Genomic DNA, 288,358 nt, shown 5'->3' with positions numbered 1-288,358 from the left:
CTACTGATGGATATTTAGATTGCTTCAAATATTTCCCTATAGCAAACAACACTTAATAATTAATCTCATGTATCTGTCGCTTCACATGAATGAGTATATCTGTGGAATAAATCCCTATAAGTAAAGCAAAGAAAGAAAGAGGGATTGTTGAAGGAAGGAAGAAAAGAAGGAAGAGAGGAGAGAAGGAAGAAGCAAGGGAGGGAGGGAGTAAAGAAGAAAAGAAGGAAGGAAGCAAGGAAGAGAGGAGAGAAGGAAGAAGCAAGGGAGGGAGGGAGTAAAGAAGAAAAGAAGGAAGGAAGCAAGGAAGGAAGGAGAGAAGGAAGGAAGGAGGGAGGGAGGGAGGGAGGGAGGGAGGGAGGAAGGAAGGAAGGAAGGAAGGAAGGAAGGAAGGAAGGAAGGAAAGAAGGGAGGGAGGGAGGGAGGGAAAGAGGAAAGAGATGCCCAGAGAAGGGACCGGGCTCAGGGGAATGGCTCTCCATCCTTCCTGGAGACAGACATGGGCAGATGGATGAATACCACAGACAGGCATCAGGAAGGATACAGGGTCGTGATGGGGCTATGCTGAGTTCCTATCTCTTTACAGTGACCCCATCCCATCCCAGCTTCTTCCCTTTGACTCGTAGGAGAGAGCAAGTCAGGGGAAGGAGAGGACACAAGGCCCTCTCCCTCTTGGTGTGCCCTCCATCACTCCATTGGTCTACACTAAAAGACCTTGGGTGCACTAGAAAGAGAGGCCAGTGAGGGCAGTGGGCAGGAGGGCAGTAACAAGGCCTTGACCTATGGGGAGGCACAGGGGGCACAGACTGATGCCATGCTTGTAAAGTGCTGGCACATAGTAGGTGTTTGGCGCAGAAGCAATGGCTACTCACCCCCTGCCCATGAGTTGGCCTACAATCTAGCACAGGGGCCAGCGAAGGGGAGGGAGCTTTTGAGATGAGCATCAAACCCAATGCAGACTCCCAGAGGCTCCTGCTTCCCACCCCCCACCCCGTTCCCTTCCCTGGGGCCAGAAATCAAGTGACCCCTCTAGATTGTTCTTTCTGGGGTTTACACTGCACTTGCTCTGATGAAACCTGTTCAGACAGCTGATGGGCTATAAGAACTGAGGACCTATGTCATCGGTCCACACCCACACATTACATGTGTGCACACTGGTCTAACCATCCCTCTTCGTCTACCCTGCTGAGGCCAATAGGTGGGTCTGGTCTAGCATAGTCTAAATAAAATCTCCTTTTCAGCTGGGAAAACTCAAGATGTGGGAGGGAGCAAGTTGTGTGGGTGGCAGGGAGTGTGGTCAGAGAAGAGAGGCCTTTAAAGTGCTCTGGCTTTCTGTAAACTTCAGCACTGACCCCCCAACCTCCTCCACCAGCGTCCCTGGAGCTGGAAAGTCCCCTCTGTGCTGCCCCTCCCTATATGACAAGTAGGGAAAGCGACACCTCAATCAAGATGGTATCATTTACTTAATGCAGCAGTGGCCTTCTACTTGAAGTGATCTACAGTATTAGCCACCACTTCTGTTTTTCATGGAGGTCATAAGTGCAAGCATATAGATTGTGGCACAAGGAGAGCAGGGCGGGACAGGGTAGAGTGAGCCCTTCACGAGGCAGACTGCTTGGCCAAAGGGGGCGCCATGAGGCTGGGAAAGCCAGGGCAGAGAAGCCAGCTGTGCCCCCTAATCCCTTACACAGCTCCCACCAACACACTCAGCCATGCTCCCCACTGTGGTCACACCTATGCTCAACCACACACATGCACTTGCAGGCCCCCACCCACAAACTCAAACAAGTGTTCACAAACATTCACACACTCAAACACTCAAATGGGCGTTCATACTCACAGTTACTCAGCCTTACTCACAAGTGCAGACGTATCTGTGGTTACCAGCCTTTTGCGTGACATTCAGGAACTTTGTGTTGGCAGATACTGGTGGCTGTTGCATCCAAAATCTCCACACTGGGAAGGGGGCAGGGGACAGTCCTCAGCTTAAGTGCATGCCAGGGAAGGAGGGACCGCTCAGAACAAAGCTGATTCTCAATAATAAAGGCACCTTCAATAATATCACACCCAACACACAGAATCGCCACGAGAGCTCAAGTGTATGGCATACAGATCGTGCACTGCATGAGAGATCTGGGTGGGTTGGAGGGAGGCGGGGGGGGGTGTCTATTCAATGAAATCCAGCTCACATGTCACTCTCCAAGCCAGGGGGCAAACATCCACCCAGAAGAAGGGATGTCTTTTCTTAAGCTTTGCTGAAACAGTACGGGCCAGAGCAGCCCCTGTCCCCCAAGGCCGTGAGCACACCTACAGATCCATGTGTGTGATCCACATGCTCGAAGTTACATGCTGTGCAAGCACATTCAGGTACAGCCACTTATGCATCTGCAGCCACAAGTGTGCAAGGTACACGGCCAGACTCGGGCACAAAACTCTCTCCTCACCATGCTCACTCCCAGGGACCCAGGCACAGATGCTTGTCCTTGGTCTGGCTGATAATGATGCTCAACCCCCATCCCAGGTCCTGCACCCCATAGACAGGTCCTCTGAAGTGTGGGGGCCCCCAGGAATGCTGCCTCAAGATCCACTGATCAGGCAGGCCACCCAAAAGTGACTCCACCTCTCCCTTCTTGTCTGGCACCAGAATGAGGCCACTGCCCACATAGTCCCAGCTGAGAGGAGAGGATGGGCACTGTGGGACCCTCTAGGTGGCCAAGAACATGGCCGGCCCACCTCTTGGGTCTGCAGTGGGTGAATGGGTGTCTGGGGGAAAGGGACACCCTCCTCCAGGAAGTCCTGGCTCCCACCTCCCGGGACTTTGCAGTCTCTTGCAGCCAAATAGGGAGAGGATAAGTCCAGATCTGTGATTTCTAAATGAGCTGGACCCTCTGACAAGGCTGTTGGGTCCAACCCCTCAGCCCCTAGGTGCACTTTTACTTCCCAGGGAGCACAGGCGAAAGGACACCCGCCAGGCCTTGGGACACCTGGCTTTAACGACCTCATGTCTGGTGACTCCTGAAACTTTCTTATCGTCCACGGGTCTCCCTCCAGCCTAAAAAGTCCTAAATAGGGGCCCAGGAACCCCCAACCTCTGCCCAAACACGTGCCCTGAAGAGAGGCGGGGGAGACCAGGACGATGCCCCAGCTTCTATCTCCACCATTCTATCCGGGACAAGGCAGGGTCCAGTCCCAGGGGTGTCCGCTGACCTGGAGTCGGGGTGGGCGGTCCCGGGCGCCTCCCTGCACCCCCAGCTCTGCGCCAGCTCCTCTGGTTTAGGGGGGAGGGGCATACACGCTCTCTGGGGAGCAGAGCGAAGCCCCGCGAAGTGACCCCGTTTCTGAATGAAATTGAGCTGCCATTTTCATCTTCTTCCCAAATGTCAGCAGCGTTAGATCAGATTAGGAGCTAATCTCTTGCCAAAATTCATTTCCGAGCAAGAGAGGTGGCTGCGGGCGGGGTGGAGGTTTGTTGTTTGTTTCAGTATTCCCCCCACACACTCTCTCTCCCTGCTCCTGGGGTGCGAGTGGGGTAGAAGTCGGAATAGAGGCACTGAGGCCCCGAGGGGAGTTGCGGCCGCAGCGCCCGGGGAGCAGCAGGACGCCGGCGGTGGCGGCGGGAGGGCGGCCGCCAGGGCCCCGCGCTCCGCAGCAGCGCCAACCGGCGCATTTCTTCTCTGAACGCTGGGACTGCTCCGAGGCCCCGGGGCGCGCCCGGGGCGCCCTTCCCGGGCCAGAGAAGAACGGGAGCAGAGGCCAGAGCGGGCAGGGCCCGAGGGACAGGCGCTGCGAAGGCCTCGATGCCGGTACCGCATCCTCCCAGCGAGGCTGAGGTCCCTCCCCAAACCCCGCCTACCTCCCGCCACTCCCAGCCCCCAGCCTCCCACCCCGTGGGTTAGGATGGTAAAGGGGAGAGAAAAGGCAATTGCAACCTCAAGCGAGGAGAAAAAGGGAAAGTAAACGTCCAAACGAACTGGTCAGTACCTTGCTGGAGGCCTCATTTGACAAGTGACCAGAACACAGCCGCTGGCCTGAATGCATAATTACCCCCAAGTGAAAATTCCCCATCTAATTTGATATTTGGTTCTTTGAAGAAGCTATAGCCTTCGTAAATAATATACAAAGTAAGAAACCTAATCCTGCCTGCTAGAATGTTTAATTCATCATTATGCGAGCTAATTGGAAGGTGATTATATGGTAATTGCTCATTAGTGGTGTATATTTATCGCTGTACCTTATGTCAAGGCCATGGGAATTGTGTAGAGTCTGTTCTCTCATTTCAAGGATCAGTTTCAGAAGCAGGAGCGAAGCAGGCAAGATCAAGTTTTTCCTGACGTCAGGGTCCAGCCGAGGGCTATGGAGACCCGCGCTATATATAGGGCCTAGGGCCTGGAGCTGGCTGGGGGCAGGGGCAGCCTGGGTCCTGGCTGAGGCGGGGAGCTGGGAGGTACTGGGCAGCCAGACCACTGCCAGGCAACGTTGGTCCTCCCAGAGAGAGAGGAGAGGCGTGAGGCTGGGCGCCCTGGACCATTTTCCAAACGTGACCCCATCCCCATCTCAGGCACCTCCCGGGCCCTTCAGGTGCGTCTCAGCCTCTGAGCTTATGCTGAAAGAGGAGACCTTAACCCCGCGCTTTCTCTTGGGCTCCTCCGGTGGTGTGCTGAGGGCCAGTAGGTGTAGGGTAGAGGGGGGGACTTCGAGGCTTGATTTGAACACTGGGTGGGAGACAGGGAGTGGGAAGGTGAGGTTTGATTGAGAGAGAGGTCGAATTTGGAGGGGTGGAGACGTGGGCTTCACCTGGGAAATTCTCTTAATTCCCCTACCCTGCGAGGAGGGATGCTGGCCTGACGAGTGCCCAGTTGGTGCCTAGGAAAGGGGACCTAGAGTCTCTCTGGGTTAGGCGGCGAATGAACTCGAAGCGCAAAGAAAGGCGGTGGGACGTGAGCGCAACACAGCCTCGAGCGCTTGGGCTGGGAACGTGGGAGAGGCAGGAAGGCTGGCCTGAAATCCCGAGGGTGCGGAGGAAAGACGTGGGCTCAGTCTGCAGGTGGAGGTGGGGGCAGGACGAGGCCCTGGGCCTCCGCAGCAGATGGGAGGATCCGGGGGGACACTTGGAGATCAGCTTCCCGCTGAGCATCTTTGCACGTGGGCATGATCTTTGGCGCGCTCTGGCGCCCCCTCGGAGGAGTGCGACGCGCTTTTGCCCTACCCAGATCCCAGCCCAGGGCGCTGGACACCCCTACTTGCAGCCCCAGGACCCTCTCGAGACCCTCCTCCCCCCCGCCGGGCATCAGGCACTGATGAACAATAGGCCAATTAGACGCTGGGGCGCGGCTGATGAATGGACCTTTCGCTTTCAAGCGTGGCACCGCCTCGAGTTTCCTGGCGTACAGGGTCGCGCCAGGAGAAGCCGCCTCCCCAAGCCGGGTCACGGCAGGGGTCAGCGGGTTCTCAAAACTCCCACTTCCCCCTCGCTACGGGGCTGGTTGGGGGTGGTAAAGCCGGCGGCCGAGCGGCAGGCGCGGGAGCCGAGCTGCGGACAAGGCGCACCAGCGGCCCCGCAACTCGGCCTCGGGGCCCAGCGACCGAACGCTGTAGGCCTGTTTCCTCTCCCGCCCTGCCTGGCGCTGCTCTGAGGTGGCACCCAAGTAAATCAAGCGCTGATTGCTGGAATAATAAAGACCAGCCTAAAAAATGCGCAGTTAAGAAAAACGGCTGTTTGCCAAACTCCGGAGCGAGTGGTGCGCGCCGGGGGACAATACCCGAACCCAAGCCTCCACATACGCCTAGATCCCGAAATACGCTTAGGTGCCGGGCATGGACACCATCACACGAGAACCCCACTCAAACACGGAGAAATGTTCCCGCGAGTCACACACACATTGAGGCCATCCCCACCCTCTGAGATCCCCACACTGGGGACCAAACCCCGGCCCACAAATTCTACACACAACTGCATTTCTACACCCCTGTAGGCACTCTATTTACAGCCGCACAACTGCACATCCTTGCCCACAAGGAAAGCTGGACACCTTGACACACTCCCGCAATCTACACCAGTAGCGCTGTCCTCTCCAGCCTCTAACTCAGGCAATTAGCACAATTAGCACCTACACGTCCTAACTTACCTCCTGGCTCAGACATACAATTATCTCTCACACAAACACAACTGTTTTACAGATCTAACTCATACACTCAACCTATACAGACAACCACAGCCTCTCACCCTAACGCACATCCACACCCTTCTTCCGACTTGAAACTGCCCACAAGCGGGCAGCCAAGCTCAGATGCCCCCACCGCGGAGCACGGCCCGGGGCCAGGCCTCCGAGACGCCAGAGTTCCTCCCCAATCGGCCTGCGCTTCCGAGACTTTGTTTCCTGCGACTCGAGGCGGGGCCGGGGAGGAGCCCAGATTTCTAAGGCCGCTTGCAGGCCCGAGCCCCCTTTCTGCCTGGCCCGCTTGGCGCGGCTCTCTGCCTGCCACAATCCGCCCCTAGCACAAAAGTGGCCCGGCAGGTTCCGGGCCGCCGCCAATGCTCCTGCTCCAGCTTGGCTTGGCTGCCAGGAGCAGAGTCGGAGGGAGCTGGTGGCACCGGACACCCAGAACCGGAGGCAGAAAAGGGTAACTGTCCATAGCTTCTCCCATCCCACAAGTTTCTGGTGCCTTGAAAAAGCTCCCCCGCCCCGGCCCCCTTCCCAACCCGGTGCCCGCCTACCGGGCCCTTGGCCGTGCGGGGAATGGGATCCCAGGCGAGAAACGCATAAGGAGCACACGTGTACCATGCAGGAAGGAGAACGCAGCCGGGGCACACTTGCACTGTGCATTCCATTTGACACTCTCAGGGAAACGCAAACCAAGAACCCATGCCTGTCGTCTCACCAACATTCGCTTGGCACAAGGGGACGCAAAGAAAAGGCCCGCGAGTAATCAACAGGGGAGCAAGAGGTAGATGAAATGTGTAACCTACATCCCCATTCGGGGTAACGGGCAAGAGACAAGGCAACATGCATGCAGTTCATCACGGGCAGGGAGGAATGCAGAATCTGGCCCTCCATCCCATAGAGCCCTGCCAGGGGCATCCAGGCCTGGCACCCATGTACAGGAGGGAGGACACAGAGCTAGGGTGCACAGCTCCCACGCATCCCTGCTCAAGAGGCTCCAGCCCAGCACGCGCGCACTGTGAAGGGGTCGCAGCCGCAAAGCACACGCGCCCCTCACTCTGCCCCACGCCCAGATAGTCATCGTGGGATGGCATCTCGCAAATATTTATATTCCTCAGCGCCACGGCAGCCCGCGTCCACATTAGACGCTCTAATCCTGCCACTTTAAATAGATGAATTAATAAAGCAAACGAGCGGCTAATAAGCTGACTGTCCTGCCTTTTTGAGGCGGGGGAAGGACTCGAAAGTGCGCCAAATTTGTTTGCAGTGGATCAAGGCGAGCCGCCTCTGCTTCACTTTCTTTATCTTAATTCCGACTTGAAAAGATATAATTATCTAGTTTGAACAGAGCTGCTATCAAATCCTTCTTTGGGCCGGGAAGGGGGCGTTGGAGTGGATTGCGGCTCTCTGAGCCGCTCGGTGCAGCCGGAGATAGCGCGTAATGAAGATGTGGAGGCCTGAGATACAAAGGGCATTAACCTCATTAGCATGAAACCTTTTCTTCTTACCATTGTGGGACCCTTTCAGCCGTCTAATCCCCGCTATTTTCAAAGCTTGGTTTGTAATAAAGCTTTTAGTTTTTTTTCCCAAAGCTAATAGTATTCTCTGATGATTTTATTGCTGTTACACTACATAGGACGTTTACCAAAAAAAAAAAAAAAAAAAAAAAGAAATCTTCGTCACCCTCTCCCTTTTCTTGTCCTAAAAAAAAAGTATATGGTTTCCGCAGAAGCAGAAATAAGGCTTTTATCAAGACGGGGAAAATTTCTTCTAGAAAGGCCAATCTGAATTTCTTCTAGAAAGGCCAATCTGAATTTTAACAGGTCTGTGCTCCGTGTTTGAGGCATTCTGGGTTGGGGGAAGTGGATAGAAGGAAAAGGTAACTTGTTTAAAGGAAAGACATGCAGTTCTGGAGCAGTGACTGCAAAGCACTCAAGACGGCTAATGGTCACGGAGGTCTCCGCTGTCGAAGGGGCTGGAAACCCCTCTTGAGTTTCTAGGACACGCAAGGCAGTACCTGTCCCTTCGAGAGGCAAGGCTGGGTCTCCCCAGGTGGCCCCTTCTTGCCCCAGCATCCTCCTGCAGATGAGTCTCCCCCACAACACATACACCATCCTAGAGGAGTCTGTGTGAAAACGCACCAGGAATGGCCCTGGTGCTCCAGAGGAACAGAGACAGAGAAAAAAGGAGAGACGGGAAAAGATAAAGAAAAAAAAAAGAGAGAGAGAGACCAAGAATGAATTCTACTTTAGAGGAGAGGAGGGGAAGAAAAAAAGAGAAAGAAAGAAAAATTTCCATAGTGCCCTACAGTCCTCACACGTGCACGGAATGTCTAATCTTAACTTTTCAAGGCAGGATGTTAACAAAGCTTGTATTTTTGCCCTGCATTGTAACTTGGCCTTATCACAGTGTAAAGGGTGGGGAGATTGTCCTAAATTATGTCCAGGCAGCCCCCCTGGATACGTGGATTAAGAGATTAAAGGAGACCACTGGGCCAGGCCTCCTCTTTCCCCTTCATATTCCTGGTATGATAATTGCTTAAACTGATTTGCACTTGCACAAAAGCTCACAGGACGCTTTGTAGCTCGAACAGAACAGACGAGGTTTCTCTATCAATGGAAATAAAACTGATTAATGCAGCCTATCAGGATAAGAAGCAAATGAAGCATGCAAAAACAACCTCATACCCCTAGAAGGGGGAAGGAGGGAGAAAAAAGCTAAGTTTCCTCCAAGACTGGTTACAACTTTTTCTTTAATGTTAAAATGAAGAGTTGAAGGTTTCTCAGAATGCTTGCCTTATAAGGCTGCTGAGGCCCTTGGGTTTGCCTCATCACCTTCGGCAGATTGGGGCCAGACAGAGAGGAAAGAAAGAAGGAAGGCAGGAAGGCAGAAAGGAAGGAAGGAGGGAAGGAAGAGAAAGAGAGAATGAGAGAGAATGAGAGAAACTTGTATTTTGGGGTTTGAAGTTAGAAACATAGTTTAAAAGTCCCAAGATTCTGATTCTGCTAAGTGTTTTCCCCAATCCTGGGGGACTATTCTTCAATGCATAACTATATGTCCAGATTATTTTTTTAAATAACTAGAGGTTAAGAGAAATAAGCATTTTTAACCTGAAATTCAAACTGAACTCCCTCAGTGAGCCTTGCAATGGGCAAAGGTCTGGTTGGAAAAACTTTTCTCCCATCCCTTTTCCGAAGGACTTAAGTTTTCCTAATCCTCTCCCCTTTCTACCTTCATCTCCCTTTAAAATGCCCAAGAATCCATCAGTCTGGCCCTTTTGTGGGTGGAGAGCCTGGGTTCCTTGAGCCTAGTTGGGGAAAGACCACACTCAAATTATAAAGAAATGATTTTTTAAAAAATTCACTTCCATTTCCCAAGATGACTACTCTGAGGGCATATTGATAAATCTTTATTGACAAAATATTGACATTGACATACTTCTTGGAAGTATATAGTGTGTTAGAATTCTAACAAATTAACACAAAACACAAAAATATTTACATTCTGGTATAGAAGACATTAAGGAAGCATTTGTCACTCTCTTTAGTAAGTCTATGATCTTGGAATAGAAACTCAGTGCTCGAAAACTTGCCGCCATGTCCGTGGCCACACTTAACACCATCCCTGCTAACTACAGTCCTTCAGTTTTTGCAATAGAAAGATTTAAAGTTTGGAATGGCCTTTACAGTGAATGGTTGAACTCAGCCAATATCTCCAACCACTAAAAGGAGTTTACTTCGTGGTTTTAAGCCTCAGGATGTTAGGAAAGGGAATGTCCAAAAAATATAGTTAATTTAGGGGTTTTTTTCCAGCACAAGTCCTGACTCCTCCTGTGGGCACCCTCCCCTGCCACCCCCAGCCTCCCATCCTGCTCCCCATATCTCTGAAAGAGGACCCCTATCGCTGAGCCTACATCATTTAGCTTTCACAATCACTTGGACATCAGAAGATATCAAGAAGTGTTTACAGACTGCACATTTCTGGAAAAAAAATCAAAATCAAAAGCACACAGAACCTGCCTTTAAAAGGAAAAGAAAATTACAATTCATTTTCCGTCTTTAGACTCCATTCATCCAACAACTGCTACATGCAATTCAAGTTTTTGAACAGGTGTGGGATGGGGCTGGATATGGAATTTCGATGGTTATTACTAATTATTTTTAAAGATTGGGGAAAAACGCTGCGAGGTGCAAAATAAAAAGTCCTGTGCCTGGTTGGGTTTTTTCTTTTATCATCATCATCATTTTTTAAAAAATCGGACTGCCATAAACGGAATACCTGCCAATCATCTTGTCTCCCGGTTTGGCGTTTGACTGACAGCTCCCCTTGTCAGAGCGCCTTCGGCTTTGCCACATTTCTCTCTCTCTCAATCTTTCTCTCTCTCTCTCTCCCTCTCTCTCTGTCTCTCACTCACTCAGCTGCCTCTTCAGACAAGGGTTGCATGTTGAACAAGGAGCCTCCGTCCTCTGCCATCTTGGTGCGGCCTCGGATCAGGACCCTGCGACCTCGCTGCCCCAAGTCTGCGATGCGCCGCTGCTCTCTCTGACTCCCTCTCCCCTTCTCGGTGAATGTGTGTGTGCAGTTTGTTTTTGTTTTGTAGGGTTTTTTCTTCTTCTTCCCCTCCTCTCCCTGTCTCTGTTTTGCTCCGTGTTGTCCGTTTCACTGGGGTTCGGTTTGCGTTTTCAATCGTCTGAGGTCACATCTATTTCCTCGGGACTCGCCTGCTTGGTGGCAATTCTCCACCGGTTAATATGGTGCGTCCCTTTTTTCTTTTGTTGCGAATCTGAGCCTTCTTCTTCCAGCTTCTGTCTTTTGAACTTCGTCCTTCGGTTCTGAAACCATACTTTTACCTGCGGGGCGAGAGGCAGACGGGCGCGTTAGCTCCTCTATAGCGCCCTCCTGCCTCTTTCTCCTTCAGCCGGCTCAGACCGCGGTCTGAGACTGCACGAGTCCAGTCCCCCAGCTGCATATCCTAAGGGCCGGCCTCCCATGGCTTCCCTTCAGAGAGCAGAGCTCCTAGTGCGTGGTGGGTGGGAAGCCTGGCTCCCTGCCCTTCTGGGCCCTCCCAGGGCATTTTCCCCAGGCCAGGCGGCCCAGAGTGCACAGCACTCCTTCTTGCCTTACCCTGCAAGGGACACCCATACCCCACTGAGAGCAACAGTCCTGCAAAGCATGGGGAACCCCTACAAAAATAGTAAGAAAAAAATAAGAGACGTCCATAACTCCCTCTACCTAACTAGTGCAGGAAAGACCTCATTCCGCGCTGCTGCAGCTTCCTGCAGAGCCCAATGTGCTTTCTATTTTCTGCCGGTTTCCACAGGCAGCGTTGCCTAAATATAGCACCTCCTCTGCAAGGCCGGGGCCCTGGGTAGGCTGTTGGATTTGCCCGAGCTTCCTCTTTCCTGCCCAGGGCTCTTACAGGTGAGCAAGAGTTGGGCGGGAGGTGGGAGAGTTGCCGGAGGAAGCCATGGGGACAGTGTGATGCAGAGGCCTGGGGACCAACCCAGCTGTACCTTTCCAGCTAGGAAAAGAGGCTCAAAAGTGAAAGCTTCTGAAAGACCTCAGGATAAAGAGGAAGTAAGAGCAACTGAGAAAGAGGACAGGAGGAGAGAGGGAGAGCCCTCTCTTCCCTCCTCCTGACCAGCCCCAGGACAGGCCAGGGCCAAGCTCCCACCAGGTCACATCTCTTCTCACCTGGGCGGGGCTGGTGGCCTGGCCTCCCCAGAGCGGCTGCTAGAGGTCTGGGGAGCAATGAGGCGAACTCGCCTGCAATCCCCATTGCCCTCTGGGGCAGCTGGGTGATGGATCCCCATTCAGCCACCAGACTAGACAGTAACACCGGCCCAGCCTACCAGCAGTGAAGTACTGGTGAGGGAAATGGTGGTGACTGCACCTCCCATGCCCCCGGGCCTGTCCCATCCCGATAGCAGTATCCCAGGCCCCTGAAGTCCGCTCCACTCCCTCCTTTTAGACGGCCAGCCCAGGTTCCCGCTTGTTCTCCCCTAATGCCTCAGTCCCCCGAAGTGCCCCATGAAAAAGCCGAGCTGGAACAAGGCTGAGTTTAATTTGCTTTGAGTTTGCTAATTGAGGGGGAGGACGGTTCATTTCTCCCCGGCGCTCGCCCAAGGCGCGCGTCGGTGCGCTCGGGGCTTGACACGCACACAAAGACTCCAGGCAGCGTGGGCAGCGAGGCGGACAAAGACCACCGCCGCCTCGGCTATCCAGGAGAAATCAGCCGGGCGCGCCTTGTGCGGGGCCCCGCACCAACCCGCCAGGCCCTCCAAGGTTTTGTCCAGGGGGACGTTCTAAAACAAAAGCCTCGACCTCCTTGCGCCTCCCAGAAAAAGTGTTACTACTTAATCGGCCCGAAAATGTTACTGTTTGCCGAGAACTTTGACCCCGCCCTGAGGCTCCGCGTACAGTAGCGCCTACTGTAGCCCTAAGCCCCCTCCCCGCCCTGGGGCAGGCCAGAGCCAGGCCTGCCTCGGGACTCTTGCGCAGGAAGGGTCTGTCCTCTGAGGTAGCCCCTCTCTGCAGCTGTTTCTCTGATTTGGGGACACACCCAAGATGCCCGGCCTCCGCTGCCGTTTGACTCTCCGATCTCCTCAGGGGAGTAACTGGAGCCGTCGGTGTGAGCGCGGGCCTGCAGTCGCACAGAGCTCACCCTTACCCCACTCCCAGCCCTCTCCAGCCTCTAGCCCCATACACCCCCGACACCCTGCTGGGTGGTGTCCCTCTTCCTGGATCCCAGCCGAGTCCCCAGACTCTCACCGAAAGTCTCACCAAAGTGCACAGGTGTCTTAGAGAGCTGCAAGGCATGCCCGGCCGGACAGAAGGAGCGACTCAGCGCGTGCCCCCAGAGCCTGCGGTGGGTCGGCTCTTACAGCGCCTCGCTGGAGCCCGAGGAAGCCGGGCACTTCGAAACTTACACATCCTGAGCCGGGGCGTGGAACCAGCTCCCCGGCTCTTTGCCGAAGGCCCTCTCCGAGCTCCGCGCTTGTGCGCCAGCTGCGGGGGGCCACAGATTCGGGATGGGGTCGTCGTGCCGTGCGGGGGGGGGGTGCCACTCACCTGAGTTTCCGTGAGGCTGAGGCTGTGCGCCAGCTGCTTCCTCTCAGCGCCCACCACGTAGTGGTTTTTCTCGAAGGCGTGTTCCAGCCTCAGGAGCTGGGACGGGGAAAAGGCGGTTCTGATCCGTTTCGGCTTTCGGGCCAGCGCGTTGTGCAAAAGGAAGCTTTCCGGGCTCGTGTCGTTCCCTGCGGGGGACACAGCAGAAGTCCCGTTAGAGGGGGCGTTCTGGCCCGGGCCGCAAGCTTCTCCTGAGCCGGGCTGGCGGAGCACCGTGCTGAGGGCCTTCGCGTAGCCGGTGCGGCTCCGCCGAAGGGGCCGGCGGCCCTCCGGAGGCGTGCGAAGAGGACATCGGCCCAGCCGCCCGGCCCGGCCCGCCTGGGGTGTACCTGTGCGGCATCCACCCAGCAGCCGCCTCGGCGGGGCCGGTCCCCACGCTCCTGACCTCGGCGGGCTCCGCAGCCGCCCTGGCGCCGCGGGCCTCGCCAACCCCGCGCCGGGCGCCTGGGGCAGAGGAGGCGGCGGAAGAGCCGGCCCGGGGATTGGTGCCCACGACCCAAAGAAAGGCTTTTTCTTCTTCCTAACCTCTCGGGGAACTCTGACCCCGGGGTGGTGAGGCGGCGGGCCGCTATCCAGAGTTTTCTCAGGGACTTTAAAATTATTTAAGTTTTTCCCCTCCGGGAAAGTGGAGAGGCCGGGCGTGTCCTTGCAGCCCGGCCTAGACCGAAATCTCGCCGGCGGGTGCCCCCGGCGGCAGAAGCCGGGACCCGGCTCCCCCGCTGCCCGGCTGGAGAGAACTAGAAGACGCGAGCGAAGGGATCGAAACTCGGGGGTTCCCGAGCTGCGGGCACCGATTGGGACAGTCCGCGGCCCCCGACGATCCCCGCTACTCCGGGGCTGATGTGGGGACCAAGAGCGTGGCTGGCAGAGAATGACGAAAGGGAGCCCTAAACTTTGCGAGCAAAGATGGAGAGTTTCGGGTTCACTCATTAGGGTGGGAAATCGATTCACCAAAAACCCAAACAAAGAAAAACAAACCGACAGTTCAGGCGGGAATGGAGGCAAATCCGGTGCAGGAATAAGAGTAAGGTTGTTTTTGATTTGTTTTTTAAATTATTGGCGGGGGGGGGGGGCATCTACCCGATTCTAGACTCTGGCAGGAACTCAAAGGGTTAATGAATGAACAAGCCGCTGAGTATTGATCAGCTGCCGCAGGAGGTAGGTCTTTTCCCAGCTCCGATCGCTAAACTAATTACTCGCCTCTTTTTCTGGAGTTTTAACTTTCCTCCCACACCCACTCAGAAAAAACAAACAAATCAAAAAAATAGCAAGAAAGGAAACACCTAAACAGATCTTCCCCTCCAGCCCGTCTCCTGACCCGGTTGATTTCTTTTAAAAGGAAAACACAAAAACAAAAACAAAAACCAGACCGAACCTGCCTTCCCGCCGCGGCCGCTCGGCGCCCCAATTGAGCCGGTCGCGGCGACAGTGCTGACCCCGGAGGTTTCTACACGCGCGACTTCCCGCCCCTCCCCGGGCCTCTAAAAAACAGAAAGAAAAAAAAACAAAACAACCCAGACCTTGTTCCGGAACACGAGGGTCCCCTGGCCGCCCGAAGAGGGCCAGAGACCGAGAAGTCGCGGGTCTAGGCTGAAGGGGCGAGGATCGAGTGGCGAACAGGGTCGCACGCAGTAGAAAGCGAACCTGGCAGCTGGGCCCTGTCCGCGCTCCTCTGAGCCAGGGCGGCGAGGGCATCGCCGAGGAAACGGGGAGCCTGGGGACCCCGCGGGCTCCAGGACTCCTTGGCGGCCGGCACTCGGGGCAGGCTGTCCAGCCTGCCTGGACTGGAGAGCACTCGGGCACAACTTCTCAGTCTGCGCCCCTTCCTAAAGGTCAAGCGGCCTCAGGCCAACCCCCAAACCGGCCGCAGCTTCGGAGACTGGGGACCAACACTATGCCCGGCCCCTTGCTGCCCAGTTTCCAAACCAGGCGCGCGGGCCGGCGAGCCGGAGAAACCTCCGCCAGGCTTCGCCGAGCGCCCACCCCGAGCAGGCCGAGGGCAGTGCGGGATGCGGCGCGCTGCAGTCCCGCGACGTGGCACGTACCTTGGAAGCGGTGGCCCAGATATCGGTAGCGGTGGATGAGCCAGGGGTAGAAGGTGGACGGGTCCCGCTGCTGCGAGGCGAAGAGGGGGTGTGGCGAGTGCGAGGAGGGCAGGGGGTGGGCGGCCAGGGCGTGCGGCGGCGGCACCGGGTGCACGGGCACGGCGGGGTTGGGCGGGTGCGAGACCGCCTCGGCGAACACCAAGTCCGGGTTGGAGTAGACGCCCCTGCCGGCGGCGGCGGCGGCGGCCGAGTGGAAGCCGTTGAGGAACGGGTTTATGGGGCTGGAGTTGGCGTAGCTGAGTGCCGCGGGACGGATGGGGTCCTCAGAGCGCGAGGCGGGCAGGGGACTGTCCTTGGCCACCAGCGACTCGATGGTGAAGCAGCGCTTGGGTGCCGGCTGGAACATGCTGCGCCGAGGAGCGGGCGCCCGGGGCTCCCGGCTCCCGGCGACCGCGGCGCGCTGCCTCCGCCGCCCGCTGCCCGCGGCGAGGACGGACGAGAATTGGGGACTTGTTTGTTTGGGGTGGGGGTTGGGGGAGGAAAGAAAGAAAGGAAAGGAAAGGAAAAAGGAAAGGAGGGGGGAGGGGGAGGGAGAGGCAACGCCGAGGATCCCGAGAATCTTGCACCAAAAGCGCCCAACCTGGAGAGAGGGGGAAAAATCCTTCCAGAAGAATTTGCAGGCGTGGATTGGGGTAATTTTTTTTTTTTTTTTTTTTTTTTGGCGAGATGGCGTGGGGGGATCGGAGTTAGAGGCGGGGGTGGGGAGTTTCTCGGGGGAGGCAAAAAAAAGTTTTCTCTCCTCTGCAAAAGGCGGGCAGGGCGCCCTAAGTCCAAGGACAATCCATAGAAGTGTTCGCTTCTTCACAAGTTGTGCAAACGATTTGTTAGTTCATGAGCCTAATTAGTGCGGGGATCACATAAACAGCTTCCTCCGAAGCCTGGTAAATGGCTTGATGATTGGTCGCTATTACTCGCCCTGAGGTGGAAGGGGGGAGACTCTTTAAAGTGCGTCAGAGGGAGGCAGGCGCCTGGGAACCCGGAGGCCTGGATCCGGGCCGAGAGTGGAACGGAGTCGGCGCCGCTGCCTCGGCTGTGCCTCCTGCGCCCGCCCGGCCGCCCGGCCTCTCCGCGCCTTCGCCCCGCGCTCCTGGCTCACTTGCTCCCGCGGCGCCCGCTGCAGTTTCTCCTCCTCCTCTTCCTTCGGCTTCTTCTCTTCCTCCTCCTCCTCCTCCTCCTCCTCCTCCTCTTCCTCCTCCTCCTCCTCCTCTTTCCCCACCTCCTCCCCCTCAGCTACCGCCTCCTCCTCCACCACGATCACTCCCTCCGGGGCACCCCGGTCCCCGCAGAGTCCCGGCCGGCGCCTCCGCTGCGGCCCCTGGATCCCGAGCCTGCTGAGTCTGAGGTAGGACAGACGTACAGACAGACACGCAGATTCCTCGCGCCTAGCGCTCCGCCGCTGCTGCCCTCCGCGGCCGCGGGTCAGGGGAGCTGGGATCGCCCCCGAGCACCGCGAGGGTAAGCGGGCAGGGGTTGGTTTCGGCGAGGGCTAACGGGGCCGTTTGGTTATACCAATCCTCACCCCCAGCAAAACTCTTGCCGGTTCCTAGGTGAGGAGGGAGCCTAGGGGCTGGGAGCGGGGGTCCTCCAACCACGCGTAGCCTATAGGTCCCAGGGTCGCCGCGTTCGCGATCCTTGACCCGGCTCGTTCGTTTGCAAGTTGAGACGGGAGTCGGCGACCCCGCCGGGGCGGCGGGCTTCCAACTCGCCCCGCAGGCTCCCGCTTTCTCTCTCTGGGAGGGTGCTCACCTCATTCCTAAAAACAATTTTTTCTGTATTGTCTGGACTGGAGGGTGCAAGGTCAGAAGAGAAGCGGATATGGTTCAACTATTATCGTTCGGTTGTCGTTATTATTTTTGGTAGTTGTCATTGTTATTATTGACGCTATTATTATTTTTTTTCTATTATTATTCTGCCATCTGTCGTCCCAGGGGCGGGTTGCTGCGCAAACCCAGGACTGGAAACTGGGGACTACAGATCGCGTCTCCGGTCCCGGACCGTGTCCGCATTTTCGAGCTTGCCCTCTGTTTTGGGCTGATTTTAGGGCCGAGTCCCCTCGTCCCGATTGGCTTACGCAGCGGCATAATTATGATCACATCCCCCAGGCTGCTGGCGCTGCTCTCTGTTTATTGGTGGTTAAAGATCTATTATCTATTCATCAGCCGCCTCTTTTTTCCTCTTTTTTTTTTTTTTTTGTCTATTACATCCTTCTAAAGTGAAGTACCAGCAGGTATTTTGCACGTTTACAATTAATGATAAAAAAAAATCAGGCGTCCTTTAAATCTATTACTTGGAAGCCCATGTCATTTCTCTTAAGTACGAAGAAATGCCTGTTTGGTCACTAGGTTGCCGCGAGACCAGGGAAAAGTCTGTTGGGAGGGGGAGAGGAGCTAAGTCATGTGAGCGAGGCTGCAATGCCACCAGATTCATCAGTCGAGGCTCCCTAGGTCTTAGGACATGCTCCCGGGCTTCCCCAGCTACCCCCTTCCCTGTCCTGGGGTCTTCCCTGACCCTCTCTGGTTTCATCTGCTGTGTATTTATGTTCATGTCATTTTCTGGATTTCTTTATTCCAGGCATAGTTTGTGTTGGGGGGGGGGTCCCAAAACCCCTTTTGGAAAACCCTCCAGGCAATAGAGGAGTTAGGAGTGTGTTTTCTGGGGTTGTCTGGGTGCCTGACCTTAGTGAGGGGCCAACAGAGATTATCTGCTCTGCCCCTCTAACCTCCCCAGGGCACACACACATACACACAATCCTCCGAGACAGGTGTGGGCCTCAGCTTTGCCCTTACACTCAGAGAAACCTGTGCCCCCTGCCTCCAACTATGGACCTCTGACTCCAGCTCTGGGCTGGGCTGGTGGCTGGGTTTTCACCCTCACTAGGTTCTCGTGGGCTTGCTTTGCAGGCAACTCCCCCATCCTTTCTCCCAGGCCTAAGGATACAGGGTGTTTGATCCAGCTTCTTGGAATAGGGTGCATTCAAAAACGTACTTCCCTGGGGCCTGAACCGCCACCTCCAAAAATTTTATGTCCAGTTCAGAAATCCCTCCCTCAGTTAGGCTGTGGGGACTGAAGCCCCACGGTGCCCAGCCCGCAAAGAGCCCAGAGCCGCCGGGAAAGGTGGAAGTCTTTTGGCTATGCCAGCCAGCCAGCCGGGGGTGGAGGTAGAGGTCAGCCCGCCATTTCTGAAGCTAGACAGCAACATCCAGTTTAGGCAAGCTGTAGATCCCAGGTCCTGCAGCCAGAGGTAGAGGGCCCCTTTCTCCATGGAAGGCTCTCCAGGAGGGCTGGAGAGTCAGGCTCCGGCCTCCACCTCAGGCCAGGCCCTCCAAACTCACCCTGAGACTCCCGGTGGAAAACTGGGGGCACTAAAAGCCCGCCCTGAGTGCAGGGCAAAGAATGACCATTTATTGCGCAGTGAGTGTTAGTGATCTTGGCTGAGGTATGACAGTAGATGACCTTGAGGGCAAAGGGGATCCAGTCAGTGTCTGGGAGGTGGGGTGAGGCCCACCATGGTGACATGGAAGGACATTTGCCCTCTTTTAAAACTCTCAGGCTGAGAACTAAGGTGTTGTCAGTACCCCCATAAGCCCTTTCCCCTTTTGGCCAGGACACACAGAGTGTCCCCAGGGAGTGAGCCACAGTCTGGAACCCAGCCCCCTCAGCCTCCTACTGGAGGCAGGAACATTTGGCTGGGGCAGAGGGTCCAGGCTCCTCCGAGGGGGGTCTCCCTTGGTGCAACACCCTCCGCAGGCCACCCACCTCTTGCAAACTGCCCTGAGATGGCCAAGTTTGCCCCGTGGCTCTAGTTGTCCAGCAGGTGGCCGAGGGTGAGAGCCAGCCAGGTCTGGTGCCCACCCTCCTGGGGGAGCAGAGCATGCCAGTTCCTCTGCCTCCTGCGCCTCTGGCCCCCGGCCTCCTCGACCCCACAAGGGAGAAGCCGGTTTCCAGTGAGTCAGGGGCTTCTCGGAAGCCTTAGAAGCCGGATAATCTATGCTAATTCATGCGCCCGACCTGAGAAGCTCGGGAAGGTTCGGCGCTGCCGGGCCGACGTGCCGTGCCGGGGAATTAACTAGGAGAGTAACTCATTAACCAGACTGGCGGGTGGAGGCACGCCAGGGCGTTAGGCACTCTGGTGTGGACTCGGACCCTGAGCTGCCTCTGGCCCCGGCTTCTTGGACCCCGTGTCTGCCATTCTCTTGACTCGTGGCTTCGGCCTTGCAGAGCCGGGCCCCTCTTTGTTCCTTGGCTGCCCTAGAAGGGCGAGTATGTGGTTCAGTACCGGCGCCTGCCATGGGAGATGGGGAGATTTCTGAGGCTCCATCTTAGAGCTTGGGGCTCCCTTTCCCCACGCCCCAAGCCGCTGCGGGTTGGGCTCTGTGGATCAGGAATCCACACTCTGCCGGCAGCTGGACTGGCAGACACATGATGAAGGTTCGAATCTCAGGTGGGTCACTTACTGGCTGAGCGATCTTGGGCAACACTGCAACCTCTCCCCAACCTCCATTTTGTCATTTGTGAAAATACGGCCAGTGCTGCCTGCCAGGAAGTGGAGAGTAGGAGTCGGGCCTATTTGGGAGAGCAATAGAACCCTTCTACTTCCTGACTGCGGTGGTAATTACACGTCTGTATGCGTTTTTCAAAACTCATGGAACTGTACACTACAAAGGATGGATTTTACTGTATGGAAGGTATACCTGAGTAAACCTGCCCTCCCCCCCAAAAAACCCAGTCCAGCCTGGGTGACCTTGAACAAGTTACCTATCCTCTTATGCCTCTGTTATGTCTTCTGGGAAATGGGGATAGGTAATAGTATCTCGGCCCTTGAGGTTGTTCAACGGGATAAACCAAGCAAAGTGCTGAGATGGTGTCTAGCCCATAATGAAGGAGCTGTAATAAAAGTTAGCTCCCGTCCTTGACGTTGCTGTTGTTATCACCCACTCACCTCTAGGGCTTGTTGCTGGACTTCAAGACTGAGCAATGCAGTTGTACAAACCTAAGCTAATGCTTGTCTCACTCTCCTGGCACGAGCTCCTCTGTGCTCCCCAAAGGCCAGGGACTTCCTTAGGGCTGTGTTGGGGTGAGAGAGGCCGGAATTCCTGGCTAGTGGGAGGCATCAAAGGGCAGAGATTTCTGGGGATCTCCCACAACCATCTGCTCCGGGTTCCCGGTCAGGCCCCCTACCTTTGGAGGAGCAAACAGCAGTGATTCTCCCTGACCTGGCGCCTGCTAGGCCTGTGTGATAATTGGCGTGGGTGCATAGCCTCATGCAACGCAGGATAGATGCCCACGTGCTGCCTGGGGTCACTACCTGTGTGACCTTCACCTTCTTGAGCGTTGGTTTTCTCTTCTGAGAAAAGGAAATATCAATATCTTAACAATTGTTGAGAGGAGTAAGTGAGCTAACGCTCGGCACAGTCACCGTTCTTCAAGTATTGGTTAATATCAGGCCCTGGCATTGTGCGGTGCAGCCCACCGGCGCACGCCGCCACATCCGGGTCGCGGCCTTTAGGACTCTCCCGGGGAGCCGGTACCGTAAGCCCACACTGTGCGCGCACCAGACAGCGCGGGAAGCGCGGACGTCAGTGAAGGGTGAGTCCTTTCCTGGATCCGAGGTATAGGAAAGGTGTCCCGGGATGGGGAGGCCTTGGAGCGCGGTTAAGAATTCCTCCGACCCACTGTGATTCCCAGTCACCTGGCCTCTCCGAATGCGTAGGGCGGCGGAGGGAAAACGAAAAGAAGAATTAATATTTTTAAAACATTTTTTTAAATTGTTATTACGGCAAATCCCTTTCTGGTGTCCTCTCTAGAGGCCGCTCGCTGGGCCGGCGCGGCAGCCCGGGGCCCGGATCCGCGGGCGCGCAGCGGCGCCTAGTGGCGAGGGCAGGGCGCGGGCCAGATACTCGCTGAGCCCCTGAGCCCGGTGCTCCCAGGGAGTGCTGGGGTTGCGCCCCACTGCCAAGATCTTGCTGCAACCGCAGTCTGGGCCAGGAGAGGAAGTCTAAGGAGGCTCACTAGCCACTGAGAAGAGAGGACAACTTGGAAATGCGTCCCTCCTCCCTCCATCACTCCAGCTCTCCGCTTCAGAGTTCACCATCCACGCTAGAATTCCAGCTCCACTAGGAGTCAGGCTTCCTTCCGAAGGGTGCAAGGAGGTGGGGGATGGGTTCTGCCCCAAAGGACGAGGTGGCGGTGATCGGTGATCACCTCTGCCAGGGCGATGGCCAGCTACCGCGCAAATGAGGCCACAACTCCATGCCTGAGGTCCCAGATCCTGCGGCCCGACCACGGTAGCTTCAAAGAATGGGCCCATGAGAGCCTGCGCTGGTCCCGCCTGGGGTGGGTGGAGTCGAAAGAGCTGGGGTCGACGGGTGCGGCTCTCCCAGCTTCGCGCCCCCTCGTGGCCGGTCAAGGACGCCCCGAAACAAGGGTCCTGGTGGTTATTGCGGAGGTGGAGATTGATCGCCAACCGGATTGGGCGACCGCAGCGGGCCCGGGTGACTGGATCCTTCCTCCTGGAGCGCGCGGATCCCATCCGTCCCGGCAGCCTGGCTCCTCCCGTGAGGTGAGGCCTTGGAATCCGCGTAGGGTTCGCTGGATACCCTTGCGGCATAACTGTTCAAAGTATCGACCTGGGGAGTCAAGCCCTCGCGGGAGGGTCTGGACCCTGATCCTCGCCTCTGCTGCCCTGGGCGGCTGCAGGAAACAGGTGCTAACGTTCTCCGGACGTTAGCAGGAGCCTGTGAGCGTCTGGGTCTCTCGAGAGCCATCCGTTTTCAGATCCAACGTTTCAGAGCCAGGAACTCGGCACTGCCGGGTGGAGCCACACGCAGGACCTGACCGTCGAGTTTCACCTCCTTTATCACGTTGAAACTTGTCAATCCCTCAACCCGCAGGCTGTCCCGATTCACTATTGAAAGCAAGGACACAGAATCAAAGGAGATCCTGGTTTCTTTCTCCTTCGGCTGACTTCAAGTGAAAGTCTAAGGCTGAGCAAGGATAGGTGAGGGACAGACTGAGGGACACAGACAGGGATGCAGAATTAGGGAACGTGGGCGCTCTTGCTCAGGCAACTGCTGGGACAGGGGTGGAGACAACTCTGTCTCCCCTGCCCTCTCCCCGCGCCCATGCATGGTGGGGTTGTCGCACTCCTCTCCAAATGCCCCAAAAGCTGCGTCTCCATTGGGCCAGAAGGGCACTGGCTGTCGCCAGGTGCTCCCCGAGACAGGACAAGGTGGCCTCCAGCGGGCCACAGGACTAGCATGGGAGGCAGGGCACGCACCTTTCCATGCCTCTGCTGCCTTGTCTGGCATCTTTTCGTTTGAGACTCTGTTCTCGCCACTGGTCACCAGCCTTGTAACATGGGGTCCAGTCCTTTAAGGAGCTCCTTGGGGTGGTCAGTGGCAATCCGCCTGGAAACCTAGGGGCAGCTTCCGAAACACTACAGCCCACAAGCCCCTCTCTCAAGAACTTAATTGTCTCTTTTTAGTACCTCCCCATTTTCTGGACTCTGGGGACTGGGCTAGGGCTTAGAAAGGAGATCGTGGCCACTTGAGGAAAGAAGGAAACTAGAGGCTTTTTCTCTTGGATGCTGCACCTCTCCTTGAAACCTGGGGAGGATGCAAGGAAGACAGAACAACTCCTCTTACCTGTATCGAGTGTTAGTTTAAAAGCGTTCGCTCACACCCATGATCTCCGTGAACCTCACAAGCTGGTGTGGAAGGAGTCATGATACCTATTTTCCAGATGAGAAAACTGAGGCTCAGAGAGGTTACACAAAGCACTCTCACCTCCTGGCCGTGCATGCAGTGGTCACTCTATGAAGAGTCCCAGGACAGCCCCGCCTCTTCACCCTCCTCCCCAGCGTCGCCAGACACCGGCATTCAAGCCAATGAGAAAAGGCAGAGAGGAGCTCCCGCAGGCGGACGGGGGCGCCCAAACCGTTGTATGCGGCGAGGCTCGTCCAGACGGCCCCTCATAGTCTAACTCCGGTGCTTGTCTCGAACCCATTTGCCCATCATTGTCCTCCAGGCCACTTTTTCCGGCCTCAGGCCTCGCCCCACGCCCTCTCTCTTCCCCGGTCGCCTCCTGCGGACCCAAGCCCTGGGTTTAGGACTAGAGGGCCGTCGGCGGCCTCCCTGCGGCCAGTGAGCGGAGGAGCTGGCAGGGCAGCGCTCGGGGGCCGCGGCGCTCCGGGGCCGCGGCGCTCCGGGGCCGCGGCCGAGACTCCGTGCGCTCCGCACCCTCGCGTTGCTCTTGTGGGCGACTCCAAGCGGCCCTGAAACCTCCGGGGGTGCCCACAGAGCAGCGCCTGCCCAGCGGACAGAAAAACCGGAGCCCAAGGCCCCCCTCGCAGCCAGCAAGGCGGCCCGAAAGGCCTGGTCCAGCGACCTCTGGCTCCCTAGCTCTGCCTACCCTGTGCGGAGCTAGCCGGGGGCAGAAGAGTGGACAGGGGCCGGGAGCTTCCAAAGAGGCCCACAGAGAGTATCTGACCGCCCCTCCCGTAGAGACCCCATCCCTGAGCAGCCGCAAGCCGGCCGCGACCCTGGCGGCCTTTAATAACAGGCGACCGCAGCGGCGGCCAGGCCGCCCCTAGGGTGAGCTCACGGAAAGGACTTCTCTAGTTCGCGCTCACAGCTACCCCTCCCCTGCCACACTCACATTCCGGGCCCCTATTTGGACAGGAGGAGGTTGGACACTCCATGCCCCACTCCCCTATTTGCGTCCCCTCGGTGCCTGGGCGCGGGGACCTGCCGTGAGCCCTGCTTCCCCCAAGGCCCCGCGGAGCCCTCGGCTTCGCAGCTAGCCCCGGGCGGCTGGAGAAGCCGAGAGTGGGGTCCTAGGGGACTTCCAGGGGCCTGCAGGCGGCTGAAGCCCGGTTGGGCCTTTGAGGCCTCCGCGCTGGGTTCGGCCTGTCTCCCCCCGCCCCCGGCGGGGACCCAGAGAGGCCGGACCGCAGCCGCCCTCCGCTTAGCCCGGCCGCCGGCGGCTCGCCGGAGACTGCGCGACAAAAGGTGGCATCGCGGCGGCGCGGGCAGGGACCTCATTGGTTCAATATTAGCTTTTCATTCCAGTCTATTGTGCCCATCTGAGATAATATTGACTCTGAGGTGAGAGCCCACAGACGACAGGGCTTGTCTAACACTCCGCGGCAGGGCGCTCCAAGGAAAGAGAATCAGAAATAGAGAGTTAAAGAGATTGCAAATAAAAGCTGCTCGCGCGGCGGCGCGCCCCGGAGCCGCGGACGGCCCGGGCAGCCAGCGCTCTCCGCGGCGTGCGCCCGGGCCTCCGACCGGGAGCTGGGGGTCGGGAGAGGGTCTCAAGCTCCAGAGGCCTCTCTAAGAAGGGGCACTGCGCGTTCCCATCGAAAACAGCCCTTGTTTAACACACACCCCCATCTTTCAGACAGTTGATTTTGAGGTTCCGTTTCCAGGTAACTCTGGAGAAAAGCTAATTCCCATACACACTGTTTTAGTTTGCCAGTAAGCCAACAGCGGCCGCTGAGATATTTTCCCCTTTTAAACGACGTAACTCTTTAGGGTAACTTCTCTGTCAGAGTGTTTCTCCTATTTCCCCAGCATAAGAAGAGTAAACATACGCAGCAATTATCATTAAGCTGCATTACTTGCGAGTGAGCGGTTAATATCAAATTTCTATCTGTACATTTTGCTTTGCTTTGAACCGCCTCCTTGCAGCCCATCCGCGGGTTTTTTAACTGCCTTTCTAACCGCAGCTTTAAAGGCCCTCTGGAACGTTCAAGTCTTGCATATAAAGATTCGTTTCAATTTCCAAATTGCCTCTAAATGCCTGCGTTGGAAAAATGGCACTTTAAATTGTCTTACGTGTCTGAGACAGAACACTTCGGTTTACGCTCGCTGGACCAAGCGCCGTATGCTCGGGGCTGGCAGGGAACGTGGGGAAGGATCCTCTTGGGTCTCATTTATGAAATTTGTGCCCCCACCGCATTGGAGTCTGACCTCTGTAAGAGATAATCTGTTAACTCGTTAGTCCAATAAGGAGCTGGTAGTTTGAAATCTTTACGTCCACCCCAAGACACGTGGGCGTGTGGGGAATTGGGATGGGGCAAGGACTGGGGTGGCGGCACCAACCACCGGGGAACCGTTGTGCGCATCCCTCCTTCCTCTCAGGCGCCCAGTATTGAGCTGGGACTCCTTGATACCAAGCTTCTAGCACCTTGGACGTTTCAGAGGAGGACATTCTGTTTAATATATGCGATCTATAGTATATTTTACATATATGGTCTGTTTGTATTATATATTAACATATATATTATATAGTTTTATCTTATATACTACTGTTTAGCATATATTTAACATCTAGTTCCTATATTACATTATCATTATATTACTTAACGTATATTTTATTATACATTACATATAATATTGTATGTTGTATACAGCTCTGGGTATATGTGTACATGTGCATATATTTATTTTATCTGTGTGTGTAAAAGTATTTGGGGAGCCTTTAATCTCCCTGCAAGTACATATTTGATCGTTTTAATGTCATGTTATAAAGTCCTAATCGAAACCACTTTGACACAAGCTATGTCTTTATAACAAATACCCTGGGGTCCAATTTCGGCTCCAGGGAAAGGTGGGACAGGGTAACTCTGCCATAACGGACAGCAGGTCCCCTCTGGAAAGTGGCTTTCCAAATGCCCAGTCCCTGGGGACAGAGGAGCCAACGTTCTGGACCCGGCGGCCGCCTCCTGTCTTCACTTGCGTTGTGGTGTTTTTTTTGGTTTTGAGCGAGGCTGTTTAGAGGCTCCGATGGTCCCTAAACTGATGTTATGAATTAAAAATGAAATTGGGGAGTGCAGCATATGCTCAGCTGGGGCGTCTGAGAGAGCAGCGGCGGCCTTTCACCCTGGGTTCTGGGCTGCAGACGCGGACTGAGGCTCGGCCTCTGCGCTGTCGCGGGCGCACGGCGGTGCGCCCGGCTCACGCAGGTCCCTGCTCCAGACCCGCGCCGCCCTCGCGACCCCGCGCTAGGAAAAGCTGTCCGTGGCTTGGAGCGCTTGCAGATCAGGTGGTCTCAACTACAGTCCGCTTCTAATATCGATTAAGAGCTAAAATAAGCAGGCAGTCGGGAGCTCCCGCAGGAGGGCGGGGACCAGGTGGGCCCGAGGAAAATAAAGTCGGGATTTCAGATGTCTGCACGTTATCGCCTCTTTAAAAGGTAGGGACCGCACAAGAGACCCAGTTTATGGAGGGAAAAAGAAAGAAAAAAAATTTAAAAGATCGAAATCAGGTAAGGCCGACTAAAGCATCGGAAGAGAGAAATAGGATAAACAGGAGGTGGCTACTTCCGAGGCCTGGGAGTCGGGAAGAGAAATTGGGGTCGGGGTGGGGGTGAGGGCGAGGAAGACCTAGCGAAGGGGCAGGAGGAGGCCGAGATCGCCAGGGTACGGTGGGCTGTGGATTCCTAAAAGCACCGCCCCCAAAATGGCTACCCGGTGAGCATCTTGTGGAACAAAACAGTGAAACTTACCTAAAATCTGACCAGGAGGCTGGGTCTCCCCACTTCCAGCAAAACCCTGACTCTGATTGGTCCAATCCCCAGCCTTGGGGAAAGGTTTTTGTGGTCCTCGAAGAGTGGAGGCTGTGTCCTCCCTGCTCTGTCCCTGATATGGCTCCGGGGTATCAGCTAAGATGACCTGGGGTCGGGGAAGTGGGAGAACCTCTTCAAGTTGCTAAAAATAAAACAAGGGCCCCCCTCCTCCTCCCCCTCCCCAATGGCTGCAGTATCCAGTATCTGAACACCCACAGGATGCCAAGCCTTCCAAATGAAGAGTGGATCACAGTGCCAACCATGTGGATGTGGATTTCCCCCAGATGGGCTTCGGCACATCTGGCCCAGCTGTAGTATTTTCTCCATCCAGGTGATCCATCTTGCCCATGGCCAGAATGGTGGAAAACTTGATTCTAGTTGCATAAGCATCAGACTTCCATATTTCTGCCCCTTGCTCTGAGCCCCCATGATCCTGGTTTGAGGAACACCTGCTCAGGGTGTGCGGAGAACAAGATAGGGCCTATTTCATTGCTCATTTGCTACCAGGGCATCTTGCATGAGAGACAGTCCATTTCCATCACTGATAGCACCTGTACAGACACTATGCTAAGTGCCTGTTACAGGCTCTATCTCCTCCAGTCCTTCCAGCAATCCATTGAAGTATTCCAAGTCTGTTCCCCTTTCCAGATGAGAAAGCTGAGCCTCTGAAATGTTAAGGGGTTGCCCACGCTCACACACACACAGCTAGTCAATGACAGAGTCTGGATTCCAACTCAGGTCTGCCTGACTTCAACAGCTTCCCTGACCCCATCTCTTATTTCCTATAAAAATACCACTTTTTCTCCAGTAAGGAAAAATACACACACACCACAAGGTGAGAAAAAAAAAAAACACTGTGCTCTGAGTCTCCCAAAAAGTTAACGACCATAGGATAAAGAGCCTGGATCCCACATTCTCTCCAGGGTATTTATTCCAGGTCCGAAAGAGAAAATAATACGTGGGTAGCATGTGTGGTTTACAAAGAGCTTCTCACACCCCACTTCAGTCACTGCTCCCACCAATCCAGGGAGATGGATTCTGCCATTATTTCCCCAGATAGAAAGGCAGACACAGCTGTGAGGTTGAACAACTTGTTCAGTGCCCAGCCAGTGTGTGCAGAGCCCTGGCACTAGTCCGGGCCGGCCCATTCCAAGCCTCCCAGCTCTATAGATAGCACATGTGGGAACACTTAACCAATGGAGTTAGGCCTTGCATTCTGTTGTGAAATTGCTAGGTTGTTTTCTCTGTTTTAAGTGTTCCTGCAAATATTATTTCAGGATTCAAAACTTTGTGTTCATTTATGCCTCTCATACTCGTTCTTTCTCCATGTTACGTACCCAGCTGTGTTGCAGGACCATCAAGGAAACTCAGAAGAAGGAGTTGCCCCTTCTCTGTGCTCACAAGATATTCAGAGACCGTAGTGTATAGATTTTACCTACAGTTATATATTTTGCTCTATTACCATTTGGCATACTTGCATCACTAATACTTAAATGTGTGATCAAGAGTTTAAAATTATACGTGTGTGTGGGTTTTTTCATGACTTTAATAGTATTTTTAACCCTTGCATAAACAACGTTTTCTCTTTGCGAAGATCCAAAGGGAAGGGTTTGAGGTTGGAGGAATCCCTAGGTCAAATCGTTCCATAGCCAACGGGATAACCAAGAATCTAGACAGGAAATAGCTCAAGGAGGTCTCTGACCCTGAGATGATGTACCAAGTCCCCTGCCACCAGCAAGAGCCTTGCCAGGGAAGGGTGCTCTCAGCCTTTGGATGGCCAGGACTCCATCCCCATGCTCATTCTGAACCTCATTTTTTCACTCTCCACAAGAGTCATGTCCTGCCATCCCATGAAAAAGCTTTATTCTTTCTCATTATTATGAAATCATATGTATATCTTTATATTAGACCAGAATATGTATAGAAGAAAGTAACAATCACTTAAATTCTTCCTAGCCAGAGGCCACCACTGTCAAACATTTGGGGATGATAACTTTTGACACCTTGGAAATGAAAAAAAATTTATGTCCACACATTTTCATTATTGTTGTTCTAGTAAATCAAAAAAGGAAAGAAACATGCTGTGTGATTCTGTTTACATGAAGTTCGTAACTGGATATAGAATTCAGACCATGGTTGCCTCTGGGAGGGTGTTGACTGGAAGGAGGCACAAGGGAACTTTCTGGGGTGCTAAAAATGTTTTGTCTTGATTTGGGCAATAGTAGTATGGATGTATACAATTGCCAAAACTCATTGAACTTATGACCTATGTATTTTACCATAAATTTTTATACCTCAAAGGAAAGAAAGGAAAGAATCTTGGACAAATATTATAGCAAAAGACCAAACTGAGGAGGCAGAGAAGAAGAAAATGACTGGGCTAAAAAGCATGAGATGCTGAGCTGAGACAAGCCACACACGGGGTACCTGAGCTTTGCCGATAGGGATTCCAGGCTTGGTCCTCCCATACACCAGCCTCTCCCAGCATCCCCCCTTTGCGAGCCTGCAGTTAAATCTAAGGAGGCTAAAGGCTTAAAAGGGTAATGCAATCTTAAGATCCCGCTGGGGCCCGCCATCTACCAGACTCTCTCTTCTTTGATGCTGTTAGTCTGGCATGTCGGTAGCGAGGCACTGCATTTCCTGATAGAGGTGGGGGCCCCTTGGAGCCTAACGAAAATCTGTGCTTGAGTCAGGAAGGGAGCTAGAAGGCCTTAACCTTCAAATAGATTATGTTCCAAAAGTTTCTTCCTCAATCATGGTCTGGGACTCAGAATGTTGCCCCTCATGGAAACAATGTTATAAATGGTAGTCAAGGTTCCAAGTTTCTCCCCCCAAAAAATCTATTAAATGCCTACTCATAAAATATAGAATTTTAAGCTTGGTAGGAACATAAGAGTATTGAGTTATAGTGGTTGCGTGCCACGAAAAAAATGGGAAGAAAGCAACATACTTTTTTTTTTCTTTTTTCAAAAACATATGTACTATCTGCCAGGCACTAGGTTGGCATTTGGGATTCAAAAATGAAAAATCTCATGATATCTTCCCTCAAGCAGCTCACTGTCTAGTAGAGGATGACTACCTTGTCAATAAGTAAGTGCAATAAAATCTTATAGGTGTTGTGATAGAGGTGGTCATAATTAAACAAAACAGAAAAATAGGAGTGAATACTAGGTGGCAAGGGAAACACATTCTGAAGCAGGGAGAGTTGATGAGATAAGAAATTAGGTGAAGACCCGGAGACAGACTCTAAGGGGTCATGGGGCGCTTCGAAGGGCAGTGGCCCTAATCTGATTCTCCTTCCCAATGCCTTTTCACTGCTGTCAGAGCATTACACTTTGACTTCTCAGACATGGCTGGGGTTGGTTGGCTGTTTTTGACTTTCAAATTATTTGAAGGCAGTGAAGGTGGGCAAGACTTGCAACTGAGAAAAGGGAAAAGGACAGAAAATTTCGAAGGTATGTAAACCGAGGAGAAGGATGGTCAGAGGTAGATTTGACCCAGTTGCGAGGGAGGAAAAAGCATAACCCCTACCACTGGGGAAGAAAGAAAAGGCCATCCCCACACGGGCCACCAGAGGGTGACACTGGCTCAGGACAGCTTGGTTGCTGTCTCGAAAACAGAGTAGAGTTGGGAGGCCCTGTGCCCTCAGAAGTACGGGACCACTTAAAGTCACATATTTATAGTATTGGGGGATCGTTTATTCCTTCAACCAATATTGTGTATTCACCAGTTATAAGGAAATTTACAATTGACCTGTAAATAACAGGCTTAATTTAGTGCATTATGGTCCTTGCCCTCAAAGACTAGTTGGGGAACTGGAGAACTATTATTTAATGTACCCAGATGTAAAATCTATATTTTTTCCTCCTGATGCTGTTCTCATCAGTAAGTCGGGGGTAATAACAGTGCAGGATCTACTGACTGCACACAATTGTTCTGAGGACAGAATTCGATTACGGAGTAAAAATGCTTTTGTAAAGTGCAGGCATTAGACAAGCATTAATTGTCAAAATGATTTTCAGCTATGTCCTCCCCTTGCTGGTCAATTTTTCATTCAACAAGTTTTCATTGTGCATTTCTGCTGAGCAGGCACTGTTCTGAGCACTGGAGACATAGCCAGAAATGAAAACAGAAAAACTCCCTGCCCTCATGGAGCTGACATTCCCCAGTAGGACAGTCTGCTGACATGAGTGAAAAGACTCATCAGGCACGTGAGAGGCAGAAAGCTTAAGGCTGAACAAAGCATTCCACTGTTTGGAATGCTGAGAAGTTGGAAACAATATAAGTGTCCCTTAACGGGAGACTTATTAAAAAAAAAAAAACTATGATGCTTCCATACTACCAAAAACTGTATAGCAATTAAAAAGATGGAAGTAGCTGTCTGTATGTAGTATTATAGAAAGATCTCCAAGACCTGTAAGGGAGGGAAAAAGAAAGTTCCAGAAAAACACCTCATATGATCCCATTAGTGTTTAAAATAAACACTACCTGTTTGTGTGTGTTTTGTTCACACGCTAATATATAGTGACATGTGAATACTTAAATGTAATCTCAGAGAAAAGCTCTGGAAAGATACACAACTGATCATTGTGTTACTTCAGGAGAGGAGAGGGGAACTGGTGAGGGATGGTGTGGAATGGGGCACTTTTACTGACTACAATGTATACTTCTTGATTGTTTAATTTCTGACAATAGAGTGCATTCATGTGTTGCTTGTGTAATTAAACGAGGAGACACATGCATGTGGGTATAATTAATTGAGTTATAGCAATATAATTGAGGATGACAATTGCTACTCTTTTAATCTCCTTTAATGTTGTTTTAATATGTCTATAGAGAGATATATACACATAGATGAGATGGTGCCAAAACATAAAAGGTGGAATTAAAACACGGTGTCCTGGCTCGGAAATCTTGCCTCTCCCCACCCCACCAGCAGTTTATAGTGAAACCTTTTTTAAGAGCATCGTGGGCTGTTGGATAGAAGTCCTTGATCTCCCAGTTCTGAAGCATATGTAATTATTTCACAGTTAAGTAGCCTCAAGGATCTTTGCAATAGATATGACTTCATTATGGGAGCATCATGCCTTTCCCAGCAGTAACTGAGCTCTGGCTAGAGCCCATGGTGGGGTTCTGGTATGTGATGGGTGGCTCCCAACATGGTGCCCCTGGTTCTCAAACCAAGCCAAGTGAGCTGGCCTTAGCTTTGGCTGATCTCTGAAAACCAGCTCATGCATCCTCCCCAAATATCTTCCATTGTCTCTCTCTCTGTGACCTTGGGCAAATCTTTGCTGCTTCTGGGTCTCCAATGGAGAGAGTTGGACTGTATGGCTTGCAACGTCATTTCCAGCCTTAAACTTGTGATTTAGACTATGGCAAGTTGTTACAAGAGGAGACTACATTTGTTCCCATGCGCCTACCATGTGCTGTGGGCAAACAGAGAAGCAGAAAGCTTAAGTCAAATTCTTGGGGATGTTAAAGTTGGTGAAACTGCTAGAAAGGTGGACTCAGAATAGGAGTTTGGAGATCCTTCTCCATTTCTCTGCAGTCTCTGGCTCTAAATCTCTCGGATAAAGTTGGCCTCTGTTCCTCCAGCCCCTTTGTTCTGAAAATAAAGCTGGTAGAGCCCCTAGCCATGCTAGGTGGCTTCAGGTCCTAGAGACTAACCCACACCATGTTACAGTAGGGAAAGAAGAGTCTCAGGGTGGGGACAGGGATAGCCTGAGGTCAGGGTGAGCTCTAGAAAGACTGGAATTGGGACCCAGGATGTTTATAGCCAATCCACTGATTCAGCAAACTTCTCTTGAGCCTGCCATATGCCAGGCACTTTGCTAGACTGTGGGAGCACAAATGTGAATCAATCAAATCTAGGGCTTACAGACCAGGGTTTAGTGGTTAGACGCCTTTCTTGGGCAGGACAATACCCTAGGTCTGTGCCCTTCTCCAGGGCCCCCCAGAGGATGAGCCCAACCAGTCTTAGAAGGCAAGCAGCAGAAAGCTGCTGAAGGAGGCCCAGGCATCCTAGACACTGAGTCAGGAGCTAGAGGTCAGAAGTCATCCTCGACTGTGCGGAAAACTCCACAGTGCCCTTGATCAAGGCCAATCTTGAGCAAGAGGAACTTGCTCCCATGGGCTGAGGGTGGGTGGGTGTTCTCCCAGAAGAGAGAGGGCAGTGTGGCAGGAGCAGAGAATTAGGGCCAAGCTGACCCAACCTCTCGTCCTCTCTCCACACCTCCTAGCTGTGTGACCAGGTAAATGGCTCAACCTCTGAGCCTCAGTTCTTTCTTCTGTAAAATGGGAATAATAACCATCATGCTGGTTCTCCTCCCTTTAGGAGATGATTCTGGAGATCAAATGGAAAAGTAAATTATAAAGCACTTTAAAATACAAGCTGATGTTGTTGTACACTCTGAAGCGATGCATCTTCCTGCTTTCCCCTTCTTCATCCCCCACCCACTGGGAAGACCCTTTGCCACGCAGCTGTGTGAGGTTTCTCAGTGTCGTGAGTGCAGGAGCAGTAATGGGAGGGGCAGAAGGAATCCCTGGCCTGCTCACCACTTGTGAGCAGATTCTCCTGCAAGATTTCCCTTACAAGGCAAGTAGGCAAGCTGGCACTGACACTGGCCAAGCAGCCCCTGGAGAGGGGACTGGGGAGGCCCCATCACTGCTGTGGGTTCAGGCCGCACCCTGAAACCCATTAAACCAATGCCTTGTATGTGAGCGCCTCCGAGCCAAGAGTGCTGGCACATGGGGTGGTCACAACCTGAGAGGTGGCAGCAAGTGGCATTTTCAGAAGACTTATGGGCTCCTTTGGGGGAGAGGCTCTGCCTAGGTCGCTGGGCTCCTTAGCAGAAAGAAGTGACTCTTTGGGGGCAGCCAGAGCCTGGGCATCAGGAAAACCAGAATCTCTGGTCCTCACATGCTGTCAACCTTGGGCAAGTCACCTCATTTCTCTGGGCACAGCTGATAGATGTGCTTTGTTTTTTATTGTAAAAGTGACACATGATTATAAAAAGTGTAAATGTGGAAAAAGCCAGTGAAGGTGCCTCCCCATCCTACCACCATTGACAGTCTGCTATAAAATTTTCTCTCTATATACTAATAGCTACCTATGCTTCTCAAACAGCAATTGGGATCACAAAGATACAGCCTTCTCTTGGACTTGCCTCTCATTGTATGAGTCCACCTCATTCCTTCAACCAACTGCACGGTATTCCAGCATCTGTTGGACCATTTTGTCACTATTTCCACAGGGTAAATTCTCTGAAATGAAATTACTGTATCAAAAATATTTCTCGGCGCCGGCCCGGTGGCGTAGCAGTTAAGTGCGTGCGCTCTGCTGCTGGCGCCCCCGGTTCGGATCCCGGGTGCGCACCAACGCTCCACTTGTCAGGCCATGCTGTGGCGGTGTCCCATGTAAAGTGGAGGAAGATGGGCACAGATGTTAGCCAAGGGCCACTATTCCTCAGCAAAAAGAGGAGGATTAGCATGGATGTTAGCTCAGGGCTGATCTTCCTCACAAAATAAAATATATGTATTTCTCCACATCCTCAATACGTTGAATATTATCATTCCTTTTTAAAACTTTGATAGTGATGAGTGAAAATATTGTTTTCTTCCAATTTTAAACTGTTTGATTATTAATGATATTGAGCATCTTTTTTTCGTGTGTTAGTGGCTATTTGTATTTCTTCTGTAAAAAGCTTGCTTGTGTCTTCTCAATTTTTCCATTGGAATGATGGTCTTTTTCTTATCTTAAAACAGCACTTTATATAGTAAAGCTCTTTATCAATTGCTTGTCATGCAAGTTACATTTTTTCCCTAGTTTGTCGTCTGTTTATAGTGTGTGTTTTCCATACCGACGATTTAAATACTTATACAGGTAAAATTGTTAGTTTTTTTCCTTGAAGGATGCTGAGGTTTATTGCTTTTCAAGAAAGGCCTTTCTCATTCTCAAGATTATGGAATTATTATTCTTTAGTTTCTTTTGCAGCTTTTACAATTTTTAAAAATGTGTGCATCTTTAATACATTTGGAATTTTTTTTCTGTGAATGTGGCATGAGGTGAAAACCCACTTTTCCCCCCCTCCAAATGAATAACTAATTATTCCAATTCTGTTTATGGAACAATCTAGACTTTTTCCACTAGCAGGAAATAACAATCTTTATCACATACTAGATCCCCATATATACATTTTATTCCATTAACCTGTTTTATTCTATTCTACATTCTATTTTATTCATTAATCTATTTGATATTCCTACAACATTATCATGCCGCTTAATTACTCTGACTTTGTGATATCTTTTAAAAGCCAACCAGGCAAGCCTCCTCTCGTTTTTCTTCTTTTATAAAAATTACCTATTCTCCTGGATAATATTTAGAATCAACTTATCAGTTCTTTTAGTCAGAAATTTTATTGAAATTGCATAAAATTTATAAACCAATTTGGGGGAGAATTTAGATCTTCACAATATTTAGTCATCCCAAGCAGAAATGCAGCAATTTACTTTATTTAGATTTTCTTTGATGTACTTCAATATTTGCTTCTAAACAGGTCTCAGACATTTCTTGCACAAATTAGTGTCATCGTATTTTCAGTTTTGTGGGTGATTTATGCTTTGTTTTGCTTTGTTTTTGCTATCATGAATGGAATGACTTTACATTTTATATTTTCAACTTGTTATTACTATTATATGAGAAAACTATTTAGTTTGTGTCTTGGAATCCTGGCGAACTCTCTTATTTTTTCTATTAAGTAATCAGTTGCATCTCTTGGATTTTCCATTTAATAACTGCTTTACTTATTGCCAACATAAAACATGTCTAGAAAATGAAAACATACAAAAAGAAAGAAACAAACAGTGCCTGTAAAATCTACTCTTTAGAAAAAGTCAGTCTTAACATTTTGATGAATCTCTTTCCAAAAAAATATATATTATATACATATATACACATGTATACATACATTCACATATGTATACGTACACACATGTGTACGTATACATACACACATATATATACTTAAAATAGTATCATAATATATATAACATTATACATATATCTACCAAAGTTAGACATATATATGTCCAAGAATTAAGTAGACATGTACATAGACTTGTTCAAATAGCATCATAGCGTGCATAATGTTTTGTAATCCACTTTTCCTACTTAATAAAATATTATAAACCTTTTTTCCACATTATTATTCTACATTATTTTAAGAGCTGCATTAAATGTTTGAGTTTATTTAAACAATCCCCTAACTTCAGACATTTAGTTGAGTCCATCTTGTAATATTATAAATCTATAGTCGACAACTTATTACCTAAATCTTTGTGAATATTCATGATTATTTCTTTAGGAGAAATTTCTAGGAGCGGAATTTCTGGGCCAAAGGCATGCAGAAATCTGAGGCTTTGGCAACGAACGGATAAATCGCCCATCAGAAAGCTTGTGCCAAGTTATTCTCCCTTCTCTGCTTTTTAATACATAGTTCCTCTTGGTATCCCGCTTTCTTCAGTAAACATTATACCATAATCATTTCTTAAGTTCTTAAACTCACTGGCAACATCGTTTTAATAGTAACAGAGTATTTTCTCAGCCACCAACCCTCTGTTGGAGCCTCCACCTTTCCTTCTGTTTCCTGGGATAAACCCAAGAGTGCCCCACTTCCAGACGGAGCAGCTTCATTTGATGATGAGGAGCCTCAGCTCTGGGCTCCAGCTTCTTTTTTTTTTTTTTTTTTTTAATTTTTTGTTTATTGCAGTAACATCCAGCTTCTTAAGTAGAAACAAAATGGTTAACTCAGCCTGGATCATCTGCTCTCCGAAGCAGGAAGGTAGCCAGGGGGCTCCATGAAATTTTATTCAGTCTAGGATATCGCTACCTACAAGTAGCAGAAGACCTATTTGTGCTTTAAATAAAAACACCCCTTCACTGTCATTTTTTATCAGTGAAAAAGGTGTCATATTTCTCCCCATTAGGTGTTCACTTGGCAAGAAACTTCTAATTTAGAAACCCTTCCAGCAAGGAGATAAGTTTTTCTCAGCAGCAAATGACTACAGACACATCTGCATTGACAAGTCGCAACTATCCTTCTGTGGTGTTTCTGCTCTTTTGAAATTGTTAATAAAAACTTAATGTGGAAAAAAAACAACTTTTTCCAAATATGTGTACCAATGAGCCCGAGGCAACTCATACTTTCTTATAAAATAAAGTAGGTCACTCACATCAATCATGTTGTCTTAGCACATTTTTTCCAAATTAGGAATTCTCAATCCATCATACCACATTATGGCATCCCTTTTCCAAACATTTCCTTTTAATATGCTCTTTAACATGATAAGCAAATCTAATAGAATACATTAGTGTCACTTTCCAGTGATGGAGTGTTTCCTCCTGTTGCTATCCATGATGAGTTCAGGGAAACTTTTTTACTAGTTCACTCTCTAACAGTGATCGCTTGTTGAAAATATGACAATGGCCTCAAAGCTGCCAAGGCCACACTTGAGTGTTAGCCTGACAAAGATCACGGGACGCCTACCTCACCTCTCCATGTGTCATCTATGTAGAAAACTCAAAAGATGTGTGTGTCCCAAAGCCAAATAATAAATCCAGATCTTGTACGTGAGAGGAGTGTTTCAATTTCGCCTGTGGATTCTGTAGCATCGCTTGTGCTCACATACTCTCCTATGCAGATCAAAAGCTTGTCCTGGGCTTCATTTTAAAACCACATTGCTCACAGAACATTTCCAAATCTCCTGGATCATGCAGAAAGGGAGGATCCTTGGCTTAATATGTGTGAGATTCTCCAAAACCGGTTGCTATCTTTTTGCAAGTGAATTTGGACCCCGTGTGAGAGGCGTATTCTGTTTACAACCCACTTGAGATAAATATATTTGCATGTTCTTATATTTGACAACATTTACCTGGCAAAAACAGGGTGTCTGTTTCCCCTTGGATCTCTAGTTCTCGGACTCATGTGTTCAGTGTTAGCACTTCAGTTTCTTCAGGGATTTTTTATTTGGACAGAGTTTTGGAATAAAACATTTGGGAAAGTTGGGAATGGGAGAGGTTTGTAGAGCGCCCAGGAATTCAGCTGTTTCAGGCTTTTGGCCACCCAATAGGAAAACATCTCAATGGAAAAGGGAAAGTTCAGTTTGTTTTCTGGACCTTTCGTCTGGACACGTGCAGTCCTGTAGACACTGGTTTAGATTGCCCATTCCAGAAGTCACATCACTTCTTCCACACGTTTAGGGAAAGAGGAAGGTAAAGTTATGGACTCTGATCAGCCATAGCTTCCTAACACTGCCCCTTTCTGGCCCAGAGCTAATGGCTGGAGGCTGTGTGTGCCCAGGAGATGTCATAACCTCCTTTATCACAAAAATGACTGTGCTCAGGGCAGCGGAGGACACGGAAATGAGGCACAGTTCCTGTCCTCAAGGAGCTGGAAATCAGGCTTGATATCAAGTAGAACATATTGAGGAAAAGAAAAACATACCTATGGAGTTCAGAGGAGGGAGAGGTCACTGCCCGGTAAGGGTGGATGTAATAAAAGGTTGAGAAGAAGATGATCATGGAACTAGGCCCCAAACAGTGAGAGGGCTTTGGATCTGCACAGATAGGGGAAGGGCATGCTAGGTTAAGGGCACGGCAAGAGAAAAGGGGCAGGCTAGGAAAGCTTGCAGGGAGTGGGGACATGACCAACAATTCAGGACCCACTGAACACAGGCTGCATAAAGGGACGTGTGAGAAGAAATCGGGGAAGGGAGATTGAAGCAAGTGTGTGGAGCCTTGAATGCTGAGCTAAGGAGCAAAGCCAACAGAAAGTGCTTCCCCTCCCACCCCCCCAAAACCATTCTGGTCACAACAACACCTTTATCTGGGATAGGAAGATTATTAGGGTGACAGTACTTACATTGGTGCATTTGAATCCCCTCAGTCTTCTATCTCTTTTACACTTCTTCTATACATAGGCAAGTGCCATAGCAAATTAAAGTGTTTTCCATTGCTGAGGTTTAGAGCATTGTCCTGGAAATTCCTACTAGTCTCAAAACCATTGCTCACAGAGGTTGAGGATTCTCCCAAGTTTCAGTATTTTCCATGAATTGATTAAAATTTATAGAAGCTGCTCTTTTCCTTCCGGTCCAAGGACCCCAAGGGGACTACATAATAAAGACTGCCAGGTGCTTTGGTAAATTCATTCGTTTGTTCATTCAACATTTATTGAGCAGCTACTATGTGCCTTAACATTGCTCTATGTGTGTAAACAAAACAGACAGGGTCCCTGTCTGCATGGGGTTTACCCTCTGGTGGGAAAGACAAAAAAATTCACAAGATCCTTTCAGAGAGTTATAAGAGAAACAAGGGTGCCGAGTGCTGTGCTAAAGAGTGATGGGAGGCAAGAGGAAGACAACCAGGTCAGAGAAGCAGGCAGAGAAGGCCTGAAGGATGGAGGCTGAGAAGGAGCCAGCAGGATGAAGAGCTGGGGGAGAAACAGCACGCAGAGGACACAGCAAGTACCAGTGGGGGTGAGTTGAAAGAAGCCAGTAAGCGAGAGCGAGAGGGAGCAGATGGGGCTGGGGGTGCGAAGGGAAGCTCCTTTAAGCGGGGCAGTGACGGAGCTGTGGATGTTGGGGCACCCACTTTAGAGCCGCCATTAGCCACCAGCTGCCCCAGCCTCACCATCACCGATTTTCCCCACCAAGTCAAAACGAGCACTCGGAGAGCATCAGCTTTTATTTTTACAGCAATCTTTGTACCCAAACCACTGTAGCATTTTTAATAATAAACTGGCAGGGAGTCAGACATCTGTACTTGAAAAAAACAGCCCAAGCCAAGTATTTCTAAATGTTTTATATTTACTTGTAACATTAGAATAACCATGAGGTTGCTTTTTGCATAATCGGAACCATTCTCATTAGGGTTCAACAGATCTCGTCCTTCATGGGCTTGGGCGGTGGTTTTCATTATAGCAGTGACATGGATCTGACGGGAGTGAATCTCTCCTTGAATGTTTGTGGATAAAAGGGGAAGAAGTTGAGAGAAGCTAGGGCAAGCTAGGAAAATAAGAACTCTGAGAAAATAACCATCTTTGGAGAGCTTGGCACTGGGGTGCTGTGGAAAGAGCCCAGGCTTTGAAGTTCAGCAGAGCTGGGCTAGAAGTCCAGCTGGGTGATCTTGGGCAAGTCACTTAACCTGTCTGAGCTTCTGTCTACTCATAGGCAAAATGGGGATGATAATAGAAACTACTTCATGGAGCGGTGGTGAAGTCTAAATGAAATAACATAGGTAAAGGGGCCTGGTACAAGGTTGTTTTCTGGTTGCCTTCCTCCAAAATTAGTATTTAACATCCAAGATTGAGACACTACCTCCTTCTTTTTTCTAAAGTAGGCTTGCAAGATTTATCAAATAAAAATACAGGATACCCAGTTAAATTTGAGCTTCAGATAAATAACAATTATTTAGTATAAATATGTTCCATGCAATATTTGGGACAAACTTAGAGTAAACAAGTATCTGTTATTTATCTGAAATTAAAATGTAACTAGGCATCCTGTATTTTATCTGGAAACCCTAAAGGTTTAATGATCCTAAGAACATTAAGAAAGAGAGTTTTTAAGACTCAGTCTGGTCTTGGTACACTAACTAGGCCCCTGTGTCAGAGGTGGTTTAATATCCTTGTAAAGACTATGTCTTTCTGGCTCTCTGAATCCCCAGTGCCTGGAACAGAACGTGGCATACAATAGGTGCTCAATAAAGATGGATTGACTGAGCAGCTAAAAGACTGTAAGACCTTGTTACAAGTCAGTCAGATTTGGTAAGTGTATATATTTTAAACATGCCTTACAGATCAAGCATCTCCTTTATCTGAGGTAGGTGAGAAGACAGAGACCCACTGACCACCCCAGCCCCTACTCCCCGCCAGCAGAATCAACTTGGAATTGAAAAGAAGGGTAGCCTTCATGCTCTTGCCCTCTCTCTCAGCCACCTGCAGCCAGATCTACGCCGTTTACATCTCAGCCCGTGTCCTGAATCCTCCCCACAAAACATGGGCTGCAAGAATATTTCACACCAACTCATTTCATCCTCCACTTACCTTATTAAAAAAGAAGATAAAACTTCCAAGTTCAGAGTCCACTCTTTCCTCCCCCTTCCTTCTGGCAAACAGGAGACATCTGGGCGGGAGGTGGGGAACGGTGGGGGTTCAGGCTGGGAGAAGCTGCTGGTGGAGGGTAAAGTCAGGCGTGGCCCCTTCTGAGCTTCCCGGGCCCACAGACGTCTACATTTCCCAGGAAGTTGTGAGAACAGAGGATTTCCCCAGGAATCCGGGCTGGGCTTGGAAAGAAATGATCCCAACATCAAGAAAAGAAACCGGCCAGTCAATTCCTAGTTGGTTCGTTTTCTAAGACTTCTGAATGTGTTTTGAATTTTCTCTAAATTAAGATAATCATAAAAGGTTAAGATATTTAAACAGAGCTCCACCTGATCCCAGGGCTTGATTTGTATGCTTAATTAGTTCCCGAACATATGGTTCAGAGCTTCTTATAGAAACAGGGTAATGACTCGAGGTATGTTTGGGTATTAGATTGAACCATGTTAGAGGGACATTCAGACCCATCTCAAAGGCCTTAACCTGCCCTTGATCTGTGCTGGAAGCTTTTCTGACATCTGTTTCAAAGAGATAGCAAAAAACTTTCCAGTGGCCTGATGATAAAACAAAAATCCATACGGAGATAGGTATCAGGCATTAAAATACTTAGGATTCAGCATTGCCTGAGGAATGTGTGGCCCCAGAATAAAACAATGGGGGGGGGTCGTCGAGGAGGGACTCACGCAAAGACGTAGACGGCAGCTCTGAGCACAGCTGCGAGTGCGGGGCCTTGGCTCAATATGGAGAGGGAGCAGCTGGGTCACGAATGTCCCCGGGCCGTTTGTTCTTTCGTGTGTTTCAGTCCCTGGTAATAAATCAGGTGCTCCTGTGTGTGGAAAAGAATTCAGGTCACCAGGAGCCACTTCGCCAACTCCCATGCAACCCCACTCTTCCCCCACCCTCTCCCAGGAAGGCCCTTTTGGAGAGGTATTACACTGACTTATCCACACTCAGTGAGGTATTACACTGACTTATACACACTCATCCTCATATATGTGTGTATATATATAATATAGTATATTATACATGTATATGCTCTGCATAACATGGCTTCCAGACAAGCCCTTCCCCAACTTCCAATCAGATTTCTGCCACTAAGCCCTTCCTGTATAGGCATGCTGGGTCCATTCTATTTGTGAAAATTTGGGCCATGTATGGGAATTGTCCTAGTTAGACAAAATCATCTAGGGCCATAAAACAGGCCCCAGAGGGGATTGGGCCCATTTCTTTGGCTTCAGTGTACCAAAACTCTACCCAAATTCATTCATTCATCCACACAGTCACCCACCCACCGTATTCATCAATTGTGCTCATCAAGCACCTATTGTGGGGGAGTGGGAAGGTATGAGGTGCTATGAAAAACCAGAGCTGATTTAAGTATAGTCTTGGCCTCCAGGAGCTCACAGTCTAAGGAGATAAGGCAGATACAGGAGGACAAGTATTAAGTGAGGCCATCCCACGCATTTGAGAGGGTGCGAGCACATGATGTAGGAAATGTGAGAGGAAGAGCTCATTTCAGGCAGGGCGAAGAGGGCAGCTTCACAGAGGACATGGTGTTTGCCCTGGGCTCTGAATGATGTACCCATTTGGACAATAGGAACTGAGGGTGACAAGGCACTCCAGATGGGGGGAATGGGGTGAACAAAGGCCCAGAGAAAGGAACTCACTCTGTGGTGCAAAGACAGTGAGTTGCTTTCCAGGTTGAGAATAGTGTACACATTCCCACTCATCTGATCCTCAAACATCCTTGTGAAGCTGATACGACAGGTATAATTAGTTCCACTTTATGGATAAGAAAATCAAGGTGCATAGAGGTTATATGATTTTCAGTGGAGCTCAAATTCAAACTCAAGCTTAAACTTCCCAGATCTACGTAAGGCTTAAAAGTTAAGAAAAGATCAGATTACCAAGGGTCTTAAAGGCTGAGGAGGTTGCTACTTCCTCTGCAGTCTCTGGGATCCATTGAGGACTTTAAGCAGGGCTGAGAGATCTCCTGGGCAGCTGTGAGCAGAAGAAGCCAGAGCAGAAAGAGGCTGGGAGCAGGAAGACAAAGGAAGACAAAGGAAGAAGCTGTGGCAGTCCCTCATAGATCCTTAGATCCCACCTGGGCCGGGGGCCAGAAGAGGAAGGAGAACATGGATGCAAGAAGGGGGAAGTTAGGCTCCTCTCATACAAAGGGCAGGAAAGAGGCTCTGAAAACTTTGCAGCTGTGCTCCCAAAGGGTGGGCTCTGGCTCCTCCCAAAGTCAGCTGAGTCGTGAGCATCAGTGACAGCTACAGTTCACAGTGACTATAGTGAGCCAGGCACTTTCATGTACATTTCCTCATTTAATCTTCATAACAACCCTATGAAGTGGCTCCTCTTATTATCTCCCTTTTACAGATGAGCAAACTGAGGCACACAGTTAAGGAACTTGGCCGTGGTTACCCAGGGAGGAAGCGGCTTAGACTGGACTCTGAACAGATCTTCCCACCCGGAGCCTGAACACCTGACCACTACCTACAACCTCCCAGTTATGTCTTACAGGCCACTCAGATGCCCAGGGATGCGTGGCTCCCATCACCATCAGAGTGCATCTGCCTAGCTGCCCTTGGCCTACAAAACCCTCCCTAATCTGGCCCAAAGTTACCTTTTTCCTTTGTTACCTCCCCCTGGGTCCTGAGGGATCCCGCTGCCACAGCCCGGCAGGCAGGAGGCCAGATGCTGGCTGTGATACAGAGATAGGAGTCTCTGTGAGCCGAGACCCAGCCTGGGGCATCACAGCAGGAGACGTCAGAGCCGGTCCAAGCTCAGTGGGACTGAGATCAAAGCCAGCGGGGGGTGGCAGAGCAAAAAGGAACAGAAATGAGCAGGGGTCAGGCTGGTCCCATACCATTCCTGTGGCTGCATGGATGGGCTGGGCTTCGTTGAAGGTCTGGGACATCCACAACCCGGGGTGCCAGGCAGAAGACCTCCTCCCCTCCCTGGTCCCCATGCCAGGGGCTGGGGGCCCATGAAATGGGGGTTGAGAAGTTGTCTGTGAGTAAATGAGAGTTCAATCTCCCAGCCCGGCCACAGTGACCTCTCCTGGGAATCCCTTCAACTTGCTGCCTGTTGGCAGCACCTCAGGATGCTGTGTCCACATCCGTGCTCTCTGGTGTAGCTGCTTGTTGTCCTGCATGGGTGTGGATCCCTCGTGGCTTGGTCTGTTATGCTCTTCATGGCTCTGGGCATAGCACCACGCACATTGTAGGACTCAGAAATCCTTGAGACCTCCCTGATGGAGAGACACATCCTTCGTATGGCCCTAGGACTGTAAAAGCACACAGGAGGGACATTTACTGAGAGCCAGCGTGGTACGCAGTGTGGGAAGAGCACTGTCCAGAGAGCCCAGACCCAAGGTTCTATCCTGGCTTTGCCACCAACTTCCAAAACAAGCCACATCACCTCAGTCTCCCCATCTGTGGCACTAAAGAAAGGTTAGCTGTCCTAAAGTTTCCATGAAGTTCTGACCTGCCAAACCAAGGCATGTGTGGTGCTTCCTCATCCTCACCTTGCCCCTTGAAAGATGGTCAAATGCAGGGCTTCCTCATTTTTGCCTATTGGCCACCTCTTGGTCAGTTCTTAGTTCCAGGTTGCCTCCTCCAAGAGGCCCTCCCTGACCACCCAGGCTTCAGCAGCCCCCTCCCCTCTCCCAGGCAGTCTCTACTGTGTCACCCTGTTTGTTGTCTCCATCTCCCCTTTTCCTGTCAGGGTATTTTTCCACTTGCTTGTTAACTGTCTCCCCAAATAGAATATAAGTTCCAAAACAGCAGGGAGCCTGTCCAAGATTGCCTCTGATGCTCCCTGCTCTGTCTCCAGAGCCCAAGAGAGAGCCTGGCAAGGAGTAGATGCTCAACTAATGTTTGTTGAATGAATAAATGAACCATGAGCACTTTTCTTTGTCATTATATATTCTTCAAAAATCATGTTTATAATGGCCATAAAATAGTTCAGTGTGGATGTATTAAAATATATTAAACCAATCCCCTATTGTGAGACATTTAAATTAATAACTATCATTTATTAAGTACCTAAGGAAAGTCACTTTTGTTTCCCTATTTACTGTCTCCCACAGCAAGCACATCAGTGCCATGGGAGCAGGGACCTTCTCTTCTTGAGTGTCACTGTCCCCAGCCCCAAGCACAGGGCCGGGTGCACAGGGGCTGTTCAAAGGTATTTATTAAATAAAGTAAGGGCTTTCCTGCCCCCAAGAACTCTTTCAATTATTTTGCTCCTCCCTACAGTTCTACACTTTGAAAGTTGTTTGTCTACCAAGCAAATGCATTTATTCCATACTAATTGCTTTTCTATTTTAAAAAGTCAGTTCTAGCTGCAGTCCTGCCATTTTGGCAGCTTCTGGCCACCAGGAGGGAATCGGCCTCACCGTGTCCAGCCGATGTCATTCCAGATCACTGCAAAGGAATGTGGAGTGTCAGGTAGCCCAAGTGCCCTTGTTGGGAGTGACTCCACCATTGCAAGAGACTCTTAGAAATTGCAAAGATGCACAGGAATCCGCAGAAGAATCTCAGCGGACCCTGGAGCCCTGGGATCCCTGGACTGTATATGTCATTCTTGCTAGGGGTGCTGGTGCGAGGGACCAGCAAGCCTTCATCTCTATCCCTCACCACTGCAGCCTCTGCAGAGACCCACAGCGCAGCCACAGTGCTGAGGCCAAGGAGGAAGAAGAGGACAACTCTTAGGAGTGTCCACTTGGGGTCTGGCCCCCAAACACGTGGAGTACAGAAAATTGGCTGGGCGCAGAAGCTTCTTTGTGACTGTGTAAAGCAAGTCCAGATGGCACGAGATACAGCACCACTGAAGCCAAGGAATCCCGGGTGTGCCCCTGGGGTGTCCCCTCCAAGGGCAGCCACAGCCCAGGCATGGTGCACTCCCAACAGCTGGCCGAAGGAGCACAGAACCACCAGCCTGTAAAGAAAATTCGGTGAATGTGGTTAGATCGCGTCAACTTTAATGTGCTTCCATAGTACTAATAACACCTCTACGAGGTACCTTTTGACCTTCAAAGGCTTCCCACAGGCAATATGTCCTTTAAACCTCATTCGGGAAAAAGACAGAACAGATGCCGTGGAGGTTGAAAAAGATGTTTGACGAGTCTGAGGTCCAGCAAGGTGGTGGTGGAGAGGCCAGGAGTGGAGCCCAGTTACTCACCCCAGGCTTCAGCCAGAGGATGCAGACGGAGACTGTGTACCGTGAAGAGGCTGCCCAGAAGCTAGGAGCAGGGTCACCCCATACAGTTGGGCGGGTTGTGCTCTGCATCAGGCACCCCTACCAAAGGGGTCCTGATCACCTCTTGGACATGGTAGATTTGTATATTTAGTCCATTTCTCTGGATTGCAATAAAGTGTCTATTCTAATAAAATCAGTATAACACTTGCACAACAGACAGAAGTGGCGTTTCTTGGGGAAGAAGCCCCTTTTTCTAATCTGCTCAGAGGTCCTGCAGGACTGGCAGCAGCACTGATAGAAGCCACTCATATTGGGGAGACTGCACTTTTCTGGGCAGAAACAGAAAGGAAGAGTGGTGGTCTTGCTACACCCCCAGAAATTCAGCTGCCCTAATGGCAGAGGAATCTGGGACAGGCAGCATGCAGTATATGTGTGTCTACAAATCAATAAGACAAAAGGCAAATAACCTAAAATGAAAATGGGCCAAGGGCTTATCCATTGACCCACAGATGAGGAAACAGGCAGGAACGTAAGAAGGTTGGTTGTGGACATTTGTCATTGTTCGTTCTGCACAGCATCCCAACCCCATTCCTCCTGACCCTAGCTGACCTTTCAGGGCACAGCATCCTTATCCCCAAGTTGCAAGTTGTCATGGGGAGAGGCAGGTCCCCCCTCCCACTATGGAAGCCCAAGGAGGCAATTCCTCCCTCGCCACACCCCTGGGGCCACAGGGACTGGACACAGGAACATTCTGGGTGTGGATATTGGGGTATATGACAGATTCCATGTATGTCGCACATGCAATGCTCAACTTCCTGTAATCAAAGGGAACATAAATCAACAAAGAGATTAGTTTTACACTCATCACATTAACATAAGTTGAAATAATTGATAATATCCACCAGCAGTGAGGCTGCAGGGAAGCACACTCTCACGCACTGATGGTGCAAATGTAAATTGCACAGCCTCTGTGGAGGAGAATTTGGCAGTATTTATTAAAAAAGCACCTATTCCTCCACCCAGTGCTTTCACTTCTAGTAATCCACTCTGGAGAAATTGTCACGCATGCACACAAAGATACATATACGAAAATATTCATTGTAATAATGAAAAACTAGAAATGAACTCCATATCCAGACATAGGAGCAAGGAGATATACACCAGGGTAGCTGGTCTCTGGAGCAGGCAGGCAGGGGTGAGGAAGACAGATACAGTGCTGTCTGCACTGACATGAGAATACTTCAGAGACACATCTACAAATGACAATTGGAAAGACAGACTCCTTTACCTTTAACCTCTTATAAGCACAAACACAAACGAGGATTGTATTCCTGATTGTACCCGTGGATGCAAACACTTGGGGAAAGATCTGGATAGATGCTCTACAAAGTGTTGACAGTGGTTGCTGCCAGGAAGAGAAGTGGAATTTTGCTGTGTTTATTCAAACTTTCACAAATGAGTCTGCCCCCTCAATCCTTATGTTCCTGGAGAGCCAAGTAGTTAAACTCATTGACTCTGGGGTTGAGCTGCCTTGAGTTCAAATCCTGATCTATCTGTTTTCTTAAATGTCTGACTTTGGGCTCATGATCTGAGCATTAATTTTCTTAACTGAGAAAATCCACATAATGGGCATAGTTAGCACAATGCCTAGCACATTAGAGTGGCTCTATAAGTGTCTTATTATCTTGGTATCTCTGCTCTTTCCCACTTTCCAATCCTTTCAAAGCCATAGTGGATGCTAATAAATGTTTGATGAACGAATAATGTCGCTGATGGCAAGACTGTCATTCTGAGGTCTAAAAATATGAGATAGGTTTACATAAGCCAAATATTACTATTCTCACATTTCCTCTAATGTAGTGTTTTTCACGTGTAGGTCGCAATCATTTAGAGGGTTGTAAATCAATTTAGTAGGTAGCAACCAACATTAAAAAATATAAAATATCAAAGTGTAAGTAAGAACGAGTATTGTTCCATGAAATTCGTTTTGTGGGTGTGTGTACTTGGTTGTAATGTAAATTGTATTTTTTACTGTTAATCATAGTAAAAATTACATGAGGAAACCCTGCTTCAGGTGCAGACTTACTCACTAGTCTGAGTGTGCTGTGCTCAGCTCAGCACCGTCCAGTTTGGTGCTGAATGTCTTGGGCCAGGGAGAGGCAGAGTCTCATGCAGCAGCCTCATGAGCCTGGATGGTGGACGAAGGGGCCCGGCACCCACATGAAGTTTTCTCCTTCCCTCCCTGCCAGGGGTCTTCCCTTTATCAAGACAGCGCTGACACATGGGAGAGCAGAAACCTCAGGCCCTGAATGAATTTCTTGGGGCTGCCGTAACAAAGTACCACAAACTGGGTGGCTTAAAACAAGAGAAATTTATTCTCTCACTATGGAAGAGGCTAGAAGTCCAAGATCACGGTGTCATCAGGGTTGCTTCCTTCTGGAGGTTCTGAGGGAGAATCTATTCCAGCTACCCATGGTTGCCGGAAGTCCTTGGCATTCCTTGGTTGGTAAAGATGTAACTCCAATCTTTGCCTCCGTCTTCACATTGCCTTCTCCTCTCTACCTCTCTGAGTGTCTCTGTTTCCAAATATCCTGCTTATTGGGACACCAGACATTGGGTTAGGGCCACTCTAAACCAGTATGAACTTACCTTAACTTGATGATATCTCCTAAGACCCTATTTCCAAGTAAGGTCACATTCACAGGTTCTGGTGGATGCGAATTTGGTCTGGGGACCGGGAATGCTAGTCAACCCAGGAGAGAGGAAGGAAGCATACCAATGCTTCAGTCTGGGAGGAATCAGGATGGAGGTAACAGCGAGGCTCTCCTCTGGCCAGTATGCTGGGAGCTTCAGCTGGGGATTCTAGAACTCAAGACCCTGCGAATAGAAGAGACAAGTTCCAGTCTGTGGAACCTGTGTCCACACCTTCAGAACAGCCAGAGTGGCCTACACAGCTGGCAATAAGATTTGGGTCATTATCATAGACTCTGAAGTTTTTTGCTTGAAGGATATTAAAGATCACACCCACCTTCTTCTCGTTTAACAGTTGACAAAACTGAAGTCCAGGGGAGTCAAATTATTTTCCTTAAGTTGCACAGTTGGTGAGTGGCCAAGTCAGGCCAAGAGCCCAGCACGGTGCTCTTCATACGTGGCCTTTTGTCTTAAATATCTAATTCGAGCAACAGTGCTGGCACCTATGGGTGGCTTTCAGGAATGGGGGAGACTTCAATTCCTCCATAATCTTCATCAGCTCCCCTCAAAGGCACTTGAAGTTTAAAAAAAAACAATGTTATTATTTGGTAGAGACATGCTCTCAACCTTATGAAAATGTGAATAAATCATCTTGAGAAAATTTGGCAGATATCTTTTTATTGTCGCATAAGCCGATGCAGTCAGCAGGCTTGATATGCAAACGTTGTAGCTTCAGTACATAACCCCTAGTCACCTCCTCGCTTTGCAATGAGATTGTCCCCCTACTCCCTCCAACATGAAATTCGAGAGCCTAATGGAAAGTGACAGTGCCCACTGCTGCCTCCTGAGTGCCTAGGATATGCCAGGCTCCACGGGAAGTGCTGTACATGAGTTACCTCATTTTTCCTTCCAACAGCCCTTCGATGGAGGAGCTTCTATCTCTTCTAGCAGATGGGGAAACTGAGGCTGAGTCTGGCCCCCAGGCTTGTTTTGGGATTTTTTAGTCTGAATGTCTCTAGGTAGGACAAGCTCTCTCTAGTTGTCACAGGTTCCATCGACCTCTGTTATAACCACACTCACTTGGAAACATAAGATAATGTTTTCCTTTTTTAAAAAGCAGCTTTATTATTGAGATATAATTCACATACCATATAATTCATCCATTTAAAGCATACAATTCAATGGTTTTTGGTATATTCACATTTATGAGCAACCATGACCACAGTCCATTTTAGAACATTTTCATCGCCTCATAAAGAAACTCTGTACCCTTTTAACTATTACTTCTCTGTCCCTCTATCCCCCCACCAGCCCTAAGCACTCGTTAATCTACTTTCTATCTCTATAGATGTGCCTATTCTAGACATTTCAAATAAATGATACCATACAATATGTGGCCTTTTGTGTCTGGCTTCTTTCACTTAGCATAACGTTTTCCCAGTTCACCCACGGGGTAGCATGTATCAGTCCTGCATTTCTTTTTAGGAGTGAATAATATTCCATTGTATGGATAAACCACATTTTGTTTATCCATTCATCAGTTTGGGAGATAGTGTTTTCTTGATACTATATGCCAGTTCCTGTGCTAAGTGCTTTATCTCATTTAATCCTCACAATGACCTTGTGAGGTAGATGTTATTATTATCCCTATTTTACAAAGAATGAAGTACAGAGAGATTATCTAAATTGCCCAAGGTCACACAGCTAGTGAATACAATTCCCAGTGGCACATGATCCCTCTTTTTATTAGTGTCTTCAGGGGCAGCTCACTGCCCCTCAGCTCACTCATTTATCCCTAAGTGGAATCCAAAATGGCCACCTCCCCTCTCCTCACCACCACCCCCACCCCCAACCCCACCCAAACTTGGCTCCTTCCCAGCCTATTCAATCACCCCCTCAGTCAGGAACATTCTGGAAAACCACTTCTGCAATACAGACAAACACCTTTATTCAACAAATAATGTTTAGTCAACAAAGTCCTTCAAGGAGTGTCATTTGGGTCTGTAAAATACTTATTGTTTGGGACCTCTCTAATTCAATATTTGTGGTCTTTTCAAGAGGCCGTGCTGGGTTAGAGGATGCTTTGGTTAGCAGACTTTTCCTCACTGTGAGTTACAAACTCATAGTGTAAACAAGATTATAGAAGGCATGTTTAAACAGGGTTTTCAAGCCTCCTCAAAAATCACAGAAACCCCCAGGAGCAACCCTAGCTGAGATGCAAGTTACACACACTCTTACCCATCCTTTCAGCGGGCCCCCTAAAGACCCGACGGGTACGCTTGCCGAATGGGATGGTGACGATACCGTCAGGACTCAGCGCAGCGTAACTGCCTCCTGTCAAGATGTGTTGTATTTCAGACCCTCTCTCTGATTCTCCAAACCAGACCTCGTCCTCAGCTTCGCTCCTACGGAAAAGCCTGTTTCTGCCAATCAGACATTCAGTAGATCTAGGGAGCAAGCTTCAAAATCCCCCTTGAGCCACACCAGGCTGAGAAACATTTAAGAGCAGATTCTAGGCAGCGACCAGCAGGAAAGGGGCTCTGGAGGGGACTTCCAACCTTGAAGATTCCTTCTTCCTTACGCAAAACCCTGTTATTCTTCCCACAGAGAAATTACGCCTAGCCGAAAAGTCTGAGGACGGGGTGACAGCCCGCAGCTGCCACCAGAGACACGTACTCAGTACCTTCAGCCTAGTGAGCCCTGGTTGCCTTTGATGTAGGCATTTCCTGTGGTCCAGCAAGTGAGAGCGAGGTGGAAAAGGCTGGCGTGGAGAGTGTCTGCCTTCCAGTTGAAACCTTCAAAGCGAAACCTTCCAGTTCTCTCTAGAATCTTAGGCCCTGCATTGTAGAATGTTGTGGGTTCAGGCTGCCCTAGTCCATTCCAGTTTAGGAATTCACTATTTTAAAGTGACAAAGAAATTCCAGTCTTCTGCAGCCATCCAGGAGGCACCTTTTATCCTGTCTGCCGAGCAGCACGGGTGATAGTCGATGGGGGTGGGAAGCAGGGGTGAGAGCAGAGACCCAGCACAATGCAAAAATTTATGACCCACTGTCCCTTGGCTTCCACCAGCCCCGCTGGTGTGGATGCAAAGAATACTGGGCAGGGAAGCTGCTGCTCGGGACTGGCTTGCTAACTGTCTTTATAGCTGACTTCCTCTCTCTGGGTCTCTGCTTCTTCCTGCCACAAAATAAAACATTCGACTGGAAGGGACCACAAACAGCTTTCAACTCGTGCCCTAATTCTGATCTATTGGTAGATCTGCCTGGAGAGCTGTGTTGAGGGATCTGAGAGCTAGTGGGGGAGAGAGCTGGGATCAATTAGCAATGTCTGCTATGAGCATGGGAAGGAGAGCATAGGCACTTTTCCTTGCCGTATATTTGCCACTCCTGACATTGATATCCAAAGTCCTCTTTGCCCCAGATCTTATATGATCTTATGATTCCTCTTGCCTGTGCTGTTTTCTTTGCCTTCTCCAAGGAGCTATTTCAGGGGGTCGTTCCCGCCCACCGGGCATCGACAGTGGTCTACAGACAATTGCTTGCAGCGTTGGGCCATGCAAGTTAGAGACAACCAAGGCCAGAGGAGGCCAGCTCTCCTTGAGGCTGGAAATAAGCTGAAAAGAGAGTCTTTCTCTGTCAGTGCTGAACTGAAACCCACAGGGCATGAAGCACGGCCAAGGTGGACCACCCCGTCCCAGATTACCCAGGAGACAAATGCAAGATGTGGCCTCTACCCACATGGTTTCGGCATGAAGGACTGAGAAAGCCAAATACCATCTGAAAAAGGGAGAATTTTGAGCAGTCTCCCTGTCAGTAAAGCAGAGATGACAATAGTCCCTCCTCCACCAGGGGTCCTTATGACAGTGCAATGGGATAATGCATGCCAAGTGCTCAGCACAGAGCCTGGCACCAGTACTCAATGCCTAATAAAAGCGATCCAGTGTCCATGGTATTATTCTCTAGGAGCACTGTTTGGTGGCATTGGGCCTATGGATATTAAATCTGCTCTGAAACCAGCCCTCCCCTCGGCAGGGTGGGAGCCTGCTATCTCACCACTGGGGCCCTGCGTTGGCCAGTTCCAATAACACGATTAGTCATTTTTCATTCCTGAGATGTCTACCCATGGGTGGGTGCATGTGTGCATGTGTGAGTCCGTATGTGCCTTTCAGAGCAGGGGAAAATCCATATTCTCTCTCCTCTGACCGAATTAATCAAATAAATCTTCTGTAAGGAGCTGCTAAATGAATCACAGATGGCTCTGCCCTTTTACAGGTTGCAGAAAGCCCCCGTTACAGTTCTTTTAATTTATCAGAGGAAAAAAGATGCCCTCGTGTGCCCCTTCCCGCTTGCAATAATAATCAGAACCAGTCTATTTTCCAAGGGTCCGAGACTCATTTTCCAAAAATGTGTATCAATCGATGGAACAGCGGGAAGATTATTTTGCCAAGTTCCAGCCTCTAGCACAGCAAAGGTGCCCTGGCTGGGGAGAGCATTTATAAAACCACGTTTAATAAAAGAGAGTGTTATATTAAGTATGTTTGCTAGTGTATTTAAGCATATGGTTTCCATATCAGGCGTAAAGATGGCAAACACATGGTTTACCTTCTTTCTAACCTTTCCAAGAGACGTCCTTTCTAGGGGGTGGTGGGATGGGAGGATTTGGGGTGGATGTGAGTGTGTGTGTGTTGTGTTCTTTTGCTTTTTACAACTCTGGCTCACATGGAAAAGCACTGTGGAATGTTCAGAAGACATGTGAAGACTCCCTGCCTTTTCTATTTATGTAATTAGCCCAAGAAACTGGCTTTGCTTACTTTTTTCAAGTGTCCCAACATTCTCGCAGAGCTCCCACGCCTCCTCCGAGGCGCTGGGGGCTGGCGGACTTTAAAGTGTGAATCAACTTCAGCTGCAAAGAACTTGAGCTCCTGGATTTTAAACGTGAAGCCTTTGGTAAAGCAAGGACTCCAAGAACAGCTGCCCGGCTTTGCGTCCGTGTGTCCCTCTCTATCAGTGAGCCATCCGGCTCCGGGATTTGTCTGCCCAGAGGTCCCCTTTTGGTACTCAGGTGGGGTACTGGGGATTTTATCTTTTTCCTTTAAGTCAGAGGCAATGGGCTGTGGCCCTGTAGGCCTGGGGGCCCCAGAAAGGCAGCCAGGAAAGGCCTCCACAGCCCACAACCCTAAAACAATCTAAAGAGTCCCCCCAAATGCAAAACTAGGAAGGGCACTGGGTGGGGGCATCTGCAGTGGGGCCGCCCTGCCCACCCCCACCAGCCCCAACAGATTCGCCTGAGCGAGTTATAAATCTACAGGTACCATTTCTTTTTCGTCACTTGCCTAATCCTGTGCCCTTCGTTTCATGTGCTGTAATTACTAACATCTGCTTTCTGAGCCTGGGCCGCTAGGAGTTTGCAAAGGCAGTTTTCAAGCCAGAACAATGGTGACAGCTGTTTCATTTAGCCTAGGGCCAGCACTTCCTGTTCAGTCTACATCTGCCCTCCTGTGTCCAATTTCTGTTTCGGGGTTTTGTGTTTTGTTTTCTGGGTTTTTTTCCCCTTCATCTGACCTTACTATATATTTAAAAAGAATTTCTAACTTCGCACTCCAGCTAGTATTTCTAGCACATATGCTTATTAGATCGGCGACCGCCAGAGAGAGACAGGAGAAAGCCAGGACTGTCTCCAGCAGCTCACACGGTGGAGTGCAGAGGCAGGAAGGAGGCTGACTAGGGACCGGGGGAACCAGGCTCTAAGGAAATTCCCGGGCCTCGGAGTTGGGGAAGAGGCTGACCCCGCTGGAAGTTAGACACAGGAAAAATGGGCTTAGCTCCTCTGTCCCCTGGCCTGGTGTCACCTCCATGGCTTATTGTAAGGGTCACCCAAACATACCCCCGAGGGTCCTATGTGTCTGGGTGGCCACCAACACATGAGGGCCCTTCTTTTCTAGGAACCAAGCAAGCTTGTCAGGTGGGGCAAGATTCAGAGACCCCAGATTCACTTTTTCCCACTGTGTCTCCAGGAGCGCAATAAAAATCCTTTCTAATTTGCGCAGAACAGGCAAAGGAAGTATCGGGGTAAGAGATTAAAGGAATCCAGCTTTGGATGATCTGCTCAAACCACGTTAGGGTAAATGGCTCCGTGTGACTAAAGACAATGGAGAAGGTGCCCCCTCCTGCCCTTACATCCACCCACCTATCCCAACTCCAGAAGCAAATGAAGGTCAATCTAGGTTGCTTCTAGGAGCATGAGGCATTTCCACTATCTCAATGTGAAATATCTCTTTCAATCCCAGGCCCTCCCTGGCTTTCTAAGTAGCTCACAGGAAAACAACTCGGGACCCCACTCGCAGATGGGAACAGTGAGGCGAGTTAGAGACCCCAGCTGCGGCCATCAGTGCCCAAGGCCCACTCCAGGACCACTCCTTCTGGCTGCCCGTGGAGAGCTGAAGCCCAGCAGGCCTGAGAAGAGTTCCTGCCGACTTGGCATCTGGGGGTCACGGAGGTTCCTGGCAGGTGGTTGAGGGCCCCATGTCTGTGCAGGGATAAGTGGGCAGAAGAAAGAGCTCAGGTGTGAAAGAGATGCAGCTGAGAGCATCCTTCTCCCCCACCACACCTGCCAGGTGTCAGGTGTGCAGAGTGGAGAAGGCCCCAGACGCCAGGAGACCCACCACTTCCCACCCTTGACTTGAGCCTGGAGTGGCTGAGAGGCCTGACCCGGGCAGGCGTAGGGGTCACAAAGGACTGTCCCTAAACCCTGGAATCCAAGCAGCAGGAACCCCAGCATCGTGGCGGGGGGGTAGGGGGAGCTGTGCTGCTGCTCTGCCTGCAGGAGAGCCTGCCGGCCCCAGCCCCTCTCCCTGCCCCCACTCGTCTCCCTGCTCCCTCTCCACCCTTCCTTCTCTCTCTCACTCCTTCTTAAAGTTAATTGCAACTTTTTTCTCAGCGCTCTGATCTGGATAAGCCACATCTCATTAGAAAAAGATTTAGCTGGAGCCAAAGCAGGCTAGAGAAGGAATCTCTAATCAACAGAGAAAAGATTTGGGTGTAATTGCTCTCTCCTGCTATTCTCACCCCCCCCCAATCTTTCTCTGCTCATTAATCTGAAAAGAAAGTTGCAGTTGAGCGTCTCGGGGTTCAAGAATCTGCTGCTGCAGCAAACAAATCCAAGAGTTCGGGGTTTTCTTTTGTGGGGGTGTCTGTGCAGAGGGCTCTGGTTGTTGGGGTGTACGAGTAAGGCATTTTGGTTGTCGGGGGTGTGTATGGAGCAATTTGGTTGGGGAAGTAAAGCTCGGTGTGCGCGTGTGTGTGTAAAGTGCTTTGGTTGGTGGTGTATGTGTGTGTGCTTGTGTGTGAAGCACATAGGATGTTGGGTGCATGTGTGTAAAGAGCTTTGGTTGTTGGGGTACGTGTTTGTGGGTGTGAAACGTTTTGGGGGTTGGGATATGGTTGGTGGTGTGGGAGGGACCTTTCAGTTGTTGGGACATGGTTGTGAAGTGGTTTGGTTGTCCAGGGGTGCGTGTGTGTGTAGTGTGTGTTTGTTGGGTGCATGTGTGTTCACATGCATTAGTAGCCCCTTTGGTCTTTTCCTTTTGCCCCAATTAAATCCCAACAGATACTTAAATGGCGATACGTGGAAAATGAATTTAGGACAAACCATCTCCCCAGATAGGGACCTTGGGTCCTCCAACAACACAGCAATGAAATGACACAGCGTTTTCATGCTCTTCCTTCAAAATTTGGAAATATTGTCCAATGACCATGCATTCCTCTGTAATTGGTGGTGGGGAGGGCAGGATATTTTATTTTTTAATTGAAAAAGTACTGCATGCTCAAAAAGAAGAAAGGCAGTAAAACACACTCCTGGTACGATGTGAGTATTACAGGGGCTAAATCATGAAAAGTCCACCTCTCTCCACCCCGTCCCCAGGTCCCCTCCCGCATCACCCCACACCAGCCATTTTTGTTCCATTCCAAATACAGGCCATTTGGCTCATAGTATTCTGCACTTTGCCTTTTTCACTTAATAAAATATCTCCAAGATTGTTTTCTAGCAGCAGAAATTTACATTAATGCTGTGTTTTGCATCTATAAAATTAGTTAATTGAGAAAATTAATAAGGTGCCTTTATCCTGAGTACAAGCCAGAGTACAGGGAACCAGCTCTCTCCCCAGTAAAATGTAATAACAGTAGCCTGGCGTGATGCTAAGCCTCACATTTGTTGCCTATTTAATCCTCAGACAACCTTAGGAAAGAGTTATCTTCCCACTCATAGATGAGGACACTGATGCTAAGAGAGGTTGGGTAACTTGCTAAAGTCACACAGCAAATGTCAGAGTCAGAATCTGAACCCAGGCAGCCTGAAGGCAGAGCTCTGGCCCTTGACCACTGCCTTCTAGAAGGAAGTAAGGAACTGTCTTGGAACCCAGGGCCCCTGTGTGCAAGCTACTCCACCTAAATTTCCCAGTTTGTCCCAGCCCAGGTTCACAAGGCCCCTCCTTGTCCTCGTCGGCCATCCCACCCTGGCCCTCTCCCCGAACCCCAGTGGCCACTGCTGTCAGGAGAACCCAGGCAGACGCCGGCTCCAATCCCATATCAGCCCCCAAGGGTGAAGCCTGGCTCCAGCCTCACTGTGTTTCTCTGAGCACAGCCCATCCACAATTGCACCCCAGATGCTGAAGAATTATCACATGTAAGTACTGGCCACAGAGGTGGAGCTCCCTGGTTATGAGGGTGTTTCAGTTGAGCTGGGTGCAGCGAGGTGAGGTTCTGAGCTTGAAAGAAGGGACTGCATCCAGGTGCTGCCCTAACCAGAGCCCCGAGCCCCAGGATCCCCGGGGCGGGAGGACACAGTCCCCTCCCCCTCCTCTCTGCTCTTCATCCTCGTTGGATCTCAGGCTGTCGTGTGGTTGTTACCAACACTCTGGTCACATCAGGACAAAATGGACAGAAATATTTGCAGAGAATGCAGAAGTCCTGTGTGCAACGCTGGGGGCAGTGGATCTGGGGAGCGAAGGTTTTCAAAGGCACCCAGTGACCTGCTCAGAGCAGGGAGGGTATGTGGATGCATCACCTCTCTATGCTGAGCCTAAAGGCAGACCCACCAGACCTGTTAGCCTCCCAGCAGATTATCTTCAGGCCACAAGGAAGATGGTCTGCCCCAGACAAGGTATAAATACACAGCCTCTTTTTTTTTTTAATTCTATGATTCCATTTATTTGAAGTCCAATAACAGGCAAAATTCATCAGAAAGTGCCGGGGGCAATGGTGCTGGTGGATGTTATATGTTAACTTGACTAGGTTATAGTCCTCATTTACTCACTTAAACACTAATCTAGGTGTTGCTGTGAAGGTATTTTGTAGATGTGATTACTATCTACAATCAGATGACTTTTTTTTAATTTGGTAAATTTGATGTTACATTTTGTAAATTTAAGATGTACAGCATGTTACTTTGATACAGTTATATATTGTAATATGATTGCTATTGAAGCAATATTGATCACATTACATCATTATAGTAAATATTATTGTCTATATTCATCGTACTGTGGGTTAGATCTCTACGGCTTATTTACTACTTGTTACAAGTTTGTATCATTAAACACCATCAGTCTTATCCTCCCCACCCTCCATCCCCTGGTAACCACCATTTTATTCTGTTTCTTTACAGGTTTGGCTTTTTAGATTCCACATATAAGTGATATCATACAGTACTTGTCTTTGTCTGTCTGGCTTATCTGGCTTAGCATAATGTGTTCAAGGTCCATCTATGTTGTTGCAAATGGAAGGATATCCTCTGTTCTCATGGCTGAATAATATTCCATTTTGTATATATACCACATCTTTTTTATCCATTCATCCATTAATGGGCATTTAGGCTGTTTCCATATCTTGACCATTGAGAATAATGCTGCGATAAACATGGGTATGCATATATCTTGTCAAAATCCTGTTTTCCTTTCCTTTAGATCTATACGAAGAAGTGGAATTGCTGGATCATATGGTAATATACAGACTCTTAAAACCTGGGGCCACGTGCTCAGAATGTTTATCAAAGCCTAGAACAGTGCCGTCCAATTCAGTAGTCACTGGTCACACGTAGCTGTTGAGCATATGAAATATGGCTAGTCCAAATTGAGATATGCTGTAAGCGCAAAGTACACACCAGATTTTGAAGACTTGGTATAAAAATTAAACGTAAAGTATACACTTGTAATTGTAATCAATTGTATACAATTGTGCACCTTGTAATCAATTGCATATTGATTAGATATTGAAATGATAATATATTGGGTCAAATGAAACAACTTATGAAAATTAATCATGGTGCATGCTTGTCAAGTGCTTTGGCTCACTGTTTCCTTTACTTTTTGTATGTGTGTGTGTGAGGAAGATCAGCCCTGAGCTAACATCTGCCAATCCTCCTCTTTTTTTTTGTTTTTTTTTTTTTGCTGAGGAAGACTGGCCCTGGGCTAACATCTGTGCCCATCTTCCTTCACTTTATATGGGACGCCGCTGCAGCATGGCTTGACAAGCTGCACGTCGGTGCACGCCCGGGATCCGAACAGGCGAACCCCGGGCCACCGCAGCAGAGCGCGCACACTTAACCGCTTGCGCCACCGGGCCAGCCCCTCCTTTTCGTTTCTTAAATGTGACTACTGGAAAATTTAAAATTACATATGCGGCTTGCATTTGTGGCTCCCATTATGTTTGTGGTGAACAGCGCTGACCTAGAATATAACACACCCTGTCTTGAATATTGGTATCCCCATTTTACCCATGAACAAACTGGCTCAGAGGTTGTGTGGCTTGACCAAGGACACAAGCTAATGACCTGCAGAAGCCAGAATTCACATCATGAGAGGCCAGTGATCCTGGCTGGACAGTCTACTCTTTGATAATATTCCCGAAACAAGGGATGTATTGTGGTTTTGACAAGATCTTATTCAGAAGTGTTTAGTGCCAGCAAGGACCAAACCAAATTTGGAATCTGGAGAAAATAAAATAAAAGCCAGGAATTAGAGGGACCTCCTGACACTAGCCAGGACGGGTAAGGTGCGTAGGGCTTGTGTGGGCTTTTCAATTCTCTGTGTGAACTTGGGCTGGCCCCTTCCCCTCTCTGGGACTCAGCTTCTCTACCTGTGAACAGAGGGGCTGGATTAAACGTTCTCTGAGGTCCATCAGGATCCGTGGTGCATCTTAGCAAATTCCTCCCTCCCAGTGGTTGAGAGTGAGTTTGAGAGCAGCTTGCTGGGTCCTAGGGTAAGTGACAGTTCTCTTGTGTCATCTGTGAGATGAGGATGAGAACAGTGTGGACTGCAGACCCTTGCTCTGAGGATTAACGAGCTAATTCAGGTGATCCCCTCAGCACATGCCTGGCGCACAAGAAGTGACCGATAAATGCTAGCTCTTGTCGGCAGCATGGCAGTAACAGCTTGACCAGCTGGCTTAGTTCTGGGTCGGCACGCTAAGGTTCACGGGCAGTATCTGCCTTGGAGCCTCCCCTTAACCTGACACACTCAAATGCCAAATTTGATCCAAGGCAGATTCACCTTGGACTTGGCTTTTGAAGGACTGTTACTACTGCAACTCAGTTCCCTGATTGCATGGGTAACAGAAGCCCCTGGGAAAAGGGCAGCTTGGCAGGGGCCCAGAGGATGATATTGCAGAGGGAGACTCAAGGTTCTTGTAATAGAGCATCTTCTGACGTGTTCAGAGGAAGACGGGAAATCTTCCACCTCCCGGGCGATGTGTTAGTTCTTAGTGTTACTTTTTTCCCTCAGGGGTAGCGGTCAAATGTCCCTTTTCTGTCCTTTGGAGGAGTGATGCAGATCCCGGGTTGCAGACCTTCTTCACCCCTTTTTTCCTACCGTGGGAGGACTCTGACCTCGGTTCTTCTCAACAGCTGTTTTCATTTTTTTACGCTGAGTTGTGGGTAAACAGCCTCCTGTATTAGATAAAGGCTCTATCGGCTCAGCAGCTCACCTCCTCCATACAAGCTCTTTCTCATGAATATAAGTCTGTGTTGGGAGTCAGTTGAACTTGATTTTGTTTCCTGGATTGTTATCTTGGACTTAACTGGGAGGAACCTTGAGTTCAGAGCGTTAGCTCCTGGCTGTCTCCGCGTTCATCGGCTGCCATCTGCTGGGCGATGCTGGTATGACATGGTCTCCTTGGCTCCAGGCTATTTCACCAGGGGTGAAGAGGTTTATCAATTCAATCAAAAAATATTTATTGAGCAGAAACTGTGTGCCAGGCATAGTTCTAGGCACTTGGGATTCCTCAGTGAACAAAACAGACAAGTATCTCTGTTCCTCTGGAACTTACATTCTTTCAGGAGGTAACAGGCAATCGACAAGAAACATAATAAAGAATACCATATGTTGGAAAGCAGTAAGTGCATGGAAAAAAATTAAAAAGTAGAGGATGTGAGGAGGATAGGAAGTGCTGGGTGGAAGAGGTGAGTTGCAATTTTAAATAGTTTTCAGGGTCAGCCTCATTGAGAAGATGACTTTTCAATAAAGGCTTGAAGGAAATGAAGGACTTTGCCACAGAAGAGTGAACCAGGCAGAATTGATGGAACTGCAAAGGCCCTGAGGTAGGAATGTGCTCTGTGCATTTAGGGACTACCAAGCAAGCCAGGGTGGCTGGAGAACATGAGCCAGGGAACAGGAGTCAGAGAGATGATCAGATAGAGGGTGAGGGGCTGACGTTCAGGGTCTTGTGGGCCATTGTTTAAGGACCATGGCTGTCCTGATTGGCTTGGGCTGCCAAACAAAATACCACAGACTGGGTGGCTTACACAACAGACATTTATTTATTACAGTTCTGGAGGCTGGAAGTCCAAGATCAAGGTGCCAGCCAATTCAGTTTCTAGTGAGAATCCATGTCCTGGCCTGTAAAGTGCCAACTTCTTGCTGTGCTCACATGGCCTCTCCTCGGTTCCTTTCTGTCTTGTTCTTCTAAGGCCACTAATCCCATCATGAGAGCCCCATCCTCATGACCTAATTTAAACCTAATTACCTCCCAAAGGCTCCATCTCCAAATGTCATCACAGTGGGGACGAGGGCTTCAACATATGAATTTGGGGGGTGGGGGGATACAAATAGTCAATCCATTAACACTGGCTTTTACTTCAGAGATGCCGTTCCAGAGAGGGGGAGAAAAGAGCCAAGGCTGCAGCACCACAATGCCGAGACATCTGGAAAACGCTCTCAAAAACACAGGCCTCTCTGGTAATCCTCTTCATTCATTCGGTGAATATGGACATAAAATGGGGAAAATAAAGTTAAATGATGTGCGTTGAAGGTGATGTAAGAGTGTGTGTGTGTGGCCTGTGAGTGTGTGCATGGGAGTGAGTATGTGGGGGTGTGTTTGTTGTGTGTCAGTGTGTGTGTAACCCCGAGCAAACACTCATTAAGTGATTGAGTGCTTCATTCTTTAATTTTGGTGCCCCCTCCAAAATAAACAATTTGCACCACAAGCATGCTTTCTAAGCACCTGTTTGCCGAGACAAGTGCGCCTTCTGCCCGAGCCCCTCACTTTTTCTTCCCCATCCAGCTCTGCCCCAGGCCCCGTACCCGGGCAGGCTACTGTCCTCGTGGCATATTTACATACAGCAGGCTGTGCTTCCTCCTCCCTCCGTCCTGCAAATTCACCTGGATGTCTTTCCTTCTGCAACTTCTGCCTCACACCCTCCTTCTCCGAGTGGAGCCCGCCCTTCACCTGGCCTCCTACAGAGGGCACAGAGCTAGGTAAGACCTGCCGCTGCCCTGCCTGAAGGAGATGACCATCTTCTGGAACAGCAAAGTCGTGACTAGGCTCAACTGCCCGGTGTAGAGAGGTAAGAAGCTCGAGAGCTTTGGAGACCAATTGTGTGCCTTTAAATCCTGTATTTGCCACTTCCCAACTCGGGGATTGGAGGCGAGTTCTTTAACGTCTCTCAGCTTCTGCACCCATGGGAAGGTAAACACTCATCTCATGGAGTAGTTGAGGGGGCTAACAGCATCATCCTTAGTGTCCCTGATGGGTACTGGCACCTGCTGTGTGCCAGGAGTGGTCCAGGTTCTGGGGGCACGATGATGAACTCTCTGATGGAGTGTATCTCCTAGTAGGATGTAATGCCAGCTGGAGTAGGAGGCCAAACTTTCAAAAGCAGGTGTTCAAGGTTTTAAAAGCACCTACCCAGTATGCTCCCAGTCGTTTAAATTTTATGTGTGTGCGTCCATACACACATACGTTTGAAGAATGAAAGAGACCAAGGGATAGATACTGTATAACAGCATTTATGTTTGTTTAAAAAATACAAATCATGCTATATATTTTTTTAGCATGTGTCTGAATAGTAATACAATTAAGACATTTACCAGAAATATGCACACTAACAACTTCAGGATAACGTTCCCCGGTGAGAGAGAGAGAGAACAGAACACGATACGAAACTAGATGTGTAGCTACATCTGTAACATTTTTTTCTCTATGAGAAAAAACCTGAAGCAAATATGGCAAGGTAATAACTTCCATTGGATATTTTTAGATATGTTATTTCATTTACTAAATACGAACACTAATCCTAAATTTTGTGTGTGATTTCTGTGTTATAGATCAGTAGACTGAGGCTCAGTGAGTTATTGCATCAACAGGAAGCTGGTCGCTGAAACTAAGTGTATCTAAATTTGAAGTCTCAGCTCATTTCTTTAAATCAACCTCCTGCACATATGTTAATACATAGCTGGATTCAATTTGATAATATTTTGTTCAAGATTTATGAATTTAAGTTCATGAAAGATATTGGACTGTAGTTTTTTTTTAAATTAAACTTCATTTTTTAGACCAGTTTTAGGTTCACAGCAAAATTGAGAGGAAAGATCAGAGAGTTCTTGTATACCCCTTGTTCCAAACCTCCTCCATTATCAACATCCTGCACCAGAGTGATACATTTGTTACAATTGATGAACCTACATTGACACATCATTATTGCCCAAAGTCCAGAGTTTACATTAGGGTTCACTCTTGGGGCTGCACATTCCATGGGTTTGGACAAATGTATAATGACATGTATCCACCATTGTAGTCTCATACAGAATACTTTAACAGCCCTAAAATCCTCTGTGCCCCACCTAGTCATCCCTCCCTCCCTCCTAATTCCTGGCAACCACTAATCTTTTCACTGTCTCCATAGCTTTGTCTTTTCAAAAACATCATATAGTTGGAATCATACAATATGTAGCCTTTTCTGATTGGCTTCTTTCACTTAGTAATACGCATTTATGGTTGTTCCATGTCTTTTCTGGCTTGATAGCTCATTTATTTTGAGTGCTGAATAATATTCCATTGTCTGGATATACCTCAGTTTATTTATCCATTCACCTACTGAAGGACATCTTGGTTGCTTCCAAGTTTTGGCAATTATGAATAAAGCTGCTATAAACATTTGGGTGCAAGTTTCTGTGTGGACACAAGTTTTCAATTCATTTGGGTAAATAGCAAGGAGTGGAATTGCTGGATCATATGGTAAGAGTATGGTTAGTTTTGTAAGAAATTACCAAACTGTCTTCCAAAGTGGCTGTACCATTTTGCATTCCCACCAGCAATGAATGAGTTCCTGTTGTTCCCCATCCTTGTCAGCATTTGGTGTTGTCAGTGTTCTGGATTTTGGCCATTCCAAATAGGTGTGTAGTCGTATCTCCTTGTTTTAATTTGCATTTCTGTGATAACATATGAGGTGGAACATAGCTTTTTGCCCTCTTTGGTGAGGTCTTTTCAGATCTTTTGCCAATTTTTAAGTCAGACTGTTTGTTTTCTTATTGTTGAATGTAAAGTATTCTTTGTATATTTTGGATAACAGTCCTTTATGTCATTTACAAATATGTTCTCCCAATCTGTAGCTTGTCTTCTCATTCTTTTGACATTGTCTTTCACAGAGCAGAAGTTTTTAATTTTAATGAAGTCTGGCTCATCAATTACTTCTTTCATGGATGGTGCCTTTGGTGTTGTATCTGAAAAGTCACCATACACAAGATCATCTAGGTTTTCCCCTATGTTAATTTGCTCTTCTTTTTCTAGTTTCCTAATGTGGAAGCTTAGATTATGGATTTTAGATACTTCTTCTTTTCTAATATATGCATTCAATGTTATAAATTTCTGTCTAAGCACTGTTTTCACTGCGTCTCACAAATTTTGATAAATTGCATTTTCATTTTCATTTAGTTCAAAATATTTTTTTTTTTTAATTTTTTTTTTAATTTTTTTTTTTTGTGAGGAAGATCAGCCCTGAGCTAACATCCATGCTAATCCTCCTCTTTTTGCTGAGGAAGACCGGCTCTGAGCTAACATCTATTGCCAATCCTCCTCCTTTCCCCCCCCCACCAAAGCCCCAGTAGATAGTTGTATGTCATAGTTGCACGTCCTTCTAGTTGCTGTATGTGGGACACGGCCTCAGCATGGCCGGAGAAGCGGTGCCTCGGTGCGCGCCCGGGATCTGAACCCAGGCCGCCAGTAGTGGAGCGCGCTCACTTAACCGCTAAGCCACGGGGCCGGCCCCATTCAAAATATTTTTAAATTTCTCTTGAGATTTCTTACTTGACTCGTGTGTTCTTTACAAGTGTGTTTGTTAATCTTCCAGTGTTTGGGGATTTTCCAGCTATCTGTCTGTTATTGATTTCTAGTTTAATTCCACTGTGGTCTGAAAGCAGACAGTGCATGATTTCTATTCTTTTAAATTTGTTAAAGTGTGTTTTATGGCCCAGAATATGGTCTATCTTGGTGAATGTGCCATGTGAGCTTGAGAAGAATGTGTATTCTGCTGTTGTTGGATAAACTAGTCTATAAATGTCAGTTAGATCTAGTTGATTGATGGTGCTGTTGAGTTCAACTATGTCGTTACTGACTTTCTGCCTGCTGGGTCTGTCCATTTCTGATAAAGGGCTGTTGAAGTCTCCAAATATAACACTGGATTCTTCTATCTCTTCTTACAGTTCTATCTGGTTTTGCCTCATGATTTTGATGCTTTATTGTTAGGTACATACACGTTAAGGATTGTCATGTCTTCTTGGAGAATTGACCCCTTTATCGTTACATAATGCCCTTCTTTATCCCTGATAACTTTCCTTTTTCTGAAGTCTGCTCTGTCTAAAATTAATATAGCTACTCTGGCTTTCTTTTGATTAGTGTTAGAATGATATCTCTTTCTCCATCCCTTCACTTCTAATCCATAACTGTCTTTATATTTAAAGTGAGTTTCTTGTAGACAACATATAATTGAGGCTTGTTTTTCGATCCACTCTGACAATCTATCTTTTAATTGGGATATTTAGACCATTGACGTTTAAAGAGATTATTGATATAATTACATTAACATCTACCCTGGATGTTACTGTTTTCTATTTGTTGTCCTTGTTCTTTGTTCCTGTTTTTTCTTCCACAATTTTTCTGCCTTTTGTGGTTTTAATCGAACATTTTATAAGATTCCATTTTCTCCTTTTTTGGCTTATCAATTATATTTCTTTTATTAAAGCTTTTTTTACTGGTTGCCCTGGAGTTTGCAATATACATTCACATCTACTCCAAGTTCTCCACTTTCAAATAACACTTTACAACCTCACAGGTAGTTAAAGTACCTTATAATAACAACAACCAAAAAAATCCCAATTCCTCCATCCCATCCCTTATTTCATCACTGTCCCTCATTTCACTTATACGTAAGCATATATATATGTATGTGTATATACACACACACAAGCATACATAATCTAATATATTGTTGCTATTATTTTGAACAAACTATATCTGTTAGATCAATTAAGAATAAGAAAAATTGGGCCCGCCCGGTGGCGCAAACGGTTAAGTGTGCACGTTCCGCTTCAGCGGCTCGGGGTTCTCAGGTTTGGATCACAGGTGCGCACCAACGCACCTCTTTTCAAGCCATGCTGTGGCGGCATCCCATATAAAGTAGAGGAAGATGGGCATGGATGTTAGCTCAGGGCCAATCTTCCTCAGAAAAAAAAAAACAAAAAAAGGAGGATCGGCATCAGATGTTAGCTCAGGGCTGATCTTCCTTACACACAAAAAAAAAAGAATAAGAAAAATAAAATTTTTTATTTTATCTTCACTTATTCCTTCTTCAATGCCCTTCCTTTCTTGATGTAGATCCAACTTTCTGACTTATATCATTTTCCTTCTCTCTGAAGGACTTCTTTTAACATTTCTTGCAAGGCAGGTCTACTGGTGACAAATTCCCTCAATTTTTGTTTGTCTGAGAAAGTTTTTATTTCTCCTTCAGTTTTGAAGAATAATTCACAGAGTACAAAATTCTAGATTGGTGGGGCTTCTTCTCTCAATACTTTAAAATATTTTACTTCATCCTCTTCTTGCTTGCATGGTTTCTGAGGAGAAGTTGGATATAATTCTTATCTTTGCTTCTCTATGGGTAAGGTGCTTTTTTCTCCTCTGGCTTCTTTCAAGATTTTTTTCTTCATCTTTGATTTTCTGGAGTTTGAATATGATATGCCCAGGTATATGTTGTTTTGTTTTATTTGGTATTTACTCTGCCTGGTGATCTCTGAGCTTCCCAGATCTGTGGTTTGGTGTCTGACATTTATCTGGGGAAATTCCTAGGCATTATTACTTCACATATTGCTTCTGTCCCTTCCTCGCTTCTCCTTCTGGTATTCCCATTACATATATGTTATACCTTTTCTAGTTTTCCCATAGCTCTTGGATATTCTGTTCCATTCTTTCCAGTCTTTTTTCTCTTTGCTTTTCAGTTTTAGAAGTTTTTGTTGAGAAATTCTCAAGTTCAGAGATTTTTTTCCTCCCCCTGTGTCCAGTTTGCTATTGAGCCCGTCAAAGGCATTCTTCATTTCTTTTTACAGTGTTTTTGATCTGTAACGTTTCTTTTCGATTCTTTTTTAGAATTCCCATCTCTGCTGACATATCCATCTGCTCTTGTATGTTGTCTATCTTTTCTATTAAAGGCCTTAGCATATTGATCATAGTTTTTAAAAAATTCCTGGTCTGCTAATTCAAACCTTCCTGCCATATCTGACTCTGGTTCTAATGCTTGTTCATTCTCTTCAAACTGTGTTTTTTGCCTTTTAGTATGCTTTGTAACTTTTTGTTGAAAGCCAGACGTGATGCACTAAGTAAAAGGAACTGCTGTAAATAGGCCTTGAGGACTGCAGTGGTAAGGTGTGTCGAGGGGGAAGCATTCGTTAGGCCTGTGATTAGGTCTCAGTCTTTTGGTGAGTCCATGCCCCTGGACTATGAACTTCACCAGTTCCTCTGTCCCCCCCAACCTCACCCCCCACTTCGGTGGGACAGGATGGCTAAAGGGGGCTGGAGTTGGGCATTTCCCTTCCTCTACACGGAAGGCAAAAGCAGGCTATTTCTCTTTACCCAGGTCAGTTAGGCTCTGATAAAACCACATTAGGTCAATCTCTAGTAAATAGTTTCTCTTCAGGGTAGGCCTTGTGAAGAAAAACAGACTTCTCTGCCATATTTCCAAATGGTTTCTTTTTCCATCCCCCTGCTGTAAGCACGAGGGGATTTTTCTCTGATATTCACTGTGCGAACCTGATGGAACTCTTGGAGATAAAACTCACAAAAACATGAGGATCCCCCTATGACTGGGCTCCCTGGAGTTTTTAATTCACAGACTTGTCCACACTGAGCCTCTAGCTATTGTTCAATTACTATTCAGGTTTCCTGCCCCCACACTGATTTCCATAGAGGTTTCTGTCCAGTGGGTTTGTGCTCTAGTAAGTTGTGATTCTCAGTATCCTCCTGTCTGTTTCTCCAATTTTTAGAGCAGCAATTTGCCTCATGACCTCGCTTCTCTGATAGATATAAGAAGAGTTGTTTGAGACTGGCCCAGTGGCATAGTGGTTAAGTTCATGTGCTCTGCTGCAGTGGCCCGGGGTTCACTGGTTCAGATCCTGGGCATGGACCTACATGCTGCTCATCAAGCCATGCTGTGGCAGGCATCCCACATATAATCAGGGCCAATCTTCCTCCACCCCTCAGCCCCCTGCCTAAATAAATATATAAATAAAACCTCTTCTTTAAAAAGAAGAAGAATTGTTGATTTTTCAGTTTGTTCGGCTTTTTATTTGTTAGGACAGAGTGGCGACATCTAAACTCCTTAAATGCCAGACTGGAAACTGAAAATCTCCTAGTGTTCTTTTCCTGTGCTATCTTTGCCTGGTTTTGGTATATCAGGCTAACACTGGCTTCATAAAATGAATTGGAATGTGCTCCCTCTTCTTCTGCTTTCTGGAAAAGGTGATGTAAAATCGCTGTTAATTCTTTAAATGTTTGGAAGAATTCTCCAGTGAAATCATCTGAGACTGAAGATTTATTTTTCAGAAGCTTTTTAAATTATAAGCTCGATTTCTTTAATGGTTATATGGCTACTCATATTGCCTGTTTCATCTTGGTTGAGTTTTGGTAGTTTGTGATATTTAAAGAATTGGTCCCTTTCTTTTAAGTTGTTGAATTTTTGAACATAAAGTTGTTCAAAGTATCTGCTTATTGTCTTTTTAATGGCTGCAGGATCTGTAGTGATATCCCTGGTCTCATTTCTGATATTGATAATCTATGTCTTCTTTTTATCTTTGTCAGTCTTGCTAGAAGTTTATTAACTTTATTGATGTTTTTGAAGGACTGACTTTTTGTTTCATTGATTTTTCTCTATTGTTTTCTTGTTTACAATTTCAATGATTTCTGATCCTACCTTTATTATTTCCTTCCTTTTGCTTACTATGGGTTTAATTTTGTTGTTCTTTTACTAGTTTCTTGAAGTGAGAATTTAGGTTATTGATTTGAAATGTTTCTTTTTTTCTAATGTAAGCGTTTAGTGTTATGAATTTCCCTCTCAGTTCTGCTTTAGCTGCACCTCACATATTTTGATTGGTGATATTTTAATTTTCACTTAAGTCCTATGTATTTTTTTTATTTCCCTTGAGATTTCCTCTTTGACCCAAGAATTATTTAGAAGTGTGTGCTTAATTTCCAAGTGTTTGGAGATTTTCTTGTTGTCTTTCTACTCATTGAATTTCCATAACTGTCTCTGATATTATTTTGTCTCCATGAGAACAGGACTTAGTCCATTTATTCTACTGCTATATCACTAATGCTGCAAATAGGACAATAGTGTGTGCTCAAAAAATAAGAATGAATGATGATGGCAATATTTAGCTTAAAAATCAATAGAGAGAAAACTGAAGGTTAAAAGGGGGAGGGAGGAATCAGAAGTTTATGATGGTTATTGCTGGGTGGGGAAATATGGTTGCCTTTTATTTTCTCCTTTCTGTATTTCATATTTCCCAAATTCTCTGCAATCAGCATGTACTACTTTTATTATCAGTTGAAGGAATTATAAAGATGGGAGCTACTATTTCTGATCATTTTCACTTCCTCCCTGTCAGGTCATATCAGAATTCGAATTGCTGAAGAAAAGCTGAAGGTGAGAGGCAGGGCCACAAAAAAACCCTCAGGAAGGTCCTAGAGCTGAACTGACACAGTACCCTTCAGGGAGACACATAAGGACCCTGCTAGTTGTCCACTTTTGTAGGCATCTGAGATTGCTGCTGCAATAACATTATCATCGAGACCACATGCATTTTGAGTCACAAAGGTCAATTTCATCCTTCTCTTCTCACCGCCCAGAGGTCCCTGGAGATCTTGTGAATTAATGTTCATTCCAGGAGATCTGGTTTGCCACTGGAAATAAAGCATCTATCTGCCTAAGTCCAGCCGTCAAAATTCCTTAGACAATTTACTTTGAGGAAGCAGTATAGGCGTTTTCTTTCAGGGTTCATGGTGTGCAAAAGATTACAAAAAACGTAAGTGGGAACAGAGAGAAGATACTGTAGGGATTTTTTTAATATAACCATCTTTTACACCTTGAGTCACAGTCTCTTCATGCTTTTTCAAGGCAATTTCTTTGGGAAGCTGAGTAGACAAGACAATTTGATGGAAACCCCAGCTGGCCATGGTCACTGCCCAAACAGTTCTTAGGTGTGGACAATTTCTGAAGATGAGTGAATATGCTTTTCTACTTTTGAAAATAATGCTGAGAACTTGGTTTAAATTTTTTAATATTTTCATTCAACAAAGAGATTGCCTAGATCTGGAAGATGTTTTTCACCCTTTCCTACTTTTGAGATGAGGTGACTTGCTATAAGGTCCAAGGATTTTCTGGGGGCCCAGGATTGGGCAAGTATGTAACCTGATGCCTGCGGATGGCACAGGATACCATTCCTGGGGGGCACACCACACACAGTGGGAAGGGAGTTTGGCAGCAGCTGCATTCTCCTTAGAGCTGAGCCAAAGAAGGCACCAAGATCAACAAGCATATCCATATCGATTTGTCAGAGTCTTAAAGAATAGCCAGGGAGATGAGAATCTGGAAAATAATGACATAACCTGATGGAGGGAAAACAAGAATCCACATCCCAGGAATAATTAATGTCAAAAAAAACAGGCTGTACTGAAACCAGCCAGAAATAGAATATTGTAATATAAACCAGTCCATTTTAAAAATCATTTGATTTCTATAATTGTTGGGCACCTGATTTGCTGATTTTTTGTTGCTGTTGTTGACTTGACTAATTTGAACTGAATACATCAAAAGCCATAGATTCATTTATTCATTTAATTTTTATTGATACTTACTGTTCAATTAAATTCAAAAACATCAACTACTCCTCCAGGGCTCCCTGGTGAAGATCACCCTTGCCCACTGGGGGGACTGTTCAGGAAATATCTCTTGCCCTCTGCTTTCTGATCGTATAGATTCTGCTTCCCTGCCTGTAAAAGTTTAGCATGGCCGTGAGTCTTGCTTTGGCCAATGAAATGTGTGCAGAAGCGACACTTTGGGCAGAAGTTTCATGCCAGTGTATAATTCACTCCATCTTCTTCCCTCTTCTGTTGTGATTGTGGATGTGTGTGTTGAGACAAAGCCATCCTGGGTCACAAAGTAACTGTGACACACAGAGCACCCCATGCTGTCCTGAAATGAATGGGTGGCATGAAGAATAAATTCTTCAGCAGAAAGAATTTATTATGTACAGCTGCTAAGATCTGGTGGTGGTTATCGCAACATAACCTGGTCTATCCTCACTGATGCGTGTGTGTGCGCGCGCACACACATACACACACACTTACTGAGTACCTATGTGTGCAAGGGAGGGATCCAGGCTGTGGGGGGATGCCAGATAAGACGCAATGTCTTTCTCCAAAGATCCTACAAGCCAATTTTGCAAATAAGATGTCTAGACAATGTATAAAGATAGTGACACAAGAGTGGATAGTTCAAGAGCAAAATGATGAGATGTTTTGTGGCTGCAGACTTAAGAAGGAATTAATCAGAGCCAGCCCTAATGGCCTAGTGGTTAAAGTTCGGCGTGCTCCGCCTCGGTGGCCCAGATTTGGTTCCCGCGAGCGCAACCACACCACTCGTCTATCAGTAGCCATGTTGTGGTGGCTCACACAGAAGAACCAGAAGGACTTACAAATAGAATATACAACTGTGTACTAGGGCTTTGAGGAGGAAAAAAGAGAGAGAGGGGAAGATTGGCAACAGATGTTAGCTCAGGGCAAATCTTTCCCAGCCAAAAAAATTTAAAATAAAAGAAGACGGAATTAATCAATTGGGGTCCAGGATGAATGAAGGAATGACTCATGTGCCAGGTAGCTCCTCTCGGCCCCTCCAGATTCATTCTTTACCCTTCTCCACCCCGCTTCCTGCCCTGAGAGGCTGACGTGTGTGTACGACATTAATAGGCTCACTTCCCTCTGGCTCCTGATCAGGTTGGGTCAATGGCAGGACAGGATGAGGGCTTAGCAGAAGATTGGAGAGAAGGAAGAGGGTGAAGATGGAATATTTACTCATCTGGCTCCCGTCTCACAGGGTCACTCGGGCTGGCTGTACCCCTTGGCTGAAGGTCCCAGCTCCTCTCAAAATGACCCTGCCCATTTGATTGTCTCCTTCCAGATTCCCATAATGCTCTCTTCCCTCATCCTTGTAGGCCCAGGGGTGGTAAGAACCCCATAATCAGTTATTAGCCCCAGGATCCTCCACTATCCCTCTTGGTTTCCCTATACCCTGCCCACACCTTTGTAACTAGTCATTTTTTTAAGAATCCTTAAATTATCCCATTTTGAGCATTCCATCTGTTTCCTGATAGACCCTGACTAATAGATCTTGCTTTGGGGAGCCAACAGCGGAAAGGAAATGATCAGGCTTTGTCTAATTATAGGGTCAGTTGGTAAAAGAGGCAGGAGGCTTTAAAAATGATTAATTCTTTATTAAGAAATGAATTATTAAATGGCTTTGCTTCTCCCACCTGAACTGAAAGATTCTGCTCCAAAGAAGGAAAGGGTTGGAGGCAAAGCATTGGCCTCTTTGCACCTGTGATGAATGAGTGGGCCATCACGGAGCCTTTGTCTCACAAAGCCCTTTGCAAATGCTGGAGCCACAGGAGACAATCGGGATGTTATGTTACCTCCAAGGAGCTTCCTGATCCCCCTTCTCTGGCAAAGTTGACACCAGAATTCCAACCACTATTTTCAGCTTGAACCTGAGGGAAGAAGCCTAATTTCTAGGTGCTCAAGGAAAATTCTAGACCTTTCTTTTGAGTTCCCATGTATAGCATAGAGCTGCTTGGAAAAGAGATACCATCTCTTTGCCACAACCCGACCAGCTGGGAGTTGTCCTTTGTCCTGCCTTGAGATTCCTGTGGCAAATTCACTGAACTTATTCATTGGTTGGTTGGTTGGTTGGTTTCCCATGTAGAAAGCCAAAGAAGCCTTTGAAAGAGTTGGACTTCGGAGAGCCCTGGGCTTCATTCTCTATTTCCCACCCCCCTGGGCCCCTGCTCCTTAGCTGTACCCCACTCTGGAAGGTGCAGCCAGGAGCAGGCTGGTACCTACAGCCCCGGCATTTCCCAGAGCAGCTGGAATGAGCAGATACTTGACCGCAGCTGCTGGGGCTGGATCCGGGGGGCAGGTCCACTCAGGCATGCCAGGATATAAAGCTAGAGGAAGTGCAGGCAGCAATTTGGAAGATTTAGGAGTTCTTGGGCTGTCATTGGATTTTACTGTGTTGTCATTGACATATGTTTGTAGTCTCTCTAGAACAGGAAAGAGATGGGGAGAAGGAAGGGAGGGTGTCCCCGTGTGCCAGGTCTGCACAGCTGGGCAGTTGAGGAAAGACAGGAGGAGGGTGGCGGGGATTGTCTGGAAGGCTAAGGATCCCATTTGCTCCCTGAGTGCCAGAGGGTGCATGCCGGGGCCTGGGGTGGTACTCACCGGGAAGCAACCGCGGGGTGGTAAAACTCACAGCCATGTAGCCTGCATTAACAACCCCCTTGAATTCAAAGCATTCTTTTCAAGCAAATAGCAGAGGTTTCTCATTATAATCGTGAAGAAAGGCAGGGCTATTGAGCAGCGTGAGAGTTTCGAAAAAGGAGAGAGGAGAGAAGAAAGGCAGGAAGGAGCAAAAGCAGAGTTCGTGCCCCGGCAACCTCACCCTACTGGTCAGACACTGGGATGCACACTCTGGAGTCCGGGAAAAATAGCAACTCCTAAACGCTGGATTTTCTTCCGGAGATGACCAAACTGTAGGTTCTCCGTGGAAGTTGCATGAGAGCAGCACTTGCACGCTGCCATGTGCGCACACAGCCCCTGGGGGTCTTGTTGAAACGCAGGTTCTGATTCCATAGGTCTGGCGGTCAGAGTGCATTTCCAACAAGCTCCTAGCTGAGGTCGATTTTGCTGGTCCATGGAACACACTTAGAATAAGTAACAAGGCATGGGAGGATGCTGCCTTGGTCCAGCGACACTTCTTCCCTCCAAACTATTATAAAATAAGCAGGTGTAAATGACCCAATTAGGCAGCCTGGGAAGTTTGGTGAAATGACCCGAGCTTTGGCCTGGTGACCAAGTGGCTGCACAGGGAGTTCCTTCTCCAACTCCCCTGCCATCTCCCACAAGAGTGAGCAATGTGCAGGAGTTGCTTGGGGTCAGCTGTCCCCAGGGAAAGGAGGGCTGTCATCAGGCACAAGTGGATAGGGCAGCTTATCTTTGCAGATTTACCACAGTCCGGGGCCTATGGGCCCAAAAGCTTGACTTGCCACTCACTAACTCAATTGTTCATTCATTTCTTCAACAAACACTTAGTGAGCATGTATTACACCAGACACTGCTCAGCACAGGGGTACAGAGAAGAAGCAGCAGATTGTGCCCTCATGAAGCTGACTGCACAGTCAGCCCCTTGGGAATGCGTCCATTTCTCAAGGGCATGTGGCTGATGTATAAAAAATAATACTGATGTGTTTATTTATTGTAATATTTACCATTATGGTCATGGTAGCTTACACTTTATAAAGGTCTGCTGTGTACTTGCCGTTGTGCTAAGCACTTTACGTGGATCACGTCATTAATCCTCACAACAGCTCATGTGGCGGGTCCTGTTATGAAAACCACTTCAAAGATGGAGAATCTGAAGCTCAGAGAAGTTAGCTAACTTTCCAAAGGACACCAGCTTGTGAGGAGAAGAAATGGGATTCATGCCTAGGCGGGCCAACCCCAGTCCAGGCTCTTAGCCTCTACCTCCGCTGGCCGGGTCTCCGTTTCTGCTCACGAGCACATTCCCTCCCCACAGGGAGAGCTCCTGGGAAGCCGGATGACAGTCAGTGGCTGAGTGAGTTTGGAGTGTGATGAGGGGGTGGGTATTGGGTGATGTGGGGGATGTTAATCGCAGAGGCATCACACTATAAAATCTTGATGCTCCTATGATGTACCTATCTCCCCTAAATGGACAGATCTTCAGCACAGGCCAGGCACTGCGGTTCCTGGCCCAGTATCCCCCTCTCTCCCTGTGGGAAAGCCAAGAACACACGGCTAGGCTTGCCAAGTCTTGCTAAGCAAAGGCAGTGTCTTCTCTCTTCCCTGGGCCTCCCTGGCTGTACACACACACACACATTCACACCCACCCACACACACATACACAAGATCATGCACAGTCACACAACCTCACATACATCCTCACACTTACATGCACTCACATACAGACACACAATCATGCATAATGACACACAAACACACAAACTTCTGATGACCACATTCTCTTTTGGGTGTGTTAATACTGTAAATCAGGTGAAACAGATTTTGCTGCTCTCTGCTCTGACCTATTATGTTTGTTTTATAGTTTGACTCGCAGAAAACGACCTTATTTCTCTGCATCCAGGTTCTGTAAGGACCCCTCACTGTGGCTCAGAATCCCTTTCCACTTCTAAAGCCCCTAGATGGTTCTGTGTGGCCCCTTCCCTTGACATCCAAAACAGATAGGAGGAATCTTAGATGGTCCAGAGTGTTGATAGTTTCTTTTTTTAAAAAAATGCACTCTCAGTGGGAGGTTGGACAACTGTGCATCCAGTTTTCATTCATCTTAGGGTTTAGGGGCTGCTGTTTGTTTTCTGTGCAGGAGAATCTCTTCTACCCAAGTTCTATTCACCCAGTGCAGTGCTTAGCCTTTGCTTCCTATTCTTGCATAAATCTGCTGCCCACTGCATGCTGGGCCCGTGTTGCTAGAGAGCCTTCCACTGGCATTCTTTTCAGATTTTTAATTTACCACCTAACTACCAGTCCTAATAATCATCAGATAAGAGGATTTCTGCTGTGCTGCGCTTGTTTTCAAAAATTGCAAATACCGTCATTCTGGAGTTAAGTCCAACCTTAGGGAGACTTATACACACCCAAGGAGGCCAGACACGCTCAGGGCTGCTGAGTTCCTCAGACACGGTGTGCTGTAGGAGTTCCAGAGAGGGGAGATTACATGAGCCTGTGGGTGCAGAAGGCTTCCTGGAGGAGGTGATATTTCTGATGGGCCTTTGTTATGGATCAAATGATGTCCCCCCAAAATTCATATGTTGAATTATTCCCATTTTACAGACGGGGAACCTGAGGCTCTGAAAGATGACTGTGGCCAAGGTCTGAACAAATGCTACTCAGTGTCCACAGTGCTCTAACTGGAATCTGCACACACTGCCTTGGGAGCTGTGGGCTGAGTTTCAGAACAGTGCACCTTGTGGTAAGGGGAGAACGGTGTCTGATCTGCTTCTCCAAGGACTCAGAGAATCCCCAGCAGGCGAGGCAGGAGGGAAAGGAATTCCTGGAGAGGGAGCAGCATGTGCAGGAGCACCTGAGTGTAAAAGAGTACAGCTGGGGGCATGCACCATTGGTTTAGTTCTAGAATCTAAGAGGCTTTCAAGCAGTGAGAGATGTGACTGTGAAGGGAGGCAGGGGCAAGATTCTAAAGAGCTTTGAAATGGCAACCTACAAAGTGGAACTTCTGGAAGGAGACATTGAAGGTTGTTAAGCAGGGGAGAGAGCATCTGAAAGATCCCAGACCAGTATAAGTGAGCCATACTGTCAGTGCCCGGGGTGATGGGGGAGAAGAGCATGGGTGGGGTGATCTGAGAAGGTTCCTAGAGCAGGGCAGTCTGTCAGAAGGGAGGATCCAGCTCGCCCATCACCCCACTTAAGGCAGCATGTTGAGAGGGAAAGGCAGTTGTCAATTAAGCCATGAAGAGACGACACGGAAACTGGAGCATTTTAGACTCAGCCCAGATTTTCCCTGCTCCCACCTCACCATGGGGAACTGAAAAAGAAACAGCTAAGAAAGTGTCTGATTTATTCACCTGAGTTTCTGTCTGTCTCAGGCTCTCGAACTCGGACATTCCCCCCTAGATTTAGATGCTCCAGAATTCTCCCCTGCTCAGGCATTCCCCACATCCACCCCCAAAGAGTGAGCACATTTCCTGCCTCCCCAGCCACTGCCAACCCCACTCAGCTCCCTGTCCAACCCCAAGGCCCAGTTTCTGACAGGCATCTGGGGGACTCCACGTGTTACATCCCGTCTTCTCCTTGGATCTAGATTCCACAAAGAACCACCCAGAACGTGGTGTTACTCTCCTATTGAAGAAAAGAAAGCCTAAATTCTTTCTTTGGCTGGGTTTTTCACCATGACTGGTTTTCATTAGCTTTTCAAGTGGAAAATGAATTCTGCCCAGTGGAAAGTTGCCACTTCTGTGCAGAGTCATTGTTCATTTAATATGTATCATGCGGAATGACCCAGGCCCCAGTCTGCCAGGGCTGTGGCCAGGGCCCCGAGGGAGTGTGCTTTAGAAACCTTCCTGGCAGACTCTGTTGGAGGAGCAAATGGGCTCTTGTTAAACCTTCAGGCTTGGGGAAATCTGGCAAACGAGAAATCTGCTCTCCACTGCCCATCCCTGCAGAGCCTTGACCCCCTTCTCAGCTTCCTCCTTCTAGTCCAAGTCCTAGGTCACCTGGAGGAGAAGCTTCTCAAAGCCTCCTCTGCCTCCTAGCTTCTCCTCACCTGGAGCTAAAAAGGAGGAAAAACAGAAAACAAAACCAGGAAAGGAATCCAGCTGATAAAACACCAAGCCATGCCTCTTTGTGGAATCAGAGGGGGCCCATGTGGACACAAGTCTCCCTCTAAGGGGCCAACTCTGTAAGGGCTGAGACTAAGGGGTCTCCCAGGCCAGCCCCTGTGCACTGAGTGGCAAGTTAAGATACCAGTAAGAAGAAGACAGACAGGCAGGAAGTAGAGACTGAGAAAAGAAGTGGGAAGACAGGAAACAGAGAGATAGCAGAGCACAGAGAGACAGGAAGCAGAGAGACAGGAAGCGGAGAGACTTGGCCAGTGGAAGTAGAAATGGCCAGCAGGGGCCAATGTTGCTCAACATTCCTTTGCCAGCTGGACTCCTGCAAGGGGACGAGGAGAATCTAAGTCTCTACCAGGAAAATTCAAGCCTGGAGATAATTTAAGCTTTCCTGGGACTCTGCCAGCCATCTCCAGGGTTTTGTCAAATTTTCCACTTGCAACCTTTGCGTGGGGAAACTCAGCCTCCATCTTAGAAACCTCATCCTCAACACTGGCCTTTTTCACTGTTTTTGGTTATTCAAGAGGGTTTGTGGGTGAAAATGTGTGGGATAAAGGATTTATAGGGACTGACTGGAGCTATACCCTCCCTGCGCCCCTCCTACCCCACCCATACACACACACTCTTGTGCAGAGGCCCTTCTTGGTGGGGGACAGAGAATCAGGTATTGAGTGTCCTGCTTTGACCCCTAGAAAAATACCAGGCACCCGGAGAGCCCCAGGACACATTCCCCTCTGCTTGGAATGGCAGCTCCTCCTCAGAGTAGGTCAGGATTTTTTCCCCGATTTATTGTGTAATATAAATATTAGACAATATAAATATTAGATATTTATATTACACAATAAATATTTATTGTGTAATATAAATATAGAACCAAATCACACAATTATATAAAGTATTATATAGATATATATTTTTTTAAGTTCATGGTCTTCCCCTCTGTCCTCTAATCCCACCCTTCTGAGGATTACTATTTTGATGTGTACCATTGATTTTTTTTTTAATGCTTATAAAAACACATTGACCTACTGCCTTTTTTCCCCCAGACAAAACTAGGACACATATTATCCCGAACTTTCTTTTTAAAGAAATTTAGCAATACATCCTGGGAATTGTTCCAGCTCATGAGACATGGATCTGACTCGTTCTTTTTTAACAGCTGTGTTGCATCCCATTGTGTGGATGTACCATTGTCTTAGTCCATTGGGGCTGCTATAACAGAAATACCATAGACTAAATGGCTGATAAACAACAGGAATTTATTTCTCACAGTTCTGGAGGCTGGGAAGTCCAAGAACAAGGTGCTGGCAGGTTCAGTGACTGCTGAGGGTCTGCTTCTGTGTCCTCTTACTGTGTCTTCACATGGCAGAAGGGGTGAGGGAGCTCTGTGGGGTCTCTTTTATAAGGGCATTAATCTCATTCATGAGGGCCCCACCCTCATGACCTAATCACCTCCCAAAGGCTCCACCTCCAAATACCATCACAATGGGGGTTAGTTTTCAACATACGAATTTTGGGGTAGATACAACAATTCAGTCCATAGTAACCATGATTTTATTAACCAGTCTCCTGTTGATGGACATTCAGGTTGTTTCCAGGTTGGGCTGTTGTTGTGGTTGTTGTTTGGGTTTGTTTTGGTTTTTGTTTTGCTCTTATTATAAACAACCCTGTAATAATTACTGTGCATCTCTCCTGGGGTTTTGATTCTGTAGGATGGAGTCCTGGAGTGGGATTGCTGAGTCAGAGGAAATGCATGTTTAAATTGTAGTAGGCACTGCCAGTATCTTCTCAAGAAGATCTTGCAATTCACACTCCTTCAGAATAATCTCCAACTCCAAAACCAGAGGGTGATAATTTCTCGAGGGAAAGCCTTTTTTCCATTTCATTTCACTTGTAAGTAAAACATGTGAAATTACTTTGTAAACTCTAAAGCGTTTACAGCTCACATATCAGCTGGTGATGACTTGCTCCTTAAATTCTAAATAATAGTGCTTCCAATCCCTCTTCTACAGTTTTTCCTAAATCAGTGCCCAGCCAAGTTTTATGGAAGTTTCTGAAGGGGTGGGGGGAGGAGTTTGCAGTTTTAGGGTCACCTCTGATTCCTCACTCTGAGCAACCCTGAAATCATTCTTTTCGGGATCATCTTGTAATCCCACACATGCTGTTCTGTCTCATGCCACATTACCCCATCTTGGGACACGGCCCTTTTCTATAACACACATACACACACACACACACACCCCTCATACACAGTTATTCATATGTGTACAGACTACTAAAACTTTGCGGGAACTAGAAGGATTTACATCTTAGGATACATATAACTTAAATTTCAAAGTTCAATATGCCTATTGCTAAAAATTCCCCCAAACATTTCTGAAATGGGGGCTCTAGTCTTCCAATTTTTACCTGGTCCATGTCTTTCTCCCCATATTTCTGTCCTCTCTCAGAAAAACAATAACAGCCAAAAATAATAATAAATCCTTCCTTTTTCTAATACACCACAATTCAGTTCTCCCCGGCCTCTGCTCCTAGGCTGAGCTGCAGCAGGACAAAAGGGCCTTTCACATAGTGAGATTCACCGTCTTTAGAAAGGAGCAGGGGTTGTAAATAGCAAAAAGTTTTCACTCCTTTCCACACCAAAAAGGTTCATTCATTTAATCCATTCTCCACCCTGAGCAGACTGTTTTTTAAAAATTGTAAATCAGATTCTATCACAACCCTGCTCCATCACTGCCGGCTTCCCAGAGCCAGTAGAATAGACTCCAAGCCCTCCTCCCGAGCCCATACCTGCACCCTCTCCCGTGTCCTTCTCCTGGGCACACACCCATTTCTGCTCTCAGATCTCCAAAGCTATTTTAAGGTTCTGCTGTGTCCCCCTGCCTCCCCTCTCCCTGCTCACAACACACACACACACTCAGCCAGGGGAAAAGGAGCCCACAAAAGGCCTTGTGCTCCCCTTCACCCCCCGTCCCCAGCTCTCCTTGGGGTGCACAGGCTCTCCTCTCCTGGGGGCAGGGAACTGGTGTGGATTGGTCACATAGTCTTCTGGATCTTTTGTTCCATACTCGGACCTTGGCTTTCAAAACTCAAAGCCAAAAACTGAACTCTTGTTCTCTGCACTGTGCTGCAATGGTCCTTTCTTGAGGTGATGGTCTCACTGCCCCAAATGAGGAAGGGACACAGAGTGACAGCAAGAATCAGGAACAAGCATTTTCACGAACATATCAGCTCGTGTTCTCTTGGCAGAGACACCCCCCTAGGACGACTGACTTCTTTCAGTGAATATTTTGATTAGCTCTTGGATGGCAGGGCGAGGATACACCCCAACGGGCATGCTTGAGGGACAAGGGGTGTTTTCCATCTAGCTAACCACTTGGCTTCCACTGAGAGGGTGTGAGCCATCAGAGCAGAAGTGAGGTTGCTCAGGATAATGAAAAAGTTTTTAGGGACTATAGATTAAAAGAAAGGAAACGTAAAACAGGGAAGAGAAACTCTGAGGAACGAACTGAGACATTTCAAGGGGATTTCTATGGCATTTTGCTGCATCACGACATCTTTCTGCACCTTCCTGGGCTACTGCAGCCATGTCCTCACTGGTCTCCCACTGTGCTCCCCCTCAATGCCTTCTCCACACACTGACAGAGTGACCTTTCTGAAATGCAAACCTGATTGTCCCCTTTCTGCCTAAGACCTTCGGTGGCTCCCCATTGCCCTTAGAATAAAGTCCAAGCTTTCCCCGTAGCCATGAGACCCTTCATGGGGCGGCTCCTCGGCCTCTCTTCTCTCTGCTCCTCACCTGCCGGTCTTCACTTGGCAAAGGGGGCCTCTGACCTTCCCTCACCTCCCCGGCCCTCCCTGCACCATACTCTCCCTCCCTGCCGGGCCTTTGCACAGCCGTAGACCCCCCACCCAATTCCCTGCTTTCCCCTCCATGAGCTTTTTTAATCCTCACAACCACTCCGAGAGGAGGGAATCTTTGTCCTAGTTTTAGAAAGAAGGAAACTAAGGCTTGGAGCATTTGAATCCCGTGCTGAGGCCACAAAGCTTCAAAGGCAGAGGAGCCGGGTTTTAAAACCGCAATTGGGGCCGGCCCCGTGGCTTAGTGGTTAAGTGCGTGCGCTCTGATGCTGGCAGCCCGGGTTCAGATCCCGGGCGCGCACTGACACACCGCTTCTCCGGCCATGCTGAGGCCGCGTCCCACATACAGCAACTAGAAGAATGTGCAGCTATGACATACAACTATCTACTGGGGATTTGGGGGGGAAAAATAAATAAATAAAAAATCTTTAAAACCGCAATTGTCTGACGTCTTTGTCCTTTCCAACATACCCCTGCCACCAGGGCTGGCAGCCTCACACAAATGACGTGTAAGAGGAATATCAGGATCTTTGTAGGACAAGGACATCTTAACTCCAGTTACTGTGTCACCTTACAGGACTGATCAGGCCATTTTGCTCACGGGAAGGACTCAAGAAAGACCTAGAAAGATCAATATTGTATGATTCCACTTATATGAGGTCCCTAGAGTACTCGAATTCATCGAGACAGAAAGTAGAACAGTGATTCCCAGGGGCTGTGGGGAGGGGGAATGGGGAGTTAGTGTTTAATGGGCACAGAGTTTCAGTTTTGCAAGATGAAAAGCGTTCTGGAGATGGATGGTGGTGATAGTTGCACGACAGTGTGAATGTACATAATGCCACTGAACTGTACACTTAAAAATGGCTAAGATGGTAAATTTTATGTCGTGTGTATTATACCACAATTTTTTTAAATATGTTTTTTAATCACACAATAACAATTATAGAGTTGATGGGAAAAATGGAGTTGGGGCCTAACACCCGAAAGTTTGATCGATTACACACTAAAAAAAGGATAGGAACCTGATAAAAATAGTAGCATAGTTTTACACATGTTAAATGGTTAAAAAATGCATAAATAGGGGCCGGCCCGGTGGCGCAGGTGGTTAAGTGCGCACGTTCCATTGCGGCGGCCCGGGGTTCGCCGGTTCGGATCCCGGGTGCGCACCGACGCACTGCTTGTTAGGCCATGCTGTGGCGGCGTCCCATATAAAGTAGAGGAAGATGGGCATGGATGTTAGCCCAGGGCCAGTCTTCCTCAGCAAAAAAGAGGAGGATTGGCATTGGATGTTAGCTCAGGGCTGGTCCTCCTCACAAAAAAAAAAAAAAAAAAAAGCATAAATACTACAATAAATGTGGTACCTCAGCTTGAAGGAAAAAAAAAATCCAAAATGGAGGTTCTCAAACTTTTTGGTCTCAAGACCTCTTTACACTCTTAAAGCATTACAAACCCCAGAGAACTTGTATTATGTGGTTTATATCTGGAGATATTTTCCATATTCAAAATCAAAACAGAGAAATGTTTAACAAACAAGAACACACAACCACACATTCCATCAGCCACCAGGTGATGACCTCATCACATGTCATGTAGCTTCTGGAAAACTCCACTGCACACTCGTGAGAGAATAAAAGGGAAAAAGGTAAATAACGTCAAATATTCTATTATGAAAATAGTTTTGGTCTTGTGAATCTCCTGAGAGGATCCAGAGGACACCCAAACACCCCAAGAACACACTTTGGGAAGGGCTGATCTGTTCTAGAACTAATGTAGAGTCTCTAGCTGGGCCAGTGGAGAGGATGGGAAAGGCGGAGGCCAGGTTATCCGAATGGGAAGTCATGGACAGTCAGGAAAGTTCCCCACTATGAGGAGCCTCAGAAAGGCTGACGGATGCAGAGATAATGGCCCAAGAGCCTCAGGCATGCCCACCTGACCCAGGTACAGTGTCCCCCGCAACTTAGCAACTGGGCCCAAGGCAGCCCACCCTCGGCTCTCCCTGGACTGCGCCTCCCGGACCTTCCACAGGGCCCCAGACAGCAGCGAGGCCGTCTGGGTTATTCCTGTGATGGAAGCAGGAGAGAGCAGTTGTTTGAAAGCAGCTTTGCTGACTGCCAAGCCAGGGAAGTCAGAGCCCTGCCCTGCGATGCTCCCGCAGATCCAGCCCCAGCAGCAGCCAGTTTTAATAAGGCTTAGTTAAAAACAAAAACAAATCAGCTTACTCTCGGTGTGAAATGAGTCGTGTTCAGCCGTAATCCCCTGTGGTCAGTCAGCACTCAGCAGTTACGCCAGCTGTCCCGGTCCCCGCAGACCGCCCTAGTGAAGGTTACGTCCCCTTTCTAATGATGAGAAGCAGAAGTCCAGTAATGCATTCAGCACAGTGAAAACTTAATCCCAAATATCATTTTTACTCGTATGAGGACAGTTAACCCGCTGCAGATTCAATTCGACAAACACTGTCTCCGAATTGAGGTCATCCATTTTCTTAATCATCACATGGCTGCTTCTCGCACCAGCTTCTGACCAACGCCCAGGTCAGGGCTCTCTGTGGGTTTTATTCAACAGATGTCTGGTCCCCTCCTGGGAAGCGAAGCCAGGATGGAGTGGGGGTGGCAGTGTGCAGCCGCCGATGCCAAGGGGAGCTCCCTGAACACCCAGCATCTATGGGTCAGGAGGGGTCACAGGCACGGGGACATCAAATGACATGCCCCTTTGGGAGAGCTAGGATACTGGAGGAGCCTCTCGTGCAGCGGGGGTCCTGGGCCGCATGGGAGAAATGGTGGAATGGCTGTGGACCTGAAAGGAGGGCCCCTGGACTGCCAGAGTAGGGCACTGCATTAGCCCGGGTTCTCCAGAAACAGAACCAATAGGAAGTACACAGAGCGAGGTTTATTGTAAGGAATTGGCTCACGTGATTATGGAGGCTGACAAGGCCCAGCATCTGCAGGGTGAGTTGGCAAGCGGGAGACCAGGGAGAGCCGATGGTGTGGCTCTGCTCCAAGCGTGAAGGCCTGAGAACCAGGGGGAACCAATGGTGTAAGTTTCAATCTGCGAGCTGCAGGCTCAAGACTCAGGAAGAGCTGATGTTTCAATTAAAGTCTGAAGGCAGGAAAAAGTTGACGGATGTCCCAGTTTGAAGGCGGTCAGGCAGGAGGAATTCTCTCTGACTCAAGGGAAGATCAACTTTTTTGTTCTATTCAGGCCTTCGACCTATTGGATGAGGCCCACCCACATTAGGGAGGGCAATCTTTACGTTGTTTTACTCTGGCCACTGATTTAAATATATTACTCTCAGGCCAGCCCTGTGGCTTAGTGGTTAAGTGCGCACGCTCCGCTGCTGGCGGCCCTGGTTCGGATCCCCGGTGCGCACCAACGCACCGCTTCTCCGGCCATGCTGAGGCCACGTCCCACATACAGCAACTAGAAGGATGTGCAGCTATGACATGCAACTATCTACTGGGGCTTTGGGGGAAAAAAAAATAAATAAAAATTAATAAATATATTACTCTCATCCAAAAACATCCTCGCAGAAACACCCAGAATAACGTTTGACCAAATACCTGGGGATCTCGTGGCCCAGTCAAGTTGACCCACAAAATTAACCAACACAGCAACCCAAAGAAAGAGTAAGTTCAAGATTATCTCTGAATCAGGAGAGAAAGGGTAGTGCTCACTCTGAAGCAAGGGAGAGCTGAAAACTGGGTGCCCCGCCTCAGCTGGTGGTGGTGTCCAGGGCTGCGGGCTTTCCTTTGTGAATTCTTCCTGAGTTCTGCAGCACTGGGGGCCATGACATGAAGACAGCCTAACTTGGCAGGGCCTACAGGGCCTGGACCATTAGAAGCCAGATCTTTGGGCAATAATCACCACTCCCAAGCCTGGGACCAAGGAGGACCTGCCCCCAGCTGCCGGGCCTTTCAAGACAAGGCAACATCTTAGACCAAGGTGTCTCCACTCCTGATTACATTTCTATGGCTTTGTTGATTAGTGCCGAGTCTCTGAACAGCCAACAGTGAGAGAAGACGACATTCACCAAAGGGGAAAAGGAAGGAATGAGGATTCAGAGAACCTGCTTGGGACCCTGGACCAGGCAACACCCTGCAAGTAACATCTCATTTAACAATGAGGAAGGTCACGGTGGCCCTCCTATAATCACAATTAATTAGGACATAATCAACATAACTGAGTGCCTGTGATAAGCCTGACCCTGTTCTTTATGCTCTTAACTCACTTAATCCATTAAAGAGACTAATTGGAACAACCCCAGGAGGTAGCAACTGTTATCCTTCCCATTTTGTGGATGAGGAAAGTGAGGACCCTAGAGGTGAGCTGACATGGGTCACACAGCCTCTGAGGAGGAGAGCTGGGATTTGAACTCAAATAGTCCTTCCAGAATTAACCACTCCACTCTGCCACTTCCTCCCATAGGTGGCATCCCACAGGTTTGGGTTATACACGGGGCACCCAGGAAACTGAACTGAGAAACACGGCCAGGCGCTGGCCTGAGGGCAGGGCTGAGTAGAGTGAAAAGCAGGCTGCTGGGGGCTAAGAAGAGCAGACCTGTCTTCCAACCTGGATCCCTCCGGCTCCTACCTTCCTCTCGCCATGGCTAAGGGCGGCCTCTGGAAGAGGACAACTAGTAAACGAGGAGAAAACAGCCACCCCCTAACGCAGGCTAAGGGGCAGATGGTGGCTCTGAGGACAGTCACACCGGCGCCCCGCCTGCAGGGGGAGCTGACGTGTGGGAACAGGTGGGCAGGAAGCTGCTTCCTCTCTGAGGGTCCTTTAGTCTCCTGTGCCCCCCTCAGTCTCCCCTATTTCATCCGTAAACCATGTGGTGGCAGGGCCTCTGTCTCCTCTCAACACACAGCAGACGGTCCATCACCCCAGCAGCCTCTCGGCTCCAGACTCCCGCAGCAACACTTCCCCGGCCAGCCTCAGGCTTCTCTCTCTCCCTGAGGAAAACAGCTAAGTCTGCCCTTCGAGTCCTAAACGAGCTCTGAATTTTAATTCTGGATTTAAGTCCATGTGGGTTGCGCCAGGAGCCATTCGGAGGTGGATTAGCAGCCCTGACATTCAGCCTCAAGTCTTTGGGAAAAGCAACATAATTCAGCCCCCACTAAGCCCAGGCCCTGGGGAAGGTTCCCTGCGACTCAGCTAGTGCTTTAGGGAACGACCCCTCTGGGCCAGTTCACCACGTTTTCGGGATCACTCCGCCCCTCCCCCCGCCAGGAGCAAGACTCAGCAACAGGATGGGGAGGCAGCCAGAGGGGAAGGACACAGCAGAAATGAGAAGTGTAACACCAATGGCCACAGATTCCTAGGGCGGGAGGTGTTCCTCCTCATGGGGTAGCACCAGCACACTTGAAATCTAGGACAGCAAAAGGGCATCTAGGAATTGGGGCTTGTATTAGTTACGGTTCTCCAGAAAACAGAACCAACACGAGATATATATATGTATACAGTCTGAAGGTCTGAGAACCAGGAGAGCTGATGGGGTAAGTTCCAGGCCAAAATTCAGCAGGCTCAAGGCCCAAGAAGAGCTGATGTTTCAGTTTGAGTCCAAAGGTAGGAAAAAACTGATGTCCTGGCTTAACAGTCAGGCTGAAGGAAATCTCTTTTACTTGTGGAAGGGTCAACGTTTTGTTCTATTCGGGCCTTCAACTGATTAGATGAGGCCCACGCACACTAGGGAGGGTGATCTGCTTTACGCAGTCTGCCAATGCAAATGTTAATCTCATCCAAAACCACCCTCGCAGACACACCCAAAATGATGTTTGAATAAATATCTGGGCATTCTATGGCCCAGTCAAGTTGACACATAAAATTAACCATCACAGGGCTCAAGGAAGAAAAAGAAAGGATACTTAGCATAAAAACACATAAGAGCTATGCAAGAGAAGTCACCTTTGACCCAGCAAAGGCCTGATTGTCTTGCAGGGGCCCCAGCCTGAGGCCAGAGCAGGTGCAAAGCCAAGTGGCGTTGAGTGACTGCAGAAGTGAAGAGGGATCCTGAGGAGTGCCCCTGGGAGGAGCCCAGGGTAAGGGGATGTACAAAATATGTACAACCTTGGCCATAATTAATTAATTAATTAACATGTAAATCCAAATTTTAAAGATTATTACCTTCTATTCTCTAACTAAACAAAACTATTTAGGCTGAAGTTTCTTCCTCCGAATAAACATTATAGCACAGGGGCCGGCCCAGTGGCGCAAGCGGTTAAGTGCCATGCTCCGCTGTGGCGGTTCAGATACTGGGTGCGCACCGACGCACCGCTTGGCAAGCCATGCTGTGGCGGCGTCCCATATAAACTGGAGGAAGATGGGCACGGATGTTAGCTCAGGGCCAAGCTTCCTCAGAAAACAGAGGAGGATTGGCATCAGATGTTCGCTCAGGGCTGATCTTCCTCACCAAAAAAAAAAAATTATAGCACAAATCATTCATCAATCCATCTAATAATTGCCAACTCATTTGTGGGGTGATTTTTTCCTTCGTTCTGGCTGCCACTAGCTAAGAGGCCCCTGTGTGAGCTGTGTTGACTATAGGGACTGCCTCAAACTCTTCCAAGGACGTCCCCATCACAGTGATGGTCACCAGGTCCCTGGCATCTGGTGTTCTATTGCAGCTGGGGCTGCACGGCCTCCTGCGCACGCATCATGGCTGGGAACACACTCACCTACCACATGGTCTGGGTGCAGAGAGCCTCTGCTGCCTGCCTCACCACCTGCTCTGTTGTGCCCACCAACGCTGGCTGCTCTGGAGAGGTGAGCAGGTGTGGCACTCGCACTCGCTGCCCCCATCCACTTGGTGCCACTGAGAGCTGCCAGCATCCTCTCCAGCATCACTCTCAGCCCTGGTAACCTCTGGGCTGCCAGGGCCCATGTCATTTGTCATTTGGTGGTTTGTCATCTCATGAACTTGTACTTTTTACCATCTGGTATGAGAGGATTTCAATATTATAATCACAATGAGGCCTTACCAGTATGTCCTCACCAAATAACAACCCTGAGTCAGAAGGACCTGGGGCATGAGGAAGGGGGTGGAGATAGAGGGTGACGAAAGAGGAGGGGTTCCCCTACTGACTAGATAGGAGCCGCTGAGTGTAACAGCCCAGGAATCTAGAACGAAGGTCCCCAATGTCCACTGCAGAGATGGGGGATGAGCTGGAAAGAGAAGCTAGAAGTATAGCTCTGCTCTGAGAATCTTCTAGACTGCACTTAACCACCTGATAGTGAGAATTAAGAGTAGAGTGCTGGGCATATTTACCACGTTCCGTGCACCCACACCATGGAAGGCATTCCCCTAATAGTTTCCTTTAAATTTTGCAAAAAAGCTCTTTAAAGAATGTCTCATTATCTCCTATTTCACATGAGGATAGTAAAGCTCAGAGAGTTTGAATTTATTTATTCATTCATCCCACAGATGAACATACCAGGTACTGTGCCAAGCACTGGGTAATAACTGACCCAAACAGACATGGGCCCTGCCTTCATGGAGCTTACGGGCTGGAGATCCAGGACGGCCTTAAAGAAATGAGCCCACAAATAAATATACAATTATACATCACCCTAAAATACAATAAAGGAAGGGCCAAGGGTGCCATGAGAGAGAATGACATGGGGGACCCAATATAGACAGACAACTCAGGGAAGATCCTCCTGGGGGAACCTACGGTCACCCAGCCAGTGAGTGGCAGAACCAGGATTCTAAGCCCCCTTGCTTTTCCCACCAGTTCCCCAACACTAAGCAAATGGGAATGGGGGACTGGTCAATTTCCCCTTTGATGTTCAGTCTACACATCTTGGACATATCTTGGGCCACTGTGGCCCAAGGTTCCCACTTCTCCGTTCCCACTTCTCATCCTCCTTCAGCGTATGGGGTTGGAATAAGTCAGACATGGGAGGCTGGTGATGGGACCAGTTAGAAAATGTCGAAGGTAGCAAGATGCTTTGAGGCCCAGATTCCATTCCTGACTTTGCTACTGACCAAGGATGAGACTGAGACACGTTGCTTTACCCAGACTGTAAGGAGTCATGCAATGATCATAGTTGCCGTTTACTGAGCCCCCACCACGTGTCGGGAGCTGAAGAGTGCACTGAATGAGCACTGTCATCTGTGGTTGACTGCAGGTCAGCCCTGATCCTTCACTTCTCCCTGCACCCACGCTCTTGCCATGGATCGCTTGTGGGCAGACCGTGCTTCCCGGTCCCTGTCACTGGGCTCAGACACGGGACTTGCTCTGGCCAATGAGGTGTTAGTAGATAAGACGCAAGCCGGGACTTGAAATGTGTTTGAGCAGCGGGACTTGCCCTCTTCTTGTGTCTCAGCCATTGATATGAGAGGAGATCCCCCCAGCCAGCTCTGCCACTTCGGCCTGGGCCCACAATGAGATACATGGAGTAGACTTGAGGCAGCCAGACATGCGACTTGAAGCAGAGCTTCTCAGCCCAGCCCAGCTACAACAGCTGGTCCCAGCCACCCTCAGAAACATTAGAAATAAATATTCTATTGTTGTATGCCACTGAGATGTGGTGGTTGATTGTTACACAGCAGTAGCTGGCTGATACAGTATTTCAACCTCACAACTCTATGAAGGAAGTATTCTCTACCACTTTACAGATGAAGAAACTAGAATTAAAGTTGATACTTTGGCCTGTGTTATAATATTAGCAGTGGCAGCGTTGGTATTTAAAACTAGAATTTTCTGGAACTAAAGTCCAAAGTGTAGATATTGGTGCTGCTTCAGTAAAACCCTGCAATGATGCACTAATTTGGATGATGTAAATGTGATGGTGTAAATTTGGATATAACATAATTAGCAACTGGTCCCTAGAGCCTGGTGCTGCCCAGCTGCACAAGCTCACCCCAGTTGTTTTGTGAACTTATCAGTGATGCCACCCCACACTTCATGTGTGTGAATTTTTAGTCCCCATTTAATAGCATTACAGTGGGTCTTATAGTAGTATAATTAGCTGGAGGTCAAGAGCAATTTTTAGAATAAAACTTCAGTATGTTTGGGAAAGAGAGAAAGAGAAATGAAGGAAATGGATTGTATTCAAGAAGATAAAAATCCAAGAGAGGGAAAGAAAGAAAAAATGATTACTATTTTCATTTCAAGGGGGTGGAATGGAGCTGTCACTCCAACCGGAGGTCAATGTGGAGGCTCTTGCAGTTATAATCAGGCAGGTGACCAGGTGACTTGATCCAGGGTGATGGAGGTAAGTGAGTGCCTGGAGAATGAAGGCACATGATGTGACCCAAGTGCCCTAAGCCACGCTCTAAGGAACTGGGCAAGCACACCCACACAAGTTCCATGGCATCCTCCACATTCTTTCTCCCCAGCCAAAGGTACGGGCCACAGAGCCCAACTCTGGGTTGGAGCCAGTTTCCAGTTAACTGGGCGCCTCATCTCTTCTCCAGCCTGGGGAGGGGGCCCTAACTGAGCTGGAGGAAGGGCCACCCGTAGGTTCCTGTGTCCCTACAGCAGGAGGGACAGCTCCGCAATTAGGGCTCCTCACGGTCCCCAGGGCTCTGCTGCTCACAGCTGGGCCGAGGTGTGTTCCTGCTGCAGCCGGGCCTGCGCCGCCCCCCGGGGTGAAGGACTGCAGACCTGGGTCGAGGCCAGAGAGATTCTGGAGAGGCTTCCGGTTTTAATAGAGGCCACATCGATGGGGGGCAGCAGGATGGGAATGGTGGCTAAACAACAGGGATGGGAATCCGGGGTTGAACTGCTTTGGGTCCGAGTTGGGGCTTCCAGCTTCTGCGTGTGAACTGAAAGCCGGGAGGGAGTTTGATTTGTCTGCCAGAGGATGCGCCAACCCTCCCCACTTTCCCCTGCAGGCTCAGCTCTCAAGGCAGGCCTGGGGACAGGGGATCAGACACCCCTGGCATGTGTCAGGCTGTCTCTGGTGGCAGCAGGCATCTGCTTCCTACGCCCTAAAAACTCAGTAGTGGAGACTTGGGGAAAATAAAGGACAACCGTGTGGGTCACCGAAATACACCACGACCACCGCCTGCCTGCTTCCTGTGTCCCCAGACTTGGCTCCAGGGGCCCGTTCTGCCAAGGGCGGGGTGCGCCATTCTCTGCTTAAGCATCTGGGTCACGGCTTTGCTAAGTGTTTGTTTCTGGGCAGGCTGACTTAAGCAGTGACTAAGCTTGGAAGTCTAAAACCTGGTAATAAACCTATCAGTGAGGCCATCAGCGGGCCAGGGTGCAGACCTGCGTGTCTTTTGCAGCCAGGCAAGGCCTCCGGCTTCCAGCTCCTCTGACGGCCCCCCGGCCCCTTGACTGGAATGCACTGATATCCACACAGCTCCCAGGTCCCTTCTGATGAGCCAGGAGCATCCAGCTGGGATCCACCCCAGATGGCAGAGCAGGGCTGAGCCTGGGTAGAAAGAGGGGCCAAGATGAGTGTGGCCAGGTGACCCAGGCCTGGTCGTTCTCTGACACTCTTTCTGAAGCGATGTACGAGAAACCCTGGGATGTGATGAAGGGTGCTATCTCCCTGGGGATTTCCAGCTCAGCTCATTGCAACAGGTCCTGCTTCCTGCAGATGGTTTTCACAAACAGCGGCCGTGACGCCGCAGTCTGGAGAGCCCGACCTCAGCTCAGCTCAGCTATGTGACTTGGGCAGGAAGCACAATCTCTCTCAGCCTCCATTTTCTCAGCTGTAAAATGGGAACTATAGTATCACTGTCCTGCCTGGCCCCCAGGAGTTTGGCAAGACTCAAATGGAGTCATCTATTCAGAGGATTTGAAAAAGGGCAAAGAGCCGTGTAACAATGAGGAATAACAAGTCTTGAGTTCAACCTAACAGACCTTTACCAATTGCCAGCTCTGTTCCAGGCAATGTCTGGGCACCAGAGCTGCAGAGCTGAGGGAGAGAGATACAGTTCCTGCCCCTCTGGCCCCAGCACTCTGCACGATGCTTGGAGGAGACAAAAATGTATACTAATGTAGCACTAACAACATTAATAGTAACAGCTCACTCACTGAGTGCTTCCTGTGGCCCAGGCCGGGACTCAGAACTTCACACACACCTTTAATCTTTGAACTACTCTGCAAGGCAGACATTACTATTGCCATTTTGCAGATGAGGAAACTGAGGCTCAGTGGAGTGAAGTCATTTGCCCAAGGTCACTCAGCTAAGAAGTGGCAGGTCATCTGATTCCAAAATCTCTCCTCTCCAGGTGTGCGCCTTCTTTTCTAGATGTATCTAGCATGCACGTGTTAGCACTGCTCCAGCGAACTCGATGAACTTGGACTAGTCCTGACCCTCTCTGCTCTTCAGCTCTCTCATCTGTAAAGTGAAGGACTTGAACAAGGTGGTCCCTGAAGGGTCCCCCGGCTCTAGAACCCTTTGATACTGGCCATCTCTAGATGCACATCTCCCACTTGGACGAGGAGGAGGATGACTTGCAGGACTTGTCCCAGCTCAGCTTCAAACTGGCTGTGTGACTTTGGGAGAGTCACCTAAACCCCTCTGGGCTTCAATTTCTCCATCTGCAAACTGAGAACAAAGTGTATTGCTCTCCCCACCTCACCAGCTGGTAGTAAGAATTAAGTCAAAGTGGTTTGAAACTGCTCTAACAACGTGGGAGGGTGTTACTAGTACTACTAATTATTAGTGAGTGAGGGGAGGGAGGCCCCAGAAGGGACAGTGAGCAGCCTGTGGACTTTGCACGTCCACACAGAGCTGTGTTGAAGAGGCTGAACTTCCCTCCGTCAAACTTCAGGCCCCCGTTGAAAGCGGTTACTATTATATAATTTGTTGTTTAATTATTCTACTCGCTGACAACCATGGCATGCTTACTCAGTGCCGGGTACTCAGCCAAACCTTGTGTGTTATGTGTTACTGCAGCATTCTAAGGTCAAATCAACAAATCCTGGTAACTGAAACATTCTCTTTTAGTCTAAATAAGTCAAAACAGTTTATGGGAGGTGCCAAGGTTCAGAACATGAGTCAGACAAACAGGGTTCAAATCCAGTCTAAGCTGTTACTAGCCAACATGACCTTGGGCATAACTTTCTAAGCCTCGGTTTACCCATCTGAAAAATGAGGATAAGGCTACAAATCTCAAAGAGATACTGTGAGCCTATAATGAGGTCATGGCCAGGCCTGAGTGAACAGAGCTCTGTGGTGAGTGGGCACACAGGCTGAGTGCCCACGTGCTGGCAGGGCACCCCAGGGGGTGAGCAGAGTCAGGTGGCGATGGACAGCTAGGAGCAGACAGGCCCTAAACCGTGCCGGTCTGGCTTAGAAAACAGGGGTGATGGGCAGGATGGATCAGCATCTTGTTCCCCAGGAAGCCCCGAGCTGGCCAGGAGTCTTTCTCTGTAGACACATTCTCTCTGTCCTTTGTACTCTGCCTCCACCCTCTCTCCCTCCCCGCTCTCTTCTCTCCGAACTCCTGGATCCAAGAATGGTCTTATGACTCCAACGAAAGGCTGCCTCCTCTATGTCAAACCAGGGTGTCCTGCCCCAGGGAGGGAAGGGCAGTGACAGGGGAGGCAGTCGGTGAAGGAGGGATGCGGGACCAGCTGCTGAAGTAAACACAGAACCTCTGTGAGGGAAGAACTTTCCATCTGGGCCGTTCTGTTCTGTGAATTCTCCTCTCTGAGGCCATGGCTGCTGCAGGCTCTGGCACTCAAAATCCCCTGTGAGGCTATCGGGGCAGACACTGCCCTGGAGAGGAAAAGGGGAGTCCCTGAAGGAAAACCCCTAAACCAAGAGGGAGCAAGGGAGATGGAATTGGCGGTTCGTCCTCAGTCAGCCCAAGGCTAGGGCTTCCTCCGACAGGGCTTCCCAGGCCTGGCTCACACAGCAGTGCCCGGATCCGCATGGCCCTGGGGTACTGAGTCAGGACATCGGAGGTGGGGGCCTGGGATTACATATTTAACACGCTGTCCAGGTTGTCCCTGTCTGGCACTCGCCACAGGGCTTTAAGAAAGACGCTGGGGTGCCAACACGAAGTTGCTGAAACACACAAACCCTGGACTTTGAATATTGAACTCGTTTGGCGCTTTTTCCCTCATGATTACTTTGCTCTCCTTTCTTCTGCTCAAGAGAGCTGAAACAATAACAATCACAGTGAGGGAAGGAGGGTGACATTGTGGCACCTTCCTCCTCTAGAGGGGCTGGCAGAGCTCAGGGCCAAGGGGGAGGCCTGGGGCTGCTTCCAGCTCATTTGCATACAATGAGCCTGTAAATCAGTCACCACCCACCCTCTTCCTGCCGCACTGCGCTCTGCACTCTGGTGGCTTGTCTCCAGGCCCCAGGCTGGCCTAAGCTCCCCGGGACAAGCTTGGGGTGGGGCGTCAGGAGACTTGGCCTGCCCTGCTGGAAGGTGACCCAGGTTCTGGAAGCGTCTCCCCTGTCTTCCTGCTCAGGTTGGCCCCGTCTCCCAGACAGGTGAGCAGCCTCCCTCTCCAGCTGGCTCCCACCAGCAGAGGTCACAGCACACCCCAACCCAACCTTCCACTTATTTAAAAACAGACAGACTGGCCCCAGCCAGGCCTCCTTTCCCTGCTGCGGGACGTTGGGCAAGTTCTCTCACCGAGCTGGTGTTGTCTGTGAAGTGGAGAGAGTAGTGACGCCTGCTCTCAGGTTCTCCCGTGGAGATGAAAGAGAAGATGCTGCTACAAAGCAGTGCTCCTAGAAAGCCTTCACCCCTTCCTCCTGCCCTCCTTCCTGCCTTCTCGCCTCCATGTTGGTTCCCAGGCGTTCAAGTCTTCCCAGGAAGCCAAGCCCCTGCTCTAGAAGCTTCTCTCGCTTCTTAGAGGGCTCGGCCCAGCAGAGATTGGCTTTTTTGACTTGTTGGGGTTAGAGGATTGTGGTGACTGGAGGAAGACCACTTCCCCTGGGCTTCAGCTCCCAGGAAGGGGGGAGACTCTCCTGCAGCACAATGCATCTGAGATCTGGCTCAAAACAGATGTCTGCGCCAAACATCATTCATTCGGGCAACAAGCGCTTGATGGGCCCCTGCTGACCAGGGCTCAGGGAATGTAGAGATAAATCCTTCCCCAAGGGGCTCTCCAGGACCAGAGGAGACCCGTCCTCACAGCCACATAACAAAGGGCTGCAAGTGCTTCCAAGGGTGTCTGCAAGGGTGTCGCCCGAGGGGTGGGAGTGGGAATTCCTGCCTGGAAGGAGGGGTCAGGACAGGCTTCCTGGATGGGGACCTCAATGTGAGAATTCAAGAGTGAGTTCAGAGTTGGCCAGGCAGAGGGGGAAGGGAAAGCAACGGCATGGAGGCACTCAGGGAACCACAAAGGGTTCAGCATGGTGCAGCAGAGGGGGACCCCTAGATGTTCAGTGTGGTGAAGCAGAGTGGAGACCCCCAGGTGTCCAATGTGGTAGAGCAGAGGGGGACCCCCGGGGTTGCAGTGTGGTGAGCAGAGGGGGCTCTCCAGGGCTTGAGTGTAGTAAAACGGAAGAGCAGGCAGTGGGGTGAGTAGCCGGAGACGTGGAAGGGGGCAGACCGTGGAGAACTTTTGGGTGTTCTGCGCAGCGGGGAGCCTGAGATCAGGGACATGGTGTGGTCACATTCATCCCTCATGCAGCGTAGACTAGAGGGAAGGCTGGAGGCCTTGAAGCTCGAGAGCCCCAGGTGGGACTGGCCTGACCTGGAAAGTCATTGTGTTCGGACACCTGTTTCCATTTCACTTGTTCCAGAATAAGAATCCACTTATCAAGGAGTAGAGTTCAATTAATATTACTTCCAGGATTTCATGAGAACCTTAAAGGCCCACCCCCACACACACATACACCTACATGCACGTGCATACACACATGCACACACGCAGAGCCAGGACAGGGCTGTCAATAGCAACCCCAGAAATCAGCCCTGCACCCTCCTCAGGGTGGGCATTCCCTGCTGCCCCTCTTCTCAGCACACAGTGGCTTCCCCAGCTGGAGAATTGGGCCTGGCGCTGAGGACACCTCCAGGCAACTCGACAGTCATCATCACATTAATTTTCAGAGGTGATTCTTTGTGGGCCCATGAGCCAACTTTAAGGCAAGCATTTTCCATCTTCCTGAATCACTGGGACCCAAAGGAAAACAAGAAAGCTAATATTCAAGCTTCTTCCTCCTGCAGAATGACTACTTTTGCTCTGCTTCTGCTGTATCTAGTTCAATTGTTCTCAAGCTTGAGAGTGTGTAGGAATCCCGTGTGGTATCTGTTACAATGCCAATCACCAGGTCCCACCTGCAGATATTCTAGTTCCACAGGTCTGGAGTGGAGCCCAGGAATCTGCATTTTAAGTTGTCCTGGTGGTCAAAAACCACACTTTGAGAAACTCAAGTTTGGCATCCCCATGATTCACAAAGTTATTGAGCCAGAGGGGCCTTTCTCCCCTCCTCTCATTTGCTCCTTTCCTTGTGTGATCTCAGCTAGTGATTACATCATTGACAGCATCTGATGAGCCAGAAAAGAAGACATTTCCTAACTGCTGTAACTCAGCCAGACTCCGGGCCTCCATGTGTAGGGAGAGGTGAAGGGGCGGAGCCAATGTTGTTGGCTGCCTGCCAAACAGCCAGCCCCTTCCCTGATCCATGCTTCCACATTCTTTCCTGCTAAATAGGACCCAGTTCTGTTCAGGACTCAGGGAATGTGTGTTTCATGGCGGGCTGGACCCAAGCTCCTGGCCTCAGCCCCAAGGAGGAATCTTGATTGGTCTAAACAAGAGGTTTTCAGCCCTGGGTGCACATTAGAGTGTCTGGGAAAATTTTAAAGATGCCAGTGAATGGATCCTGAGATTAGTTAAAGCAGAGTCTCTAGGGCTGGGATCTAGGCGAACTTATGTTTTTTCTTTAAAATTCCCAGGTGAGGGCCGGCCCTGTGGCTTAGCGGTTGGGTGCGTGCGCTCCGCTGCTGGCGGCCCGGGTTCAGATCCCGGGCGCGCACCGACGCACCGCTTCTCCGGCCATGCTGAGGCCGCATCCCACATACAGCAACTGGAAGGATGTGCAGCTATGACATACAACTGTCTACTGGGGCTTTGGGGGAAAAAATAAATAAAATTATAAAAAAAAAATTCCCAGGTGATTCTAATGTGTAGTCATGGTTAAGAACAAACATTCATAGTAGTATTTCCATTCTCCTTGCCAGTGATTGACTTAAGAATGGACACATGGCATTATTATGGCGCAAAAGGAGACATAAAAGGTAGCCTGCTCCATATTCTTCAAGAGGGACATCAGGAAAAGATGTGTGTTCTTCTGACCTTCTGACTTTTGGACATTGTTGTGTGAGATTGATGGCAGCCGTCTTGTGACTATGAGGGACAAGCTTGCAAAGGTCAATATGTTGAAGATGGCAGAGCAAAAACACGGCAAGAACCTGAGTTCAATTTGCCATTGAAGCCTTGCAGTTGATATTGAACTACTAAGTTAACCAACCCAGGGGCCACATCATCTCTGGACTTCTGGTGAAATGAGATAGTAAATGTTCTTTACCGGTTAAATCATGGGTTAGGTCTTTTTGTTGCTGTTGTTTTGGTTGTTTTGTTTTGTTTTGCCGGCAAAAAGCATCTTAGGTGACACAAAAAGACAAGAAATTCTAGGAGGCTGCCTCGTGGGTCCAATTGCCCTTCTAATGATGCCCTTCTGATCTTTCGGGAACGAATGCCCTCACCTCCCTTCCACAGCCCCTAAACTGCTTCTGGCTCCCTTAGGACTCCAGAGAGACAGGACACCACATTGATTAAGCCCGTGGGCTCTGGCGCTGTAGTCAGCGTGTCTGAGTTCAGATGTGCACTCCACCGTTAACTAGCTGTGTGACTTCTGGTAGTTATTTATGCTCTCAAAGCCTCCGTTTGCTCATCTGTAATTAGAGGATAATTTTACCTATTTCCTTTTACCTATTTATCAAATGTTTGGATTTGACATGTGGATTTAATGAGATAATCCATGAAAAAATCCATTTAACGACATTCTTGGTGGCTATAAGTATTATTACTCAGTATTGAGTCAGACATGGGGAGTCTGAATTACTAGAACACTCCCAATTTTTCAATAAAGGCAACTCAGTAGTAAGACTAGCTGCCTTTCTATGTTTATGATTGTCAAAGTCAAGAAAATCCTCTGCCAGGCTCAACCTCAATGCCTGTTTCAACAATGTGGCCTCCATGGCTCTTCCAGGGAACGGAGTGAGCGTAGCTTTTTATATCCTCTAAAAAACAGAGACGAGGTAGCTGACAATGGGATGTCCCATTGTCAGCTACCTGGGCACAGCACAACATACATGTCACCACAAGCTGTTCTTGCTGTTGCAACCTTGAACACTCAGAGGTTCAGGGTGCCTGTATCCTGACACTATTCATCAGGCTTGAGATATCCCACAAAGGCGCCTGTCTATCCGTGTGTTTCTGTGATGTCTGTCACCATGTTACTGACTCCAAGAGAGCTTGGAGCTGCTGCCATTTTTTGGAGAGAGAATCACAAAGGTGGGACAAAGGAGCCTCCTGGCTTCTGGGGTCTCTCCTGGTGAGGCGTGGCCAAAAGGCTGAGGACTGGTCAAGGCAAGAAGTAGGTCTGCCTCTTCTGGAATGTCCTGATCCCAGGGGTGAGCCTGAGTGACAAGTTCAAGGTGTTCCTCGACCTACCCCCTCAGCGGCAGAAGCCCTTACCCCAGACACTGCCACCTACAGTGTCTGCGGGCTGCATCCAGGGAGAAGACACCAGTGGCTGAAGACATCTGCCTGGTCTCTCTGGCATTCCAGCCTTTAATTTGGCTTTGCCAACAACCACACGCTGGCTGTTCTGCTCAGAATCGCTACCTCTAAGGGGCAGGATTAGATCTGAGGAGGCGGGCATGTCCACACTTCACTTTAACACATCTGGTTGAGTTTGTTGCAATAAAATGTGTTTTTTTAAATACATTTTTTTACCCTTTTAAAATGAAGGTGGGGATTGGTGGAGAGCAGAGGAATGGGGTGGGTGAGCGGGGTCAAGTGTGCCTTCCCTGACTTGTCTGCAATGAGAGCTTCCTGGTGACCTCCCCCAGCCCGGGGTCTGGGCAGCGTGGCGGAGGGAGTGGTGCCCAGTCCTTGCGTTCTGCCCCCTTCCCTTCTTGCTTCCAAACACTGGGTTTGGTGTCCACAGGCGGAACCCACCCCTGCCCCTTCAAGTCTTGGTTACTCTGTCCATAAGGCTTTTTCCGAGGCTGCACTCAGATCCTAACACCTAAGCTAATCCAGACGCAGACCCTGGGTGAAGCCAGAAGTTGTCACCATTTGATTCTCTGTTCTCCGTGTCTAATGGTTTTGCTTTGACACTTTTCTACCAGTGTCTTTTTAAAAAGTTCAATATATGATACTTAGGTATATACAAAAATTATAAAATATAATTAACACCTGTAAGCCCACCACTCAGCTTAAGAAACAAAGGTATTACCAATAGAGTTGAAGCTGATCACATTCTCTCTTCCCCCTCCTCAAAATAACCTGAATTTGGTGCTCATCATGCATATCAATTGGGATTAAGTTTGGTTACAGAAACAGATAACCCCAAAGTTACTTAAGTGAGATAGAAGTTTATTCACCTTTGTAAAAAGAGATCCGAGGAAAAGAGTTCAGGACTGCTATGGGAGATCCAGGACACTCAAGGACCAGCTGTCCCATGTGCCACTGTCTACAGCAGTTTCTACCTCCTGGACTACAATAGCTGCCAAGCTCCAGCCATCTTTTCTAATTCCAAACCAGCAAGAAGGAGAAAGGAAGGAAAGAAAGGCATGCCACCTGCCTTAAGGTGACTTCTTGAAAATTGCAATACGGTTCCCTTATATCTCAATGGCCAGACTTAGTCACAAGGCCACACCCGGTAGCAAGAGACGCTAGAAGATGTAGCTGTCATTCCAGCTGGCCCCGTGCCCAGTTAAAAATGGGCCGGCCCCGCAGCTTAGCGGTTAAGTGCGCGCGCTCCACTGCTGGCGGCCCAGGTTCGGATCCGGGGCGCGCACCGTCGCACCGCTTCCCCTGCCATGCTGAGGCGGCGTCCCACATACAGCCACTAGAAGGATGTGCAACTATGATGTACAACTATCTACTGGGGCTCTGGGGAAAAAAAAATCAGGAGTCTTCTCCTAAGGAGGAAAGGGAGAGTGAAACTGGGAGACACCTAGTGGCCTCTGCCACATCACAGTCTTAACCAGAATGCCAACTGGGACCTTACATTGTTGAAGATGCCACTTTGTTAAAAAGAACCTTTCTGTGTATTTAGCGTAATTCAATAAAAAATGTGCAAATAATAAAGCTCAGTGAATTTTCACAAATGGATCAAGATGTAGAAAATTACCCAAAGCCCAGAAAGCCCCTTAGAACAAAAAAGAATTCAATTATAAACTGCAAGCCCAGGGTGGTCGCTGCCTCCTTCTGTGTCGGCTCGTGAGAATTGAGTTTGCGTTACTCCTTAGTCTTAGAGGGGTGTGCGCCCACCTTCTCTTCAGTAAGTGTTTCTCCTGATGAAGGAACTGAGACTGAAGTTGAACTTCCCTTAAGAGAATCCTGCCTGACCAGGGATACGTCCAGGGATTTGGTTACAGCTACATTAGATACAGAGAGGTGGCATTAACTATGCACTTATTATGTGCCAGCATCCCTACTGAGTGAAGTTGCCGCTTTTGATGCCGTCCCCATTCCTGGATCTGCCACCGACTGGGGGTGTCGCCCCTTGATCCAGCTCTGCCAGGGTTCTCATCTGCAAAATGGGGATAATGTTGTTGTGATGATTGAAAGAGGAAAATGTTGCCAAAGCGGTCTGTAAATACAAAGCTCGACTCACAGACGCTGCCTCACTGCCCCGGGGAGACCAAGTTTCTGAGTCCTACCTACGTGATTATTCCCCGGCACACAGTTCCGTTTCCGCTCACGCCTCTTGTCCCCAAGAAGGCAGGAGCCCCCCACCTCCCATCACAGAGCTGATGGCAGAGGGAGCACTGAAGAAATGTCTGGTGGGTAGAGCCAGTGCTGGCTGTATTTCCTTTGTCAACTGGATCTGCGTCGTGACCCCTTTGCCTCGTGTTGCTGCAGGCCTTCCATAGATTTCTGGAACACTCCGGGCTCTCGATGTGTTTTGCTCTAGTGCCGCCTCCCTCCCTCCCTGTCTCACTTTTTATACGGTGCCAGCCCTTATATATTTAGCTCTTTTCATCTTGCTTCATAAATCATTCCTGCAAGTCAAGTCCCTGAAAATATTTCCCCTGAACTCCCTCCAAACTATATCTAAAATATTTACCTTCTGGTAAATGCATCATAGCCAATTCAGTCTGTCACCGCTGCCTTCATTACCAGGAGAAAGACGACACAGAAACTGCAGAGGAGCAGAGAAGGCAGGGCCCTGACGTTCTGTGTAGAGTGCTCTGTGTCTCCCTTTCTTTCAAGACGCTGAAACAGCACTGAAAGGCCTCGGATGTAATTTACTTTATGATCTTCACTGTAGCAGTGTAATCTGGTGGTTGAGGGTGTGGACTCCAGCATCCAAGGGCCTGGGTTAATATCCTGGCTTCATTCCTTATTTGCTGTAGCATCTTGGCCAAGACGTTTAACTTTTCTGTGCCTCAACATCCTCAGCAATAAAATGGGAATGAAGAGTGTTTACCTCACTGGGCAGTTAGGAGAATTACATGAGATGATGCATGTAAAGTCCTCCGCATGGTGCCTGGTACTTGGGAAGTGCTCAATAGATGTTAGCTGTTGTGGTAGTTTTTCTTGTGGCCTATCCAGTATCTGTTTTCTTCATCATCCTTATTAGCAGAACCCTGGTTTTAGACTGGATGCCAACATACCTCAGTTTAAAAAATAATGATAATGTTTTCTGGCTTCGCTTGCAGCCAGAAGTAGTCATGTGACACAGTTCTTGCCAAGGAGACATCAGTTGGAATCCCCAGCAATGCTCCCAGGAAAGTCTTTTAAAGGGAGTAGGAAAAAAGCCTGTCTCCTCTTCTCCCCTTCCTCCTTTTTTTCTTGTTTAGAATGTGAATGTGATGTCTGGAGCTTCAGCAGCCATATTTTGACCACCAGCCAAATTTGAGGACGGCAGCCATGTGCTCAGAGTGATGGAATAGAAAAATAAAAGGAACCTGGGCCTCTTCTCCCAGATGTTGCTGTGGAGCTGCCCTACCAGCCCTGGAGTGCCTGCCTTTGGACTTCTCACCAAATAAATGAATAAATAACCCCCTAATCTGCTTAAGCCCTTATTTATCAGGTTCTTATTACTAGCAGCCTTACACAATTCCTAACTGCTATGAGCATTAGGCTCCTTCTGATGAGGAGCAACTCTAATTAGAGCTGGGTGGGAGCCTGAAGGGGTTTTCAAGCTGTGTACCACAGAAGCTGGGGGGTTCTACGGAGCCCCCCTCTCAGACTGGAGACTGGGGACGGGGGAGTGTGGAACCACACTGCCTCTCTCTACCCCGTCTTTTTTTCCAACTTTGTTTTCATGTATTGTAGGGGGAGAGGTGGCCCAGTTAGCTCTTGTGTAAAGAACAAATTCCAGGGCAAAAGAATAAAAGGTTTGGAAACCCCTGCTCTGGTCCAGCCCCCTCATTTTACAGATGAGTGATCTGAGGCCCCAAGAGTGAGGTCACTTGCCCAGTCCAGCTCAGCCAGGCAGAGCCAAGATGAGAACTAAGTTTTCTCCTCTTTCCGGGGGCCCTGCCAAGTGCTGGATCGGCCACAAGACAAAGCGGATCCAAAGGGTCTACAGTTGCTGACGAAGCCCAGCCCGTGGAGCCCTGATCAGCTGCCGGCTCCAGCGGCTGCACAGACCCTCCAGTGACAACTACCGAGGCCTGGGAATGCCCCCTCGGGCCCTGGGCAGCCAGTCAGCCCTCCTGCTGAGAGCAAGCTGGACCCGTTTCCTCTTCTCTCTCTACAGTAATTCATTAATTGTTTGTTTAATTTTCTAAAAGCACACACACACTAGAGGTGTGGAGCAAAAGGGGTGAATGGATGGTGTGAAATCCTCAAGACGCGGGGCTTTTTGTCCCTGTTCTTGTAGTTGTCCTTTTCAGAATGCTAGCTTAATCAATTCAAGATCAATGGCTGCTAAGCTGCCGCTGTAAACACCCCCTCATTCAAGGTCAATTAGAGAGCAGCCCAGCGGCCACAGCAGGAAGTTCACTGTGGGCGGGGCGGCAGGGAGGGCATTGACCACGGAGCCTTCAGTCGCTGTTCAGAGGCCTGGTCCTTGGAGATTTGCCCTGTTTGGGAACACTTGGTCCGCTCAGGAGAAAACAAATTGCCACTTGAGTGGAATAACCAGATGTAAAAACAATTCAAAATTTCTCATTCTAGGACTTTAACTGGAAACTCTTTTCCTCCTCCCTCCATTCCATCCATCCCACACATGTTTATTGAGCACCTATTCATGTGTCTAGCACTGGTCCAGAAGAAGACAGGGAAGGTCCTCGATTGGAGTTAATTTTGAGGGAGGGGGCAGAGACTGAAAACAAACATGTAAATGAGCAGATGAACAACGGAGCCTGTGGAAGCAGCCCAGAGAAGGTGAGCCCGCCTCCAGGGGCAGCTGGGACAATGCAGCCCCAACCCTGCCCCAGCCCCAGCCCCAGGGCTCTGATTAGCTGTCATATAACTATCATATCATATAACCATCATACCATACAATGATCATATCATGTAACTATCGTACCATACAACTATCATACCATATAACTATCGTATCATATAAATATCATATATAACTATCATATCATATAACTATCACATCCTATAACTATCACATCCTATAACTATCACATCCTATAACTATCATACCATATAACTATCACACCATATAACTATCATATCATATAACTATCATATCATAAAACTATGTGGTAAGTAAACTTATCAGGTGTTTACTTGTTATCGAGCGCCCAGTTTACTTGTTATCGAGCATTGAGTGCTTAACACTGGATCCTTCTGTTTAACTCTTTTTGGAAACAGGCTTCCTTCCCTCCCCCTAACCCCAGGCACCCATTGGGAGACAGGGGCCCCACAAGCTCCCAGGAAAGCCCAGATATCAGCATGAGCTCAGCAGCACTTCCCTTTGTGAGCGATGGGCAAGGCCAGGGCTGCTTACGGACTCTTACTTGTCAACTGCAAAGCTTTGAGAACAGCTGTGTGAGCCAAAGGAGAGAAATCAGCATAATGCAATCTTTCATAAATTCTTTCAGCAGCTATTTGGACAGGCAGTGGAGGGGAGCCAGAATAGACACTAGGCTTGGAATTGGAGACCCAAGTTCAGATCCTCCTTCCACCATCCCTGCCTCCTTTGGCAAGTCCTTAATTTACTGAGGCTCACACTCCTAACCTGTAAAATGGTGATAACACCATCCCACTCATGGAATTGTTATGAGGATTTAAAAAAGTGATGCTCAGCGCATGTCCGGCATACAGTGGGGGCTCCATAGATGGTGGCAGAGTCTGCCTTGAGGCAGGGAGACTCAATAGAGATTGGGAGGGTGGTGTAGGCAGGCCCTGAGGGTCTGACCTAGAGAGGGGGCATTGGGGATGGGAACAATGGCTGAGAAAGACGTTGAAGTGCTAAGATCAGTGGGACTTGGCACCTACCTAGATAGGGGTGGGGGACAACCATTCATGAGAGCAAAGAACTGGGAGAAGCTTGGGAGACCTGCCGGGGAGTGGTGCCATCGATAAAGCCTGGAGACCGTAGAGATGCTCCGTTTGGGGGTGCAGTGGGCAACCAGGTAGACATGAGTAGGCATGTGGCAGTTGGGGACTGTGGGAGTCATCCACACAACGGTAGTCACGGAGGCAGTGGGTGTGGGTGAGCTCTTGTAGGAGACATCGTCCATTTTTCACTGTCACACACACCCCTTTGAAGAACTGCTCGTCCTCCACCCCCATCACAGGCATTTGGCAGGACCACCATCACTGCACCTTGCCCCACAAAGTACAAGGGTAGAGGAAAGGCCTACTATTAGACCCACTTAATCCCAGCACATAACTGCCTTGGCCCCATGATTGCTCCAATGGTGAGTGTGTGACCCAACACAGGGCGCTCGGGGTCCTCCCTCAGGACTTTTAATTTGGACTTGAAGGAGAAGGGCTTGGTCTTTGAGTCCCAGAGTGGGAAGGAATTGAGAACTGCCAGGTGCCATCTTCTGTGGTATGTGAAGAAGGCTAATTTACTGGAGAGAATAAGCCAAGCAGAGGCCAGCAGAGTTGAGAAGGAGAGAATCCTGACAGCAATGTGTTCCTGAATTCAGTCCCCAAACCCCCAAAGCTGCTGTGCTTCCTTCAGTTCTTTGAGCAACTCTGGGCATGTAAATCATTCAATTCCCTTTTTGTTCAACTCAGCTTAATTGAGTTTCTGTCACTTGCAACCTGAAGAGTCTTGGCTAACTCAGCTGTCAAAGGCAGAAAGATTACACAGCTGTGACTTTTGACACATTACTATCCATAGATCCATTTGAGAAGCTGTTGAAAGCTATGGATGTGTGTACAAATGTTGTCAATAATCTCAGAGAGGGGCCACCAAAAAGCCCGCTCAGGGACTGCTAGAACCTCCGGGAGGCGGAAACAGCAGAGAGCCCAGGGCTGACCGGTGGGGGGCACTTCCTTTCAGAAGACAAGGGGAGGCTAGGGCCGGAAGAGAAGAAGCGAGAGCATGGAAGCGGACGGAGAACCAAGAAGTGGCAGGGTGGTAGACGCTGAGAATTGAACATGCTCAAGAGGAGGATGCCGTGACTGACTGAGGATTGAGGAAGGCCGTGGAATTTGGGAACCGAATAATGGATGTCTGGGGAGCTCAGCAGGTGAAGCATGGGGCCAGTTCACAGAAGCCAGGTTGCCAGGTATTTAAGAGTGAGCGAACCTTGAAAACATTACTCTACGTGAAAGAAGCCAGACACGAAAGGCCACATATTCTATGATTACATTCATATGAGGTGTCCAAGATAAAATAGGTAAATCCATAGAGACAGAAAGCAGAGGCTGAGGAAGCAGGGAATTAGAAGTGACTGCTGATGGATATGAGGTTTCTTTTTAGGGTGATGAAAATGTTCTGGAATTAGATAGTGGTGGTAGTTGCACACCAGAGTGACTACACTAAAAACCACTAAATTATACACTTTCAAAGAGTGAACATTATGGTATGTGAATTATATCTCAATTTTTTTTTTAAAAAATGAGTGGATGATGATGGACGGGAAGCAGTAGGAATAGACCCTCCTCTGAAGAGCTTACCACAAAATCCAAAAAGGGAGACAGGTGGCACCTGGAGGCAAGTAACAGGTTCAAAGAAATGATTTTTTAGGATGAGAAACCCTGACCTCAGAGAGAAAGAAGATGTGGAGGGCAGAATAACGGCCCCTAAAGATGCCCCTGTCTTAATCCCCAGAACCTGTAAATATGTTACCTCACATGACAAAGGGGAAATAAGGTTGCAGATGGAATTGAGATTGCTAATCAGCTAACCTTAAAATAAGGAGATCATCCTAGATTATCTGATGGGGCCCAAAGTAACCAGAAGCGTCCTTAAAAGTAGAAGAACGCAGCAGAACAGTCAGTGTCAGAGTGAGGGGATGTGAGAAAGAACCAACTGGCCATTGCTGGCTTTGATGATGGAGGGAGGGGGCTACGAGCCGAAGCGTAGGAGCGGCCTCCAGAAGCCAGAATAGACAAGGAGATGGATTTTCCTCTGTAGCCTCGAGAAGAGAAAGCAGCCTTGCTGACATCTTGATTTTGGTCCAGTGAGACCTATCTCAGACTTCTGACCTACAGAACTCTAAGATAAATTTGTGTGGTTTTAAGCCACTGAGTTTTTGGTAATTTGTTACAATAGCCGTAGGAAACATACCGTGGGATATTCCAAAGATAGGGGTGATTAAAAGTAGGGAGAAAGCTGAGTGGATACGAGATGGTGGTGACACGGAAAGAACATTGGCCAAGAGCCAACTGATGTGCAAAACCCCAAACTGCCACTGAACTGACTGCAGAGCCATGGGCAAGTCATCCTTTCCCTCTCTGGGCCTCAGTTTGCCCATCTGTGAAATGGGAGTTGGAGTGGATGACCTCTAAGGGCCCTTCCAGCTCTGATGTCTGTCTCCACATGCTGAGCCCTTGGCCTCTGAGCTGCAGTCACTGGGGCAGCTCACACTGTGCCTCTCAGTGCCGGGTCCCCTAAGGGATTCTGGTCTGATCTTTGGTTTGGTACTTTGGTTTGTCAGAAAGGCTGTCCTGCAAGAGGATGATGGCAAAGGAAGTTCAGCTGCTTTCCACAGAAGCAGGAAAGTTGAGGGAATTTGGGACACCCACCACCACCAAATATATCTCCCCAGCCCCCTGATGTTCCCCCTTTGAGTTTAGGCAGTGAAAGCATCTGCTTGGTAGGGGCATAGCCACTCCCTACCCTCTCCCCATTGGCAGACATTGCTAATGAGATTTAGCTTCAGAATTTTCCTTAACACAGTGCCCCATGTAGCTACTGCCAATTGAGCAGAGCTGGCAAGTGAGGTGACATCTGTACAGTAGCCTTGGGTTGAGGTATGGCTGATGCCAGCATCCTCCTTGAAGCCATAAAAACCTTTGGGTTTAGGTGAAACCTTAAAATGGTTTCAATCTTGAACAGCAAACTACAAGGTAATTAGTTCACCAAGGTTCTGACTGAGGTTCCTGGTTGCAAACAATAGAAATCAACTCTGGCCAGCTGAAGAGAAAACACCAGAACCCTACTGAAGCTATTGGGCTGCTCACAAAATTGAACAAGAAGTAGAAAGCAAAGGCAGGACCACGGAAGTTAATGGTGAGAATACAGTCACATTCATGCCACAGGAAAAGCTGGTGCCAACAGGCATCACTGTTGGCACCACTGGACACTCCCCACCACCGCCATAGCATTGACAACTCAGCTGCCGCTGCCCTGCATAATCTCTACCTGAGCCCACCTCTTTGAGTCCCTCTCCAGATTCCAAGTCCCAGGAGACAGAGCCAGTTGCCTGAGCATAGGTTAGGTGCTGCCCCCTGGTGGCCGAGAGCAGAGAGAGGGCTTCTGCCCCACTCCACCTTCCTCAACCAGCTTGGGGCCCCCGCCTCCCACCTTAACCCACACTACTGGAGAATGCCCCCATTACCAAGCAGTTTCACATGCTAGATCCCTTTAAGACGGTCTAAGGTCCCCTGTACTCGATAATTTACCATAGAATTATCTGTTCCTGCTAGAAAAGACTTGAGATCTATAGTTCAACACTCCTGTTTCAGAAGCTCAGAGGAGCTGGTTAGCATCAGAGCTGAAATTAGAACACAGGCGTCTCAGCTCCCCCTCCAGTGGTCTTTCTGCCCCACCACACTGTCCTCCAGCCTGCAACTGGCCCACTGCCGTGTAGGACCAGGACGGAGAGGAGGTGGGCGTTGCCATGGCAACTGAAAGTCACAGCTTTTCCATGACTGGATAAATTTCTTGAGCTTTCATACTATTCTAAGAAGGGATGAGTAGTAACACTATGTGATTTAATCTTTATAATAACCTTTGTCAACATACCTTTCAGATGAATACATTTACAACTCAGCGAAACAACCCTTCTCAGGGCTCTGTGTTCTTTCTGAGAATATGATTGCCCAAGGACAGGCGCTTGAGCACCACAGCAAGGGTCTCTGGGCAGCGGGGCCGCAGCGGGCCACAGGGCCTGGGGTGCGAGGAGGAGGAGGAAGCAGGAGGGAACCTGAGCAGACGGAGGGAGCTGGAACTTCTGGTGCCTTCACTATTTTTCATCAAGCTGGCACGGCAGCACCGCATCTTGGCTGGACAGGGCAATTAACAGCTCCCCAAGCTCCTAATGAGTCATTTTCTTGAGGTTTAAGCCACCCGTAGAGTTTCCCAAGGGAATTTATTCCTGGAAGCTAACTTCTCAAAAGTGGCCTCCCCTGGGTGCACCTGGTCCAGGGAGACTGGATTTGGCCAATTGGTGGGAAACCAGGAATTCTGGGTCCAGAGCCATGGCCTGTAATTTTCGAGAGGAGACCAGTAGTGCAGCACAGCCATGACTCCAGCACTCATAATTGTGCCTGCCAAGAACACTTCCCCTTCTGGGGCAGCTTAGGGGTCCTGCTTCCTCACAAGCCTCTTGTGAGACCCTCTTTCCACAAAGGGTCCACCATGCTTTGTAGCTAGCTCACCTGGGGATGGACACAGCCCTCAAGGGCTGTTATAGTTGGCCAGGAGCCAAAGCTTTGTCCCAGAGCAGAGCCTGAACAAACCAGGTTGAGACTGAAAGGCTCTTCAGACCTCAAATTAGAAGACCCGGGACATCATTTCAGCTGCATCTTGTTTGTCAAGCAAGTCACTGAGAACTGCCCAGATTCAAGGGGAAGGGAATTAGATTCCACTTCTTGGTGAGGGGCAGCATGCACGAACAGGAAGGGAAGAAATTGGTGGTGGTCGTCCTTAGAGATTATCCATCACAGCCTAGTGCAGTCATTGCTCAATAAACACTTAATGGATAAATTAATTAATATGAACACAGATTGGCCCTACTGAGTTCACACAGTTGATATAATGGTTAAATGAAAATAAAGCACATGAAAAATGCTTTCGAAACTATCAAATTCTATAAAGAGGTAAGGAGGCCTGTTAGGAGAAAATGTACAACCTTACTCTAGTAAATATAAGCTTACTCTAGTCTATGAATGAATGTCTACAGGGTTGTTTCCAGGCTCTCCCCTCCCACACACAGACTCATGACAGACATCACTAATCAATCACAGCTCTTGTCCCCTGGTGCTAGACATGGTCTCAGAATCCTCCTCAACACAACACTCCATTCATCCACTACTAATTGATCAAAGTTGACATGGGTGTTGAAATCTATTTGCTATCTTTGTTCTTGCCTAAATTCCTATTGCTAAACCATCCCCCAAAAGCCCAGGCCCTTAGTTGCTTAAACCATATACACAAACTGCTTCCTTTTTTTTTAAGAGAAAAATATAGAGTTTAAGCCCTGAGGAAGATGAAATGGCAGACACTGTCACCCTCCAAAATTGGATTTATAATGGAAACAGAAACTGATTATGGTGGTGAACTCTGCCATTATGAATTATTTTAAAAGAAAATAACTGCATGCAATAGTCATATGACATCTCATAAAGGAGAAAATCTGTCTACCTTGACGTATTTTCCTCTGTGAAAACTCCATTTGAAGGTGAGGCAAGCCAAGACTTGTATATCTGGGTGAACACAAGCTGTGCTGGCTGACCGCCATCTGCCTCCATGCTCATTGCCCACCCACAGATTCCCCTAACATCCGCCCTGCTGGCTATTCAGCTTTTCAGGGAATTTGAAAAATACATTTTGACTGCTCAGCTAAAGTTCTCGGGGAAAGACAGAGAAAAAAACACAAGACAACCCCCAGTTCTAAAACGGCTTCCTGCCATCTGACTGTTGAGGATGCAAGGCCAGCAGGTCTTACCTTCCACAGCGTGCGTGGCCCCAAAAACTGAGTCTCTGCTATTCTCAGCCTCCAGGGTCCCACCACTGTCCTCAAGCAAGAAAACAACAGGCTGAAAATGACTGAGAGAAGCTGGGGAGACCAACTATGTAAGTAAATGCCACAGGATTTGGAATGAGGGGACTGGGGTTCAGATCTCAGGGATGCCACTTATTAGCAGGTCACCTCACATCTCTGAGCCCATTTACCCATCTGTGTGGTGGGAGCAATAACAAGGATGGCCTTGAGGGAGCTGGGCATGTCAAAGGCAGTGGTGGATGGGAAGCTGGGAGCCCTCTCTTCACAGCTGTGCCAGGAGCCACAGGCAGAATATGGAACAGAATAATCAAGGAGTCAGCTTTCCAAATGTCAGCTTCCCAGGCTGTGTAGCTGCCCTTCCCTGTGTGGCAGCCATCAGGCTCTAGTGATGGGGATAATGCTTCATGGAGCCGCATTCTATACTGTCTGCTTAGAAACAACCCAAGTAAAAAAGTAATAGCTAACCCACTAGCACTGCAGTACATACCAACTCCTGCATGAAGTGTTTACAAACAATCCCATAAGGTAGGCATGAGGTATGATTGTTCTCATGTTATGGATGAGGAAACTGAGGCACAGAGAGGTTAAGTAGCTTACCCAAGGTTTCCCTGCTGGCAAACGGAAGACTTGGAATTCAAACCCACAGAATCTGCCTCCAGTGGCTTTAAGCTCCAGGCAACACTGGCTCTCCAGAACATGAGGATGGCTGGAAAGATACTGAGGCCCTGCAGTTCAGTGGGAAAGAGTCTCCCTCCCTCTACTTCTTATACTTTGGGAGCAGGATTTTCAGCCTTAGACTGCAGAGAAAATAAATGAACCAGAGCTGCAGGTGAAAACACAGGCAAATCTCACACTTGATATCAAGCATTGAGTTGAGTGAAAAAGGCAGAAGGATGGTACACCATGATGTCATTTTTAAATAAATAAAAGTTTTAAAACAGACAAAAGGTGACATATTACCTAGAGATTCAGCACAACAGCACCAAGACGTTCCTCAGAATGTTAAGATTCACCTCGGGGGCTGGTGCATATTGGGAAGGGGTACACACAGCCTTCACATTCAGCGGTAATTTTGAAAATCAAGTTCAGCGGTGAGAACATGAATGTTCAGTAAATCCCTGTGCCTTTCTGGATGTCTAAAATAGTTCCTAATTAAAAAATAATTTTCTACCTTAGAACGCTGACATCTCAATATTGACAACTGGTTCATTTGTTGTCCCTTAGTTCATATCAGCTTCCGCCCCTTTAAGTCAGCCGATTACCAGGTGGCCCTGAGTATCTGCTAATAATAACATTCATAATAACAATAGCCAACATTTATTGAAAGCTTGATATGCACCGACACTGTTAAATGCCTTACAAGCATCAACTCAACTAGTAACACAACAAATCTCTAAGGTAGGGACTATCATTATTCCCATTTTATAGATGGGGAAACTCAGGCTTAGAGAGATTTGGGGACTTTCTATGGTTCCTCAGCTAATATGTGGCAGAGCTGGGATTTGAATCCATGTCCGTCTCACCCCAAAGCCTGAATTCAAGCAAAATGTAGGTGCTAGGGGCCGGGAGAGGCAAGGAGGAAGGATGGCAGGGCCCCTGACCTCAAGGGGCTTCCAGTCCGTGGTGAATGCTGTGGTGCCCTCCTTCCCCCGGCTGCCGGCAGTGCGGCCAGCTGCCCTCTCAGCTGAGTCCCTCTCCAGGACTTGCCCTGGGCTGAAGAGAGAAAACGCGCCCCAGGTCATGCCTCATCCTGGAGCAGCTGCATCCAATGACTGCTGACGTGGGGGCATCAAGGCCCAGCCCTGGCCGAACTCTGAAGCCCTACCAGCCCCAGAGCCGCTGGAGAGTGGCTGAGACCTTGGTTGCAACCGCGTTGCAGGTCAGCGTCCCCCTCTGCCCACTCGCGCAGCGTCACTCCCCCACGAGCTTGGCCCCGAGAGCACTCCGCAATTAACTTGTTGCACGCAAATCTCTATCTCACAGCCTGCTTCCCGGGGAACTGGCCTGTGCCACAGTCTAATGGGGACAAAGGGCTCTCACACAGGACACAGGAGCCATCCCATGCTACACCATAAATATCCCAGCGGGAGGTCAGGAGGGACCGAGGAGTTACTGAGGCTTCCTGGAGGAGGTAAGATTAAGCTGAACCTTGAGGACGGGCAGAATTAGAATATCGTTTGGCCATAAAAGGGAATGAAGTACTGATCCGTGCTACAACATGGAGGAAACTTGAGAACTTTATGCTAAGTGAAAGACGCCAGTCACCGAAGACCACATGTACAATTCCATTCATATGAAATGTGAACGCTATAGAGAAAGACAGTCGATTACTGGTTGCCTAGGTCTGGTGACGTGGGGCTGAGGGGATTGGAAGGCGATGGCTAAAGGGTATGGGATTTCTTTCTGAGGTGATTGAAACTAACTGTGAAAAGTTTGCATGGATCTGTGAATGTACTAAAAACTATTGAATCTTACACTTTAAATAGAGGAATTGTACGGTATGTGAACTACCTCTCAATAAAACTGTTTAAAAAAAGACAGAGGAGAATGTGGAGGGGTCGACAGGAGGGTGAGAGAATTGCAGATGGGAAAAAACATGAGCAGAAGTGTGGAGACCTAAGTGAGTGAGTGTGTGTGTGCGCGCGCGTGCATGTGGGTGTGTACAGGGGTGACAGGAACTAGGAAACAACAAGGGTGGCTGGGAGGCTGTGGCCAGGTAAGGAAGGCCTAAAGTCCACACAAAGAGGAAGTTCTGGGAGTAATGAGAGGAAAATGGGGCTTTTGGCTGATAAATCTGTGCAGAAAGGATGGTGGCTACAGGGGGGAGGCCGAGAGACCAGCTAGGGGGCTCTTGAGGCAATCCAGGCATGTGGGCTGGGACAATGTCCTTGTCACAGCCAGATATTACCTGGTTTAACACACACACACACACACACACACACGCACACTGTGGTGTTAAAAGTCCTTTTATGTTTTTCTCAACTCCATGGGCCTGTGCCTGTAGCTCTCCTGCCTGTCCACCTGTCTCACACACTTAATACTCAACCACATCAGTATCCACCATAATTATGTTCCCCTAAAGTCCTCTTCGCCAGGTTCTGAGTGTTCCCCTGAGATGGGGATGAGTTTACAAGAGTGCCCAGCCCGCCTATAAATCTTGTCACCTACCTCAACGGTGCTTTCTCATCTCCTAAACCAAAGCTGTAATTTGGGTGGGGATTTTCACTTGGTTAAAGATGAGAGTAATCTTGCCCTTTCCCCAGGACCTCACCCATCTTGCCAACTGGGCCTTCATTAAATCACTTCTACCCACTGTCAAGGGTGAGCTGAGAGTCTGCCCACCTGCTCATCGTGACTGGGGTCAGTCAAATGTGACTGCTCAGGCCATGCCCCAAACTCAGCTTCCCTTAGAAACACAGGACATTGGAGCTGGACGGACATGACAGGTCCCCCAGCAACACTTGGCTAGTTGTCAGGTGAGGGAACTGGGGCCTTCCACTTATCACTAACTGGGGGGCAGAGGGGCTTCTTCTCGCTCCGAGTCCCACCACTTTGTCCCCTCCAGTCTGTCCTTCATCCCCTGATATGTGGAGAACAGAAGTCAGTGTGGCTTGTTCCACTGCCCAGGATGGTGGGCAAGTACTCCTGAGGAGGCACTTTTTCTGGGTCTTCCTTCTTTCTAGGAACCCTCAAGCTTCCCATATAGATGTCATGAAAGCCCCTGTGCTCACCCAACAACCACTGGGACCTGGTGATGTCAGCTGAGGACCCCAGCGAATCAGTCCCTACCTAAAACTGAAGGCCAGGCCTCTGGTCTCTGATGGTTGTAATCCAAGAGGCCCAGGCCTCACCAGCCAGGGGACACAAAAGTGGTGACAGGAACCTACACACCCAGTGTCACCACTCCAAGTACTTTCTGCTTGGCTTAAGAAAGTTATGTGTGCCAGAAGTCAACTCCAACTAGGGAGGAACAAGCCTGTTTTCCTCTCTGCTTTATTCCCAGAACCCAGATAGTGGTAGTCAAAAAATACATTTTATGACAAAGGAGCAAAAGCAATACAAGGGAGTAAAGACAGTCCTTTCAACAAATGGTGCCAGAACAACTGGACATACAGACATAAAAAAACGAATCTAGACACAGACCTTACACAACAATTAACTCAAAATGGATCATAGATCTAAATGTAAATGCAAAACTATAAAACTGCTAGAAGATGACATAGGAGAAAATCTAGATGACTTCGGGTTGGCAATGTCTTTTTAGATACAACACCAAAGGAACAAGCCATGAAAGAAATGATTTGTAAGCCAGATTTCATCAAAATTAAAAACTTCTGCTCTATGAAAGACAATGCTAAGAGAATGAGAAGACAAGCCACAGACTGGGCGAAAATATTTGCAAAAGACACATTTGATAAAGGACTGTTACCCAAAATATACAAAGAACTCTTAAAACTCTACAATAAGAAAACGAACAACTTGATTTAAAAATTGGCAAAATATCTAAACAGACACCTCACCAAGGAAGATATACAGATGGCAAATAAGCTTATGAAAATATGCTCCACATCATATGTCATCTGGGAAATGCAAATCAAAATAATGAGATACCAATACACACCTATTAGAATGGCCAAAATCCAAAATGCTGACAACACCAAATGCTGGTGAGGATGGGGAGCAACAGGAACTCTCATTCATTGCTGTGGGAATGCAAAATGGTACAGCCACTTTGGAAGACAGTTTGGTGGTTTCTAACCAAACTAAAAGTACTCTTATCCAGCAATCACACTCCTTGGTGTGTATCCAAATGAGTTGAACACTTACTTCTGCAGAAACACCTGTACACTGACATTTATAGCAGCTTTATTCATAACTGCCAAAACTTGGAAGCAATCAAGATGTCCTTCAGTAGGTGAATGGATAAACTGTGGTACATCCAGACAATGGAATATTATTCAGTGCTAAAAAGAAATGAGCTATCAAGCTGTGAAAAGACATGGAAGAGGCTTAAATGAATATTACTAAGTGAAAGCGCCCAGTCTGAAAAAGCTACGTACTGCATGATTCCAACTATATGACATTCTAGAAACAGCAAAACTATGGAGACAGTAAAAAGATCAGTGGTTGCCAGGGCTTAGGAGGGAGGGAGGGATGAATAGTCAGAGCACAGATTATGACAGTAAAACTACTCTGTATGATACTACAATCATGGATACTGGTCATTATACATTTTTCAAAACCCACAGAATGGACTACACCAAGAGCGATCCCTAATGTAAACTTTGGGCTTTGGGTGACAATGATGTGTCCATGTAGATTTATTGATTGTAACAAAGGTACAACTCTAGAGTGGGAGGTTGTTAGTAGGGGAGACTATGCATGTGTGGGGGCAAGAGAGAATATGGGAACTCTCTGTACTTTGCACTCAATTTTGCTGTGAACCTAAAATTGCTCTAAAAAATAAATTCTATTAAAAATACATTTTGCATAAATATTTCCATTTTTCCTCACATTTCCAAGGTCCACAGAGATGCCTAAATGTGCCCATGAATCAGCCCCGATCACTGCTTGCCGCGAAGTCCAGGACTCCACAGCCCTGTGACTGACCCATGCTCTCTGAGGTGCCTCTCTGAGGCTGGAACTGTCTCCAGCAAGGGTAGAAATCCACACCACAGGCCTAATGAAATAAGGGAGAAACACAAACTTATGCTTAGTCTGGAGATGACCCACAGCAAAGGTTTCTGGGCCCCAAAGCATCACATGGCCACCCCACCTTTCTCTTAAGTCATGTCACACTATGCTCTGGGTGGCTAGGTCAGAATGTGCTTGGCTATCAGTCACCATGGTCCATCTTTGATGTGCAGACCCTGTTGCTAGGTTTCTGTCTATGAGAAAAAGGCAATGTGTGCACCAGATTGACAGGCCTGGAAGGCTGCCTTGAACTAAAAGCAGCTCCCAGGGGCAGAGGAGTAGGAATGTGGGAGACAAGGATCATCTGCCAGTTTGGGGATATCAGAATAAGTTGAGGGCTACAGATTGCAAGAAGGAAGGCAAGGAGGGTCCCAGGAAGTGTGAGTTAGCCATTGGGCGGGTTCAGAGCTGTGCTTGTGAGGCTGTTGAGTCAGCCTTCCCACGCCAAAACGGCTGCCACGGCCATCTGGCCTGCTCCCCAAGATGCAAGGCTCCTTGGCCTCCTCTTCCCCAGGTTCTGACCTGGAAATTTGGACAAGGCCCTGTGGGCCATGGAAAAACACATTTGAGACAGTCAGGAATCCCCAAGCCTTAGTCCCTGCCCCGCTCCACTTTCCCTAGCCCCAAACACTGTGGGATCTTGGACAAGTCACCTAGACCCTCTGGGTGAAGGTGAAGGACGTCAGCATAATAGCAGTTAAAAGCATGAGTTCTGGAATCAGACAGGCCTGGGTTTGAAGCCCAGTTCTGCCACTGGCACCTTGGAGAAGTTACTTAACCTCGCTAACCCTCCATTTCCTCATCTAGCAGTACCTCGTGGGGTTGCCGTAGGGCCCAAAGAGGAGTGAATGAGTTACTACAAGGAAAGAGCTCAGTCCAGGGTTGCTAAAACTCTTAACACCCAATGCCACTGTGTCCAGTCTGTAAGCCCATCCTACCTTCCCCTGCTTTACTCTTCCTTCCACATTTAGTGGCTGCTTTATAACACTTTTCTGCTTCTATTTTTATTCAAGCTACACAGTCACACAGTTTAAAGAATCACACATTTCTGCAAGGCTCCCCCTCCCAATTTTCCCCATCTCAAAGGCAACCACTTAAACTCTTTGCTTTATAACTCTTTTGATACACCTGGAGTTGAGCTGTCCTCAGAAAGGGAGCCAACAGAGATGTTCTAAGCCTGTGCTTGGAAAGCCAGTTGCTAGATCAGGTCTGGAACAGTGAGATCAAACAATTTGGAGGCAGAATCCATGAAAGGCGGCCTGTCAGACGTGTGGCTACAGAACTACAGAATCAGAACCCAACCGTTTGATTCAAATATGTAGTCACTGTACACTTTGCCTTTGATTCATGCGGCTCTCCTGTTCCATTTTAAACTCGTGCTGGTGGCTCTGCCTGGCCTGGGAAAAGGTTCGGTTATCAGGCATAGATCAGTACTGACATCCAGTGGTCACAGAGAATTATCTGCCTGACACTCTCCATCTCTCTCTTCCCAGAATCCAGTGGGTCTTAGCCCAGAGAAAGAGGAGTGATGGAGGGTGACAGCTACCAATGGGTGCTATTAACTTTGGAGAACTGCGTGACTTACAGCCAGAGGCCAAGTAACCCAGGCCAAGGCCTTGCCAGTTTGTAAGATGCCCATGGGTTACTTGAATGCCAACTCCAGAGTCATAGGGAGAAATGGGGCATCACAGGCAATGTGGTAAGACCATGAAGAATAAAACATAAGTGGTCACACTAGAAAACACACTGGACTTTAAGTTAGAAATCTTGACTCAAGACCTACTGTTCCTGTGTCACCTTCAGCAAATCCCTTAGACTCTCTGCACCTTAGCTTCTTCCTCTTTGAAGTTCTGCAAACTGCAAAGCACTGTACAGCTGGGGCTGCTGGGATGAGGGCGGTGATGGATAGAGTGGGACAAACCAGAGCTGGTGAGGAGGTGCTAAGAAGTACTATGACTGTGGGGGCTTGGCCAGATGACAAATAATGCTTCCAATTTCCAATTTCACTCAAGCTTTGGTGACTCAGCTGTGGATTGCCAGGGTAACCTCAACAGGAAAGGGAATTCTGCATTTTCCTCTAGACTCAAGTCTCTGAGATAAACATTGGTAAGTAACTTCAAGGGCCATCTAATTTCAAAATTATATATCAAACATATTTTTAAAAATAGAATCAGGGGCTGGCCCAGTGGCATAGCAGTTAAGTTCCTGTGCTCTGCTTTGGTGGCCCAGGGTTGCCGGGTTCAGATCCCAGGCACCTACATACCGCTTAGCAAGCCATGCTGTGGCAGCATCCCACATACAAAGTAGAGGAAAATTGGCACAGATGTTAGCTCAGTGGCAATCTTCCTCAAGCAAAAAGAGGAAGATTGGCAACAGATATTAGCACAGGGTCAAACTTCCTCACCAAAAATAATAAATATATAAACAAAATAAAATAAATAAAAATAGAATGATAACCAAAAGGAAAAATATGAGGCACCATTCATTCTTATGTCAAAGGAAGCTTTTGTTAATATCAGTTGGACGAGCAGACTACTCCTGTTCATTTCCTTATAATTTTTCTCTTGTGTTTCCATTTGTATTTGGCGTAGAATTTTGCCTAGGAAGACAAGTCTTGCAAAGTGGCTCTAAATAAAATTATGAGATGACCAGAGATAGAGAAATGGTGTGTGCATAGGAGAGAAAATGTAGAGAGGTGATGTTGGAGGCTCAAAGACTACATTCCTGACTCTTTTCAGTTTGTGCCATCAGAATTCATAAATTATTGGGATGGAATTTTAAGAAGCTTAGTCTACTCTCCCTAGTTGAGCTTAATTTAAAAGAAACAACCAATTCTCTCATGCTTCCTAAAGGTATCAGGGGGCTTTGAACGCAAAGAAATATTATGCTGCTTTTTCCAGATTTCCATATAAGTGTATCTGTCAGAAAAAATTCTATTCTAGCCCCAGAAAGTGGTTTATTACAGTTTATAGACATATAGGAATGGCTGGAAAAAAAGTACAATTTCCAGTAATACAGCAGAATCAGGCCACAAGGCTGACTCTGGTACCACCAGGAAGCTCCCTGCTGACCTGGAAAGCTTGTATCCCACAGCTGGCTGCAGAGCCATGCCACAGTGCTCCAATCTAGACCAGCAAATGGTGCTCTGCACCATGTGCCCTCAAAGTTAGTGATAGGACACTGAGACTTCTGTTAACTCTGCCCCAAAAGAGCCGAATCCCTCCTCCGCGGCACTTGTCAGCACAAGCAGCGGCAAAGCAGCCTCCACTTCCTGTCCCTCTTCCAAAATCTCAAGTAAGGCTGTCTGACTGACTAAATCTAAATCACACCCAGAATCCTAGCTGCAAGGGATTCTGGGAAATGTAGTTTTTCAGTTTCCGGCTTCTGCGGTTTGCAGGGGACACCAAAAGGACAGTGTAATGAATGGTGAGCACCAATTCACCATGCCCACCATGGTGGCTTATTTTTATTTTACAGTTATTTTAATTTTTTATTATAATCTTTTTTAATTATAAAATTAATACATGCTCACTGTCGAAGATAACAAACAATACAGAAATAAAGTAAAAAATAGAAGGGCCCTGCCCCAATCCCATTGTCCAAAGGGAATCGCTGTTCACTGTTTGGAGTGTAGCCTGTCAGTGGTGTTTGTGCCTTGGGGGCACGTGGGGGGGTGGTTGTACTACATACTGGTCCATAATTTGTTTTGTCACGTGAGCATATACATATCCTGGACAGCTTTCCATGAGAAGACATGTGATTCTAACTCACGTTTTAAAAAGAGCTGCCGAGTGTCCCATAAGAGAGGTACGCTATCAATGGACATTGAGGCTGCCTCTCATTATTCCCTGTTATACGTAATGCAAAAGACAGCTGTTCAGGCGTATGGAAAGTTCACATTTCCAGAAGTGAAAAACCTGTACCATACTTTGAAGCTGTGTCTTCCTAATCACTGTGAGTCAGGGGCCTCAGTTCAGCTGCCCAGAATTTAAGACTCAGAAAACATTAGCCTAAGCCCTAAAGATTTTGAATTCAGCAGACACTGATGGAGCTCCGGTTGTCAGCATAGGGGTTCACAGACATGGCCCCTCATTCCTGTCCCCAAGGGGCCTACCCTCTGCTGAGGACAGACAGGTCTGTGCACAGCTAGTTAGCTCCCGGCCCTCGAGGTGAAGTGCAGAGGGCTAGGAGAGCAGGAGAGAGGACATGGCTTTGGCCTGACGGGCAGTAGAGTCAGGAGTGAATGAGATCTAAAGTTAATAATCCTGCTCCACCACCTGGGGATCTACCGGTCAGCAGGAAGGCTGAGTCACACATCATTTGCTGGGTTCTCAGATGGCCACCTAGGACATGTGACATCCCTTGGCAAAGTGGGCACTAGCTGCTTCAGGTCACCCCAAAGTGTGTTTCCTCTGCAGTCATTTTTATTTTTTTTAATTGAGGTATAATTAACATATAACCTTATATTAGTTTCAGGTATACAACATAATGATTCGATATTTATATATATTGCAAAATAATCACAACATCCATCACCATTCATAGTTACAAATTTTTTTTCTTGTGATGAGGACTTTTAAGATCTACTCTCTTAGCAACTTTCAAATATGCAATACAGTATTATTAACCATTGTTATCATACTCTACATTACATCCCCATGACTTATTTATTTTATAGCTGAAGTTTATACCTTTTGACCTCCTTCTCCCATTCCACCCACTCCCCACCCCCACCTCTGGCAATCACCAATCTGTTCTCTATGTCTATGAGCTTGGAGGGGTTTTTTTGTTTTTTGTTTGTTTGGGGGGCTTTTTTTAGATACCACATATAAGTGAAATCATATGGTGTTTGTCTTTTGCTGTCTGACTTATTTCACTTAGCATAATGCCCTCAAGGTCCATCTACGTTGTCACAAATGGCAAAATTTCATTCTTTTTTGTTGCTGAATAATATTTCATTGTGTATATATATATACACACACCACATCTTCTTTATTCGTTCATCTATCGATGGACACTTAAGTTGTTTCCATATCTTGGCTATTGTAAATACTGCTGCAATGAACATTGGGGTGCATATATCTTTTCAAGTTAGTTTTTGTTTTCTTCAGATAAATATCCAGAAGTGGAATTGCTGGATCATGTGGTAGTTCTATTTTTAATTTTTTGAGGAACCTCCATACTGTTTTCCATAGTGGCTGCACCAATTTACATTCCCACCAACAGTGCACAAAGATTCCCTTTTCTCCAAATCCTCACCAACACTTGTTTTTTTCTTGTCATTTTGATAATAGCCATTCTAACAGGTGCGAGGTGATATCTCACTGTGGTTTCGATTTGCATTTCCCTGATGACTAGTGATGTTGAGCATCTTTTAATGTACCTGTTGGCCATCTATATGACTTCTCTGGGAAAACGTCTATTCAGATCTTCTGCCTATTTTTTAATCAGATTGTTTTTTTTGCTATTGAGTTGTATGATTTTTTAATTATATTTTGGATATTAACTCTTATCAGATATGCATTTTGCAAATATTTTCTCCTATTCAGTAGGTTTCCATTTCATTTTGTTGATGGTTTCCTTTGCCGTCCAGAAACTTTTTAGTTGGATGTATTTCCACTTATTTATTTTTGCTTTTGTTGCCTTTGTTTTTGGAGTCAGATCCAAAAATCATCACCAAGACCAATGTCAAGGAGCCTACCACTTATGTTTTCTTCTAGGAGCTTTATAGTTTCAGGTCTTACATTCAAGTCTTTAATCCATTTTGAGTTAATTTCTGTGTATGGTGTAAGACAGGGGTCCAGTTTCATTCTTTGCATGTGGCTGTCCAGTTTTCCCAGAACCATTTATTGAAGAGACTGCCCTTTCCCCGTTGTATATTCTTGCCTTGTTTGTCATAAATTAATTGACTCTACAGTTGATGTTGTTGTTTTGGTTTTGTTTTGTTTTTTTTTTTGGTGAGGTAGATTAGCCCTGAGTTAACATCTGTTGCCAATCCTCCCCTTTTTGCTAAGGAAGATTGGCACTGCGCTAACATCTGTGCCCATCTTCCTCCATTTTATGTGGGACATCTGCCACAGCATGGCTTGATAAGTGGTGCATAGGCCCGTGCCCAGGATCCGAACCTGCGAACCCCGGGCCACCAAAGCGGAGTGCGAGAACTTAACCACTACACCACCGGGCTGGCGCCTCTTCAGTTGTTCTTAAAACCTTCACTTCAACTTGTCTCTACGTGAGTTGGGCCGCCCCTAGCATCTCAGACAATCCTAGTCTAAGCCTAGATACATAGTGTTCTCAGCAATAAGGGTTGCAGTGGACATGTGCTGCTGTGTCCATCGCATCCATTCCCTGCTTCTCTCCCCAACAGTGTTCAACGTTCCCTTAGAGAATTCTCCCTCCTCCATTCTCTATCATGGAATCTGGATGGCATTGCCTCCCACCCTGTAACATATCTTCCTTCCCAGGCCAGTGGCTGATTCAAGGATAGGCATTCAAGCATGCAGCCTGAGCCATCAAGGAAGAGTAAATCCCAGCACTTGTGCAAAATCTACAATAAAAAGTATCCCCTCTTTCTCTGAAGGTCTGAAGTTGAGACATGCTGCTACTATAAGCAGAAAGCTGAAGCCTGAAGCTTCTAAGGGTCGTTCTGTGAACCTTGAGAAAGGCAGATTAGAGAGGTAAAGAAACGACTTCAGGGACATCATTAGAGCCTGGATCAAGAATCACCTGAAGGTAGTCTTTGCTCTAGAATTACATTAGCAATTACATTTGCTTTATTGTCCAAATCAGTTTAAGTTGGGGTTTTCTGTCATTTGCATCATTCAGAAATACACATTTTTTTGCATATTATCCACAGGGGCATTTCCCCTACAGAGCCTCTAAAAAGAACCTATATGCAACCTCTACTACTGCCCCTAGTCACTGCCCCAGAAACTGCTGGTGCTGACCTCTCAGTGAGAGCTCTTCGAATATATGTCCTAGAAAGTTAACCTTGACTGGCTTAGACAAAAGGGAGAATCGTTGTGGCAGGAAGGGCAAGAGTAATCAAAACAAGAGCCTCCAACACTTCAGGATTCTCATCACTCCTTGGCCTCTGGCTCCTTTCCCCAAATCTGCTTTTTCCACGAGGCTGGAACATGACCACCCTCAGCTCTGAGCTCACATATGCACAGTGACCACCTAAGAGGAAAAGTTTCATTCCTCTAGCTCAAGGTAAAAAATCTCCGAGATCAGCTCTGATTAGTCCAGTTTGGTTGATATATTCATTGCAGCCAGAGGAGTGAGGCACCACGATTGGCCACGGTTTTTTGTTTGTTTGTTTGATTTGATTTTTTGGGTGGGGGGCAGGATCTATTGCCATGGACCTAGAACTAATTCAGTGGAATGAAGAAGGTGCAGTTCCTTGAAAAAGGGGAGCGAAGCTGAGAAAGAGGGTAAGGGATGCTGACAAGGCCTAATAAAATTGTCCCCAACTCCTCCCAGAGCTGTTGTGCAGACCAGTTGATAATGAGCGCAAAAGAGCTTCTCTAAAACGGCTTTGTTTAAAGCATGCTGTGTGATGCTTGCTGCCATTTGTGGACAGAGTCACTGGTAAAGCTGAGAGGCCAGGTGATGGGGCGAGCGACCCAGGCATGACTGGTTGTAACTAGTGCTGTGACCTAGAGTGAGTCACAGAGCCTTGCCAAGCTCAGTCCTTACAAGAATTGAATGATACAATGTGCCTGGCACAATGTCTAAGGCTTTGTACTTTCCTCCCAACATTTAGAATCATTATGGAAAAAGAATTTGAAAGCCCAATTGTGAAAGTCTTTCCTAAAGATGTCAGCAGCAGGAAACTTCATAATGTTGGGCCCAGACTGAGTGGGGCCCAATTGTCCCAGGAAAAAGCTGATGCCAAATCTGCCTTGACCTGGGTAAGTTTCAAGATATAACCTGTAGCCGAGAAATGCCAAGGGAAGGAAGCGAAGGAAACGTGAGCTCACAGTGGGCGTTTTTCCCCTACTCAAGCCATTGTTCAGTTACTGCACTTTTTTTTTAAAGAATGAGTCTAGATATCGATTCTTCGTGTTGCAGAGTCCAAAATTGGCTAGGCAATGTGTATGAGGAGTTCTCATGCCATTTATACACATCCTTCATTGGCCATAGGCCCGTCACCAGCATGCTGGGTGTATGACCTAAGGAAGTAGGCTTATAATCATGGTAGCCACATGCCCCAGATTTTCTAGGACTGTTCCAGTTTCAAATAGCCCACAGTGCTCTCTTCTCAAGTGCTCGCCCACTCACTCTATGTCCCATTTTATTTTCTTCATAGGGTTCTCTCCATTCAAAATTTTCTTAGTTGCTCATTTCTTGGTTTACTTGTTTGTTTTCTACTGCACCCATTAGGACATCAGCTGTATAGGGATAGCCCTCATCTGTCCTGCTCATTACAGGATCTCTGGCTCTCAAAACAGAGCTGGCATAGGGTGGCCACTCAGTGATACTTATTGAGTGGAACTGAATTGAATGGAATGACTGAAGAGCTGTCAGACCATGTGGACTGTTTTTGTTTCATAGGAAATAGTCAGAGCACTTGAATTTGGAATGATATTCCCATTCAAGCCTCACAATAAACTCATGAGTCAGGTATTATTATTATCCCCATTTTATAGATGAGGAAACAAACACTCAGAGAGGTTAAGAGGTTTGGCTGACATCATGTGATGGAAAGGGTCAGAATCAGGGCTCCCAGGCCAGTGTTCCTTCTCCCCCAGCACACACATGTCGAGCTTAGATGAAGGGTAGAGATCAGGAGCAGCAATGAGGTGCCTTTGAGAACAGAAGTGGTTAGGGGAAGCCAAAAGGTGAACTTTGTTTATTTGTTTGGTTCTGACAGCTTTTCCTGGGAGCCTAATATAATTTCGATATATACGCTTTGAAGTTGCTGAACTCTCTCACAACATCTCCTACAGATGCAATGGTCTTTCTTAAGGTACAGGCAGGGGTTTTAAGGACAAAGAGGTCCCAGCAGGTCAAATGCTTGATAGTTTTGTTTTTGCGAGTCGGGACACTTTGTTTTTTTTTGTTTTTGGTTTTTTTTTTGTGTGTGAGGAATATCAACCCTGAGCTAACATCCATGCTAATCCTCCTCTTTTTGCTGAGGAAGACCTGCTCTGAGCTAACATCTATTTAGGCCAATCCTCCTCCTTTGTTTTTTTTCCCCAAAGCCCCAGTAGATAGTTGTATGTCACAGTTGCACATCCTTCTAGTTGCTGTTTGTGGGATGCGGCCTCAGCGTGGCCGGAGAAGCGGTGCCTCAGTGTGCGCCCGGGGTTCCGAAGCCGGGCCGCCAGTAGCGTAGCGGGAGCACTTAACCGCTAAGCCACCGGGCCGGCCCCAGTCAGGATACTTTGGATTGCAAGTGACAGAAACTAGCTCAGAAAAAAAGGAGGTGTCTCACCTAACCACAGGAAAGAGAAAGCCACCAGGGACTCAGACACCCCTTTTCCTCTGCCTGTTGATTTCACTCTCTCTTTCTGCAGCCCAGTATTCTCCACGTAGTTGAGAACATCCCCACTCACAGCTTCTATCCCCATCTCAATGCTGTCACTTCCAAGTGGTTCCAATTTGGAAAATTCCCAGGGAAGAACTCTGATTGGCCTGGCTTGGGTCATGTGCCTACCACTGGGCCAATCAACTGCATGGATGCGGCACAGGTGTGGGGCCACATAGCCCAGACTTGGCCCTCTTCCTGTGTGTCTGAGCCTCCTCCAGAGAAGGGGCAATTGTGATCTGGGCCTCTACCCCATCTGTATTTACTGTAGTTTGGTGCCTGATAATTTTGATTGTCATGTTACTTTTTCAGTTACTTTCATAGCACTGAATGGTTCATAATCTTCATAAATTAAAACAAAACAAACCCTTCGACTTCTCAGCATTAGAAACTCGTAAGACAGAAATGGGCTGAATGACCTCTCAGGTCCCTGCCAACTCCTACCCATCTGTGGTTGCAGAATGGCAATTTCTCTACAGTCCCAACATTCTCCCCAAACATGAGCACCCCTCTGCTCTCAATTAATTCAACCAGAAAATCAGATACCCAGAGAGCCTACTGGGGCTGGAGAATAAGCTTGGCTGGAGGGGAGGAAGCTCTGTTGCATCGTGACCAGCAGGAGGAAACGGCTGGCCCACAAATGCAGCAGTGGGTGGAGTCCAGGTCTTCAGCTTCCTATCCCACCAGACTGCCACCCCTGAGAGCCCAAGGCCTCTGAGGCCTCACTGTCCTAGAAGGGGGCACTTGGATATGCCATGCCCTCTCTCCTTACAGAGATGTGGGTATCCTCACTCCGGGGGGAACCCAGGGCCTCCTGCAAACACAGATTTCCATGGATGTGAGAGTCAAACAGGTAAAAGTCTTTGACACCACGATGGTGCTCTGCGCTTTGCTCTGTGGGAAAGAGACAGCGAAAACTAAGGAAGCAGTCGGTGCTTCCCACCCGCAAGGATCAGTACTGCTCATTTACTGCTGAATCTTAAAATGAAAACAAATCCAAGAAACCTAGTGTTTCTAATGACTGCTTTGAGGCTCAGGAAGACCTATTGGATCTCAAAAGAAAATTGAGACAGAGTCTGGTGCCTCTGTAGCAGGATTTCAGGGGTTAGAAATGGATCCAGTGTTTCTTACCCCTAAAATTTGCCTGTATTTCACAAAGTCATCCCTGAAACGCCTCTACCAGGCCTTTCTTTCTTTGCTCTATGGCACTAAACTGTCTTTAAAAGATATAGCAGTAGGCGGGTGACATTTACCAGCCATTTATAGGGCAGACAAGATGTGGGGATTACACACAGGTGGATTAAGGCCTCCTGAGAGCCAAGGAGAAGGTGATGCTGGAGCTAGGACTTGAGAGAGGAGTAGTAATCAGCCAAATAAAGGGGTAGGAGGAGAGCAAAAAGAAGGATGTATGAACAGGGGGCATTCTGGAAAATTCTTTCCCTGAGCATAGGGTGTGAGGTTAAGTGTAAGCTCATGTAGGCCCTGAATGTCATCTGAAGGGGTTAGACTACACCTCCTAAGACGTAAGCAACTACAGATTACTTTCCGGGCGAGGTAACTGCGACCTGAGAGAGGAGGGGGCCTCTGAGCCACACAGGCGCAGAGCGGAGCCCAGCCTGTGCTTCTCTGCCACCCGCGGCGGACTCCAGCCTATTCACTCACCAGCTCCCTGACCACAGTCAGCTGCCTGGCGGAGGTGAAAGACAAGAAGACCGGAAAAGGACAAAGTGCAGAAAGGACAAAGTGCAGAAGACCCACAGAGACCAGCCCAACCCGGGAGATGGCAGAGAGTAGTTTGGAGGTTGGCCACAGCCCGTGGCCCCAGGTTAGAGCTGCTGGAACCAGACCAAAATTATAAAGGTGGGGACCCTCTTGGTCCAGAAAGCACTGTGCCTTCCCAGCAAGGCCTGGAGGGCAGGACACAAGACCATAGAAGGTTTATCACACCTAGACCAGAAGAAGCCCCTCCTTCTCAGGCGACTCCCAGCAGGGGAAGAGAGGCTAGTGTGGTCAGAGCTGCAAGCACTCAGGCAGCCCGGAGAAGCATTCAGCGGCTTCCTCTGCTCCTGTGGTCTGTGGGGGCCCCGAGAGAAACAGGCACAAAATCAACAGGAGCTGGTCATGATGGCTGCGCCCTGATGCTTGCTCTCTCTCCCCACCCCCTCCCTTTACTGAAAGGCAACTCTCCTGATTAATTTCTCGTTGCCTGTCATTGTTCTTGACTTGTCATCCATCTCAAGGTGTGCCAGGATGCTTTATATTTACTTGGAAGCGCTTGCCTAGGCCTGCTGAGTTGGCAATCCTATTAGCAGGATTTTTTTTCATTGTGTTTGTGAAATGAAATACAATAAAAAGCCTCTGTCTCCAGATAATTCTTCCTGCCCCATTTCTCTGAACACCATCAGGCTCTGGGGGAGATCATGAGGTCTTTTTAGGGGGCCAAGGGTGCTTCTCTGCCCTCTGTGCTAAGAAGGGCCTGGGAGGAGGTGTTGCTGGCTCCTCCAGCCAGGGGCAGGCACATTGAAGTCCTTCCTGCCTTTAATGAAGACAGAACCCTGCTGAGGGTGGAGGAAGAGGTCCCTGACTGGCCAAAGCAAAGAAGTCATGTAGCTGAAATCATGGCCAAGAGGCTTGGGGGCAGGACAGGGAGTTCAAGGTAGGGAGATGGGTCCAGTCCCAGGTCTGCCCTTCCAACCTGGGGGCCTTAAGCAAGTAATTCAAGCTTTCTCTGAGTCTCACTTTCCTGATTTGCATTCCTGCCTCACAAGGTGCCTGTGAGGATTAAATGAAATCTCATAGGTATAATTCCTTGGCACAATGCCTGGTGCAGAGACAGCATCCAACAAATATTTTGGTCATTCCTTTTTGGGCATTACATTCTATAGTGCTGTATATTAGAGCTGGGCTTCTGATGGTGCAGGGAGACGAAGGGACATTTTTCTGGGTCCTCTGGAGGGAATAATAAAAGTTTGGGAAAGGCTTCAAGAGCCTGAAGCGCACGTTTGACTAATGAGGTGAGAGGGCAGTAAGCTGTCCTGAAATGGCTCCAAGGAAGTGATTTATTGCAGCGAAGTAGGAGCGCAGAGGCGCTCCAGCACCATGAACTGGGGAGAGCTCGAGAGCATTCTCCGGGTCACAGACCTCAGCTGCACTCGCCATGCTCCACGTAAAGAGTCTTTGTTAGAATTTATAATAAGTCCATTCTTAGCTGGCCTTCTTTGTGGCTGACTTCTCCATCATCGTGAGCACAGGCTTTGTGCAAAACGAAGCCCTTCTTGATTCTTGCCAGAGAGAGAGAGAAGAGTGAGTTCCAGTGAAAGGTTAGGAAAAGTTTTAAGCAATTTTCATAGAAAGAAAACCCTCCTGCAAGCCCCTGCTTGTATGGAAATGTTGGTACATCCCTGCAATGGGATATTACACAGTCAGTAAAAATGCTTGGGTTGAAAAAGTTCTGTGAAGAAAGCAGGGTACAAAGTTGTGCATACTGTGTGATCTCAGCTATGGTAAAATGCATTTTAAAATGGATTATGAAGGCTTTTTTTTGTCTTCTTCCTACTTTGCTGTGTTTTACTAATTTTTCAATGAGCATGTATCTGTATAATAATAAGAAGAACAAGGAGAAGGAGGAAATAAAGAACTTTTAAAGGCCTCTCAAGCCTCTGTGTATTGCTGGTTCTCATTTAAAATCGCACTTTCCCTCTCTGGATACCAAGAAATCATTGCAGAGGAGGAAGAACCATGGTGACAAGTCTGTGGGCATCATACCAGAATCTGCCACTGCAGGACCCAAGGCCACTTCCCAGGCCTGCAGGGTGCTGACAATCTGGGGAATTACACACCCTCTGGTTGACTTTCTTGGCATCTCACATACTAGAGAAAGAAAAGATCAACAAGGCAAATGGTTCTCCAAAGGCAATCTAGTACAGATGTTTAGTACATAAGACAGGTTACAATGGAGCCAGACAGCTTACTAGGAGGGAGGGAAGTGGGGAGGGACTGGGGAGCCCCAACCATCCCCCTCAGTCCCCCACACCCCCACTCCCCATCCACCATCCCCCAGTCCATGAGGCCTTTCTTTTGATCTCTGTGCCTAGACAGGAAACAGCCTGAAAACCTTGTAATCTTCAACAGGCCCATCATGTGGAGAACAGAGAAGATGACAGTGGAGAAAGGCAGGGGATTCTAAGTAACTGAGAAATATATTTTTGCTGAAAATCCATTTCCATTTAAACAGCTCCATCCAGCTTTGCTTTAGAAACAAGCAATAAGGATGTTTTTACCAAACAAATGTGTCCTCAGGGAAGGGTATAAGATTTGATTTGTGAATACATTTAAGTCTTTGACTTATCTAGTTACTACCCAGACCCTACAATTTACGAGATTGAATAAAATCGTGATTACTAGCCGTTGATTTGGGCTTACAATAAGTTATTTGTTCCTGGTGAGGTCTGTGCCGGACTTCCAGGGGGAAAAATACACTTTTAGATTTGTTTCGACCTAACTGTCTTCCGGAAGAACAGATTGCTGTGGGTTTTAGTTTTGTTTTGTTTTTATAAATGTGAGTTTGTGTATTATTAGAACTCATTTGCAAATATGATCTAAAATATTAAAGGCTTGAATCTTTTCTGCATTTTGATTATTTAACTTGTCTCAGCACCATTCTGAGGTCCAGATCCTGGTGAACGGGAAGCTCTCAGCAGCCTTCAAACACATCTGCCTTCTCCGTCTGTTCAGCCACTGGGGGCTGAGTGTGTCTTCTGTCTTCAAAGAGGGACAGCCAGAGGCTGGTGTGAGGGACTGTGTATGGGGGCAGGGTGCTCACAGGGTCACTGTGAGAGCATTTCTGGACTGCCATGTTCTGTGGGCACCCAGCTAAGAGGAAACACAGGAAAGAGATGCCAGCCTTTCCTGTTCCCCAGAGGCAGCAAACACCTCTGCTGGGACCCTGCAGTGGGGCTGAGAGCAGAGACTAAGAAGCTTGAAGTAGGCGCTGAAGACAGACTGCCTGCCCCACCAGCTGCTTCCTGGGTGACCTTGGGCAAGTTTTTCCTCCTCCCTGAGCCTGTGCACTCATCGGTAAAAGGGAGATAATCAGAGTAGCTTGTTATGAAGACTTTTTACATAATCTCATTGGCATAGTGATTATGTAAAAAAACACCCATAACTTTTAGAGATACTTACAAAGTACGTAGAGATGAAATAACATGAGACCTGGGATTAGCTTTAAAATAATTAAACAAAAATAAAGTAGGGGATGATTCCATTTACATCAAGTTCAAGAACTGGCAAAACTAATCTATGGTGATAAAAATGAGAATGAGAGTTGAGATGAAAATGAAATGACATGAATGAAAAAAATGAAAAATGAGAAGTGGAAAAGAGCACCAGGGAACTTTCTGGAGTACTGAAAATGTTCTATAACTTGATTTCAGTCATGATTACATGGGCGTAAATATTTGGCAAAACTCATCGACCTGCCAATGGTTCAGAAAAATAATGTGTGTGTTCAGAAAAATAATAGTAGTGTGTGTGCATATGTGTAAAGTATAATAAAGCAATTTGTTAATATTTGGGGAATTCCATTGAAGAGTATGTGGGAATTCTTCGTATTATTTTTGCAACTTTCTGTAAGTATGAAGTTATTTCAAAATAATAAAAGTTTAAAAACTTAACAAACTTTACACTTAAGTTCTATGCATTTTAGTGTATATAAATTATACATCAAAATAAAAGTTAAAAGGGGGAATTAAGAAACATACATAGCAAGATCTTGATAAATGTTGAATCTGAGTGATGTGTATGGAGGCTCATTATACAATTCTTTCTACTTTTGTGTGTGTTTGACTATTTTTATAATGCAAAACAAATTTTAAAAAATTTAAAACAACCAAAATATCTGTCACACTCCTGGCCCTGTGCCCAGCACAGGGTGGCTTTCCCCTTTGAGAATGGCCCCATCAGGACCACCTTGCACCTTCTCTCTCAGGTGATCAGGGAACTGCAAGCACGTCAGCCTGCTGATGCTGGCACTGCCTGTGACAGTGCTTGACAAAAAATGAACTCCAAGCTGGTTTTCTGTCCTTCAACGTAAACAGAGTGAAACAAATAGCCAGACAACGGAGGTACGTGTCCTTTCCAAAAACCCACTCAGTGAATCCCTTTGCCCAGGTGTCTTCCTCCTGCAGAAGCTGCACTCAAGGGGCTGCAGCCATGGCAAGACCACAAGGAAAAGTCACAGAGGGCAAAGATGGAGCCATGTAAATACAGTGTAAGACAAGCAGGAACTTCTCTGGATCCAATTTCACTTTTGCAAGGTAAACATTTGACTTGGCTGAGACGGAAGGAAAAAATGAGGGCTGATGACCTTTGAGGTGAATCAAGCACATCTCTTAAGAAAGTATCAATTTTTATGAGGATGGTGGCCGCTTGTTCCCAAGGGCTGAACAGAGCACTGACCCAGGTGGATGGAGACCTGGATACTTTTCCCATCCACATCACCGATGATCCGTGTGAGCTTGGGTCAGTTACCTCCTCCTCCTTGGGCCTCTGTCCTCCAACCACAAATGAGAGTTTGGACCCAAGGAACCCTCGAGTACGTTCCAGCTTTGTGATTCTTTAAAACAAACATAGAGCTTTAGGTGGGGGAGAATTCCAGGACAAGGACTAAGCCTTGTGTGCTTCCAGAGCCCAGGCAGGAGACAAATGAGGATGCAAGTGGGACAGGCCCTGCAGGAAAAATGCCTGGTATGGCCAACTCTCCCAAATTTTCCAGAGAAGCTGAAAATCTAGATTTTGATGTTTTATCTCCTAATTTTCAAAAGATAGTAATTAATTCAAAATTTTTTATAAACGCTATGTGAACCTAACAAAAATATTTGTGAACAGAATTAAGTCCCTGGGCTGCCAGAATGTGCCTTTGGTGGGACATCATAGCCTCCTGGCTGGGGGCTGGCTCGGGGGTCTCTGATGTTTTCAACATTAGGGTTTTGTGACTTGCTATGTCTCAGAGATCACCTCCTCAAGGCTGAAGGTGAATTTTAATGACAAATACTTCAAACATTTTTTACCATAACCTACAGTAAAAACTCCATTTTACATCCACCAGTGGTCATACACACATGCACACACGTATAAAACTGAAAGAAAAGATTCACAAAATAAAACTTACCCCTACTACACACGATGCCCTCTGATATTTTCTGTTTTATCTTACATCATTTTTTTTTAATCCTGGTAGCAACCCATTAAACTGATTTCAAATGGGTCATGTTGGAAAACATGGCTCTAGAGTTCACATTTACTTAATTCGCATTTAATTCTCCTTCTCACCTGATGAGGTAGGAATTACTGTCATCCCCATCTTACAGAACAGAAATATGAATCTCAACTTCGCACACCAGATCCAAATTTCTTTCTTTTATTCTTTTAATCAAGAAAGGTGAGAATGAGGGGAATTAGAAGACTCCAAAGGGCAAGATCAGAGGTGAAAGTCCCAGAGACAAAGCAGTCAAGGAGGACCTCAGGGAGAATAGAAAAATCAAGCAGGCTGTGTGTCGTGACCATGCAACTTAAAGGCTCCCCTTTGTCGACCCTGTGAAATCTACAGTAAAATATACACGACTCTCCATGCTGTGGGTGGGTGGCTTCTTCAAGGAGGAGCCAGGTCTGTCTTCCAGGTGGCCCTGGCAGACTCAAAGGGGATGACAGGGTTGCTAATGCCTAGGTCACATTCATGGACTTAAAACTCCAGCTCCAGACTTATCGGAATGGGTGATTGGTGGTCTCAGGGGGAGAGAGAATGGGTAGGATTCAAATCTAGATCCATTTGACCTGTCCTGGGAAACCTCATCACTCAACTCGACTACCTCCCAGTTCATTATTAATGAACTGACAGAAGTTCCATGCCTTTTCCACAGGCAATGATCAGAGAGGACAAGGAACAGAAGCCTGGCCTAGGGATGTCAGTTGAGGAGATTTGGTTTCTTAAGACTGATGAACTTTGCTCCTAATTGGACCAGTTAACTGAGCCTAATGGCACTATTTCTAATCAATCTTTGTATCTAATCAATCTGGGCTGAGGTGGGGAGGCTGGCAACACCCTACATAGCATAGCATGGCCCAGCATGGCCCAGCATAGCCTGGCCTTCACTTGCAACATGTCTGGGCTATATTCTAGGATGGTTGAGTCTACTCCCATCTCTTTGTCTCTTTTCTTTGTGTCTTCTACCTCCATATTTCTATAGAAAACCAGTGGAGGTGAGTGTCGGTTTATAAAACCCAGAGGCAATGATTTCAAGCACTTGTGTTGGACGGTTTTCTGTTTTCTCCAAGATGTGTGGTACAAGCATAGTTGTTGGGTAATGTTTAAAGCCAATGAATCTTAGATTAGCATCGCAAAACTCAATTAACAAGGCAATTTCTTCCTTTGGTTTGTATTTGTATATTATTAATGAACTACAAGGCCTCCTAGAGTGGTAAATTAGCCTAGGTAACTGGGGAGCAGAGTACAAACATTTTTTTTCTGTTAATGGCCCCAAACATTTATCTCATACAGAGAAAACTATATACAAACACAGGGAGGGCTCCCTGTTCCAGCAGCTGAGGAAGCACACCAAAGCAGCTCTGATAAATATTGGTGTTTGTTTATCCAAATGCCACAGACCATGCTGGCAAGATGCCACCCCCTCACCCTCGAGCAGCCTTAACTGACAGGACTCATTATGCAAGGAGGAGACATAGGAACCTCAACTGCCTTTGCTGATGGACTTTCAGCCTTTGTTTCCTGAACACGTACACACACAAAATTAGGGGAACCAGTTGTTCTGACCTACAAGGGTCAGGGATAGGACAAAAACACCTACGTCCTATCTTTAATCGAAGGGCAGAAGTATATACTCTTATGTACAAAGAGAATGATACATGGAAGATCTTTGCCTCACTAAAATAACTAGCTTAGGGATATGTGAACGCTGCCCCAAAGTGCTGCTTTGTTACAAAATCAATGCCATTAAGAAATAAATGTTGCTACATATAAGCACCAGAGCATTAACATGGAGACGTTTATAACCACCCATTTGATAAGTCATGATTGAGTAGCTATCATGCACAAGGCAGTATGAAAAATTCCCTTCATTTAATCCCATTCATCTATTTCTAAGCAACATGACTCAGCCTCAAAATGTTTGGGACTAAAGCAGAGTATAAATTAACAAGGTCCATGTATTCATTCCTTTAATAAATATTTATTGAATGCTTCTCATGTAAATGCCAGATGGTAGGCACAGAACAAAAATGAAAAAGACACAGTCCCTCAAGGAGCCCAGCAACTAGTTGGGGAGACAGACAGGTAGGCAAAGTGTTATAAAGCAGGCCAGGAGAGAGAGGTGTACTCCAGGCTTGTGGGACACACAGGAAGGAGTGGGCCATCAGGACTGGCCAAGAAAGTGTCCTGGGGAGAAGTCAAGTGCCCCGTACTCATGGCCTCTACCCTTCCCCACGATGATTCCTGCTCTGGGGTGATCCAGTTCCTCCTCCAGGTGGCCTTCTCAAGAGGACTGGCACACCTCAGGTGGGCACACTTTGGGTGAGCACACTTCAGATATGCACACCTCAGGTGGGAAAAGCCTAGATATGCAGACCTCAGATGGGCACACCTCAGATATGCAGATGTCAGATAGGAAAAGCTCAGGTGGACATCTCCCCATGCCCAAAGAATCACATCTTCTTCCTGAAGAGACAAGATAAAAGAAAGCAAAATAGCTCCTCTTTTCAGAATTAATTTTCTGACAAAATCTACTGTTTGCTGTCTGCCTAGGCTCTTGTAGACCCACAGCTCCTTGATATGCTCTAGAGGATGCTGACCCAGAGAGAGCCTTGAGGGCACTCAACAAGGCCAGAGATCCCAGGAGCCTCCTACCATGCTCTAGGAAGCTCTACATGGGGTCAGAGACCTGGCGGAAAGCCTCATGCAGCTTCTTGTGCCTGCAAATGGCAAAAAAACAGAGCATAACTGCTTTCCTTCTCATTCCTTCACGAGTCTACGGGTCTGTGTGTGTAGATATGTCTCTAATTTACATTTTATGGGTTTCTCCCTGGATGGCATAATGGATATCTGCATGCAGTATTCCCTTTGCCTGGAATATCCCCCACCTCCTCACTCCCATCAGCTTCATCTAGTTAAACACCTACTCACCCTTCAGATCTCAGTGAAATGTGCCTTCCCCAGAGAAGCCTTCCCTGACCCCTTGGGCTAATTGCCCTAGTTATTCACTGTCACTGTGCCAGGCACCTCTCCTCCATGAACTTTGTTGTAGCATGCAATTATGCCTTCACTTGCGTCATTTTCTTTTATCTCTACCTGCCTCTCCCACAGTCATATGCTCCATGTGGGATGCACAATGTCCGGCTTATTCCCCTCTATTGCTAGCTCCAGCTCAATGCCCAGCACTTGCCGTGTGGTCCACAAAGTCTCCTTGATTACTGAATGTTCAAGGAATGGCACTCTCCCCAGAACCTCTTTCTCCTGCTCCGCCATGATCCTGCCTGCCTTGGATTTCTGTTTGAGGCTTTGCTTTGCTGATCAAAAGCATCACAGGCGAAGCAAAGTCCTTCAACCTCCAAATATCTCCCATGCCGCTTGGCCTAAAGGAGCCCTTTGAAGGCAACATGAAAAAAATAATAAAAAGGAATTTTTAAAAATTAAGATCTGAGTCCAAAACAAGCCAAAATTTTGCCAATAGTAGCACACATTTGTTGTTTCAGGAGAAGATTGTAATAGATAAAAATCAATAATGTTTTTGTTCCAGTAGATTAACTTCATGTTTAGAACGGGAAGAGAATCTAATGGACAGCTTTTTGTCTGCTTTTTCCTCCTCAGTAATATGATATGGTTATGCCAGGGAGAGGAGTTTGAGGAGACAGAAAGTTAGAAGGCTAAGGACATTGTCTAATGCAAAAAGGAAGATGTGAAAAGAAGGTTAGATTCTTCCTGATCTGTCAAGTTGGTGGATAGACAGAGGTTGTCTGCCCTTGGAAACTATCTTTGGCATTCACATAGAAAGCTTTAAGGATATCTGTCAGCAGCCTCTTTACCCCCAAACGAAGGCCCCCAGACACAAGATCTCACCCCTGGACAAGAGTTGATCAGGCCAAGGCTGAAGGATTCTCTCTCCCTGGAGTTTGGAATCAGGCCACAGCCATTTGTTGGTCTGTTAGGCACTTGAAATGCGATGTGAAGACGGGTCAGGTCAATGGCACCTGTTTTGGCCACATGCATGAAGAACCAGAGAGAGCCACTCTGCAGACAGAGAGAGAATGACAAGAAAGGAGAGGTCAAGTGTCCAGGAACGAGGTAGCCACTCCATTCCCAGCTTTCTAGGTCCTGGTCCTTGTCCATTATGAGGCCAACCTGAACTTTCTATCCTTGGAATCTGTGATACCCCTTGTGTCCCAGAAAATGCCCTCGGTCCACCTTTCTTGTTGCCAAAGTTAGTATGAATGCATTTCTTTCCTTGTGTATTAGTTTTCTTTGTCTGCTGTAACAAACCACTATAAACTGGGTGACTTCGAACAATAGAAATTTATTCCCTCACAGTTTTGGAGGCTGGAAGTCTGAAATCAAGGTATCAACAGGGCTATGCTCCCTCTGAAGCCTCTAGGGGAGAATCCTTTTCTTCTTCCGGCTTCTGGTGGCTCTTGGCATTCCTTGACTTGTGGCTGCATCACTCCAATCTCTGCCTCCATCTTCAAAGTACCTCCTGAATTAGAATACTCTTCTTGCTTAAGAAGCTGCTAATGTCACCTCCCAAGTTGTGGGCCTGGGTAGGAACTGAAGTGAAGCAGCCCTCAAAGTCAAGCCCCAAAGAGAAGGCTGCTCTTGGCAGGTGTCTTGTCTTAGTAGTTTTCCACCCTTAACCTGGGAAAAGATTTCCTTTCAAAAGCCTCACCCAAGTCTCATAATATCCCTTTTCCTCCTTATTGCCACTGGTATCTTTCTCCTCCTCTACCCTTAAGAGTTGAGGACACACAGCTCAGGTCAAGATCACAATTGACCTTCCCCTTTATTCCTCTTCATGTAGCTCCAGCCACACAGTCGCCCAAGTCAGCCACCAGGACATCATCCTCAGCTCCCCTCTGCCCTAGAGCCATCAGTCATCAAGTCCTGCCCATCTATCTGCCCCTCTGAGACTTCCTCTCTCCTCTAACCATCATTGCTCTGGATCAGGTCCTCAGCATCTTTTTCCTGGACTCGATCCGGTCTCCCTGCCTCCATTAGCATTTGATTTGATCTTGTTGTTCCTTTGCTTTCATCTCTGTAATGGCCCCACATTAACCTACAGCAGTGGTTTTCAAAATGTGTCTGGAGAAACCCCAGTTTAATGGGTCTTACTGGAGTTTTAATGGGCCCAGTAAAAAAAGTCTGCCTGAATTTTGAACAAATTGAGAGACACAGGATTCAGACATATGGAAATGAAAATATCACCTTTATTATTGATAAAGCTATATTGGAGGACATGGCATAGCTCTGGCCAAATAGCATGGCAACACTTCCCTGAATTAAACTGCAGATGCCCTAAGCAGCATGAAGATTCCTCCTTCTTGAGAAGTCACTGTTCTCTGAGAAGAGAGTTCCCAGGTACGGATAAAGGAATATGAATTAACGTGCAAACCCAGGGGTTAGACTCTTGTAAAAGTTGTCAGGCAGCATTTCCCAACGCGTGTTCCATGGAAACTAATCTTGAAAAGAGATGATCTGGGAAGAAAGTGTTCCATGGTCAAATGCTTTAGAGAAAACTGCACACCACATTCTCCCTTGAGAATCATAACACACATGAGCATATTAGAGGTTCCCATGTCTGCAGTAAGGAAATCAGACTGACTTGGCTTGTCAGAGGTTAGTCCACTGTTTCCCAAAATTATTTGACTAAAAGCACCTTCGGGAGTGGTGAGTCTCTTGATATTTCCATGTGAAAGCAACTCCAACAGAATAAGGCTATGGGCCTCTCTATGCCCCACGGGAGGAGAAAGAGGTGAGCTCCTGATGGGAGAACGGAGGGGGAGGGAGTGCAGCTCAGGCCTGTTCTCCCCTCTCTTCAACTAGGGTTTTCCTAATTGGACCTGTGCTGCTCATTTTTGTTGCTTCTAATAGATTGTAGCTCTAAAGTCTCTTCTGAAATTTTGCTGTTTTGATAGTAGAATGAGCAGCATTCACTTTAGTAAAAAGTTCGTGACTAAAATAGAGCAAAAGAGGATTCTCAATTTCACAAATTAAGTGCAATTTGGTCAAGCTTTACGTATGAAATCTGAACTCTGAACTCTGAAACAAAGGATGGGGGAGGCGGGTAATGCAAGGCCATTTGTAGTGGCTTTGTGGTTAAAAGTAATATGAAGTACTTTGAAGGATCCTTTGCAAAGTACAGACATATGGAACAGTTTCAAAGTAGAAGATTCCTAACCTTCATATTACATTGAAAATACGTGTCAGTTTTGTTCATTAGAACACATGAATGGAGTATTAAATGTTGTGGTGGGAAATTGTCCTCGGTCAAAGACAATTTGGCTCTTCTTCTTTAAGAAAGAGATCCACCCCTAACCCCACCCCTCTAGACCTTTGAGGTAACAGAAGGACGTGGAAGAAAGGTCTGCCCAGCTAAGCAATTTTGTGGAAAGGACCATACACTCATCAGTCTAGAGTCTTAATTACTCTCACTCTGGTGGGAATGACTATAAAAAGGCATGTAGTCTAAACTGGGCAGGATCGATGTCCTTAGCCAGCTCTTGCACTGTCTTTAGTCCAAAGACATTTTGGTCTGAGCCAAGAAGTGAGCTAGTGAGGGTAAAAACATCTGAAACACATGAGCATCTTCTACCTATTGATCCAAAGGTCTCAGAGCCCACGTGTGGTTTGAGGAAAGTAGCTTTAGCGCAAATGAGAACAGAATTTCCTGGGGGTTGGATGAGAGTCTAGATCAATTTCTGTGGAGTTCCAGGAAAAGAGGAGTTTTGACAACCATGGGTTTATTTGATCAATGCGTTCAAGAAAATTCAGGTTCTCAAATGGATTTCTTTTAAATACGTATGTACAAAGCCCGACAAGACTCTTAATAAACCAACATCTATCAATGAGTCCATTAATTGTCAAAGTTCCTCTTCAGTTTGTATAAGAAACATGTCCGTGGATGTGCCTTCCAGGGTTAATGGTCATAAAATTTGAGTGTGCTCTTCCGCCCAAAGGAGTTCACATATACTAAATGTATCCAAATCATTCATTCAACACACTTTGAATTCCTGGGTCTGGAGTTATAAAGACAGATAAGATGTAGTCCTTGCCCTCGAGAAGCACAGCCTAGTTGGAATGACAGGCATATTAGCAAATTAAAGGACCCTGTGGAGTGACAGATTCAAAGAAAGAAGTATAAGAAATATCGTATGATTCAGCTATCCTACTACTGGGTATTTGTCCAAAGAACATGAAATCAACAATTCAAAGAGATTTATGCATCCCTATATTCATCACAGCATTATTCACAACAGCCAAGATGTGGAAGCAACCCAAGTGCTCATCAGTGGATAAATGGATAAAGATGTGGTATATATATATAATGGAATACTACTCAGCCATAAAAAGACAAAATTGTGCCATTTGCAACAACATGGATGGATCTTGAGGATTATGGTGGGATGGATTATGCTAAGTGAAATAAGCCAGACAGAGAATGACAAATACCATATGATTTCACTCATATGTGGAAAATAAACAAACACATGGATAAGGAGAACAGATTAGTGGTTACCAGCAGGGAAGGGGGTGGGGGGAGGGTGAAAGAGATAAAAGAGCACAAATGTATGGTGACAGATAAAAACTAGACCATTGGTGGTGAAAATGATGCAGTCTATACAGAAACTGATACATAATAATGTACACCTGAAATTTACACAATGTTATAAGCCAATACGACCTCAATAAAAATATTAAAAAAAAAAAAGAATAGAAGTATGTACCAACAACAGTGAGGTCCAAAGGAAGGGGTGTCAGAATGCCTGTGGAGGGGATAGAGAGTCTTCAAAATAAAGGGGCGGTCTGGCAGGAAGGCAAGGGCACTCCCTTATGAGAAAACTGGTTTTGCAAAGGCCCTGAGGTATAAAGCCTTAGTATTCAAGGGTACTGCTAATGGTTAGGCATGATGAATATAGGAATAGAAAGGGAAGACATATAAGATGAAGGTGAATAAATACAGAGAGAGGCCAGATCTTTCACTCATTGATTCAGATAGTATTGCTGAATACCTATTTTGTACCTGGCAGGTACTATTTGATACAGCAGTGCACAAGACAGATGCAATTCCTGCCCTCATGGAGTTTGCCTTCTGATGGAAGAGACAGAGAATAAACAAGTTAATAAACAATTTCAGATAGTGATGAGCGTGATGAAGGAAATAATCCAGGAGACGAGACAGAGTAATGGGGTTGGAGAGCAGCTTAGAAAGCGTAGTCCGGGAAGACCATTCTGAGATGATGGCTTTTCAACCCAAAGAATGAAAAGGTCAGAGATGAGTACTGAGGGCCACAATCTGGAGGTCCCTATCATTTAGGGGACAGAGAGAGGAAGAGGAGGCAGCCAAGAAAACGAAGAATAAATAATCAAAGATTTAAGACATAAGTTGTAAGAGGACAGAGTAATGGAATCCAAGAGGAAAAAAAGGAGTATGAGGAGAAAAAAGGCCTCCACTCCATTCACCTTTCATTTAGTATTTGAAAAATAGATGGTTATCAGATCCCCAGGTAAAGACAGTAGATTGACCCCAAGCATTTATTTTTCCTCTTCTTAAAACTATATTCAGGGAATTTTTTGTAAGATCTAAACCCACAAGGACAGGGAGAGTTGGCTAGGAGACAACATCAAAATTCTGGAAAGCAGACAATGAGTGTTAACTAACTTAACAGACACAAGGAAGCCAATTCCTAAACTGGCAGTGGGGAGAGCTGAGAGCCAACCTGATATAGTGGAATATGGAAAAGAATTCAGAAGACTCGGGAAGTGGTGGCACCAAGTACCTTTAGAAATGAGGTGAAGGTAGGAGACTAATATGAGGAGGACTGGTGGAAAGCTGTTTGAGAAATAGTTAGATCCCCTTCTCCCACTCCACATTACTGGCCTCTCTCATCCTGGCAGAAGACAGGAGGTATAATGCTTGGAGAATGTAAAACACAGCCAAGGACAGGAGTGCTGCAGTGAAAACATGGACAATCAATAAATGTATGCATACCAATTTCTGAGATTCCTCCTGATTTCTGCCCTCATTCACTTCACAGAACTCTGATACTCTGGTCTATTCCTTCAAGGCAGGAGAATTCAAGAGCATTCTCTGGGGAATCTGACTAACCCAAGAAGAAATGTCTAAAGATACAACATGAGCAATTACTCTAAGAATTGCTGACTCAGATCATTCTATAGCAAAGCTCAAAATCTATAAGCCCACCAACATATTCAAAGATCTCATCAGCTTTTTGGCCCACCTCTCTTAAATACGTGCAGACGACCAAGGATTACCTGACTGCTGAGAAAGGCTTTAATATAAAAGTAGAGACCGAAACAAATGATTAAAAAGCCACCTAGAGGAAACTATGTAGAGAGAAGACAACTTCAAAAATGATCCTAACTCGGACAGTTAGAAGATATTGCATCCATGATACAAGAGTTGGATTCTATTAAAATGGGGGAGGAGAAGCATTCAAAGAAGAGAAAAAAAAAAATCTCTGGGAAATTAAAAGCATTGCACCATAAATTTAAAACACAGCAGAGAGGTTGAAAGATAAAGTTGAGGAGCACTCTTAGGAAACAAAGCAAAAAGAATTGGAAAGTTGTAGAGAAACAGAAAGAAAATTAGCAGAGCAAATAAGGAGATCCAACCTCTGAATAACAGGAGTTCCAGGAAGAGAAAAACCCAAAAAATTAAGGGGAGGAATCCATCAATGGAAGGATATGCTTTTGGTTGAAAACCTATGAGTACTGAGCACAATGCGTGAAAAGAGACTCTTACTGAGGTCCATCATGTAACATTTCAGAAGCCTAGGGACAAAGAGAAGACCCTACAAGCTCCCAGGGGGCAAAAACAGGTCACATGCAAAGGAATAGAATAAAAATGGCCTCAGACTTCCCAATAACAACACTACAAGGCAGTGAAGCAATATCTTCAAAATTCTGTAGGAAAATTATTTCTCTACCCAGTCAAATTATTCATCAAGTATGAGGACAAAATAAAGACACTTTCATATATGCAAGGTCTCAAAATTTTACTTCCCACACACTCTTTCTTTGGAAGGTACTAGAAAATGTGCTTCATCAAAATAAGGGAGTAAGTAGTAAAGAGGAAGACATAAAAGACAGGAAAAAAGACATTCAAAGGAGGAGAGGTGAAGGGAATCCAAGATGGTGATTGAAGGATGACTCTGGATGACACTATGTACCAGATGTAAAGAGTGACTAGTTCAGATCAGAGCCCATCAGAAGACTCTAGAGGGAATACTTTCAAGAAGACGATGTGCATGAATGTACTGAGCGGCAGTGGAGATAACTGGCAGAGAGATTGGGGTTGAATTAGTATTAAGTAGTTAGAAAACTAAGGAAATGATAAAACAAAACAATTACCTCCAAAAAATATAAAAAGTTATACAGAGAAGGAAAAATACTTATTTTACTACACAAGTCAACTCGAAACAGTTATATATGATCTTGATGATATTAAACCTAAATATTGACCTAACCAAAAGTAGATTGTAATTTTAATGTGTGAATTGGACTGTGGGGGAAGGAAAGAGCTAAATCTTCTTTTTCCATATTAAGACCTCAATAGATAACACCTAAAAATGAAAAAATAGGCAGCAATACAAGCATCTTCTTAGAGATATGGAAGTAAATATTAAAAGTATCAACACACTAGGAATAGAAAAGAATTTCCTCAATCTGATAAAGGGCATCTACCAAAACCCCTCAACTAACATCATACTTAATAGGTAAAGACTAAATGCTTTCCTCCTAAGGTCAGGAAGAAAAGGATGCCTGCCCTTGCCACATCTATTCAACATTGTACTACATGATCTAGCCTAGGCAATTAGGCAACAAAAAGAAACTAAAGGTATCAAGACTGGAAAGGAAAAAGCAAAACTATCTCTATTTGCTGATGACACAATTGTGTATATAGAAAATCATAAGGAATCCACTAAAAGTAAATTGAATTAATAAACAAGTTCAGCAATGTGGCAGGATACAAAATCAGTATATGGAAATAAGTTGTGTCTCTATATACTGGCAATGAATAACCTGAAAATTAAATAAAGAAAAGAATCCCATTTATAATAGCACAGAAAGAATAAAATACTTAGGAATAGGGCCCAGCCCCATGGCCGAGTGGTTAGGGTTCCACGCACTCTGCTTTGGCAGCCCAGGTTCGCCAGTTCGTATCCCAGGCGTGGACCTACTCCACTCACCAGCCGTGCTGTGGCAGTGTCCCGCATATAAAGTGGAGGAAGATTGGCACAGATGTTAGCTCAGGGATAATCTTCCTCAAGCAAAAAAGGAGGAGAATTGGCAATAGATGTTGGCTCAGGGCGAGTCTTCCTCAGCAAAAAATAAAACTTAGGAATAAATTTAACAAAGAAGTATAAGACTGCTACACTGAAAAGTACAAGGCATTATTGAAAGAAATCAAAGGTCTAAATAAATGGGAAGACATCCCATATTCAAGGATTGATAGACTTAACATTAAGATGGCAATACTCTCCAAATTGATCTACAGATTCAATCTGTAATCTCTATCAAAATCTCAGTTGCCTTTTTCACAGAAACTGACAAGCTGATCCTAAAATTCATATGAAAATGCAAGGGACCCCGAATAGCCAAAACTATCTTGAATAAGATCAAAATTGGAGGACTCACACTTCCTGATTTCAAAATCTACTGCAAAGCTACTGTAATCAAGATAGCATGGTACTTGCATAGGATAGACATACACATCAATAGAAAAGAATTGAGAGGCCATAAATAAACTCTCACATTTATGGTCAATTGATTTTTGAAAAGGACACAAGACAATTCAATGGTGGAAAGAACTGTCTTTTCAACAAATGGTGTGGGACAACTGGATATCTACATGAAAAAGAATGAAGTTGGATCCCTACCTCACACCATACACAAAAATTAATTCAAGATGGCTTATAGATCTAAATGTAAGAGCAAAAACGATAAAATTTCTAGAAGAAAACATAGGAGTAAATCTTCATGATCTTGGGTTAGGCAATGGTTTTTAGGTATGACACTAAAAGCATGAGCAACCGAAGAAAAAAACGGATAAATCTGACCTCATCAAAATTAAAAGCTTTCATGCTTCAAAGGTCACTATCAAGAAAGCGAAAAGAAAACTCACAGAATGGGAGAAAATATTAGCAAATCATATATCTGAGAAGGGAGTTGCATCCGGAAATATAAAGAACTCTTACAACTTAACAATAAAAGGCCAATAGCCCAGTTTAAAAATGGGCAAAGGATTTGAATAGACATTTCTCCAACGAAGATCACCCTAGACATTAGGGAAATGCACAGCAAAACCACAATGAGATGCTACCTCGCATCCATTAGGATGGCTAAAATCAAGACAACAAATGATGGCAAACAAGTGGAGAAATTGGCCCTCATACAAGCTGTTGGGAACATAAAATGGTGCAACTGCTTTGAAAAATACTCTAGCAGTTCCTCAAAAAGTTAAACATAGTGCTACCATATGACCCAGCAATTGTGCTCATAGGCATATATCCAAGAGAAATGAAAACACATGTCCACACAAAAACTCGTACACAAATGTTCATAGCAGCATTATTCATCATAGCCAAAAAGTGGAAAAACCTAAATGTTCAACAACTGGTAAATGCATAAACGAATTGTATTTCCATACAATGGAATATTATTTGGCCATTTTAAAAGGAGGGAAATATTGATACATGCTATAACATGGATGAACTTTGAAAACGTGCTAAGTTCAAGGAGCCAGTAAAAAAAAATCACATATTATCTGATCCCTTTTAATGAAATATCCAGAGTAAGCAAATACATAGAGACAGAAAGTAAGTAGCGATTGCCTGGGGTGGGGTGGAAGGAAATGAAGAGTGACTGCTACTGCATATGGGGTTTTTTTCAGGGTGTTGAAAATGTTCTAAAATGAGATTGTGGTGATGGTGACACAACTCTGAATATATTAAAAACTAAACAACTAGATACTTTAAATGGGTGAATTTTATGATATGTGAAAAATATCTCAATAAAGCTGTTAAAAATCTCATTAATCATAAACATATTGACAAAACATAAAGATACTGTCAATATCTTCATAGCACTACAACATATGTCCCCATCTTACTACTCAAGGCCCTGTTGGCATTTTTTCAACTTGTAGTAATCTTCTAAAGCCCCTTGGTCTTTAAAAGTAAGATGAAGCAAGCCAACACTGTAATTAGAGGGAAGAGGTACTTCCAAGTTCAGCGGTCAGGTTTTTACCCAATAGGAAAGGGTGGGTCAGTAAGTGTTGCTTTACAACATCTTATAACCTAACACTTTAACACATGCTTATTAACTCTTTGCACAGTGTCAATAAGAATTATTTGTCTTTTGGGGGAACATGAAGAGTAAGCAGGAGAAAGATGATCCTACTGAATTTTTCTTTACTAATGTTGATTATTCGGTTCCTCTGGTTATGAGGTGGAAGGGAGCAAACAGCCACTGTGCCATGGTGGTCACCACGTCAGAATCTGGATACAAATGAACCTGGCTTGGAATACTACCTCTGCCACTTGGTAGCTATGTCACCTTGTGCAAGCTGCTTAGCCTCTCTGTGCCCCTATTTCCTCTCTGTAAAACGAGAATTCTATACTTACTTCAGCTTTTATTTGAGGGCTTAGCCTGTTGAAGGGTGCCGAATAATGGTACCTTTATTTTAAAAAGGCTTTTAGTAGGCATTTATGAGCAATATATCTTAGCGATTTTTTTCTGCCTTTAAAAAAATAGTGTTGGCATTTGCTGCAGATCAGTATCTTATCGTTCTTTCATTAGTTCTGTTTTATTCTGATATGTTTATTATTAAGTTACTTGTCAAAGTACTTCCCTGAAACTCTGCTATCCATCAGGAAATAAAGAATTAAAACATTTGATTGCTGGGTTTTTTGTTACTTACCAGTCGTGGCTCTACTGCTGCTTGGCAAAAGTATATAGAGTGCAGAGCCAGAATGAGTATGCTGAAGAATCCCCTTCTTCTGATGTGTGGTGGGCAGTAAGGGACACTGAGGGCAAGAGGCGTTGCTCATCTCCTAGGCTCAAAATTGCCTTCTAAGACCCCATTCTTCCCAGGGATTCCCTGGGGGTTAAGTGAAGTCTTTGTTACAACATAAATATTTCTGGGCCATCAATAACACATGTACAATAATAATAAAATTCAGTTGTCTTTGATATTTTGCCAACTTTTGGTCATATAAAAACTGGAGTTTTTCAATTTTTTAAAAATTTTGCCATTATGAAGCCATATTTGTCAATGTAAAGGGAAAAGACAAATTTTATTTAACAGCTTGATTTATAATTTTCAAACATTTAGATCATTTGTACTCTAGCCCTGACCCCACATATTTTTAAGGACGGGACTGATTGCTTCAATCAGATAATCAGATCTTTCTTTTTCTAAAATTTAGCTAATAATAGTTCACTTACTGACACTAAGTATGTGTCAGATTTTATATTAAGTACTTTCTATGTATTATTTCATTAAATCCTCCCAATAACCCTATGTCACAGATAATTTTATTATCCTCACTTGACACAGAGGAAACCAAGGCTTGGAGAGTTCAAATGACTTGCTAAAGTTCATAGAACCATCAAGTCCTGGAGCTGGGCTCTGACCCCAGCAGGCCTGAGTAATTTTGGGAAAGGGCGCTTTAGGAGAGGTGACCTTGATGTGCAGCCCTATGGGGGACCTGGACATAGGGAAGGCAACGTGGGAGGGGCAGGGTGTTAGGAGAAAGGGCTGCAAGGAGAAGTTCACCAACTCCACAGTCAGACCAGAGATGTGATGTCACCTCCGGGGAACACCCCCAAGCACCAAAGGCTACCAAATGTCTGAATAGGCAAGGAAGTGTGCCATTGTTGCCAATTCTTCATTTTCTCCTGATTTCAACAATGCACAGGTAGGAAAAATATCCCATTGATTTTTGTTACTCTCGAATGCTCAGCCGTTTAATAGGCAAATTCAAGGGACAGATTACTTCTTTCCTTCCTTCCTTCCTCCCTCCATCCTCCCTCTTTTTTTCTCTCTCCTCCTCTCCCTCCTTTCTCTCTCTTTCTTTCTTCCAGCAAATACGTATTTAGCTACTACTGTGCACTAAGCACTATGGTAGGTACCGAACAAAACAGACAGGGCCTTGTCCTTATGTCTAGTGGGAGTGTTAAAAACAAAACAGGCCCAAAATGGCATCATTTATGCTAAGCCCCACATCACCAAACTGAGACTTAATACTTACTTTAATTACAGTTTTGTCTTTCCTAGAAATGGAATCTTAAACCAGTCAATCAGGAATTACCTGTTGAGCACACGTGAGGTAATCTGCCTAATAGACCCCTGCAGTCCGCTAAAGGAAAGTGACCTTACTACCCAGTCTGCTTTTTGCTGATGTAACTTCCTGGTCTCCGCTCCCTTCTGCTGTCTTTTGTACAGCTCCTCTTAGCTCCTTTCTATCTGCTAGGAGAGATGCTGCCCGATTTATGCATCGTTGACTAAAGCCAATAAGATCTTTAAAATTTATGCAGTTGAATTTTGTTTTTTAACAGAAGACAGACAGCAAACCAACATGAAAATACTAAAAATTACAACTATGATTCAAAATGCCATGAAGGAGAGTGTGCTGGGAAAATGTGTACTCGGGGAATCTGGCCCAGTCTCAGTGTGTCACTTCCCTGAGGAAGTGACATTTGAACAGTGATCTAGGTGGTGGTAGGGGTTAACCACACGAAGGTTCAGGAGAGTATGCCAGGCTGGAAGCCCTGCGAGGGAAGGACCCCATGGTTGGAGCATGAAGATTCTGAGAGGAGGCCAGTGAGGTGGGATTGTGAATGCGGGGCAAAGTTCCAGAACTTCCAGGCCAGGAGTTAACAAAATACAGCCCACTGCCTATTTTCATAAATAAAGTTTTATTGGAACACAGCCACACTCATTTGTTTACTTACTGCCGATGGCTGCTTTCAGCTACAATGGCAGAGCTGAGTAGTTATGATGGAGATGTTATAGCCCCCAAAGCCTAACACATTTCCTCTCTGCCCTTTATAGCAAAAGTTCGCAGACCCCTTGTCGAGACCATGGGGGTCAGGCCTTGTAGGCCTGTTGAGGATTGTGGCCTTTATCCTAACAGACATGGAAGCCTTTGAAGTGTTTTAAGAGGGAAGGGGATAGGGAATAAGAGGATCCAATTCTAATGAGGAATATTCAGGAGCCAAATATATACTTACATTTTGGGGATGTCCCAGGCCAGCCCTCCAAAGACCCCTTTGAGAGAATTGTAGCATTAATCTCTGCAGAAGTGGGTTCCAAGTCGTCTCTTGTCTGTGACAGGTGGCCCCATCAGTTTCTTCCTACCTAAACCCCCATATTAGCGTGACTCCTTTGGGAGCAAGTGACAGAAACACAATATAAGCCTTCTATACAGCAGGAAGGGGATGTATTGGTTCACATAGCTGGGAAGGGCAGTAGGGTGGCTCAGATAATCCAAGAAAAAACAACATAAAACAGAGCCTGCAGCACTTGACCCAGGGACTCACCATCTCAAGAACCATCTCTCCTTTCACTTCTCATCTTTGCTTGACTCTGCTTAACTTCCTGCACAAACAAGTGCTCTCCACTGGGCAACTCCAGATTCACATTCTCCCAGTTTAGTCATCCCAACAGAAAGAGAGAGTCTACTTCCTACAGACTGTGTATTGTTCTTCTGGTTGGATTCTGATTGTCCCTGCTTAGGTCCCATGTGCATCCTCTCTAGAACAATCATTATTGTCAAAGGAATTGGGTACTATAAATTGGCCAGATATGGGTCATGTGCCTATCCTTGAGGCTGGGGAAATGGCTGGAATTGAAAAGCCCGGGAGAACAAGCTAGAAGAAGAAGTTCCCAAACAAATGCCAGACAGAAAAAAAAAAATCCCAACAACATAATAGGCCTGCTATATCTGCCAGGCTGGTAGTCACAAGCTTTGTAGGGAAATCCACCTCTGCTCTCGTAGCCAGAGCTGACTGGACCAGAGATCAGTCCCAGAGCAGCCTGCAACACACATCAGATGTACACGAGGGAAGCTGATTGGCTCTGAGGTGACTCAGCACAAACGTCCAGTGGGGGCCCTCCACTCTGCAGCTGCAAACTAACCGATCAAACCTTCTCATTGGGAAATATAAATGCCAGATCAGCACAAAAGGAGGGCCACTTGCACTCAGATTGCTACTGCCAACAACACAATATGTCCAGGTTTCCATGTAACTCACTCTACATCACAGGGTATAAATAGGAATTCACACAGGAAACCTCCTGGGCTGAAGGAAAGCCAGGCCTGTCTTTTCCTCCTAAGGAATTTGCTTGTCTTGATCAGTCCAATATGATACCCTGGAAATTTCTTCCTCGGCCTTTTAAAAGGAAAAATTTTCTGTCATTTGTATTTCACACAGCAAGAACTCTTCTGGCAAGAAACAATATGGTCAACATAAAGATTCCCTCATTGGAGGGGAATTTAAACACTGGCCAGGGGAAATTTAACCACAAGACTTTCTAGGGGAGGAAGCTGAAGTGAAAGCTAACCACAATAGGAATAGTAACCTACTGGTAGTTGGGCAAGAGTCCTGGGTTCAAGTCCCTGTTGGAGGACCGTGGGCAAGTCACCTCTCCTCTCTTCTGCAAAATGAAGTGTTTCAAAATCATGCACTCATTCTACAAAGCTGTGTGGCTGAAGAGTGAATAAGGTGGAAAGCGGGAGAGGAGGCCCCAGAGGTAACAGAGGCCAGGTCATTTGGAATCTTGGACTTCACTGCTGGATTTTGGCTTTTACCTTGAGTGAGAGAGGGAACTGTATTAGTTTCTTATGGCTGCTATAACAAATTACCACTGACTTAGTGGCTTAAAACAACCCAAATGTATTATCTCACAGTTCTGGAGGTCAAAAGTCTGACCTGATTGGACTGAAATTAGAGTGTTGGCAGGGTTGCATTCCTTTCTGGAGGCTCTAGGGAAGAATCCATTTCTTTGCCTTTTCTAGCTTCTAGAGGCTGCCCACATTCCTTGCTCCTAGCCCCCTTCCATCTTTAAAGCCAGCAATGATAGGTTGAGTCTTTCTCACATCCCATCACTCTGATCTTCCCTTCTGCCTCCCTCTTCCACTTTTAAGAACTCTTGTAATTATATTGGGTGCAACTGGATAAACCAGAATAATCTCCCTATCTTAAAGTCAGCTGATTAGCCACCTTAATTCCATGGGCAACACTAATTCCCCTTTGCTGTGTAACATAACATACTCACGTTCTGGGGATTAGGATGTGGACATTTCTAGGGCGCCATTATTCTGCCCTCCACAGAAACCATTGGTGGTTTTGAGCAGATGAGTGACATGATCAAACTTGTGCTTTAACATGCTCACTTTGGCTTCTGTGTTTGAACACACAGTGGGGAGGCAAGGACAGAAGCAGAGACGCCGGTTAGGAGACCTACTCCAGTAATTCAGACCAAAGATGATGCTTGAACCAGGATGGTGAATGTGGTAAGAAGTGGTTAAATTCCAAATGTGGGGCCGGTCCCATGGCTTAGTGGTTAAGTGCGCGCGCTCCGCCACTGGCGACCTGGGTTCGGATCCCGGGCGCGCACCGACGCACCGCTTCTCCGGCCATGCTGAGGCCGCGTCCCACATACAGCAACTAGAAAGATGTGCAGCTGTGACATACAACTATCTACTGGGGCTTTGGGGGAAAAATAAATAAATAAAAATTAAAAAAAAAAATTCCAAATGTGTTTTGAAGGTAGAGCCAACAGGACTTGTTGACAGAGTCCACGTCAATATGAGAGAAAGAAAAGAGTCAAGGACAGCGCAAGGCTTTTGGGCTGAGCAGCTGGAAGAACAGAGGCACCGTTAACTAAGATGGGGAGAACTGCCAGAGGAACTAGTGTGGGGTGCATATCAGCTCAGTTTTGCTCACAGTAAGTCATTTCACATGTAGAGATGTCTAGTACACAGTTGGATATATGGGTTTTCTAGAGGAGTTCAAGGGAGAGGTCCAGACTGAATAAATACATTCAGAAGTATAAGCATATAGATAGTATTTAAAGCCATGAGGCTGATTGGATTACCTAAGGAGTGAAGGTAAATAGAGAAGAGAAGAGGTGAGTGTGCCCCAACAACTACACTGCTCTCCAAACAGTACATCTGGATCCACTAGCAGATCTCAAGGACTTACCATCTCCAAGCCTCTTGCTGTTGCCACCTGTTACTCTCCCCCACAGGTATCCTCCCCTGCTTTGCCAGAGGAGCACAGCCAGCAGCAGTGCCTCTTGTCCCAGCCTAACGGGGCATTCCGGGGTCAGCACTCCTCTTCCCTAGCCTCTTCCTTCAAACATGTGGTCTCAAAGCTTCAGGAGGAGAATAGGGTGGTTCTTTCTCACCAAAAGTAGAGAGTATGTCATGTAAATATATTCATTCATGAATAAATATCAGTTGAGCACTCACTATGTGCCAAGACCTGTGCTGAGGACTGGGAAACACTGTGGGTTACAAGACACACATTGTACAAATGGTGACAAAAGAACGTGATGAACACTATATCCGGATTGTGTTTGGCTGCTAGTAACAAAGACCTGAGAAATAGTAGCTTGACAACTTAAGGGGCATTTTTCTCTAATATAAAAGAAGTCCAGAGGTGGGGACTGCAAGGTTGTGCACAGCTTCAGTGTCATCAGTGTCTCGAGCTTCTTCTTTCTGCTTAACTATCTTTAATGTGTGGCATCTATCCTCAAGGGTCCCACATGATTATAAGATGGCCACTGTGGCTCTAGTCATCACATCCATACGGATATTGAAGAGGGAACTAGCAGGATGGGAAAGAACAGGATGTTATAGGAGCATACAGCAGGGGGCCAAGTCTAGGCTAGGGCGAGGAGAAGTCTGCCAGAAAGGAATATTTAGACTTGAAGATTAGTGATTGCCTGCAAAGGGAAGAGAAATAGAGTTTCAGGTAGAAGAAGTAGTATGTGCAAAGGCCTGGAGATAAGAAAAAGAGCAGGGCACAAGGAGGAATCACAAGTTTAGGAAGCCTAAGTATAGCCATGAGCAGGGAGAGTGTTAAGAGGTGGAGTGGAAGAGGTAGGCAAGGGCTAGATCATGAAAGGCTTGAGGGATGGTGCTCAGGAATCAGCATGCCATCCACAAGCCTACAAGGAGCTGATGAAAGATTTTAAGCAGAGAGTAGTTTAATTTGGCTTGGCTGCCCAATGGTGGATAAAGTAAGGAGAGGAAAGTTGGAGGTGGGTAGACCAATTAGGAGGCAGTGGCAGGACTTTAGGCAAAAAGATGACAATGGCCCAGACTGGAGTAGCATCAGGGGATAGAGAAAAGTGGAATGGCTTGGAGAACAATTTAGGATGTCAATGAACACAATGCTGATTAAAATCTCATCTATCTAAAAAGAATCTGATTGTAGCTGCCCTCCCCGTTCTCTGGGTCAATGCCCATGTAGGTGATAGGCACACAGCTTGCTCCCCCTGTATTGCCTGTCTTTATTAATGGAACCCCTATCTTCCTTCTCACTCAGTTGCAAAACCTCAGTTGCCTTTGAGTTCTTTTTCTCTGTCCACTTAATTTCCAACCAAATCCCATTGATTCTTCCTCTAAAATGTCTCTTAAATTTAACCTACTGCCACGGCCTTAGTCTAGTGCCTGATCAACTCTTGCCTGGATTCTGGCAAAAATTCCTCACAAGTCTCCCCTTGCAGTATGCTGCCAGTTATATCTTGAAACAGATGTCATTCACTCATCTATCCATCCATCCTATGAGCATGCTCCCTAGTAGGTGCTTTGGCGGCTGAGTATACAGAAATGAGAAAGCCATGGTCTTTGCTCTTAAGGAGCTCACAAGTAGAGTTGTGATTCAGAGCAAGTAACAGGGACTCTCAGAACATGTTAAGAAATGCATTTTCCAAGGTGAGCTCAGAGTACACTGAGTAAACGGAGAAGCTCCTAACCCAGACTTCGAGGAGATTAGGAGGGAAGGGGTCATGGGCAGTCAGGGAAACCTTCCTGGTAGACGTGACACTCCAGTTCAGTCTTGAAAAAGCCCAAGTAGGAGTTATTCAGGCAATGGGCAGGGGAATGAGAGACCAAAGGGTGTTAAGGTTGGAAGGAAAAGCATCATTCATGCATCCACAAATATATATGGAGTACCCACCATGTGCTAGGCAGAAATGAAAAGAATAAGGGAAGCAAGACAGATCATTGTGTGTTCAGGGGCCTGCAAATGGTTCCATATGGCTGATGAGCAGGGCCAGGACTGGGGGGAGGTGAGTGAGACACTCGCCTTGGGCACAAAATTTAAGGAGGTGCCAAAAAACCCAATCATGAAGATAAATAACATTTAATGCAACATCTAAAAAATAAAAATGAATATGAAATCTATGATAAACTAAATATCAAGATTTTAAATAAAGACTGGATCTGACAGTGCTGTTGCCGAGAAATATTGGAGCCTGAGACAAAAGGAAAAATGCGAATCCCTATATACACTTTTTTTTATTTTTAATGGATAATTTTTTCCAGACCATTAAAGTAGTTGCAAATATACTGAAACTTTGAAAAGTAGGTATATTAAAGTTCACATTAAGTTTAAATATTTTGTTTGCACCAGAAACAGAGTTTATTATAATTTTACTTTCCTGGCTTCAAAGGAAGCAAATTCATCAATAATATCCTCAAAATCTACTTCTAGAGTGGTGAGAGAGGAGGCTGAAGTGCAAGCAAAGGCAAGATCACAAAGGGCGTGGTTTGCCGTGCTAATGAGTTTGGACTGTATCCTAAGGGAACACTGCCTTAAAAGGAGAGGCTTTGGGGTTAGACAGAGCTTGTTCCAATCTCCCCTCCTCCACTTATTAACTTCGTGACTTTTGGCAGGTTATTTATCTGCATTAAGTGTCTGTTTCCTCATCCATAAAATGGAGAAGATAGTACCTACCCCGAAGGGCAATTGTGAGAATATAAATGTTTCTGAAGTGCTTAGCACAGTGCTTCCCATTTACTATGCTCTTGATGTATGATAGCCATCATTATTAACATGGCTGTGGGGAGCCACTGAAGGACTTTTAGCAATGAAGTAACATGATCAGATTTGTACCAGAGAAAGATTACTCCAGCAACAGTGTGGAGAATGATTATAGGAGGCAAGACAGGCAGAGTGAGTAGTTAGGAGACAACTCAAGAATTAATGTCATTGCAAGGGAAAAGGAGAGGGCCTGAAATAAGGCTCCGGTGGTGGGGATAGAGAAGTGGGGACATGTTTGAGATATACTAAGGAGACAGAATTAGAACGTGGAGGATTAAGGAGGACAAGCAAAGTATGGACAGGTGGGTGAATGGTAGGGAACACACAGGAGGAACCAGCTTGGGAAGCATGGTTATAGGGTGAAACAACTAGAATTAGGTTTGACTGTGTGGGAGATCAAGATTTGGCCACCCTGAAATCTATCTCTTTACCTTGGTTGTTTTCTCTAGGAACATTTGACCTCCCCCACTAACTGCCTAAAGAATTTGACATGGTGGCTCCTTCCTGGAACAGATCTATCATGATGGCTGTAAAGATAACGTAGGGTAAATGTTACAATAGGAAAGGCACCAACAAGCCCCTCTTATTAGAAGTTCTGTCTCTCTGGCCACATTCTCTGGATGACCCTTCGAAGAGTTGCCAGACAATCATTTACATTTATAAGGGAAATCTCCATTTGTAAAGGTATCTCCCTCTCTGTTTGGAGAAGAGAGGGGGATGAGCTCATTTCTAGTGACTTATCAATGTAGAAGGTGAGGCCTTGAGCTACATAATAAACCTTACTCTTGTTTACTGTGCTTTAGTGGTAATCTCCTGTAACTGACTCCCCCCACCCCCAAAATCCTCCTTTGTCATTGGCTGAAAATGATATTTAAGACGAGAATTTCTGCTATTGTGTTGAAAAACGCAGTGTTCCTGCTTTCTCCCATGTATACATGTTATTAAACTTGGTATTATTTTCTCCTGCTAACCTGTCTTGTTGATTATTTGGCCAGCCAGAAGAACCTTAAGGGAAAGGGCAGAGGGAGATTCTCTCTCTTCCCCCTACAACTGAATATAACTGAAAACCCAGGGCTGCTATGGTAGCTCCAAGAAGTCATCAGGGATCCAGGCGTCTGTCTGTCTGCTTTGCCATCTTTACCATATGACTTTCATCATCAAAGTTATGATCCAAAATAGCTGCTGGAGCTCCAGAAATCCTGACTGCATTCCAGATAGCTAGAAAGAGGAACAAGAGGGAAGAGCAAAATAGTGTGGCTTCCAGCTGAGTCAATTCCCTTTAAGACACTTCCAGAAGGTCCTACACAACACTTCTTACATTTCAGAAACCAGTCACATGCACACCTCTAGATGTAAGGGAGATTGGGGAATAAGAGTCTTTAATCTAGGTGCATTGTCATTCATGATAAACTGAGAGCTCTGTTACTAAGGAAGAAGGGGAGAATGAACACCAAGCAGGCAACCAGCATGTCCACCAGAAGGGAGACATTCAGTTTTGGCCAAGTTGTGTTGGAGATGTGTCAACAACGTGCAGGGGAGAGGTGTGGCGGAGGAGGTGTGAGTTGAAGCCTTTGGAATGGATGTCATCACCCAGGTTAAGGACGTAGAATAAAAAACGAAGGCCAAGGAGAGAATCATGGAATTATTCAAAATTTTATGAGCAGGTAGAGGAATAGTAGCCATAAAAACCAAACCAAAACAAACAAAAACGGAGAAAGAGAAGCACAAGGAGAAATCATTTCAGCAACGTTTAATCACTTAGGGGTACAAAATAATGTAGAGATTTTTATCAATCAATAATATTCCTCTTCCTTACCTGAGTTCTGAACCAAATGAATGAGCGTGGACATCAAGTAGATGCTGGCTAGGGTGATGGAGAAAAATGTCTGGGTTGCCTTGAGGGTCCAAATGAGAACGAACACCATGAATTTATAGATGCAGAGGGGAGGAGGTAGATAGTTGGACTGATCCGGGTTTGAGGTTTTGCAGATGGAGATATGGAAGGCAAAGGGTAAATGCCATGCTCTTGCTTAAAAACCTTTGGAGACTTTACAAACACTGCAAAATAGAAGCCAATATTGCGCTGATATTCAAACTCTCCATAATTTTGCTCAAGGCTACTATACTGTCTTACCTCCATCTTTCTTCCTTCCCCTCTGCGCTGACCCTATTCACACACCCTCCAGCCATCCTGGTCTCAATTTCCTTTAACTCTGTTGAATTTCCCACTTCTGAGCTTTGGCTTCCTCCTGATTAGAATGCCCTTCTAATCATCAAAGGCCAATGCAAATTCCATTTGCCTCAAGAAGCTTCCGACCTTCCCCAGCCAGAATTAACCTTTTGTCCCCTATTGAACTAAAATTGCCCATCTATGCTCATCTTCAATCCTCTCCCCCTCCTTGGAGAAGTTGCCCCACCCACCAGCAGCCCAAAAGAGGCAAGCCCCTTGGGCACAAATGACAGACTTAGTAGAGCCCATCTGGGGTTTCTCTCCCAGCATTTGAAATTGAAATAGCAGGTCGCATCAGGCACCAGAAACATAGGACCCTCTAGATTTGGGTGCAGAGCTGGTACCTTCCAAAGCTGCCTGCATGCTGGGGCTATGGGGGAGTAGGAACCAGGAGCCTTATGGAGGAAAATGGCACAGACTGGCAGAAAGATGTAGAGACAAGTTCCTGGGTGGGGGCAGGGCCAGAAGGAATGAGAGAACGAAATAACCCTTTCACTCCCAGGTTTCTGACAGATCTCCAGCTGAACACCATGCAGGTGAGTTCCTGGAGATACCCCAGTGTCCTTAACATGAATCTAATTGCAGTTGTTAGTTTGAGGCAGTTTCTATTCCATGCAATCAGTTGTCCTTGTTCCTGAACCAGAAGATTCTGTTCGCACAACACACTGGGTACTATCTCTCAACATCAGTTGTGTAGGTGTGTGTCTGCTTCCACCTGGGACTGGCACTCCTGAGGGCAGGGACTCTGTCCTAGTATTCAGTATCCCTGGAGCCTAGCACAGGCTGAGTGATCAAAAATAGTTGCAAGCATTCTAAACTTCTCTATGCTTTTCCCCATATTTTGCTATATTGGCATTATTTCATATCATTTTTAGCAAATTGGTTTTCATGCTACTCACAAACTTTCCATAGTCACATGCTTTGGCTTTCTCATCCTATTTGGTGGTCACCAGAAAGGATTCAGAGTTTACCAGCTGAAATGATCTATGCCTCTTTCTAGTTGGTGAGAATGGTAGTCTTACATGCACCCCATCTTCTAGTATTCAGCTGCCTTTACCCTTGAAATGAATACCTCCCATGAAGGCTGTTGGAGCAGCTTAATTTCAATGATGTCATTTAAAACTTATTAAAAGGTGAGCAGGCAGGCTAAGTACAACTTCTTCCTTCAAAAACCTACTCAGAATCATAGATTTTCAGAGCTAGGGCCAAAGGTTCTCAGATTTTCGAGTTTCTATGAACTAGCATTAATATATACATATTTTAAAAGATTGCTGAATTTATATTCTCCCGGGGAATGCCGTTAAAAATAATAAGCTTCTATTAATACAGCATCACCTCCTGCAATGCACAAGACAGCCCCCAAAACAAAGAATTTTCTGGCTCCAAATGGCAATAGTGCGGAAGTTAACAAATCCCAGGGACCGGCCCAGTGGCGTAGTGGTTAAGTTCCTGTGCTCCACTTCGGCGGCCAGGGGTTGACGGGTTCAGATCCCAGGTGCGGACCTACGCACTGTTCATCAAGCCATGCTGTGGCAGCGTCCCACATACAAAATAGAGGAAGATTGGCACAGATGTTAGCTCAGGGCCAATCTTCCTCAAGCAAAACGAGGAAGGTTGGCAACAGATGTTAGCTCAGGGCCAATCTTCCTCCCCCCAAAAATAAGAAATCCTGGGTTAGCTGAATGACCTAGTGAAAAGCAAAAGCAGCAAAGCCCCTGAGCTGGCGGACACTTGCAGGCTGAAACACAGAGTGGATTGGCCAGGTGGGTTGTGACGGGGTCAGCCAGCTGGGAGCTGGACCGGCTACCCTAGGCCTGGGCGGGGTAGAGGGAGAGGGCCAACACTTGCTGACATTTTGATTTTTAAATGGGATAAGGCACATAAAATGCACTGCTCCTGGCACATAGTCAATTCTCTATAAACGTTACTATTATTATTGTAAGAGTTCAATAAATGTTACCATTTTTAACACAAGGGAAAAGTATTTTTCTTTTATCTTCCCAAAAGATAAAAGAGCTGAACTCCCGGAGCTGAATTTGAAGTGCACCCCTCAGGGGACAAGTTTTGCTGGGGAATTAAATGACGCTGTATAACGGATTTCTAAGATTTGGGATTCCCAGAGGTAATGTGGGGAGTAAGAAAGAGGTGGGAGGAGGGAAGAAGAGGGAGGAGCCTGTGAGATGGAGTGTGAGATGAGGATTCACTCCCATGAAGACCACCAACTTCCAACTTTCCTTGTTGGGGAGGAGATGGTTGAAGAATATTTCAAGACGCAAGCTGAATCAGCATACAGTTTGAAGATTTTGTATCTCAGTAATGTGAGGAACTATTCCTTCGCTCCACCCCTCCTCCAGCTTCTGTGACATTTTCTACAATGGTACACAAGTATTAAGAATAATGTTTTTGGTGAAAATCGAGGAAGGGTCTACATTTCCCATTTGGGTTGAAACTGTATAGAACTGAACTAGAACCAACTAGAAAGAAGCATGGATCACTTCAGCTGCTAAACTCTGAATCCTTTCTGGTGACCACCAAATAGGATGAGAAAGCCAAAGCATGTGAATATAAAAAGTTTGTGAGTAGCACGAAAACCAATTTGATAAAAATGATATAAAATAATGCCAATATAGCAAAATATGGGGAAAAGCATAAAGAAGTTTAGAATGATTGCAACTATTTTTGATATCCAGTGTGTAAGATGAGATGGGCCTGGTTCCAAAGTGCTGTACCTGCTCCAGCTGGATCAGAATGGGGTAATCAGGTTTTCGTTCCAGAATCACCCAGAGTTGAGACAATTACTGGCTTGAAGATCTTCAAGGACTAGAGACGTACCTTGCCCTGGCTCCTTAGGAGCAGCTAAAATCAGCCTGACTATTAGATACCAAATATTTGACCCTTCTGGAACTAGAGATAGAACTGTTGTGGTGTCCATGTGGTTGGAGCCAAATACGTATTTATGATGCAACAACCAAGTAGCCAGAGAGCATGAGGAATGACATTGTTGCTGGGCAACCTGGCTTCACTAAGTATGGCTTTGGTCAAGGTGCTACCTTGTGCAAAGTTCCCTGAAGTCTTTCCTGATCCCCCTCCCCATCTCCCCCTTCCTGTGCACTAGGGAACTGATAAGCCCCCTTCCACCTCTAGCAGTGCCAGGGTCATGGTACAAAGTAGTGGTCAAGGGCTTAGAGTTTAGTGTTAGACAAACCAGGCTCTGTTGTGTGACACCAGGCAACTTACTTTGCCTCTGTGCACCAGTATTCGCATCTGTAAAATGGGTAGGGGCTAACAATAAACTGCCTCATAGATAGACTGAGCGTGGTAATACACAGAGGGGCTTAATCCACTGCAAGAGCTTGACAGTGAGCCTCTATTCATCTTCCAAGCGAATTCATCTCCCTCATCATTCCTCCTCCCGGCTCTTTTACTTCCTTTTCATTTAAATCTCGAATATCCACCTAGGCGGTAGAGTTAGTCCGCATCTTACGCCTTTTCTTCTCTGTCCCCTCCTTCCCAGGGCCCACCTCCGCGGACGCAGAGCGTCTGCTGGCCGGATTGATGGTCAGCGATAGCGGTCTCTGAGGCAGTCAGTAGTCCTCGGCTTGGGAAATCTACGAACGGCCAGCTCAGATCCTCTGAGGCGCTGCCCGGCAGGGAAAGCCACCGCCAGCCCATCTCAGGGGCGCGAGTGGAAGAGCCATACTGCAGCAGAGGTAACAGACAGGGACCGCGGCCAATGAGGGGGTATGGGCGCATTAGAAGATAACAGGATGACCGGGGTCAAGAACGCGCCACGCCATCTCCGCCCGGCCACCTTATCCTCCAACTGGTGGCTGCAGTTATCCTCCCAGATCCCGACAGCGGCTCCAGAAGTGACAGCCACGTGGATCGCGGGGAATGGAACGGAGGCGTGAGGGCGGGGCTGGAAGGGCGCCGGAGAGGTGAAGGACCAGCGTACGCGCGCCCGGGCGCCGGCTGCCAGGCGACGCCGCCGGGAGCGAGTACGCCCCTGACGACACGCGCTGTGCGCCCAATGAGCGGAGGCCGGAGGGAGGCGCCGTTCCGCCCCCTCCCGCCCCCGCCGCCGCCACAGCCGCCGCGGCGGGGAGCGTCTGAGGAGTCGGGGGCCGCTGCGGGCTCGGGCGCCGCGCCGCGCCGGCCGCAGCCGCCCGACGAGGCCCAGGGAGCCGCTCGCCCGACCCCGCCGCCCAATGTCCTCAAGATGGAGGCAGCGGGGGCGGCGGCGTGAGGAAAGCAGCGCTGTGGGCGCGGGCGCCAGGGCCCCGGCGGAGGCGCTGGCGGGATGGGGCTGCTGCTCATGATCCTGGCGTCGGCCGTGCTGGGCTCCTTCCTCACCCTCCTCACCCAGTTCCTGCTGCTTTACCGCAAACAGCCCGAGCCGCCGCCAGACGAGGCCGCCCGCGCCGGCGACGGCTTCCACTACCTCAAGCCGGTGCCGGGCCTGGCCCTGAGGGAGTACCTTTATGGCGGCGGCGGGGCTGAGGAGCCCTCGGGCGGGCCCCCCGAGGGCGGCGCTACCCCGGCCCCGGCCCCCGAGACCCCCGCCCCGCCGACGCGGGAGACCTGCTACTTCCTCAACGCCATCATCCTGTTCCTATTCCGGGAGCTGCGGGACACCGCGCTGGCCCGCCGCTGGGTCACCAAGAAGATCAAGGTGGAGTTCGAGGAGCTGCTGCAGACCAAGACGGCGGGGCGCCTGCTGGAGGGGCTGAGCCTGCGGGACGTGTTCCTGGGCGAGACGGTGCCCTTCATCAAGACCATCCGGCTCCTCCGGCCCGTGGTGCCCTCGGCGCCCGGAGAGCCCGACGGCCCCGAGGGGGAGGCGCTGCCCGCCACCTCCCCCGAGGAGCTGGCCTTCGAGGCGGAGGTGGAGTACAACGGGGGCTTCCACCTGGCCATCGACGTGGACTTGGTCTTCGGCAAGTCCGCCTACCTCTTCGTCAAGCTGTCCCGCGTGGTGGGGCGGCTGCGCTTCGTCCTCACCCGCGTGCCCTTCACCCACTGGTTCTTCTCCTTCGTGGAGGACCCGCTGATCGACTTCGAGGTGCGCTCCCAGTTCGAAGGGCGGCCCATGCCCCAGCTCACCTCCATCATCGTCAACCAGCTCAAGAAAGTCATCAAGCGCAGGCACACCCTCCCGAGTTACAAGATCCGGTGAGAGGGAGGCGGGGGACGGGCTTCCACGGGCGCGGGGGCCTGGCGGCTGGGAAGCCGGGCCCGGGCGGGAGGCAGCTGCCTGCACGGAGTGGGAAGGGCCGAGGCTTATCCCCAGCGCCTGCTCCCCCGGGATCGTCCCACTTCCGGCAGGGCCCTAGGTAAAGGCAAGTACGGGCTGCACACATTTTTTGCTTCCAAAGGGCATAAATATGGTCTAGAAACCTTTTCGTGTGTTCTTGAGCACCCAGGGTGCCGTCATCGTGGGTGGACGCCGCGTGCTGAAAGTGGAAGGGAAGTCCACCCTCAGCCCAGGAGTCGGCTCTGGGACTGTGGCAAACTATTCCTATACGTCGTTGCTGCGTTGAGGGCAGCTCTGCAGCGTCACCTTGGCCACGTTGAGAAATTGTTCCTGGACACAAAGTACAAGCATGAAGAATGTGCTGGTAGCCCAGGGCTGTGATGTTTTGCAACTTCAGGCCGCTTTTGCTGTGATGCTTTGGCAACTTTCAGGGCACAGGCAGTAGGTATTGTAGAGGATAATTTTACACAGGAAATTGGAAAAGAGTTGGGAGCCTGTACTTGTTGTAGTTCCCTGTACATTTTGTATTAATGTCATCTAGTGTTTTGGGGAGGGTTCCGGAACACAGACCCAGACTCTGCCCCTCATTTCAACTCTCTGTGGCTTTAGGTTCCTGGCGCAGTACCTGAAATCACCCTGCAGGTAGTATTTTAATGATAGGTAGTGATTTTAACTTTTGAAGCCCTCCTGTATCTGGTGGCTTAATGTTATATAGTATACTGTTTGGATTAATGTACGAGGTCTTTTTTAATATCATAGAAGAAGTGGAAGAGGAAAGGAAGTTCTGTAGGGCTAGAGGCTTCATCCACTTTGGTCTGGGAAGGCTTGTTGTTGGAATGGAAAGGGTCATACATGGCTATTCTAAAACAGCTGAATTTTTAATTTCACTTTCTGTCTTTAATTTTGTGTTCATTAAAATGTTGGGTTCTTTTGGATTTCGTCCTTTATTTTAAAATTATGTCAATTTGGTATTTGCCTTACCTAGTGCCCTTTAGTAGAAGTTGCCTATTTCTAGATCACTAATTTTCTACCACAGTCTCTAGCATCTGTGACCCAGATAATCCAGAAATATTTTATATTTGGGTTTGGGATGGCTTATTGACTTGTGTATGTGGCAGATTTACCTTACTAATTATGTTTTGTTTAGGCTAATAGGACAGAGTGACTGCTTAAAACTGTCGAGTGAAAGGAAAAATTTACTTTATAATGGAAGTATTTCCATAGATTTGCAGAGGATGGTGAACCGGTTGTTCACTGTGTTTGATTTCCTGTTCTGTGAGGTAGAACATACTTTGTGAAACCTCTTCTTTAAGCTCTGGAATATAAGTGACTAAATTATAAATGAATTCTAGTGTTTAAGCAGTAAGATGTCTATTTATAGCAGTGTGTTGCTAAGAAAGTCATGAGAAAAAGTTGTTACAGATTTTGATATTCTCTCACAACTTCAATTCTGATATTTTCTGGGTTAACTTTCGGATATAAAATGTGGCTAAGTTATTATAATTGGGGGTTATTTGCAGAATAGCCAGTGGCAGTGAGGTTGGATATCATTTTGAGGGTTTTCTTTTTTAATATAGACTTAGAATTCAGTTAAATCTGAAGGAAGTTATGAATAGGCGTTACGGAGCCCCTAATAGGTTTGTTGCTTTGAAGGAACTTTATCATCTGTATCATTGAATAGCATCACCATTTAAAACAGAGCAAAATTGCTTTCATTTACTATATTCGAAGAGATTTTTAAAAAACAGCATGTGTTTGATTATGTATGATATTTCACCTTTTAAGCCTTAAACATTAAATGATCACCTCCAGAAATGTACACATTTGTGCTGTTTATATTAGAAGGCATTTCCATGGTCAGTCAGTGAATACTGTGCAGAACGTATCACTCAATCTGGAGATATTTATTGTACACCTACTACATGCTTATTGTTCAAGATGCTGGGGCTTAAATGCTGAACAGCCTCAACCCTTATGGAGCTTAGAGTTTAGTAAGAATTGAATTAGCTATACTTAAGATTTAATCTAGAATGTGATTGATGGGGTTGAAGTAACTAGGAAGCTGATTTTAGTTTAGTAAAAGAAAGTAATGGAAGTATGAGAATGAAAAGGGCTGCTTCAGGAAGTGTTGAGTTCTCTTATCTGTGTAGCTGTTCTGCCAGAAGTGTTTTAAACTACTGATGTTGTCAGGTGGATTCAAGTTGCAGCTAAGAGAATGAATTAAAATACATTTAAGATGTATCACAATTGTCATAATGAGAATTAAAGTAGCTGGTGTCTACCTTTTTTTATAGATGAGGGAATAATGCTCAGAGTAGTTAAATAACTTGCTTAAAGTCATACAGCTGTCAAGTGGTGAAATTCAGCTCTGATAAAGCCAGGCTGCCGTTTTTTCCTTAAACAATACCACGTTGTTCTTAAGGGATTTTTTTTTTTAGTATGCCGTTGATAAAATCCATATAATACATATGTGGGGATATCTTTCCAAATTAACTGAGGACTCTGAGAAGAGTGTGGCTGTAAGCTTTTTTTTTAATTTAAATTGGAAATTTTGAGAAAGGATCCTTTTAAGGTTAAATCATAAGGTTAAATCTTTGAGTGCTGCCCCACATAGTGTTTCTTTTTTAATCCACCGGATTTTGTTTCCAAATAGAAGGTCTTACTAGTTTATCCTTTTTAGCCATCTAATTTACTTAGTAGAGGTAAAGCAGTAAAGAAAATTGTAGTATTGAGTCTTGGGATTCTTGGGCACTTTTAATTATTATATAACAGAAATATCTTGCCAATTAACATTGTTGTCACTTCTTTCCTCCTTCATTTGTTTTTCCATTTTCATATTGCTATAGAGAAAGTGGCCCATCAGGACTGCCAGTTCCTAATGTCTCATGTAGAGATGCAGAGGAGCTCAAATGGTTGCTTTCTAAGGATCCAGCTGTTTGACACTTCATTTTACCCAACTAACATAGTTTGTAAAACATCCTAATTTCTTTTTAAATGAGTTATATATGTATACATTTTCTACATATTATAATTCTAATTTGACTAATAAAATTCTAAATTCAGCCACCTCAACCTTGTTTTTTTTCCTTAAAATGTATACTTTAAAATGGTAAATTAAAGCAGTAGTATTTTTTTCTTAATATTTATTTATTTATTTTTTCCCCCAAAGCCCCAACAGATAGTTGTATGTCATAGCTGCACATCCTTCCAGTTGCTGCATGTGGGACGCGGCCTCAGCATGACCGGAGAAGCGGTACGTTGGTGCGCGCCCGGGATCCCAACCCGGGCCGCCAGCAGCGGAGTGCGCGCACCCAACCGCCAAGCCACGGGGCCAGCCCCAAAGCAGTAGTATTTTTTTAAAATTAACCCCAAAATTAGTCTTCAAAACAGAAAGACTACCACTAGTGTTCTTGACTACATGGAGAATCCATCTTCAATGTGAAATCTGAGTCCTAGTCCTGGGGAGTTTAGGATTTGGGAGTCAAATGTTTGAGATTCTTACTGATGCTTCTGTTCCTCAAGTATTATTGCTATGTACCTAGCACTGGTTGTATACTGAAAGGCTAAATTCATTTTGCAGGTACTTTTTATTTGGCCTGCACTGTGGTGTTTTGTTTCTTAATTGCCAACATTTAAAAACAGAAGATTCTGCATTATTTGTGTTTCTGGCTTCTCTTAGGAAAAATTGGAAGATCTTATAGCACCAGGCCTGCATTTCTCATAGCAATAATAGAATAGAGAGACAGAGTCTAGTAGCAGCTGCAGGAAGCTCTTACTCCTAGTTTATAGTCCCTATCTGCTTGCTACACTTACTGATGGTACTGGCCTGGCGTTACATGAATTTGAGACCCTTACTAAATGGGAAGAGTTAATAGCTGGATAGTAGAGGGTGATAATTTTTATCCCTCTTTAAACATTATATCTTTGAAGAGACCTTCATTGAGCAATTTTATTTATAAAAGACATTATAAATATAATGTTGAATTTAAAAAAATCATTCTACCAGAAATTAAAAAAAAAATCTCTTGAAACGTTTTCCAGTTCTCTACAGTATAGAGATAGTAAGTAGATAGTGGCTGCTTTTCATTTGAGTTTGGTGGATTTTTGCTTTAGTGTGAGGTGGATCATTAATTAAACTACATAAGCATTTTTTTCTCTGATCTACGAAGAAGGGGGTATCTACTTATTGACACTTTGAATTTAATGAATGAGTATGGAACAAATATTGGGGAAAACTTCACTTTTCAGGTTCATGGAATGTCTTCTGAACATGACTATTTTTGTCATAACTGTTTTGTTCTTTTACTCCTGAAAAACATTCTGATACATATTTGTGGAAATTTTTCAAATATTCTTAGTGACTGGAGATCAGGGAGGACCACTATCCCCACTAAAGGCCAGGACAGGGCTGTGCTTAGATAGAGCCTTTTAGCATCTTTATATTTATCTATATCTACTCTAAATATACCATTAATTTCAGAGAACTAAATTAGGCTTGGTCTGGAAAGCCTCATACTCTATAATGTGGTTTATAATTCAATTATTTCTTCCTTTGTCTTCTGAGATGAAGAAAAACATTTATTCTTAATGTTAATTATAGCTTTTTTATGTTATTGATTATTTGGGGTAAAGATGGTTTTGAGTAATCCATGTCTTAAAAACTTTCAAAGTAAATTCGCTGAAAGCTGGTAAAATCATTTGTAAGGTTAAGTGTAATGTACTGTATTTATTCATTTACTCTTTCATATTTTCTTTCTATATATGGACAACTTTTAAAAGATGTCTTTACTTAGACTGGGAAATACTTTAAAATAGCTACTAAAATTCCATAGTGATTGTGGGAATCATAGTTTTACTTACTAAGGTTAATAGGAAATATAACTAACCTTTGATACTTTGACTTTGGGAGAGTAGAGACAACAACATTAGTGTATCACTCTAGCTGTTTTGGAGTAATGATGTAATGTAGTAGCTAATTTTTTATCTATTGTGCTTTTTCTTGTACTACTGTTCAGATGAATATCTCTATATAAATGGAATTGAAAGACCATTGTCTTAGAGATAAATAATTAAATCGTTTTTAAAATAGTCATTTATTTTCAGTAACTACTTCCTGAGGACTACTATAGCTTGTGTTTTGGTGGTTATGGTGAAGGTGTTAAAAATGGTTGTAACATGGGTTCATGCTCTCAAGCTGGTTAGTTTTTGTGGGGGAAAACAAAGAACAATTAAAACACATTATAATGGCATTTGGATTCAGTTTTATGAGAAACAGGAAGAGGAGAGATCAGTTTCTCTGCTAAGGCTAACACCTGATTACTTTCTGTTGTATAATATTTGTGGCCTTAGGTTCCTTAGTACACCTAAGAATATTCCAGTTTAGTGCTGGTTTTACTTCTTGCAAGTTGAATTTTCTTAAGCTGCTTTGGATTGTTGTGATTTAAGTATCTGAAATACTTTAGATGGAAAATAATGTATTAATAAATTAAATCTTTGCTCTAGAAATTTGATTTACACATTGAAGGGAGAAGAGTAATTATGAGGAGACTGTTAGATTCTAATTGGTAATGTACAGGTCTGTTGTCTGTCCAAGAAAGTCCAGGTTTGTTCCTGGAAATAGCCAAAGCAGATCATTATAAAGTAGATTGTATTGGAGCATGCCTGATCAAACAATTAATATTGACTTACAAATATTACTAATTATGTATCATATGAGGCAGAGGCAAGAATAATAAAAAGTGAGTTTGCTGGGCCGGCCCCGTGGCTTGGCGGTTAAGTGTGTGCGCTCTGCTGCTGGCGGCCCGGGTTCGGATCCCGGGGTCGCACCGACGCACCGCTTCTCCGGCCATGCTGAGGCCGCGTCCCACGTACAGCAGCTGGAAGGATGTGCAGCTATGACAGACAACTATCTACTGGGGCGTTGGGGGAAAAATAAATAAATAAAATCTTTAAAAAAAAAAAAGAGTTTGCTAAATATGCCAGGCACCGTGTGAGCAGTTCCATACACTTGCTATCTCACTTAAAACCACTGTGTAGGAGAGGTTGGTATCTCATTTTTAAGGATATGGAAACTTGAGACTTAGAGGGGGTTAGTGACTTTCTCAAAGTCCCAAAAAAAAAGTGGTGGACTCCCAAAGCCCATGTTGCATTATTTCTGTAGAGATAAACCAACTGTTACTGTAAACCAGGGGTTTACAAACAAGCTGGTGTTAGGCCCATGAGTTAAGAATGGTTTTTACATTGTTAAACTTTACATCTAAAGTTGTTCAAAAAAGAAGCAGCATATACTACAGACCATATGTACCCACAGATTCTAAAATATTTACTATCTGGCCCTTTATAAAAAATGTTTGCTAACCCCTGCTCTAAACCCTCAAACAACAAACTATGCTTAAATTGCCTATGAAAAAGGAGCATATATGCATCTACCTTGAAAGTTACTTTTAAACCTCTTTTTTGAGGGTCCTGTCTTTTTACAAAGCTATTGAAAACCGTGGATACTCTTTGTAGAAAAATGCATAAACAAATTTTCATTTGATTTCATGAAATTTATAGTCCCCTTGAAACCTGTCTAGGATCCTTAGACTCCAGTTAAATAATAAGCACAGACGGAAGGATACAACTTTGTTATATAAATATAACTAAAACTAACATGCCAAAATAAATATTAAGCACTTCATAATTTTCCTGGCCTTCTTAGAATGTATACAGGATTCATATGGCTCATGCATTTCTAAAAAACCCCTCTCTATCCAAGAAAGTGTAATCTGTCTCTCTATTTTTTCTCTCTTGGTAAGGTTCCCTATAGCAGGCTGAGACGTTTTGAATCAGTTGTTCATTAAGAATATGTGACATTTCAAGTTAGAGTTTCTGCCACTAAATACGTCGTTTAGAAGTTAAATACTGACCCAAGATTTCTTCCCACCACATTCTCCATTTTCTCAGAACAGTGTCACCAGGAAACAAGTGCTATTTAATCCCTTTGTTCCTTCCTAGAGTCGTGGGATCTACCAGACACTTTTGGCATGGCATGAGAGCACATCACACTTCATTGAAAAGTCATAAAGTAACTACCTGGTCATTAGCAGAAGTTTTACAGAGTGGTTTCAAAATCTCTCTTGCCAAATTGCTAAGACTGGTGTAAAACCACATACTTAGCAAATTTGTACTAGGGAAAAATGAGGTGTAAGTGTTAATTATTTACCTTCAGATGAGTAGAACTACAGGTGCTAAGTAGAGACTGCCAGGACTATGGAATTATATCATTCTTTTGGGTTGAGGCTATAGAGAAGTACTTAAATTGTCTATTCCAGTAGATGGAGCTTTGGAGTAATGTGCACCTGACTTGAGCACGATACCCAGCAAGAGACCCTGGACAAAAGGCCATATCTTCACTAGTCTGTTTCCATACCTGTGAAATGGAACTGGAAATAATTTCTATCTAATTGGAGATAACAACTGTCACATATATGATACCTACTGAATAAATGTATCTTTCCTTCAGTAACTAATTGAATATACACATTTATTGATTATCCTGCATTTGTCAGACATTTTACTAGAGATATGTCACGTCAGACATTTGCTAGGTGACACATTAAAATTTTTTCCCCTTTCAAATGAGTGATAAGCTCATTGTAAAAATTCAAACAGAAAATATGAAATATCAAAGTGAAAAATCTCCTGTAATATCTATTCTTAAAGAAAACTGTTAAAATCTGAGGACTATTATTCCATTTTTTTCTAAATGTATTCTAATTTGTTATTAATTTATAAAAACAGAATCGTAGTTGGTACCCCACTGATAGCAACTTGCTTTTTTTTTTTTACTTGTTATATCTGGGTTTTCTAAATATACCTACTTCATGTGTTTTAGGAGGTGCTTAGAATTACATTGATCAAAAGTACCATAAGTTAACCAGTTCCTTGTTGATTTTTTTTTTTTCAGTTTCTCACTAATGTAAATAATGGTACCATAAACATCTTTGTGTAGTTACTAGATTTTTTCTTTTGATCTTTTTAGGGGTTTTTATTTAGACAGTTTTTTGCAAATGTTGAGATAGTATTTAGGAGCATAAAAAAGTTAAAAATGTACTCCTCTTCCTTTTAATTTCATCCCCCCGATATACCCAGTGTTAAGTTTGAAGTATACACCTAACTCTATATTCAAAGACACATATACAAGCCTGAGGTGCCTCTCTTATCCTCTCTCTCTCTGCCTCCCTTTCTCCTTAAAAATAAAGTAAGGGAGTTTAATATAAATGCAACCCTGCAAGTTGGTTTGTAAGTGTAACATGGCATCCCTCCTGGCAGCTTGTATGGGTCTAACTCATTCACTGCTTGACTGCACTCCTGGCCATTCTCTCTAGCTCTGACCTTATCTTCTAAAACTCTTCCTCTCACTTGGTCTGTTCTGGCCTCCTGGCCGTTCTCACACTCCAAGCATGCGCCCATCACAAGGCCTTCGCTAGACCTTCTTTGGGAATGTTTTTCCCACAGATAGCCAAAGAGCTCACGCTGTCACTTTTTAGGTCCCTGCTTAAATATCACCTTTCGACTGTCCTATATAAAAAAGCCACATTAGCCCTTGAAATGCTGGAATTTTTTTTTTGCACAAATTTTTTATTGACGTATAATATACATATGCATGTGTTTGCGTGTGTCCAGATCCTAAGTGTATTCTTGATAAATTTTCACAGAGTGCACTCAGCCATGTAGCTGAAGGGCTGGGATTTTGAATTCAGTCTGTCTAAAGAATAAAATTCTTTGAATTTCTTAAACAGAATGTATGGAACATTTTAACCTTTTTTTTTTTTTTTTTAATCTTGAAGGTTGTCATTATGAACACAGTTATGCTGGTGATATGTAACCCAATTCTGATTGTAAAACCAGTATTGAAGAGGAATGCCTCCTCCCCCGCCCCACACACACTGATTTATTCTGATTGAGGTCTCCAGAAGCCTTGGTTTTTAATTTCATACTTTTAGGAAAGGTCAATATCAGTAAACTGTACATTTATACTTTCCTTGGACTGATGCAGAATAACAATAAAACTTATTTTGCCTAGTCTGGTGCATAATTACTATTTTTGTGAAATCAGCAGAATTTTTTAGAACGTGTATTTCCTTCTTCTCTAATCAGCACATTGGTTATTTATGCCCATGAATTCTTTATGTATTATAGGGAGAATGGAGCTGATGATATGGTGGATGGAGTACTGAAATGTCTGTGCTTTGATTTGCATAACTTTGATGAAAGAGCTAGAAAATTTCCTGCTCCCCAGCATAATTAGTTCTTGTTGGTATGTACTTAAAAACAAAAATACTGTGATTAGCACGGTAAAAATGGTTTAGTTGGGTTTATTCTTTTGTATTAAGTACCTGTTATGTGTACTTAGTTCATTGGTAAGGTGTGTGCCAGTTAAACAGGTATTTGAGACCTATGTATGTTTAGAAATGGTGTTACTCTTAGGATCAACTCCATTTCCTACCTGTATAATCTGCAATTATAAGTGACTATTGTTTTTTGTAAAATCTTAAGTAGCCGTAATGGGGAGATATCATTTCTGTTTAGTGGCTGGCTACAGGAATCTGTATTTTGAAAAATGTCTGTGTTCTGTTCTTAGATACAGCTTTTTCATGCAGACATCATTATCTACTAAATAGTGCATCTGGTGTTTGTGTTGTATGCTAACTTGTCCTTTTCACACAATAGTCTTTCATGCATACTAGGTAATATTCATACTCATTACTAAGGATGATTGTGGTTACTGACTGCACAGTCTTACTACCTTAGTCATTTGGTCAAGCGAATAAATAATTCAAAGCTTTTAGTCCTGTGAAACTTGCTGTGGCTGAAGTTAGAGCCATTCTGTTATAGCTAATTTCATTGTATGATAATTATTTTTATAATGCACTGAAAATCTTATTTTTTTCCTCACCATTATTAAGTGTAATATTTCCTGTAAAATTTAGGACAGGTGTTAATTTGGTCTGTTTTATTATTTGGAAAGGTTATTAGTTCTCAATATTTAACTTTGGATTTTAATCCGGACTGGAATTGCGAACTCTTGACATGGGAAGAATTTAACTAAGTGTTTGTAGCAAATATGTATCCTTTTGTTTATTAATGCTGGAGTGGTAAATAGTACAGATTGAATTTAATTCAGATATTTGAGATTAGTGAAATGTAAGGAGAAAATTTGTGACGATCGTTAGTCTGTAATAAAGCCCATGAATACAGTTTATCTAAATTATAGGCCATTTTTTAGTAAATTGCTTACTTAAAATATTTGAGTAAATTACTCAAAATATTTGAATTTTTTAGTACTATAGAGTTAGGATTTGGACACAGTTATTTGGAGATTCATGCCAGTCAACAAGCATTTATTAGACCAGCCTCTGGTAATAATTGTTGGAGCCTTGGGGATACTCTGTGTTCTTTTTGTTTTTTCTTTATTGTGAAATTTTTGTTGTGCATCATTGTTTGTCAGTCACCATATAAATGCATCTGTTCACCCCTTGTGCCCACCCCCCATCCCCCTTGCCCTCTTTGTTCTTTTTTTAATGGATTTATTTGTTTATTTTTTCTGTGTGTGAGGAAGATTAGGCCTGAGCTAATATCTGTTGCCAATCCTCTTCTTTTTGCTGAGGAAGATTGGCCCTGGGCTAACATTCATGCCCATCTTCCTCTACTTTATATGGGACGCCGCCACAGCATGGCTTGAGAAGCAGTGCGTCAGTCCGCACTCAGGATCTGAACCTGCGAACCCCGGGCCGCCACAGTGGAGTGCACGAACTTAACCACTATGCCACCGGGCCAGCCCCAGATACTCTGTGTTCTTAAGGTTTCTCATGAAAGTAACTCAGCTTCTTGCCCTGAAACAGTAGGATTAGATGATGAGTAATTCCTATTTTATTTCTGGAATTACTATTGATTTGTTGATAGTGTGTCCTTGGGCAAGTCATGCAACTTGTAATTTTTGAGACTGAATGAAATAAAAATCTAAAACTTTTAAAGTTCGTTGAGAAAACAAATTATGTAAACATAAGGTGGCATTATTCACTTCTCTGTTATTTATGCATAGGTCTAATGGAGGGATTTCTCTCCAATATGCAGGTACAAATCTTAAAAATATTTTTATTTAATAAGTTCTGACTTTAGGTAATCATGAACTAAGAGAAGTAGAGATACAGGTAATATTAAAATCGTTTATACTTCAGAAGGTGCTGTGTTACTTTTATTTGGATAGAGAAAAATGAGAAGAAAGCTGGACAATTATAACCTTAAAGTATTTACTTTCTCCTCATTTTTCTTGTTCATATCTTTTGCTATTCCTTACTTCATATCTGGAATGGAATTTTTGTCTACTTGATACATCTAACTGGCTTAAGAGGACCAGACCTTTGTATTGTATACTTCATTGTTCATATCTTTACCATAGTGGGGAGGTGATAATTTTGCCTATGATGTTTTTTCTTCCCCCATCCACCAACTTCAGAAGAGATCCAGTTTATTCAGTGAATGTTTGATACCATCTTTGTCCAGGGCACTATGCACTGCAAAGAGAGTTAGTGGTAGGAGAGAATAAATAAAACAGTCCTTCCTTCCTTCAAGTTTTTTTTTTTAAATCTAGTAGTGAGAAACAATGTACTTAAAAGTAAGATAATGGGTTACAATGTAAGAATTTAAGAATTGCCATGACTAAGAGTTGTTACTTTCTAACTCAGTGGTTTTCAACGTGTGGTTTGGGGACTCCTTTAGATCTCCAAAACCCTTACAGGGGGAGTTTACCAAGTCAAAACTATTCTCATAATAATACAAAAATGTTATTTGCCTTTTTCACTCTCATTCTCTCACAAGTATACAATGGAGTTCTCTAGGAGTTACATGATGTATGATAGCATCATCATCCTGACGGCTAATGAAATGTGAGCTTGTGTATTCTTATGTTTAAAGGTGTCATTATTTTTAGTTTCTAATGTGGTAAATATCAATAGATATAACCTACATAAACAATAAATCTTTGGAGTTCTTAATGATTTTTAAAAATATATAGGGGTCCTCTGAACAAAATATTTGAGAACTGCTGGTCTAACCTGAAGTTTATTTATTTTTACCATATGTAAAGGAAGTACCCCTATTGCTTTATTTTCTGAGTCAGTTTGAATGAATATTAGATATATACTTTATTTTCAGTTGATTTATGGTATTGCTTGTACACCTTAGTGTTGTAAGGAGTACCGGGTTAAGTGGATCTGTTGCAGTTCTGACTGTAGCATTTACTATGTGATCACAGAAAGCCACTTGAACTTCCTCATCCTTAGTTTCTTCATATGTAAAATAAGACTTACAATGCCATACATTGTCATGAGTCATGAGAATCAAGGATGTATGTGAAAGTATTATGTAATTTACAGACATGCTAGAAACGTATAAAGTGGTAATTCCTATATTCTCTTTTTCAAAGGCGTGTGTTGGGGAAGCTGGTAGAAAGGAATAGGAGTTTGGATTTGAGGACACTTCTCATGGTTCTGCCCTTTCTTTTTTAGCTTTGTGAAAGCTGAGAATTTAGATTTACTTGATCATAGGCGATGGTAAAGAACCCTCATGCTGTGGGTTGTGATGAACATAAAAAGATGAGAGATTTATCAGACATGGTCAAGAGAATTACTTTGGTTCCCTGAGCAACTCGTCTCATTTGATACTTTATCTCTCTGGTGCGTAGGATATCAGTTAACATTGACTCACCTTTGAGTCACCAGCTATTGAGGTCTATTATGAGGGACCTGCAGCCTCTATTATCACTCTTGTTCAGCATATATATGAAACCGCTTCAGAAAATTGAGAAGCATTTTAGATCTTGATTATTCTATGCAGAATTGGGAGTTTAGATAAAAGTGAACATTTCATGTTAGGTAGAGGGTATATAGATGAGTAGGGGGGAAAGTTTTTTTGTAACAGTATTTGTCATCCTTGTTCTTATTAGTTTCATAACTACTCAGGAGTACTTTTTTCTCCTTAGAAGTACAGAAATTAAAATCATTCTCCCAAGTATGGACTTTGTCAGCATAGTGCACACCAAGGAATTCCATAAATAGAACAATTCTCCATGGGTTTCTTTAAGTCAGTTTCTTAATATAGTCAGTGTGATATAAGCCTTAGTTATAAAGCTTAATGACGCAGAGGTAGAAAGGTGATACCTAAGGTAGGGAGGCATACTGGCTATTGTTAATTTATTTCCTTGCACTTGCAACTTGATATCCTCACAAAGGACACAATTTTTAAAAAATCAGTTAGTATGGTGACTAAAATCATGGCCATGTAGTATCTGAAGTCTGAGGAAAACAAATAGCTATGACCTTTAACATCATGCATGGTGAATGCTGAGTCCTGAAATGGTTCCATATAGAAGGGAAGGAGTTTGCTGTCTGACATGTCTCCAGGAGACCAGCCTTAAAATAGAAAAATAGAAAGTTTGATAGGAAATATTTCTAGAGCACCTCACTGTGCCAAATGCTTTATGTGTACTTTCTCATCTAATCCATACAATAACCCCGATGAGATAGGTGCTAGTTATTATCTTACTTTTTTTTTTATAATTTTATTTATTTATTTTTTTCCCCCAAAGCCCCAGTAGATAGTTGTATGTCATAGCTGCACATCCTTCTAGTTGCTGTACGTGGGATGCGGCCTCAGCGTGGCCGGAGAAGCCGTGCGTTGGTGTGCGCCCGGGATCCCAACCCGGGCTGCCAGCAGTGGAGTGCGCATACCCAACCGCTAAGCCACGGGGCCAGCCCTATTATCTTACTTTTACGGATGAAGAAACCGAAGTTCTCAGAGTTGAAGTAGTTTGCCCAAGGTCTCAGAGCTAATAATTCTTAGAACCAAAATTCAAAACCAGGTACTGACTGGAAAACATGTTTGCTTAACACTGCTTTAAACTGCCGCCTTGTCAAAAAGAAGCTGAGAATTGAGGGATGCTAAGTACTTTTCATTATTTCATGTAGTCTTTATAACAACACTGTGAGATAGTTGTAATTATCATCCTCCTTTTGCATGTGAGGAAACTGAGGCTTAAAGTCAGTTTGCTCAAGGTCATAGTGCTGGCAAGTGGCAGACCAGAATTCGAAGCCAAGCTGTCTGGCTCTAGGTTCTGCTTTAACCACTATTCTGTACTACCTACCATGTATGTTTCTTGTCCTCAGGCAATTCACAATTTAGTTGGGAAGAGAGGGGAGGTGTGGGGAGACCTAGAGAGAGACAGACATGTAAACAGGGTGATTAGTGGCCTAATAGAAGTGTGTATAAAGTGCTTTTAGAACACAGATGAGGGAACAATTACCAAATGCTTGAGCAATGGGGACAGGTTAAAGAGAGGAGGTGTCTTTGAAGTAGAACTTGAATAATGAAAAGGAGCTTACCATGTGGGGCTAGTTGTGGTATCACACTGGTTGGAAGGGAAACAGTCTCGCACAAGAAATAATGTGACAGTATAACCTTGGTAAGCGTGGAGGAGCCTGGTGTATGAATTGTCTTTTTAATGTAGTATCAATTGAATTGTCTAAGTAAAATAGAAAAATTGAAATTTAGGTTCATAGTTTACCAATATAGAGAATTAAGAGTTTTTTGAATTACTTGTACTTTTTTTTCTTTCGAGCTTATTTGCAGTTTTGTATTAGTGTGCTGTACTTGCATAATAATGTGCACTGTAAAAGGTATGGCTAATTGAGTTTTTGTAAGGATATTTAAATGCAGCGGGGAAACTCATTATTTAAAGGACTACTGAAGTGCCTCTGAAGATCAATAAATGAAGAAACATTTTGAAAATGATCACTCCTGATTTATCTAGTTTATACATTTGGTTTAGGAAAATTTGGAGCACACTTATGTTTGCCAGTTCCTAATGTGAGTGAGCCAAGACTGTCAGGCTGAAAGGCAAAAACCATACACATCTCCCAGTTGCCTGTTTATAGCTACTTGCTTTCCTTTCTTCCTTGGGCAGGGTGTAGTGTTGTTTGTGTTCCTGAGCCTGAAATAAGACTGTAGTCTCTGAGTGTCTAGCTTTGATTGGTCTCTAGTCCCAAGTGGGTATATTCGTTGAAGGGATGAGATGACATTTGAGCTGCCTGTTAAAAGGATAGTTTAGCTTTAGACGCAGGGAGATGGGATGGAAGTACAGTGTAGGTAGAAGAAATAGCAAAGGAACAGAATCAGGACATTTAGAGATTCAATGAGGAAGCCAGTTTGATAAGACTCGAGCATAGAGAAAGAAGAAAACCAAGATTTGTGTGCTTGTTACATGCCAGGAGCTCTACTAGGTGCTTCCTAGTAGGATGTGAACTCTCTAAATTTTTTTAATAGTCCTGTGAGGTAGCTTTTTGTTAAAGAAAAGACAGAGGCTTTTGTTTTTGGTTTAAAAAAATACTGTTTTTAATGAGAGGAAACAATTTCAGAAATCACAACATTGTAAGTAATCAATGAAAACCTGAACCAGGCCAGTGGGGAACATGGAAGAACAGTAAAAGACACATTTTAGCAATATGACGGAGGGGAATGAAGGTGGAACTGATTGGTTGTGAGAAGGGGAGGAATAAAAGGTAGCTTCAGGTTTCCAAGTGTTTATGAAATTGGTGATGCCAATAAGAGAAAACAGGAGAGGAGGAGCAAGTTTGAAGAAGAGATGTTTAATTTACTTTTGAGCATCAATTTATGGAACGTATAGAAGCCATGAGAGCAAATGATGTTGCTAAGGAAAGTGTGGAAGAGAAAGAAAACAGGAAGAGAGAGCCCAAGTTGTTTCAGTATACAGAACAAACCTCTTCTAATTCTTCATTATGGAAAAAATCAAATTTAGAATAGTTCAGTGAACCCCCATTATCTGTAGCCATTAACTTGTGGCCGCCTTTGATCATCTGTATCTCCCCATATTCCCTCCCCTGATTATTTTGAAACAAATCTCTAGGTGTTGGGACTACAATCTATATTTGTATGATTCTAAATTTTGTATTCTTTTCACAACATCTTTCCTCCTTGACAAAGCCTCATCTAACCTCTGCCTGACTATTTCTAGAGATAGAAGGTGTTCAGTGCATTGAGATGGCTGTGTCCTTCTTTGACTAGCTCTCATTGTTAGAAAGTTTTACTTTTACTGAGCTGAAAGCTCTAGCAGATTTATTACTTTGGCAAAGACTCAGAAGCCTCTGCTGAAGTCAGGAGTAGATTTAGACCTTAGAATATTTTTATATCGGGTTTGTAGTAAACCCTTTTTCTCTAAAGATCACAGTGTTTGCAAACAGTTTTACTGCTGCCATGTGATGGAGATGTCACCAGCTGGCATTCAGGGTGCTTATAGTAGAGCAGTCTTGAAGAAACATCTTAGTCAGAGCAAAAACATATTTTAGACATTAAAAAAGATTCTCTCAGATCCACATATGAGAAGAAGGCTTGGCTTTTGTAGGTGTAAAATTTAAATATATATATTTAAAATGTTACCAAAGTAATGCACATTTTTAAATTAAACATGTTTTTCTTTTAAACTTTTGCTAAAGTATAACTCATGACTTAAAAAATTCACCAATCGGGGCCGGCCCCGTGGCTTGGTGGTTAAGTGCTCGCGCTCCGATGCTGGTGGCCCGGGTTCGGATCCCGGGCGCGCACCGAGGCACCACTTCTCCGTCCATCCTGAGGCCGAGTCCCACATACAGCAACTAGAAGGATGTGCAGCTATGACATACAACTATCTACTGGGGCTTTGGGGGGAAAAAATAAATAAATAAAATCTTAAAAAAAAAAAAAATTCACCAATCGTAAAAATTCAGTTCAATGAATTTTTACAAAGTGAACAGACCAGCATTCAGAACAAGCAATAGAATATTACCAGCAACCAGGAAGTCCCTCATATGCCACCCAGTCACTGCCCTCCCTGCTGTGCCTAAGAGTAACTACTATCCCGACTTCTTCCACCATTGATTTTTGTGTTTTTTTGCCTGTTTTTGAACTTCATATAAATTGAGCCATACTGTATGCAGTCATTGTTTTTCTAGTTTCTTTGGCTCAACAATGTGTTTGTGAGATTAATCCAGGTTATTGTGTGTATGTGTAGTTTGTTCATTATATTTGCTGGGGAGTAGTCCACTGTGTGAATGTACCTCAATTTATCTCTTCTATTGTTGATGGACAGTTGGATAGAGCTGTTATAAATATTCTTATTCATGTCTTTTGGTGAACATTTGTGCACATTTCTATTGGCTGTATCGAGGAGTAGGGTTTCTGGTTTATAGGTTATGCATCTATTCACGTCTAGTAGATATTGCTACTCAGTTTTCAAAGTAGTTATAATAGTCTACACCGGCAGTTTCGCATCCTCTCCAACATGTGGTATTGTCTGTCTTTTCCTTTTAGTTAATGTATATAATTTAAAAATCAAATAAAAAATCAAATATAACAGAAGGACTTATAATGAAAATCAGCAGTTCCTTCCCTAAATCCTCTGCTTTCCTCCACTAAGTTGCACTCTTCAGAAGAACCGTTTGTAACTATTTCTGTTTTTAACAGCTTTCACAAAGCGGTGATTAACCTTGAGCAAGTTATTCAACTTCTCTGTGTCCCAGTTTCCTCATCTAAATTGTATAACTAATCTCGTACAATTGTTGTGAGAATTAATAAATGTAATGCCTTTTACATGGTAAGTACTCAATAAATGTTGGCTATACTAATTATGGTGTTACCTCTAAATTGCTCATCAGTGTCATACAGCTGGTCTTGATTCAACAACTTTAGACATTGTCTGTTTACTTCCTGCTGAGATAGATGAGGATTTAGCTAAGTGATACCCTCTCTCACCTTCCCTTCTGTCCTTTCCCAATCTAGTTATATCACTATTTGCAATTCATTCATTGAACTATATCCTTATTTATATTTAATTGATAACATATTCTGTTCAGAGTTAAATCTTCCTTGATTGGTCTATGTGTTTACATTGTTATTATGTCTATATAATTTTTTTATTGCAGAGCTGCCTAATGTTTATGTTTCCTTCTCTGTATTCCAATTTCAAAATCTGTGTGCCATTCAAAGCAATATGTCCCTAGAGTCGTCTGAATTCTTTTTCATTCTCTTAATTGCCTTAACCAAATTTTCAAGATTTAATTGAAAAATTAACCTCTTCCTTCTCATTTCTTCTGCCTATCCTATTCATTCCCCTTATTTTCTGGAAATCCCCTTCTTGGATCTTTCATCACCTGCCCCAAACTGGGCTTCACTCTTAGCTTGCTACATACCTGTCATCTGGGTTTAGGACATCATTGCTTTCTTACTCGGATCCACTATTTTCTGGATCACTTTCTTCTTTCTTGCTTTGTGCTCTCATTTTGCTGGCATATATCTTCTGTAGCTTTTTAATAAAGGATATGGTCTCCAGCAGGCTCTTCTCTCTGAACCTGTTTCCTTATTTGTGTGAAATGAGGAAATGATTTGCAACCATGGCTCACCACGTTACTGTGAAGATCAAGTACAATTATAGGTACATTTAGACCGGGTTTGGAGTGTGTATTCCAACAGAAAACAGGGTGGTAATCAAATCAGCTCAGGGAATATAGACCAGGCTCTGGAGTTAGTTCTGTTGTGGACTGAATTGTGTTCTCCAAAGTTGATATGTTGAGGCCCTAACCCTCGATGTAACTGTACTTGAGGTGTAGGGCCTTTAAGGAGGTTATTAAGGTTAAATGAGGTCAGAAGTATGGAGCTCTAATCCAATAGGACTGGTGTCTTTATAAAAAGAGGGAGACACCAAGAGTATGTGTGCAGAGAGAAAAAGCCACAGTGCGAGGATACAGCAAGAACGTGGCTGTCTGCAAGTGAAGGAGAGAGGCCTTACCAGAAACCAGCCCTCCTTGGTCTTGGACTTCCAGCCTCCAGAACTATGAGAAAATAAATTTTTTTTTAAGCCACCCAGTCTGTGGTATTCTGTTATGTCAGCCCTAGCAGAATAATATAGGTTCCAATTTTGGCTTCAGTGTGTAGTATTTGTGAGACCACTAAGACTTATGTACAGTGTGCTGATGCCTAATTTTGGGATTGTTGTAAGGATTAAGTGAGCAGATAAGTGGTACATGGTGTGGTAACCATTCAATAAATCTTTGTTTTTCATAAACCTTAAAAGGGGCTATAAGTTGTTTTAACAGAACTGTGTCATTTATGGTTTTGTTTCTTATATAATCAAATAATTCTAACCAAACATTTACATATCAAAGCAATGACAAGTGAAATTATTTCTGGGTGACTGGGTTGGGTTTTTTTTTTACAGCTTCATTGAGATATAATTCATATTCCATGCATTTCACCTGTTTAAAGCTCACAATTCAATGGTTTTTTAGTATATTCACAGATATGTGCAACTATCACCACAGTCAATATTCGAACTTTTTTTTTTTTTTTGCCAGGAAAGATTTGCCCTGAGCTAACATCTGTTGCCAATCTTCCTCTCTTTTTTTTTTCCCTCCCCAAAGCCCCTGTACATAGTTGTATATTCTAGTTGTAAGTCCTTCTAAGTCCTTCTATGTAAGCTGCCGCCACAGCATGGCTACTGACAGACAAGTGATGTGGTTCCATGCCCCGGAACCAGACCCGGGCCGCTGAAGCGGAACATGCTGAACTTTAACCATTATGTGATCAGGACTGGCTCTAGAACATTTTTATCACCTCAAAAAGAAAACCCCATACCCTTCAGCTGTCATCCTCCTAACTCACCTACCACTCCACACCCTAAGCAACCACTAATGTGCTATACTGTCTCTATAGATTTCTCTGTTCTGGATTTCCTTATGAATGGAATCATACAATTTGTGGCATTGGGGCTTACTGACTATCTATTATTTCTTTGAATGTTTTTTCTGCTACTTTCTCTCTCCTCTCCTCCCCTCCCATCCCCCTGGTACTCCTATTATGTGTATGTTGGTATACTTAATGGTATCCTGCATTTCTCTAAGGCTCGGTTCATTTTTCTTCCTTCTTTTCTCTCTCTGTTCTTTGGCTTACATAACCTCTGTTGTTCTATCTTCAGATTCACTAATTCTTTTCTTCTACTAGTTCATATCTACTGTTGAGAGCCCTTTTGGTGATTTTTTAATTTCAGTTATTGTACTTTTCAACTCCAGAATTCCCACTTGGTTCTTTTTTTATAATTCCTATATCTTTATTGATATTCTCTATTTGATGTGACTTTGTCATAATACCTCCCTTTACTTCTTTAATCATGCTTTTAAAATTTTTTTTTGTGAACGCACATATTTATAGGGACTCTTTTGAAGCCTTTTCTGTTAAATCCAACACCTGGTCACACTCGCTGGCAGTTTAGTTTGTGTTGCCTGCTTTCTTTCTGCTTTATGAGTCATGCTTTCCTGTTTCTTTGCGTGCCTCATAATTTTTGTTGGAAACCAAGTATTTTAGATAATATATTGTAGCAATTCTGGGTACTAGTCACCCTTTCCCAGGGCTTATTATTTGCTTTTTTAGTGATTGCCTGGATTATTTTAGTGAAGTCTACCCACTGCAGTGTTAAGTCTCTGACATTGTGCCTGTTGGTTTCAACAATGCCCTGGGGCATAAATTGTTCTACAAACTAATCCAATCAAATTGTGGCTCCTTTGAAGGAATAGTTTCTGAGGTTAGTGTTTGACATTTGTTCTGACTGCAGGAGAGCTCCTCTCAGCTGTCTTATTTCCTGGTTCTCTCCTGCAAGCTAGGCAGCCTTTATTGTAGGCTGTATCTTCATTAAATCCATGAATCTTCTCTCAGTTGCCTCTCACCAAAACCTCTGTTGTTCTTGAGATTGCCCTTAGGTTTCAGCTTCTCCATATTCTATTGTAAATGAAGTTATTTCCTTTGCAAAGAGATTAGGAGCTGTTTTATGGCCTGCCTCTGCCTCTCCTTCTCCCCCCTCAGCAAAATCTTTTGAGCCGGGCATCTGCAGCCTAGAGGTGAGGACAATGGCAAGCTTCTCTGTGAGTGACACCCCCACTGTAGGAGTTGGGTGTGAGATGGAGGTGGGGTAGGGAGTGGCAGCAGCCTGAGATCCTTTTAGCTTGCCTCTCTTGGCATAGAACTGCTGCGTCATGAGCCAAGGCAAGGCCAGTATTCTCAGTGCACTATGTCCAAGGTAGAATCTCCATTCCACAAGTGGGGGCTGGGTCAAAGAAGGGGGCTCCCACTTCTTCACTGCACTTTCCTGGAACTTAGCCTCAGTAATAAGTAGCTGAGAGTTGGATGAGAAACAGTGATGTCCTGCTCCTCCTGGGAGGAAAGCTCTCTGGGGTTGGGGTGGAGGTGGGCGGCAGGGCCGCCTTTGTTCTTGGCTGCAGCAGTCAGGAGTGAATCCCTTCCTTGCTGAGCTTGTTGGAGGGCATGGTCTCGGCTCAGACACCACAGGCTCTCACCTTTCTTACCAAATTTTTGTAGATTTTCTCGAACGGAAGTTTCTTTATTTGCTCTTTGCCCTTAGGACCAATTCTGGAGGCTTTAAATGTTTTGTTTCTGTTTTCGTTTTAATGATTTTCACAAGTTTCACTTGGCAGCGGGTCAGTGGACCTCACGCTGTCATCCTAGAGGTCCATCTTCCTGGGTTGGTTTTTTAAGTTTTCTTCAGGAGGAAGTACAGGTAGATTGCTAAAGAAGGCTAGTTTTCTGGGAACTGGAGTGAGACAACAGTGACATTTTTAAGTTGATAGGTTAACAGGAGATAAAGGCTAATGAATTCTGAGGAAGGGTAGTGTGTTAGGATGGGAAGATAAAAGGAAGGGGTCGAAGTAGCCTGCTTCATTGTTTGGATTCCTTATGGATTTGGGATACTTAAAGGCTTGGATTTAAAAGTTTTGAAAACCAAGTGTTCTTAGAGAATGTGATTGTGGATTCTATTTATTAGCTTGCTGAACAAATAGCTTTATGCCACTGTTTAGTGTTATTTTTTAAATGGAGTACATTTTTCTGATTTTAATATATTTTTGTGTTTAAACACTTTTAGCAAACCTCCCAGAGGCATTAATAAACCCAAATTAGACTTGACTCTGTGTAACACTGAAGTCACACTCCTGTGAGAAACTTTTTATTGAATTTTAACTATATACTTGACAAGAAGAGTTGATTCATAGAGCAGCTGTGATTTAGCAAACTTGGATTACTATATTCAAAGTCACTAGTGTATATATAGTGATATTTGTAATTTTTTACAGTGACAGAGTTATATGTTTTTCAGGGGCCATAAGGTTTGTGCTGCAGGGGCTGGTCCCGTGGCGTAGCGGTTAAGTGCACACGCTCCACTGCTGGCTGCCTGGGTTTGGATCCCGGGCGCGCACCGACACACTGCTTGTCACACCATGCTATGGTGGCGTCCCATATAAAGTGGAAGGAGATGGGCACAGATGTTAGCCCAGGGCCAGTCTTGCTCAGCAAAAAGAGGAGGATTGGCATGAATGTTAGCTCAGCGCTGATCTTCTTCACAAAAAAAAAAAAAAGCACTCAGCTACAACATTGTATTAACATGATAGATTTAGTTCCTAATTTTTTTTCCTTTCAGAAATTTGGTGCCAGTCTGTCTGAATCAAATGACTTCAAATGCAGATTAAGAAACTGAAGGGGACTTTCTGTTTTCCATCTAGTTCAGAAGCAGGAGAAAAGCACTGAGCATTGTCTGTGTACCTATTTATCTCTCCTTAAAGTTTTTCCTTTAATCCTGTTCATTGGGAAACCATAAAACAGTATTTCTCTCGTGCTATCAGTCTTTCAGTATAAATATAGTGTTCTATTAATATTTTCTAAATGGTTATTTCATTTTTAGTGTTGGATTTTTATAAATCGGCTCAACATATACTTGAGTCCTGATAATGCATGTGAGGGATACAGACAATTGCAAGACCAGATCACATTTGAGATTTCAACGCATAAATGCACAGCAATTTAAGAGACTACAAGATAAAGAAGAGTGAAGGCAGTGTATGTGGTCTGTTATGATCTAGGACCTAAAGCCAATTATGGAAAGTGTCTGGGATTTGGATAGGCTTTGAGGAGTAGGGCCTCCAATTTGTGTGAAAGGCCTGAAAGCAGGAATATGCATGGTATCTTTTGGGTATATGAGGTTACTACACTTCCTAGATTGGAAAGTTTCTAATAAGGAAAAATACCATTGGAAAGATTAATTGTGGTGGACCTTGAATGTGTAGGGGAGGAAGAGAATTCCTCTACCTATTCTAGGTCCTTCTGGCTGGTCTACAAATTAAATTGACAGGAGACAGAACAACAGGAGAAAATCAACAAAGCTTTATGACATGTATACATGGGAGAAACTCAGGAAACTGAGCAACTCGCCAGAATGGCTGAAGCTGCCAGTTTAAATATGATCTTCAGCTAAAGACAAAGGAGGATGTTGGGGCTAGTGGTTTGGGACTTCAAAGGGGAGGAAGGCAATTCACCTGGAAATGGAAAAGCAAACATTTGGTAGATAAGAATGGGCTTAGCAAGGACCTTCACAGTTTACCCAGGATTGTCTATGGTGATGGCCTGTCCTGGGGACAGGCCTTTTATCTTAAATTCTTTTAGGCAGTTAGGGGGAAGGTCAAAGTTTCTTTCAGTCTTTTGTTCTATCAAGGCAGAGACACATTTTGGGGTGGCCAGTTTTGATCTCCCACAAATGTGAAACTAGGAACTTGTAACTACTGACTGTCTTTTTTTGTGTGTGGTTAGTGAGAAGCCATTAAAACTTTTTGAGCAGACAAACATCATGTCTAGTGATAGTGTGTAGGGTGAATTGAAAACTATAGTCTCTAAAGCTCAATTTTTTCTCATTTTCTTTGTCCTTTGCTTTTTTTTTGGTGAGTAAGATTGGCCCTGAGCTAACATCTGTTACTAATCTTCCCCTTTTTGCTTGAGGAAGATTGTCGCTGAGCTAACATCTGTGCCAATCTTCCTCTATTTTGTACATGGGACACTACCACAGCATGGCTTGATGAGCGGTGTGTAGGTCTGCGCCTGGGATATGAACCTGCGAACGCTGGGCTGCCGAAGCAGAGCGCACGAACTTAACCACTATGCCACCGGGCCAGCCCCTGTCCTTTGCATTAATGGAGGAGTATGAATTGTGTTTCAAATTAAAGTTTTTTAAAGCCTACAGTTTATAACCTCGCACAAGCTTCGCCATAAAAACCAGAATATTAACAATGAGCATATAAAGGCCTGAATAATTCATAGGTAACTGAAGTGTTACATAGTTTGGGCTTTGATGGAGTCAGACTAGCTTGAATTTTGGTTTTGCCACTCACTGTGTAACATTGAACAAATTCTTTAACCTTTCTAAGCCTCACTCTTTTCATCTGAAGAGGAGAGCTAGTAATATCGCCGTCTCAGGATTGTGAGCATTAAACAAGATAAAGCACGTAAAGCTCTTAGCAGGCTGCTTGGCAAATAATAAACATCTCTGACAGATACCTTTGCCACTTAACATTGTTATTGATGTTGTTATTATTATTATCATCTCATTATCGTGTACTAATCACTGTCAATTGTATTGTTTCCGTGGAACAGTGCATTCTGAATTTTCTTCTTGCAGTGTAGGAACACTCTTCCCATCTGGTCCAGAAAGAATCTCTCTCCTGCCCCACCCAAGTTTCACAGCCTACTGGTGGCCTCTGGATTTTCTTTTTCTTTGTTCTAAGTGTCCTGTCTTGTCAATGAGGGCATGCCAAAAAGCCAGGAAGCCTGGGTACCACAGAGAAGGCACCATTTGCTGCCAGTTATGGGAGAGTGTGGTGAGCTTTGGTTTTGTAAAGCACATGCAGTATTAGGTGTTGGTTTTGTGTTGTTTTCCTACAGGTAGGTTTTGTTATTATACTTTAAACTGTGGTATTTATTATTCAGAAATTTAGACTTATCTTTACTTTTGTCAGGTTTAAGCCGTTTTTTCCATTCCAAACCTCACAAGGATTTGAAGAAGATGAAGAACAGCATATCCATGTACAACAATGGGCACTTACTGAAGGCCGCCTTAAAGTTACATTGTTAGAATGTAGCAGGTATGTTCTTTGTTTTGTCATTACTACATTATGAGAAAGAAAGTGCAATGAAAATGTACTAAAAAGTATTTGTGTTTATTCCCCCTTTGTGTTAATTTATATTGTATTACCTGTAAATTCTTTAATTGTAAATTTCATAAAAGTAGTCCTTTCCAGCTTGCAAAAAAATATGAACTGTGTTTTAGAAAGCATTCTAATGGGGAGGATCATTTATTCTGTATTAATTCCCAATTTTTTTAGATCATGATGCTCTGTTGGCATATTTCTGACTTACTGCCTATTAGAGACCTGTTCATAGCATAACAGTTTTGAAAATTGTGATAATTGGGAATATCCTGGAAAGTTGCAAAAGCAGTCTTGGAAACCCGATTCTTAAAATTTTAGAGTTGGAAGGGATCTCAGAAATAATCTTGCCCAGCCTCCTTATTTTACTTTATCAACCCCGTAGTCTAAACTGTGTTCATATCTTGCTTGAACTATTCTCTACACTGGTCTCCTTATTCTCCTAATGCTGGATACTAATATAACAGCCGGAATGAACTTTTCAAAATGCAAATCTAATTGTCACTTTCCTACTTAAAATTCTTTAGCGGCTTCCCCATTACTCTTGGAATATAGACCCAAATCCTTGTCATGGCCTACATGCCCCTCTTACCTCTCTAGCTTTTTTCTCCACCCAGCCCCTCACTCACAGTGCTTCAGCCACATAGGCCTTACTAAGGGAAGAAGTTGGCAAACTTTTTCTCTAAAGGGCCAGATAGTAAATATTTTAGCCTTTATAATTCACATGGTCTCTGTTGCAACTACTCAACTCTGCCGTGTAGTGTGAAAGCATCCATAGATAGACAATAGGTAAACAAATGGGTGTGGCGTGGCTGTGTGCCCATAAAACTTTATATATGAATTTCATAATTTTCATGTGTCATGAAATATTCTTCTTTTGATTTTTTTCAACCATCTAAAAATGTAAAAACCATTGATAGCCCATAGGCCATATAAAAACAAGCAGTGGGTCTGATTTGGCCTGTGGACCATAATTTGCCACTCCCTGCCTTAGATATTGTAAAGTACCAAGCTCCTGGTGTTGACTCCCCACTGTTTTCCAGGCTGAAGGCCATACTCCATTTTCTGCTCCTTGAGACCAACCTTTCTTGGTTCATCTCAAAAGCTACCTCTTTAATGTATCTCCTGATCATTCCAAGTATAATTGTTCTGTCCTTATGCTTCATTTCTATGAAACTTGTTTGTACCACTTATATGGTACTTATCACTTCTATTTTTATTTCCAATCTGTAATAAAAATAAGTGCTTGAGTACAGAGGTTATCTTTTGCACCTAATATTTGTGTCGTTGATAATAGGTTAATTTTGATTATACTAGTAATATGCTAAATATTTTGTTTGTTTAAGTATTGGAGTGACTCAATATTGTGTACCATTGTGTCAGAAAGTCTGATTGAAAAGGAGTTCTTTTCTCAAAGAAGGACTAAATATGCTGTGAATTTTGTGAAAGGGACTGCAATGTGCAGTAAAATGACAAATATGGCTCAGTAAAAACATGGCTCTACACGAATATGAATTTGAAGTAGCTAAGCTAATATGCTATGATAAGCATGAGTATTAAATGTCTAATTATAATTTGGGCTTGTCATATTAGCATTTAGAAGGACATTTTTCAAGTGGCCTGTGTCTAAGGAAACTTTGAACTGATGCTTTTTTTTTTCTTTCAGTGAATTTTCTTGTAGATTCACAGGCATCAGAATTATACCATTGGATTACCTTTTCCAAAATAATCATAGCAACTTCTAAACAATTGAAGGGTAGCTTTGGACAAAATTTCTTCACTCTCCTGTTGTTAATTCCTGTCTACCTACTTATCCACCCATCCCCAAACCTGCAAAGATAGCCTTGATTGATTCATTCATTCAACAGATATTTGTTCAATACAGCATATATGATGTGTAATAGGTTCTGTCCTAGGAATTTTAAAACACTGGTTCTTTTGCCTTAGTGTTGCTGGTGGGGTTATGGATTGACTATGTATCTGTTGCTTGTGGCTATTTTAACCACTAGCTATTGGTGTCACCTTTGCTCACCATTCTCTTGCTTTATCTGAGATAACTGCTCACTTAAAGACTTGCTATCAGCCTTGAATCAAAGACTGCATGATGTCGTTGAGAAAGTTTAGTCAGGCATTATTTAGATCATGTTGAATTGAGATAAATGATACAAAGAAAAGCATTACAATTTATGGAGTATTTGTATCCTACTTTATTTTAATAGGGAACTGTATGATGAATCTCTGAAAGATTACACGAGAAACCAATAAAAATTCTTATGGGATAAAGGGGGAGGGAACTGGGTTGATGATGATGGACAGGGGTGAAGGTGAGAGCCAAGCTTTTCATTATGAACTTTTTTATATTGTTTGATTTTTATAACTGTATCACCTGGTCAAAAAATTTTAAAAGACGAGTATTTCTAGAGAGTGCATAATTGAGTTGCAGGGGAAAGCACGGACACTAGTCCTTTTTATTAGTCTGCTCTTAAGTTAGTCCTGTAGGCTTGGGTTATATTGCCAGCACCTTTCCCCAGGTGACAGCTTAATCTTGGGAACAAGCACACTATCTAGAGTTTTCCAGTCACTATCTTCATAAACCTGACCATGTAAAGTTACTTAGTGTTGTAATGCTGTGTTATTATTCACAGTTTAAGGATTACTTAAAATTGTTCATGAAGGAGACTCATAAACAACTCATCCCTGCTTTTTTGTCTTCATTTTGAAGTCTAAACATTCTTTTCATGTTCTTCTCATTAAGATCTTACTTACATTATTGTTTTCTTCTAGACTTTGTCTTAGTATAAAAACAGATGTAAAAAAAAAGTAGATGTACCTTCTATTATTATGCCTTAATATAATCATTATAGTATTTATCAAGAAGAGAACAAATCTTTAAATAAAACTGTATTATTTTTTGCATATTTGGTTGTGAGAACTGGAATTTGAATTTTATTAATTTAAAAGGGTCTCACATTAAGAGAGGTTCTTTTCTAATTATCTGAAATATAGTTTTGAATTTCCCAGTTAAAAGTTTGGGGGTGGAAACACAATCTTGCTTGTAAAAGTCAGTTTTAACACTTTGTTTCTGTCAAATTTTTAAAAAACGTATCCTGAACAGTAACATTTTTTTCTTTTTTTTTTTTTGTGAGGAAGATCAGCCCTGCGCTAACATCTGATGCCTATCCTCCTCTTTTTGCTAAAGAAGATTGGCCCTGGGCTAACATCCGTGCCCATCTTCCTCTATTTATATGGGACACTGCCACAGCATGTATCAGTGCATCGGTGCACACCCGGGATCCAAACTTGTGAACCCCGGGCCGCCGAAGCAGAGCACACGCGCTTAACCGTTGCGCCACCGGGCCGGCCCCCAGTTACATTTTTTTTTGCGTTGACTAAAGCCAATTTTTTTTTTAACCACAGGTGAACTCAATTGCTGTATTTGTAGTACTGCTATTAGGAGACTAAATTATTTCACAATAGTGTTGCAGTCATATTGTTAAGATTATTGTTTTTAAATTTATAACTTATACTCCATCTTCAGTATTAAAGGATTTGAGGTATTTTTCAAAGAAAGTATATGCCCATGTGCAGTTAAAAAGAAGATAAATTAGATTAAAAACAACCATATAGAGAAAAGAAGATCAGTTTTCTGACAGCAAAGGAAACTTGATGGATTTCTTAGCTCTTATTTTCTGATAAATTGTGCATGTTCTTCAGGGGAAAAGATATCTGGCACCGAATTTTAGGAGGGATTTGTCATATATATCTTTATGTAAAAAGACATTGAATGGGAGCCGGCCCGGTGGTGCAAGCAGTTAAGTGCACGCACTCTGCTGCGGCGGCCCAGGGTTCGCCGGTTCGGATCCCGGGCACGCATTGACGCACCGCTTGGCAAGCCATGCTGTGGCAGCGTCCCATATGAAGTAGAGGAAGATGGGCACAGATGTTAGCCCAGGGCCAGTCTTCCTCAGCAAAAAAGAGGAGGATTGGCATTGGATGTTAGCTCAGGGCTGGTCCTCCTCACAAAAAAAAAAAAAAAAAAAAAAGACATTGAATGATATAATGGATACATTTTCTTTTCTTTTTTTTTTGGCTGGTTTTCTCAACCAGTTACATTTTTAAAAAACAAACTAAGATTATAGTAAGTGAAGGCAAAGCCTGTAAAATTTTGTTACATGAGAGTTCTGTACTCTAAAGCAGTGTATTTAGGTTAGCCTGTCCTAATTATAGATAGAAGGAGATTTAAATTAAGATCAGTTCTTCACTGGGTCACACTTACACTGTTCTAAAGCCTGTATTTTCTCAGCAGCTTTTAGAGTGTTGTTTTGTTTTACTGGGTTCCAAATATATATCATTTAAAAAAATTTTTAAATGTTAACACAAATACAGAAAACCACAGCAGTTAACATTTTACTGTTACCAAGAGTCCTCCCTTAGTGCCTTGTTATCTATTATCAGCATGGACTCATGGATTCCTGTTTTTTTCAATGGTTATAATCCTTTACTATCCTTAATTATTTTGGTGCCTAAATTGTCACAGATTTGGCCACTAAGGAGCCCCTTCAAATTGGCTCTTGTATGCTTGTGACATGACCCTATCTTTTTTTTTTTTGAGGTCTTCATTTCTCTGGTATAACAAGGTGTTCCAGGTTCATTTTGTATCTTCTCTGTCACAGTCCTAGAATCAGCTGTTTTTCAAAGAGCACTAGTTCCTTTTAGTAGAGAATGATATTAGAAATCAAGATCTGGATGTTGGGTGTGTTCATTGCTACTTATAAATTCATAGGCCCCATCAGCAGACAGAGTTAGGAAAGACATATATGTATAGACACTTACACATATATGCATACATATGCATACATAATTTAGAAATCATGAATTCACTCGGTACTTCCAATTGTAGTCCATTCTCATAGGGTTGTTCCTTGCCTTGGTTCTTCCCCTTTTCATATTTTTATGTCCTTTGAACCCTGGATCCCAAAACATCAGCATTTTTACTCATTTGCTCAATCCTGTAATACATCTCAAATAGTTTCAGAATTGCTTTGTCTATACAAGACAGAAAACGTACTAAAAGGAATTCAGGAGTTATTTGCAGTTCTCCCCTACCCTACCCAAGATTGAGAGCATATGGTCAAGTACTGTATTCATAAATTAATTTTTCCCCTTCTGTGTGATTATGTTATTCACTTGAAATATAGTTGGGTTTATTTGTTTCATTTTGCTTTCAGGTTCAATCTCTCCCCTACTCCTGCCTTCCCATCCTTAGTGATTTCTTATTTTTGAATATGTAGAACGTTAACATACTTCTAAAACCCAAAACTATACAAAAATATATACAGATAGTCCTTACTCAGCATGGCATTGTGTTAACCAGAACCTTGCATATCAGAGGAGTGCAGAGCAGAGACACTATTCTGATATGCAGTTAACACGAAGTGAAGACTGCCTGTAGTGTTATTTGGATCTTCTGTATCTTTAATGATTTTTTTTGGTCTAGTTCTGTCAGTTACTGAATGAAATGTGTTTAAATAAACCATGATATGAATTTTTCTCTTTCGTAGTTTGGTTATTGGGTGCATATTTCTTCTTGGTATATTGACCCTTTTGTCATTATGAAGGGTCCCTCTTTGTCTCATAATATTCCTTGTCTTAATATTTATTTTGTCTAATATTGATGTAGCTGCTACAGCTTTCTTATGTTTATTATTTTCAAGGTGTATCTATATGTATATATTTATAACCTTTTACTTTCAATCTATGTGTCTTTATATTTAAAGTATATCATATATTACAAACGATTGCTGTTATGTGTAGTCTAATCTCTGCCTTTTCATTGGAGTTCATTTACATTTAATGTAATTATTGATGAGGTTGTATTTAGGTCTGCCATTTTGCCATTTATTTTTTATCTCATCTGTTTTTTTTTTGCTCCTCTGTCCCTTCTTTCCATCCTTCCTGTTTTGTGAATCAAATATCTATATATATGTTTTGTGTGTGTGTGTGTGTGAGGAAGATTGGCCCTGAGCTAACATCCATTGCCAGTCTTCCTCTATCTTGTACGTGAGATGCCGCCACAGCATGGCTTAATGAGCAGTGTGTAGATCCGCAGCTGGGATCCTAACCCATGAACCCTGGCTGCTGAAGTGGGGTGCGTGAACTTAACCACTACGCCACTGGGCTGGTCCTTGAATCAAATATTTTTTAGAATTTCATTTTAATTCCTTTATTGGCTTTTTAACTGTATAGTTTTGCATTTCGTGTATGTGTGGTTGTTCTAGGAATTGCAGTATGCATTTTTAATGTATCCCAATCTACTTAGAATTAATATTGCATTACTTCAGGTAAACTACAGGAACCTCACAACAGCATATTCCCATTTATGCCCACATCATTAGTGTTGTCATATATATTACATCTGTATAGTTATTAACCCATCAAAAGTGTTATTTTTTGCTTTAAACAGTCACTGTTTTGGATTGTCTTTTAAAGAAATTAAAAGAAGAAAAGGAAAACAAGTTAATTTTTTTTCTCATGTGTGCTGTATATTTACCATTTCTGTTGCTCTTCATTCCTTCCTATAAGTCAAAGTTGTCATCTGATTTCCCTTCCCTTCTGCCTGAAGAACTTCCTTCAGTATTTCTTGTTATTTAGGTCTGCTAGCAACAGATTCTCTCAGTTTTTATCTGGAAATTTATTTTTCTTTCAATTTTGAAAGATGTTTTTGTGATATGGAAGTCTAGGTTGATAATTATTTTCCTTCAACACTATGGCAATCCCATATTCTGATGAGAAGTCAGCAGTTAATCTTATTGTTCCTCCTCTGTGTGCAGCATATCATTTTTCTGTAGGTGCTTTCCACGTTTTCACTTTATCTTTGGCTTTCAGCACTTTGACTATGTCTAGCGGTGGTTTTCTTTGTGTTTTTTCTGCTTCCATTTCAGTGAGCGTCTTGGATCTGTGTATTAACGTTATCAACCAAATTTGAGGAGTTTGGGAGCATTATTTCTTCAAATATTTTAATCTGCCTGTTTCTTTTTTACCTTTCCTTATGGGATTCCAAATTACACGCTTTGGGCTGTTTGATTTTCCCCATAGGTCCCTGAGGTTCAGTTTGTTTCTTTAAACTCTTTTTCTTCATTTCTTTGTGTACTTCAGATTGAGTACTTTTAATGATCTATCTTCAAGTTCACAGAATCTTCTGTCATCTCCAATCTGCTATTGAGCCCATCTAGTAAATTTTTAATTTCATTTATTATGCTTTTCAGCTCTAGAAATTTAATTTTGTATAGTTACCGTTTCTCTGTTGAAATTCCCTGTTTGCTCATTATTGTATTTTCTTTAATTTATTGAACATACATTCTTTCAATTTTTTTAATATATTTTTTTTTCTTTGAAAATAAATATATAAATGCTGCATTGAAGTCTTAGTCTGCCAAATCCAACATCTGGGTCCATGAGGAGTCAGTTTCTATTGACTGCCTGTTATGTTGACCATCGATCATATGTGTTTTCTTTGATTGAAAACTGGACATTGTAGATAAGAGTTGTAGCAACTCTGGATTCTATTATGTTCTTCTGAGAATGATTGATTTTATGTTCTAGTGGGCAATTAACTTGCCTTTTCTCAAGCTGTAAACCTTGTCTCTGTACTCCTCCCACCCTCCCCATCCTCCCAGGCATATTTATATTAATAAGTAAAGGCATTTATTTATGTTCTTACCTTTATCTTCCCACTGCTGCCTTTTTAGACCGGTGCCCTAGGATCGTCTTTATTTAGCAGTCAGCCAACGATTTGAGCAGAGATGGACCTTACCCTCTCAGTGGTTTCTTTACTTCTAGGGATCTCCTCATAATTTCTAGCTGCTCTGCTGGCTTTGCACTCCATCTTCTGACACTTGAAGCCCATAAGGCTTCAACTTTCTGCTGCTCGAACTGTACCAACATTTTCCTGCAGCTCTAACCCTGAGCTAGGCTCAGTTTAGATAATGCCCTTACGCCAGAAAACCCCAAGCTAGCAGTTTGTACTCCTTCCAGTTGCAATTTCTTGAGATTAGACTGTCTTCTGGCTTCTGTCTGCTTTTAGAAGATATTCATTATCTTTAAATGTGTCTTTAAAATTCTTTTCATCCAGGTTTTATAGCTGTAATCTGTGGGAGAGTTTGTGTGACTACTTCATTGTCACATGGTTTTGTTGTAGATGTTGTTGACAGGTTTTGCTTCTGTTTTCCTGTTTGCTCTTTGTGCTTTTATGGGGGGACTTTGGGAGACTCAAAAACAGCCACCACCACTGCCATCCTTCTAGAACTAGAAATACATAATTTTACTTTGGTTCTATAAGGCAAAGGAAAGCATTTAATTGTGTGATTAAATTATTTTTCAATATTGGTTCAATAGTTGATTGGTCTTGTTTCATATATTAGATGAGGCAGCTTCAAGATGAAATTTTTATTTTTTATTTATTTTTTATTTTTACTTTTTGACAAGATTGGCCCTGAGCTAACACCTGTTGCCAATCTTCCTCTTTTTCTTTTTTCTCCCCGAAGCCCCAGTACATGGTTGTATATCCTGGTTGTAGGTCCTTCTAGTTCTTCTGTGTGGGACACGGTGTCAGCATGGCTTGATGAGCCATGAGTAGGTCCACGTCTAGGATCTGAACCGGTGAACCCTGGGCCACCGAAGCGGAATGCGTGAACTTAACCACAACGCCACCGGGCTGGCCCCCAAGATGAAATTTTGATAGAAGAAATCAATTCTTTAAATAGCGTTAAGTCCATATTATATAGTGAAATGTTTAGTTCTTCTGTAGAGAAGGCTGTTAATATTATGGAATTTTTAAATTCATTTACAAGAGAAGCTGTTTTAGAAGTTATAACCACAAAATGTTTCTAGCTTGCATTTGTTTGTGAATCCTCCATTTATTTTAATATTGAGTTTGATTACATCTCATGGGTTATTTTTTACTTAAATGGTGACTGTTTTAAAAAACATTCTGAAGCAAATAAGGCTAAATATTAATGTTTGTTATTTTTTCTGAGTAGTTGGTATATGGGTGTTCCTTATATTCTCTGCATTTATTTTAATGTTTGACATTTTATCTTTTTTGAAAAGAGAAAATATCTAGTTAAATTTGAAGATATTTAGGGGCATGACTCTACAAATACTATTATTGTTATTAATAGCATTTATTTGTTACTTACAGTGTATTGCTACCATAGTAGGCACTTTGCATTCATTATTTCCAGCCCTTAGAAATCTTTATGAGATTAGTATTATATCCATTTTATAGATGAAGAACTGAAATCCCTAAGTTACTTACTTAAGACCACATAGCTGGAATATGAATCTAGGTTTGTCTGACTCCAAAATCTCTGTTTCTGTTATCTATTATCTCCATGCTCTTTTTGTTTTTTTAACTTACAGAAGAAAATTTGGTTCTGAAATTTTACGTATTATGTTAGAAGTGTATACATTTTGGAAATTTTTTACTTATTTGAGAGCAAGTCATTATTTTTAAAATAAGTTACCTTTTCAAGAAGATCTTGGGGTGCAGAAATATGTATTAATATTGAAGTATCATTTAGATGAAGGCTGAAGGTCTGCTTCCTTCCTGGAGGGAGAGATAAGAGGAAATTAGCTTAAACATGAGACATTTGAATGTATATAAGAGAAAACTTCCACTCAAAGTGAATGCTATTGAAAAAAAGAAGGAATTACTTGGAACTGTTGCTGAGTATTATTCCTACAGGTCTTTAAAGCTATATAGATTTATAACTATGAAGGTCTATAACTCTATGTGAATTTTGACATAACTCCGCCAGATGAATTGAATTCCTGTAGAGATCTTAAGACTACGCCTGTATTTATTTAGCGAAGTTTCTCTAGCAGATAAAAAAAAAAAAAAATTGAGTGATGTTTTCCCTTAGTTTCTGTACATTTCTTTAGGCTATAGTTAAATAATCTTCTCTATAATTAGGTTGCTTTTGACAAGAATTAGACTTTTCAAAAGAGTCCAGATTTGGAATTCATCTGTCCTGGGTTTACATAGGTTCTCTTTTCTTCCCCTTCCTCTTCCCTAAGTTTATCATGTTGGACAATAGTATTGTTTCTTTTGTAATTGTATACCTCCACTGCTATTTCATATAGCAAAACATAACTGTTTTAATTATTCTGATGTCTGATTGTAAAAGAATTTAGGAAAATTAAATAGGAACCCAGCTGACATAAAACCAAAGTTCTGTTTTAAACTGCCAAATTCCAAAATGTTTTAAATGTGATGTTGGCATGCTACGTACCTTCAACAAAAATGAACTGTAAAATGAACTGTGGTCAGAAAATAATTCAAAAGAGTATTATGTCTTTGAATTTTCCCTCTTTGCACCATTATGCCATAAGTGTCAACCAGTGCTTCCAGTATATTTTATTTGCACGTAGGATTCCTGATTTTAACTAAAAGATAACTGCTTTCTTTTCTGTCGGAATTTCTTGAACTCATTCATCTCAATTTATATAGTCCAGACTCTTTATTCACTGTGTGATCTTGAGCAAATTACCCAACCTCTCTGTGCCTTAGTTTTCTAATCTGTAAATTAGGGTGATAACATTACCTATCTCATACAGTAGTTGTGAAAATTGAATGAGATAATAAATGTAAAATCTCTTAGAACTGCCCTACAGTAAATGTTTGCTACTACTGCTACTGCCGCCACTATTACCAGTCTTCTACTACTACAACCATCAGTAATAAAGGTATTTTGTCTGAGTACTATGGTGAATACAGAAAATTGTGAAGTCCAGTGCCTTCCCTCTAGAAACTTAAAATGTAATTAGGGCTAACAGAGAAAAACAAATAGCATAAACAAGTCAGCTATAAAAGACTGTCTGATTTGAATTGAGGCTTAGGTAATAGATACTATAGAAATTTAGTGCAAGGAAAAAATATTTTGGAGTTGAGGCTGCTATGGATCACTTCAAGGATGAGAGATGTATCTTCCAGGCAGACAGATGGATGGTTGATTTTAGGTAATTGGAAACAGAGCCAAAAAGATAAAAGTGAGAATTTGTCAAGTATTTTTAAGGACCTGTCTGAATGAAGTATAGATGTTTCATGTGAAAAATCAGGGCCAAATTTGCTATCAAAAGGAGTCAAGATTGTTATCCTTTAATCAGAGGGAAATTATTGAAATTATTGTCTGAAGGTGACATTAAGAAGCATTTATTTTTAGAAGATTGCTATTCATAGGATGGATTGCAGAGAGAGAGAGAGAGAGATTGAAGCTCCAGAGACAAATTAAGAGGTGTTGTAGGTTAAAGATGAGAAGGTAAGTGCTTGAAAGACGTGTATTAGGAACAAGAAGGAAGGGACAAATGGGATAACTAGGACGGGTTTAGTGAGTGAGTGAATGACTATGCGGATGGGTGTAGTTGGGGGAGGCAAAGAAATGCTAAGGATTTGAGTCTAGGAGAATTATGGTATCACTGACTTTGATTTGGTCCAGTATTGATTATAGTCTAGATATTAGAGGATATAAAGAGCAAGAAACAGCTTCTGCCTTTCAGGACTAGTGAGAGAAATAGAGATGCTTGTTTCAGAGGAAGATGAATTTGATTTTGATGAATTTGATTTTATGTATCTTAAGTAGTAGTAGACCATGGTTAGATTTCCCTGTAGAAGTGTTGTGCAAGCTTGGGGTTTTAGAAGTGGAACAGGAGAAAGACGAGGACTGGAGATTAGGTGTGGAAGTTTTTGTCATAGATTGGAGAGTGGAATCCTATGCAGGGATGATTTCTGAGGGGGAGGAGTATAGAAGGAAGTGACCACCTACCACCTATAGGTGGTCAGCCAAATTTGATTCTTTTCACTACCAGTGAGTTGATATTTGACTCCCTTTAGGTATAAGATTCTCCTTTCAAATTGTTTAATCATCAGAAAAAAAAGAGAGACTTTTATTTTTCACTTTTGATTGTAAAAATGGCTTTCTTATAGAAGGACACATGTGGAATTACTTTCTTTTTCTCAGTTTAGTCTTGTCATAAATTCTGTCTCTTTCCTTGTTTCTTGATAGATGGTAGGTAGTGTTTGTGCTTATATTTAACATGAGGTTTCACTATAACTTTGCCTTTAAAAAGATAAACATTTTGAACTTGGAAAGAACTTCATAGAGCTCGTAGCTCTTTCAAGAGACAGAGGGGTCGAAAGGCAATTTCTTTTGCCTTTTTTGTTTAGTACTGTTGACTCCTCCTCCCCTTCTAGGAGGTAGTAATAGTAGAAATTTATTTGTACTCATTTCTTGCTTATTCACTATCAGCTGAGTGTTTATTTTACTCAAAATATGTATTAGCTAGGGATTGTTACTTCTTGTTTCTGGTGGTTATATAATTTGAATTGAAAGCGTTTAACTCAAGATTGAATTGTAAGTGCGTAGAGATGTAGAATGAAAATTGATATTTTTGTTTTAAATGTTCTGCCTAAACTAAAGCAGGTGCTTTCTAAATTCACATAACTGGCTGGTACCAGTGTTTCTAATCGAACTCCTTCCTGGCATTTCTCTAGAAATTTACATGTTTTTCCAAATCTCAAGAGATATCATTTGAGCTATCGGGAAAATATAATTCTTCTACGAGATTACAGCTTAACAGTCAACATAGAGTCATTACTGGTTGAAGGAATCCACTCATTGCAAGTCAAATGCAGGCCCAGGAAACACTGACATAGGAATTATGTCCCAGGAACCAGATCTGGAACTTGTAGGAGAGAAACAGTCATGATCTAAGCAATCAGTCTTGGTTATAGCTTTTGCCCTGTCTGCTGCTAACGATGAGTCATTCTTGCAAACGAAATAAATATTAGTAAGTTTATGCACACAGTATACTTCATACAAATCCTAAGAAATAATTTTTTTCCCACGAAATAACAAGTTTTCTAAGCAAAATAAATCTTAAATTGGCAGTTATGTGTAGTGTTGTTAACTTCTCTAGGACATACTAAAGTTACTTTGTTAGAGTATTAATCTTTGCTGGCTTTTTCCAGTATTTGAATATTCACCATAGGCTACAGTTCTTTGTAAGTACTTTAACAGAAGAAATATAAAGAGAAGAAGATGTGAATGTTGTGGAATGCTCTGACATTGATTAGAATTAGAATTTGATTAGAAATTGATCTAAAATCAGAATTAATAAAAGCAGTATCCATTTTAATGGCAAAACCAAATTCAAGACAATCAGACAAAACATTTTCATCATTAAAAAAGGAAATAAACTTATCTGAAGCAACATGTAACCTAACACCTAATCTGAAGGTGTTTTTGGAAGTACTCTTTACGGTTGGATCAATCAGTATCAATGCAAAATAAAGAAGTTTTCTACATCTGGAATATTCTTCAGAAAACAAAGATCAAGACAGTTGAATAGGTCAGTTAATGCTTTGTGTACTTTAAAATTTCATTGTTAAGAGTGATAACTATTAAATATCTGTGGTATTATCTTTCAATATTTTAAGTAATTTTTATTTAGAATTTAATATACCCTTTTAATGTTTTCTGTTATCATATGTCAACATCAGATAAAAATCGTTTTTACTTATTGAGATATGTAATCTTGTGGCAATATATTAATTCATAGTAATGATAAACCAAGCATTTATTATATCTTTTTGTAACAAATCTTTGAAACTTTTAATATAACCCTAATGATTCACTATTTATTGTTATAATCATTCATTATTCTTTTTTTCTTAAAACAGTTTTATTGAGAGATAATTCACATACCATAGAATTCATCCATTTAAAATATACTGTTCAGTCTGTTTTAGTATATTCACAGGGTTGTGCAACCATCATCACAACTAATTTTAGAATATTTTTGTCCCTCTCAGAGAAATCCCATACCCATTAGCAGCCAATCCCTATTCCCCTTAGTCCTCCTCCCCCAGCGCTAAGTAGCCGCTAATCTACTTACTGTCCCTATATTGCCTATCCCAAACATTTCATGTAAGGGGAATCCTATAGTATGTGGTCTTCTGTGACTGGCTTCTTTCATTCGCTTAGTCTGTTTTCAAGGTTTATCTATATTGTAGCATGTATTATTACTTCATTTCTTTTTATTGCTGATAATACTCCATTGTATGTGTATACCACAATTTATTTACCCATTCGTCAGTTGATAGACATTTGGATTGTTTCCACTTTTTGGCTATTAGGAATAATGCTGCTGTGAACATTCATGTCAAGTTTTTGTGTGAATGTATGCTTTCATTTCTCTTGGTTGTATACCTAGGAGTGGAATTGCTGGGTTACATGTTATCTCTATGTTAACTTTTTAAGGAACTGCCAAACTATTTTTCAAAGTGGCTGCACCATTTTGCATTCCCTCCAGGAATGTTTGAGGATTCCAGTTTCTCCACATCCTCACCAGTACTTGTTATTGTCTCTGTCTTCATTATAGCCATCCTAGTGTGTACTGTGAAGTGGTATCTCACTGCGGTTTCGATTTGCATTTGCCTGATGGCTAATGATGTTGAGCATGTTTTCGTGTGCTTATTGGCTCTTCACATATCTTCTTTGGAGAAATGTCTATTCATATCCTTTGTCCACTTTTAAATTGGGTTATACTAGACTCTTATGAGATACATTATTTGCAAATATTTTCTCCCATTTTGTGGATTTTCTTTTTGCTTACTTGGTGGTGTCCATGGAAGCACAAAAATTTTAATTTCGATGAAGTCCAATTTATCTATTTTTTTCTTTTGTTACTTCTGCTTTTGGTGTCCTATTTTAAGAAACCATCACCTTAATCCAAGGTCACCAAGATTTGCTTTTATGTTTTCTTCTCCTGTATTTAGGTCTGTGATTTCAGGGGAGAATTCCGAGAATTGTGCTTTCTCGTTCCTGAATCCTAAAGATTAATATCTGTTAGGAATTTGGGAGCACTAGCTGGTACACTGCCTTCTCTGCATGATAAAGGCCCTGGGGTAGTTTGCTCTTTTGAACAGATGGTGGCAGCAGAACTCTGATGAATGAAAAGTCTTGTTTTTCTAAACTTAGTATTTTATAATTATGACATTCTTAATGTTTTTGGCCTGCCTTCTTTTTGGTAATAGGTTGCTAAGCACTAAGTTTAAATGTCCTTTTAAGATTAAAAATTCTTTAAATTGATTTATTTTTTGGCCATGAGTTTATTCAGGCTTTTCAGTTTATGAAGCCAGTTTGTGAGGTACGAACGTGATTTGCTTGGGGTCTCCAACCTTAGAACACAATTTTCTCATGTTACTCTGGTATGTTTTATGCACTTTTCTTTCATTATCTCACTCCTACCCCTCATCATCTTCATGCAGAGATAAAGTAATAGAATAGCAGTCAAAATGTTGATTAATGCTAAAGCTGTTCTCAAGCTTACTCCTGAAACGCATTGGCAGACATACGTTCTGATTTAAAAGATAGATAATATGTATAGAAGTTGGACTTGTGGGTAACATTTTTTTCCTTCAATAACAAAAATTGCTTTATATCATCTGAAAGTTGGACCTGAGATTTCGTTTTTAGATCTGCATATTAAACAGTAAGATTAGGTGATGCAATTATTCCTTGACAGTTTTTTTCAAGATAATAGAAATAACAAACATTTATTGAGCACTTACTATTTGCTGGGCACTATGCTAAATGCCTTACGTGCATTGTTTTCTTTTACTCTCACAACAGCTCTAACAGTTAAGTACCGTTTTTGTCCTGAATTTTCCAGAGGTGGAGGTGGGTTTGGAGAAGTTAAAAAATTTGCCTAAGGTCACATTAGTAGATGGAGAAGTGTTTGTATGTGTGTGTGTTCATCAGCAGCTATATTGTACTGTTTTTTATGTGTGTTTCATTTTTACGGAGATGATATCATACTATCTGCATTACTCTGCAACTTATTTTTTAAGTCTGATCTGAAGATCTGTAGCTCTTGTTACTACATAGAGGTATCTGGTCAATTTGTTTACCTCATGAATAGAGACTACTTTCTATTTGTTTGAATTAGCTGCTGAAAAAGCTTGTCTTGAAATGTCACCTAATTTTAGCTTTACTTCACTTTTCCACTAGAGGGTGTCCCAAGTGTTGATTTAATTTTTTTTTCTGTTACCAAATTATAATAGTGATGGAGTAATTTATTTCTTCTTGGTATAATGATCAGAAAGAAACATTTTATTGTATATGACTGGTATAATCTCCTTGTTTTATTTTTATACTGCAGGCTGTTCATTTTTGGATCCTATGACAGAGAGGCAAATGTTCATTGCACACTTGAATTGAGCAGTGGTGTTTGGGAAGAAAAACAAAGGAGTTCTGTTAAGACGGTAAAATGGATTTGCATAGTTTTACATCTGTATAAAGTTTGTATTCTATAAGCATGTTTTTATTAATATTCTGTATTCCTAGAGTTATTTTTGACCATGTGCAAATAATTATGAACATCTCTGATTTATTTGTCTTGTTGCAGTACAACATCAGTAATGTAATGAATCACATGAAACTATAGTCTTCAGATCGCTTGCTTGCATAAGAAACCTAGCCTACGGGCCGGCCTGGTGGTGTAGCGGTTAAGTTCGCGCGCTCCGCTTGAGCAGCCCAGGGTTCGCAGGTTCAGATCCCGGGCGCGGACGGACACACCACTTGTCAAGTCATGCTGTGGCAGCGTCCCATATAAAGTAGAGGAAGATGAGCATGGATGTTAGCCCGGGGCCAATCTTCCTCAGCAAAAAGAGGAGGATTGGCAATGGATATTAGCTCAGGGCTGATCTTCCTCACAAAAAAAAAAAAAAGAAAAGAAACCTAGTGTAACTAATTTTCCTGCCAGAACTTTAAATTGTTTCACAGTTATGGAATTAAAAGGAAATAATTCTAAATACTTTAGAAAGCATGTAAATTCAGAGCATTCATTCATTCAACAGATATTTTATGAGTGCTTACTTTCTACTAGGCACTGTGTTAGATGCTGAGGAGACAGTTCAAGACAAGAAAAGACCCTGTTTTTGTGGTGCTAACACGAGGTAGAGGTTTGGTGGGAGGGTTAGAAGAGGGGGGGAGGTGAACCACACATTATAGGATGGAAGTAGAACATAGCAATAAATGAGTAAACCAAAGAAGTGAACCAAGTAATTTCCTGAGATTGTGAAGAAAATAGGGTTATAACAAAGGAGTTAGGAGTTATGACAAAGGAGACTCTTTAGATCTGGCGATAATAGGGAAGGCCTCTAAAGAGATGACACAGGAGCAGGCTGGTCTGCCCATGGCACTAGAGCAGGATGCCCAGTTAAATTTGAATTTCAGAAAAACAGTGAATCATTTTTTTAGTATAAATGTGTCCCCTGTTTTTATTCACTAAATCTGACAACCTTACACTGGAGATGAGTCCTGAATCATGAAGAGTAGTGAGCCATTTGGAGAATTTTGGGGGAATGAGGGAGTGGAAGGCATTTCAAGCAAAGGAAACAACAGGTGTGTGAAGGCAGGTGAGTTTGACGAATATGCTTGGTGTGTTTGAGGAACAAAAGGAAGGCTAGTATAGCTAGAGCGTGATCAGTGAGGTAGAGTCATGCTTAATCTTGTGGGGCATGGTAAGGAGTTTGAATTTTATTATTTGTGGTTGGAGAGTTTTAAGATGAGGAGTGACATGAACTTGTGTACATTTTGTAAAAAATTTTCTGTCTGTATAGATAGAGAAAAGATTGTAGGAGGATAGGAGTAAACCTAAAGAGAGATCAGATAGGAGGCATTTAGAGGAGATGTTGGTTACTTTAGATGATAGCTGAGGAAATGGAAAGAGGAAAATGGATTTGACATATACTTTTGGTATGTGAAGGACTTAGAGTTCTGGTTTCTTCTTTGGAATCTCAAAAGAGACTCACCTAAATTGCAAGACTTTGAAAAAAAAGTAAAGGGTTTTAAAATATTATAAGTTCTAAATTAAAAATAAATAAAAACAGTGCTTCACTCTCAGCATGTTTAATTGGACTTGTTGGGTTCTTTGGGTTCTTAAATGAATAAAAATTGTTGCTTGTTATTAGTTAATTTGTTTCCAAAGTTGAGTTGGTATTTTCTTAATATTCTGTGTAGCAGTTTTAATAGCAAGTATGATATGCTTCTTGGAATTTGCATAAATCTAGTAAGTCTATTAAAGATTTAGAGCATTTATCAAAATATTCTCTACAGAATTTCTTTTTTAAGCCCATGAAGTTTCACAGTAGAAATAGAATCACAGAATTTTATGGCCTAAATAGGAAAAAAAAAAAAAAAAAGAAAATCTATACCTTGAAGAAACTTACAGCTTTTTTTTTTTTTAAAGAAAATTTATTTTATTTACTAAGCATTTACATATTTACTGAAACATTATGGGTTTGGTAATACTAAAATCCCAAGAGTGTTTCTTGGAACCCCCAAACCTCTTTGGAGTTACTTTTAGTCTTTTTAAAGATAAGATCTATTTAGCACATCAGTAGTTTTTTGTAGGAATAAATTATAATTGTATTCTTTAAAGATGTATTTAATAACTTAGCTATTTAGCTGTTTCTATCACATTTAACTCTTGGTGGCAGTATAGCCAATTCTATGATTATTATTTGTAGCCATTATTTGGGAAAACTATTTCTGTATTATGTCTTTATTATGCTAGTGAATAGGTATTTTTGAACTGTACTACCTGGCTGTTTTATAGTAGTAATATACTACTATAGTAGTAGTGCTTTTTGGTATTTCTAGGATAGTCTGTTATTCTTTGTAGCATTTTTAAAAATAGTCACAATTATCAATTTTTTAAATAGGTCCATAAGCCTATCACCGTGCTCTTGAAGAACGTGACTTTTAATGGTTATGTGGTATTTTTATGGATGTTCCTTTGACTTTTAAATTGTTTCCAATTTCTTTATGTAATAATTGTGAACGTCCTTACATAAAAATTGAGCAGTGTGAAATTCTTTTGGAACAAATAGAGTGATTTTGATCAGGATGGGAAAGTAGGGGGAAGTAAAGGTGGAAAGGGAAGGTGGGCTGACCCACAGTTTATGAAAGTAGTAGGGAGCTATTGAAGATTTTGAGCATGGGAATGACATGGTCAAAATAGTGGTTTTTAGGAAAGTGTCCTCTTTCTTTGGTGGTTGTTCATGCCACAACTTTAAGTTATATCTCAAGCAATTTGAAGCAACTCCTCGGGGATAAAATAACCAGTTTTACAATTTGTTCTGAAATACATAAATACATGAAAAAGCATTGTTGTTTTGTCTGCGTATGAAATGGTCATAACTTGCCATTGCTATTGGCATTTTCAGTTTCCTTTATTATATGTCTGAAGGTATGAAATTAGACAGCTTTAATATTTTATAGCAAAGGTTAGTAAGATTTCAATCTTGAGTCATAATTTTAGATCTTTGCACATGTCATAGGTAGTTTTGGAGAAAGAATTCCAGGTTATTAATTACATCTGGTATCAAAAATGTCAGCAGCAGTTAAGTGTCTCCAGGCATTAAATTACATATGTCTGAATTTAATAACTCTAGGGAGGAGAATTAGAGTGTTCTTCAAGACCACATAAAATATTGCAGAGTAAGATTTGATAATTTGGGATATATTGCAAATTTGGATAGAAAAAAGCATCATTAAAAAGTATTCTAAAAGGGCTGGCCCCGTGGCACAAGTGGTTAAGTGCGCGCGCTCCGCTGCGGCGGCCCAGGGTTCGCCGGTTCGGATCCTGGGCGCACACCGATGCACCGCTTGTTAAGCCATGCTGTGGCGGCGTCCCATGTAAAGTAGAGGAAGATAGGCACTTCTCAAGTAGAGGATGTTAGCCCAGGGCCAGTCTTTCTCAGCGAAAAAGAGTAGGATTGGCATTGGATGTTAGCTCAGGGCTGGTCTTCCTCACAAAAAAACAAAAAAGTATCCTAAAGTATTTGATGAGTTTAGAAGGTATCTTTGCATAAATACAATCTTCAGGTTTAAATCGGTTTTTTTTAAAGATTGAAATTTATTTCAAGTCAAGTTAGCCACTAAGTTCAGTGAATGTGCAGAATGAAACTTAATTCCTTCCATATTTTAAATGTGCCTTTGAATTTTTAAAGTATTATAATGTACCTTATCATGCTGTTAATAGGGGAAGATCAATAATAAATGGAAAGCTTTAGATTTGTAGTACTTGCACAAATGGTTGGGAGTGGAGATGGAACAGTTGTAATACATTAGTTGCAAGTATTACCAAAATCTAATGAATAGTGGCTTAAGCAAGAAAAAAGACTTAATTGTCTTGTGTGATAAACCCTGGGTTAGTATGGCAGCTCAGCAGTACTGTAATCAAGGAGCCTGGTTGTTATTGGCTTCCTCCTCCATCATCCTTACGATGGAGTTTTTGTCCTCATGGTTGCAAGATGTCTAATGCACTCCTAGGTATCCACCTTTCAAGAGAAAGAGTGAGCTCTAAACCATGCCACAGGCACTTGTCAGCCAGGTTTTGTCCTTTTTAATGCTTTCCTGGAAGCTCCTGCCAGGGATTTCCACTTATATCTCATTGCCTAGAACTGAGTCACATGGCCTCCCACAGCAGCAAGAAAGTATGGGGAATCATTTTAGTTTTTCAGCCTTTGTAGAGGTAGAAGGCAAGGGAAAAGGATAATGAATGCCATTTAGGTGGCCAGTCTACGTTCTTGCCACAAAAAAAAATTCAAATGTATTTGATGACTATTTATTTTTAAGGGAATTTTTCTTAAATTGGGATATCAAGAAATAATTGAAAAGAATAATTGAACAAATAGCCTGCATAAAGCCAACTTTCTACCTTATTAGAAATCCAGGGAAAGTTTGGAGCAAAATCAGACACTCAGATCAGTGCCCTGCTTATTAGCTCATTTGCAGAATAAAAGACCTCAGAGGATAAATGAAGTACTTTTTGGTGGTGTTTGTTCTTTAAAAATAATAAATAAAAAAAGATTCCTCATGAGAATCCCATAAAATGCAAAAGTGCAAATAAATTAGATATTAGGCTTAAACAAAAATTAGAGGATCATCTTGCAAAGGTGACAAAGTCAATATTAAAAATGTGTTCACCTACACCAAAAGAGACAAGGTAGTTCATGATTTATTTCAGTCTGTAGCACTATGCAGGTTTAGGATGATGATTTGCTTCCCTTTCACTAAGGAACAAATTTAAGGAGTTTTCAGATTTTAAAAAAGTTTCAGGCCATACTTCAGTAGGAAACTATGAAAACAACTATATATCTCTAGAATTTATAGAGCTTATCAAATAAAATTCACAATTAAATTAATCTGACATATTTTAAACATATTAAAGCACACATAATCATTATTGTGTACATGGTAATGCAAACAGATCACATAAATGTCACATAAACACACATGGTTTTAAAGAGAGATCTGAGTCTTACTCTCCCAGAATTGGAGTTCCTTCACCATTGACTACCCACTTGCTTTACCCTTAGTTCCAGACATAAAATAGGTTCTCACTAAATGTTCTTTTCTCTTACTCTCTCTCTGCCTGTTTCAGCCTACCTGTCCATGCTATTCATGTCTTCTCTCAATTATCCACACTGTCACTTGATTCTTCAAACAGATTGTTTTATTCTTTGTGCAACCTGGAATGCTTGAGGCTATTTGGGGAGAAGAGAAGTCACCATGAAAATGAGCTATAGAACCTCTGAATCTGGGAGTTCTGGGGTAGAGGAAGAGGCGGTGGGGACCAGTTGGCATCGAGCTGTTCTGTCTGGCTCTTTACTCTGTTCTCTATTCTGAGTAAAGGATGAAAAGAGTTTTAATTTTGAAAACAAGCTTTTTAATTTACATTTTCTGATGCTGACCCTACTCCCTCTCCTTCCAGCCTCCCACACTCTACACTTAGACACTTAATAGCAGTTGTCTTTACTTAAATCTTTTCTTCTGTAATTAGAGATTGAAGGTTAAAAATCCAAATAACTATTAAATCAGTACATTGGCATAAGTATGCTGCTATCAAAGAGGAAGGAAGAATATGAATTTCTTCCTGTTTTGACATTAGAATTAGGAATTAGAAAGGAATCTTCTGGGTCCCTGAATATACAGTCGATGGGCAGGAGAGAGATACTGGAACAGTCATATATTCAGTATAAATAGAAGCAGAAGTACTTCATGTCTTATGTAGCCCAATATGCAGATACCAGAGGGAATGGTGGTTAAAAGCATTAGGAGATATCAAGATATTTCAGATCTGCCTGAAAAATAAGAATAAATCCCTGAAGAGCATTCAGCTAACAATTGGGGAGAATCCATAAATGATAATTTGGAACTCTTAATCAGAATGAGTATATTCTTTTCAGAGGGTTACATGGTATCAACTGGCAACTTGCGATTGGCAACTGCTATAAGAAGGGTTTTAGATACGGTCAGCCGTACCCCAAATTATAAAGTCAGAAGAATTCACCTCCTAGATTCTGGACTTTATCTTTTTGACTTGAATGGTACTTTTCCTTCTCTCCATTGCTGCTTCTCTATCAAAACCTCATTTTTTGAAAGGATCTGTTTCTGAGAGAGAAATAATTTATATCAGGCTCCTTTCAATTTTCTTTTTAAACACACCCTTACAATTAAAGAGACATTTGAGCAGATGATGCCTACTTTGTAAGAACTACTGTCAGTGTAGGAAAAGAGACATGTGAATCAAATATGTAACATATGTAATACTTTAGTCTGTGAAATATTTTGCCATATACAAAGATCCAAAGTCTTCTGCCTATAGGAGCTATACTTGTCCCATTAAATTCTACTACCTCTAACAAAAACTGGACTGTGAATGGTATTCTAATAATTAGGAGACCATTTGAGAGTGGTGATAGTGAAATCATTTTAGAGAGAGGCAAGGAGAGCTCTGAAACTATGGGGAGATTGGATTTGAATGGAAGGGCCTTCGTGATAAGATCAGCCATGTTTAAGCCATGTTTGAATCAACTGCCCAAGACTGAGCCTGATTCAGACACAATCTGCCTTATTATAGAGCCCAGTGAGTCTCCCTTTACTTCCAGACTAAAGGTTAGGGCAACTGAAAACAGGAAGCACTTGGTTGAGGAAAGGTAATCAGTTGGAAGAAAATACGATATATAGGGAAATCATTCCTGTCTAATATGAAGATGCTAAACAAGTGTGTAGAAGAAATGGAAACAGTAAATACATTTTCAGCTTTCAGGAGGGTTTTGATAAAAATCCATTTTAAAGGTTCCCAAATCATCTAATTACTAGGAGAATATTTTGTCAAAGATGGATCTGCCTTAAGAATATGGGAAACAGGGTAAAGATGACCAGGTATAATATCCTGAATGATTGAGTCCAGGACTTGCGATCATTTCACAAATGATCTAAAATAGCACTGTCCAATGGAAATAAGATGCATACTACTTAGGTAATTTTAAATTTTCTTGTAGCCACGTTTTAAAAAGTAAAAATAAACAAGTGAACTTAATTTTAGTAATGTTTTATTTGACCCATATACCCAAAACATTGTCATTGCAACATGTAATAAGCATAAAAATTAATAAGATACTTTATTTTATTTTTATACAAAGTCTTTGAAATCTGGTGCATATTTTACAATTACAGCACATCACAGTTCATCCTAATCACATTTCAAGTGCTCAGTAGCCACAGGGGCTAGTGGCTACTTTATTGGAGCACAGACCTAGAAGAAGAAATGTACAATATAATATTCAGATTTGCACGTGGCACTAAACTTTTCTGAGACCTGCCAAGTTAAGAGGTACAAAATGAAGAAAGAGCTCCCAGGACAAGTATGTTAGAAAGAATTCCAAACTATGCTTAAAATATATGCGATCTAGGATCCTTAAAGAAATAGTCATAGTGCCTCCATAACAAGAAATTCAACTTTTCATGAGAGTGGGTGTCACAAAATGAATACACTTATTTAAAAACCATGAAATTCTCAGAGAATTATTTGTACATTTACTGGTTTCTATAATCCAAGAAATTTGTAATAGCTGGATAAGGTGGGGAGAAAGAACTAAAATAAACATGGAAGTGAGATAGCCATATAAGGATAAATGGATGGGAAAAAATAGTCTTCTTCAGCTGAAAAGGCAAAGGTGAGTGAATGATTAATAGAAGTATATAAATACAAAAAGTAAACAGTAGGATGATCAATAAATTTACTGAGCAAGGAGCTAAGCCTATGGGGCTCTGAAGATAAATCTCATGTCCCTGGTGTTAATCAGATGATAAACATTAAAAGAAGGCTATTTAAAAGGTCTTTGATAATACTGCACACTACATACTTGCTGGTAGACTTCGCAGGGGCGCAAATATTCTATATTCTTTTTATGCTATGTGTCCTGCACCTAATGGAATTCCTGGCATATTGTAGTTGTTCAGTGATTGTCCTAGGAGGGGGAGGGGATGATAAGTGATCTGTTTTGAAATACAAATCTGATCCTATTAATTGCCTCTCTAAATCGCTCAATGGTTTTTTATAGCTCAATAGTATAAAGAAAATTCCTTGATGTGAGAGACCTCCCTGACCTGGTCACTATCTTTATCCAGCCCTCCTTTCTACCCTCCATTCCGCTTTAGCTGTGCTTAGCCATCTATTCACTCGTAATAACTTGCCATACTCTGTCCGCTACACAGCCTGTGTACATGTGCACCCTTCCACCAGCACATTTCTCCACATGCATACCTGTACCTATCCCCATTCTTCAGATCTCTGCTTGTGCCAGACCTTAACTTGTTTGCCCTCAGATACATTCTTGGGCCCTTCTCCCGCATTATGTCATGAGAAGGCTGACCTCTGCTGTCTGTATTTCCAAGGCTTCAGTGTCAGCCGATTTTCAGCTCCCTGGGAAATGGGAGTGGACTGGTGAAGCCAGGATATTCTTCCTCTTCTCCTCTGCCTTGGACAGTATGTCTGGCAGCTGCTATTTGTCCTCCATGGCTCCATGCTTCTCACAGGACAGGCCTACCATGTTTCAGCTTATGCTTGATGCTCCAGCCGCTGGCTTCTACTAATACCACTTCCTCCCTCTGTCCTTCCAGCCTAAGGTTTGTTGCCAATATCTGAGTTGCTTCACTGTCTCCCGTTTTGTTCTCAGTTCTTCCATCACTGAGTAGCCATTTCCCTGTTTTAAAGTCCCTCTGTTTCAAATACTTAGATGTTTTCTGTTTCCTTATCAGACCCTGACTGATACACCAACCAGTCATCATTCCTCTGGGAAACTTTCCCTAGTGAGCATAAAACTCCTTGGTAATACTTATCACAGTTGGGAATTCACATTTATATTTGCATGATAATTTCATCGGTGTTATCTCCACCAGTATCTTTCTTTACAGGAAGGTTGTTTTTGCTCACAGCACTTGGCATTTAGTGTGTATTCAGTAAGCGTTTCTGGGAAGACTGAAGTTGGGTGTCTGGCCCTGAGCCTCCCTTTTTCCTCAACCCTTTTTCTTTCAGACTTTCAGGTTTCAGCATGAGTTAGTCATGTTTCTTTCTCTTTCTCCCTTCAAAGCTATCTCTGATGTATGTTTTAACCAAATAAAAATGTTTAGGTTGAGGAAGTCCACAGAATGAGATTTACTACTCAGTATTTCTTTTGTAAAAAGCCTGGTTTTTGAGTGAGAATTTGGGTTTACGAATATGGTACATAAATGGTATAATGGCATTATTAAAAACATCAAAAGAACTTCTTACTCTATGTGTATGTAATTCACCGTAGCCTAAATAAAATGACTATGTAATGTAAAATTTTACTTGCCCTATCTCCCTTTTAGTTTTGGAGCGTTTTAGAAGTCTTGCTGAATGATGTCTATCCAGATCTGTCCACAAATTGTTGAGTGTACATATAAAGAATCTAAAAGAGCTCCCTAAGGAACTGTGATTTCAAGTAAGAACATCTTAGACAGACAAATTTATAAATTACATTAGGCTAGATGTTTCAGAGTTGGCATTTTGGTGTGTTTGTTTAAGGCCAGATGCCTTGCAGATAACATTTTGGTGTTCCTGTTTAACCGTTTGCCATTTACAGTCTTAATCTTATCAAAAGGAAGAGAAGTAGTAAAGCAAATAAAGCCTTTTTGAAAATGTCAGTTTTTATGAAAACCCTGGTTTGGTTCAATTTGATAATATTTGCAAGTACAGTAGAGACTCAATGAAATTTTAACCATATATAATGTTCTGTTACAATGTTCTGGCTTCTTAAATAAACTAAATGCCTTTGAGCTTTAGTCGTAAATCCTATGCAGCATTTCCACTCTTAAAGTTCACCTTGGTTAAAAATGAGAGATACAGTTCTCTGTCTCATGTTTTCTAAGTGTTGAATATGTTTGTGAAATAACTGTGAAAAGAGTAGGAACTTAGGTTAAAATATAGAAACATCAGCGCTCCAAATCAAATCAGTATATGGCACTGTGAGTATGAGAAAGAAGAAACTGAGTATGAGGTATAAGGCAGTGTGAGTATCATCCTTTCCTTCAAGGAAGATAAACAATGAGGAAATAAGATCAACAGTATATAAGCATCAATATTACTATTAGCATGTGAATGCTCTAAGAGTTTCAGAATAAAGTACTATGAGGTTCCGATGAAGGGGAGATAGCATTCTTTTGGGAAAACCAGGAAAGAATATATTAAGGAGGTGACATTTGAGCCAAGCCTTAGTATATGTAAGATTTTGAGATGGTAGGGAGGGTATTTCAAGGTGGAGGACATAGGGTAAACCCAAATAAAGAGTGAGAATATTTGAGTATGTTTAGGATACAGTGAGTTGTCCAGGTTGGCTAAAGAATATGGTAGTGTAGGAAGATTATGCAAAACAAGAATAAAAGGGTTGGACCGTACTATAGAAGAGCTTTAAATACCAGGCTAAGAAGTTTGGCTGTTAACTCTCCAAGACAGTAGGAGTAATGGAGGCTTTTAGAATTAAAGTGAGCTCATCAGAATCTTGGTTTAGGCAGACTTGGCTCTGAATTTGAGTCTTAGCTAGGTCACTTATTGGCAGCATGATCTTAGTCAAAGTCCCCAAACCCATCTCATCCACAAGTACTTATTCCTCTGTAAAATGGGACTGATGGTGCTTCACATGGTTGCATGAGGGATAAATGAAATTCTATATATTAAAATGTCTAGTGTAGTACCCAGCATATGGTAGGTAGTAAATAATATGTTTACCAAATCTGGCAGCAAATGGGGAAAGTCAGGGATGCTTTGACAAGGGAAAGACTTGAAATAGTAGAGGTGAGTAGTGATGAAAGTCTGAACCAGAATGACGGCAATGAAAATGGAAAATGGAGTCAGTGTGGCTTGGATACCACTGAAAATGGAGGGGTTTTTGGAGAGTGAAAGAGGAAGCCAGAAAGACTGGAGCCATGAGGAGGGAGAAGGAAGAGGAGAAAGAAGATCTCATTTTGGACATGTTGGGTTTGAGGTACAGCGATTATCAAAGGTCAGTCCAGAGATGGAATTTTTTTCATGTGCTTCTTTGATCTATTGTGTTTTATTTTTGTTTTTATATTTTCAGTGCTGTTATTTAAAATTTCAACATCTTACCTAGTGAGTTGAACACTTTATTTGGGGTATATGCTTTGTTTTTAGATATCTTTTTTCAGATAGGATAAAGAAAGGAAGAATGGTTTTGTCAACCTACAAAAACAGAAACCAGTTTAAGAGGCAAAGCGTTTATTTGAGATCAGAGAATTGCAATTCAGGGAGCACAGATTCAGCTATTTGGGGCTTTCCAAATAAAGAGGGGAGGTTGTATTACAAAAAATGTTTGTAGTTAGAAGCAGAGAGCTAGTCTTGGCTAAACATTGACTCTTGACTATCTTCAGAAAATCCAGAATCCTCAGTCTTTGTGATCAGGATGTCAGTTGTCCTGCTGACTTCTCAAACAATTGCTTGTAAAACAATTGCCGTTTTGGCCCAGGTCCAAAGGTTGGCCCAGTTGAAGGTTCAAGACAGCAAAGCAGATTCTCTGGAAAGACAGTCCTGACTCCATTTTAAAATGGCTCCACTGAAGTCAGTTTTGACAGTTTCACAATAAAGTAGTAAGACTCTTAAATATTTTTTTTAAAAGAGCTTTTGAGAACAAGGAAATAATATTAATGAAACTTAAATATTGTTTTTGGATTCTGTTTCTCAGGACCCTCCCGTTTACAATGATGCAAGTAAAACTGACATTCTATACTTTGTCATGAACCAGAATGTCCTATTCAAGGCACAGTAGCACTTTCCCATAGAAATCCACTTAGTCAAATAGCTCATTTTCTGAGTCATACACTCAGATGAAGGATGTAAAACTAGGAAATAAACAATTTAAGAAAGTGTTAGGTGTTATCAGAGGTCCTGCGGTAGTATACAACTCCCTGCCCGTACGTATTCAGTCCAGCGGTAGTTAGGAGCAGTGCCAAGATATGAGCAATTTTGCTGTGCCAGTCATGATTTTAAGACTTTATATGTGTTAACTATTTAATTCTCATAACAACCCCATGAGAATAGGCACTATTATCATGTCCATTCTATATATGAGGAAACTGAGACACAGAGAGAGAAAGTAACTTACCCAAATCACCCAACTAGCAGGTGGTATAGATGGTCTACAAACCCAAGCAGTGTGACTCCAGAGCTGATGTTCTTAATTACTATATCATCTCTATGAAGGGTGGGTTCAAATCCGGATTCTTCCACTCTGGTTCTCTGACTATGAACAAGTTAATTCATAATCTCTAAAAAAGAAATAATAGTAATGGGATAAGGGTTAAATGTCTGTAAAACACTTAGCACAGTATCTGGCACATAATAACTAAAATAGTAACTGTTGTTATTGAACTTGACCTAAATGCCACCTCTTTTGCCCCTGTGTTTTTGTGCTGATATTTTATATATCCTTATAAATCCCCTGCCCGCCCTGCCCTCCTCCCCAACTCCCTTTTAAATCTTTTCTGTAACAAAGTGAGGAGAAAAGGGGAATAGCTTCCTCAACCATGGGATAGTGTTTTTCTTAAGACAAGAGGGCCAAATAGAACCTTTTAAGAACATCAGCAAGTTTATTAAGGGCTGTTATAGGAAGGATGGAGATCAACTAGCTGCTGCTCATCTCAACTGAAAATAAAGCATGGTCAAATATTTAAATTTCAAGGTTTAAGATAAATTAAGAACTTCTTAGGAATAAAGAGTTTAATATCATAGCATAGAAAAAAGTCTAAATATCTAAATTACTAACAGTTTTAGAATATTTAGGAAGTAGGTCATGGTACTAAACTGTGCGGGATCTCAAGCATTCACTTTTGCATTTACTGTAAATGAGAAGTTCTATCATTTACTAATTGAAGGTACTTTAAAATGAATAGGCTAAATGTAAAACTAGGTTGAAATTTTTATTATCTTCAAACAGGCCAAGTGCAAAGGGCAGCAGCAACAACATATGACTTAATTCATATGGCCTACATAGTCTTTTTCATATTTCCATAAGGTGTTGTGTATTTTTCCACATAAGTATTGAACATGAATAGAGTTTTAAGTGGGTTTGGGGATAGCTGTGTTTCCCATTTGTAAGCGTGTTGATTTACATTGATATGGAATTGTACTAGACAAATAGTGGTTATATTTGAAGACTGTTTATATATACACAGTATGCTCTACACTGGAAGATAAGAATGTTTTATTAATCACTATAAGTAAGACTACTAGGTAATTCATTATATTTCTTTAAAGGTTGTCAAGTGATTCTTAGAGTATGGACAGATGGCTTGTTTCCTAAATGAATGATGTGTGAATTATCTGTTGTAAATTGATCAACACTAAGAATGTGCTCAGAAGTAGGAAACCACTGAGCATAAAGAAGGAGGTATCGTGCAGCGGAGTTTTAATTTTTGTGTTGATACACTCATTTGAAAAATTGAGGAAACTTGCATATTTTAACATTAAAATCAGCAAGGTCTATAAGATAAAAGTGATGTATGTTTGGAAATTGGTATGAGCTATGTTTTTTGTGCCCATACAAAAACAAATTCAGAAAGCTATAAAGAAAATTACAGAAGTCAACCATAATCTCACTACCCAGAGAGACCACTGTTAACTTTTTACAAGAACTTTATAAAGACAAGCATACATACACTATTCACACGGTGTATTTATGCATTCTTTAAAGAATAAAATGAGATCACGTACTTTATAACCTGCCTTTTTTTCCTACTTAACAATAGACTGAGGGCATATTTTTATCTCCATATATATGTGTCATTGTTTTTATGTCTGCATGATATTCCACTGTGTACCATAATTTGTTTAACCAGTCACCTATTGGTGAGCATTTAGACTTCTTCCAATTTTTTGATGTTGTAAAGAAATCTATAATGTCAGTGCACATTTGTTCTTTAAGTCATGGTTTGGCATACTTTTTCTATAAAGCGACAGATAGTAAATATTTTAGGCTTTGTAGTTCACACAGTCACTCTCACAACTACCCAGCTCTGCAGTGTTAACTCTAAAGCAGCCAGAGACAATACATAAACAAATGAACATGACAGTTTTCTAATAAAACTTCTTTAAAACAGCCCACAGGCTATAGTTTTCTAACCCCTGATCTAAGTGATTCCTTGGTCAAAGATTATGCAAGAATAAAAGGCTATTGGTACATATTTCAAAATTGTATTCCAGCTAGAATAAAGTCTGTACATTAGATAACAGTATTGTATCAATGTTAATTTTCTGACTTTGATAACTGTACTCTGGTTATTTAAGAAAATGTCCTTGTTAGAAAATACACACTTAAATATTTAGAGGTAAGGGAACATTATGTCTGCAACTTATTTTCAAATGGTTCAGAAAAAAATATGCAGAGAGAGAAAAAAATGTGGCAAAATGTTAACAATTGGGAAATTTGGGTTCAGGATAAATGCAAATGCTTTGTACTATTCTTGCATCTTTTTTGTAAGTTTAAAATTATTTTAAGATGAAAAGTTATAAAAAACAAACAGTTTGTCCCTGAGGCTCTCATACTTCCTTAGTAAGATGTGACTCACCCTGCGGAAGTACAAGGATGATATACAAGGAAGCTGAGGATTGACTTGGTGATTCAGAATCGGAACTGTTTATGTTTTACTAAGAAATTAAAAAGGGCAGAAGTGTTGTACTCTATTGTTTCCATAACAACCTCAGACTTTTCAGAGCTCTTTACTTCACTGTAATGTTGTATAAAATTTAAATTAGTTTCAAATCAAAACATTAATGGAGACTTGAATCAGATTTAAAAAGAGAGAGAAGAAACCTAAGTGTATTGCAAGGTAATCATTGGGATGTGATTACTTTCCTAATACCCTTTGAACCTGAGCTGAGGATCGTTTTTGTTCTTTAGATCTCTTAGGTCAGTTGTATTTGTTTAATGGACCTTACTTTTTTGGCATATTTCTAGATCTTTGTTGTCTCTTAGATGAGGCGACCAAAGGATGCAGGTCCCAATTTACCATCTAGTTGCTTTAGAGACCAGGTTATCAGATGGCCACGCTGGCATTCTGTTTTGAAGATTGAGTGGCCTCACTTTTCACCCCAGAAAGAAGTCTTTTTAATCCTGTGGGAGTTGATAGTAGTTTTTATACCAAGAGATAAAAACAAGACATTTGCCATATGTCTTTTTCAAGAGTTAGACTATGAAAAAGACAGTATGATCATGTGCATCCAAACTGTGAATCCTCTTTGCTGACAAGAGACAGTTTCAAAGAAGACAGCTAATAAATATAATATATCTCCTTTTTTCTGTTAGAGTGACGGACCTGAATGGAAGATGATTGAGAATGTAGTTGAGTACTTGGGAGCAACAACATACGTAGTTACCGAGTAGTTGAGGGTCCCATGAACTATTTCAGTTTGTATCTTCTGTGCTGTTAAAACTACCTGTGCTTAAACGTAGGGTAGATTGATACAGAATGACACTTCAGAGACTCAATATTTTCTTTTTTTTTCATTTTAGAACCTAGAAATTGTTTTAACTTCTCAGAATTTTAAATTATTGAAATATGCTTTATAAGCAGAAATTGAGTAATAGTACTCTAGTTTTAACTCAGTCACTTCAGAATTGAGCCAAATGTTACTTGTGTTACTTTACAGTGAAGTGTGTTTGTGTGTATGTGAGAGAAAAAGAGGGAAAGGAAGAAAGAGGGAAAGGGGAGAGAAGAATGTGAACAAGAACATTTGCTGCTCCTTGTGAGTATTTAGCATGGCACTAGTGGAGGCAGTAGGATCGTCAGTTATTGTCGTGATTTAAAAGGTGATGGATGGTAAAATATGAAATCTGGCCTTAGAAGCAGCCTTGTTGCTGCTTCTAATTGAGATGGACAGTAAGCTGTTGGTCCCTGGCCTGGCCGTAATTTGTGCCCTATAACCATAACCAAGTTGATCTGACATGTGATATTCAATGAAATGACCAGAAAGTTACACCTCTAACACATTCTGTGCTAAGTATGTTGTACATAGAAATATTCCCCTTGCAAACAGCTCAATAACTTATTTAATATAAAAGTCATTCTAGTTTTAGAAATCTTGACCTCTCAGTTGTAATTCAGAGTTTGGGGATAAATCTTTAATATTCTAGTCGTAATTGCCTGGGTCCCTGTTACTCAGAATTCAATTGCCAAGTCCCAAAGCAAGCCAAGTAAAGGTGATCTGTACAATGGCCCATCAAAACGATGATTTTTAGTCACCTTACAGAAATCCTTAGCACATAGAGTTTTGGTTGCTTGACGAAAGGAGCTGTATTATATTCTCATGAACACAGTTACCGAAGTTTGTAAACCCAAGTGGCTTTCTGACAGAAATGTTTGGATGCTGCATTAACAGAATGGTTTTTGAAGACCATTAAAATGTGAAAAATCCCAGGATATTCAGGGTATTTGGTTAGCAGAAACAAATAGTTCTACTTTCAGGCATGTATTTTTGAAAACTTGAATTTGTAAGCTAATTGTTTTTATAATCTCTATACTTGTTATTCTAATTCTACCCCTGCTTAGGACGTTTACCCAGCCAGAGGGCCCATCAACAATAGTGCACTTTTCTGGGGTAATAGGAATTAGGAAGCCAAGACAACCCTAGGTGGTAACAGTTTTTAAAAAGAAGGAAAATCTCTGTAACCTGTGAGAAAATAAGTGAAGCTGGAGAACTGGCCTGGTACTAAAAAGAGACCTGGAGGAGGAAGAGAGTTGGTAAAGGTGTTGACTTGATAGAAATGTGGAGTTTCCCATGTAACTGTTATATAGGTTCCTTAGCCAGTCTACAAAACCCATGTTAGAGCTGAAAGAGTATATTTGCAATTTTTAAAAAATGTAGGCAACAGGGCCACCCTGTGGCGTGGCAGTTAAGTGTGCACACTCCACTGCTGGCGGCTCAGGTTCAGATCCTGGGCGCGCACCGACACACTGCTTGTCAGGCCATGCTGTGGCAGCGTCCCACATAAATTGGAGGAAGATGGGCACAGATGTTAGCTCAGGGCCAGTCTTCCTCGGCAAAAAAAGGAGGATTGGCATGGATGTTAGCTCAGGGCTGATCTTCCTCACACACACACAAAAAAATGTAGGCAACAGACCTACTGCAGATCAGTGTAGTACTAGTTGAATACTACAATGAGTAGGAAATGCCCTTCCAAAAATGTTTAATGATAGGGATTGAACTGTGTAGATGGCTCCTTCTTTAAGGCTCCACTCTTCTAGAGCCAGATGCTATTTGTCACTCAGCCATCTCGTATCACCATGTTTTTCAGAAAAGAAAGCTCCTATTGGAAGCTCTTCTGTTCTTCCAGGCCATCACTGCCCTGAAGTAATCCAGTCCCTGGCCACCTGAAAAGAGCTGTGTTAAGTGTAGTTTCTCTTCCCCATTTAACCATGTTTTCCTGGGTATTTGGTGGCTGGCTCAGGGCCCTCATCCACTGCACAAGAAAAGGAAGGAAGAGAAAGGGGAATTAGGTTTCAGTCTGCCCAGATAAGTGGGAAAGAAGTAGTCCAGAGACCTTTCCCTTTGGATCCTGGCCCTGGGGCCAGCCAGGCAGCAAGTGTGGGCTGAGCTAGTCCTCCGGATCTTAGAGCTAACACTTGTGCTGCCCAAGGCAGACCTCTTTCTGTACTTCTCAACATTTTGTCCATTATGTTTAGGCGTTCAGGACTTGGGCATTCCGTCTTTCATTACTACCCATTAGGGCTCAATCTTAGCAATCTCTGCAAGTCGCACTGTGCTCATCTCAACAGCCGATTTCCTTGAGAAAAAGGAGAACTTTATGATTTTTTTTAAGGCCTCAGCCTTCATTTAGCAATTTTTGAAGTGCATCTTTCTCAACATTCAAATTTTGGTTAAGTAAATAAAATGTATCCATGGGAGAAGTCAATTTTCAGACTTCCTTGGGTTTGTGCTTTATGGCCTTGGGTTTTAGGTTTAGAGTGCTTGCGCTATGGGAATATGGATAATATATTCTGCTAGAATAGGTATTGGTTTACATTATGGGCCAGGAAGACTGGGAATGGCTATCTGCATTTAAAAGCCTGCTGTTAAAAGTTCGGTCTAATACAGGCATCGTGTACATAGGTGTACAGATTATTATGTCTTTCTCCCTTTCCCTGCCCTCCTACTCTACCAAAAAAGCTGGGAAATAGTCCTCATGATGTCTTTTTCAGAAACTTGATGAAAGAATGCTCAAAAGTATACCTGGTCACAGTAATTTAGAGTCTTTCACATAGTGATCCTTTTACTCTTTCTTGCGTTTTTGTTTTTTTGCTCAATGTTACAAGCTCATGTAGGAAAGAACAGCTTGTAAAAGAGTTATATTGATGTGTTATTAAAATATATCCTCTTCTTATCCGTTGTATAAAATTATGTCCATGTTAGGAAAGGATTAAAAAATCAATATGTTGTTTTTCCCCTCAGGTGAAAATAAGGCATCCCAGCTGGGTCCAAGAAAGGCTAAAAGGATGTCAGAGTGTGAGAGCTCTTAAAGGTTATCTTGGTGTTTTTGCTAAATTGCTCTCCACAAGATAGATGCGCATACAGCTAGAATTTTTCACCTGTGTCTGACATTATCCGTGAAGTTAAATGCAGGCTGTCTGCAATCTTGAATGTATTGACTCATGATTCAGCTCTAAATTGCTGTTTAGTTAGTATGTGTCAGCAATTGTTGACAGTTGACAAACTTTTTTTCTTTTGTATGTCATATAAAAATATACTAGAAATAGTATTTCTACTCCAGTAGAAATCTACCTTTTGGTTGACACAAGCTAAGCCACAGAGAAAACACTTTACATCCTACCTTTATAGTATATAGTCACTTACGATGTTTCAGTCAATGACGGACCACATATATGACAGTTGTCCCGTAAAATTAGTACCATATATAGCCTAAGTGTGTAGTAGGCTGTACTATCTAGGTTTGTGAAGGTACACTCTGATGTTTGCACAACGATGAAAACCCCTAACAACACATTTCACAGAACGTTTCCCCATCATTAAGTGATGCATGACTGTATGTGTAGCTTTCCAGTTTAATAAATACAGCACTTTAATGACATATTGTGTATGACAGTCTCTAACACAATGCCTGGTAAGCTAGAACCTGTTTGAAGCAGATACCCATTAAAACTAGCTTAAGCAAAAGAGAGGTACTTATTCTGAAGATACCATGGTGTTTCATGGACGCCACGGGCAGGTGTCAGGGCCACTTTTCATGGTTGTGTGAGTTAGGCTCTGCACGGCTTTTATCAAGAGTGCAGCCAGGCCTTTGAAACAAACTGGAACGAGAAACTAAACCACTGTTAGGCCGCCCCCCACCACACCCTCCCCTCCTCTCTGTTCCTGGCTGTTTATGTGCTTTATTCTTCACTCTGCAGACTGTCTTTCCCGTTTCCCAGTCCATAGGAAGATAAAAAGATGCCTACAGCTACATTTATGTTTATTCCATTCAAGGAATCTTTGAATCTGAATTCCCACTATCCAGGAAGGAACTCTGATTGGTCCAGTGTGGGTCAGGTGTGTGCTCCAGGACCAGCTAATGAGGCAGAGCAGTGGAACCATGTTATATAAGCATGGCTGTTCCCACTATAACCATACTGGGGATTAGAGGCTTGCAGAAATAGTTCCAGAGAGGAGGAGAACTTGGCAAACATTAGTGTCTATTTTACTAAGCATGTAGTAAGTATTTAATAAGTATTATTAATTTCACTTTTTCTTTCTCATAAAATATCAGTCATGCCACAAAGTACAGGTTTAAGGAGCATGTTTATAGCAAATAGACATTAATAGATGTTTGCAAACTCTATATACATTAATTGCGAGACAACGTATTGTAGGACTTTTTCTCTATTAGATAATCAGAATACATAGGATTCTGTGATATGTTCTATGAAATGCTGCTTCTTTTTCCTAGTAAAATGTGTTTTGTTATAATCAGAGTAGGAATTTTCTCTCCTGTTAAATCTCTACTGATATCATCATGATGGTTTTAATTTTCTGATGTGCTCTGAACTCTTATCTCCATCTCTTTGCTCTAACAATGTTACCATGGCCTAGAATGATAGCCTCTCCTATCCCATCACACACCCCCACCCCAACCCCAAGACTGTCTGTTCAAATTCTTCTCTTGCTTTAAGATATAACCTAAATGCCATCCACTTATATGAAGCCTTCCCCAGAACACTCACCCAGAGGCAGTCTTCACCTCCCCTGAATTCCCATCACACCATATCCATACGTGTCTTGTGGCACATCGTGCTTCAATCTTGGAATATAGTTTAGATGCTCTCTAAAACAATGCTAACCAATATTTAGATATTGGCCGCAATGCTTCCAACCCTCAGACAAAGATAGGGTCCTTGTGGTCAGAGCCTTGGAGTTTCCAGCCTCAGGACCTTTGAGTTTATATAGCTTATGTAGCCACAGATTTGGACTTGGAGGATTTGGCCTAAAACTTCCAGACAAATTCCATGGATGTAACCACATGACTGCTTCAAAGGGGAGAGGTGTTGTGACCCCATTGATTACCTCCCCTGCGGCAGAAATCTTGATCCTCACTTGGGTCACTGAGGGACCAGGTTTTCCTTGTTCTCTAAAAGAAACATAGAAAGCAAACTGCCACTGTCTACAAAGATTTTGAGTGAGAAGTTCTGTAGATGTTAACTTTTCCTTAATCGTAGCTTATCTTTTGGAATAGGGGAGGACTCAGATTTTGGTGGAAATTAAAAATATCCAATTGGCTTCTTATGAGAAAGGAAAAGTTATTATATGATGATTGTTGGAGTTGACTGAAGGCCTCCCACCCGTAACCTATGCCTGTATTTGTTATCACAGACATTTTGCCTTTACTTTCATTCCCCCCTTTCTCTTTTTTAATAAAGATTTCATGATCAGTAACCCAAAGGACAATATAATACTGTTCCATGTTCATTTTTCCTTCACTATGCTTTCATTTGTCCATAAGAAATACAATTTTTCCCTCCCTGCTGTTCCTTTTTTGGCCGCTTCCTTTTCCTTTCGTTTAATATATCTTTACTCAACTATATAAAGGAAACTTTCTAACGGGATGAAAACTTATAATTTTGTGAAAAGGCAAGTATTTATCACCATCAGTATAATTTCTACTCTTTGGAAGTAAAGACCTTCCTTGAGCCCATTACTTCTAGTGAGTTTGAACTGGCTGTTGTCCTACTAAATCTTGACATCGGTCACCATCTTCTTCTTTTCTAATAAGACAGTTTTTTAAATCATTATTTTAGCTTCTCAATCTGGATCCTGTAAAAGTAAATTAATGTTTGAACGATATAAGATAGTTTAAATGTTCTAATGTCCTGAATTGATGTTTGTTTCATAATATGTTTACCTTGTTTTGCTCTGCTGTATATTGCCTTGTTTTCTTAGCTCAATATACACCAGACTGGTTTTTAAATTTCTTTTTGCATCCCCGTTTTTGACTAGTAGTGCTAAGTCTTACTAATAACACTAATAATAATAAATACTGAACCTTTCATAGCTCCACAGCTGAGATAGATATGTCATTTTACCAATGATGCTCAGAGAAGTTAACATTTGCCTGAAGTCATAGGCAAGGATTCTTGTAGACATGATAATTCACCCCTAAATTTTTTGGTATGAATAGTCTAAAAAGGGGACATTCTACAAACCACAACCATTATCACATAAGAAAATTAATAATTCCCTAATTTCACCTGATTTTCAGTCTGTATTAAAATGTCCCTGATGCCCCATAAATGTTTTTTGTAGCTTTTTTTTTCTAAACTAGAATCTGATCAAGATTCATACTTGACATTGGGTTGTTACATCTCTTTAGTCTTTCTTTGTTTTGGTGGGTTTTGTTTTTGTTTTTTAAATCTAAAACAGTCCCTCTACCTTTTGGGGGGATTACAAAAGGGTGATTTTTTCTAATCTCATCATTACTTCTGCATTTATTAACTGGCTTGTTTTTGGCAATAGTGGGGTGGGGATAAAGAAAAACTTCCCTTCAACTGAACCCTAAGTAATTTAATACATACATGATTAGGTAGATGAATTTAAGAACAAATCACAGAAGCAGTACTGAAATAAATCCTATACTTAAAGTGAATGCTATGTTGTTGAAAGAAAAAAAACTCTAAGAAAAACAAAAGGCTATACAAGAGAGAAAATGTAATGATGCCCAGCTTTGTAATAAATAATATTTATATAGTCACAATATTGTAAACACTGCTGACTTTTAGCTTTTAGAATCAGTCAACTTGGAAGCTTAATTATAGCTAGAAAATGTATACCAAAAAAAAGGAAAAAGAAAATGTATACAATAGTTATCAACTTTGATGGTAGAGTTTAGAAGGCAGAAAGTATAAAGAGGAGAGGAGAGGTGAAGGGAAGAATAGAAGTCCTCATATCAAGAGAAATATTGTCTATAGTTGACGAAATACGAAATAGGGTTATAAGTGTATTAATTAAAGTTATAAAGAGGTTATGCAGAGGAACTAAATAGCAACGTATCTCTACTATAATTTGGAGGAAGGAGTATGGGCTAACATCCTTGTCTATTATAGTAGGAAGTCAACAGATTGTCTAACTTTAATATATTAAGAAATGATGTATTTAGAGAAAAAACGGTAATCCATACAACTAAAAACAAACAAATAGTTTAAAGGTGGTTGCTATGGCATGGGAGTGGGTGGCATGGGCAGACAGAAGACTGTTGTTCTTTATTATAAGTTCTATATTATGTATTTGATTTTTTTAACCACGTGCAAGTATTTGATAAAAATTTAAAAGTTTATTCTTATTCTTTTTTTAACAGTAAACAAAATAAAAACTTGGGTTACATTTTCAAGTATTTTTTCCTTTCAGACACAGTTTGTTCTGGCTTCTCATAATTATGTCTCATTTAATCCTGCATCTACAATCTAGTAATTCCAGTTATCTGTAGTTAAGAGTCAGTATGCATTTGATTGATGTAAGTTAAATGGAATAAGTGTCTAAAATGTTTCTCTCCTTCCTGATTGACTTAAGAACCACCTAAATTCATCCCAAGTTGTTTTTATTAAGTAAATTGGAAAACTAAAGGCTATCTGAATAAATTATTAGTGATCTGTATATTTAAGTATATTAAGACAAAAATGGCATATTTGGGGTTTTGTTTGTTTTTGCTTTATTTTTAATAGCTTTAGGAAAGTATAACTTAAATGCAGTAAATTCACTAAGTGTACAGTTGGGGAATTTTGGTGATTTGTATACAGTCATGTAGCCTTCACCCCAATCGAGATATAGAATATTTCTATCACCTTGAAAACTTTACTTTTGCTACTTGCGCTCAATCTCCAGCCCCCAACTCCCAGTCCTTGGCAAGTACTGATCTGCTTTCTGTCACTATAATTTTGCCTTTCCTAGAATTTCATACAAATTGAATCACAGAGTACATAGTCTTTTGTGTTTAACTCCTTTCGCTCAGCATGTCTTTGAGATTTATCTATGTTGTGTATATTAATATTTTAATAATTTCTTTTTGTTGGTGAGTGGTATTCCATTGTATAGATATACAATAGTTTGATTATTAATTCACCAGTTGGCCAATCCATTTATGAATGATGCTTTGTGAATATTTGCATACAAGTCTTTGTGTGGATGTGTTTTCATTTCTCTTTGATAAATACCTAAAAGTAAGATTGCTGGGTCATATGGTAACTATATGTTTAACTTGATAAGAAATTGCCAAATTGTTTTCCAAAGTAGCATTTTATATTCCCACCAGCAATATATAAGAGTTTCAGTTACTTCACATCCTCACCAACACTTACCAGTCTTTAATTTTAGCCATAATAGTATTATCTACTATTCACTAGTAGTAGTTGTATCTCATTGTGATTTTCCCTAGTGACTAAACATCTTTTAATGTGCTTATTGGCTGTTTGTGTATCTTCTTTTGTGAAGTATCTATTCAAATATTTTATGCATTTTTATTGGGTTATTGGGGGGGGTTTCGTTTAGTTGTAAGTGTTCTTTATATACATGGAGTCCTTTCTTAGGTAAGTGTTTTGCAAATATTTTCTCCTAGTCTATGGCTTGTCTTTTCATTTTTTAACTGTGTTTTTGAAGAGCAAAAGTTTTTAATTTTATGAAGTCCATTTTATAACTTTTTTTCTTGTATAGATTGTATTATTTCTGTCCTAAGTTTTTGCTTAATCCAATGTCATAAAGGTTTTCTCCCATGTTTTCTTCTGTACGTTTAATAGTTTTAGCCCTTATGTTTAGGCCCATTTTCCTTTTCAGGTAAATTTTTTGTGATGTGTAAAGTAAAGGTTTATGTTCATTTTTTTCCCATTTAGACATCCAGTTGTTCCAGCATATCTTTTTCCCTATGAATTAGTCTAGCACCTTTGTCAAAAATAAATTGACCATATAAGTGTGGGTCTATTTGTGGACTATCTATTTTGTTCCATAATCCATTTGTCTATCCTTAACGCCAATACCACACTGTCTTGATTACTCTAACATTATATAGTAAGCATTGAAATCAGGTAGTGTAAGTCCTCTAGCCTTGTTCTATTTAAGGATGGTTTTGGTTATTCTAGATCCTTTACCTCTCCAAAGGCCTGCAAGGATTTGATTGGAAATGCATTGATTCTGTAGATAAATTCGAGAAGAATTGGCATCTTAACAATGACTTTTCCAATATCCATAAAATGGTATCTTCTCCATTTATTTAGGTCTTCTTTAATTTCCCTTTGCAATATTTTATAGTTTGTAGCATACAGGTCATGTACATCTTTTATTAAATTTAACTTGAAGTATTTTTTATGTATTATAAATGAATTTTGCTTTTTTATTTCCTAATTATCTGTTGCTTACTATATAAAAACTCATTTGCCTTTTGTATATTGACCTAGTAGTCTGTGACCTAATTTCACTTATTAGTTCTAATAGCTGTTTTGTAGATTTCTTGGAATTTCCCATGTATAGGATCATGTTATATGCAAATAAAGACCATTTTTCTCCTCTCTTTCCAATCTTTGTCTTCCCTTTTTCTTACATTATTACCCTGACTATACCCTTCAGTACAATATTGAATTGAAGTGCTTTTGTTCCTGATCTTAGGTAGAAAACATTGTCTTTCACCTTTTAATATTATGTTACATGTAGATTTTTTGTAGATGCCCATAATCAGGTTTCTTGTAGATGTCTGTAACCAGGTTTAGGAAGTTTCCTTGTGTTTCTAGTTTGCTGAGGGCTTTTATCATGAATGGATGTCGGATTATTTATTTATTTATTTATTTATTTATTTATTTATTTATTTATTTTGTTGCAGCTGTTGAAATATTTATATGGTTCTCTCCTTTGTTTTCTTAATATGGTGAATTATATTGATTGATTCCTGGCTGCTTGAATCAACTTTGAATTCCTGGAATCAACTCTACTTGGTTATGATTATTATATTGTTGGGTTGAATTCCCTAAAATTTTAAGAAATTTTGCTTCCATATTTGGACATTAGAAATATGAGTCTGCAGTTCTCCTTTCTTGTTTTGTGTTTGTCTGGGTTTAGGAATTAGGGTAACATTGGCCTTATGGCCTTAACACTTAACATTTGGGAAGTATTCTTTCCTCTATTTCTAAAAGATTCCAGGTAAGACTGTTACTGTTTTTTCCTTAAGAATTCACCAGTGAAGCAATCTAGACCTGGAGTTTTGTGTGTATGTGGAAGGTTTATGAATTTGATGTATTTAATTGCTATAGGGATATTCAAATTTTCTATCTTTTTGGTCAGTTTTTGTCATTTGTATCTTTCATGGGACTTTTTCCAGTTCATCTAGGTTGTCAAATATATTGGCATAAAGTTGTCCATAATATTGCCTTATTCTTTTAATAAGATACTCCCCTCTTATTTTGATTTTGGTATTATGTGTCTTTTCTTTTTCTCTTCATCAGTCTAGCCTTAGAAGCTTATCAGTTTTATTGATCATTTCATTGAATCAGGTTTCATGTTTTCTCTGTTGCTGTATTTTCTATTTCATTGATTTCTGCTCTTTATTCTTTCCTTCTACTTTGGGGTTTCTAATTTTTTAAGGTAGGAACTAAGATCACTAATTTTAGATATTTTTCCTAATATAAACATTTAAAGCAATAAATTCCCTTTAAACACTGCTTTAGTTGCATCCCACAAATTTTGATAGGTTGTATTTTCATCATCATTCCATTCAGAATATTTTTTAATTTCCCTTCAAATTTCTTCTTTCACTGTTAATTATTTAAAAGTGTGTTGTTTTACTTTCCAAATATTTGGGGTTTTCCTAATAATAAGCTTTTCCTTATTGTTAATTGATTTATAATTTAATTCCATTCAGAGAACATACCTTGAATTTCAGTCTTTTTAAATTTATTGACATTTTTTATTACCTAGCACATCCTGGTGTACTTAAACATGTGCACTTGAAAAGAATGTGTATTCTGCCATTATTAGGTATATTCTATAAATGTCATTTAAGTCAAGGTTGATAATGTTCACATCATCTATGTCTTTGCTTATTTTTCCTAATTATGTTAGTTGCTGAGAGAGGAATGAAGAAACAAGTTACAACTATAATGGCAGATTTCGTAAAGTAATAATTGCAAAGGGACATGCATACAAGGATAGTGACCATATTTTAAAATTTGTGACCATATTTTATAACCTACCATAGGGTTCATTTTACCTATTCTCTGTACTTTTGTATATATTTAAATTTTCCATAATAAAATCTTAAAAACCAAAACCTCTCGAGTAATGATGTCATATTTTGGGGAGTACGTGCCGAATGCTCCACCAGCCATAGTATTTAAAAACAAAACTCAGGGGCCAGCCCCGTGGCCGAGTGGTTAAAGTTTCAGCAGCCCAGGTTCATGGGTTCAGATCTTCGGCATGGGCCTACACCACTTGTCATCCATGCTGTGGCAGTGTCCCACATAAAAAATAGAGGAAGATTGGCATGGATGTTAGCTCAGGGCTAATCTTCCTCAAGCAAAACAACAAAATTCAGCCAAGTAAATTTGAAAATCTAATTGGCTTTATTAAATGATTCATGAATGGGGTAGCATCTCATCTGGCAAGCAGAGAGATACTCCGAGGGGCTGTCTCTTAAGGAGTATCAACATGGAAGCCTTTTATAGTAAGGAGGGTGGGAGAAGGAAAGGAAGTCATCAGCAAGGAAAAAATGAAGGTTCACTGGAGGAAAGTAAAAGTTCAAGTGACAATAGCTTCTCATTGGCTGAGCTGCAGCGTTTCTACTGGCTGGACTTATTGCTGGGCAAGAAGGAAATCTTCCTGTCTCCTGCTAGAGCAGGAAAGTAGTTGCACTTTCTGCTTGGGAATGCAAGGTACTCTCTTCCTGCTGGGGTCTGTAACTGATGCTGTCATTAAGTTATGCTGTAATTAACTGACGCTTTAATTGATGTCTCCCTGTTTGGGATAATTAGTGGCTAGTGGTAGAGGTGAGAGCTCCCTCTATGGGCCTTCCCGATTCCAATTTTAGTTGAGGTTTCCTTTATTAATTTTAACAGTGGGAAAAATATTTAGGATTTCTATTTCTTTTACCTCATCATTTAAAAGGTTCTATTTTGGGATAGTTTTATAGTGCATAGTATATGCACTAGTCTTATATATAATTTTAAAATACAGATAACATGTGTACGGGGGAGAATTATATAATGTAATATATTTTTTGGCTATTCTTGTTTAAAAATAGTGATTTTACCCCAATAGAGATGTCAGTTTTGTTCCAAAAGTCATGATATCATTTGGATGATCTTGTAAACCTTATCTTAAATTTTACATGAAAATAACAAAATTTTGTGTGATCTTCATTTTCGAATGGTTAGTTTTGTCAAGTTTTTAGTTGAAATGTTTTTATACTCTAAAACTTTTGAATCACTGTCAGAATTTAAAGTTTTAAGTCTCTGTTTCAGAGAAGGCCGAAACTGTAATTCCAAAATTAGATAGGTCAGCAGTGTGAGCTTAAAAGGAAACAAAACAAGCTTTTGACAAGAAAAGAAATAAAAGAAATAGTGTCTTAAGTTCTGTTCCCTGTATAGGTATGAAATTAATAGCATTAACTAATAATCAGTAGTGAAAATTGGGAAAGGGAAGTAATTTAGTATTTCCCCTTATTAATTATTCCTCCCAAAAACCTTCTCTCTTTTTCCACCTGGAATGTTTACTTCAAGGATCATTTGAAATAAGAAAAGCAAAGAGAATAATATGATTAGTAGGAAGAAAATAAATTAAGAAACGGAATTATACAAAAACCTATACTAGCCTCAATTCCCTTCTTAACCCCATCCCCCCAACCTCCATTCTACTTTAAGAACAAAGAGTAAATCACAAAAAAACACATTCCAAGTGTTAGTTTTAAAATTTACAGTACTCAGACTCATACAATTTAGTTTTTTACCCAGTTGCTGCAGTTAGCTTTCTGATATTAGGAAAATTTACATTCTAAATTTTAGCTTTGGCACTCTGTATATTAAGAATATATTTATGTTCATGAATTTGAGAGAATGTATACTTAAGGATTTAAGTACACATTCTTTAAGGATGTGTACTTAAAAGTGTGAAAAACACTTTTATTTACTACATTTACTATATCATAAGGCAAGAATTGGACAAATGTGTTTAGAGGTTTAAATACAAATAATGTTTTTTGGAAAGGTTTTTGGTTTTTTGTGAACCTTTAGGTAATCAAAAACTTGACTACATTTCCTATTTCTTGAGGATAATAAAATTAAGATTTTCCTTAATCTAAAAGCAACTTTACAAAATCTCTTAACACTCATATTAAAGAATAACTTCCAATAAGGGCTGTTTTCCCGGCCAACATCATTAGGTAGTAGAATTGAATTTCTAGCTTTTAAATGGGATTTATATATTAAAGCAATACAGATAGGGATATATTTGGATATTAGCAGATTATTTGGCAAAGTTCCTCATGAGATATCTTGAAGAACAAAACTAAGAAACATGAGCTGAATAATAATACAATTAGACTGATTTGTAATTTAGCTCAATAAACACAGATTGCATTCTTGTCATCTAAAGGGATATGGCATTCTATCCTTTTTTTTTAAATCAGTGACTGGAATGAGGACAGATAGCGTATGTTTTTGTTTTTTTAATTCACATATGATGTGAATCTGGGATACATACTCCTGATAAATTGGATGACATTCATTTAGAAAACAAAGTGATCTTGATGAGTTAGAACAGCTTATCTCATTAACAAGATAACTCTTAATAAAACATAAATGTAAACTCTTTTCCTTTGCCCTTCCCCAAAAAGGAAATTTAACAATACATCATAAAAAATGGAGGTTCTAAAGCACATCTAATGACATAGAAGATTATTCCCATTATATTTCAAAAAAGCAAGATACAGAATTATATTCACAGTGGGATCTCAATTTTGTTTTAAAAGATATATATTAGAAAGTACAAAATATTAATGCTCATTCTAGATAGTATGATTAAGAGTGGTTTTCTTTTCATTTCGCCCTTCTGTTTATTTCCAAATTTTCTACAGTGAGCATGGATCTTGAATAAGACACACCGAAGATAAGAAAGTGTTTAATTTTTTTGATGGTGCAAATGTGTAGTCTGAGCGTACGTTAATTTATATTGTCACAATAAAGATTTCTTCCCTCCTTTATTTGTCTGTAATAATAGTCACTGTGATACAAAAGTCAGCATCAACTGTAGTGCCCTCAGTGTGTTAATGTTTTCTCATTCCATTATTATGAACCCATTGAATCTATTTTGATTTTTTTCTCTTTATCAAAGGTTGAATTAATAAAGGGGAATTTACAAAGTGTCGGACTTACACTTCGTCTTGTTCAGTCAACTGATGGGTATGCTGGGCATGTCGTAATTGAGACTGTGGCCCCAAATTCGCCTGCTGCAATTGCAGATCTTCAGCGGGGAGATCGACTGATTGCTATTGGAGGTAATTATGCTAATATGCAATATACTTTACATTTACAGAGAAACCAGAGAGTAGATATGGGTATTTTTCCTTTCTTCCTTCTTTATTTCTATAAGCACATATTACTTTTATAATGGAAAGAAATAACTTTATTATAAATAAAAATCTGAAGGAAGACTTAAAAATTTAATTTAAAGCACATATGCTGTTTTAGTCCTAATGTATAAATCTTTAAAATACTTCATCTTTAGACTACTTTTCTATAACCTCTCTAATTTTCCTTTCCTTCCTACATTCTACTTCTCTATTTTTTTTTATTGAATGTGAAAGAAAGGGCAAGTCATCAGTTTCCTTTCTTTATGACCACCACCATTACTACTCTGAGCCTAAAATTGACAGTATTAGCACTACTACCCCCATCACACAGGACTAGATAATGAACAGGAGAGAGACTACTATTCCTTGTCCAAGAGGGCACAGCTGAACTGTCCTGTGGCTCCATATTGGTAGCCCCATATTGTCTCTGTTTGGCCAGCCATTTGTTAATATGCTGTCATTCAGAGTTCAGCCCAAGTCACTATTGCTGGCAGAAAATGTGTCACCTGCATGCCTTCTCTATCAATGGGAATGATAACAACAAAAACTCTCTGTTGATAGGCAGATTATTTGCTTGGATGTTTATGAATAAGCAGTAGGACACCAATGGGGAAGAAGTCGAAACCTTTTCAGACCTTTGTAGTACCTGGCCCACCCATTCTAGGCTTGTCAAGAGATATCCTGAACACAAATGTTTGTCACAGTTGAGCTTTTAAAGGCAATGTGGTATATTCTCTCACAGCTAAGACAATAAATAACAAGGTAGATCAATTCCTAAATCAAGGAGCAGTTATCATTGGTACATATCAAAGAAACTCTGCCTTTGATTCACATCCATCATGACAATAAAATAATGAAAATTATTTACTTGCACGCCTGGAAGCCCAAGTCAGTCAATATTTTCAAATGGAAATCCATCTGATCATGTCATAAACAGCACTTCTCAAACTTTCTTATGTAATCCAATCACCCAGACATGGTGTTAAAATGTGGATTCTGATTCAGTAGACCTTGAGTGGGGCCCAAGATTCTGCATTTCTAGCAAGCCTCCCAGATAATGCCACTGGTCCATAAAAGGAATAGCAAGGACTTGAAATAGACCCCATCCATTACCTAGTTGTTTAACGTAAATATAAGAGTTACTCTCCCTCAGCTAAAAACTACAATTCAGTATAAATTTTTTATATCCACACATACTCTGGTTTGGTTTGACCTACAGGATAAAATTAATTTTTTTCTTTTCTTCTTTTTGTTTGTTGTGAGAAAGATTAGCCCTGAGCTAACATCTGATGCCAATCCTCCTCTTTTTGCTGAGGAAGATTGGCCCTGGGCTAACATCCATGCCCATCTTCCTCCACTTTATATGGGACGCCGCCACAGCATGGCTTGATAAGCAGTGCGTTGGTGCGCGCCTGGGATCCAAGCCTGTGAACTCCGGGCCGCCCCAGCAGAGCGCGCACACTTAACTGCTACGCCACCTGGCCAGCCCAATTTTTTTCTTTTTTATGTTCTTTCATGAAAGGTTTTCTGTTTTAATTACACAAGTAGTAAATATCTATCAAAAATAAATAAATCCAAGCAATATAAATGTATGCAGAGTGAAAAATAAAAAGTCATCCCTTCATAATTTAACATTTGTAAAAAAATAGTATTTATCAAGATAAGGGGCAGGTGTAATACACATTCATTTTTTATAGCTGTAATTCATTTATATGGGTATACAATAAATTTTAAATATTTAGTAGCGGGATTGGTGATAGTTGAAATAAGATTGGCAAAATGTTTGTTAAATTTGAAGCTCAATGATGGAGTTTTTTATTATTTCCTGTCCTTTTATGTATATTTGAAATATTCCAAAAGAAAAGGAATCCAGATTTGGCCGACCAGTCCTGAGAGGCACAGTGGCCATCTCCACAAAGCTCCTGGTGGTTGGAGAAGAGATGATACAAGGGCAAGTGTTAAGTCACAAAGAATGGATTTAGATTGAGTTGAAGTTTTTGCCTACTACAGATCGTTAGGTGGACTTATTTTTCATCTATGCAAAGGTCAAACTACAATTTTGCTGGGATGTAGTGTGGTTAGAAGAAAGCAGTAGAAGTTAAGGCTGGATAAATCACGGAGAGCCATTTTAAAAAGCTCTGAATTTCAGTGTGATGAGTTTGTAGGCTAAAGTTTTAGGAAAATTGGGGAGCAGTATGTTTGGTGATTAAAATAGGGAAGGTCTGAGTGAAGGATCAAAGTAAAGAGCTGTTTATTACTGTAGTTGAAGCCAGTGATCAGGAGGATGTGAACAAGGGATGAAAATGGATTAGAACTCCCATAGAATTGACAGCTGAATGGATCTAGGCAGTCAGCTATCTCTGGTATTTAAATTGGGTTAACTGGGAGAGTGGCAAGTTGATTCACATAGTAGTTGAGGACAGGAGGATGAGAAGGTCAAAGGGGTTTTAACTACACTGAATTTGTCGTGTCAAAGAAACATCCAGATGGTGATATGCAGAAGTAACTGGGAATGTAGGACTAGAGTGAAGAAGAGGGGAGACCAACCAAAAAAAAAAAGTTGATAGTTGAAACTATGAAGTGAATGTAATCCAGGGAGAAAGCAAAAAGGCAGAGAAAACTAATGCCAGACAAAAATGTAAGAACGTTTGCATACAATGGGCAGATAAGGTGGAGAAAAAGAAGAGGAGAGATGATCAGAAACAAATTAGTACAGTGTTGTGGAAACCAAGAAAAAGGAAGGTTTTAAAGGAGAAGAAGGAAGGGAATAAAAATATGAGCAAGGAGAATTGATTGAGCAAAGTCCTGAAGGAGATGGGGAGGGGAATAGGAGCCAAAGTACCAATAAAGGAATACTTCTTCCTCTGAGATAGGTTAATCCTAAAAATGATTGGCAGGGAGAAAAGGTGGCTTCTTGTTGATCTTTTCGGTAAATAAGGCGATGTCATCTACAGAAGAAAAAGTAGGAAGGGTGGACTTCAGGGGACTAGTAAAGGTTTGAAGCTGCTGTTTTGGGGACTTAGTTTTTTAGAGACCAATCAAAAGAATTCTAAGGCAGCCTTGAACGCCTTGGTGAAGGTGGATAGCATAGCTTGGTGCTAGATCCAGGTGGTAGGCTCAGGAGCAGAAAAGGGAGATGGTGGAGCTAGCAAAGCTGGGGATCAGAAAGACAGGTAGATAGTAGAAAAGCAAAGGGCTAGGGCAGAAGAATCAAAAATCTTGATGTGAACATCACTGAAACCTGGAGACTGAGGTTGGAGAGAAAAACAGGTGGTATCAGGAAACCAACTGGACCATGAAAACAAAAGAGGAACAATTGGACCTGGAAATTACCTCAAAACAGATTAAGTTAGCAGACAGGATTTTAAGAGGTGGCAAATAGGAGATTGTGATCAGAGATTAATTTCCAAGTGGAAAGATCTTTGATGTGGAAAAGTTCCAGGTGAGGACCATGTCTAAAGCATGGTCTTACCTGGGCAGCTGAAGTAGAGAGGATATAGGCTGAGGAACTCTGAAGTCAGGTTACTAGATGGGGCTGATATTACTTTGGTTTATTTAGGATGGCCCTAAGACCTTTGGAAAGCAAAGACCCCTTCTCACCTTTCTGTAAGTCCTACAGAAAGGGATAGCTTGGGTAAGTACTGTTTTGGGGAGGGTGGGGTGAGGGCAGGGAACAAATAGAGCCTTTAAATGATACACCTAGAATATCTCTAGAAGAATACACTAGAAGCTGCTAGCATCCCTGGGAGATAAAGGTGGAAGGGAGATTTTTCACTGTACATCTTTCTGTACCTTTTTAATGTTGAACTATGTTAATGTAGCACCTATTAGAAAATAATAAAATGAAAACTTTAGATATTATCAATATAGATGCAGATAGTAACCAACTTGTTTAACTTTAAAGCAATTTATGCCTTCCTTGTTCTTTCTGGTCCTGCAAAAGATTGGTTTAATGGGTAGGGCTAATAAAAAGAATCTATAAAAAGAGTCCATTATTCATAGTATAGTATTTTTGCTAAATTTATTTCAAGGATTGGTAGTCTTAATTTGACTCATTCACCACATAGTTGTAATCCCTGGTATATTTTGGAATTTCCTTCAGTAGAATCACAGTTTCCCATCATTCTAAGTCTGGCTTAATTATTAATAAAATCCTTTTCAATAGGTCTCACTCTGCTCACTTTCTTAATTCAAACACAAATGATGTCATTTAAACCTGTGAAGGAATGGGAAGCAGTTAGGAGTTAGCAGGTTGGCACCTTGTAAGGATTTTCCTGTCATCATTTGGTTTGTAAAGGTAAACACTTTCAGGACATCAATGCATTCAGGGTTTGAGAATCAGTATACTAATGCTTCCAAAAGCTAGTAATATATTTTGGAGGTTTCTCTATTACTTTTCCATTAGTTAAATAATCATGAATTAACAGCAATTATATTTAGCAAATTTAGGTAATTTTTATTGCAATAATTTACATATTTTCCCTTTTAAAATCTTAAAACAGGTGTGAAAATCACATCTACACCGCAAGTGTTGAAGCTTATCAAGCAGGCTGGTGACCGAGTCCTGGTGTTGTATGAAAGGCCTGTGGGCCAGAGTCATCAAGGTGTGGTGCTGCAAGATAATTTTGGACAGTTGGAAGAAAACTTTCTGTCAGGCTCATGCCAACCAAATTATGAAGAGGAAACAACTGGGTTGGCAGTAGATGCTGAAAATAGAGACCTGGATTCTGAATTTGAAGACTTGGCAAGTGATGTCAGAGCACAAAATGAGTTCAAAGATGAGGCACAATCACTAAGTCATAGTCCCAAACGTACTCCAGCAACACTTTCTGTTAAACCCCTTGGGACTATATCACCAGTTTTAAACCGTAAATTAGTTGTAGGAGGTCACCCACCACCACCAAAACTTCCATCCAAAGAAGGAAATAAACCCTTAGCCCTAAGAACTTGTGAGATAACAGACCCAGCACAAGTGTCAAAACCCACCCAAGGATCCACTTTCAAACCACCTGTGCCACCACGACCACAAGTGAAAGTTCCTTTGCCTTCTGCTGATGCCCCAAATCAGGCAGAACCAGATGTTCTTGTTGAAAAGCCAGAAAAGGTGCTGCCTCTTCCTCCTGCAGATAAACCTGTTGAAAAGCAAGCGAAAAATACGGATCACGTAGAAGATGCAGCTGCATCTAAGCAGTTTTTAGCAAAGCAAGAAGTGGCGAAAGATTTTACTTCAGAAAGTTCCTGCCCTCCTAAGGACAGTTCAGATGACCCTCAAACGTGGGAATCATCAGAAATTCCTTATCGTAATAAGCTTGGAAAATGGACAAGAACCAGAACAACATGTTTCTTTGACATAGAAGCCTGCCACAGATACTTAAACATTGCACTGTGGTGCAGGGATCCTTTCAAGTTAGGGGGTCTCATCTGTTTGGGGCATGTTAGCTTAAAACTTGAAGAGGTGGCTTTAGGATGCCTGGCTACATCAAACATGGAATACCTTTCAAAATTCAGACTAGAAGCCCCCTCACCTAAGGCTATGGTCACAAGAACCGCACTCCGCAATCTGAGTATGCAAAAGGGATTCAATGACAAATTTTGCTTTGGTGACATTACTATTCACTTCAAATATGTGAAAGAAGGAGAACCAGACCACCATGTAGTTACTAACATAGAGAAAGAAAAAGAACTCCATTTGGTTGAAGAGGTTTCTGCCCTACCTAAAGAGGAGCACTTTGTTGGACAGATGGGTTTAACAGAAAATAAACATAGTTTCCAGGATACTCAGTTCCAGAACCCAACTTGGTGTGATTACTGTAAGAAAAAAGTTTGGACTAAAGCTGCTTCCCAGTGTATGTTCTGTGCTTACGTTTGCCATAAAAAATGTCAGGAAAAGTGTCTAGCCGAGACTCCTCTTTGTGGAGCAACTGATAGGCAGATAGATCGGACCCTGAAAAACCTCAGAGTGGAAGGACAAGAAACCCTCTTAGGTCTCCCTCCTCGTGTTGATGCTGAAGCTAGCAAGTCAGTCAATAAAACAACCGGTTTGACAAGACATATTATCAATACTAGCTCTCGTTTGTTAAATTTGCGTCAAGTCTCTAAAACTCGCCTATCTGAACCAGGGACTGATCTAGTAGAACCTTCACCAAAACACACACCCAACACATCAGACAACGAAGGCAGTGACACAGAGGTGTGTGGTCCAAACAGTCCTTCTAAACGGGGAAACAACACAGGAATCAAGTTAGTGAGAAAGGAGGGTGGTCTGGACGACAGCGTTTTCATTGCAGTTAAAGAAATTGGTCGTGATCTGTACAGGGGCTTGCCTACGGAGGAAAGGATCCAGAAACTAGAGTTTATGCTGGACAAACTGCAAAATGAAATTGATCAGGAGTTGGAACATAATGATTCCCTCGTTAGAGAAGAAAAAGAGACAACCGATACAAGGAAAAAATCACTTCTTTCTGCTGCTTTGGCTAAATCGGGTGAAAGACTACAAGCTCTAACACTGCTTGTGATCCACTACAGAGCAGGCATTGAAGATATGGAATCTTTAGAAAGTCTGTCTTTAGAACAGCACTCCAAAAAAATAAGCAAGTACACAGATGATACAGAAGAAGACCTTGATAATGAAATAACCCAACTAATAGACTCTGAGCCATTTAGCAGCATATCAGATGACTTACTTGGCCCATCTGAGTCTGTGTAACAGACAGACTGTTTAAACTTTCCAGTGATTAGGGAAAAGTTGCATCTAAAGTACCACAGATACAACCATGTTTAAACCCTTTCACAGTGCACTTGGACTGCTTCTCCACAGTTATTTGCTTGTTTAAGAACAAGAATGAAAAAGGTTGTTTTCGAGCAGAAACGTACAACTCACTAAATTGGTTGTTTCAGATTGCATTTATAGCTATGCTTTTGGGTTTATACTGGGAATTTATTTTTACTAATTTATTTTTACCTTTTTCTAATTATGTAAGCTAACTTTTCATGTTTATGTACATGTGATGTCTCGTGTTATTTTCCTTCCTCTTAGTTTTTGAATTAAATAGGATACTGTCCAGATTCTTGAAATTTTCATTTCCATCATAGTTATAACAAATTTTTTGCATGCCCAAGTTGACAACAGCAATCATTGAGGGAACAGGTTTGAATCTTTATGTTATGAAATTTGTCATCTCTACTTACTTGAGATTTTAGTTATTTTGGGGCTTTAGGGGTGCTTTTGTTTCATTTTTGCCAAATGTAACATGAAAGCGACGCTGCAGTTTTAGCTGGTTATGCTGATTTAGTAAAAAAAAAAATTTACATATATTGCTTTCTATGCTTCTGTGAAATTTTTTTCTAAAGTTTTTATGCAGTTGAGGTATAGTAAGAATATAGTGATTAATTTGAAGAGCTTGCATTGAAAAACAGAATGTTATAGGGAATAAACATAGAATGTAGTTGGTCAAGAATTTTGTAGAGAGGGTAACAAGATTACTAAAAAACAGTAACCAGTAGGATTTTGAAATAGTCTTTCAAAATGTGGCTGCTTTCCTTTTAAATGAAAGTTCTAAACATTTATGATTATTTTTCATCTTCAGTTCTCCCATAGGAAATAAAGCATGTGCAAGGATATTTAAAGTTTCAGAGGACTGTTCTTAAAATGATCGTGTTGATAACTAGTTTTGGCTGTTTTGTTTTAGAAACATTTTCATGCAGAATGTTGTGAAAGAGAGGAATCATACAAAACAGGTTTAATTCTTTGTTTGACATCCTCCAGGCTTAAAAATGGGGATCGTTCTGAATGGTTCTGTAATTCAGACTATCTTCATTCGTTAAGAAAATTAAGTAAATAAAAATAGACAGTATATATACATAGGAATTGGGGCCAATTCTCTGAAAAGGAAGATCTACTCTGTTACTCAGTCCATCGTGTGGATCCCAGTAACATATGACTGAGGGAAAACATGTGAGCATGACCTCTGTTGGTATACCATAAACGTTTTGGCCTTTTATATGCCTATAAAATAGATGTGTATGTGTTTTTCCCTTTTGTAGGTAACTACTATGATAATTGATATATAGTGAAAATGACATGAATTTAAAACTAGATGGAACAGCTTTTATGGCTGGCAGGAAAAGGCATAGTATAATAGTAAGGATTCTGGCCCAGTCTATAGCCCAGGACTCCATACAAGAGTTTAAGTTCAAGCTCTTCCATTGGCCATTAATGAACTCTGTAACAATAGGCAAGCCACAGAAGGGCTCCATGGCACAGTCTCCCCAGCTCTACAGTAGGAATAAACAATACTTGATCTAACTACCTCACAGGATTGTTGTGAGGAAAATAACAGCATGACTGTGAAAGAGCTCTGAACAGTAAAAAGCTGTTCAAATAACAGGTGTGACTTATATGAGTGATAAAAACATTTTTGAGGGTAGAAAGGTTATTCCACTTTTAAAAATCAATACCAATTCTCATTCCTGCTCTTTTATTAAGTGAAATATTAGGAAACTAAATACCTTTCTTGGCCAAGTTTATAACAAAAATATATGTGTATACCCCCATTTTTTGTTGTTTATTTAAGCATGCTTGCATTTTAAAAGAACACTGCTATAGAAGTCTTTATACACCAAATCCTCTGAAAGCTAAAATGTTGTTCTGTAACATATGCTTGAAACAATCTGCCCAATGTAATGACCAGCTTTCACCTTATCGTAACAAATAACTTACCACTGATAACCTGGAAGGCGGAGTGTCTGTAAGTGGCTGGTGTTTATGGATTATATCGTGGAAGTTTTAGTGACATCCAAGCATGCTGCTGAAACTGACGCATTTGAAAGAGCTGTAGAAATAATGCAAAACTTCGGTTTCATAAAAATCTACTATGTTTTAAAAGTATTTAACTCTGTAGAAGTATAATTATGGAAAGCTCAGTAATGCTGCTATTGATATTTGTAAAATATAGCTTTAATGTAGTGCAATATTTTTATATGTACTGGGAGAGGCAGTGGAGGCATCACAGTTGTACTTTAGTGCAGAGGGGGACACTCCAAATAGCCTAGTGGATAGTAAGGTGTAAGGCTTCAATGAAAACAGTTGTATTATATTACATTCCTGATGTAATCTTGCTGCCATGCTATGTTATCTATAGCTAAAAAATAATAAATAAAAACTACCACAGAAAACAAGAATATCTCCATTTGATGATATCTGAAAAAAGTGGTTGCCACATCTCTATGGAATTGTCGCCTGGTGTAATTTGGCCATGCAAACAAGCTTAACAAAGTCTGCTTTTGCTAAACAAAATTGCTATTTTGAAAATTGCCTAAAAACATTAAATTTTGGTTTTACTTAAGTTATGAAATACCAATTATGGATTTGCCTCTGATATTAGTAATTAGACTATTTTCTATATCTAAAGTCTACTTTCTTCTGCATTGACATTTAGATCAATGATTGGGTTAGACAATCAAGCTGAGCAACATTTTAGCATTATTTTGGAATCAGAATTAATAGGGTGCATTTCTTAATATCAAGTCAAGTCTTTTATTCTTCAATATCAGAATTAGTTGAAATACTACGTGGCCATTTTATGATTTTGAAAGGAGAAAACAAGCTAAAAATTTAAGGGTACTGTCAAGTTCTAAATTTAAGTATATCTGAATTTTTTGAAATGCAGTTTGAAAATATTTGGCTCTAACGAATAGTAAGATAATAAAATCTTAAGTCCCCTAAAAGTGAATAAATTTACAATATAACTTAAAAATGTATTGTCTTTATTTCTAGATTGAGATAATAGCGTTCCTTTTATTAAAAAAGGGGCGGGGGAAATTCCCCTAATGCTTTTTCTTTTTCCCCTATTCCTTTTTAAGCTGTGAATCCCCTTCAAGATCTGATTAAAACTGTGGACGCTTACCCTTGAAAGATACACACATGCACACCATAAGTTTTATGGAACTTCTAGGGGCCTATGGGCCCACTGTGTCTAATGATTGAATATTCTAGTTGTTATTTGTTCACAGCAATCAGGAAAACTATAACTTTAGAAATGCAAGGAAAACTTAACTGGGTTTTTCCACATTGACATCTTGTGGCTAGTTACATATTTCAATTTAAAACAAAATTTGCAAAGCCAAAAAGTATGGTTCAAACTAACCTGGAGTGCATTTTGCCTGATGCCTGCCAGCAGAGAAAAATAGTTTTTAATTAAAGATCACACTCAAAACAATACCTTCTTATGTATTGTATTCTGATAATATCTGGTTTATAAAGGAATACAGCAGGCACAGTAATGTTCAGAAGATTTATTAAGTAAAACTATCTAAAACATGACGTAGACAGAAACACTTTAGCAGTCAAAAGAAAATTGAATATTCATTGCTACCTCATGGTTTCTGTATCTGTTTTGCCAGGTACAAACATAAAAACCACCTCTGCTCAAAAAATAAATGTTGAGAGAGCTGTATGTTCTTTGTTCTGATACACACATTAAAATCTTTTCAGTCTTGCTAACTCCAGAATATTAGTCATACAAAAGACCTTACAATTTTTTTCCCCTTAGATATAGCAGATACCTTTTGCTCCCAAAACAGTTCTGAAAAACTCATCTCTTTTATGTTATCTCTAGGTATCAACAGTAGGCATGCCTTTCCCAGTTGTTCTTGAAGAGGGTGAAGCCTTAAAGGCAAAAATAAATAGGAATACGTTACATGGTATTGGGAGCAAGGAGAACCACCAACCCTCTAAGAGAATTGATCTGTAGCACGTTCTTTTTGAAGGCTCTCCCCTATGAAGTAGAGAACAATCTTGCCTTTTTACTTTGGCCATATAAGAGAGCCTCCAAAGCCGTCTTCCAAAGTGGTGGACTTGTGAAGCTGCCCAATGCAAATACGTGACTAGGAAGCTGGTTCGCTTCCAACACATTGCACTTGAAAATCAGACTTCAACTCATTCAAAGCCCCACAGAAAAGCTTCATAAAACAAATGTAAATGAACTACTAGCTACTTGCCTAGAGAATTACCAGGTTGAGGAGTCCTTGTTCTACAGTTCTTTGCTCTTTGTCCAAGTTAACAGAAACACAATTTTAGCTTAACAAAGAACTGACATTAGGCAATTTTTGTTTACAATTACAGAACTATAGAATTAACAAGTATTATTTGAGACATTCCACATTATCTTCACACTCCAATCACATCTCATACAAAACTTGATGTAAACTGACAGTGTTCACTAACACGGTATTTGCTGTTACACTGAAAAGGCACATCAATGTTGTCATGCTCAGGAAAACTACATTACACGGCACTAAGTACAGTAATACACAGACATTTTTAGATGTTTGATTGCTTTCTGCCTGTGAAAGGGGGTGTTGTCCTGCCCACCCTATTTTTTTACCTGTTTTCCTAGTGTGATTCAAGATATAATTTCATTCCTTCTTCATCTTCATTTAAAATTTGTTTTCACATTGATGTCAACAACTTTCAGAAGTCTAGAAAATAATAGTTTCAGACAACTCAAAATTAATAGCTCCCTAGAAAACACTTGGATGACCTCCAAACAGGACAAAGATTATAGTCTGATTTTTTTCATGTCATAGCAGCTATTAGCCTTTTAAATTTCTTTTCTAAAATTTGAACTAGATGTTGATATAGCTTATCATGCTTAAACAACCTTGACAGCATAAGGTACATCTACCCTCAATTTACTTTCATCAGGTAAGACAAAAGTACATATCTTAAAAGGAAAGCTGCTAGTTGCTCAGAACTACGTCTGGGTGCTTTTCTCTGCTTTTAGAACATTTACTGTTTTTCCCTTATTGGCTTTATTGTTTGCTGCCAACCATATGACATGTAAACATATCATTTACAACCATCTGTTTCCAGGTAGATGATTACATAGAAAACTAATGCCAGCTAAGATTCATGGATAAATCCAAAAGATGACTGACTCAAGTTCTTGTCCTCTGCATTTGGGATAACTAGCTTTTAACTCCTAAATATATTGATAGTAACTACGAGCTGAATAACTCAACACTCTGTCACTACGTAACATCTGTCTTGATTCTGTTAAGACTTCCTTCTAGTTTCTCATTGTTGGAAGTGTCTCGGAGATAATGTGTACTTTAGTTTTAAACACTCATTACCAATATTCAGAAAAAATATAAGATTTTTTTGCCCAGGTGTTCGTGAATGTAAGTTAAAAAATTATATTTGATTTGGATTCAAATATTTATAGATTTACACTACATTTCGTCAAAATATATTGTATAATATTTAATAAAATCAAATACATAAAATAAAGTTTTCAACACTATTTATACAAACTCCTAGAAAAGCTGCTTTTTCTTTATAAGGCTGTTGGCAATCGATCATAACCATGGAAAAGAAATAACCTTTGGTTGTTTTACTCTTTCACCAGGGATGAAGGGTATGACTAAGACAGTTCTGGATGAGTCATTTCACTGGAAACACTGTTTTATACAATTAAATACTTGGATGACTTCTGAGGGTCTCAATCACTTTCAGATTCTTCATCATCACCTATCGGATATGACTGGATATTATTCTGAGTGTACATTTTTGTTTTAATGGGGCAGTTGTGATCCATGAGAATAGCCTAAAAGAAAGCACAGTGCATATATATTAACTTCTTGTTTCACAAAGATAAGATGGTTTTAACCTACTGTTGTTACGGATTCCTAATTTGAAAGCTCTATATAGTACCACCCACTATTAGCCAGTCATTTAGTGAAATTGCCAGGTGCCTGGCCTACAAGACCTGGACTTCTATGCTTAGTAAAAGTTCCAGGCCATAGGAGACAGCAGATGCTGTCTCTGCTGTATTTTCATTACACCTGCCAGGGGCCATAAGTCAACTTGAACCTGTAAGCTATGAAGAAAGGGGTATGCAGGTTAGGTTTAGGAAGAGTCAGAATCTTGGAATTAGGGTGGGCTGATCTTGGAAGTCACCAAATGCAACTTCTGTTCACAAACTTCATTGTGCCAACACCCTTAATAAGGACCTGCTCTCTCCTTAATGAGGCAAGCTCTCATGTTAGAAACACACCTGACGCTACACTAAAACTTGTCTCCATTGTTTCTATTCACAGATCCAGTTCTGACACCAGCCATCTTCACAGACTGCCCCTTATAATCTTTTTAAAGACCACTGCCATGGCCCCTTAGATTTCCCTAAACTAAACATCACAGGGCCTTTATCTTTTCATAAATGACATGTCCAGAGCACCTCTCCCCAAATCCTGGCTGTCTTCCTCTTGCTCAAGTGTATGATTTTTTAAAAGAATACATTCCTCTTATAAGCATCAAAATCTCCTGCTTTCCCTTACTGTTACTGAAAATTAAGCAAAAAATAGTCAATTGACCCTCAACTGATAAACATCCTTAACTGATAAGCATTTGTAGTTATTATTCTTCCTGAAAGCATACAGACCAAGCACATAGTCTGATACACAGCTGATGTCCATCATGCCAGGACCACGCTAAGCATTTTCCATGCAATACCTCAACTTCACAGTAACCCTCTATGGTAGGTTGATAACCCTCTGAGTAGGCACAGAGGTTAAAGAACTTGACCAAGGGATGTACAGCTAGAATGGGGCAGATGTGAGCCCAGGCGGCCTTATGCTCAAGTCTACTCTTGCAACACTCCATGGCAGAGTCAGAAGAGTACAGAGGACAGCAGTGAGACACTGGGTACCACTAAAATGAATTCTCATCAGGTATGTCTTTTGGAGTATTCCTCCACGTAAAACTATCCCCCCACTATCTTTTTGTGCAGTTTGAAAATCTAAATGGAAACATTTATCTGGATTAAAATTTATCTTATGTTGGCCTATTGCAACCTATCTTGGTGTTTGTTAGTTACTCCTCCCAGCTCTTCTCCCACAGATTTGATAAGCTTCTATGTGTCCACTCAGTGATTAACCCATTCATCATTTCCTAAGAAATTCTAAAATGATCTGCCTGTGTGACATGTTAAGATAAGGACTTCCTTGACCCTCTAAGTTAGGCTGCCAGCTCAAATTGTCAGCTGCAAATTTAACTCAATTTTTTTATTATGCTTCTTACCAAGTGAACTAATACATGTATTTAATGAAGAGTTCAATTTCTAAAAGTAATTGAGGCAATAGACATTGTACACCAAGACCATTTTCCCCATGTGGATGTGTCCTTGTTACACAAAAAGCTTAATGCCAAAGAGCTCAATGTCTCATCTCCCTAGATTAGTGATCCTTAAAGAAACGTGCCCGGGCCGGCCCCGTGGCTTAGCGGTTAAGTGCGCGCGCTCCACTACTGGCGGCCCGAGTTCGGATCCCGGGCGCGCACTGACATACCGCTTCTCCGGCCATGCTGAGGCTGCGTCCCACACAGAGCAACTAGAAGGATGTGCAACTATGACATACAACTATCTACTGGGGCTTTGGGGGGGAAAAAGGAGGAGGATTGGCAATAGATGTTAGCTCAGAGCCCGTCTTCCTCAGCAAAAAGAGGAGGATTAGCACGGATGTTAGCTCAGGGCTGATCTTCCTCACAAAAAAAAAAAAGAAAAGAAAGAAACGTGCCCAAGAATCACTTGAGAGGGGCAGGTTAGAAATGAAATTCCAGGTCCCTACCCTCACGTGACAGTAGTGTCAAGATGCTGTGAGGAACACCGCCCTAGTTATGTGGCATTATCTAGGACTATAACAGAGTCGTACAGCTGACAACAGCTTACTCGGAACCTACTAGGTATGTATGTCAGTGCCCTCAAGGTCCTATACCAGCAACTTAGTTACCTTATTGCACAAGGAACAATAGGTTCCCCAGGGTTCACAGGTGGAGTGCTCACTATGGGTTAAGTGCTCAGGGAAAGCTATATGGAAGAGATGGGAGTTGAGGTGAACCTTGAATGAGGGAAAGGATTTACACAGCAAGGCAACTGGGAATGAGCGCAGTATGGGTTATTTACCAAATGGATCATTAAGTAAAACAGGGACACTAAGTAAGCCAGCCTGGCCACCATAGAGATCTGATCAGGAGGCACGTGAGACATTAACTGGAAAGTTTAATGGAGGCCAGACTGCAGGGCCTTGAATGCCAGGCGGGGAGCCTTGACCCTTGCCCCGTAGGCAGTGAGGTAGCCTTGGAAAGGATGGCCATGATTCTACCTTATTCATAACTGCCTTCTATCTCTTGGTTCATCCACCATTAGACCTGACTGCATATATGTAGACTTCTTAAGGACCCCCCAGAACCCAGCACTGGGCACATAATATGGACTTGACTAAAAACTGCATTGTAAGGGAAGAAGTTCAGTCAGACTGATTATTTGGCATCATACCAACTTAAATGGTCAAAATTTATCAATTCAGCCAAACCACATTTGTTCACCAGCCTATCTGCTTCAGGTAAAGAACTTTTTCTTCCTTGAAATATTGGTTTCTAGCTTCTAAAACCTAGCTTACTGGCTTCTGAACCTCTTCTGAAAGATTTAATGTGCAATAGTTTTACTTTTATAAAAAGTTATACATGAATAAATAAGCTGGATGGCATGTAATATTCCAAAAGTGCCATGAAAAGAGAGACAAGAACAGCATCGAGTGGGTAAGTCAGGTGTGTGAGAGACGTGTACAGCATGGCCCGGGGGAGCTGCCAGGCAATTGAAACCAGCATTCCGTGCACTGCACCAGGGAGGAAGGTGCATTTGACTCTCAACTGAAGAGAAGATAAAAAGGAGGTGGTGGTGGTTTGAAATCAGAGCAAAGCCCTGTTACTGAGAGTTGAACCCCAGCCCCTGACAAATGCCTGGTTTCCTCTCAGTCACAGAGTCAGCATCTTCAAAGTGGTAAAAACATCGTGGGCCCAATGAAGTGCAAAAGTAATGCAAATGTGAAGCTGGGATAGTGAAACAGTGAAAGCATTAAAAGGTAAGCACTCCAGGCTTTGAGACTTTGATAGATACCAGGCCTGCACGCTAGAAAAGTTTTATTTAACATACATAAGAAAAAATTAGTGATGGTTTTGCGCATCCACCATGTAAATCCTCTGCAAACAGACAAATTTCTCTAAATAGATTATAATAGGCAGAGCATATTCAGTCTCCTTAGCTTCTGGCCTTGCGATCCTTGCCCGACCCACAGCATCCAGACCTACCCCCCAGAAAACAGAGTAGCGGGAAGGACTATACGGGACGACTGTCAGAGAGCTCAGTCACCCAGAAAAACAAAGCTGCAACCCCAAATCACCTACTTTCCTGTCTGGCAACAACTAGAAACTTCAAGAGTAAGATGTAAGAAATGTGACCTATCTTTAAAAATAATTTTTCAACCTGGAGAACAAAAATCCATACCAGAACACAACTATTCTCAACTGGATACTTTGAGAGTTACAGGCTGCACATAATTGTCTTATAACTGGAACGCACATTTTCTCAAATGACAGTGTTGATATTTCTTATACATGCAGAGGAACTTGAGGAACAAACAGGTTTTTTCCTCCACCTGTATTGGTAATTCAACACTGACTGTAAAAAAACAAATCCAGTATACCAAATGGAAGAAAAACTCAAGTGCTCTCCAACTAGTTCATGATTCTAGGACTGGGGAGCCATGAAAACAGCATTAGATCTTTCAATACAGAATAGCTTAAGTCCAAACACCTCATCCTCAGAATGTTGCCTAATGAAAGAATCATTTGCTATGGTCTGTACGTCTTATTCTGGCTCCCACGTCCCCCTGCATTTGGGAACTGGTAATCCTGAACGCCAGCTCTTGTCCGTATTGGATTTTCTCAAGTGGGCAGTAATCAATCCCTCCTCCTCTGTGGCACACTGCTGTCTTGCCCTCGCTGCCCCTCATCATTAGCTGCTATCAGTTTCCACCCACTTTCTTCCTGCTCGGCTTGCACAATGAGTTGGCAGCAGCTGTTGGCTGCCCCCCTCAAATGTTACCATTATGCCAGTCAAATGGCATCCAACGTGATGCCTTCAATTATGTGCATCAATTATGGGCAGCGAGATGCACATTTTCACGATTTTAATGATTCATCTTGCAAAGCACTTATTAAGGATTTTGACATTTTACAGTGAAAGTGACTTTCTGGAAGCCTGTAATTCTTGTTGCTTTGCCTTTCAGGATTGTGTCTTCCATTTCTTTTGGCATTTTTCTTTTTAAATGAACTAAAACATTGGTTTAAATCTGGAAAGAGAAGAGGTACTGAGGCCTGCCTTCTGCCAGTCATTTTGGGGATCAGAGTGGTAGCTGGCTGGGCAAGCTCACCTCCCCCCATCCTCTGACCTCATCCATTTCCTTCAAGACCTCAGATAAGCCATCAGGCTGCTGCCGACAAACAGATAACACAACAGCCACTAACATCTGCCACCTTGGCTGGGAAGCCCATTCAGCAGCTCTGGGGCCTGAAAAGCAAAAGGAAGCTTTCACTTCACAGAGGGGAGAAAGGGAGGATACTGCGGGACCACTGAGCTGATGGAGTAAGTCAGCGAGTTAGTAAAGCAGGAAAGAAGAGCGGGTGGTACTGGAAATAGAAACACATTTATTGAGCATTTACTGTGTGCCAGACTTGGGGCTAAGCACTCTGCTGGGATGCTTTCATTTAATCCTCATAACAACCCTAGGAGGCAGATGCCATCATTTCCCCAGGAGACAGTTCGGTTCCAGGGCCTGTGCTAGCCCTTCACTCTCTCCCACAAGTCTTAAAGAGTCTCCTGGGTGACAGAGCATTTATAAGTGATTTTTTGTCAAAAAGAGTTGGGAGTAACCTTCATTCAGCCTTAATCAAATCAATACGGTGGCAACAGAATGACAGTTTTCAGTTGTTGCTCTGAGAATTTTCTGACCACAGTTTGGGCAAGGCACTGTGCTGGGTCAGCCAAACAAAGATGCATAGGGACCCTACCCAACCAGACTGGAAAACAGGTAAGTCCCTAAGAGTCTGAGAAAGTGCTACAGGCGTTCAGAGCTGGAGAGGCATCTAAGGTAGAGGAAGGCAGAGAGGATGGCTTCCATCAGAGTATTTCCACAGCACCTCCCACTCCTCTTCTTCGAGTCAAATGGGTCACGAGTAATTCAACATTATCTAGTTAAACCCTATCTAACAAAGGGCACAAGACCACTGCTCAGGGCTGGATATGTTTTTAAAATATATTGAACAAATTAATGAATGCAAAAAAAAATGCCCAAAATAAATAAGGCTGCACATAACCTAACTGTAGGGTCCGTGTCTGTCTTGAAATCCACTCTTTGGGGAAAATCATAAAAGGGCAGTTCAAGAAATGCCAAAGTTTTAAGACCTATTTCAGTTCAACCAGCAGAAAGAACCTCTGATGTACTCCCAAGAGAGCATCACAAATGGACCTCCTGTCCATTCCTAAACACAAAGATAGCATCTCCCAGCATTCATTCTTTAATCCAAGGCACTCTTCCTTCAGCTGGATGAATATCACCATCTGATGTTTAAAAAATCAGCAACACCACCACCAGGTATGAAAAATTATTAGAAAGGTTAAAATGACTGTTGCATTTCAAAATTCACATTTAGAATCAAAAAGGTGGAACTTGTTCAAGAGAGGAACACTTTATACTCAATACTCTATCCTGCCTATAGCTATGATTCTGGTCATGATATTATGAATTTAAAGGTTATACATGCTCATGTGTGCCCAAAGGTGCATATATGATAGTTTTCCATAAGGGTCTGTTACCTACACTAAAACCATCTCCAGAATCTTCTACAATAAAGACTAAGATACTATTACTGAAAGCTGTAAGGGTTAGGAGAAATGCAAACAGCTCCAAAAATGGCTAATCTTAGGAGTAAGCGCAGGAGGCAAAAAAATTACGTCCAAGATTTTCAAGAACCATAGAAAATTAAATTGAACTACCCCATGTTTATATTTGGTTGACAAAAGAGATACACTGACTGTTAATCTATGTACAAAAATAACTTCATTCTTCACATTTATAAACTAATGCTGGATACAGTAGAAGTAGCTGCCGTATGTGGTATAAACTAAAAAGGAACTCTTACCCCATTTATGTTTGGAGAGTTCTACCCAAAAGGAGCAGAAATATATACCATGAGGAAACTATCCAGAAGACCATGCTCAAGTGATCAAGAAACACTTCACTGTATCCTAAAATTTCCTTACCATTTTCTCTTCCTTGGCAGGTGGACTTCGAAGAAAAAAGCAGAGAGGAGCAAAAAGAATATCAATTATTCCAATAATTGTCATGAGCCATGGAAATCCAATTGTCTTTGCGATAGCCCCACCAGCAGAAGGACCTTTCAGGAAACAGAGAATGAGATAAAGTTCTCCAAGTGTCTTGTAGACAGAAAGATACAAAGGTTTAAATAATTTTTTGTAGGCATCGTCTATCATGCATTGAGATAAAAGGTTGTTTTGAAAAGCCAGTGTCCTCACCTATAGCATATCCCATACAAAATGCCACATCTGCAATGGCGTACACACTCCCATAGACAGACACGTGCCGCAGGTCTACCAGGTAGCCCATGATGGGCATCATTGATGAATCCACCATTCCTGTGAACAGTCAGAGAACACAGTTCACGGGAAACTGATGTAAACCGCAAATGGGCTGAATGTCAGGGATTGTGTCCTAAACTAACGACCCTACTGGCTCTTCACTTTTTGCCATCACCACCTGCAAGTCTTGAGGCAGACTCCCTACAGCATACCTTTCACTGAGGAAAGATGGTAGAAGGCAGCTGAGGCTGGAGCTGGAACCCAGGCCACCATTTGCCTGTTCTCTGCCTTGCCACACCCTTCCTCCACTGCCTGAATGGCCTGTCTTCCAGTGGAGGGCACCTGGTCTTCTGGTGACTCACCTGCCCTTCATCAGATCCAGTGGGTCGCTGGTTACTGGCTATGTGGGCCCCTAGCCTGCTTCCTGTTGATGCTTTCCTGATTGACTGTTTTCTGGTCCACTCTCCCTTGCCCTCAAAGACTGCACACACCTAACATGCCTCACCGAGTCTCCTCCCCATCCACACCTTGGCCCATACTTCAACTATGAGAATTAAAGCTGGAAAAGTACTAGGGAAGATCAGAAGGTACTAGAACATAAAGGAGTCTGAGGGATCATCTGGCCCTACTCAGGAAACTAAAATCCAAAGAGATTTCCTCATTTCATTGGCTAAAAAAAACCCAATAAACCACCACCATGACCAGTATTAGACTCTCTGGTTGTCTTGAATAATCAGGGACAGGTAGCATAAAGAGTGAGCACATATGTTCAGAGTTCTGGGTTCAAATCCCAAGCTGGGTGACATGGTCATGCTTTATCTCTATGAACATCAGTTTCCCCATCTATAAAATGGGGATGATGATGATTGGCTAAAATGAGACAGGGTTTGTGAACACACCCAGTGGAGCACTCAAATGTTAGTTCCCTCACCTCCACCAGAAGGTACCAGAAGCAGAAAGATGAGGGAAATTTTTTTATTCAACTAGTATTTTCTGATCACCTAATATGTACAAGGCACTGGGGATATAGGGGTGAACAAAACAAACATAAGAGTTGGACGTTAGGCAACGAGTTAAAAAAGGAATTATAATTGTGACTGATGCTACGAAGGCGCTGTGAGAGGATATGTACTCATCAGGGGAGCCTACCCAGGTCTGGGGGCTCAGCAAAGGCTCCATTCTTTCTTTCTGCTCTACCACTCAAAAGAATAAACTCCTGCCTTTATCCTGTGATAGACTTAGCATTTACTTTTATCATGACCAATCTGTATATTATAAGTGAGAGACAAACATATACTATTTATCCAAAATATTAACAAGATTGTTCCTAAATATTAGTTATTGTTCTTCATGTTACAAAGACTCGCCTCCTTTGCCCATGAAAATTCCGGCAGCACAGGTGGTCATCAATACAGCAGTCCACATTTGCTGCACCAAACCTTACAAGAAAACACATGTGAAGTCTTTGTCCCCCAGCCTCATATAAAAAGGTCTGCTGACAGATCTGAGCCCAAACAAATGTGCTCTAAGAGAGGGATTCTCTCGTTTGCCCAAGTGCAGCAGTGGAGTATCAGCTGGCTTCTGTAAATATCAGGCTTTTAAAAATACCAGTTTTCAGGAAATAAATGACTAGCACGTGGAAGCAGATATCTTTCTGTGGACGCTCTACAGGCCATACTTGAGCTCGGCTGACCACAGCCTTCTCTCAAGCTTCTAGAAATTTTAGGCTGAGTAACTATAGTCTGCCTAAGTGAGAGGAAATCTTTCTTAGGAACAGGGAAAACAAAGTTTTAAATTTAGGCACAAAGCTCGTGTGACTTACCAATTGCAAAACCAACTCCAAAGTTGGGAGCTATGAGTCCATAAATGTTTTTTGCAAAAGGAATCTGTAAGAGGAAATAAACATTATACTAAAATAACATGATATCCAATTCTAAATCATCTTGGAAAGACTTAAAAATGTTTTCTCCAGCCTAGTATGTGTTCCCTTCTGAAGGAAATGGAAGGAGGAAGATGGGGTTTGGGGAGAACTGGACCCTCTAAATCTTTAAAAGCTCAAGCTGAAACATGTTTTGTGACCACCATGAAAAACTAGTCAACTGCTGTATGCGAAAGACCAGCCTAGTCCACACTCCATTTTTGACAAGGACCAGAGGCCTCATTTGGGGTAGATATTGGTCACTGGTAGAAGATGTTTTAGTCTAGAAAAACATCTTGCTATTGTTTCAGGCTAGATACCCTAAAGTGTTTATGATATTGTAATGTTTCAGATAATAGTGGGGAAAAAAGTGAAATATCAACTATGTAATAAAACATTCAAATAACTTCCAACTGACATAAGATGAGAATCTATCCCTTGGGGAGTCTTGTCCAAAATTTTTAAGATGATAAAAAATTGAAAGGGGCCAGCCTGGTAGCATAGTGGTTAAATTCGCGCACTCCACTTTGGCAGCCCAGGGTTTGCAGGTTCAGATCCCAGGCGTGGACCTACGCACCGCTTATCAAGCCACGCTGTGGCAGGCATCCCACATATAAAGTGGAGGAAGATGGGCATGGATGTTAGCCCAGGGCCAGTCTTTCTCAGCAAAAAGAGGAGGATTGGCAAAAGATCTTAGCTCAGGGCTAATTTTCCTCACCAAAAAAAAAAAAAAAAGGAAGAAAATGAAAGATGTGATAAAACTAAATATCAACAGACTTCAAACTGCTATAAAATATTTCTTGGTGATTCTTGCCCAAAGCAAAAGTTTGATTTACAGACTGTTTCCACTTGTCAAATATCATCTTTTACTCACACATAAAATGCTGACTCCAACAATTATCATTCCTAGAAGAGCACAAAGCCACCTATCAAAAAAACAAAAAAGCACCATCAATAAATGATTGTTCAATATTTTTCCCCAGTCCAAATTTTCAATGGAAATCAAAACAATTACTTGTAATAGCTAAAGTAGAAACACTTAGAATTTTTTTAAAAGAACTACATTGTTATAACAGAGTGAGTGTTGCCTCCATTTCATCTTACCTCCCCATTTTGTGCGCGAGTATCCCGAAAATATTGGTTCCAATGAGATAAGAGATACTAGCTGGCAAGAAAGCAATGCCTGTAAATTAAAGGACACCTTATCAGTACTGATATCAGTCAAATATTAAAAAAAACTAATAACTGTAGACACCACCACGGTGATTAGAGCACAGGAAATGAAGCCCTGGGGCCTGCACCCAAGCAGCCAATATCCGGCAGCTGACGGATCCAATCTGGACCCCATGCAGCTTATCCGTCCGCACAAAGCTGCTGAGACACTCCAGAAATGAAATTCATTCCTCTATCAACCACTTCATCTCGCCTCCATCTCTGCTGGTGGTGAGGCTTACCCGTGGACCGAGACCAACAGACCGCGGCTGCTGGAGCTGGGCAACCGCAATCCTGCAGGTGCCGTGAGCAGTGGTGGTAGCTGCCTGTCCCCTTCCCCTTCGTTATTTTGTACGACAGGAGTTAGATACAGGCATTGAAAAAAATAGGGAACATTAAGATAAGCACAAAGAATAAAGTTAAAATTATCCCAAACCTCATCAGTCAGATAATCACCACTGTTATTTCCCCTTGTGAGTTTATGTGTACAGAAATAAATGTGGGCGCACAGGATTTTGTTTTCCTTTTTCCAAAAAAATAGGATTATACCTACTGTTCTACATCCCGCTTTTTTCAATTAGCTCTATGAACATCTTTCCATGTCAAAAAAGTAAATGTGTATGTGATCATTTTTTGTGGCCAAGTCACATGTGGCTGACATTTTCATGTCCAAGGTTTACTGCTCTCCCAGGAGAGGGACCTCGCAACCTCTAGATAGAGACTGAGTTGATTTCCAGCTGCTGGTGGCAATGCTCGCCTTGAATGTACCCTCTGCAACGGGCAGGAAGGCCTATGCAAGCCAGACCAGGTATGGCTGCCAGGGCATTGTCCACATCAGCATTCTCTGGTCCTCAGCCATTATTAGGAGAATAGGACAATCTCTTCAAAAGACAGCTTTTCAAACTCTTAATACTTTTAGTGTTTTTTTTCCTTGAAATCAGATATACCAGATTTGATTCTAAGCCTTGCCCACAGATGGTAAAAGGTGCTTTGTTCTCAATCACATGACTGTATGCATTAGACACACATGGTAGACACTGGGTGGGCAGCAGGTACCACCGCACTCCAAGCGCACAGGGACCCACCTTGTCCGGGCAGCTCATTGCACACTAACGGACTACTGTGGTCTTGACTCTTTAAGGACACACTAGCCTTTCACTGCACCTCTGTAGGCACTAATGCAAGCCATCAAATCTCCAGAAAGGCTGAGCCTTCCAGCACAGTAGGGACTTCAAAATGATCGGTTCTAGGAGTTAAATCCCAAACCAAACCATTCTAGACTTGGTGATCTGGGAAATAATATAAAGAGCGATCTCATTTCATGTTCCAGGAAACCATTTCTGTCACACTTAGCAATATAATTGTTGGGGGTAATAATTGTTGGGGGTAATCGGTTCAGCTGACATAACTGACAGCATGTGCCCAGCTCAGTGCTGGGCTGCAGCAAAGACAATGACCACAACACGGCTCTGGTCACCACGAGAGCATCTTCAAGGGAAGGACTCAGATGACATCTGAACTGTGACATGGCCACGTGTGACAATGGGAATTGTGACGAAGGGACACGCGTAGTGCTCTGAGAACCCAGAGGCTGCAGCTGGTGAAGCTCCCAGAGCAGCTGGGTATTTAAGCCTGACCTCGAAAGGTGTGTGGTAGAGAACTGAGCTAGTCTGGAGACATAAGAAGTCATGAGGGCCTCTGTCTCAGGATGAGTGTCTACAGGGGCCAGGCAGGCAGAAATGAGTGAAGCAAGCCGAAAATAAGAAAAGCAACCAGTACCACGATAAAGAGCCACCGACGCTGGGTTTCAGCGTCAGGGAAACAAAAGGAAAATGGAGGGGGAGGGCGCAGACCCCATCTAGGAAGGCGGCTGCCATTCTCACCATGTCCCTTTCAGGCCTTCATTTCTGCCCGTGGAGATCTCTTTGAATCTGTGACTAATTGGCCATCTTTTTCACTCTCAAATTTGTATCACCTGCAAATGCAACGAATTCTTTCCAGGCCTTTTCCCAACTCAATGAGCACAGCGTTGACTGGGCTGGCTACAGTGCTCCGGGGTCACACATGTGAGCCAGTTCTTCTGCTGGCCTCCCGCTCTCCTCAGAGGGGTGCCCGTGCCTCTTCACTTAGCTCTGCTCCTAGGAGAAAGTTCACCAACAGGGAGACGGCCACCCACCTATTCCTAGTGCTTTTATGGGAAGCCTGGCTTCCACCACAGGCTTGATGAGCACATGAGGGAGAGGGCTGGACCATCACAAAGCCCACGGGGAGCTGATGCTGGTCACGCAGCCACAGAAGTGACTGTGGGATGAGTTCTCGGCTTTTTCCAAGCTCTGGAGGACCCATTCCTGATAGCCCCAAGGGCTCCGGTGGGAACCAGAATGGGGCAATGGTCCCAGTTTGCTCTGTCCTAAGGGAGCTCAGGAGGCAAAGTCCTCACATCCCGGAACCACAGAATGTTGGCAGTCTTCTTGTCTTTTGGTACCCAGCCAGGCTGCGACAAGACATGCCCCAGGGTCACAGCTGGCTGGGAGCAGCATGGGTCCCCTGCCGAGCAGTCCAGTGTTCTTTCCTCCATCCCACATCTCACTATGGACAAACGGGCTGGAAGAACCAGAAGAATGAGTCTGGCTCCACCCTTGCTGGGCCTGTTCCCCAGAGCTTAAGCTTCCTTTTTGGGGTTTGAAGGCCTCACCATGAGCTCCGAGTCCCTAAGCCTCAAGGCGCCAGGGAGAGGTCATTTGACCCAGGACTTGAGGTAAAGAGAGACACCAGGAAATGATTCTCTCTCCAACAACCCAAACCCAGGACCAACCCCTAGGTAGAAGCATGAGGAGTTTGGGGGCAGGCTCACAAGGGAGCCCTCTGGAATATGGATGGACTGCCATCTTTACCTCCTCTAAAAGTTATGGCCAAAAACACAGCATTCAACAAGAGCAATCATGTGTCACCCAGGCAGCTAGAAGGATTGTTTTCCTCTGACTTCAAATCTTATGGTCTTTCTCCAGAAATGGTCAGGGAAACATAAGGGCATAATAGCTTCCCCTTTCACACTGGGGAAGCTCACAGAGCTCACACAAGACCCTGAACAGGGCGGGCCTGAGCTGTTCTGGCCTCCGGGAAAGGGCTGTGCCCGCATCCTGGCACTGGGTCCTCGCACTGCATCACCCACGGCGCCCTTCTCACCAAGGCTGAGGGGCCTGAGGAGCCGGGAGACGTGGGCCACAAGCTGCAGAGACCACGTAAGGTGGGGTGTTTCCCTCACAGTGGGGATGACACAGCAAACAGGTACAGAAATGTGATTCTCTTGAAGAAACACAAGTCTACCTCTGAGGGAGGGAAGGAATGACCTCACTGGTGGAAACGTGCCACAAGCTGGTGGGTGAACATCTGGCTTGGGTGATAAGCCCCACAAGAGGATCTCCTGATGAAATCTAGGCAGCCTGCTGCCTGCTATCTAACCCGGATGGCCCAGGGGCTCTGGTTGACTCGAAGACTTTACAAAGAAAGCCTCAGGCTGTGTCTGGAGAGGAAGAGAGCAAAGCAGCTTAAGTGCCCTGCACACAGCCAGGAGGCATTCAGTTAGGGCAGTAAGTCGGTTAAGTGGTGACGTCAGAAACACTGGAAAAGCATCTCAGCCCAGAGCCGGCGCAAAGCCAATGCCGGCGCTCCATTCGCAGGCACGCGCCGCTGGACACAGGGCACCTCCCGAAAACACTCGGGGCCCCAAACCATCACAGGGGCCAGAAGGAAAGAAAAGCTGGATACACAGCTCCTGTGGTGTTCACAGCCAGTATCAGCAACCAGACATGAAGGTCTCCTCACCTTTTGCAAAACTGCTATTCGCTAACTCAGGGTTAGAAAAAGCCCATCCCTCGCGCAACGTGGCGTGCGTTCTTCACGAGCTTTGAGAGCCCTTGAGTTTCCTCTGGTCTTCGTTGCCAGGAAGTTCAGAGCTAAATTTTCTAAGAACTGCCTTAGTTTAGCGCCAAGAATCTTCCCTCCTTCACTGGATAACTCTGGTTGTCTGGGGTTTGTTTCTGGTTTTGTTTTATGACATAATTTACATACCATAAAATTCATCCTTTTAAAGTGTACAGTTTGTTGGTTTTTAGTACATTCACAGAGTTGTGCAACCACCACCACTATTTAATTCCAGAATACTTCATCACCCCTCAAAAAAAAACCTCAGGGCCCAGCCCCATGGTCGAGCGGTTCCAGTTCTGCAAGCTCCGCTTTGGCAGCCAGGTTCACGGGTTCGGATCCCGGGCGCAGACCTACTCCACTCACCAGCCATGCTGTGGCGGTGTCCCACATATAAAGTAGAGCAAGAGTGGCACAGATGTTAGCTCAGGGCTAATCTTCCTCAAGCAAAAAAGAGGAAGATTGGCAATGGATGTTAGCTCAGGGCCAATCTTCCTCAGCAAAAAAAAAAAAAAAAAACCCTCACACCTATTAGCAGTCCCTCCCCACCCAGCCTCCCCTCTCCAGCCATTTGGGGCTTTTTAATGAAGGGTCATTTGATGTAAGAACACAACAATTCAATGCAGAACCCAAAAGGACTGGTGTTCAGGCCAGGCCAACCGTAGAGAGGCAGGAAGAATGGGGACGAGTCTGAACCAGGAGGCAGGGTCTGGCAAGACACCAGCACAGAGGGAAGGTAAAGTCACCTGAGGAAGGCTGGGGGCACTAAAAATGGCAGCTTAATTCAGAACTGAGAGCCTTCATCTGAAGACATCAATACGTAAGTTGAAACAACTATGAAAGGAAAATATACCTCTAGGAAGGATGATCAATAAATTCTTAAAGAAAAAGGTATGTGTGCAGGGATGAGCCTTCCAGATATTAAACAACATTCTAAAGCAACAGTAATTAAATAGGAGGGTATTCACACAGGAACACAGCAGATGAATGGAACCAAGGAGAGAATCCAGAACACACGGTCATTTTGAGCATGACGGAGGCGGGAAAAGTCAGACAGACTCTGAGGACTACTGGTCCTAACTGGTGACCATACAGAAATCAATAACACCAGATCCCTATCACACGACTTATAGCTAAATTAATTCCGTGTAAATTCAAGATCTCAATGTAAAAAACAAATCAAATTTATTAGAGGCAAACATGTTTGATTAAAAAAAAGTCTTGGCATGGGAAAGGCCTTTCCAAACTTGACTTGAAGTGACAACGACATAAAGAGGAAGAGTGCTAATCTGACTACTGGCATTTTAAATGTTCTGAGTGGCAAAAACATATATCATTTATAAAGTCAAAAGACATACAACAAAGTGAGGGCAATATTTGTGAAACATCTGATAAAGAATTAATATCTTGATATACAAAGAACACTTAAAATCAACAAGAAAAGGACAACTCCACAGAAAAAATGGACAAAGTATATTAATAAGAAATTCATAGTAAAGAAATAGATATGGCTAATAAACATATGAAAAGATGCTCAATTTCACTCATAAAGAATTTGCAAAACAAAGTCAAAATGACTTACACACTTTCTCTCACACTTGACTGGGAAAGACTGAAAGACTGATCATACCCGTGTTAGCGCGATGCTACCAAACATCAAAATGCCCATAGAAATTTTAGGAATTTGCCCTATGGATACTCTTCCAAACATGAAGGGGATACATGTAAGGATATTTCACTGCAGTGTGGTTTCTAATGGCAAAAACTGGAATTAAGCCAAATGTTCAGCAATGGGGACTGTTGAAAATTTATGGTATAACATTGCAATACAAAAATATGCAATCATTAAAATGAATGATGGGCTTCCAGTTAAACAGGGAACATTGAATCTATAGGCTTTTCTCCATTCCCACCCCAAATAACATTTAAATTTTAGTAAAGGAATAAAAGAAAACTATAAACCCTCCCCACCATGCCCAAGGACAGATAAAATGAGACACGAGAAAAAGCAATGAGAGAGAGGAAGAGCAGAGGGAGAGCAGCGATGGACACAGCGGAGAACAATGGAACCTTCGTTCTGCACATGGAGCAACTAACATGAAGCAAGACCTTTTGTGCCACAGAACCCAGAAAGTTCAGGAACTAAAGGCTCCAGGTACTGTGAAGGATAAGGCTGAGGGCTGAGGGTGCCAACAGGAAAGAGGGTTGAAAGGTTGTTTTAAGAGCGGTCGGATCCCTGCCCCCGCCCCCTCAGTTGCTCACCCTGGCAGGAGACAATTTCCTTAGAGGAACTGAAGTGAAAAAGTTTGGGACCCAGGCAGCATGAAGACCAGGGATAACACAAGAGGCTGAAATGGGGAATGAACAGAAATCTTCCTACTAAATGGTAAGAGGGTGTTATTTCAACAACCCCACAGACACACACACAAAACCACTCAGGGTAAATACGAAAGGGCTCTTCAAACTTAAGATGTGATGACACCAATTATAAAAATTCAACAGACAGTTTAGAAGATGAAGAACTCAATGGAAATAAGAAAAGGCAAGATAAGAAATTAAAAGGATAAAACGTAGAGGTCCAACATCCAACCAATCAGAGTACCAGTAAAAGAGGAGAGAGAAAATGGCAGAGGGGGAGGACTAATTAAAGAAATAATACAAAAATGTTTCCCAGAACTGAAAGAAGGGGTTTCCCAAGTGAAAGGGCTGACCAAGCAAGTGCCCAGCACAGTGGAGCAAGACAGACCCCACTGCAAATCACCATCATGGACGCTTATAACCTAGAGAGGAAGAGAAGATCCTTTGAGCTCCTACAGAGGACGCGGAATGAGAATGACACTGGCCTCCTCAACAGCAACCCTGGGTGCTAGAACACAATAGGACAGTGGCTCAAAAGTCTGAAGGAAAATGATTTCCAACCAAAGATTATATGCCCAAACAGACTAAGTTCACCAAACATGAGGTGAGGATAAAGACATCTGCAAATATGCAGGATCTCAGAGAACTTTACCTGCCATGCGCCCTCTTCTCAGGAAGCTGCTGGAGGATGTGTTCCATCATAATGAGGGAGTAACCAAGAAGGAGGAATACAGGAGAAAAGAATACAGGAAACAGAAGAGAGGCAAAGAAGATGCCCAGATACTGGAAGAGGAAAGGCCCAGATGACCTAGAGAACAACTCTAGACTGGAGCGGGAGGATAGACTGATCTGGGACTGATGTCCACAAACAAGTGACAACACAGAAAAGCTGGCTTTGCTGATGTACTTGGCCACATTTAGAGGGCCTTTCATCTCTTCCAGAGAATTTGGGGGATAGTCGTAAATGCTACACAGAAAACTAAGAAAATGGAAAGACAGCAATTACTAACTCCATGAAAAACAAAAGTTCATAAAAAGAAATAATCACAGAACCCTACAGAGCTCATCTTTGAACAATATTTACATAGTCACAATAACAGCAATACTGAATGCCAATCTAATCAACACATGTAATACAATTGTTTTAGGAGAACAAAAGGTGAGAAAACATGTGAACTGCTTCTTTGATATTTTCAGGTGGAGAAATAACGGCATTAAATCCTCATCTACTGTATTAGCAGGTGAACAATGTTGGAAATTGGAAAGTTAAAAAATAGGAGTGCACACATATTATTTAGACACAAAGGAAATTTGCAGAAGAAACAACTAAAAGAGTTGAAGTTGACTGAATCTGAGGAAGGGGGTTGGAGATGGGGAGGCATGGAACAAAGACTCCTGTTTCTTTCATTATAATTCTTATAATGCTATTTATCTTGAAAACTATGTACATGTGTTAACTTTGATAAAATTTAAATTTAATTAGTTTTGAAAAGTGAATCTCTCCATTCTGACACGGAACTATGGAAAAACAAGAGGTCACACGATGATGTAAATGTGTGACCCAAAATGTGTAAATCCAAGATTCAACTTGGGTTGAGCTTTTAAGCGTTCACATACGGTGATAAATGCAGAACCATCTGGAAAAAGACACACAGAACTGTTAACAATGAACCTCACCGAGAACTGGGCTGGGAGAGGGGAAAAGATGAACGTGAGATTTTTAAAATTTTTACTTCTTCAATCTGTGTACTTTGACTTTTTTTAAAGTAATAAGCATGTATTACTTTCTAAATTAAAAATACTTTTAAAAATTCATCCCCTTAAAAACTAAGAAGTTTGGGGGGCCGGCCCAGTGGCGCAAGCGGTTAGGTGCGCGCGCTCCACTGTGGCGGCCCGGGGTTCGCTGGTTCGGATCCCGGGCGCGCACTGACACACTGCTTGGCAAGCCATGCTGTGGCGGCGTCCCATATAAAGTGGAGGAAGATGGGCACAGATGTTAGCCCAGGGCCGTCTTCCTCAGCAAAAAAAAAAAAAAAGAGGAGGATTGGCAGATGTTAGCACAGGGCTGATCTCCTCACAAAAAAAAAAAAAAAAAAAAAAAAAAACTAAGAAGTTTGCTGTCTCTTTCACATAAATTTTATTGCTGTCCACATATATTTACTATAACTAGTCCAGTTCAGAAACATGGGGAGATGCTGAATATATTTTTCCTCTCTCATAGCTGCCCAGGTCTGATGCCTCTGTACTAATTCTGCAACCATCAGAGATGATACAAAAACTGAAGCCAAATCAGACTCCAAAGCTCATTGCTGCCCTAAGCGTTGACCCCGTTACGCATCAAACAGAAACAATCCCGTTATCATCTTGGTACCTGCAGCTTGGCAGGGCTACAATGATGGGACCCACCCTGAAGACAAAAGTTCTAGAATCAGAAGAGCCCGCCCCAGTCCTTACCCAGCTGCCACTTGCGGGAACACATGGTCTCCATCATCCAGATGGGCAGGGCCGGCTCCAGCATGGCAATCCCCATGTTTGCAAAGCAGATGGATCCTTTAAGGGAGGAAGACGGTTAGGATGCTTCTGTTTTGGGTCTCAAGTATCCCCTACCCTTTCCAAACACAGTTAAACCCACGTGCCCACAGCCAGAATAATCAGCTCAGATACCCAGAACATCTCCTACTTTTGCAAGAAAAAGATAAATAATGGGTCAAGAGGTTAGTGAGAAGGGTTGATTTACTACTCTTATTATTATTATTATTATTAATTATTTTAAACAACTGGAATCCCAGAGTCATAAAGTTGGAAACTAGAGGGAGCCTTAGAGATCATTTGGCTTCAATTTATTAATGAAGCAACTTGCTTGAGGGCACCCAGCACCACAGGCCACTTCCAGACCACACAGACTCGGGCAACGTGGGGCTCCTGCACTTATGTTTCATTGTGCAATCAACACAGATATTTCTAATGATGCACTGGGGTGCCCCAAAATCCAGTGCATTCAACACAGATGTGCTGTTGAGGGATTTTTTTTTTAATCAACTATACATATAGGGTATCTCTGCAAATATCTATTATCAGTGTGTTAACCAGAACCCTTTGTAAATGTAGAACCAACTGGAAAAAGACACACGGAACTGTTCCCCATCGTTCTGGGAGCGTCCTGTGCTGTGCCCCCTGGAACCTCTAATTTACTAGAATCCCGATTCAAAGAACGTTGTGCAATCATGATTAAGGTGCTCACATAATGAAGAGAGATTTTTTCGCTCTTTGTGGCATTTAAAGGCAGAACACAGAAACGATGCTGAAATGAGGGGACTCTCCTAACCCACCTGTTCTGTGTTTTCTTAGATTTGGTATTTGTCTATATGCCATCTATTGATTAGGGCCAAACAGCCAAAGCTGTTTACATCTCTCCTTCGATCCAGAGCCCATACTCTGAGCCTCCTCCCTGTCTAACTCTCACACACCAAGCCAATATCCGCTGCCCTAAATCACCCAGGACCAGGGACCAGACAAGTGGGGACAGCCCCAGACCCAAAGCCTGCTGGAATTATTCACACTAGCCAATCCTAAGCTGTCTACCCTGCCCTGCTTTGCCTTTCCCACGGAAACCCCAATAAAGGATTTGGCATAGGCTCTCCCCTCGCCCCTTTCTGCCTCCTGACCAAACCTGGTGCTTCCTCATGTGGCCCTGAGTGACGTGGCATGCCCTCTAATTGCACTGACCTCTCCATGTCATCACTCAGCAACCCCAGAAATTAAAATCCCACTGGAACACACGAGATACTGCCTGGCTCCCAACTCCCCAGTGGAGGCTGCCTGGACCTGCTGGTGGCCTGACATTCAGTGCCGGGTGGATCTCTGTATTTCCGCCATGAGTCGGGGCGAGACAGTGAGGGTCAGAGAAAGCCTGAGGCAGGAGGGGCCCGGGCTGCACAGGTGCCCGAATGTCTGCCCCAGGGCGCAGGGAGTCGCATCTCTGGCCCCCTCTCTCACCACACCTCTCCTCATTCTACCTTGGACAGCCAGGGCTCCAGTGGCATCTTGCTGGGGGCACAGAGAGGTCCCCCTACATGAAGAGGTCACCACACCAGGTTTACAAGCCTCTGGCCAACAGGCATGACGGACAGGGTCTAGACCAGGGTTACACAGGTGCTGCCCTGACCAAATCCAGCAGCAGAAGACTGAAACGAAACCAGCCTGGGGTTCTGAATGGGCTGAATTTGAATGCCCACAGGCAGACGTGTGACCAGTCCACCCGGATGCCCCCCAGCCCCACTAGTGTTTGTGACCCCTGCTTAGACAAACCAATCCTCACTGGGTCTGACACCACACTTCAGGGCTGTGCCCTCCTGGCCTGGACCCAAGGGCCGCTGCTGACCACAGTATCCAGGCCCAGGCAGCACAAGGCTGGTCCCTTGTTAGGCAGCCCCAGGCCTGAGCCACTGGGGTGGTCTTGGGGGATAGTCCCTTAGATAAATGCAGCCCATTATCCTCCCCAAGAGCCATAGAACCCCAGGGCTTCCTTTGAGCCCATCTAGGCCAAGACCCCAAAGGCGTCATGACCTTCTTTAGCCAAAGGGTATTTTCCTCCGGCCTCTCTGCTGCTGCACAGGATGCCCTCTGCAGGAAGGGAGGTGCCCTCTTGGCCTTCTGCAGCTCTGCTGTCAGTCTCTGTCCATACATGCCACGGTGAATCAGACCGCCCACCTAAGAGGCCTGCAGTGAGGCCACAGACTCCTTCTGGAAGTTCAAAGCCAAACAATGATGGCCTTTGACACAAACACAGTGAGCAAGCTTGGCCCAAAGCAAACCTCCGTGGCAGGGCATCTCCACGACCCAGACATCTTTGCTCCAAATGAAAAACAACAAAAGAACTTAGCTGAGTGTCAGAAATTAACGATGGAAACAAACAATGTCTTGTGACATATAACCTCTTTGCCCTTTATGTTTTTCTACAGCCCAACATTTCCAGCAGCAAAATGAACGTTGGTCCTCGCCATTCACCCCTTGGCTGAGAAGAACCCGGAAGACTGAGGGGAGCCCCACCTGCGGCAATGAGGATGTACGGGTCCTTCAGCAGGGTGGTTAGTGGTGTCCCCTTCTGACTCTGCCAAGTGAGAAACAGGGGTTAGAAGGGTCGACATGGCCACCGCAGGCCCCTCCTCTCCCAGCGGCTTGGCTTACCTCTGGCTGTACCCGGGATGGCTGCAGCACAAAGAGCTGAATAGCTACGAGAGAAAAGAAAGGTGTGGACCCGAGCACCTGCCAGCACGGATGCCAAGGTCACAGCAGCCAAGGCCATGGCCAAGGTGCCCACGTGGACCCACTCACCTCCATCCAAGAGCACCAGGGTAGCCAGCACCAGGAACGGAGCCGTCTTCCCCACAAACTCGTAGAGCACACTCCCAAAGGGGGGGCCCACTGCAAGGAGGAGAAAGGGGGGCCAGTGCCAGGCCCGGGATTGAGCCCCTCCCCTAGAACCACCCATTTGTTTCTTGTGTTTTTCTCTCTCTACTTTGTTCCAAAAACTATTCGGGGTGACCAGCCTACATCCTCTTCAGTAGTGTTAAGTTGCCCTGGCAACTTCCTCCAAGTGGTTCTACACCTGAGACAGGGGCAAGAGACTAGAAGGGTCACCCCAAAAGTAAAGATCAGAGAGAAACAAGACCCGGGCCACAGAACTGCACTGCTTAAGGAGCACAGGAAAATGGGTCAGCGAGGACTTCGCTCCTTATAAACCAGCACAGACTGGAACCTGGGGCTCCCAAATGAAGGCCAGGAACATAACAGAGAAGGGAGAGGACCCGATCTCCTCTCAGGGAAGACTTGCCCTCGTTTGGAAGGTCAGCAGGGCAGGTGGGGAGGCAGACTCGGACGGTGGGAAGGTCCTCAGGTGTGATCATTAACTGAGAGAATGTTTGAGAGGAAGGATCTTGGCCAATTATCCTGTTCAAGGCTTCGTTTTACATCTGGGCCCAGAGGTCTGGGGTTTGTTTGCCCAAGGTCACCCAGCAAGTTGGGGGTAGAGGCAGGGGATGCCCACGTTCTCCCAGGTCAGGAAGGTCTCACCATTTTTCAAAGGCTCCATGAAAGTAGAGAATAACAAGGGGATAGCCGGGGAGTCTGGCAGTGAATGTGGACTCGCTGTCCAGTGCCAGACAGGCCCCTCCTCCCAGTTCACCTCCACAGCGGGCCTTACCCACCTAAGACCCCCATGGCCAGGCCTCCCAGGGCAATTCCCATGGCATTGCCTCTCTCTTCGTCATCTGTGTACACACTGGCCAGCATGCCCATCCCTAAACAGGAAAAGAAATCATGATAGCCAAGCTCTGGGAGCACCAAAAGAACAATCTATGACTCGCCTTCCCTGTCCAGCCCAGACCTGCAATCTTCCCAAACCCAGCAGATTAACAAAAATATGAGACCAAGCAGAATCCAAGAAGGAGGCAGGTACCTCCTCCAAGAACCCACCACCAACCACCACCACCAATACCTTGATTCTCTCAATTATCCAGCTAATCCTGTAAGGGGCCAGCCAGCCAAGGTAGTGCTGGTGGCCCCTCTGACCAACCGAAGCCCCCCAGGGCACTGACTTACTCAAGTATTCCCCACCTACCAGCTACAGATGAGCATGAGGAGCCGATGCCCTGTAGCGACCTGGCGATGAGCAGGAAGGCGTAGCTGCTGGAGAAGGCAAACACTGCGGAGAGGACAGGGCCAGCACCGCACATCAGTGCAGGCTGCGGATGCTGCGACCAAATCATCCCAAGCAGCGGCATTTCTGAAGCCCTCCCTTAACCTGATGGTGCATTTCCACATTAACCACGTTGTGCTTTTGCTCCACGAAGACCTCTCTCTATCGACTCCTTTCTGCAGTTTTGCCAATACACAAACTTTCCAGGTTGTATTCTCAATTTCTAGCTCGTGGTCCTGAGAGCCCTCCCGGTGACCCACACTCAGAAGACAAACATCAGGCACTTACTAATTGTTGAGATAAACATGATGCAGAATCCCGCAAACATTGGAATTGGATAGCCGATTCTGCAAAACAGAACCACAAGGAAAATCTGGTGGCTGCTTTGTATTTTGTTAAGGCTTTATATTGAGTCTCTCCTGCTTTCCCTCTGGGATCAGGTGGATAAGTGCTTGGTCAACTTTTCTAAAAATTCATACAGTTGGTGCTTCCTATGTGACCTTTTTGTGTTTGACTATCTTGGAACGTGAATACATTTATGGATTGCCATTCTGAACAGAAATTTCTCTGCAATAAATGTTAGCACAATATTGGCAAGTCACCCAGAACACATCCAAAACACACGGCCCGAGTTTCCGTTATTTTATTATTGTTTCTTTAATTATAGTCTTTGCTGGAGCTCCCCCAAAGGTACAATCGCAATCAAATGATTCTGATGAAAGGTCATAGACTGGTTCAGCTGGCAGCAGAGACAAATGCACTAAAGCAAGAAGATTTTCAAGTCTGTCTTCATGGTGACCCCAACGAGGCCAGCCTAGAGAGACAGGCCTTGTCTTCTGTGCAAAAATTCAACTTCCTAGTTGTTCTGTAGAGCACCATCTATACAGGGCTCTGCCACCAGGCCGATGGGGGTCGGGGGTAGACCCTGGCCTTCCAGTATCTCACCCCAGCCTGGACACCCAGCCCTGCCACTTAACCCAGGCAAGTGTCCCCTCAGCCCCACGGAGAGATCACCTCCCACCTCCCAGAACTGGAGCATAAAATGGATGTGGATGTTAACTGCTACCAAAGGGCCTGGAACTCGATTAGAAGGTGCTTCAGAAATTTCATTTCCTCCCTCCATCTCTTCCTTATTTCCTCTGTTTCTGTGAATTAAGCAGACAGCTTGGTCCCCTGATGCATGGTGGGGCATGAGGATGAAGGCAGCTCCCTGGCGCCCTGCCCTGAGAAGGGGCCAACAGTGACTGAGCTATTGCCCTCTAGGAGGTTTCGTCAATCCAGAACAGCCCTGAGCATCTCCAGGCCTCATCTCCCTTTAGCCTGGACCCTCCGGATCCTGGAGGGGAACCAAGTGAGGACCAAGGGTCCTGAGCCCCAGTCACTCAGCCTGGAAGGCTTCTTCTATTTCAGGCTTGAATAAAAAATCAGAATAACAATACCTTCATTTAAAGGTTACACTCAATTCTCCAAGCACTTAACCCATCAGCTCAATGATTTGATAAGGGCAGACAACCACCTCCCCATTTTACAGATGAGGAAACTGAGGTACAAAAAAGTGACCTGTGAAACATCCTAGGGCTAATTTCACTTGAGGCCATTCCATCCAGTCCAGGGCTTTTCCTTGCAAACTTTACCACTCCCCAGGAGTCAAAGGGCATATGTGGCTTTAAATAGAAGCTTTCTGAAAGTTCTCCTAGTAATACTCCTGTTTTGTTTTTTTTTTAACTGCTTTATGTTCATCCAGAAACCAAACACCAAAGATACAAATAGCAACTCAAAATCATGACAGATTCCCAGGCAGCCCCCCTCCCATAAGCCCATGCAAAGATTCGCCTACTGTGACCTGAGATGAGATCGTGGTTCACAAAGAGGGGCTCAAAGCCAACCAGGTGAAGCAGGAAAGACACCAGGTTCTGAACTGCAGTTCAGATGGTCATCAAACAGCAGCTTCTCTTGTCCCAACTAGCCCCGAGCTGACCGCTCGGTGCTGTTTATTCATGTAGACAAAAGAAACCCATATACAACACGGGGTCCTACACAGCACTACTGGACACTGAACAAGGAAACTCCCACAAGGCTCCGACAGGAGAACTTGAATGCAGTTTATTTTTCTCAGCATCTATTGCACATCTGGGGGAAGAAGGAACATATGACATTACTTGTGGCTTCCCTGGAATAAATACAGGCTTCTCATCCCCTTCAACACACTACTTGGAAAACAATATATGTGTCACAGCTGTTGGAATACTGGCGATACTATGCCCAATCTGCAACCTGGCCACTGGCCAAGGTCACTCTGCAGGACACAGCTGGGCTGGGCTTCTTCTTACCAGTAGGCTCTGGCATCCCCCAAGACGGTAAGTAGAGAACTAGCGCGCAGGGTCACCTGTGATCCTCCCGGCAGTTCTGTGAGGCAGCTGGTTTTATCCCTGTTTTTCAGATGGCTACACTGAAGCTCAGGGAATTTAAGTAACTTGCCCCAAATTCAGAGTAACGGGCATATCTTGAGTGTCGAAGGTATGCTGGGTCCTGCTAGCGCATACTTTGGTGGGGACGACAGTCACAAGAGCAGGCTTCACACAAGGTGAGTGGAATGGAGGGTCCACAGTTTCATTTAAAGCCAGATGGCTCCATACCCACAGGGCTGTGCACTCATGGAGGATTCTTTTCAGTGAGCCCAGGTGCTATGTTTTCTTTAAAAACACAGCAAGCTATTTTTTTAAATTTCTTTGGGATTTTAATAAAGCATGTATGGAATAACCAAATGGCAAAGCAGAAAGGAAACTCAAAGGCTGGCCAGTCCAAACCCTCATCTTGGGTGAGAATGCTGTGGTTCAGAGATGGAGTGGGTCTCCCATGGTCATAAAGACCAATCCGAAGCTTCAGATACCACTCAGCTCAAGCTGCCTCCTTCTCATTACTGGACATGTGTGCCCTACACTTTCATCACTGGCCACGCCGCTGGTGAGCTGCCCTGTGGAAAGTGCTGGCAGCATCTTTCCTGGGAGCTCAGCCCCAAGTCAAAGATGGCATCATGGGCAGCTCCTGGATCTCCGCCCTCAAACTCTTCTGGCCCCCAGAACACCCACCTCAGAAGGAAGGTTGTCCAATGCCTCAGGGTCACTGAGTTATGGGCAGATCGCCAGTGCCCTTTCTCCTTCCCCACAATGTCTCCTAAATAGACAGAAACTCAACTGACATTAGTCATAAACATCTGAGTTGGCCTCTTGTCCCAATTCCATGCCATCTCAATTAAGTACTGCTAAGCAGAGCTAGATCTGATGTGGCAAACCTTTAACCAAATATCCCATTATCATCCCCTCGTGAGTCACCCTGGCCCACAGTCATCCTCCATAGAGCATCGAGGAGCAGTTAATCCAATTAGGATAAGACTTAAAATCATATACCAAATCCCTAAGAAAAAGTATAAAACAATAAAAGTTATGTTCATTGTATATATCTGGTCAGTGGAGAAGCCCCACATGTCCCTAAATCATCAACGATGATCAATCCTCTGTCTCTAATGCTAATAACTAGTTCATCTCTGCCACAGAGAGTAATGCAAGCTCCATGCTCAGGCCTGCTAAGACCTTGGTTCCCTCTGCTGTGGTGACAAAAGCAAGGACACAGAGTGTGGGACCCAGTAGGGTACAAACTATCACCAGATAAGACGAGGTGGCGTCTCCCTTTCCAATCATCTCAACATGCTCCCGAAAGGTGATATGGTGAGTAAACATCAGTAAATGGAAGGATATTTTAGATTTGCTAGGATACACGAGGAAGTTTACTGTCAATCATTTCATAAATAAAACAAAATTCTTAGGTTTAGCCCCTAGGTCTTTTTCAGCTATTAGATGTGTGTTGGGGGAGTTACGGGAGCCATGGATTCCTTACTCTCCTGGGCGTTACTCCTGTCCTCTGACACACAGCTCAAGAGGGGGCTTTGCTCCCATGAGAAATGCCCAATTTCACGGCCAGCTTCTGATTTCAGAAGCAAAGACTGACACATGATCCCTACCATCCTAACAACGTCTAGGACAGGAGATCCCTTTCCAGAATAGCTGGTTTCCCTGTCCACAGAGAAGCTGAAAAGGTCACTGCTTATTCCTACAAAGCCCACTTCAGACCCACTGGCTGAAGCTAGAGAAAAAAAATTAAAAACCACAGTAGATTTCATAGAGATTTCATGCCCTGTAGCTTCCTTCTTGTCGTTCTGATGTTAGCTAAGATCTGTGAGCAAAAATAACCGGCTTCAAATATACTAGGTAACTATGGAAATAAATTAAGCCACTGACACTGGCTTGATAAAAAGCAGACCACTGAGACGATGACAAGCTAAGGGGAGAGCAGAGGGAGCCAGCGGGGCACCCAGAGTTAACCCTTTCCCAAGCTACACGCTTCATTTGGATTATCTTTTGGTTCTAAAGATGTGATTAGTATTTAAGCCTCATGTGAAACAAGTGAAGACGATGATGCCACCATCTTAACCTGACTTACAGGAGACAGAAATGTAGAGGAGTCTTCACATTGTTTATCCACCTGGAACATTCCTCTTACGTGTGTGTATGTCTAAAATTCACTTGCTGGGCCAAATGATAACAGGTATTGCTAGTATAATCCTTCTATCCCCTTTTACCCACAACTGCGATCACAAAATGAATAAACTGGAATTATAAAATAAGTCACATGAGACTCAAAGATGGAAATCGAGTCGACCAAGGCACCCGCAGGTTTTGGAAAGTGTGTTATTGAATATGTGATCACTACATTTGCCAAAATCAAAGGTCCTTTGCTCCCTATCTGGTCACATATTTCTCAGTAAAAATATGGTCCCTGCAGAGCAAGTGAAACAGGAATTACTCAGATCATATCGGCAGCCAGATGAACACTTCAATGCTTCCCAAGAACTGTTACTTTTTATTTTCAGGGTTTGGCATGAGATCTCATCCAATATTTAAAACTACAGACAGGCAGCCTGCCTCTTGTATCACCCACCCAGAAAAGCCACTCGCGCAGCAGCATCAGGACTGTGAATATGAGTGTCCAGGTTTTAATACGGGGGTTCGGGTAGTGACACGTATGATGTGGGGTGTCTCATCGCAGAGTGGGTCCCGCTTACGGCAAGAGTCTTTAGAAAGGAGCAGCTCCCACCAGTCTGCCTCTAGGTAGCTCCCCCACATCTTTGGGGACATAGGGGTCCTTTCTTTTCCCCACTGTCAGAAGCACTGCAGAGATGTTGGGAAGCTGGACCAGCTCACATCAGGGGCTGGAAAAAGATATTATTTTTCTGGGGCCAGGGAGGTGAGGGAGGGTCCATGGTCAAAACACCAGGCTGATTTTTTTCTAAACTCTCTGCCCACTGATTAAAAATTGCAATCAACAACTCACTGTTTGGGCCTTTACTTGTTCAGCCTGGTACAACCAGGGAGAGCCCAAGAAGGCGAGAGAAAGGCAGAGTTTGACCTGTATTAATTATTTTTTAGTAGCTAAACGTACAAACTGTGCAACAGTGAGCAGGAAAGAACGGGAAGGGAGGAAGACACCTGGACAGCCAGTCTGGACACCTGACTCTAGTCCTGCTGCTGGTGTGGGCAAACGCTTTCTCCTGAGTGGCAAACCCCCTTGTCTATAAAAATGCTAGAACTGGCCCAAAAGCCTTTGCTACAGTCTCTTCCAGCTCTGATCCTCCATGTTTTTAACTACTCTTTAATCAGAAACATATTAACCAACTGTAAAATGCTGTTTTAAACACACTTGTTTACAACACTGAAAACGTGAGTCACACATCTTGTTGGTAATTGAAGATGTGATTGGCACAAATTACATCAAAAGACTATTTGCAATGGCTCACAAGGGAAGATTCTGTAAAGGGAAATGGAATGTATTTATCACTTCTCTGAGCAGAGCCGTGGAGTACCCAGAAATGCTGCAACTCCCCAAATTCATATCTACTGGGCTTGGAAAATACTAGAAAAATTACAAATCATGGTCATTTTGGAGAGAGAACAGAGTTCACTCAATTGTTTTGCCGACACCAATATTAAAATTTGTTTGCATTTCCACATTACAAGGCAGCACTAGGGCCGGCCCCGTGGCTTAGCGGTTAAGTGCTCGCGCTCCACTACTGGCGGCCCGGGTTCATATCCCGGGCGCGCACCAACGCACCGCTTCTCTGGCCATGCTGAGGCTGCGTCCCACATACAGCAACTAGAAGGATGTGCAACTATGACATACAACTATCTATCGGGGCTTTGGGGAAAAAAAACGAGGAGGATTGGCAATAGATGTTAACTCAGAGCCGGTCTTCCTCAGCAAAAAGAGGAGGATTAGCATGGATGTTAGCTCAGGGCTGATCTTCCTCACAAAATAAATAAATAAAACTGTTAAAAAAAAAAAAAAAAAAAAACAAGGCAGCACTAGAAGATGAAGAATCTTTTGAAATCTGCTTGGTAGCAGGGGGAACCAGTTAGGGAACCAGTGAAACTTTTGCTCTAGATAAGTTCCAAAGTGGATTACTCACTACAGAATAGACTAAATTTCACAGGTCACGAAACAAAATTAGGTTTTCTCTTGGAAGACAATTTTTTTTTGGAGCCCCAAACATGAGCCTTGGGTGGCAGCAATGTCCAAGAATTTGGAGTATTTAATAGGGGAAAGGTCTCACTGGCTTTAAACAAGCTTTTTCCCCATGGCATAAGCAAAGCATTAAAACCAAGAATGGGATTTTATAAAAGCTTTTCATTTGTTATCTGCATTTGGGAGACTGGACACTCACGTCATTCCAGCCGAGTTTCTAAGTATTACACTGTACAGCTAGTAACGTTCACGCCCAAGTGACTGGCAAGGCATTATTACAATAATGTCCTCAATTTTCCCATATAGTATTTGAGCTGTTTGCTTTCTCAGAATACAAAACCCTGAGCTGTTTTCCGTAATTATACCAGGTGCGTTTTAAGAAGCGCTCTTAGTCTTGAAAAAAGAAAGAAACAGCCGTGCAACTACTGAGGTCTGTTTGGTTTCCCTCCTGAAGAAAGAGGAACTGCCAAATGCCACCTTGATAGTGGTGCTTCTTGGTGGGCTCACAGTCAGTGCATCCTCGCTGGGTTAATTTGCTCAGTGTACTTTATGCAGCAGCTTCCGAGTATTGCTTGACACAGACTGGAGGGCTGGACGTGGCTTGGGATTGTTAAAATTGATTCAATGGCATTACTCAGCCCAGAAAATCAAATTGTAAAGTTTATCATGTGCTTCCTTCTGACTTGCCACGGGTACGTTACCAGCAACCTCCGTGTGTCCAAGGGCCGCCTGTGCTGGGGGAAGGCCAGATCTGCCGTACCCTCTCAGCCTCCGCCGCCACCCCAGGCCTCATCACTCATTGACCCCCACCCCCCAGAGCTGGCCCCACTCTCAGAAGGGCTCTCTGCTTGGTTAAATGCTCTGTTGCTGCTGTCTTGAAATGCTTAATAATATTTGAACAAAGGGCCCTGCAAATTTGTAGCCAGTCCAGCTCCCCCTTCCCTAAGCCAAAGCCCTGGTGAGTGGCAAGACGTCCCTGCTCTCAGCCGACAAGGGATGCTTGGCTCTTCAACTTGGCTTTGGAACCTCTAGTGGCTCCCAAGTACCCCCCCAACAAAACCCCACTCCCCTCTCGGCCTAGCACTTGGGCCTCCTGTAGCCAGCCCTGCCCGGTCCCCCTGCCCTGCCCTGCCCTCTTACTTCACCCTGGCCGCTCCTACCTCCTCTTTTCCATCTCTAGTCTACGCCTTGTTCACGCTTCCAGGCCTGGCTCACAAGTGTGACTCTGGGCACTCCCCTCCCTGCCATTTTTTTGCATTTCTGCCTTTGGGGCTACACCATTTACGTGGCAGCCCACCCCATCACCCGCACTGTACCAGCTCCCTCTCTCTGCAACCGACACCTTCAGGGGCTGCCTCTTCCCCTCCAATGCAAGCCCCCATCCTGTGCTTTGAGCCCCCACGGACCAGGCAGAGCTGGGTCACCCCAGCTGTAGAAAAACAAATACCTGCTGAATGGCCACCAACAATGGAGATGTGAACAATTATTCAAAATAATGTGGGTCCAAAAAAATCCAGAACATCCAGATTAATACAAAGCTAGTTTAGGCATTATTTGGGGCATCATTAGTTAGTTTGAATCATCCAGAAAACAGCTTCAATTCTCTTCCCACTGTGGACACAGCTCAGTAACTGGCAGAGGGAAGAACTGTTACACTGTTACCATGTTACACTGTTACCTGTTACCATGACCTCAGCATCAGCTAGGAGTTTCATCACCGCAGCTGGACTACTGATGATCTTTTCCCACGTTCCCCACCCCATCATCTACCCGAGCCGGCCGTCACCACGCCTCCTCTAAAGAAACCACCCTGGCTTTCTACAAGGAAGTGCACGACCAGGGGTGGAAGAGAAGAGAAAGCCGCATGGCACATAGAAGCCAATGATGATGGCCGTGGTGGCTACAGAGTTCTTGTTGCCCCAGGGCGATACTGACGAAGGCACTTATGAAATCTGGTATTTGACAGAATCAAAGTTCTCCCACTCTGGGAGGGCCTCTTTATTCTGTTTTTGTTTTGTTTTTTTAATATTTTCTTACTTTTTAAGCAAGAGAGGTGGCACTGAAAAGGTCGAACAAACAGGAAATCACGATTAACTAAGGACAGACACATAAGGGAAAGGAGACTGGACTTTTCCCCAGCTCACCCACCACTGCTTCTCCAGATTCTGATCAGGGAATGAGAATCAGAATCGCAGAAGGAAATGAGCTTGGAACAATATAAATACAAAACTCTTTGGCCAAGATAATATAACCTACCTGTTGGTCAACAGTCCTATGAACGGGTTGGTGAGGAGCTGGACGGTGGCTTTAGAGGCAAACAAAAGGCCGACTTGCACGTTTTCGTTCAGGAGGTCTTTGTCTTGACTGGGACAGTCGGGAGGCGCCATGGACGTGTTGGTCACCGTGTGCTGGGTGGTGGTCTTATGCAGCAGCCCCTCCTGAAGGTCTCTGGTGTGGTTCCCAGTGACCAGGGTGGAGTTGTCATAATAGGAGAAGATGCTCTGGAAGCTGCCTGAGGCGGAGGCTGTGAGCACTGGCTTGGCAGTCTGGATCTCTGTAGTATTTTTCTCATGCTCAATGCTGTACAGGTAACTTGGGATGATGGGGACTGCAGACGAGCAGAACAGCGAGGCTGTGATTGCACTGAAACCCTCCCCCGGGACAAACGCCAGCAAAACTACAGTCACATCAAATGCCAAACAAGGCCCAGAGAGGTGGTATGTCTACCCCAGGAATGGGACCCCGCACCAGGCGCCCACACTGACACTGGAACAATTTCACGTTGCTTAGCTCCCTAGAGAGAACAAAGCCCCCAGCAGGTGTGCGAGCCTGTTTGCTTTCAGGCCAGCAACTGTGCAGAACTGCCCGGCCCCAGAGATTCTAGTCCTTTGTGGGGTCTCTCAGCACAGGGTTCCTTCACAGGACTATTTTAAGAAAGCAGAATGTGGTCTGAAGTCTAGTCAGTGCTGACCTGGGGTCAATCGGGGCTTCTCCGAGACTGAGACAGACCTTTAAATGAATGAAGCAAGGAAATAGCAACCTAAATTTCATTATGTGTCTCAGAAAAAAATAAACCTGCAGGAAGTAATAATTTGGAAATTCTGCAAAAGACCCACTTCATCTCTCTATTACTTGAGTGGGAACCTGCAATTTTTCATACAACCTGGAAGACATTCCTGAGACTTTCATAAAAGCAAAGAAAACCTGTTTGATGTAATAGAAGCTTTGGACATGTGCATAAAAAGAGAGCATTCTACACAAAGGAGAACTGAGGCCCCTGTCACTGAACTCAGATGAGCCCCACAACTCTGATAATCCTTGAGGGGAAAACCTGACTATGATGCTCTGAAACTGTCAGGAGGGAACCTGCAAATGGAGAGAAAGGAAATAACCCACACCTAAGGTCCAAATAAAACATCTTTTTTTATTCATTAAAAATTTGGATATTTTTAAGGAAAAACATGGCAAATGCTTTGCTGTTAATGGGTTTAATTAAGAGACCTGGATTTCAATTATTTAGTTTTTCAAAACTCCATTATAGGAAAAAGGCTAAAACCAACACTGTTCAAATTGCTCTTGAAATGGTCGCGAAATGTTTCCATCTCAAGTCATTCACTGATACAATATATTTAAATGTCGATTCCCTTTTTTGGAGGGAGGGATGTTGACTTGTTCCTGTGGATGTTACACCAAATTATTAACCCGCCTTTTCGGGGAGCATAATAATTATTACAAAATTATTTTGAACCCCGGGAATTGCTAGTCCTTGAAATCTTTTTCATCACTGTGAAAGTGGGCAGGGGGAAGCAGGAAATTATCAGGAGGAAACACACGCTCTGGATCTTATCGGATGTCACATTTTTTTGACCTGACCACCAGCAAAACGAAGCCACAAACGCGGCTCCTATTAGCCCAGGAGCGGCAGTCTTGGGGGATGTATTTTGGCAAAGCGTGTTCTCCAACTTCCCCGGACCGCGCTCGTCTAAATGGGGCGCCCGGGGAAGCGGTGCCCGGGGAGGCGGACGCCGGGTCCGTACGTACTCACGACGGTGAGCAGCATGTTGTCCAGCAGCAGCGCGAGGTACACGATGAACAGGATGAGCTTCGGCGAGTGGCGGCTCTCCCGCAGCCAGCGGAGCGGCGCCAACTCGCTCAGGGCCATGGCTCCGGCTCCGGGGCTCGGCTGCGGGCGCGGCGCGCGGTCAGGGGCCGTGGTGGGCCGGGGGTCCCCCACCCCAGTGCTCAGACTTACCGGGCCAAAGGGGCGGCGAGGGAGCCGCGCGCACGGGCGGCGCGGGACGGTCCCGGGCGCCCACCCGCGGCTCACCTGCCGGGAGTGCGTCCTCACGAGCACCTGCGCTCCCCGTTCCCCACGCCCCGAGCGCCGCCGGGGCCCGAACCTGGGTCTGCAGGGTGCTACCCCGCTCCCCACCGCCCCGAGGGTCCCACTTCTCCGACTGCGCGCTCGGAGAGCGCCCCGCGCCCCCGCTTTCCCGGGCCGCCCAGGAGCCCCGCGCGCAGCGCCTCGGGGGGCTGCCCCTGCTCCCCGCCGGACCCCCCTCACCCCCAGCGCCGGGCCCTGCGGGCAGGGAGCGGGGCCGGCGTTACCTCGGGGTCGCCTGCGCTGCCGGCCCTGGCCGCTGTGGGCTCCGTCCGTCCAGGCGGCTCCGGGCGGCAGTCTCCACCCCAGCGCCCGGCCGCCGCCGCTCAGTTTACCGGGTCCGGCTCTGACGTCACGGCCGGCGCGGGGGGCTGGGGCGCCCCGGCCTCCGCCCACCCGCCGGCGCCGCCCCTCCGCCACCTGCCCAGACCCGCGTCGCCCTGTCGGCTCTGCGCCTGGTCCCCGAGGCTGCGCCGTCCTAAGCCGCCCGGAGCGCAGCCCCTCGCCCGGCCCGGCACGTGGCCGCGCACCCTGGGGACCCGGGCGCAGGGGAAGCGGCTGGGGCGCAGAGGGAAGAAGTCAGGGAGGCCAGGACGATGGGTCAAGGGCCCCAGATGAAGGGTCAGGGGCCAAGGTGAGAAGTCGGGGATTCGTGCTTTCATCTGGCCCTGCTCTTTGAGCCTCACTGTCCCTGAAAATGGCCATAAGGACATGAAGGCTACTGGGTGAGTGTGCCAGGGAAAGGCGTCACGGTGCTGGGAGCCCAGCACAGATCTGTCTTTGCTGGGGAAGCCACTCTGCACCCCACCACCCCTCCCACCTCCCACCTCTGGAGCATGAGGGAAGGTGCCACTTGGAGCCTTTGACCCTCAGGTCCTTGGGTACCCTCAAGCTGGTGATGTGGAAACTGAGAAAAGAGGACACCTCTCAGGGTCACCCCACAGTGGGAGTGGGGATGTGAGGGCCCAGGCCCTTGAGTCCAGGTCTCAAAAAGTGGGAGCAGTGGGCCTGGGCCTCTGGGGCCACCAGGAGCACGTCACCCTGGGCAGGAGGACACTGGAGACTAGGTGAGTGCCAGGAGCCTTAGTAAAAGTGCTCGGGGGCAGCGGCCCTGGCCCTGTGTGCTGTCGTCCTCTCCCCTCCGTGCCATGGCTGTGTCGGGGGAGTCTGGTTAAGAGATGGTTAAGACAGCCATGTGCCTGTTTGTGGCTGATCCAGAGCTGGAATCCTCACTGCCGAAGGTAAGAGCCCTTACCCTTGATTTCCAAGTCCCTCCATTTTATAAACAGAAAAGAAACAAACAGAGGTCATCCCCCTGACATAGCTGGAGCTTTGGAGACCCTTTTAGGGGGCGGGAGGAACAGGAGCTATTTTCTTGAAAAGCCACTTAGAATAAATGTTATCCCGCTGCAGTCTCTTAGCAATAGAGTCTGGCCTTGTTTTATTAATGTTTGCTTGGTGTCAGCTGGAGCCTGCTTAGAGCAGCAGGGTGATATGTGGTGCTCCCCACTCTCTCCACCTCCTCCCTTCCTTCCAGACTCCCCCCTTGCTTGCCATTGCTGCCCCTGATGTGTGAGAAAGATGGTTGGATAAGTAAGTAGGTCAGTAACATGGGGACTCAGGGATGTCCCACGGTGTGTGCAACTTAAATATTAAACAGAGAGGAGAGAAGGAAAGCCACTTAGGAGGAGAGAGCAGATGGCAGGGAGCTGTTTAAGATGGCTGTGAAAGGTACCACGTTCATGGAGTCCCCTGAAGTGCTAGAGTTTCAGAGCCCAAAGACGCAGGCCCTGCCCCCGCACTCCCTGGGGCAGAGGGGTGTCATGGTTAAGGAAGCAGGTCCAGATGCCTGGGTTCCAGTCTGCTGCTTCCTCGATTGGTGACCTTGGGCAGATTATGTATCCTCTCCGTGCCTTAGTTTCCCCATCTCTGAAATGGGGATATGAATTGGACCTACTCCAGTGCTGTTGTGAGGATTAAATGGGAAGGCACAGGCATCTCTTAACACAAAGTGAGAGCTCAGTAAGTGTCCGCCATTCATTCATCCAACAAATATTTGTTGAGTGATTACTACATGCCAGGCACTGTGGTTGATGCTGAGGAGACAGTCGTGTCCCAGACAGACAAAAATCCCTGTCTTTGGCTGCTTACACATCTGGTAGCGTCGCCACAATGGTGAACACAGGAAGCCACACCAACTCCAGCCCAGCCCCCTGGAGGAGGATGGTGCCAGGGAAAATGCCCATTCCTGTGCTCCCTCCTCCTGTCTCTGCCGCCACCCCTACAGCACCATGGCCTGCAACAGGGTCTTCAGACTTTTTGTTGACACCCCCTAAAAGAATTTTTTTTAATATATATGCCTCACACATTTTTAAGTTGGCGTCTAAAATGGTTTCTTATCATAAATTTGAATAGTTTGGTTTATATCATGTATATTGACCTATGCATGTAAAACCATTATAACTTTTAAATGTACCCAATGGAATATAAGTATTATAAGAATGCAGAACCACCATATTATACTTATACAAACAAGTTTCTCTTTAACAGTAAAAAATTTACGTTGTTTTCGTTATGCCTTCAAAGTATATTTTCATTCCACTTCCAACAGAATTTTATCCAACTGTAATTATCATTTAAATTCTTTCATCGTCACCTGATCTATTAAATGAACTGCAACAAATATATAAATATACATTAGCTTTTTAAATTTTTCTTATGGCCGTAAGGCTCTCAATTTTAAATTTCCCTTTAGGATTGTGTTATTATAACAATAACTAGTAGTATATAAATGATCAAAGCATCATACATATAATACGAATTTTGATAAATAATTATCAAACATAAAAAGAAAAATTGTATTAGAAGTGCATTACTTACTGAGATGGATTGGGAGAGGATTTCTGGGGCCCTGATAAAAGAGACACCAGTATTGTCTCAGGATGTTTTTATGCCTCAGGACAATGTAACAGTAAAATGTAAGAGTCAGGTTAGGTGAGAGGTGAGCCTTTCCTTTGTCCAGTGGGAGACAGGAGATTGTTGAAAGGGGAGGGGATAAAGGAGCATCCTCATGTCTGTAACTGGGTCCATCTCAGCCAGATCAATTTTAAAATAGAGGACATATGGAAATTGAGAGTCTCTAGTCTCTAGTCTTCATGTATACCCAATGTCCTGGTGTTCCCGGTTGAAGAGCCAGCCTGGGAGGCCTGCCTGGTCTGGGTCTTTGGGACTCCACAGCCTCCTCTTAACCCACTCAGCTCCCATCTTCTCCCTCCAGCTGCACTGGTTCTGCTCAGTGTTTCTCTGCCTCAGGACCTTTGCACATTCTGTTTCCTCTGCCTAGGAAGTTCTTCCTCTTCTCCTAGTTATCTCCTTCTCATTCTTCATTACCAGCCCTAATGTTACTTCTTAGGGGAAGCCATCCTTTCGTGGACACCGCCCCCAGTATCAGACAAGTACTTTTCTTATAAACCCTCATGGAATCATTACTTCCTCCAGAATATGTCTCCCATATCTGTCCATGAGGAACAATACTCCCATAAGTGTGATCAGTTTTCTCTGTCTCCCCAGGTATCAGGACTGGAGACACTCTTTTTGCTCATCACTGAGATCCCAGAACACAGTCAATGCTCATTAAATGCCTGCAAAGAAGATACACACTGGGTGGGTGGGGTTTCCTTCTGATGCAGAGCCCTGAGAGCCAGAGAGAAAAGCACCTTTGCTCGAAGGGGAAGGTTACATTCCTGTCTCCCTCTCCCCAGCTGGACCCACTCCTCGAGGACAGGGTTGAGGATGTCCCCTTGTGAGCACAACTTTTATTTGTTCTCCCTGGAACTCTGACTGGTGAGCTCAGCCATCCAGCCCCCTGCCTCCACCCTTATCATACACTAGGGACTGGGAAGGTACAAGGTACCACCAGGGTTGACTTTCTTCACTAAATGTCAATATTTAGGAATGATAAGGCATGGAGCCACCTGGAATATAGCAGTTATTTGAAATAGGCATTATTAGGGATAAACTAACGTGAGTTTAAACTATAGATAGCATCCTGACTGGGTCACTTTTGTAAGTTATGTGACTTTGGGCATGTTACTAAGCTGTTATGTGCCTCAGTTTCTCTTCTGTCACTCAAGCATGATAAGAGGCTCCCCTCACAGAGTTGTTATGGGGATTAAGGAAGATGATCCTTGCATTGCGCCTGGCACGGAGCAGATGCTCACACTCATTAAGTGTTCTCTGGCGTTGGAAAAGTGAAAGTGCTGAATGCGTGGAAGGGGTAGGTGGTCCACGGGGGAAATCCTCAGGTGCTCCTCCAACCAGAGAACTTAGAAATAAGGAAAACAAACTTATCCCTTGGGCATTAAGCTGTGAAATGCAAATAATGGGTCAGAGAGGAAACGAACAAAGGCATCCTGAAGAGACACGATGGTTCCTAGGTTAGCAAAACCTGATATACTAGTTAGCACCTTGGTAACTAGTGGAATACCTGGTGGAGAGCCGGGCACAGGGTGGAACAGGCAGTTCATAGAAGGGGAAGCCCAAATGGCTACCAAGCTCATGAAGAGACACTCAGACACACTAGTGAGCAGAGAAATGCCAATTAAAACAATAGTGAGCTATGCCCATGGGACTGGCAACAATTAGGAAGTTGGGTAAATGCCATTTGTTGGTGAAGATGTAAAGAAACGGGGACGGTGCAGCCTTTCTGGAAAGCCATCAGGAGTGCTTGGTGGAATTAAGTCAGCGCACACCCTCCGATCCAGTAATCTCTCTCCCTGTCTGTGTCTCAGGGAAATCCCTACGGGGACAAGAACGAGGATAGTCACGGCAGTGTTATCTGCAGCAGCGGGGGTTGGAGGCAACCTCGGTTGCCATCACTAGGGAATAAATAGGTGAAATGTGGATGCTCAAGGTGAAGCACCATGTAGAAGGGACACACTGGATCACCCACGTGTCTGTGCACAGATTTTATGACGTCTTGAGTATGAAAGAGGAGGAGAAGAAGAGCAAGTTCTGCAGCAGGATTCCATGTTGGTTCATTGAAAGCACACAGAGCACCACTACCTCTTATGGAGGCTTCATTCCTCTTTAAGGGTATGTATTAAGCACACTGGAGTGGATACCTTTGTGAGGGACGGACCTAGGAGTGGGGCTCTGGGATGAGGTGGGAAAGTGGAAATAAACCAAAAAATGGACCTTGCAAGGACCAATGACCATAGTATGCCCAGAGACAGATGATCAACTCAATTCTCTGTACACAAGTTTCCCCGTAAAAGGGGCTGTCAGCTGTGGATGCCTAGAGAAGGCGAAGGCTTCCAGTAGAGAGTTGGCTGTACTGAGTACAGAGGCACACATGGGCCGTGTCTTCCAGGGGCAGGCAGGGCTGAGCTCTGTCTCCAGCCAGACTGAAGGGATACGAGAGCAGATGGAAACCCAGATCCTCAGAAAAGAAGGAAGATCATCCGAAAAGGTAAATGTCAGACTAAACGCAAAAGACTCGGGTGGTTTTTTTGTTTTGTATTGTCTTTTGCCTTTTCCCTCTTATTTTTATTTTTATAAACCTTTAACTGTTTAAAATTATAACATTGTCTTGAGGGATTTATGACGTGTAGTGTATTACTTATAACAACTATAACTTAAAGGATGATGGTGGTTATGGGGCTATAAAGTGGCCAGAGTTCTGTATTTTATGTGGAATGGTTTATTATTAACTGTAAATGGACTATAAAAAGTTAAGGATGTATATTGTCATCTCTAGGGCAACCACTATAAAAATAACACAAACAAGAATAGCTGAACAGCTAACAGGAAAATTAAAATTAAATGGAATTCTATAAAGTATTTGAATAATTTTAAAAGGCAGGAAAAGAGGAACAGATGAGCAAAAAAACAGAGGAGTCAAGTAGAAAACAAAAAATAAAGCGATAGATGAAATCGGCCAAATCAAAAATTACATTAAGCGTTAATGGACACTACAATTAAAAGACAGAAATTGCCGGGATGGATTAAAAAAAATAGTCTGAACTCTATGCTGTCTCTAAGAGACACTCTTTAAATGTAAAGACACAGGTAGGTTGAAAGTAAATGGGAAGAAAAATATACCATGCAAACTGTAAGCATAAGAGGGCTGAAGTGACTATATTAATATCAGATAAAATAGATTTCAAAACAAAACTTTAAACTGAGATACACAGGAGCTTTCGTAATGATAAAAGTGATCAATTCAGTAGGAAAACATAATAATCATAATGTATATGCACCCAATA

The 288,358-nt window shown here is 44.0% G+C and overlaps 3 protein-coding genes and 1 long non-coding RNA gene across 5 annotated transcripts; 2 read left to right on the top strand and 2 right to left on the bottom strand.

Annotated features, from left to right (window-relative positions):
• Positions 1-9,541: 9,541 nt before the first annotated feature.
• On the bottom strand, positions 9,542-16,381 carry EMX2 (empty spiracles homeobox 2). Of its 2 annotated transcripts, XM_004428116.3 has the most exons (3): positions 15,332-16,381; positions 13,230-13,414; positions 9,542-11,008 (listed from the first exon to the last, which is right to left on the bottom strand). In XM_004428116.3, exons 1-3 carry the CDS (start codon positions 15,735-15,737, stop codon positions 10,841-10,843), a joined length of 759 nt encoding a protein of 252 aa, XP_004428173.2. In that variant the 5' UTR covers positions 15,738-16,381; the 3' UTR covers positions 9,542-10,840. The 2 variants fall into 2 exon arrangements, with proteins under 2 accessions (XP_004428173.2, XP_004428174.2); XM_004428117.3 differs by lacking the exon at positions 13,230-13,414.
• LOC147916903 (uncharacterized) lies at positions 16,126-46,536 on the top strand. Its single transcript, XR_015552518.1, has 2 exons — positions 16,126-16,733; positions 45,457-46,536. It is a non-coding gene; the product is annotated as an uncharacterized LOC147916903 (long non-coding RNA).
• A 116,239-nt stretch (positions 46,537-162,775) lies between these two features.
• Positions 162,776-243,156, top strand: PDZD8 (PDZ domain containing 8). The gene is made up of 5 exons (XM_004428115.3): positions 162,776-163,805; positions 188,820-188,945; positions 205,230-205,332; positions 235,299-235,461; positions 240,039-243,156. Exons 1-5 carry the CDS (start codon positions 162,934-162,936, stop codon positions 242,240-242,242), a joined length of 3,468 nt encoding a protein of 1,155 aa, XP_004428172.1. The 5' UTR covers positions 162,776-162,933; the 3' UTR covers positions 242,243-243,156.
• A 2,658-nt stretch (positions 243,157-245,814) lies between these two features.
• SLC18A2 (solute carrier family 18 member A2) lies at positions 245,815-282,381 on the bottom strand. Its single transcript, XM_004428114.3, has 16 exons — positions 282,320-282,381; positions 281,753-281,894; positions 279,968-280,319; positions 271,424-271,482; positions 271,058-271,141; positions 270,645-270,737; positions 269,773-269,862; positions 269,626-269,669; positions 269,488-269,548; positions 266,893-266,988; positions 258,049-258,127; positions 257,819-257,870; positions 256,849-256,912; positions 254,964-255,083; positions 254,691-254,824; positions 245,815-248,141 (listed from the first exon to the last, which is right to left on the bottom strand). The coding sequence occupies exons 2-16, from the start codon at positions 281,871-281,873 to the stop codon at positions 248,037-248,039; spliced, it is 1,554 nt and encodes a 517-aa protein (XP_004428171.1). The 5' UTR covers positions 281,874-281,894; positions 282,320-282,381; the 3' UTR covers positions 245,815-248,036.
• Positions 282,382-288,358: the final 5,977 nt, after the last annotated feature.

The sequence above is a fragment of the Ceratotherium simum genome, chromosome 6 (genome assembly GCF_057802395.1).
Source record: "Ceratotherium simum simum isolate JZ-2026a chromosome 6, ASM5780239v1, whole genome shotgun sequence".
Lineage (NCBI taxonomy): Eukaryota > Metazoa > Chordata > Mammalia > Perissodactyla > Rhinocerotidae > Ceratotherium > Ceratotherium simum.
The sequence above is the reverse complement of the archived record's forward strand: the minus strand, read 5'-3'. Positions and strand labels throughout refer to the sequence as shown.

Coding starts and splice junctions, on each gene's coding strand:
- EMX2 (XM_004428116.3), bottom strand. CDS start 15,737: ATGTTCCAGCCGGCACCCAAGCGCTGCTTCACCATCGAGTCGCTGGTG. Junction 13,415..15,331: donor TCTGGGCCACCGCTTCCAAG/GTACGTGCCACG, acceptor TGTCCCCCGCAG/GGAACGACACGAGCCCGGAA. Junction 11,009..13,229: donor TCAGCCTCACGGAAACTCAG/GTGAGTGGCACC, acceptor CTCGCCCCGCAG/GTAAAAGTATGGTTTCAGAA.
- PDZD8 (XM_004428115.3), top strand. CDS start 162,934: ATGGGGCTGCTGCTCATGATCCTGGCGTCGGCCGTGCTGGGCTCCTTC. Junction 188,946..205,229: donor ACATTGTTAGAATGTAGCAG/GTATGTTCTTTG, acceptor TTTATACTGCAG/GCTGTTCATTTTTGGATCCT. Junction 205,333..235,298: donor AAAGGAGTTCTGTTAAGACG/GTAAAATGGATT, acceptor TCTTTATCAAAG/GTTGAATTAATAAAGGGGAA.
- SLC18A2 (XM_004428114.3), bottom strand. CDS start 281,873: ATGGCCCTGAGCGAGTTGGCGCCGCTCCGCTGGCTGCGGGAGAGCCGC. Junction 271,483..279,967: donor ATAGGACTGTTGACCAACAG/GTAGGTTATATT, acceptor TCTGTTTTGCAG/AATCGGCTATCCAATTCCAA. Junction 266,989..269,487: donor GTACATCCTCATTGCCGCAG/GTGGGGCTCCCC, acceptor CCTCCCTTAAAG/GATCCATCTGCTTTGCAAAC.